The sequence below is a fragment of the Mus caroli genome, unplaced genomic scaffold (assembly GCF_978045245.1).
Source record: "Mus caroli unplaced genomic scaffold, Mus_caroli_1 scaffold_9, whole genome shotgun sequence".
NCBI lineage: Eukaryota > Metazoa > Chordata > Mammalia > Rodentia > Muridae > Mus > Mus caroli.
In genome coordinates, this window is record NW_028227264.1 from 106754636 (window position 1) to 107042993 (window position 288358).

At 38.7% G+C, this 288358-nt stretch overlaps 1 protein-coding gene across 5 annotated transcripts; it reads left to right on the forward strand.

Annotated features, from left to right (window-relative positions):
• The first annotated feature begins 85537 nt into the window (after positions 1–85537).
• Positions 85538–232850, forward strand: Lin7a (lin-7 cell polarity scaffold A). Of its 5 annotated transcripts, none has more exons than XM_085843135.1 (6): positions 85538–85742; positions 142808–142890; positions 183766–183837; positions 186217–186426; positions 213560–213778; positions 227620–232850. In XM_085843135.1, exons 1-5 carry the CDS (start codon positions 85661–85663, stop codon positions 213776–213778), a joined length of 666 nt encoding a protein of 221 aa, XP_085699261.1. In that variant the 5' UTR covers positions 85538–85660; the 3' UTR covers positions 227620–232850. The 5 variants fall into 5 exon arrangements, with proteins under 5 accessions (XP_085699261.1, XP_085699260.1, XP_085699262.1 ...); XM_085843134.1 differs by having other exon boundaries at positions 85542–85742; positions 142808–142926; XM_085843138.1 differs by lacking the exon at positions 85538–85742 and adding an exon at positions 183913–183989 and having other exon boundaries at positions 142808–142926.
• The last annotated feature ends 55508 nt before the right edge of the window (positions 232851–288358 follow it).

Genomic DNA, 288358 nt, shown 5'->3' on the forward strand with positions numbered 1-288358 from the left:
TTCCTTTGAAAACCCGTTAGGTGCCTTCTGGTATCATGAAAGCTAATCTCATCGAGGAGGCTTTCAAAATCAGTTCTAGCTCAGGAGCTTCTGGCCCTGTGTCTGAAGCACATAGCATCTTCAGCAAAATGGGCTTATCTTTGAATGCTTTAGGAACAACTAAGGGCAGCTAATAGCATTAGTTTGTAATATTTGGGGAATATCTTGGCCAACCTGCTGTATAGCTCAAAAAAAAATGTTGGTGATGAATTTTTTTGTTAGGTGGTCTTTGACTAGAAACTTTTTACTTAAACTGTATGTATAATTTATACACAGATTTATGTGTATTCAGTTTTTTTAAGCTAAAAAGGTAATAGTTTGATCCCTTATGCCCTTTCCAAACTTTCTTACCATTAATTTTGCTACTCTCCTTCTGTGTTTGTCAATTTCTAGCTCCTTAATTAGAGCCCCTCCATTATTCTAATTTTCCTCAACAGATGCTGTATACCTTGCTATTCCCCTATTTATTGCTTTTCCTCCTCAACGCTCACACTGGTGGGGGTCCTTCTCACATTCCTGGTTTCTAAAGTTACCGCAGTAACTGTTTTCATAACTCATAAATATGGTGATGTGGAAAGTGTATCACCCACCTCAACCTCCCACCCATGTGTTACTTTCTTAATTGGTTGCACAGTTGAATAGGTCAATAATATGCAAATTGGAGAAAAGACTTCGCAATTATATGGATTCGACACTGAGTGTAGAAACCACTACATCATGAAATTATTGTTCTGAAAAACTTGAGGTCGACACTGTGAGAGATAAAAATAAAATTATCACCCTGCAGTTTTTTTTTTTTTAGTCTAAGACTTACTGTCAAATACTTTTAAAAGTTTTTAAAGTATAAAAAGTAATGTATTACTGTGTTGTGTTTTCATAAAGACATCTCAGTGTACTCTCTTTACTTATTTGTCCTCCTCCCCTCTGTCCTCTGGATGGTCCTCTTTCTGTCAAAGTATATCCCTCTTCAGTGTTTACACCACACTCATGTCCTAACTCTCCCATTCCCACTTCCCATAAAACTGCTTCGTTTGCTCTCATAGAACCCCTTCAATATTCCTGTCCCACAAACTCAAAAATCTTTGTATCTAAATTCCACATGGGTCATTTTTCTTTCTGAGTGTGGCAAATTTCACATTTTACAATGACCTCTAGTCCCATCCCTTTTCCCAAGACTGGCATGATTTTGTCCTTTATATGATGTCCTGTTGTATATTTGTACCACACTTCCTTTATTTATCAGATGTTCAATGATGCTTGTTCCAATTTGTAGCAAATGTCCATGGTGGGAGAATACATATATGCAAATACACATGTGATCTATTGATTTGAGTGTTCTTGAAAATGTATATTTTTAAAGAAAATGACAAGTATTCTTGTTTTGGTTGACTTTTTGTTTGTTTGTTTTGTTGTTGTCCTTTGTCTTTCTCTTAAAGTGATAGAATAAAAAGACAAAGGCCGAACAGATGGTAAGGAAGAGTATATAGCATAGCACCTGGAGAATTCAGACTGCTATTTAGCATGTTTTTCAAATACCAGCATGGTTGTCTGGCTCTTGTTAAATGCTCCCATCCAATTAACAAAATCAAGTGGCATATTTAAGTGAAGAATGATTGGAAATATAAACTTCATTTGTGAAAGATATAGTCAAATTAGCAATAGATCCAAGCATCTTGCATATTCTTTGTGTCTCTTTACTACATTTGCATAATTCCCTATCAAATTCATCTTGGTTTTGTGGTGCCCATCGTCAATTTTTTTGATGTGCTCACTCCAAAGATATTTCTTTTTCTATCCTTGTATTTGTATCCCAACAATCCTTTTTCTCATATACAAATGCATAGGGAATAGAATGCCAGGTGTCTCTGTGGTCTCTAGAAAGTATGCTACATAGAGAGAGAAACAGAGACAAAAAGTGAGTTTGTGCATTTAGTATTCCAGGTTATATTGCATGTGTATCTATGTGGTACTTGTAGCTATATGTAGGTTCATGTGCTGATGCCCATGCCATGTGTAAGTACAGGGAACAGAAGAAGGACATTAGAGAGCCTGCTCTATTTCTGTTTTATCCTCCTGAGACAAGACCTTGTTCTTGGTACTCCTCGTATTATATGGGTTCAAGGATACAAATGCAGGTCTATGTGTTTGCAGAAAGTACTGTTACTCATTGATCTGCCTTACCAATTCAGATGTCTCATACTTGTTTTTAATATATCACCAGTGTTTATATTTCTATTAACTCACTCTTGAATGTATTTGAAACTAGCTTTGCAAAAACTGTATTCTCTCCTTATCTAATCAAGAAAAAATATTATTTTTTTCTTCAAAAGTAAAGGAAAAATTTTTCACTTTAATTCATAGAGTGATGGCAAAACAGGGAAGTAAAAATAGAAGGAATTTTCATTTATTTTGGGCATTCTTGAAGGATGTGGGAAGTTATTGGAGTAATTAATGAGGATTCCGAGGGTGTGTATGCACAAACAAGACTGGTCATCTTCGCCGGGCGTGGTGGCGCACGCCTTTAATCCCAGCACTCGGGAGGCAGAGGCAGGTGGATTTCTGAGTTCGAGGCAAGCCTGGTCTACAAAGTGAGCTCCAGGACAGCCAGGGCTATACAGAGAAACCCTGTCTCGTAAAACCAAAAAAAAAAAAAAAAAAAAAAAAAGACTGGTCATCTTCAACTGTGTTAAGTGCTCTCTGCTATGTGTTAAACACTAGATCACCCATCATGTGTAAATCACCTTGATTCTTTCCTTTCTCTGCTAGATAAATAACTGTCAACGCTTATGGTAGTTGCAATAATGTGTATTCTTTGTATCATCAAATTGATCATTTCATACACTGTTCTAATCCTTTATTACATACAATTTTATACCTGTAAGTCTTTTATTTTTAATGCCTACGTGAACAGGTTCCCCCCCAAAAAAAAATTCAACTGAGAAGAATTGCATAAATTTAGCACAAAGCAACAAACAAGTGAGCAGTTTTCCCCGTAGCTAACATCTTGCTTGTCTGATGATAGAAAGACTTACTAAAATATACTATAATATTGAAATGTTGTCACATTGGAATCAAATTGTTTCAGTTCCCAGAAGATCTATGCATCCATCACTGGCTAATTAGATCATAAACTGCTGTCTGCTGCTCTACAGGAGAGGGCCAGTTGGGAAATTATTCCAGGTGTAGCAGGGAAAGATCACAAGTGCCTCCGTTAAAGAAGCTGTGGGAACAGTGGAAGGAGGGGCCTAGGAATAAACATTTGGCTCAAAATGGCATCTCCTATAGATTCTTCACGAATCTGCTTTCAATTTATTCCGTGCATGCATATATAGGTTTTATGAAATCCACTGAAAACTATTATCAAACCAATAAATGGCTTTTTAATCATTCCTGTGAATTGTTTAAATGTAGAAAAGAATGCTCATTTCTACTGTTTTTAAATTTTTTTCAGTTAAACAGGCATTTTTTATAAGTATAAAAACCTCTCCAGATATAGTATCTGTGCAGAATAACAAAATAAAGCTAAACTGGGGAAGTAAAAGAAACAGGCAGGACAGGACACAGCTCATGTTCTTGCAAAGACAAGTTTTGTGTTTTCCCAACATTGCTACATAGCTCTTAATTCTCTGTGAATCCAGTATTACAGCACAGACTTTAAACCTTCTAAAGGCAGGTTAAGCTTAATGCCTCATTCCCAGGAGGTGATTAAAGGTTTCTACAGCCCAGATCAGAGGTCATCTCATGATAGTCAGGTACTTCTAAATCTCTAGCGTCTTCTCAAGTAACTAGTGAGGTACATTCACTTCTAGTGTATCATTTTTTCAATGTCCTCTGTAGTGATATACCAAAGAGTCTAACACACTGGTCAGTCAGTGTAATTATCTTGTCAGTTTCTGAATCTGCACAGGATCCTAATAGTCATGTGGCATGTTAAAAAAATAACAAAACAAAACAAAAACAAAAACAAAAACAAAAACAAAAACAAAAACCAAGTAGCTACACCTACTTAATGTGGAAATATAAAAATAGCATTAATATATTGAAGAATAGAAATTATTGTAAAATTTAATCAAAACTCTCCCATAGCTAGTTAGGGTTATCCCAAAACACACACACACACACACATCATTTCCACATAAAAAAGCATAAATTCGGGCCTAATGTGCAAAACATCAACTGTCTATATTTAATCAGAGTTCAAATTGCTTGCACTTTAAAACGTGACATCTCAGGGAAAATGCTTCTGATAAATTCACTGATTTTAGTTCTCTGCAGCTCTTACATACGGATGCCCTGCAGTTCTTACATACAGATGCCCTGCGGCTCTGCCTTTTTCTTATTCATTAAATAAATTATTTGGATAAAAGGGCCAACTCTTTACAGGAGAATCTGTACTGCAGTAAATAGTGTTTAAGTAAGTCGAGGAACTGTAGGAGTTTATTTTCTTTCTTTCTTTCTTTCTTTCTTTCTTTCTTTCTTTCTTTCTTTCTTTCTTTCTTTCTTGACTGAGTAGAGTATATTTTAGTGTTAGACAATTTTTAGAACTTTAAAAATATACCTTACTTACTTTAACTTTTGCATACAGATTTTGTAAAAAGTGCCTAAATGAAATATTGTCTGTTTTATTTGGAGTCTAACTTCTTGAGTTCTTTATATATTTTAGATACTAGCTCTCTATCAGATGTCAGGTCAGTAAAGATCATTTCCCAATCTTCAGGTAGTCATTTTGTCCTATTGACAGTGTCCTTTGCCTTACAAAAGCTTTTCAGTTTCATGAGGTGCAATTGGTCACTGATCTTGCTGGAGGTGGGGCATGAGGTAGGGTAGTGAGGTGAGGTATGTGAAGGGGAGGGTGGTTGGGTGGGTGAGGGAGCACCCTCTCAGTGGCAATGAGGAGGGGGCAGGGTGTCATGAACTCTGGGAAGGGAGGCAACATTTGGAATATAAATAAATAAAATAATTTAAGAAAAAAGGGAGTATCAATATTGAAAACACTCTTAGATATTTGAAATATTTGCTATCAATATCTGCTATCACGCCTATAAAGTTTTCCCAGTTACAGAAATATTTAGTCGCTCATTTGGAAATTCTTAGTTTTCAGCTCATTTGTCTTTTACTATACCTGTTGTTTATCAGTTTCTTTCTGACCTCCACAGCTTCAGGGAGTTGTATATCATAAGAAAGGAAATCAGTGTCATGAAGTCACAATTTCTGTAAGCACAGGGATAATGGCCTCTGTGCTAGGTTCTCTCTGATCATGAACTGTTCTGCTCATATCATTCCATGCTTCTTTAAACCACTCTTTGGCCTTTAACTTTTCTGATTTATTCTAATTGTCTTCTTAAAATATTACTTATTCATCATAGTTGAATGTTTCCTTCTCTTAAAACTGACAGTATCTCAGGCATGGAATATTTTTATTATCTATCTGTGACTCTCTCAGTCCATGTGAAACTTCCATGTGGGTAGGCAAAAACCCTTAAATTGTTAGCAATTTCATATCATCAAAACTAATAGATGCTTAAGGACTTTGCATGTGAATTTTGGAGGTAAGATTACTTGATTCCATCCTACTCTTTTCATACTGTGTTGTTGTATACACTTAAAAGCATGCCAATGGGCTCATATATTTTAGGCTTTTGATGAGAAATACTACCACATTGTTTTGTTTATAATGATGATAAACACACACACACACATATATATGCAGCATTCGGAGACTTGATGTGTAGAGAAACATGTCAATAAGAAGTTAGTTCAGGTATCACTAAACAAATGAAATCAATACAGTCATTGTGTATTCAGAGTATTATCTAAACAGGGTTTCTTTTATCTGGTCTTGTTTTAGAAAGGGCTAAACATGAAGTTTGACATTTGTACTCTAGGAGCATGGATACCCATCCATTCAATCATTAAATGTAGGGGGCAGAGGCAGGGGGATTTCTGAGTTCGAGGCCAGCCGGGTCTACAGGGTAAGTTTCAGGACAGCCAGGGCTACACAGAGAAATCCTGTCTCGAAAACAAAAACAAAAACAAAAACAAATGTAGTTGTCATAATTTAGAAACCATAGGAGAGACAGAAAAGCTACCCTTCAAATTTTTTCCATTCTTATGTGCCAAGGACCCTTAAAATGATTACCATGTTTTAATAAACATATTTTAATAGATTTGATAAATAATTTAATTATTAAATTAATAATAAATTATTTTATTTGTTTATTTATTTATTTATTTATTTATTGACAATTTCTTGCTTGTAAACAGTGCACTCTGATGGTACCCACCTTCCCAGTACTAACTCATTTCCTCTGCTTTCCCTTCCTACTGATAACCTTCTTCATAGTATTCCCTCTCCTATGCCTATATACCTCCTTTCCTTTCTTTTCCTTTCTTTTCCTTTCTTTTCCTTTCTTTTCCTTTCTTTTCCTTTCTTTTTCTTTCCTTTCCTTTCCTTTCCTTTCCTTTCCTTTCCTTTCCTTTCCTTTAGTTTTCCTTCCTTCTTTCTGCCATGTATCCTCTGTAGGGGTGTGTGTGTGTGTGTGTGTGTGTAGATAATGTGTGTAGATTAGGTAGACAATGTGTGTGTGTTTGTAGGTAGATAGGTGTGCATAGGTTTTGTGTATGCTTTTTGTGTGTTGTGTACCTTGTGCTGGTGGTCATAGCTGCCACATTCATGGTTACTTTAGCCATGCCATATCCAGAAGACTTCACTTCACTCTTCCCCAGTCTCTGGTTCCCACTCTCCATCTACCTTTCCTTTCTAGATGATCCTTCAGACTCTGAGAGGGTGATATAAGTTTCCCATTTAGGGCTTACTTATGTCCACAGGGAATTTAATTTCCTCCCGCATGGCTCAATAAATAGAGAAGAGCTCTAAGCCAGAGAAGCTACTTCTAGGTCTATTCCCTGAGTCCTCAACTGACACTGCTTCTCACCATAAAACCTGGATGCAAGATGCACAAGACTGTGTGGAGAGAAGATGTACCTGAAGCCTTCATCACTATATCCTCAGAATCCAGACCATGGTCCTGTGCATTACATATGCAGAGTAACTATTAAATAAACGAATTAGAGGCCTTTCTCTAAACACATAATATGTTGAACAAGATCTGTAATACACACTTTTCTAAGGTATTGTGGGAAATCTCAGGGTGATGGATTTAACTTTGCCTGAAAGAATCAGGCCAGGTTTTTGAAGCAGTCACATGTGAGTGGCATTAAGAGATATTCACTGCAAGAGGATCCCCACTGTGCAGAATGGCACTTGCAAAAGCTCAGAGCCTTGACATGAATAAGATTCTACTGCTAGATATTAGTAGAATAAAGAGGGAATGAGAAAAATATACAGACCATCTAGGTAGGGCAATGGGGGTGGTATATGTCAATCTCAAGAGACTGCATTTAATGCTGCAATACGGAGAAGAGCTTTGATTTCCTCACTTCCTTCCCACAGAACAGAAGGCTCTCCTTTCCCACAGGAGACAATTCAAATCCATCTCATAGAGACATAATGTTTAGCTAGTAGCAAATCCTGCTTATACTACATTATTTCTTGCATATAAATACCTATGGTTCTATTTAATTTATATACTGGGGTACAGTAAGCGATCAAAACATTAATAATAAAATAAAGGAATTAATTATAATAATATATTATAATGAATGTTATTTAAAATGTACACATGATTAGTCCAGGTAGCTCAACCTCTGGAATGCAAAAGCAAGGCTAAGGGAAGGTTATAGAAGGTGAAGTAAATGAGTTTATAGGAAGTACATATTTATTCTTACAGCTTCTCCCAAGGATCTCTCAGCTGGTCTTAGCATGTCATCATTGTACTAGCTGGGTTTTTGTTTGTTTGTTTGTTTGTTTGTTTTGTCAATTTGACACAATCTTGAGTGACAGAGAGGAAGGAGCCTCAGTTGGAAAAAAATCTGTCTCTAAGGCATCTTCTTAGTGGTAGATGGAGGAAAGCCCAGGGCATGTTGGGTGATTCCATCCCTGGACAGTGGTTCTGAGCTGTATAAGAAAGCAGGCTGAACAAGCCATGGGAAGCATATCAGGAAGCAGCTTCATTCCATGGCCTCTGGATCTGCTCCTGCCTCCCAGTTCTTGGCCTGCTTGGTTCCTGTTCTCATTTCCTTTGGTGGGTACATGTACAGCAATGTGAAAGTATAAGCCAAATTATGAAAGGACAAATCAGATACAGCACACAGAAAGGATGAGGTACTACTCGACCATTAAAGAAAGCACTTGTATAATTAAGATGGGAATGTATTACATTGGAGACTACTGTGTTAACTGAAGTAAGGCAGGCATAGAAATACCAGTATGAAGATGTCTTTCATGTATGGCTTTAACATTTCATGGAAGGAGACTCACGGAATAGTAGAGACAGAGGAAGGAGGAGGCTGATAATGGAAGCATACAGAACAAAGTTCAGAGCTGACATGGAAGGAAGGACCATCCAGAGATTGCCCCACCTGGGTATCCATCCCATAAACAACCACCAAACCCAGACACTATTACATATGCCATCAAGATTTTGCTGACAGGACCCTGATTCAGCTATCGCTTGTGAGGTTATGCCAGTGCCTGCCAAATACAGAAGTGGATGCTCACAGTCATCTATTGGATGGAGCACAGGGCCCCAAATGAAGGAGCTAGAGAAAGTACCCAAGGAACTGAAGGGGTCTGCAGCCCTATAGGAGGAACAAGAAATATGAACTAACAAGTACCTCCCGGAACTTATGTCTCTAGTTGCATATGTAGCAGAGGATGGCCTAGTCAGTCGGCCATCAATGGGAGGAGAGGTCTTTGGTCTTGCGAAGACTATATGCCCCAGTGCAGGGGAATGCCATGGCTGGGAAATGGGAGTAGGTGTGTTGGGAGCAGGGCAGGGGTGGGGAGGGCATAGGGGACTTTCAGAGAGGAAACTAGGAAAGGGGATAGCATTTGAAATGTATATGAAGAAAATATCTAATAAAAAATGTATAACCATGGATCCTTATGAATCCTGTTATTTTGTAGAGTTAATATTCACCAAAGTATATTAACATTGGTGTATATTGGGAAGAAAACAGGATTACAGCCATCTATGACAGTTATGCCCTGTTAATCACATAGATAAGCACACAAGCTTTGAGTACTTTCTGCTCATTTTCTCGTCTTCCTGGATTCTACTGAAACTATTGACCTATAATGGTCTCCATTTCACTGTTTACAGCATGTGCATCTTATGCAGGGCAGTGGCTTGAGTTCTGTGTGTACCAGATTTCAAATTAATATCACACACCTCCCAAGTCAACACAAATATATTCTAAGTCTCCATGATAACCCGCTTGCTTCATTTTCCTCCTAGTTCATTAGTTTCCAGGCACTTACTAACACTATAAATAAAATATAGATATGAGTGTATTGAAATAGCTTTCCTATGATACATTGATATCAATATATATCATAGTACCAGTCTACCCTTAACTGTGAATAACAATAGATATGTAGCTTGTAAAATAAATTGTAAGGTTATTATTTTTATGATCTTTAAGATTATCCTCTGAGTCATTAGCTTTGACTAACAGCCTGGCTGCACCATGCACTTTGTCACTTTTAAAAAAATATATTAATGTACTTTTTATAGCATCTTCTTAATACTGAAGTTAATGTCAAATTAAACTTTCTCATCAGGTATTCTATTTTAGGTTAATTAATGTTTAGGTATCCTGAGCCAATTTAATGTATGATTAGAAATTAAATAGAGTTATGCTGAGGGAATTGCACTGTCAAGGGTAGGTGGATAGCATGATGGTTTATAGAATAATGATAAAAATAAAGTGAGTCTGAAAAAATTCACAATGAGCTATTTAAAGGTTTTGAATTTTTAGAATCCTAAGGAAATCATTGTAATGATCTGAAATTCTACCAGTTTTTACTTTTTCATTCATATGCCATCCAGAACCACTTTGGGGTTCTTTTTATGAGTCTAATAGAGTTAATTTATGCATGTAGTCAGGACAAAATTTTAATCTTGGACTGTATTAAGTTTCAAATAGAAAAATACTCCAGACAAAAAAAATCTAGCAAGGAAATGAATGTTTTACAATTTCTCTCTTTAAACAATGTCTGCTCTGTAGCATTAGGGGTGATTCAAGTTACAACTCCCTCACTTCCATGTCCTAAGTGCTGGGATCACAGAGAGATGCCTGAGTGCCCTATTTTATTATAAATCATAAGGAAAGAAACATGACCAAAGTTCATATTTTTGTGATTTTGACTTTAAATAAAAGGACATGTGCATACACACACACACACACACACACACACACACACACACCACATACCACACACACATATAATTCTTCTTCAATTTATGGTGAAATTTTATAGGTGAAATCTTGATTCACTGCTGCTATGTAGTCTCTGTCCCAGCTAAACTCTTACTAAATTCTAGAAGATTCCAGTGGTACATTTATATGAATTAAGATTGTCTTATGCTTCGTGCACATTTCAAATTGTCACGCACCATTACTCTGAAAAGTCATTCCCTTGCTTTGATTTGAGTGGCATATATAGGCTACATTTTTACCATACCATGTGTTTACCATGGGTTGCTCTGCATCCTACTTTAGTGGTTTTCATTACCACATCCTATTCCTATTTGCTTAGCAGTTCCCAAGCAAGTGTCATGTGACATTTACTTAGGAGAATTAACAATATTTTTGACAAGGTGTTAAAGTAATATTATAATTATCATGCTAATATTTGTATAATGTTAACAGATCCTCATTTTGATGTAATTCAACTTCCACTCCACAGTTACTCATTTCTCTGTTGAAACTAGTAATGAGTTGTGATCGTTTTCTTTTTCTTAGTCTGTATCATATGCTGACATCTGATAAATTCTTTCCACTGTTGTTCTATTTCAAACAACATAGGTAGCATATCTACCCTAGATTATTTTGCTCTATTGCACTCATTGCCTTTTATATATCATTCTGGTTCATGAAAGTTATCTGCCTCTCATCTTGGGAGGAAAGAGAAGCAGCACGAAGCTTCATGACCTCATGGATGTTGTCTGTCTTTGCTGATGCTCTAGCAACTGATAGTAGGAGATGTCCTTGAATACATTTGATTCTCATTAAAAGTTTATGGAATAGACAGGAAACAAAACCTAGAATGAGATGGACATTGAAGAATAAAATATGCACAAAATATCAGGAGGGACCAAACTGTAAAGAAGAACGTTCCTGGTAAAATATTTTGATTGTGTTAAGTCACATAACATTCAAATTAATTTAATAACAGAAGGAGGGTTTGGGGGGATGATTTTGTTTTATTTTATTGCAAATTTTATAGTCCTCTTTACTATATACAGTTTTATCAAGCTGCATTTGAAAAAAATCTTGAAAGAGAAGAGCAATGCAGACCTCAGTACTCTGGATTAATATATTTAATTATTAGTGTAATGAGCCTTAGCTATGATCAACAAGAATTTTAAGAGGTTAGAATGGTGAATCAGATGTGATAGCAATAAGCTGCTAGTTTCTCTCAGATGCACCACCACCCCCAATTCAGTCACCCTCACTGTGACTCATTTCTCAGCACCATGAGTATTCTACAAAAAACAATATGACACGTTTGCTCCTATTGATTTTCTGATTGTCTGATACATGGAGTACTGGAGAAATAAAAGCTCCACATACAACTGGGGTTCTTCCAGCTAAGGCCTATCTTGGTGTCTAATGAAGCAAAGCACTCTATAACTTAATAGGCAGGGGCAACAGTACCAAAGCAGCTGGAGTCATATCTCATTTTGGCACTTATGACTGATGCAGATAAAGAAAGTAGCTATGTGCCAGGTGGAGATAAGTCACTTAGCCAGCTGATTACATCAAATTGCTTGCAATATAATCATCTGGGACACATTTACCAAATTGGCATTTCAAATCATTGTACAGAAGTTGAATTAATCACCCAGGTATATGACTTAATATTATGTGTTCAGAATGTTCTCTTAGAAGGCACTTAATAAAAGCTCATTATAATATACAGTAAAATTAACTGACAAAATCACAGCTGATTTTTGTAATGTTAGATTTATCTTTACTTTTTGAATTGAACTTTGATTCAGTCAAATACTATTTTACTTACCTATGAATTCTTAAATAAGTTATAATTTATACTGATACATCAGATGAGAAAAACATAGAAAATTAGACTAGAATGTGGACTATTTCACACCTGATTTTCTTTGTACCATTTTTCCATTGTGAGTCAATCAGAATTAGATTAAAAGCCATTTTTTTTTTAATTTCCTTGGTTCTCCATTGCAGTGTTTGTCAGCCCCAGAGTCAGAATTCAGCTGTGTAGTGTCAGGCATACATTCTTCTTGATTAAGAGACTCTGTTGGTTGGTGTGATGAGGTTTTTAACATGGTCCCTTGGTCCTACAGAGTTCATTTATACTAGCTTGCTATTTTCATATTTAATTACGTAGAGAAAATGAAAGGCAAGCAGGAGAGCAGGATAGTGTAATTTTCCCAATCTTTCAAGCCAAGGACATGACAAATGGCAATAAAAATATGCTTTATATCTTAACACATTTGCAGGGAAATGAACATAAATGGTGTCATTCTGTGACTGTCTTCCTCTTCGATTAAAAGGAAAAAAAAAAGACAAATGTTGACTACTCTTGCCAATGTGCTGTAAGAAAGACAATGGCTGCTATTTGTTTAAGCTATTCTAAGAACTAATTGATTCCTTTTCTTAAGAACTTTCAGGCTCTGGCAATATCAAAATTAGAGTTTCTGCATATCATGGTGCCTGTTATTAACGATTCTGTGGTGTGCCCTGCAAAACAAAATTGTCAAGATGGTTGATTTTATGTTAAGTGTTCTAACGAAAATTAAAACAAACAAAAATGTCATCTTCTTTCTTCAGATATTTCTCTTACTGTCGTAGAATTGTATTTCTTTTGGCCTCTATGAAATAAAACTCATAGCTATATATGGCTTAGAAAGGTGAATTAAAAGCACTTTCTCTTCTTCTAAATGACCTCAGTTCCATTCCCAGCACCCAAGTCTCTTGTTCATAACCTCCTATAACTATGGTTCCAAGGAAACCAGTACTATCTTCTCCATGGGTACCAACACATAAACATAAATCTCTCTCTCTCTCTCTCTCTCTCTCTCTCTCTCTCTCTCTCTCTCTCTCTCTCTCTCTCTCTCTCTCTCTCCTTCCTATCTACCATGAGCAGAATAATTCTACTCTTGTCAGGATGACCTTCTTCACTATAGAGCCAAGGACTATGGGCTAAAATCATAAGCTGAATTAAATCCATTTTGCCTTAAGAAATATAGACTTTGTTGTTGTTACAGAGTTGAAATTCTGACTAAAGCAGAAACTCATATGAGGAATTTCAGAACTTTAACAAATGTGTCTGCAAATGTGAAGGAATGAATATAAATGAAAGCAGATGTCAAACATATTGAACAATGTGGAAAATAATAAAACTTTAAAAGTGATATCACTATAAGCACATATCCCAGAGATTCACAATCCAATACATTAGCTCAAACACTGGCCTTAATCACTTGCTTCCCTGTATGGATTTGTTACCATTCATCCACATAACTTCACCCTCGAGAAAGATTTGTCCAGAACTTCAGGGCACTGGTATACTAAACCCCTGCAGATTCCTAGTTTCTCAAAGTTATGTCAATCTAAAATGAAAGGTGACTACAGTTTGGTAAGTTGATTACAAGTTAGTAGGTTTGGACTCAAGCCTGCATTTTGATTGACCCAAAGGAAGCCAGTTTACAGAAATGTTATTTCACACGTTTCTAGAATGCTTCTAGCAATTTCTTCTGTACTAAAGCAAGCCAGAGTCCATTTCTCTCTTTTGCAACAGAAGGTACTTTCTATAATCAGCTGATACAAATGTATGATCCATAGTACTGTCTTTTACTTATTGGAAAGGGTAATTAATGCAGAAAAAAAATCCAACCTCTTCCATATCAACTTGGAAGTTCGTAATTGTGACTTTTAAAAGTTGTCTGTTTACATGTAAAGCTGGCTATCTGGCTATCATTTAGATCACTTCCAGATTATTTTTACATATTGTGAGATTTTAAATTTTTATGTGAATTTATTACGTGTGTGCAGATATCACAAAGCAACTATGGAAGGGAGAGTCCAATGTTTGGAAATGAGAGGAGAAAATGTCCTCAGGCTTTGTTACAAGTGCCTTTACTGTCTAAGCCATCTTCAGACAAACACAACTTAAAATTCTGGATGCTTTACTTCAAAATTAGTGTGTACATAATAAATAACTTCAAGTAAATTTGATTTATCACTTCATTGTTTGACAGTGCTTAACTCCTGCTTTAAGCCTGATGACTTTTAGTCTCCTGATCCATCAAATTCTGAAACAGAAAGATGTCATTCTCCAATATTGCTCCTCAAAAAAAAAATGCTGCTTTGCTATCTTCTTTATGGCTATAATCTCCCATTGTTAATTTCCAGGAATTATGAATAAGCCAAATTCCCTGCTCTATAACATAATACAACTCCCCGGCCAAAGGAGATGGTTACCACGAAATGAATAGTTTTGTAAATATATAGGGACTGTGCCAAGAGCCACACATTGTGATTGAAAGTGAAGAAGGTTAATAAGACTCTTGGAGGAAGACTGCCTTGGTGGGAAACAATAGTTTTTAAGATGATGGAAACCCAACTATACTGAGACTGGTAGCCTTGGGTACAGGGCAGCAGTCCAGTTAGTGTGTGTAATGAAGGTCAGGTTGAAATGCAAGGCAATCGGCAACACGTTCATCTGCTGACATTCCTTCATATTTCCCTCCCAAGGTTGTGAAGTTGAAAAGCCTTCTGCCTCACCCCACAACACTGTCAAATAAGCGCTCATATCACTTGAGGGAGACACTAATGAGGAGACAAATAAATGCCTTCAGGTTGCTTCCAAAACCAAGACAGATGTAAAACTCTGCCTTAGAAGTATAGAGTATTTTTATTCTCCGGGTTGACTCCACCTTCTCCTAAATGAAGAGAATAAAGGTTTCATTCTGGAGGAAATAAATCGAGAGTTTTAGAGAACCAGAAGATTCCCAGAAAACTACCATCAACAAAGCTGAAAGTATATTTATTTTAGGGTACTGTCCTCGTTTTCTTTGCCACTTTAGTTTAATTTAGGTCCTGGGTATGAGTTTATTTTCACAAAGGTATTTATAGAGAGGAGAAGAGAGAGAACCTTACATTTGAATTTTTTCAATGCCTTGAAACGATTAGACCTTTCTCTAAGGAGCAGAGTGCAATCCCATCGTGGTATAAGATCCCCGAGAACGCAGAACTTGCAAGTAGGTCCCCTGTTTCGGATGACTGGGCAGGGGTGCTGTTCTGTACTATTTTGTGTCTCTTTGAATGGGTAAATAAATTGCCTAAGCCTCAACCTGTCAGTCAGTAAAATGTGAGCAACAGTTAAGTGCAAATGAATCATACAAAATACATACATGAAGTGCCTGATGCGATGCCTAGCCAATACATGCTCCTTCAATCTTAGCTGTCAACTTAGCCAATGCCAATGCCATAGAGGAGAGTAATGCCTTTGCGAAGGTCCAAGGGAAGTTGGTGCTTTCACATTCCAACCCACATAAACTTATACACACCTATACAATCCACTTTACCCGTTTAATTCTTTTTATTTTTTTGAGATTATAATTACATCATTTCCCCCATACATTTCCTCTGCCTAAACCATCCCATACAACCCCCTTCCACTCACTTTCATGTTCATTGCCTTTTTACTTGTTTTACACACATACACCCCCCCCCAACACACACACCTAAATATAACCTTTAATAACTGAATAATGTTTTAGGGGCTGACCATTTGGTATCATATTACCAATCAGTGTGCTCTTCTTGGGGGAAGACTCGGCTATCTCTCCTGTTCTCAGCATTGCTTAGCTGCCTGTAGTTCTTGGGTAGGTCTGATATTTCCTGTGATTTCTCCCTCTGGCATTAGCATTTCTATTAGTGACTGGTGTGATCCTTGCTCAGCCCAAGTATAGGCAGTGTTTGTGAGACTTCATGGGTATGGCTTCTAACATTACTAGGAGACAGGATGTCCTGGCAAAATTCTTGTTCCTCGGGCGATTACAATACTTCTCTTTCTCCCAAGTGTTATTTTCTTCTTGTTGAGTGGGTTTTACATTAAGTTAAAGAGCTGTGGTCTAACCACTTTTTTATTGATTGCATCTCTTTGGAAACTGAACAACACTTTTCTCAATGATACCTTGGTCAAGGAAGGAATAAAGAAAGAAATTAAAGACTTTTAGAGTTTAATGAAAATGAAACCACAACATACCCAAACTTATGGGGCACAATGAAAGCATTTCTAAGAGGAACACACATATAGCTCTGAGTGCCTCCAAAAGGAAACTAGAGAGAGCACACACTAGCAGCTTGACAACACACCTAAAATCTCTAGAATAAAAGGAAGCAAATTCACACAAGAGGAGTAGAAGGCAGGACATAATAAAACTCAGGGGTGAAATCAACCAAGTGGAAACAAGAAGAAATATTCAAAGAATCAACCAAATCAGGAGCTGATTCTTTGAGAAAATCAACAAGATAGATAAGCCCTTAGCCAGACTCACTAGAGGGCACAGGGATAGCATCCTAATTAACAAAATCAGAAATGAAAGGGAGACATAACAACAGATCCTGAAGAAAACCAAAACACAACCAGATCCTTCTACAAAAGGCTATACTCAACAAAACTGAAAAACCTGGATGAAATGGACAAATTTCTAGACAGATACAAGGTACCAAAATTAAATCAGGATCAGGTTAATAATGTGAACAGTCCTATATTCCCTAAGAAATAGAAGCAGTCATTAATAGTCTCCCAACCAAAAAGAGCCCAGGACCAGATGGGTTTAGGGCAGAGTTCTATCAGACCTTCAAAGAAAATCTAATTCCAGTTCTTCACAAACTATTCCACAAAATAGAAGTAGAAGGTTCTCTATGGGTTCTTCATTCTATGAAGCCACAATTACTCTGATACCTAAACCACAGAAAGACCCAACAAAGATAGAGAACTTCAGACCAATTTCCCTTGTGAATATCGATGCAAAAATACTCAATAAAATTCTTGCTAACCGAATCCAAGGACACATCAAAACAATTATACATCCTGACCAAGTAGGTTTAATTCCAGGGATGCAGGGATGGTTTAATGTATGGAAATCCACCAATGTAATCCACTATATAAACAAACTCAAAGACAAAAACCACATGATCATCTGACTAGATGTGGAGAAAGCATTTGACAAAATCCAACACCCATTCATGATAAAAGTCTTGGAAAGAACAGGAATTCGAAGCCCATACCTAAACATGATAAAAGTAAACTACAGCAAACCAGTAGCCAACATCAAAGTAAATGGTGAGAAGCTGGAAGCAATCCCACTAAAATCAGGGACTAGACAATGCTGCCCACTTTCTCCATACCTATTCAACATAGCATTTGAAGTCCTAGCCATAGCAATTTGACAACAGAAGGAGATCAAAGGGATACAAATTGGAAAGGAAGAGTCAAAATATCACTTTTTGCAGATGATATGATAGTATATATAAGTGACCCCAAAAATTCCACCAGAGAACTCATAAACCTGATAACCAGCTTTAGTGAAGTAGCTGGATAAAAAATTAAGTCAAGTCGATGGCCTTTCTCTACACAAAGGATAAACAGGCTACGAAAGAAATTAGGGAAACAACACCCTTCACAATAGTCACAAATAATATAAAATACCTTGGCATGACTCTAACTAAGAAAGTGAAAGATCTGTATGATAAGAACTTCAAGTCTCTGAAGAAAAAAATTAAAGAAGATCTCAGAAGATGGAAAGATCTCCCATTCTAATGGATCGGCAGGATCAATATAGTAAAAATGGTTATCTTGCCAAAAGCAATCTACAGATTCAATGCAATCCCCATCAAAATTCCAACTCAATTCTTCAACAAATTAGAAAGGGCAATCTGCAAATTCATCTGGAATAACAGAAAACCTAGGATGGCAAAAACTCTTCTCAAAGATAAAAGAACCTCTGGTGGAATCACCATGCACGACCCATTGCATACAGTAGCAAGATTTTGCTGAAAGGACCCAGATACAGCTGTCTCTTGTGAGGCTATGCTGGGGCCTAGCAAACACAGAAGTGGATGCTCACACGCAGCTATTGGATGGATCACAGAGCCCCCAATGGAGGATCTAGAGAAAGTTCTCAAGGAGCTAAAGGGGTCTGCAACCCTATAGGTGGAACAACAATATGAACTAACCAGTACCCCCCAGAGCTCGTGTCTCTAGCTGCATATGTATCAGAAGATGGTCTAGCCGGCCATCATTGGAAAGTGATGCCCATTGGTCTTGCAAACTTTATATGTCTCGGTATAGGGGAACGCCAGGGCCAAGAAGTGGGAGGGGGGTAGGGGAGTAGAGGGGGAGGGTATGGGGGATTTGGGATAGCATTGGATATGTAAATGAAGAAACACCTAATTTAAAAAAAAAAACAGGAAAAATGTTAATTCCATACACTTATGTTGCAAAGTATGGGTTTTTATATATATAAATCAACCTCAGATTTCATTACCGATGACTGTCCACCTTATGCTTTGGGACTCTCCCATTAGGCTAGGCTGGCTAACTGTTGAGCCCCAGGGATCATTCCCTCACATCTCCCTGGGGACAAAGGTTATAAAAGTAGGCCACTATGCCTGGCCTTTTTTAGTGCTCTCTGGGGATTGATTCAGGTCTTCATATTCATACATCAAGCACTTTACTGCCAGAGCCATCTCCCCAACCTAGAATATAGGATTCTGATGATATATCCCGTGAATCTGCTATCTCATTTCTCATCCTGTAATGCCCAGATAAAGGAGTTTCTCCGTGTGAAGAGCTGATCTATTGATTTTTATTTTTAAAAGCAGATTTACCCATTTTTGTTTCAAAAACTGGTCTATCAATTTTTATTTAAAATACGCAGCTAAATGTAGTGCTGTTGCCAAATTTCAAATTTTCAGAATTGTTTGCAGTATATATTGTGGTATTACTTATAGTTTTAGAAGAAAACTATTCCAGTATCCATTACATGAGAAATTTCCCTGATCAAGGTTAAAAGCAGCTCCGGTCTATGGAAATGACCATCTATTTAGAAGAAATGTTGACAAACACATTTATTTAGCAAAACAACAGTCATTAAATCCACCTAAGGGCTTATGTCCTCACTACCCATGGGTTTTGACAACTCTTGCAGTATGAGACATGAATCCCATTCTGTGCAACAGACTGCAATCCAAGCACAAAACAGCTGGTTACCTCCCACATGCCTGACACCACTATACCGCTGAGCACATCAATACATGATCAAGACATGCAGCATTCACCCATAAAAAATTTCAAAGGAGAAGTCAAACCTATCATTTTTAAAAGGAAAGAAAATTTTTACTAAAAGAGAATAGTAACTGCACATTTGATATTTTAAACAGAAAGAAACTAACTGAGCCAAGGGCTGGAACCTGAGGGGGCCAAACACAGAGCTCACTCTGTCTTAGTTTCATGGGCTGCTGTGAGAAGCCTAGTATTGTTCCAGCATCCAGGAAATCTTCCCTCCATGTTCTTTGATCACCAAAGCAGCAAGAGAATAATTCCCACGGTTTTTGGTTACAAACGAGTCACAATCTGTTTGAAACCCACAAGGATTCACTCCCTGGACAGAGAATAACCGTTTCTTCTTGTCTTTGACCTTTCAAAGCTTTTGGCCTCTGCCTGGTAAATTCTAAACCAGAAAACTGCTGGCAAGCATTCTGGATAATGTGTTTCTCCGGCCTCCAGTCACTGTGAAATGGAGACAGCCAGAAAAGGAAACCACAGTACACGCTAATTACTTTCTGGAAAATATTGTGCAATGTATTCACTACTGTGGCTATTCAGAACCTATGCATAGCAATAAAACGCCACCCTCAAATCTAGCCTATTGCAACTATTTCTTATTAAAGTGGAGAGGGAGGCCATCTACAAAGAAAAGAACGTAAACTCTATCAGCTACTTAAATCTAGGTGATGCTCAGTAGTAATACATTTACACAAACCTTCACACAAGATATTAGGTTGTTCCCTATCAAATTACTGCATATAAACTTATAGATTCTAGCATATACAAATAAAGTTATAGCTGGGTATTACAGTTATTCCTGAACCTGATTATCAGCAATGATTGAATAAAAACATTTCTTATTTCTGAAGGCTGTGTGTTGTCTCACGTGTTCTCAGCAGGTATCTTTACTGCTATTGGCCTTTAGTAGGTGGTGGTGTCCAGACCCTAAAACTATATCTACATCGAAATGCTATAGTCTCCTATTAGCATATCCCACTGCAGAAAAAGGAACGAAAGGTTTTCAAGAGATTTTTTCCGTATTTTATATCCCTTACGATTGCATAACAGCAACCTCATTTTCTCTTAATAGTCAAAATCATTCAACCCAAACTGTTTAGTAAGACCTTTCTTTGGCTGTGGGCTCATTACGATGAGCCATTAAGGATGCAAACTTAATTTCTAGCTTCATAAGAATGTTGCATTATCCTCACTTAGAAACCCTCCAGCATTGAGAGAGCAGTATGAAGATGGTCTATTCTTCTCATGTTCTCAAATCCAATCCCTTACGTTTCCATTGTTGTTCTAGGTAGTGGAAATCCTAGGGAGATGAGTAAATCTCATGGGCATGAGTTTAACCTCTCATTTGCCTCAGAATCTGGGGGATTCTTGGACAGACAGGGTTCTACAATAGTGACTGGTCCTCTAGCTAGCTCAATGACAAGTTTGCTGACAGATTAAAGAACTTTAAAGAGAAAGATGCTCATAGTCTACCACCAGGAGCTCAGAGACCTCCGCTTAACCTGATGTACAATCCCCACAGCAACCTTCTGGTGACAGATGATATTCCAAGAGAACTAGAATAATCTGGGCCAGATTATCTTATCTTCAAAGTAGTGAACCCAAACTCTTTTAGAACAGAGAAATGATCAAGACTTCTGTGAAGTATTCTTGGAAAATGGAGAAGCTGATATATATATATATATAGATAGATAGATAGATAGATAGATAGATAGATAGATAGATAGATAGATAGATAGATAGATATATCATCCTGATAGGTGGAAATAAACTGCAGCTAACTATCTTTTAAATTTTGTTTGTCATGAATGAAAAATTAATGGAGTCATTCTTCCTATAAAGATTGCCTTCACTTTTTAAAATAGCAAAAATGCAAACAAAAATATCCAAATTACTATTTATTAATTATTGGTGAATAAGAAATAACATGTTTTCACAATGTTGATGGTAAGAAATGCAGACATGTAGTTTGAAATAAAAGTATGCAAGATATGTATATATATTTTCCACCCAAATATACAGGTTCTTTCCTTTTCACTAAGAATAACATTGTTCTGGCACACCACAATCATTCTGTGGGATAATTCTCATTATTCTCTGCTGGTGTGGTTAGTCACAGCCACACTACTGTTTGTAGTGGGAAAACTATTACTTGTTTTAGAAGCAACACTCTTTGCTTCAACTGAAACAAAATAAATAGATGAAAAATGTTTTTATCTAAATTCTCTACAAGTTACCCTTCTTACTCTTTTTGCATCTTAAAATTTGCATTTTATAACCTTACTTTATGATATTTTACCTGTGTTTATTTTACAGCTCTTTTTATGGTATCTCTTTTATAGTACATGTTTATGGTGCATATCTTATGTAAATGTAGTGGATTTTTAAAATTTAGAATCCTCTACCAGGCCTTAATTTCTCTAGGTCTAAGTATTAGCATTTTCTGTTCTTAGAACAACAACACAGCAGATGAAAGAAGAATCGTTAAAAATGTGCCAGGCATCCTCAGAGTATTGATGCCACATTTATTACAGTACAAAGAATACACAATCACTGTTCTGTGGAAATCTGGCACTTAGCATATTCATACGCATTATATATATGTATGTATGTATATATGTGTATGTATATATATGATTTAATGTATAAATCAGTCTAAATCTTCCTCATTTTACACACTATGGATAAATTATTTCCATCTCTTTTCATCAGGTGTAGTATTTTCTTTATTTCTCGATATAGTTATTTAATGTTAATTTGCTAATATAAGTTAAATCCATAGAATTCTCTTCAGAAAATATTTTCACTTTTCAGTACACAGTTATTTTTTTAAGACAGTCTTCACTGAAATATTGTCTACGTAGCTTAAAATTCAATCAATTAAAGGGTGTAATCCATGGGTTTCGGTATATTCACTATGGTGTAATTTTAGAAAAAAAATTCTCCCTATCTTAGTTACGTTTTTATTGTTATGAAGAGATACCATAGCAACTTTTATAAATGAAAATATTTAATTGGGGCTGGAGAACAGTTTCAGAGATTCAGTCTATTATCAACATGGATGGAAGTATAGACTTGTGCAGGCAGACGTGGACTTGAAGAAAGGGCTAAGAGTTCTATGTCTTACTCTGCAAGCAGCAGAAGAAACCTGTATATCACAATGGCATGGTTTGAACATATATGACCTCAAATTCCACCTCCACCGTGATACACTTCTCAAACAAGGTCACATCTACTCCAAAACAGCCATAACCTCCTAACAGCACCATTCCCTATGTTCAAACATTCAAGCATGTGAGTCCACGGGCCATTCCTATCAATCCACTGTACTCCCCAAAGAAATCCCACAACACTTACTGTCCTTCCATCTCCCTTTACTAGACACCACTCTGAAATTTCCCTCTGTGTGTTTTTACCTATTCATAAAAATGGACTCACATACCATTCAGACTTGCATATGATTTCACTCAAACAGAATAATGTTCAAGGTTTGTTTATGCCAAAGCATGTTTTAAACTTGAATTCCTTTTAATGAACAAATAATACAGTATAGACACCTTGTTTTTTTTTTTTTGACACTCATCAATTGGTTGATATTGGGGTTGAATGGTGAACAGAACTGTAACAATCATCTACATATACATCTTATAAATAAATGTTTTCTGTCATGTATGTATGCAAAAAGGCAAAGAATTGCCGTTTCATACACTAATTCTATATTTGGCATTTGGGAAAATGCTAATATTCTTCTGAAAGCAGCTAAGGCATTTCACAGCAACACAGCAGTGTATGAGGATTTGTTTTTCTATTCTCTAAGAAGCACTTGGCATTCTCTCCTGTTCTTTTCAGTCATGCTAGGATGTGTGAATCAGTAATTATTTTATGATTTGGGTTTACATTTCCCTCAAGATGGACAAAGGTTAAACCTATTTTCACATACATATGCCTATGTTTTCATTTTCTTTGGAGATATGTTTATTCAAATCCCTTGCCTCCTTTGCATTTAGATCAATGGCAATTTAATGTTGACTTGCTAAAGTGTTTATATGTTCTAGGTACATGTTGCCAGTCCTTTATTAGATATGATCTATAAGTAACTTGTCTCTGTTGTAATGATTTTACTTTATGAATGCTGCCATTTGAAGATATCATTTTTTCTTCTCATTGACTTATGTTGACTTTTGAAGCTTGAATCTCTTCTCTCATGTTTAAGAAGACATGGATTAATCCAAACCCATTTAAAAAAGTGTTCTGACAGTTGTCGGAGTTTGATCATTTTATGTGTTATGATATAATTTTTTTGGTTCAGCATTATTCATCTGCATGTGACTGCCCAGCTGTTTTCTAACCTTAGTTGAAGGGATTGTACTAGATATTAATATCAATGAGAAGCATTTCTCTTTATTGCTCATCTATGGAACATGCATGATGCTTAGTTTCAGACGTGGAACAAGGGACTGAGGTGCATATTTGGTGCATAACACCAAAGCAGCAGGCCTCTAGGTTCTCCCAGCATCCCTTATTTCTTACCTGGCGTACCCTGCCCACAACTCTGAAATTTCTAGACCAGGGGCTGGGCTGCCCTTTCCCCCCAGAGGCTCTTCCGTATATAACCCAGACATTTTGGTCTCTCCTCTTTTTGCTTTTGTCTCTCCTTCTCTCTGTGTGCATGCTTTCTCTCTTTCTCTTTCCCCTCCCCTCTTCCTCCCTCCCCATGGCAATAAACCTGCCTTTATATTTTTTTAATCTGACTTGAATTGGCTCATTTCACTGGTGGAGAAATAACTTATTACATACATTTAATACTGGTAGAAGTGCTTTAAGTACACAAATCAATATAAAATGTTAAACTATTCATTGTTTTAAAGTCCCTGGGTAAAATTTTTATGATTGTTGTAAGACAGCAGTAGCCTGGATTAGCAAATATTATATGATATAATACATATATTTTATGATATAATATTTTATGATATAATACATAGACTTTTGGGGTAGCACTGGAAATGTAAATGAAGAAAATACCTAATTTAAATAAAATAAAAAAATTTTAAAAATCAATGTAATTATCATACATTATCGATAAAGAACAATCAGGTGAAAGCAAGAGGAATATTGTGTGAACCATGGATGTATTATATCATAACTATGTATTATATCTATGTACTATGTATTATATCATAAAAACAAAAATTCCATTGTACCGGATTACTTAGAACTCAGTAGCATTCTTGATTCTTATTTTCTATCTTTTTCTCCTTGTCTAGATGATACTGCCCCAGATTCACCAAGAAGAGTCACTCATGTGAGAAATGAAAAGGAGAAACGAGGCTAAAAATGTCTCTAGCTCTTGGGGCTACAGTGGGATAGTGTGAGTTAAAGCTAATGTGAAGTTTTGCAACTGCCTCCGGGAATACTCCAGAAAATACCTGCCCTGGAGCTCCATGCAGCTATAAGAAGAGAGAGTGGATTGCTGTATGCTTTGCAACTATTGAGAAAGCTGGGGGGCGGAGGGCGTGCCATTTTGGAGGCATTTTCTGGGTTCTGTTTTGTTTTGTTTTGTTTGTTTCTTGTTGTTGCCTATTTGCAACAGTCATAATCTCGAACCCAGGCTGGCTTCTAAACTCAGGGTTTTGATCTTGCATAGATGCTCTCCTCTTCTTTACTCCACCTGACTTTTTGGCAAATAGTTTTCTCTTTTGGCATCCTTTCTATTGCTTATTACTGAAGCCCAATTGATATGTGTATATTGGAGTATATACCATCTTTATTTTTGTGTATTATGGTATTAGAATATTATTTGCACATGTTCTATTTTGAAAGTTAACTTTTATAGGAGGATGTCACCCTGTCTTTTCCTCTCCCATGACACCGTCTTCCATGCTTTGATATTGTTATTGCTTTCTGTGCCATCTTTAATGTAGGAGAACTGTTCATTTGAGATGCTTACAAGGCCGGCAACATGTCAAGCTGGACTCCAAATCCATGGTTCACACAATATTCCTCTTGCTTTCACCTGATTGTTCTTTATTGATAATGTATGATAATTACATTGATTTTTAAATTTTTTTAATTTTATTTAAATTAGGTATTTTCTTCATTTACATTTCCAGTGCTACCCCAAAAGTCCCTCATACCCTCCCCCCTCCCCTACCCCCCCACTCCCACTTTTTGGCCCTGGCGTTCCCCTGTACTGAGGCATATAAAGTTTGCAAGACCAATGGGCCTCTCTTTCCAATGATGGCCGACTAGGCCATCTTCTGATATATATGCAACTAGAGACACGAGTTCCGGGGGGTACTGATTAGTTTATATTGTTGTTCCACCTATAGGGTTGCAGACCCCTTTAGCTCCTTGAGAACTTTTTCTAGCTCCTCCATTGGGGACCCTTTGATCCATCCAATAGCTGACTGTGAGCATCCACTTCTGTGTTTTCTAGGCCCTGGCATAGCCTCACAAGAGACAGTTATATCGGGGACCTTTCAGCAAAATCTTGTAGTATGCGCTATGGTGTCAGAGTTTGGAGGCTGATTATGGGATGGATCAGGTATGGCAGTCTCTAGATGGTCCATCCTTTCGTCTCAGCTCCAAAATTTGTCTCTGTAACTCCTTCCATGGGTGTTCTGTTCCCAATTCAAAGAAGGGGCAAAGTGTCCACACTTTGGTCTTCGTTCTTCTTGAGTTTCATGTGTTTTGCAGATTGTATCTTGTATCTTGGGTATTCTAAGTGTGTGGGCTAATATCCACTTATCAGTGAGTACATATCATGTGAGTGCTTTTGTGATAGGGTTGCCTCACTCAGGATGATGCCCTCCAGGTCCATCCTTTTGCCTAGGAATTTCATAAATTCACTCTTTTTAATAGTTGAGTAGTATTCCATTGTGTAAATGTACCACATTTTCTGTATCCATTCCTCTGTTGAGGGGCATCTGGGTTCTTTCCACCTTCTGGCTGTTACAAATAAGGTGGTTATGAACATAGTTAAGCATGTGTCCTTCTTACCAGTTGGAACATCTTCTGGATATATGCCCAGGAGAGGTATTGTGGATCCTCCTGTACTACTATGTCTAATTTTCTCAAAAACCGCCAGACTGACTTCCAGAGAGGTTGTAAAAGTTTGAAATTCCACCAACAATGGAGGAGTGTTCCTCTTTCTCCACATCCTCTCCAGAATAACCTGTCACCTGAATTTTTGACCTTAGCCATTCTGACTGGTGTAAGGTGGAATCTCAGGGTTGTTTTGATTTGCATTTCCCTGTTGATTAAGGATGCTGAACATTTTTTCAGGTGCTTCTCAGCCATTCGGTATTCCTCAGTTGAGAATTCTTTGTTCAGCTCAGAGCCCCATGTTTTAATGGGGTTATTTGATTTTCTGGAGTCCACCTTCTTGAGTTCTTTATATATATTGGATATTAGTCCCCTATCTGATTTAGGATAGGTAACGGCCCTTTCCCAATCTGTTGGTGGCTTTTTTGTCTTATTGACGGTATCTTTTGCCTTACAGAAGCTTTGCAATTTTATGAGGTACCATTTGTTGATTCTGGATCTTACAGCAGAAGCCATTGCTCTTCTATTCAGGAATTTTTCCCCTGTACCCATATTTTTGAGGTTTTTCCCCACTTTCTCCTCTATAAGTTTCATTGTCTCTGGTTTTATGTGGAGTTCCTTGATCCACTTAGATTTGACTTTAGTACAAGGAGATAGGAATGGATTAATTCGCATTCTTCTACATGATAACAGCCAGTTGTGCCAGCACTATTTTTTGAAAATGCTATCTTTTTTCCACTGGATGGTTTTAGCTCCCTTGGCAAAGATCAAGTGGCATAGGTGTGTGGGTTCATTTCTGGGTCTTCAATTCTATTCCATTGGTCTACTTGTCTGTTGCTATAACAGTACCATGCAGTTTTTTACCACAATTGCACTGTAGTGCAGCTTTAGGTCAGGCATGGTGATTCCACCAGAGGTTCTTTTATCATTGAGAAGAGTTTTTGCCATCCTAGGGTTTTTTGTTATTCCAGATGAATTTGCAGATTGCCATTTCTAATTCATTGAAGAATTGAGTTAGAATTTTGATGGGGATTGCATTGAATCTGTAGATATCTGCAAGATAGCCTTTTTTACTATATTGATCCTTCCCATCCATGAGAATGGGAGATCTTTCCATCTTCTGAGATCTTCTTTAATTTCTTTCTTCAGAGACTTGAAGTTCTTATAATACAGATCTTTCACTTCCTTAGTTAGAGTCACGCCAATGTATTTTATATCATTTGTGACTACTGAGAAGGGACTTGTTTCACTAATTTCTCTCTCAGCGTGTTTATCCTTTGTGTAGAGAAAGGCCACCGACTTGTTTGAGTCAATTTTATATCCAACTACTTCACCAAAGCTGTTTATCAGATTTAGGAATTCTCTGGTGAAATTTTTAGGGTCACTTATATATGCTATCATATCATCTGCAAAAAGTGATATTTTGACTTCTTCCTTTCCAATTTGTATCCCCTTGATCTCCATTTGTTGGCAAATTGCTCTGGCTAGGACTTCAAGTACAATGTTGAATAGGTAGGGAGAGAGTGGGCAGCCTTGTCTAGTCCCTGATTTTAGTGGTATTTCTTCAAGCTTCTCACCATTACTTTGATGTTGGCTACTGGTTTGCTGTAGATTGCTTTTATCATGTTTAGGTATGGGCCTTGAATTCCTGATCTTTCCAAGACTTTTATCATGAATGGGTGTTGGATTTTGTCAAATGCTTTCTCTGTGTCTAACGAGATGATCATGTGGTTTTTGTCTTTGAGTTTGTTTATATAATGGTTTACATTGATGCACTTCCGTATACTAAACCATCCCTGCATCCCTGGAATGAAACCTACTTGGTCAGGATAGATGATTGTTTTGATGTGTTCTTGAATTCGGTTAGAAAGAATTTTATTGAGTATTTTTGCATCGATATTCATAAGGGAAGTTGGTCTGAAATTCTCTATCTTTTTTGGGTTTTTCTGTGGTTTAAGTATCAGAGTAATTGTGGCTTCTTAGAATGAATCTGGTAGGGTACCTTCTGCTTCTATTTTGTGGAATAGTTTGTGAAGAACTGGAATTAGATCTTCTTTGAAGGTCTGATAGAACTCTGCACTAAACCCATCTGGTCCTGGACGTTTATTTTTGTTTGGGAGACTATTAATGACTGATTCTATTTCTTTAGGGATATAGGACTGTTTAGATCATTAACCTGATCCTGATTTAAATTTGCTGCCTGGTATCTGTCTAGAAATTTATCCATTTCATCCAGATTTTCCAGTTTTTTTGAGTATAGCCTTTGTAGAAGGATCTGGTGGTATTTTGGTTTTCTTCAGGATCTGTTGTTATGTCTCCCTTTTCATTTCTGATTTTGTTAATTAGGATGCTGTCCCTGTGCCTTCTAGTGAGGCTAAGGGTTTATCTATCTTGTTGATTTTCTCAAAGAACCAGCTCCTGGTTTGGTTGATTCTTTGAATATTTCTTCTTGTTTCCACTTGGTTGATTTTGCCACTGAGTTTGATCATTTCCTGCCTTCTACTCCTCTTGGTTGTATTTGCTTCCTTTTGTTCTAGAGCTTTTAGGTGTGTTGTCAAGCTGCTAGTGTGTGCTCTCTCTAGTTTCTTTTTGGAGGCACTCAGAGCTATTAGTTTTCCTCTTAGAAATGCTTTCATTGTGTCCCATAAGTTTGGGTATGTTGTAGCTTCATTTTCATTGAACTCTAAGAAGTCCTTAATTTCTTTATTCCTTCCTTGACCAAGGTATCATTGAGAAGAGTGTTCTTCAGTTTCCACGTGAATGTTGGCTTTCTATTATTTATGTTTTTAGTGAAGATCAGCCTTTTTCCATGGTGATCTGATAGGATGCATGGGACAATTTCAATAGTTTTATATCTGTTGAGGCCTGTTTTACCAATTATATGGTCAATTTTGGAGAAGGTACCATGAGGTGCTGAGAAGAAGGTATATCCTTTTGTTTTAGGATAAAATGTTTTGTAGATATCTGCTAAGTCCATTTGTTTCATAACTTCTGTTAGTTTCACTGTGTCCCTGTTTAGTTTCTGTTTCCATGATATGTCCATTGACGAAAGTGGTGTGTTGAAGACTCCCACTATTATTGTGTGAGGTGCAATGTGTACTTTGAGCTTTACTAAAGTGTCTTTAATGAATGTGGCTGCCCTTGCATTTGGAGCATAGATATTCAGAATTGAGAGTTTCTCTTTGAAGATTTTTACTTTTTTTGAGTATGTAGTGTCCCTCCTTGTCTTTTTTGAAAACTTTGGGTTGGAAGTCGATTTTATTCGATATTAGAATGGCTACTCCAGCTTGTTTCTTCAGACCATTTGCTTGGAAAATTGTTTTCCAGCCTTTTACTCTGAGGTAGTGTCTGTCTTTATTCCTGAGGTAGGTTTCCTGTAAGCAGCAAAATGTTGGGTCCCGTTTGTGTAGCCAGGCTGTTAGTCTATGTCTTTTTATTGAGGAATTGAGTCCATTGATGTTAAGAGAAATCAAAGAAAAGTAATTGTTGCTTCCTGTCATTTTTGTTGTTAAATTTGGGAATCTGTTCTTGTGTCTGTCTTCTTTTAGTTATGTTAACAGATTACGTTCTTGCTTTTTCTAGGGTTTAATTTCCATCTTTGTGTTGGTGTTTTCCCTTTATTATCCTTTCAAGGGCTGGATTCATGGAAAGATAATGTGTGAATTTGGTTTTGTAGGTGAATACTTTGGTTTCTCCATGTACAGTAATTGAAAGTTTGGCTGGGTATAGTAGCCTGGGCTGGCATTTGTGTTCTCTTAGAGTCTGTATAACATCTGTCCAGGATCTTTTGGCTTTCATAGTCTCTGGTGAAAAGTCTGGTGTAATTCTGATAGGCCTGCCTTTATATGTTACTTGACCTTTTTCCCTTACTGCTTTTAATATTTAATATTCTACCTTTATTTAGTGTATTTGTTGTTCTGATTATTATGTGTCGGGAATTTCTTTTCTGGTCCAGTATATTTGGAGTTCTGTAGATTTCTTGTATGTTCATTGGCATCTCTTTCTTTAGGTTTGGGAAGTTTTCTTCTATAATTTTGTTGAAGATATTTGCTGGACCTTTAAGTTGAAAAATCATTCTCATCTATTCCTATTATCGGTAGGTTTGGTCTTCTCATTGTGTCCCTGATTTCCTGGATGTTTTGAGTTAGGATCTTTTTGTATTTTGCATTTTTTTGATTGTTGTACCGATGATCTCTATGGAATCTTCTGCACCTGAGATTCTCTCTTCCATCTCTTGTATTCTATTGCTGATGCTGGCATCTATGGTTCCAGATTTCTTTCCTAGGGTTTCTATCTTCAGCATTGCCTCACTTTGGGTTTTCTCTATTGTGTCTACTTCCCTTTTTAGGTCTAGTATGGTTTTGTTCAGTTCCATCACCTGTTTGGATGTGTTTTCCTGTTTTTCTTTTAGGACTTCTACCTCTTTAGTTGTGTTTTCCTGTTTTTCTTTAAGGACTTGTAACTTTTTAGCAATGTTCTCCTGTATTTCTTTAAGTGAGTTATTAAAGTCCTTCTTGATGTCCTCTATCATCATCATGATATATGCTTTTGAATCCAGGTTTAGCTTTTAGGGTGTGTTGGGTTGCCCAGGGCTGGCTGAGGTGGGAGTGCTGGGTTCTGATGATGGTGAGTGGTCTTGGTTTCTGTTAGTAAGATTCTTATGTTTGCCTTTCGCCATCTGGTAATCTCTGGAGTTAGTTGTTATAGTTGTCTCTGGTTAGAGCTTGCTCCTCTAGTGATTCCATTAGCCTCTATCAGCAGACCTGGAACACTAGATGTCTCCTGAGTTTCTGTGATTAGAGCACTCTCTACAGGCAAGCTCTCCTCTTGCAGGGAAGGTGGACAGATATCTGGCATTCAGACCTACCTCCTGGCAGAAGATGAAGGTCCGAAACAGGGCTTGTCCCTGAATCTGTGTAGCTTCTGCAGTCCACACTTTCACCTGTGCAGACAAGTCTCAGTGGAGTCCCGGAACCAAGATGGCTCCCCCAGATGCTGTGGTAAAGCCCTCCCAGGCAGGGTGGACACCTCTCCTCTGGCAGGGAAGGTGCCCAGGTGTTGTAGCCCAAAACGTGGTCTGCCCCAGAAGCTCTGTGGCTTCTGCCTGTCCCAGAAGCTGTTAGCTTCTGCAGTCCACACACTAACTTGTGCAGACCAGTCTAGGAGGAATCTCCGAACCCAAGATGGCTCCCCCAGATGTTGTGGTAAAGCCCTCCCAGGTAGGGCGGATACCTCTCCTCTGGCAGGGAAGTTGCCCAGATGTCTGGAGCCTGAAACGTGGTCTGCCCCAGAAGCTCTGAGGCTTCTGCCTGTCCCAGAAGCTGTTAACCTCTGCAGACCACACTCTCACCTGCGCAGACCAGTCTTGGTGGAATCTGGGAATCCAAGATGGCTCCCCCAGATGCTGTGGTCTACATTGATTTTTTTATGGGAGAAAAAATAATTTGCAAGGGTTATTTAATATTCATATTGTTTTCAGTCTGGTATTTGAATACTTTCTTTACAATATACTCTGCTGCTGTGACTGAACATAAACAATTTATTCAGATTGATAAAGTTGTTGATATCTGTGTAAGAAAAAGCTATCATTTTCTGAAGGCACACTGATCTTTTCAATAGATATGGTCCCTATAGACTCATGTATTTGAATGCTTGCCCCATGGGGAGTTCCACTATTAAGACATGTTGCCTTGCTGGGGGAAGTGTGTCACTGTGGGGATGACCCTTATGCTATCCTATGCTCAACCTCTGCCCAGTTTGGAGTCCATATTCTGCTGCCTTCAGGTCAAGATGTAGAACTGTCAGTTCCTTCTAGCACCATGTCTGCTTGAAACTTCTCATGTTTTCTACCATGATGATAATGAGCTGAACCTCTGAAACTATAAGCAAGCCACAATGAAATGTTTTATGAGAGTTGCCTTGGTCATGGTGTCTCTTGACAGCAATAAAACCTAAGGCAGACGTTGGTACAATGAGTGAGGTGTTGCTGTGATAGGCCTGACCATGCTTTTATTTAGAGGAATACAGTTATATGAACTTTGATTTAAGAAAGCTGTGGAATATTTAAGCAGGATTCAATCGGTGTACTAGTAGGGAGATGGAAGACAGTCATGCAGAGGATAATTTGAACTATGGGAGCCTTACTCAAGAGGTTTCAGAGAAGAATATTACATTGATTAGAAATTGTACTTGTGATATTTTGGTGAAAATGAGGGATTTCTTTTTTTTTTTCTTTTTTTCTTTCTTTTTTTTTTTTTTTTTTTTTTTTTTTTTTTTGCCCTTGTACTCTTAGGATGAGAGATTTTTGGAAACTCAGCAAGGAAAAATACAAAAATATATGGTTCAAGGATTAAAGGAGCACCAGGAAGGTGAATGGAGCTAAATCCTGAGTTCAATGAGATAAACACATTAAATATATGAAATGTTATAATTGGACTAGTGACCTCTATTTCTATACAAGATCCCACCTATCCAAGGTTCTATCTTGTGAAAAGGAATTAAAGAGACACTTAGGTCTAAGCATGGTGGTACAAGCCTTCAATCTTAATACTCAGGAAGCAGAGACATGCAGATCTCTGAGTGTAAGATAGGTCTACAGAGCTAGTTCCAGGACAGCCAAGCTTAGCATCCTTGGTGAAGGAAATCATGAAAACCAGAAAGCTGGTTAGAGATATAATAGAACAAGTAGGCTATGTTCCAGCCCATAGAAAGCAGCAGAACTTGGCAGTTTCAATCATGTGGCTCTGGCTTTGGAAGCAAGAATAGAAGAAAGGGGTTATAGACTCTCTCTCCTTGACAAAGGAAAGTCTTTGAGGAGAGGTACATGGCAGGGGTGTCCCTGCATGGAAAGGCTCAAAGAGGTCATTTGTGAAGATTTGAAAGACCATTATGTGGAGCTGTGACAGTGAAGCCTAGATGGTCTCTAGAGACCCAAAGCAGTTAGAGATGCCAGAACCGTGAGATACATGCTAAGAAAAGCTGAAAACAGGGAGTAGAATCACCCAAGAGAAAGAAGTATGTTGCTGTCAACAATGCCAAAAGAAGTTGGAGATCTGAAGGGCATTTTGGCATCAGACATGGAGATACAGAGTTGAGAATTTGCCCACATGATTTTGGGTCTTGCTTCGGTCCAGTATTTCCTCACTATGTTTCCTTTCCTACATTTTAGAACTGTAATGTATATCCTGCACCATGATGTATTTGAATTATGTGATCTGATTAATGATTTTCATGTTATAAGGATTACAGTTAAAAGATGGCATGAATCTCTGAGGTGACTTTGAACTTTGGACTTTTAAACATTGTTGAGAATGTGCTAGACTATGGGAACTTTTGAAGTTGGACTAAATGCATTTTACATTATGTTATAGCTCTAAGCCTGTGTGTGCCAGGGATAGGCGTATGGTGGTTTGAATAGGTATGACCTCTATAGACTGGTGTGTTTGGATGCTTGGTCCATGAGGAGTGTCATTAATAGGAAGCGTTTCCTTGTTGGAGAAAGTGTGACACTGTGGGGGCAGTTGTTGAAGTTTCCTATGTCCAAGCTCCACCCAGTGTAGAGTCCAGTCTCCTTATGTTGCTTTCAGATCAAGATGTAGAACTCTCAGCTTCTTCTCAAACACCATGTGTGCCTGATCCCTGCCATGCTTCCTACCATAATGATAATGGACTGAACCTCTAAAATTGTAAGGCAGTCCCAAATAGATGTTTTCCTTTATAAGAGCTGTCTTGGTCATGGTGCTCCTTCCCAGACATGAAACTCTAAAACACATACTATATGTCTAATACACTCTGAAGCATTTTCACAATATTGAGAGTTGATGAGTTCCAGTACAGAACATGTTCCAGCTTCTTGTCTAATACTTTCATGACCAGTATTTTTTTTGTAAATCATCAAGTGCTTCCATAGGATAAGAGCTGCTGATGCTGTCATTTTGTTACTAGAAAACCAGACTTTAAAATGTTATACAGAATTCTATGGTTACAAGTTATGCTAAAACTTGCTTCAATCTCACCCTATGTGGCTTTGAACCCATGGTTTTCACATTAGTTGATTCTCTAACCTACCTTCATACAATGTGTTTAGAACTTGACTTACCTTCTGTATGATGACAATATTTTATTGTCATGAGTATGTGTCACAAGCAAATATTAGTAAGCTACTTTTTGCTCAGAATTGTGCTATGGTTTTCCAAAAACCACTGTGCAAACACAGACTCAAAAAGAAAAATTGAAATAGAGTGCTTTGGGACTCTTTTCTTCTAACTGACTAAATCAAACTCCTATGCTTCCTCTAATGTTTATCTTCATTTTATGCATTTTTGTTCTACCTAGAATGTATGATTGGAAACATCAAAATGCCACTGGGCATTCTTATTCAAAGCTTGCCTTTCTCAATGAAGATTATATAATTTGATTTCTTGAAGAAGAGTTGTACAGAACTGTACCTCTGTTATAATTGCTTCCTGAGCATTTATCAAAGAACAAGTTCTATGACTGAGATAAAAGAGCTTGGTCCTGTCACGAGCTCTAACAAAAGTTATTTTCTATCTTGCTTCTTCATGTGTTAGTTTAGCAGTGATGACAGAATATATGCATCAAGATTCCTGTGAAAATTAAACAAGACTCTCTAAACAAAAGGCTGCCACACAGGGAATGTTCCTAAACTCATCAATTGCTGTATTTTTTTTATTATATACACACACACACATGTATAGATAGATAGATAGATAGATAGATAGATAGATAGATAGATATCACATTTTAATGTTTTTATTTTTTAGTGTCTTGTAGGCTTTCATTTATATGCCTCTGGATTTTATACTTTCAAACTCTTTTATATAATATTTATGTTTATGACCACAGAAAACTCTAGAGACATTCTTTGCAGGACTTATTAACTAATATTCACCTTATGTTGAAATTGTTTGTGAGGTCACCAAACCAAATTTAAAAAATAATTTAGCCTTCAATATTCAAACAATTTGCCACACTAATGAGCATATACACTTGTACTTATATAATTGTGATTGATTGGGAAAGAGTGAAGTCATTATCCAAGCATCACTCATGAACACAAAGAACTCTACTTTCAACTGTTTGGTTGCTTAGAAGTTAGAAGCATGTAGCTTTGACTCGGAGGTGGTTTGTTTGTAGCATATAAGCTCTTTGGTTGCTGTTGGCTACCATAATATGTTAATGTTGCTATTATATCTTTGCCCTCACAAAAACCCAAAAACCAAAACCAAAACAAAACAAAACCAAACAAACAAAAACCTCAAGTATTTGAAGCAGACTTACAGACTGTGGAGATTCACTTCTAGCTCATGGTACAACAATTCAGAGAGTGGATGCTCTTCACATAGTAGAATAGGAGTCAACAATTAAGGAGCCACAGATTTTTAACCAAAAGTGATAGTGAATGTGAAGAAGCAGAAAAGTATTTTCTTTTAAGGCTGCGATGTCAGGCTGACCTGCTTGATTTCATTAAATGTGAGTACCAGCTGAATGTGTCTTTGCCTCACTTTGGTAGGAGAATTTCAGAATGGACAGCCAATATCCTTGTCCTCCTTTACTGCCAAGGCACACACACAAGCCTCCACTTGAATCTGACATTACTGGTTAATTACACAAATTTTCCATGTAGATCTTTATGTTGCTATATTATTTAAAATTTGGATGGAAACATAAGGAAGAAGCAGACATTGATTTATATAATTAAGATTTTGGTGTTTTCCACTGTAGCACAACTTTCTGAATAATATTAAACATCTATTATCTGAATTATATACATATATTTTAGCACAAGTCGTAAAGCCAATATTAATTCTTTCAGTGTCAGAAAAGATCTCATTACATCAACTTGATTACAGAGGAGAACAACTTCCTAGACATAATTTCTCACTAAGGTTGATTGCTATATAGATTATTAACTAAAGTGAATTTCAGTTTAACATCATAGCATCATTGTTCAATCTCAGTATTTTGGCAGATGTGGTGGTATGAATATGCTGGGCCCATAGGGAGTGGCTCAGTTAGGTGGTGTGGCTTTATTGGAGGAAGTGTGTTACTTTTGGGATGGGCTTTGCAGGTCTCCTCCTATGGTCAGGTTTCACCCAGTACAGAAGAGAGATCCCTACTTACTCCCTAAAGGAGAAAGTCTTCCACTGGTGGCCTTTGGATCAAGATGTGGAACTCTCAGTTCTTTCTCCAGCATCAAGTCTGCCTAGAGCAGCCCTGCTTCCTGCTGTGATGATAATGGATGAATCCTCTGAAACTGTAAACCATCCCCAAGTAAATGTTGTCCTTTATAAGGGTTGTCTTGGTCATAGTGCCTCATCACAGCAATAAGATCAAACTAAGACAGCAGATATCATTAATTGTAGCTGATACTTATGAACCAAATGCAAGACCTTCTAGGTTATATAGCCCACAAGGTTATGTAAACCCATCTAGGAAAGTTTATGATGATGGATAGACAATACAACTAGAACAGTCTCTGTCCCTATTTTAACTATTCACCTGATGAATAATGGATTCAAATGACTAAGAACCTTCTTGTCGGGTTCAGCAACCTTCTAAAAATATTTCATTCTTCATATAAAAAAGTTAAATTTTACTTGGTTCACATTATTTCTTATTTAACTCAGTATCAGCTAAGCTCCTATGATCTAATAACTCCAGATTTTCTTTGGTTTCTATTTCATAGTACTAAAAATTGAGCATTCTCATAGGACTTAAGAAATATAGGAACATGTATTTTTAAAATTTTTCTCTTTTTAAGAAAAAAAAATCAATGGTGTTAAAATAGTAGGATATTTTTACTTTAATTTACCTTAGACGTATCTAAAATTCAAAGTTAAATTAAAGCCAGTAGCCTTGGAGTAATAATTTCTTCAAGAAAAAATTCTTTAAAACTTTATTTATTCATACAGGTTGTTTTATGGCCACGAGAATTGTGATGATGTTAACATGAACAGTGATGATAAGCAGCTAAAAGCACTTTGTCACACATGAGTGTGATTAATAGAACTCAGGTAAATATGAAACAAACTGTGTCAACCCTTCTCTCAAAGCTCAGGGATCCTCATGGGTGAAGAAATGAAAATATTAAAAGACCCAGCTGTAGTGGAGGACTGCCTTGAACCAGTGTTTTCTAGTCATGACGGGGCATTGCACACACGGGTCACAATGGCTGTAACTCTATACATAAAGCCTATACAAGATCAAACCAGCCAGATATCCAGCATGGACTGGAGAGAGCCTCACAGAGTCCTACCTATACCTGAAGAGCTTTTGGAAGTTAACAGTTGGTGAGGGAAGGAGAGTCAGATTTCTTCAGGGATGTAGCACCTGGAAGGTTACGAATTCTTCAGTGGAGAGGCCCACACCCACGTGCAGAGTAACAGCACTAAGTGGTCTTAATGTTTGTAGGTTGGGTTGTTTTTTAAAAATGGTAGTTAGATTGTGGGAGAAGTTGGAGAGGATGGACTGAGGAGTTGAGGTTGTTCCACGCTGTATACATGTATGAAATTCTCAAAGATAATAAAAGATGGAATGAGAAATGACTATACCAATTTTTGTCTCTAATTTTCACATGTATGCCTTGGCACCAATGCACGTGTACACACACACACACACACACACACACACACACGTACACATACACACAGGTACAAGTACCCACATGCACACATGCACACAATTATATGTGTGCTGGGGTGGGGGCAGTTTTCTATATGTTAAGGGATCTGAACTCATAGGGACCACAGATACGAAACAGGAAATCAAAGGAAAGTCAAGTAAACTTGAAAATTTCAAAAGATGAAATGAAGGGTTGCGAGGGCTTGGGGGAAGTGGTTCATTTTAAATTGACAAGTTGGCAGGACAATCCTTATGTCATTAGCATGAGATAGGTACTCCGATTACAATATAACCTCCTTCGGAACTACATCTGTGCTACACGGAATAAAGAAACTAAATAAACAACAGTAGCAAAGAACAGAAAAGTGCTTTAAAAAAGGTATTAGTAGTTTGAGGTGGGGGTGGGGGAACATATAGTAAGCCAATTTGACTCCAGACAAAGGATCTGTTTGGCCCATCTAATGGTTCTACCAACCACTAACGTGTACCTTCTCCAGATTCAGTCTTGCCGCAAGTCCAATTATAATAATTTCCATGAGAAGAACAACAGGGTTTTAGGGATGATGAGAATCACACTGCCATCTGATTCTCTGTTTTTGGCTCTTAGCAGTGTTCCAGGCACGGAGATGTACAAAGTCAATTCACTTCAGCTTGAAAATGTCATCCGTCTGACATTCACCAAACACCCTCCTTCTTACCACAGTGTTTTAGCTAACTGATCAAAGGGGAATTATTCTTATTAAAACCAAATTTAAAGTGTCAGCCAGATAGAAGCTCCAGTGCCTTGTGGCATCAAAGATAACGCTAATGACCAATGAGACAGGAGAAGCTAAGTGCAATGCTAATTATGCAGCAATCCTCACACACAGTGAGTTTGAGCTTCTTGTCTGTGCAAGGATGGGCTATTCTTGAGCCACTATGCACAGGAGACTAAATATGTTCCGTCTTCATCTCTCCTGCATGTTAAGGCAAAGGAAGGATCCTACACTGACATGTACAGTCCAAAGGAGTAGAGGGAAAGTGGACAGGTTTCTTTAGAACCTTCATTGTGTTCCTCAGACAAGCTGGATAGTTCCCATTTCTATACCCTTCCGTGTCAGAAAGACATAATTATTGGAGCACTGGTCTCTGTCCTTCCAAGCAGCCTCAGATCATGTTCTCAGTCATTCTGCAGTGTTTGCCTGGACACAGACCTGGAGGCTCCCCAGCAAATCTGTGCAGTTAATCAGTACAGGAAAGCAGTCGGCAGAATCCTACAAGAGAGACAGTGCCTCTTCTGGTGGGTATTTAACTAGTCACAACCCACATCTGTGCTGTATTGAGAGGGACAGCCTATGTGTTCGCTATGTGTAAATTATACATATGTAAAGAAGAGTACATATACACATATGTACTCTTCCTTAGAAGAGACAAAGGAGCAAATGAACAAAGGACTTTGTCACCTTCACTTAGATTCAAGAAAACAAAACAAAACCAAAAACAAAACAACAACAAAACCAGTATGTCAGTAAAGAAACTGGAGTATTGGTGCTGAGAAGGGATGAAGAGCAGAGGTAAATGCTGGGCCATGAGTTGAAAGCATCCTAGGGACCCCCTTAGGCAAGGACATAAATTAAACTGCTCCCCAAGGCCAGCAGTCAGAGATCAGTCATTCTCTTAACAAAGGATTTTTGAGGTTCTTTATTTATTGTCTAGGGTTTTTCCTGGGTCTCTTGTTGTTGATGTTGTTGTTACTAAAATATATTGGATGGACCTCCCTCACACCTTTTGATTTGAGCCAGGGTTATAAAAGTAATTTGAATTGTATATGAGCCGTTTCACATCCTCATGAAACCTTTCAATATGACACATTTGAAAGTGAATGATTATGAGAAGGATGTTCAGAATAGTAAAGCCTCACCAGGAAATGTGAATTGCATTGCTGACATTTACCCATAAATGAATGACTCACAGGCTCATGCATATGCAGAAATGATTGAAATTTCTCCATTAGTTAATTGTTGATCAAAATTTTATTAGAATTTAGGTACATATCATTTGGGCATATTATTTTCTTAGGTGACTGTGTATCGTGTAAAATAAAATGAGTCTCCAGAGTAACTGAAAAACAAACAAACAAACAAAAACCACTACATTTTACAATTATCAAATAAGGCATAGGGTGATAAATACAACCTTTACAACATCTGGGAAGCCATTATTTCTAGAAAATAAACTGTAAACTAAGCATGATTTCATTATGCACGGCTTTAAAGCTATGAAGCAACTTATGGTTGTCTCTGTTCCTATAAGCTATTGTCTTTCATATCATATGTTTCTAAGGAAGTGATACATAAAACTTCACTGTGCCTTCTAGGGCCATTGTGAAGGTAGTGTGATAATAGAATGAAGATACTCTGAAGTACTTGGAAGTGTGTGTGTGTGTCTGTGTGTGTCTGTGTGTAGTTGTGTCTGTGTTTATATAGTCATGTAAGTTGTAGTGACATGATGGCTTTGAGGAACTACAGAATAAACATTTAATGAGATGTTTCTTCCCTCTTATTTAAATAGAATGCCATAAATGTTTTCCAATAAAGAAATCAGTAAATTATTATACCTTATGATTCAGGTTATTTGGGAATACTACTGAATTTTTTTTCCTCCCAACTTCATTATTTTTTTAAGTTGCTTTATTACGTCATCAAGAACCATGATTCATTGGCACGTGCAGGAAAGTGTTGGGCCTGAGCTCAGAAACACAATGTCTTATTCCACTTAAGTCAACAGCTTTCCAGAGCTAACAAACTACATTCTTAGCATTCATTTCTAAAAGCCATTTTTTTTCTATCTTAATGGTGCTATTCAATTCTCTATTTCATCCCTAAACACAGAGGAGCAGTGATGTACGTCATCAGAAGCTGCAGACAACCCATTGATCCCTCCATTAGAATAAACAGCTGAGTGCTGTCTGGACAGATGTGAGGATTGCAGACACGTGGTAGAAGTAACTGAGTTGGGCTTTTCTCCCCTTGTGGCTTTAGCACATTATTGGAGGGGAGTTCCAGCTGAGATCAGCTCCCAAGTTGAATTGTGTCTATTCGTGGTTCCAAGGTCATCAGTAGTCAGAGAGCGCATACAGATTAATGTAGGGAATTGAATTTAATTCTCATGACCCTGGAGGAATCACTCTGAATGGATGCTGTGCCCATTTGTCTAACAGTCCCTTCTGTGTTCCTCGTGCACCTTATCTACAGTAATATTTTCACCGAGGCAAGTAAATAATCCAGAAAACGACATAGCGTTGTAAAAGAGCACAAGTGTGGATTGTGCAGATTTACCGCCGGTGACTAGAATAATAGCTGGGATGGAACAGATGTGGTTTAAAATCTTCTACAAATGAGTCGCCTAGAAAAACAGCTTACATTAACCCTTTTAAATGGTCAGTTTTGGAAAGAAGTCAGATAGAATTAGAGGGTGGAGCTTGGAAAGAAACAGAGATAAAATGGTGTAATGGAGGCCATGGTGTAATGGAGGCCATGGTGTAATGGAGGCCATGGTGTAATGGAGGCCATAGGTTCGAGCTTGTTTGGCTGGACAATGAGATTTTTTAGGTATTTGCTTACACACAAATAAAGCAAGGATCCACCCTCCTCCTTGCTCTTGAGGGAAATCATGTGTGCCTTTTAATTAAGAACTTTATTTCTGCATACTTCCCTTTGGTCCAAATCCATCTCCCCTACCCATCTTTCTCTCCAGCAGGCTATGCAGTACTTTCTCTAATGTGGAGCGAGTATTCCTGTTTCATCAGTTGCTCCTGAAAAAAAGGATCTGGCCTCTGTTACAGACACTTTCGGGGAGCATCCTCTGAGCTTTACTTGGGAATCCACTTGTGAGTCCTCTGCATTTCATAATCACTGATTAAAGCTCGGGAAGGGCTCCTTTCAGCCCTGTCCTTCATTTGAAGAGACTTGTCTTTAAGCTTCTGCAGAAAGTTGAGTGATGCCCTACTTTAAAAGGGAGAGGGTTGCTTTATCCAGCCTTAATGCCAGAGTGTGTGCCTGGTCCTATTGTGGCATTATTATGTCGTGTTTGGTTGATGTTCTTGGGGGAAGGGGTACCTGGGGTAGAGGAGAGGATAGTATTGAGATATTGCAGGGAGTCTGGCAAGGGGAAGTGAGACTGGGATGTACTATATGAGAGAAGAAAAAAAAGAATAAAAATTAAAAAATAAAAATAAATAAATAAATAAATAAATGATGCAGACTGTGTGGTTAAGGTGAGATGCTTGAAAAACAAACCTACCAGATCCCTTCCCTCAGGTATGCAATAAAGTTCTGATGATACCGTTATTTTGTTGTTGTTGTTGCTAATAACAAGAACACTGAGTATTGGCTTGCTTTCAATTATTTTAAAAACACTTTTAAAATGCTGTACAAGTGAAGGTTGGAAACATGAAATATTAAATTTGCTCCTCAGTATAGATTAGATACTATCTAACATGATACTCATTAGCAAAAGCACAAGACTTGCAAAATAAACAGAATTACATAGACTTGGTTTGAAAATATAGCATATATCAATGTTTTCTCTTGATTACTTGTTTATATGATACCTTAGGTACGTTGGATAGAAGAAAGTACATTAAGACTAACTCCAACTTTTATTTTGCTGCTTTGAATTGTAAAACATAAAAACCTTCTGAGTACAGTATATGTCACAAATTTCTACTAGATGGTGCTTTCTATTCTTAACACAAGGGTGATACCAAATGTTCACAGAAAAACATTGCTGGACAGCAAATAACAGATATGTGATTTGATTCAAAGATAAAATAAATAAAAGATTCTCAAGAGCAACCTTATAAAATAAAATATCAGTGTGTCACTAGCATATATATATATATGTGTGTGTGTGTGTGTGTGTGTGTGTGTGTGTATACATACAGAACTACTATATATATACAGAACTACTACAAAAAGTAGCATTTGTATGCTATATATAGGTTATATTGAACTGTTACAAAGAAAATAAAAACAAAAACACACAGCTTCACTATGCAACAGTGAAGAGAGTGTGTGTGTGTGTGTGTGTGTGTGTCTGTCTGTCTGTCTGTCTGTCTGTCTGTCGGTGTGCTACATGCGCGTCTGCGTATATGTGTATCCGGGTGTACATGCTGAAGTTTGGAGGCCAGCAGTTAATGATCAGTGCCTTCCTATAATGTTCTCCACATTACATTTTGAGACAGGTGATTATGCTAAACCTAAGGCTTAGCAGTTCAGTTGCACCAGCTCTCCAGTAAGCTGCCAAGATCTGCCTGACATCCCAACGCCACCCAGCACTGCAGAACCACCTGTGTGCTGATTTTATGTGATTAGCCAGATTTTGTGTGAGTGCTATAGAACCTGACTCAGATCTGCATAGTGAGGGCTTTATCCATTGAGACATCTTCCCAGCCCTGAAAATGGTTTTTGAACTATCAAAACAAATATCAAATGTCATCCTCTAGCCATTCTCAGACAAATTATAGAAGTGTCAATTGAGTGCTACAAAAATTAGATACACAAAGGGGTTAAGAAAATAACAGAAGTTTCTCAAGGTTGAAGGTCAAGCCACACTCTGAATTCAAAGGATGCCGAGGAAGCTGAAACTTGGGCCAGTGAATCTGTTTTATGAAAGAGTCTCTGATTTCTGTGTTAAAAAATGAACCAAACTATTTTCTTGCAAAACAATCTCCATATGTTTTCCTGGAGAAATCCTAAATCACTGAGACTCTGTCATAAGGACACATTTCTCCTTTGACCAGTTCTGTGACAGATCTGAGAATCTTATGGGCTGTGTTCAAGTATAGAATTGCATTTTTAAAATTTGATAAAAATGGTCTTATCACTGCATTGGGACTTTGAAGTTTCAATATTTATCAAGCTAGATAGGCGAAACGCACTCTCCTAAAAGGAAGGACTATAACACGGCCAAACAAAGAAAGGTCCTGTGTGCGTGTTAACACTTTAATAAGAGATTACACCAAAGGTCAAACTGGTTCAACACATTATAAAGAGGACAAAAATATGTATACTCAAAGGAAGATAAAAGTGCTGAAAACATTGCTAAATTAAATACCAAACTCTTAAATGTCCTCTAGTACCAAGACCATAAAGAGTGACCTTTGGGGTTACTTTTTTTCCTGTCTCTCAGAAAGAACCATTTGCATCTCGACTGGATAAAAATCATTTGCATTCTAACAGGTTTCTAAAGGTTAAACTTAATTATACAGTGTGCAATGCTATCAGTAGTAATATAAATCAAACCAAACAGAGGCTTCTTAGAGAATTTGATAAGGTTAGTGGAGGGTGGGTATATGGTCACCATCTTCTCTCACCACCAACATTTACATACTGTAGAAGAAGTAAAATAAGATCTGAGAAATCCCATCTCAATCTTGAATTAAAAAAATATGCCTTTTCTGACTAGAGCAAGCATCGCAAGCAAGGATGGTGACAAGTACAGACTCAGTCATTCCATGTATCACCTGACCCCAGATATTTAGGGGAAGGCCAGAAACTAAGTCTGACTGAGCACTCATGAATGCCCTTTTGTTTTCCCTGAGTCTGACTCAATTATGGTCAGGTTTTTATAACCTCTTCCTTACTGGTGTTTTATGAAATGAAAGGTAGGGAATGCTCCATTTGGGGGTGAGGCATCATGATCATAAAAAAAGTGGGATAGTGATCGTTTTGGAATGTAGCTCCCTATAATGGAAACATAATAATGGAATACCTTAAGGGAAGGGGTCTGGAAGAATGAAACAAATATGGAATTATTTAACTTCACTGTTGAGAACCCAAAGTAGAAACACCACCTGGATCCAGCTTGGCCATGAAGAGGCAAATGAAGGTCATGAATTCTGTGAGATAGCCAGGGAGATTCATATCAAAAAAATATTGGGCAAAGACCTGAAAGAGCTTGGAAACTTTTCTTCAGTCAAGAAAGAGAACACAAGGTGTAAGTGCAGTGCATGCTGAGTTGTAGAATATTTTTTGAAAGATGAACGCTGCCTTCACTCTATCCTGTGTTTAAGTCTTACCTCTACATCTTAGTAGCTATGGGAACTTAGTCAAATAACAAAATCATTTATGCTTCAGTTTCCCAATGATTAAAAATACAGACAAAAGCACTTCTGCCCCAAAGCTTGTGGAGAAAATTGAATGAATATCATGTATGTTCCTGGTGGGCTATCGGTTCATATCTGCCACATGTCTTCGAATACTTAAAGACAAATACTTCAAATACCTGAGCACATTTTGTCAGTTTTTCTCTAATTATAACTTCCATGTCTTCCTTTTAATGATCACCTTTAAGGTACTGGCACGATGGTTTGCAGACTGCATGGCATTTATGATTTGCTCTGAGATTGGAAAGAAGAAGGAAAAATGGTCCTATTACCCACTTCCCTTGCCAAGTCATTTGGCAGATGTAGTATCAGAATAGATATACCGGTTCCCACGTGCTTTTGTGATGCTACTATCACATGAACAGAGTCTTCAGGCAAGTAGTGGTAAAACAGGATAGAGCCTTGATAATATCAGTTCTGAACCAACAGTTGATTTCATTTCTCTCTTGTAACTAATTCGTTGCAGCAAATCATCCTACAGTTGAAATACCTCGTTTCTGTTGTTCAGACTGCACACAGCAGCTTCCGCTGCTGTTAATATCCATTGCAGCAGCATTGTTGTATCCCACAGAAATACTTTCTAGGGATGGAAACATCTCTCAGCATAACCTTCCCACATAGCTTTTGCAATCTATTTCACCCATGCTGTTCCACAGAAACTGTCCTTAACTTAGAAGTGTGTACATTGGGTAATTAATGGTTACATGAACGGATGCTTCATTTAACTCTCCTCTAGGTTTATTTTCACCTCTCTCCAATGGTCTAATGTGAGGGGAGATTTACTTTATTTAAAATAAGTCTACGATCACTGGGTCACTGGCATTTTGGAGTACAGATTTTTGGACAATTAGAAAAATGTATAATCAATAAAAGAAGAGTCCTTCTGTGCTACAAGGCAAGCTTGTCTAGAAATATTGTGTGATTTACCTTTAAAACGTTATCTTTTCAGCTCTTTATTGATTAGTCATGACTTATAACTGTTTGAAGGGAGGAAATATATACTCTACAGATAACGCTGCCTCACAGCAAAGCAAAGGTAATTTGTTTCTAACAGCTGGTCTGTCTGGGTAAAACATCCCATGGGTCAATGCATTAAATATCCAAAACTATACATTCATGCAAGATTTTGTCATTGTGAGGACTTACAACTAAACAATAGTTCAAAGAGTGTCCCAGAAAAGTCACTAATGAGAAGAGGGATTATATATATATCATAACGATGAATTTAGTGAACATTCGTGATTGTGGTGACCAGTCTATCTGTTAAATTTTCTTGATTCCCATTCTCCTCCTTCTTGAGGGGTTTAATTGTGTCTTTAAATTGTCATGTCCATCAGTCTTCATTGTCTTTCCCTGTTAGGCTCTGAAGAGCACATTTGCTGAACTTGTCACCTTCAATGCTGGTTTCTGCTTTCAGACAACAGGCTCCTGGTTATGCAGTTAGACCTATAAATAGCTGGGCGTTGAACCTGCTAGCTAGAAGACGTCTGTACTGAACAATCCTTTTTCAGAAACATTTTTAGAAAATAAGCTTTTGGGTAAGTTTATCATTTTTGCTAGTGAACTAGAGCATATAACTGCACAGTGCATTAATATAAATAAAGAAGATTTGATATTAAAGTACTGCATGTAGAATTACAGTCATTGTCCCCATTTTACCTCTTGGAATATGTGATTAGTATAGACTTGAGATAGTCTCTTACTTAAAAAGAAAAGTACATTTAGCTCTTGGGATGTAATTTGAAGAGTCATTGATACGGAGAGAGCAAAATAACAGAACTAGTCCTAAAATGAGAGGATTTGACTTCAACCTGCAACTCTTAATTGCCCCCATCTTTCCTCTCCCCTCTGCACTGTCCTCTTCTTCTCTCTTCATTTTCCTCTGCCCTCATTCTCATCTCCATCTTTGTTCCAATAGATCCCCTCACGCACACACAGAGAAGCCACAGAAAAGTATCAGGGAAGCACATGTGGAATGGGAATCCCACGTACTGTGCTATTGATTTCATAATAAAAAGGTTATTGGAACATAGGCACGTCTATTTGTTTACATACTAAACTGGCCTTTTCTGCTGCTTCTAAAGTTGTTTAGTCACGGAGACAAAACCCACATGGCTACATATTCTATGATAATTACCATCTGGCACTTTACAGGAAACATTGGCTGACCTCTGATATAGATTATGCTAGAAACTACAGATCTTTAGATTTTATTTACTTATTTATCTATTTTTTTTTTGGTTTGAAATGGAGTACCTCATATCAAATTTTGCTAGCAGCATGAACAAGAATACTAGACATTCCTGGGGTGGAGTGGGGACGTGGGGAAATACCTGATTTCAGGAGCAGAATAAAAACTATGCAAGATCCAATGTTGAGGTATTCTGTGTGATATTGTTTCTCTGTCCTTCCTCACCTACCAAAGACATTCTCAGATTTCCTTTAGTAAACATCTGACATCTAGTTAGCTGGGCAGTAAGTGGAAGGTGGAACTTCCTAGGTCAGAGAAAGAAACTGTGGGAAGAAGAGGAAAGCCCTTTTCACCAGAAAACATGAGGGATGTTGGACTTGACTAAGGACCTGAAAGGTACAGCTAGTCACGTGGCTGGATGGGCTAGGTGTTCAAGTTAGATGAGCTGGTTGAGAGTCTGCCCAGCTAAGGCCTAAGCTGTGAAATTGTGCTTTTTTGAGGAAATAGCTGGTTAAGTAATAACTGTCATCATATTAATTTCCAGCATTAATATGCACAGAATATTAATCATCTTTTTCCAACCTGCCTGTAAGACTCCTGTGAAAAAGTAAAGAGAATGCTACAAAACAAGAGAAAAAAATATATAGCAAATATAAATATAGGAATATCAAGAAAACAAATGAGGCCAACTATTATTTTCAAGGTGGTCGAAGCTGAGAAAGGTAAGAAATACATAAGCCCAGTGATATTGGGTTCTAACTCAAAATATAAATACATCCTTATGATCCTCCTGTGAGGTTCCCATCTTCTTCAGGGTCTTTCCCCAAACAATTCCATCAGAGTCCCCAGCCTCTGTCCAATATTTCGGTGTGGTTATCCGCAGCTGCGGGTAAAGCTTCTCAGAGAACAGTTATGTTAGATTCTTGTCTGTAAGCATAACAGAGTATCATTCCTAGTGTCAGAGGTTGGTGTTTGCCCACGGGATGGGGTTCAAGTTGGACCAGTGATTGAATATAAAGAAATGACTGAATAAAGAAATAAAGAAGATAGCAGACACAATGGTGAGGGAATCTGATAGCATTTGCATAGCCCATCTAACTTCTGGAAGGGGAATCAGCACCATCTACTTCTGTCTGAACTGTACACGGTCATTTCCTTAGAATGAGCAAAGCAGGATGGAAAAACACCCAGTAACTTTGCAGTTCTAGAACCCAACAGACACTACCTTAGTCAGGCAATTAAGGCAAAACTTAGGCTGACAGTGTCTACCCTTGAAATGATAATTGAGATAGCTTCTTTACTTTGTGGTCTTTCTCCACAAAATACATAATTCAGGTGTTTTGTTTGTTTTTTTTATTTGTTTTTGTTTTTTATTTCCATCAAACATTACCCCCTCTTCCTTCCCCTGCCCCACACAAAGACCCTACCTCTACCCCCTCCCATTCTTATCTGAAACTATGCCCCACCTCCATGTAACCTCCCATACTCACACCCTGGCACATCAAGTCTCTTCCAGGGTAGGCATGTCATTTCTCACTGAGGCCAGAAGAAGCAACCCTGCTGGGAAATCGATACCACAATCAGGCTACAGCTTTAGGTAGGACCTCTGCTCCAGTTTTGGGGACCCAAAATGGAGACTGAGCTATCTCTCTGCTACATATGTGCCAAGGTCCTCATTCGAGCCCATGTGTGTTCTTTGGTTTGTGACTCAGATTCTGAGAGCTTACAAAAGTCCAAGGTAGTTTGCTCTGCTGGTCCTCCTGTGAGATTCCCATCCCCTTCAGGGCCCTTTCCCCAACTCTTCCATAAGAGTCCCCCACCTCTGTCCAATGTGGGTGGATTGGAGTCCTTTTCCCTCTCCTGGGGATATAGCTCAATGGTAAAATATTTGCCTAGGATGCAAGAGATCCTAGGTTCAAATACTAGTAAGGCCCTTAAAAAAAACCTACAAAAAATTTATGCCATAATCAACTTTAATTCAACAGAAAAATATTAGATAAATCCTAATTGAGAAACTCTGAAGAATACCTGCCAATTACTGTTATAGCTTGAATCTGTGGTCTCTCAATGCCTCATCTACAACAGGATTGTCCTCTGGCAGGTGGTACTATTAGGAGGCGGTGCCTCAAGGAAGGATACAGGTCACTGGGGACATTCATTCAAAATGTATTTTCTCCCTGGGTGGTTTCCCCATTCTCTTGCTTTATCCTTCCTGGTTGTCACAAAATAAGTGATTCACAATCCTATTCACTTCCTTGACATTTCTGTAACACTAATGCTTATGCGCTATATAACAATGAACAAAATCCCTGAAATGATGAAGCACAGAAAAACAAATATTTATTTCTTTGATTTGTTTTCCTTTTTGTTACCTTTTAAATGGGAAACTTAATGTCAAAGTCATTCAAAGCTAGTAAAGGTATCTCAAATCTAGCATTATGGGATACATGAATGGAACAGTTTTATTAGGGTAAATGTGAAACCTGGATTTCACTGGCACCTGGGTTCTCTGATGTCAGTTTAAGATATATATATCTCACATATTTTAATTTATATATTTATTTATAGTACATATAATTTTAATTCAAATACTTAATGCTGTTGATTAATGTGACTCTCATTACTGTTTCATTATTCTAGAGAAAGTATTTGATAGTATAGATCTCAGCTTAACTATATTCTATAGCTATACTTGCCTAAAACCAAAGTGCCAGATGGTGATGCAATAAAATTCGAAGCCAAAATGCAGCATCCTGAGCATCTTTTTGAAGTAGAAACTGATACTTCATGATTGCTGTGTCAGGTTCCATTGCCATCAAAGACAAGCTAAGAGATCACTAACTCGGCCTGATTTCTGGTTTGGTAATCATCGAAGAGTCATTATCTGAAAATAATAGAGGAATCTTGATAAATTTTAGATAATAAAATAGTGACAATATTTTATCTTGTTCATTGTAACAAATGTGTCATAAAAATATAAAATGCTAATGAGAAAAACTGGCTGTGAGGTAGATCTAAACTATTATTTTTTGTAAACTTAATTTTATAATCTAAATATGTCAGTAAATCTAAAACCTTTAGATTTTAAATTAATTAAATTAAATTAATAAAAATATTAAATTAAAAATTTAAATTAAAGGTTTTTTAAGTTCAGCAGAAGACGCCGAAAATGTATTCTCCCAGACAGTTGTGTCTTTCATATTTCAAGGTAATAAATGATGTTACTTTAATAAAGCAAGATGAGGTGGCTGCAAAGTTAGAAAACATTTCCTGGGAAACCTTTTGCCAACTTCCTATTTATTACTCATGGGCTCCTTTCCTAAAAGTGCAAGAAAAATGAGGTAGTCTATTTCAAGACAGGACAAAAAGAGTGGGAAGTCACAGTCACGCTCTGGCTGCACAGGAGTCCTTCAGAAGCTCTGTATAATAACAATATAGAAAGAGGAGAGGCTGTGGGTAAAGGGTGTAGTCTACTGGGGACACAGTTAATTCAAGGACTGTATTTTGGAAATAACTGAAAAGCAACAAAAGTGCTGGTACAACCTCTGGGACTTTACAGTGAGCAACACAGTGATTCAACAGCTCATTTGTATTTTGGAGGGAAATCAGCATAAGAAAGAGAAAATTCCTGTATTTAAAGGGGAGAAAAACATTTTAAAGCACAGTGTATTTCCAAAGAAATTGTTACTGCCTGGTAGAAAATGTGTGGCTCATAAAACAAGGACATTTCTATGCCAAGAATAGATCTAAAATTGACACATAGTTCAACCTATGCATTGGTGAAATTTGAAAGCTTTCAAGACTTAAGGAAAGGCACGTACAAAGCTACTGTTCATTATAACATACATAAAGCACCGATTCTGAACCAGTTAAGCATACTGGTAGTCATTCTGACATGGAAACTGATACTGTTTGAGGGGTGGGTCAAGTTCTGTCCATCCATCAGGACAGGGTATCATTGGCAGCTCTGCCTCTACTGTCAGATACAAAGAGATGGATCCTCATTCAATCCTCAGGAAATCACATTTTCAATCTACAGAAGCATAAGTAAGCAATCTAAGTGACTCACTGTTACGAATATTATTATCCAAAGATCAATACTTTCAAACCTTTTCCAGCATAATAGAACATCATCAAAAGTCACCCTGACTGTGATGTGAAAATATATTTAAAGAACACTGTTAGTCTTCATGTGGCTCACGATTTGAGGGAAAAAAAAGTGGTTTCACCTATGTATTTATATATTTTATAATATTAGACCTGAGATATATGTTAAATAGAAAACATTCACTAAACAGTAACTCAGTATGATATGACAAAATAATTCTCAAAATGAGATTATGTTAATTAATTGAGCACACAACTTCAGCCTGTGTGCCTCTGCCTGATGCCATTGTTTGAAGTGAACAATGAAAGGAACCAGTCTTGATACTTTGGTCAATAGGGAGGGAAATGCCAACGGAGAACTAAGCAAACAGATAGTTTCCATTGATTTAATATGCTTGTCTCAGGATAGCCTGGGCACAGTTCAATTAGCAATATCCTGCTTTGCAAATACCCAATGACCTCTGCATTTGCACCAGGCCTCGTTCAAATACTTTGAGGTAAGAACTGTCATGAAAGACAGTCTGCTTTATCACACAACTAGTAGTCTGATATATTATGTTGGTATTAATTAAGTATTCATCCAAACCAAGGTGAAATTGCTTAAATAATAATCTAGGAGAGGCAAATGGATGCTTACCTTTCTCTTAAGGAAATAGGAAGGCATTGAAAAAGCACAAAGGGCTATTTTTGTGTTTTATGAAACTCCCAAGGTCTACAGTGTGTCTAAATGGTAGAATAGTCTGGTAGGGGGGCAGGCAGGTTACAAGATCAGTAAAGAATTGGGGAGTAAAATAATGAGATCTTCACCGAGACTGTTTTCCCTGAGGAAACCAAAAAGTGGGCAAATGTGAGGACCATGTAGAGTATCATTTGTACCTAGCAATAGACTGAGCAAAAGGGAAGAGAAATAAAGACAAACAAATGGAAAAGTCGCCTCAGGAATCCTGGCTACTGAAGCATAATCATTGTCTCTGTCCTTTGAGGGAGACTAGAAAAATCAATATGATGTAAACTCTGACAAGGTTGAATAGAATACATCTATTTTAGAAGGTTAAGATACTACCGCAACAAGAGTGGAGGCACATCCAGGTGTCAGAATAAAACAAAACAAAACAAAGCAAAACAAAGCAAAACAAAGCAAAACAAAACAAAACAAAACAAAGCAGAAACCAAAAACTCTGAAATCATCCACTCAGGAAATAATGAGAATACAAGCAATTACCTAAATTAGCTACTATAAAACTTGGAAAATCAACACAAATCTTAAAACTGCGTGGAGAAGAACGATGGCTGAAAGTCAGCAATGACAATGAGCACTGTGGCATTTTGCCTCACATTCCACTCCCTCCATCATTGTCTTCCGAATTCCATAACCGCTCTGATAGGCAGCAAGTTCACAATTATGCCAGAGGAACAGCTAGCATAGCAGCAGACAAGAAAGACAGCAAGTGCATTTGGAGGATTCTAAAGGCCCCATCCAGGAAACACATTTCAATTTTATTTTCCTAGCAGCTCCCAATTAAGGGTTAGTCTCAGGGCTTGCCTTTATTTGATACAAATGCAGAATTCTTCTTCAATGGCTCTTACCTTAGGGTATTTGGAGAAAACAGTGGAAATGCTCTATATTGCAGGTGGCTGAAACAATAAAGTGATTAAAAGCTAACAGGAAATTTACCAGAACATTTTACAGGGGAAAATGGGAATGACTTGGCCTCAGGGGAATTAGAAAGATGCAATGTATCACTGAACATTCTATCATGCTCTAGTGAAGAGCTATACACATGCTGGGGATGACCTTAGAAGACCCCAATCTCTCACCTTTGATCTATACTCCTGCTCTTCTTAAACACAGAATAAAGACTAAAGATGTTTTGAATGGACTAGAACCCTGAAAGTATACACTCCATGTAAATATAGCAAAGATTTGGCTTTTTGGTTTAAGGCTGGTAAGGAAACTCCCATTTAATTATTAGTCAATTATTAAGCGAACAGAGAAGAAATTTCATAGCAAGAATACAAACTTACAAAAATGAGGTGAGAAAGGTATTAAATAGGCAAAGAGCAATTTTAGCAGTGATTTTTAAAAAATTCCACAAATAGCAAAAGAGCCAAGTTACGAAGTATTCTTTCAAATCTGAAGTGTTACTGCATTATATGATTTTACATGTCAAATTTTATCAGAAAAATGGAACCCAAAGGAGGAGGACGAGGAGGAGAAAGAGGAATAAAAGGATGTTCACATAAAATAGTCAAGTCTCAGGGATCTCGAGCCCAGAAAGCCACAACAGTCAAGCTTGCTGCAAACACAGCAGGTTTTAGTGGCACACAAACCAGCATGCTGAGGTTGAGACCCATACACCACGCAGGGGTAGAGGAGTCTGACCATGACCCTATTTTTCAGTAGGTTTATAAAGGCAAAAAACACAACCTAGGGGGAGGATAGGAGAGGAAATAGGGGAAGTCTAGGGACAGATATTTACTTCAAGGCACCTGGGACATTGAAACATTTTGTGGTTGTTTTTCCCAAAAGTTCCGGGGAATTAGGCCATCTGGCTGGGGGCTGGGGCCCATGTTCTCAGGGCAGTCATTATTTTATTTTTTACTCTTCATATACAACCACATATGAAATTTTATCTGGATTCCACAAATGAAACTCAGGTCACAAGGCATTAAATCTTTAAATTTATTTAGTTGGAGTATTTTGTCACAGCAACAGAAAGACAATTAATGCAGAAAATTAATAAGGATAATAATAACATCATGCCATATGATCCAAGATCTTTCCAACGTATTTGTAGGAGGAGTTTGGGGAAGCCTGGATAAGAAGACTGGGGAAAGCTTAGGGCTTTACAGTGAGGAATATGACAGTTTAATGGGTGGTTATGGTCTGTGTTCAAACCAAAATGATGAAGACTGTGAACAATAAAGGCTCTGATCATGAACTTCCAGATTGAAATAAGGCCATACACTGGGCACCTTGAACAGAAGTCATCTGTGCTACATTCTGGAGTAGAATGAGCTAAGTCTGTTCATGTCTTCAGTCTTTAAAGAGTTAAGTTTAAGGTGACAGCTAGTTAATAGGATGGAAGGTATGTCAGGGCCACACAGTACTCAAGAGTTGCCACAGGAATGGCTGTCTCCTTTCAGTTAGACCTAGGGTAAGAATCAAGAGTAAAATATAATGAGTGGAAAAATTTGAGAATCTTTTCTCTGGCCAGAAGAGGATTTCTTTTCAAGTTGGAGCCAAGGAAGATGTGGTTTCTAAAGATCAGTGTCACTAGAAAGGAGCCAGTTCTGTAACTTTAGCTACTATGTGGCTGATGCAAGATGATTACCAGTTAGAGACCTTCTTTGGCTACACAGGACGAAAGCCAGAACAACATAATGGGGTCTTGCTTCAAAACAGAAAGTCAAAAGGAGGCTGGGTTGGTAGGTCAAGAGCAGAACACTTGGCACAAATACCCACAGTGGGCCCTCATTTTAGAAAATCTCAAGGATTTTTCATCTTGAGAACAGCTTTTAAATAGGTTTAGTGCTATAAAAATGCAGACATTTCAGATTCAATCTGAGATAAGGACTTCTGGATGCCCTGCTACAATAGTACCACTCAGGGATGTCGTTCCTCCAGATTTGTTTCTCTATACTCAGCCATTGAGTAACTCTGAGAATGCTGAATACCCACCATGGCCATCCTGCCAGGAATGAAGAGATTCTAAAGAGAGGCTTGTGCCCACATATCCAATTTTCAGAGTTTTGAAACAATAGATAGCAAGAAGTTGAAAATTCCCCAAGAATCTTGCCTAGAAGGAAAAGGCTGAAGCCTGGTGCCAGGCAGAGGAGAAATTTCTCTCCCAGGAGAAGCCATTACACAGTTCTGATGATCTGTCATATGACTTTGTAGGACAAACTGAGCAGGAGACGATGATGGGTCAATGAAGATTAGGACTGCACCTTAAATAAGACTGCTTAGTTATTGAAAGCTATTTAAAACTAAACCGTATTTTATTTTATAACACCAAAGATATTAGGGGAGGAATCAGTGGGGAGGAATCATTCTCTTCTTGTTATGACTACAGTGAGTCAACCTCCTCTTTCTGCTTTTGAACAATACTTTTCTTTGTAACTGCCATACTGAGGATGGAGGGCTGAGCCCAGTTGAATAGGGAATGCCAAAACATAGCTTTGACCCCAGCATCTCCAGTAACAGCACTGCTCCTACAATACTGCTTTTGCAAACACAAAGCCTGGAAGAATTACAGCTTCACACATTTCCTCTCATATTTCAAACACAGACAAGGAAGAAGCAGCAGTTGGAGCTGAGGTAGAGTCCCTGACACATGCATTGAGTGGGCGGTGTGTAAAGCTGTATGAGTGAAATTGGTGTTGGAGTGGAGACTCCAGGAAACTGGGCAGGCCAGTAACATTGAATTCTTGCCACAGCTACCAGTGACAGTATAGCAGTAAGGTCATAAAAGCAGGAATAACTGTATACTTTGTGTGGCACTTTAAACATAATAATGAACTCAGTCACCAATAATGCACTAGGTTCACATTAAGAAAAAAAAATCCAGGTACTTCCCCTTCGAGGTGTTTAACAATGATGGAGCCCAAATTTAAATTCTCTACTTTGCACTATCTCTGTTTTCCACCATCCATATTGGCCTGTTGTATGAATCTAAATCTGCTCCTGCCTGAAGTCTGCCATGCAATTATGTCCCCGTTCCTCTGTCTATGCCTGTTACTTTCTGTCTGAGCATACTTGTCTCTGACAATGTTCTCTTTTATTAAACAGCACATAAAATAGCAAATGGGGAAGGAAGGAGGGATGTTTCATAGAATTTTACAAAGATTAAGCCACTGACTCCAAGTGATCCCAACTGACCCCAACTGACTCCAGATAAGGAACAGATAACTAGCAGTACTACAAATATCAGTGTTTATCAAGCAATATGGAGGATTTATGGTAGACTTTCCATTTATGGTGGATATTCCCTTCATAAGATTGCTCTAAACCTATACTTGGTATTTGCTAACCTATATTTGATATTACTAATGATTGTCATTTTATATATATATATATATATAATTTAAGGTTAAATTTATGTATCAATATAGGTTGTAAATGTTGGTTACATAGGAAATCCCTAGACAAGTAAGAATGGTTGTTTTAAAGTCAGCTAAAACAAACAGGCTGAGTACAGAATAGGATTGCCATCCTAAGTGACCTCCGCTTATGTCATTTACTCTGGCTGGGAGCTCCATCCAAAGTACAAGCTCCTTTGAATGCAAGTGAAAGCTTTATCATACAGCATGAACATAGCTTTGGAATGCCCATGATACTGTGATCACTATGTAATTAATCCTAGCTTCAGAAAGGGACATGAAGATTTAAATTTATATATATTTGTTTCTTGGTTTGATCAAATTCCTTCATGCTGTGTTTTTCTTCCTTCTTGAAATAGGGATATTTACTTTACAAAATTATATCATGGAATGCTTTGTTTTTATGCGATCTCACAGATAAGTTTGCCTTGTGTCTCAGAGGAGAGGTTGACTAGAGTTTTTAGCCCAAGGCTAGACATATCATCACAATAGATCTTGAAGCTGGACTGGGTGCAGTTTGCACTGAGAAAGACATGACCCTCTGGGGGTCAATGATGGATGATTTAAATGTAAATGTCTCCAAAAGCTCATGTGTTGAAAGGCTGGTACACAGGAAATGCAACTCTTGAGAGGCAGTTGGATGCTTTAGCAGGGAGCACACGCTATGAGGAACTGTCAAACACTATGTAAGACATTGATCCCTTCCTTTCTCTCCATCTGTACTGTTCAAGGTGAACAGTGTTTTTTAACAGTTTTTCTCATCACAAGAAGCTGTGCTAAGTATGAGTGGAAACTTCTGAAAGTGGAAGCGAAAATAAACATTTTCTTCTTCATTTTACTTTTTTAAAGATCATAAGACACAACTTTCTCTCTTCCCTTTCCTTCCACCAAGCCCTTTTATAGAACCCCTTTTCTCTCTTTTATATATATGTCCTCTTTGTATTAATTGTATTCATGTGTGTGTGTGAATACAATTAATACAAAGAGGACATATATCCTATCCAGTCTTTACAATGTAGGACAGACAAAAAATTGAGACAAGGATGCAAGCAGCCATTGCTAGCCTGATTTAAAAGATTTCAAAGTAAAACTAATCAGAAGAGATAAAGTGAGGCATTTTATTCTAAGCAAGAAAACAGGTAACAGTTCACCAAAAAAACATTAGTATCCTTAACATATATGTGACAAACTTTTGTTTTAAATTCATTTAAAACAAAAACCTACTACCAGGTTTAAAGACATCAGTTAACATCTATTCATTATTATTAGGTGATTTCAATACCCCATTTACTTTAATAAAAAGTCAACTAGAAAAAAAGAGATGTCAGAATAAACTGACATCATACATCAAATGGATTTAACAAACATTTACAGAAAAATCTGGGCATCTCCTTATTAAAATTGATTTATGTCAAGCACATTGCTTTAGTAACAAAATGGATTAACACAGTCCCGTGAAAAGTGTACTTAAATTATTATAATAACATCCCAAGAGCCAAATGAAACTATGCTTGAATAACTAAATGAAAATATGAAGACACTTTATTGGATGGAATACCAACAAAAAACAGAAAATATTGAAAAGAATGAGATTCTAGAGTTGGGAAATACAGTGTTTTCTATATCCAACTTTCAACAATGGATACAGTAACCAGACCGGTGGAAGGCAAGGAACAAAATGAAACACTAAAAGGAATACTTTTAGAATGAAGATAGAAATATAAACCTCAAACCAACTGAAGACTCAAAAATGATGACAGAACATTGGATTTAATGAACACATGCAGGCTACTTCAAGTAGTAGCACGATATACATTTATTCCAAGTAAAAAGCAAATTTCCATCAGTATAAACTGTACTTTATACTATCAACTAATTCTCTGTATAGCTATGGATTGATATCATACTGATTTTGCATATCTACCTAAACATAATTGAAAAGCAAGAGAAACACATAGGCAAATGAGGAGACATACAATTAGAAAACTGTTAAATAGCACACGCCTCAGCAACTGTTGACACAAAAGAAATTCCAAAGGAAATTATTTTGAAACACCAGAAAACAAAAAACACACAACATCAGGAAACATATGAGATTCAGACAAAATGTTCATCAGTGCTACACTTGCATTCGTAAAATCCCTATTGGAAAAGCACAAGGGTCTCAAGTGAGGAGCCTATCTTTTTACTTTTGGAAACAATATAGAAAGTTAAAACCAAAATAACCAGGGAAAAAAAACCTACGGAAAGGAAATTAAGAGTGCAAACTCGGGAAAGAATAGAAAAGCAGTACTCCAAAGCAATGAATGAAGTTGTTGGTTCTTTGAAACTATCAACAAAACATGTAACTTTAGCCAGATGAACTAGAATTCTGAAGAAGAGTCAAATGACTGAAGTCAAAATTAACAAGGAGCATTCTACCACTTCCCTCTCAAAAATAAAAATAGATACATAACAAATACTAAAAGCATTGAGATATTAAATTAAATGATATACATACAAATCCTAGGAATATAAAAATAGAAAATAAAAATAGAAAATATGAATGGACATGTAACAAGCCCCCCCCAAAAAAAAATTGAATTAACCATAAGATTCATTTGCATTAGTAACCATTTTCATTATCAAGTGTAACCAACATCTTGACATTACAACATGTCTCAGTCTTTTTGCTATTATTGTGATAAAATACCCTGGAGGAAAATACTTTAAGACAGATTTTAACAATCTTACACCTTCAGGTAACAACAGTCCATCCATCACTAAAGGTGAATCAAGAAGGAATTCTCAGCAGACAGTCACATTCGTACACAAAAGCCCAGAAAGGGTGAGGGTGCGTGTGCCTGTCAGTCAGCTCACTTTCTCTAGTCTCGTAGGAGTTTTCCAGTTCCAGGGAGAGGCACTGCTCACCTTTAGGCTGAGGCTGTCCATGTCAATTATCATCATAAAGCTAATCCCTTGCAGACATTCCCATAGCCCAGTTTGACAATCCCTAATCAAGACTTGAATCATAGGTGATTCTAGACCATGTCAAGTTGACAGTTAAAACCAACATCATACAACATGAGTTTGTCATCTACATCTGTGCTAGGTTATGCTTGGTAACTTACTGTCCTGGGACACCTGCAGCTTGCCATAGACTAACTACAGTGTGGACATTCCTGGTAAAGCTAGACAATTTTACTTATGAATCGTGAATGCAAAGACATGCAAGGATACATAGTAAAGAATCGTGATGCTCTTCACTATTAAGTAGCAATGGCCTCCTAAATTGCTCTACATATTCATTGAAAGTTCTCTCATTATCAAAGTCGCCTCATCTGAAGGATTTAACAAAGCACCCTAACATTCCCTACTGAAATACGGAGGGAACAGAAAAATGAAAACAATCTTGAAAAAGAATGAAGTTGAACATATTGTCCTTTCTGACTTCAAAATTTACTGCACAACTGTGGTAATCAAATGCTGGGATGCTTTTTTTTATAAAGCAGAAAATACAGGTAAGTGGAGTAGAAATTCCAGCAGGAAAAAGTAAATTTTGGACTTACGTTCAATTTATTTTCAACAAGACTGCTAGGACAATTCAATGCAAAGAAATTTTTTTTTGAACAAATAGTGCTTGAAAACTCAGTGTCCAATCTTTTCTGTCTACCTCAGTGACAACTGCAAAGGTACATTAATAAGTGCAGATATTGGAGTCCTGTATGTTGTGAAGGAAAAATTAAACTCACCTTGAAACGGTTCTTCAATGCTTCAAAGTATTTGGTGTAGAGGTCATACAGAAAAAAATGATGTGGAAAGAACTCCTCCAATCACCTCAGTATCAAATATAAGTGTTCTTAAACCAGAGTCCTGTATGTGACAACGGAACGTATAAATCTCTGAGAGGAATGTTCAGGAGTAAATCTTTGTGACCTTTGGTTATACAACAGTCTCTTAGACATAATATCAAATTCATGAACAGGAAAAGAAAGAAATTAAAGGAATTCATATGGGCTCAGAACACCCCGAGAGTAAGTTCTCAGCACAAAGGAGATATTGTCTGCCCCAGCGGGATATAGAACAAGGAATAAGAGAGAAAGGCAGTAGATGCATGACAAGGGAGATGGGGAAAGGAACAAGGAGAGGAAGAGGTCAGGGGTATTTGTCCTGTGGGGACAAAGGACAGCCTTTGGATAGAGAGGAGACAGACACAACCCAAAGGAAAATAGTGGTTTATAACAATAAAAAGAGAAACCCCATGTTAGGATGAGGTGTTTAATTTCAATTAGGCATGTTAATTAGGAGAGTCAAAAGGGCTTTCGATGAGTGGACTATAATACTTTGATAGCTGAACTTTGGTAGTCAATCTTAGGAAAAGGAAGTAGCCAAATAAGGGAATAGACCTTGGCAGCTACCTCTAGGGATATACTCTAAAGGCTTTTAGCAAGGCAGGGGGAACAGGGGAGAAAGGCAAGGCCTGCCAAGGCCATTTTTGCCATGCTGAGGCTGACAAGAGTCCCTTCTAAAAAACAAAGAGTAAATTGAACTGCATCAAAATAAAAAAAAAAAAGTGTTTCAAAAGCAGCCACCAAGAATATAAAAAGAGTGGGGGGAAAAGTGTTAGAAAATTCTGTAAGAAAACTGTATTTTGATATGTAAAGAAGCTTTTATAACCAACAGAAGATGAGATTTATATTTATAGAACTTGAAGTGATTGGATATATATCCAAAGAATACACAAGTGATCAATACACACATGAAAAGATGCTCAATGTCACTTGTTACTAAAAAGTACAAGTAGGAAGGGCTATGTGGTACCACCCCATCACCAGTCAGTGAATAAAATAAGCAGAAGACAGCACTTGCTGGTGCTGGCTAGGAGGTGAAAAACTGTGATTTCATATGTTGCTGATGAGCTATGAAGCGAAACGGTGTAACTCATCAAATTGTGTTACAACACAATGATGTCACTCTGTTTTATGGTCAAGGGAAGTAAAGATGCATCCACAGAATTCATATGTGGGTAGTCATAGAAGCATGCTTGTGACAACAACGACTCTGGAAACATAAATATCCATCAACTGAACAATAGATTGAAATAATGACATATCCATACAAAGGAGTATTGTTTGGTCTCACACAGATGGCTCAGCAGTTAAGAGCACTGACTGCTCTTCCAGAGGTTCCCAGTTCAATTTTCAACAGCCACACGGTAGTTCACAACCACCTGTAATGGGATCCAATGTCCTCTTCTGGTGTGTCTGAAGACAGTGAGAGTGTACTCATATAAATAAAATAAATAAATCTTTTAAAAAGACAATAGGTGAAAACAGGCTTTAAAAATATATAATTTAAATATATATTAAACCTGTATGAACATTAATTATTCAGAATAGTGAATCTAGGTAGAGAGATTGATTATGGGCCAGGGTCTATTGACATAAGAAGGGAGTGTTAACTGGAATGAGCTCTCCTCTGGGAATAATGAAACATCTAAACGTAGAAACAGTAAAGATCCTATAACTTTATTTGTTCTTAAAATTGGACATTGGACATTTCAAATATTTGAATTTGAGTTAATAATTATCAATAAACATCATGAAAATAAGAAACCATAATAAACTTCAATGTATTATGCTTATAGAACAGATGATAATTCCAGATACAAATTAGAAAACTGGTCAATTTCCAAATGTTTTTAAGTAGAAATGTTGAGAATAAAACTATAAAGTACGAATTTTCTAAGTAGGGAAGACACAGTCACAGAGTCCAGAGATTGTAAAAGCAAATAGCTGCAAACAAACTTTTGATACGCTATGCTTATGCTCATGGTCCCCACTGCCTTACAGCTATCATTTTAGAGAACAAAAACATATGGCAAAAGTTTTTTTGAGACCAGACGAGAGATATTACTGAGATAAAAGGAGCCAGCCAAGATGAAAGCCTGTGGTCCTTCGCTGTTTCTGAACTTCTCAAACTTTTCAAAGACATTTGGAAACCAGAACAAAGCTTCAAGACAGAGCAAAAACTAAAGGGAGCCATTATCTGTAATAGAAATTGCCAAAAATAAAGTGGAAGTACTATGTGAGCCCTTGGGTCTATCCTCTGAGAACTCTTGGAAATTTTTCATGGGAACCTAAATAGAGGCACGATTTAATGAAAAGGAAACATTACTTGTTTTCATGTGTGTGTATGGAGTGCTCAAACCTCCACTTGGTTCTTAGAATAATTACATATACATGTGAGAACAACTAAAGGAAATATTTGTGCTAATTTTCACAAGAAATATAGTGGAACATCAAAAAAATCTAACAGCAGTGTCACAAATCTAATTATGGCCTCAATGTTTCAGTTAGATTACTTTGTTGCCGTTAGAATTTTAATCAAAGTATTGTTTGTATCATTTTGAAAACTCTTGGCAATTGACAAGCTTGAGCAATCTTATCTGACAAACTAACCAAAAAGATAAGATAATGGAGTCAAATGAAGTGGCTTCTCAAGAGCGTGTTCAAACCTGTATCATCCATAGTTGACATTTCATTGAACCTGAATTCAATTGAGGGATGCACCTCTGGATGTGTTGATGAGCACGGTTCCGCAAATGAGAGAAGAGAGAAGAAGAAACTGAGGGGAGAAGAGTCCCCCATAGTGGGCAGCCTTTTTCCATCAGTAGACCAGATATAAAGAGGACCAAAGAAAAAGGAATGTAGTGTTCTTTGCTGGAGATCTTCACTTCTTTATGGCAAGCACTGGCTTTAGGTATTTTGCTATTTTTGTTTTGTTTTGTTTTCTGTTGCTGAGATAATAACCATCACCCAAAGTGACAGAAACCCAAAGAGAAGCATAGAGGGATGGAGTAAGTATATTCCATATACAAGCCAGCAGCATCTGCTCAGGGGTGGTGCTGCCCACAGTGACCAAGCTAGCTCAGTCAGTCAAGGGGCTCTCCGGGGGGCGGGGGGGGGGGGGTAGCAAGGATTAAAAAGAAAAAAACAGTTAGACAACACTGTAGCATGACCTCAGCCTGTTCTGAGGCTGAAGCAGGCTTATTTTTCCCAGTCTGCTTTTATACCATTTTAATTAAATGCAAGGAATAAGGTCAGTTCTAGGTTAAGGAACAAGCAAGGCAATAACAATGTCCGGTGATCACTGTTTCTAGGGGCTTATCAGGATAAACAAGATATCTTTTTTTTTTTTTTTTGTCCCGGCGCAATGTCAAATTGCTGCCAAGTTTCTAGAAGTGGCCCCCAAAGCTCTCCACACCACAGAGGTATCGGCCCCACTCTGTGAGGTAGCGATCAGTAAAACGCCCCCATAGATATGCTCATAGGTCAGTCTCATTGAAGGGAGTCCTTCCTCAGTTAAAGGTTCCCTCTTTCCAGATGTCTCTAGTTTGTAGCAAGTTGACAAAATAATTAACGCAGCTCAGCGTCTACTTCTGCTACTGGTGCCACCATCGTCACTGACACCAGGACCCTGCTTCTTCAACCTCCTAAGACACTTTGGAGTCCAGGAGCTCTTGAGGAATCTACAGGTCATTAGTGCCGAGTTAGGACTGGAAAGACACTCAACTTCATCGGCTGCGCAAGGACCGGGTTCTTTGCCTTACCGTTGGGGTTGGGAAAACATTCACCCTTAAGACTACTCAGCCTGGATCCTGTATTTCAACCTAAAATCTCCCTTTTCACAGTAATACTGACCGTGTTTGGTTCGTTTCCTTTAGAGTGCCCAGACTACTACAGTGCACCAGTAGATTTTTAAATGTAATTTTCTAAAAGATACGATGGTGAAGGATAAGGAAAATAAGATGAGCTTTGGGATGAAACTCGGTAGAGAATATGTTCCTGTTTCCCTGATCTCCCACATCCTGCCTTTCTTATCTTTAACTATAGAATGTTATCTTCCTTGCAGATACTCAAGAATGGCTAAATAAAACGATACTCTGAAACATTCCTTGTGTAGCTGGCACACACTGTAAGTCCTCAGTAACTATGGTGCTTGTCGCTTCTGTCAATAATGAATCTGATTTTATAAGATAACAATGTAACCCAGGATACCAAAGGAACATTGCTGTGATATTTTAAAGTGTTCTAATACATATTAGGGATTTTAATACTCTTTAGCTGTTATAGGGTCTTGTTTACTCATTAGCACCAGTAAAAATGATGCGAAAATAACAATTTGTATTTAAATATGTGGCGAAGGGTCAGCGTCTGAGAAACAAGGTTTTCCTCATCATCCTGTTTAAAGTATGGAGGAAAGACTGACCCCAGAGTGGCTGCGTGACAACCTGGCAGAATGGGAAAAACACACCAGACGTTTTCCTGAGCTCCCTCCTGCACATACAGAAATGGGAGAGGAAAGAGTGGTTACTTTTCAAATCTCTGTCGTTGTCACACAAATGAGTGTACTGTACATACTTGAGTGCACACAAATTCTTCATATTTAGCTAGGCTGTGCTTCTTTCTTACTAATCTACAGAGTAGGTAGGCTTCAGATTCATACCAGCGGTGTACAGGACAACAAACTTTCCTTAATTATTTTAAAATTTCCCTTCCAGATCATCAATGTTATAAACTTGGTGTGTGAAGGCTGCTGCTACGGAATCTCTGGGGTTGTGGTACTGAGAGGCATTGGACGGAGACTGGTTATGCCAGTCATATAATACGGGTACCATTACTCTTTCAGCAGGAAAAGAGAAGCATGACCCTTACAAAAACAGAGACGGACGGGGAGTCTGCTAATGTCTGGTGGATCTGACATAGGCCAGCTCAAAGTCTGTGCTGACTACAAAGGGAGAGAACTGTCACCAATAAGTGAGACAGGACAAGTATATCTGTCTGTTTGTCTCCTTGTCTGTCTGTCTGTCTCTTTCTGTATCTATCTATCTATCTATCATATACATTGATACAAACATAGAAATATTTTTATATATATGTACATATATGTATATATGTATATCTCATACACATATGTGTGTGTATACACATGTATGCATACACATTCACACACACTGACATAGACCTTGGTAGCTCCGCAGCAATATAGAGGAATCAGTCCTTTGGAGATTTGAAATCCATAATATATGACCAGATAAAATGTAGGCGCTAAAGAGATTTGCAGTAGCACACAGTTAATCCATCTCAGGAAAGTAGAGCCACCCTACCAGTATAATTTAATTTTGGATTGGATTGAGAATCTAACCTGAATTCAGCTGCATTTCATATGTAAAACCATGGGACAGATTCCTGTTCTGTAAGGTCTCGAAGATATAGTACAGAGAGACTGGAAAGATCAGGTGCAAGCAGCCTAGGGCATCTCTCCATTGTTTCTAGGAATAGTGTTTACGTCGATCTACTCAAGCAAAATTTAAATACAAGCCCAGTAAGCACCAGCTACTGTGTGCTGGGCAATGTGTATCTCCTTTATTACCTCTTTCCAAGAAACATCATATTTGTGTAGCTCAAGTTTACAGTGGTTGGCTCAAGACAATAGAGTGGAGTCAATTCTTCAGGCATAGGAAATGTTTTAAAATTCTCATCTATCATCTGTGCACCATTAGGAATTTTATCATCATCATAAAGTTGTGAGGAATAGCAAACACATCTATTGCATGTCAAATACTGCTTCAGATCTTTTACATCATCTCATTTGATGCCGCCCAAAACAACTTATTGGTTGCAATCACATCTATAGGTGCACTCACACTGTAGTTTCGCAGATGTGGAAATGAAGCAAGAGATAGCAAATTGTTTGGCTAATACTACACGGCCACTAAATTATGGACCAGGGACTCACAATAAAGCATGCTGATTTCAACCTAAGGGCTCTGTTAAAGCTACACTTTCACTGAGTGATGGGTAAATTATTAGCCATGGATTTAACTTTGCTTTTACCTAAACTTATTGTAGTGTTTCTCAAATTTTAATGTATTCACAGATTCTTATACAAAGGTGTACATGTTCAACTCAAGTTTGATTGGCAGACTTAGGGGATTTCAACAGCAATTTTGCCTTACTAACTTGAGAAATTAAACCTCCTGTGAAGCAATCTTACCCTAATACACAGAATTGCATGCAGGCTGCAATACCAGTGCTCCTTAGCGATGTACTTGTATATGTTAATCACAGATGAATTACTAACTCATCGGTGGTCAGACATTTTAGTAAAATTAATCTGCATAAGGCATATCTGCTCATTTGCTTTTTCTTTCCTGTTCCCTTTCTTCCACTCTGGCTATTCATTACTCATCCATAGCCATGGACTAACTCTGTGAACCAAACAATACAACACCTGTACATGGTTCTGTTCATGAGCACCATGCTCACTTTTGCTGAGCAACAACCTTTTATAGCACTCAGGATTGTATTAACTCAAAACAGGCTGAATGCTAAACAACAGAATTTTCTTTATAATAAAGTTCGGTGTGTGTGTGTGTGTGTGTGTGAGAGAGAGAGAGAGAGAGAGAGAGAGAGAGAGAGAGAGAGAGAGAGAGAGAGAGAGAGAGAGAGAGAGAGAGAGAGAAGTGCACATGTCACACATATAAGGTCAGGAAATTAACTTGAGGGTCAGTCCTTTTACCTTCCTCCTATTTGATGAAGGGTTAGTTCAGTGGATTACTGAGGAGCTCAGGAGATTGCTGGTGTCTTCTTGTCTCTCCCAGTCACCCATCTCACCTTTGAAGCATCAGGTGAGCTGATGCATACATACATAGCATCCACTTTATGTAAGCTCTGGCAGTTCAAACCTTCGTCTTCACTCTTCCATGGAAAGCACTTAAACCCACCAAATCAACTTCTCATCGCAGAATTAATTCTTTTACATGCACTGTAATCCCAGTACTAAGGAACCAGAGATAGATCTCTGGAAATTTACTAGTTCATAAGAGACTTGGCATTTAAAGTGTGTGTGTGTGTGTGTGTGTGTGTGTGTGTGTGTGTGTGTGTGTGTGTTGGAGGGGGGTTGCAGAGGGTAGAGGTGGTTACTCAGATGGTAAACTATGAGCTGCTTAAATTTGGATTCACATAAAATCTGTGTGTGCATGGCAGCCTGCTTCTAGCCCTAGCCTAGGTGAAGCAGAAGAAGGAAATAGACCTGGCACAAACTGTCTAGTGAGACTAGCCAAACTGGAGGGCTCTGTGTCCACAAGAGATGCTGTCTACATGTTTAAGGAGAAGACTTAGCAAGGAAGATACTTGACATCATCTTCAGTCCTCTATGTGCACATATGTGCACCCGCTCATATAGGAACACACATACACATATGCAAACATACTACCCAGACAAACGTACAATGAAATAGAAAGTTGGAGGCTGGAAAGATTGCTCAGTGGTTAAGGGAACTGACTGCTCTTTTAGAGGACCCAGGTTCTATTACCAGCTCCCACATGATGACTCATAACCATCTATAATTGCAGTTCCAGAGGATCGTCTGCCCTCCTCTCTCCTCTGCAGGAAGCAGACACACATGTAGTACAAAGATATAGATATAGACATAATACTTATACTCAATCAATCAATCAGTCAATCAATCAATAGATAAACAAATAAGGTTGAGTGTACCTTAGCAATGACATGCAGAATGACCTGTGATCTTCGTATGCACACACACACACACACACACACACACACACACACACACACACACACACTTGCATGTAGACACATACACATACAGACACAATTTAAAACAATTCTTTCTTAAACCTACAGGTAAATTTAAGATACACCAAATTAATCTTAGTATTCAGATTTTAGAACTTCAATGTGCAAATTCTAGTGTGTGGCTAGAATAATAAAAATGTAATTTGAATATATGTCATTGTGGCATTTTTCTATTTATGAGTGAGTAATATAGATGATGTGTTTGGCTCTAACACATTTTTATCTTTAATCAACCTTGGGAATCATTTGTGGCTGTCTGTATCCTGTTTTTATATTTTCACATTTTACCTTTCAAGTAAAAATTATTGGGTCTTAGCTTTCCAATATTCCAACGGCACAAGTAGAATAAGACAGTGGCTGGTTGCCCAGTTTGTATTTTATCCACATGAAAACATCCGAATCATGAGTGATGCCATGGCATTATTAATAAATTGCTGAGGAAGCAGGAAGTTCATGCCAAGAAGATGAAGAAATTTAACCAGGATGTCTTCTGCAGGAAAACAAAAACTTTGCATTCTTATTGCAATAGTATGCATCTGAAAAGATTTTGCCTTGTATTTATAATATTGTTGAGGTACAGCAAGACATCTTAACATATTTTAATTGGCTTAAATCGTTTTGTATACAGAAAAATGACCAAATAATCACACTTTCTATACAGACAAAAGAGTCTTCCAAATTACCCATGAGTTTAATGAACTAATATAATAATATGAGCTTTTCAGCCACAGAAAGCACTCAGGTTTTGTAAGCTCACTGACAATTTTAAATGATTTCTCTCCAAAAGAGAATTGACCTTTTTCCCAAAAGCATAATTGTGAAGAAAAGAAACTTCACTCTGAATGTATGTGATCTCAGAACCTTATAGATTTATTCTGAAATTTATTTCCATAAAACACCTCCAAAATATTGTTTTTCAATGGCAAGTTACTTTTCAATGCACTATTTGAAAAGTTGAGGCAGAGATAAACAGTATTACTTGTGTTTCAGATTATGTAAAAGCTATATAGCTTGATTTAATTATTATAGAACATATGTATGTATCTATACCATCACACACTAGGCCATAAATGCGTATAATTATGGTGCATTTAATCAAACATTAAAAATTGTAATGACTGAATTTGAACTCAAAGCCTATGATTTTTAATATCAGTTTTCTATTTGAGAAGATACAAATAGAGAGGAGACAAACCTCTAGGTATCACTATGAAGGTTTTCTAGATTAGATCATCCAAGATAGAATTACACTAAATAGTCGCATCCCTTGGATTGGGGTCCTAAACTGAATGGAAAGGTTAAACCAAGCGAAACGCTAGTATTTTGTCAGAGTAACAGGAAAAGCAACGTAGGTTCCTGCATTTGGTAAGAATGTGCCCCCAAATGATCTTTTGTATTTAAAGGGTACAGCAATTTACAGTTCATGGAGGATTTTATATTTCATTTTTTTTTCTGCTGACAACTCCCTCGTCATGAGTGTGAATTATTTTCAGATGCAAGAATACAATGTCCATTCAGCTTTCTGTTGCTACACCAAAATATCTAAGTGAAAGAACCTTCAGAACAATGTGGACTGATCGCTTCGGAGAGTCTCAGTTTTAGGGCAGTAAGGAAGCAGAAACACCATGGTAGCAGGACATTATGGAGGAAGGGTATCGCCACTTTATGACAGTTGGGAAGCAGTCACAAAGGAAGAAATGAAGCTGGGCATTAAGGTATAACTCCTCAAAGCATCACATGAACTCCTCCCTCAAAGTAGGTACCACCTTCTAGTTTCTACCTTCCCTGAATAAAGTCATGGAAGGTTGCAGTCAGTGGATTAACCCACTGGTGAGTTTACAGCACTTGTAGCTTCATCACATCCCAAAGCCAATCAGACTACCACCAAGCCTTTCACATGTGTCTCTTGAGGAAGTATCGAATACAGACAATGAGTTTCTCAAAATCAAGAATTTGGAAGATCAACATTAATGCTGATTACAAATATGCAAGCAAAATCAAACATGCTCATGAGCTATTTTGAAAAAAAAAAGAGGCATAAAAGAAAGTACATAGACAGTAAGTAAAAGCAGAATGGTTGATCTTATGTAACTCTGGGCTTCCTGAATTAACAAAGTTTTACAGTAATTTGAAACTTTGAACACAAGAAGACGTTCAGCCTGGCATTTGGGGTCATGTTAGGGTGTAGTATTTTTCCACATGACTGTGTCATGACTCATATCTAAATCACAACATAAAGATGAACATTCCTGACGAATGGGAATGTGTGTACCTGAGGTCATAGTGCTTTTGTTACATGGAAGAAACATCCATAATCAAATCGGGGAGTGGGTGCCAAAGGGCCAGAAAACTACTAAGAAAGAAAAATGACTTGTCGAGGATAATTAGCATTGCTCTCAGGCTGCCTCTGTCCTCTAACCAGAGCAGGCAATGATTACATCTCACAACACAGTCCTCCCTTCAAAAGACCTATTTTTTCAAGTAGACAACATGACAATATTTTCCACGGACCTATCTTTTCAACTCTATATGGAAAATGAATACATGGTATTTTCTTTATTTTCAAGTCATCTGGAAAGGATTTTTATTTTTACAAGCTAAATCCTTTCAAAAAGAAATTTGAGGAGAAAGGGAAGGGAAATAATATCAAACATGAGGCACAAATAATAGGAACAGAAAAATAAAAGCAATAAAGGAGATGAGTAAAATTGAAAGGCAGGAATGTAAACGCTGCAATTTCATCTCTTATTGTTTTCTTCTGAATGATATTGAATGCAACAATTAACCTGGCACTCACCTCCACCCACATGCGCATCGACTCAGTATGAGTTCCTCACATCGCTAGTTATGAGCTGCACTTACAGAAAACTGTGAACTTGCTCATTTGCCATCTCTTCTTTTCCCTAAATATTTTATTACATCAACCAATGTGAAAGTCCTGCTGACACCAGATGTAGATGGACTGTCTCACAGAGCTAATGTTTATATACCCTCAACATAAAAGTGAAACCTAAATTATATAATACATACATTAAATATATATACAAATATACATGCAATATATACAAATATAAACCTATATATTTAAAATATGCTGCACACACATACACACACACATATATATGTTTATGATTAATATGTCCAATTGTCTGAATAAAAATGCCAGACACTCTATACCAAATATTATTATGGGGAATATCCTTGGTGAACATGTGAAAAGCGTGGGGTGTGAAAGTTAGAGGATTTCCACTTGATGATATAATTTCTACAGGTTCAGTGAGGTGTAGGTTCTGTTTTCCCCTGGCTTCCCCTGTAATTATAAAATTGGTGTTAATGATAATTGCTACAGAACTGATGAACCTTCATACTCACACTCTTCTACTCTACTTCATTTTCATGCAAACATGTTCACTGAGTGATCATATCATTATTTTGAAGTCCATCTTCATTCTGCAGCGAACGTGAGACTATATTTATTCATCTGGAGTGGAAGTGAAACAATTTTCTCACTGTTTCCCTTAATATCTCTACTCCTTCCTCTTGCTCCTCCTCCAGTGGCTGGGAAGAATTCCAGCCCTATTCTCTTCATTACTCAGTCATTGGCTAATCAGCTTCTTTACTGACCAATCAGAGAATAATCGGGGAGCAATATTTACACAATACTGAGACAGAAGATTCTTAGAGTAAGGATTGCAACCAGATATGGGGTTACAGAAACCAGGAGTTAAATAATACAAGGGTAATATTTACATAGCACACAATAGTATTATGCCAATTGGAATTGGTTTGAAACATACGAATATATTTTGTGTCCCAAAATATTTACTAAATATCAGTTCTATGCCAGGTAGTGACTAAATGGTGGGAAACAAAGCATTGTCCATCTACTCACATAATTTAAAATCTAGTATTGTAATAGTATGATAGAATTACACTGCATTGGTTAATACATGGTCTCTCCCTATTCTGAATTATCCAGGAAATTTGGGGAGCTAAAGTGGTTTCTGTGGGTTTCATTCTCCATTGTTGGTCAAATTTTGATATTTTTTACACTATATGGCTTAAATATTATTGGGAGTTCATGGTATATTAATATTTTGAAATTAAAATTTAGTAGTTTTCCTTTATGTGGTTTCTTAACTCAAATAATTCTATTATTTTCACATTTATAGCTTTAATTCAGAACTCCCTAAGCTACAAATGAATATATCAGAAACATCATAACCATTTCCATACCTCAAAGCTACATAAAATTCCATGCATTCAAAGGAAAAAACATCTTTCTGTAACCCTGCGAAGATGTAGAGGAATTTTAATCCATCAACATGGCTGCTATGGCAAGGGATCACATCCAAAGACCTTCTAGGTTTCTATGATCTGGCTGAAATGCAGATATGTCCTGGATTACAGTATGGTCTGGCTGGAATACAGACATGCCCTTACTATCTTTAATAATTAATAATGAAAGTAAGGTTAATTTGTAGAAGGAAACAGTCATGTTTGCAAGTGGCATCTAATTACGGGGATACAAAATGAAGAATCAGAGAAAGATTTGACAGAATGAGTCAGAGATAGGATATTCCCAACTCTCCTGAGAATACACAAAAAAAGAGAGACTACTTCAGAGAAGAGAGAGCAAGAGAAAGAGCAAGAGAGCGACAAAGTGAGAGAATAAGAGAAGAAAGGAGGGTCTGTGTGTGTGACAGTTTTACTGGGACAGTATTACAGAGGGAGATAGCAGAAAGAACAAGCAAGACACAAGTAAAGACAGACCAAGCCAGAGAATACAAAGAAACCAGAAGATTAGAATATATTGTCAAAGTTAGTATGAAGCCAGGCAGAGCAATTCAGTCAGAAGCTGAGAAAAATCTGATTGAATCAGTCAGCTTGGAAGATTAGATTGTATGGATGGAGGCTATAAGCTTCCAAACCTAAACCTAGAAATAGTTAGAACAGAGAAGGAAATGCTCTGGGCTCAGCCCAAGCTGTTTATTTGCACAGCTTGGGTATGGCTCTCATCTTATCTCTTCATCTGTGGAAATAAAATTGACATTTACAATAAGTTTTTCTCGTATCTTGTCTCTTTTTCTTCTTTCTTGTCTTCAAGCCCTTACCAAGACTTGTCAGCAATGACTGCCAAACATGTCTGGTACGCATTCACTTTACTTAAATTTTATTTCCATTGTCTTGGTTCAAGACTCCAAAATTCTCTCACCTGAATTCTTGGATAGCTTTTTAAATGGTTCTCTTCAAATTTATACCTACTCCCTGAGGCCCAGTCACTCTACACATTGTGTTCAAATGATTCTTTTAAAATATGTTTATTTTTTTACTACCCTAGGTAGCTTCATTATTGTCTCCTGTTTCTCTTGGAATAATATCTTAAATTCCTAATGTGTTTTTCTGAACTGGCTCAATCCTCAGATCAATTAACCCACTCATTCCACAAATTACCCTAGTGTAAATTACACTATATACATTAGGAAATTTTACAGCATTTCCAACTGTTTTAACTGAGGAATAATTCCACAAATACAAGGAATCTCGCTGGAACACTGACAGTACGTCTGCAGTATTGTTGAATGAAGTATCGTCTTCATTGCTTGATGAAGCAGAGAATTATACAATGAGTAAAATTTTCCCTCCCCCCACCCTGAGACTTTTGTAACTTCTAATGGTAAAATGTTTTCCCATGCATTCCTAGGCCACCAATGAAATTGTTGAAGGGAAACGATGCAGGAAGGGAACAGAAGCAGGAGTCCGTTGTGGTGAACACAAGGTAAATTATTGAATATGCATATCCACCCATCCTGCTCACTTGTTTCCAGAGAGAAAGAGAAAGCAAACTGTTTAGCTACTGTCACCATTAATTAGCTGAACTGAAACACATTATGCCTTAAACGTATGTTCTATATCTATCATTTTGTATTTTCTCTTTAGTTCATAGTTAGGTGTATGTCTGTTTGCTAACTGCATATTTATAGACTCCTCAACTGACTGTACCATCAAAATACAAGGAATGATTGTGCACATCTATAGATATAAACATAGCCATGTTGTATAAATCAATAGACCTTAAAATTCTGTGAGCCCTTTGACATAAACAGGATTCATCACCTCACATAACTACAAATATGACATGGTTATAGTTGCAATAACAACAAGGCCAGTAGAGAGCAGTGCGTGCACTAACTTTTAAAATAGACTTTGAATTACAATTAGCGAAACCATATTCCTTATTGTTTTAAATTTCATATTTTAGCCATTTAATGAGATTGGCTTCTTTTTCCTTGAAAACTAAGGCACTTCAGCATCTCCCTGAAGTTTTCCATGTCCTTCGTGTACGCCTGTTACTTCTTTTGGTGTAAGTAAAATAATGAACAAACCAGTGTCTAGGTAGATGGTGGAAAGATGGCCCTGTGGATGATAAGGCTTTGCTGTACAATCATGAGGGCCTGGGTTCAGACGCCAGTGTCCACATGACAATTTAGATAAGGTCAAGTGCATGTCCATAATAGTGCTCTGTGGGCAAAGATGTGACTGCACACTGAGGACTCATTCTAGCTCCAGGGCTTGTAAGGGACATGTTACCTTGATATGATACAGGGGAAGGGAATACAGTAGGACATAAGATGTCCTACTATGGTCTTCTCCGGCCGATATGCACCTATGTATGTACAAATGTCAACACAACATACAAGCACATAATATGCACAAGTGTCTATCCACTCATTATTGCACAACATAAAAGCTAAAGTGGATGAGAACATATTTTTAAAACAGCTATGATATCTTGGATATAAAATATTCAATTATGAAAACACTATGTATGACTATGCATATATTCATTAGATAAAATACACACACACACATACACACACACACACACTGCACACACAATATCTATATGCCTTAAAGTATGTTCACATAATAAATGTATGTATTTTTTCTGTAATGCTGAAAAATTTAAATGGAGTTTTAAGCTTTTAGAATTTATCTTTCTTTAGACACTCACACTATTGGCTTCTTAGCAGAAAACTAACATAATAACTTTGACTTACTATATTGTTGGAAAGTGTATGGTACACATTTTAAAGGAAAAATGGTGATCATTAGGTGGCAGCCATGTTTTACTTAATCACTTTAGATTTAAAGAGTCAAAAATCTCTGTGATATTTATATCAACATGAGGAATCAACTGGCATACAACAGGTGTTTAGGAGGGCAGCAACAAGCTGGTATCAGGTATTATTGTTGTTGTTGTTGCTGCTATTGTTGTTATTGTTATAATCCTGAATTATACAATTAGAAAGAGGCACATTCACACCGAGGAATTAATGTGTAGAAGGCCAGGGAGAAGTAGAACTCATTAACAGAAGGATTCTCTGAGTGTGGGGGAGGAAGGATGCTTGCACCTGTGACTTCCAGAGTTCAGAGGATGGAGGTGTCTTATTCTATCATTTTCTGCCTCATTCCCTTGAAGCAATGTCTCTCACAGAGCCTTAGGTGAGCTGTTTGTTGTCGTTGTTGTTGTTGACCTGGTAGCTAACAACCCCCCAGGGACACTGTCTTATATGCCCTCTTCAGTGCTGGGTTAGAGGTACTTGCCCACACTCCACTTCTTTCATGGGTTATGGGATCCAAACACAGAGCCTCATGTTTTGAAGCAAGCAGTTTTAACCACCAAACTATCTCCATCTCCTCCATGCTATATAAATTTTAAAAAGTTATTTGTGTGAGGAGTGTGTACTATTTGAGAATAAAATTCTAGTTATACTCTGAAAACATATTCAACATTTTGATAAATTATTTTGAAAGGAGGCAAGAAAGATTATATAACTCTGTTCTTATAAGTGTAACAATTAAATACAATATAGGTATCAGAATCTCATTTTAGTTTTTTAATAGGTTCGTCTATGTCTGTCTGTCTGTCTCTGTGTCTCTCTCTGTCTCTCTCTGTCTCTCTCTGTCTCTCTCTGTCTCTCTCTCTCTCTCTCTGTCTCTCTCTGTCTCTCTCTCTCTCTCTCTCTCTCTCTCTCTCTCTCTCTCACACACACACACACACACACACACACATTCAAGCCAGTGTATGTATATACTGAAAAGGCTTTGTAGTTGTTTATCCTGGTGAATGGGCTTTTGGAATAACCCTTGGATTGTTTACCATATGCACTGACTCATTCTTAAATATTCAAAGAAAAATCCTTATCAAAAATAAAATTGACTATACAGGCAGATGGTGGCACATGCCTTTAATCTCAGCACTTGAGAGGCAGAGGCAGGCAGATCTCTGAGTTCAAGGTCAGCCTGGTCTACAGAGTGAGTTCCAGGATAGCTAGTGCTACAAAGAAACCCTGTCTGGAGGAGAGAGAGAGAGAGAGAGAGAGAGAGAGAGAGAGAGAGAGAGAGAGAGAGAGAGAGAGAGAGAGAGAGAGAGAGAGAGAGAGAAATAGGATAAATAAAAGCTAACCAAAATGTACCTACCTTGTCTTACCTAAGTAAGGGTATGAGAGTCTCCTATTCGCTCCACTGTAGAGGACGGCTGCAGCTTGAAAGCCTAGATAAAAATATTTATTATGCTTGATATGGCATAGTAGAGCCACACTACATCCCAGATAATGGGTACCATGAGACACCGATGCAGAGTGAAAACTTTCATTTTTCCTTTTCTTTTCATTCTTAGTAAAATTTCCAAGAAGCTCTCATAAAGCCTAAAGTGGGTCTAACACAGGAGTGGATGATTTGAACAAGAAATAAAAATTCTTTAAAATCTTTGAGGAAGGAAAGTTCGTGGAGACACTGCAGTATAGCAAGCAGATCTGCCTGAGATCTGCACAGACTCAGAGATATCTGAGAGGCAGGAGAGTCAAGATCCAGAAATGACCACCCGACTGGCAAGAGTTCTACCGGTACCCGAAAAGTTAGAAAGGTGAGAAGCTGGTGGGGTGGGTTTTCCACTTTAGAGGAGCATAATTTGCCCTAGTTAATTTTAGAAATTCCTGTTTTGGAGCAGAAGGAACACATTAAAATTGTACCACTTTTCCCATTCTAAGTTAGAGAATTAAAACAAAAACCAAAAACAAAGAAAAAAGCAATGGTAGAATTCTTCTGAATGTGCGGACCATGTCAATGGCAAGTTTAGCCCTTAAACTTGCTAATTACTGACATCTATGTTAGTCGGTGTGCCTGGTGTAAATTCTGTTACCAGCCCCAATTACTGGACTGTGAGCGAATGTGAGAAGAATTCAAAAATGGCCTTTATGTCTCTTTCTTCCTAATATCCTTAATTAATCCTACAGTGCCAAATTTAGAGGAAAATTATATTGCTGGCTGGAATAAGGTAAACTGGATTTAAAGAAATGAAAACTACATGCTGTCAAGAGAAAGCTATTTGAATCTTCTTTTAAATGAGGCTAAAATCTGGGCCCAGGAGACAGATCATTGGGTGAGGATTGTGACCAAGCCTGATGGCCTAAGTTCAATTCCCAGCATCCACGTGGTGGAAGGGAACTGGCTCTGACCTCCAGCCCTGCACCCTGGTGCTTCTGCATATTCCTCCCTCACACTTATTTGCCTCACACCCGGCAAATAAACACAATGAAAATGGCCTGAGGATGAGATCCAAAGCAAGGTCTCTAGGGTGAAAAGGGTGGTGGGTGCATTCACCATCGGTAAATTGTCAGCCTAACAGAAAATTTACTGAAAATTAACAGAAAATTCATCGCCACTGCCTGCCTTACTTTTCCATGAAATCCTTTAGATCTTGCAGGCTTAACTAGATGTCCCTAATCAAAGTCTGAAAGTGTATCTCTTGTGACTAGAGGGGGTAAAATCACTTTATTATCTACATGCAGGAAAGAAAATATCCTAGTTTCCACTGAAGGAAAAATGAACGACTTCCAAAACAGTTCACAATACAGATTACAACGAACAAATGTATGGTATCATTTCTTCTTGGGGATACATCAATAACTAATTCCATGCTTCTGAACCCATTCTAATTATTTCATAAACCCCTCAACAAGTAACATGGAGACTTCTTATTTCTAACTTTATCCCAAGCCCACTATTGTCCTGGTCAGTAAGGAACACAAGGGTCCTGTTTAAAAAGAGCTTTGCCTTGCTTTTCTTTGCTTTGTTTTGCTTTGCTTTCCTTTTCTTTTCTTTCTTTCTTTCTTTTTTTTTTTTTGCATTTGGAAGGCAATTTCTTTTTCTTTTTTTTTTAATTAGGTATTTTCTTTATTTACATTTCAAATGTATCCCCTTTACTATTTTCTACCTGGAATTCCCCTATCCCATCACCCCTCCTGCTGTTTCTATGAGGGTGTTCCCCCACCCACCTACCTACTCCCATTTCCCCCACCCTCGCATTCCCCTACAGTTGGTCATAGAACCTTCACAGGACCCAGGGCCTCTCCTCCCATTGATGACCAACTACGTCATCCTCTGCTACATTTGCAGCTGGAGCCATGGGTTGCTCCATGTGTACTCTTTGGTTGGTGGTTTAGTCCCTGGGAGTTCTGTGGTGCCTGGTTGTTTGATATTGTTTTTCTTCCTATGGAGTTACAAATACCTTCAGTTCCTTCCATCCTTTCTCTAACTCCTCCATTGGGGACCCTGTGCTCAGTCTAGTGGTTGGCTACTAGAATATGCCTCTATATTTGTCTGGCAGAGCCTCTCAGGAAACAGCTATCTCAGGCTCCTGTTAGCAAGTACTTCTTGGCATCCACAGTAGTGTCTGGGTTTGGTGACTGTATATGGGATAACTCCAAGGTGGGGCAGTCTCTGGATTGCCTTTCCTTCAGTCTCTGCTCCACACTTTGTCTCTGTATTTCCTCCAGTATTTTGTTCCCCTTCTAAGAAAGACCGAAGCATTCACACTTTGGTCTTCCTTCTTCTTGAGCTTAAATCAGTTTTATCAAGTACAATTTGATCCTTTTGTGGGCTGTCTTAGTCACCGTTCTACTGCTGTTTGGAGACACCATAAGCAAGGCAACTCTTATAAAAGATAACACTAAATTAAGGACTAGTTTACAGTTTCAGAGGGTTAGTTTGTTGTCATCATGGGAGGTAGCATGGTGGCAGGCAGGTGTGGTAACAGAGCAGTAGCAGAGAGCTTTACATATTTATCTGTGATCAGACTGGTAGATAGTGCAGTACTGGGCCTGACTTGGTGCTGGAAACCTCAAAGTCCAGCCCCAATGATACACTTGCTCCAACTAAGACATGCCTACTACAACTAAGCCACACCTACTACAATTAAGTCACACCTACTACAACAACGAAGACACACCTACTACAACTAAGTCATGCCTACTCCAACAAGGATACACCTAATCATTCCAAACAGTTCACTAACTTGGGACTAAGCATGCAAAATATACAAGCCTATGGGAGTCATTCTTGTTCAACCCCAACATGGGCCCTGTCATAAGGGCATAATAACTGTCTTTCCAGAAAAAAAAATAAAAGAGGAATTTTCCTACATAGTATTTGCTGTCATCACATCTAGTATAAAAATATCAGTGAGGCATACCTGGAAATATTGCTCATATAAAATACATAAAACGAGGTCCTACAGAACCAGTGTTTATGAATAACTCAACTTAAAGGTATCTACTTTATTGGTGATTTATATTTATATTTTAGTTTTCTCTCTTCATCGAAGCTAAGCAGAAGCTCAGGATTAGTGCTTGGTTCACAGCAAGTGGTTAAGGTACATTGGATAAGTGGAAAATCTTTGACTCAGGGCTGCCTGGGGCTGTGGCTTAGTAACTCAGCGGTAGAGTGTGTGGGCATGTGGCTTTCACCCATGTATCCCTGTTACCAATCTTCAGTATCTGGCACAATAAACAGATACAATCTTTTACTCAGAGTTAACTAAAAAACTTAGTTCATAATGATAAAAAATGTTAAATATTGTGGAACCCTCCCAAAAAATGAGAAATATGGAAAAATAATTAGGAAAAATGAACTGTGTACCATTTTTTATTTTCTTGTATTTGTGTTTTACTGTGCCTCTTTATCCCCTGTGCTGTCTAAAGAGACATAAATATCAGTTTAGGAAAATCTGAGGTTTGGGTATATAATAACAAAAGGAAGTCAAAAGTTTTAAATTGAATTCCTTTATTACAAGATCACTTCTGACGTCAACTTTTAATTCAAAATGATGTCCAATTCAAAATGAACCTTTCAATTTACGCTAATCACAACGTCACCTAAAGATAATAATCAAAAATAATTTCAAATTGTTTCACATTATGTGAACCAAACAGACATACACAAGACATCCACAAATCAGAAAGACTTTATGAATCATGTTATCCCCCCACAGAAAGCACAATAAAAATATTATATTTATAATTCATATGATAATGATGTGAGAAAATACAGATAAGATCCTACAACTGAAGAACAATTATTCAGATTTCAGCTTTCCTCCCTTTAAAACTCTTCTTTTTTTATTTATTTGAGGTAAATTAAAAATAATGAGAATTGACTTTTAATATTTTCCCTTTTTCTTTGGTTTTCTGATATCCAACTCTGAATTAGTAACTCTTCATTCTGCTGTTAGCACGTTTTATTGTAGATGCTACCAAAAAATTTTCCCTTAGCATTCATTATTATTTGTAGTTTCTTTAATAATAGGCATGAAGTGAAAGATTCATTATATTTCTCTTAGTTACATGAGTTTTCACTATTTGACTCTCAATGGCTTCTTGTTTTCTGAGAGTCTATGACAAACTCTTAATTTATTCAAGTATATCTATCTACCCCTTGGGCTTGGCTCACTTTTTCTCTAAGATGTTATATTTTGTACCTTGGTCCTTAGTGAACCTAAAGTTATTCTAGAAGGATTCTAATTGCCAGCTTTTTCATTCTCTACCCAGTATTTAGTTTCTAATTTATTGTTTCATATAGTTCATGATCTCAAGTGCATAGAACAATGTTTAACATGCAGTAAGAATACAAAGGATCTATTAAAGCAACGAGCAAATAAATAGTGACTAACGCAAAGTAAGGAAACAAACATAGTTTTCTAATGATGAGTTAGAAAACACATTCACATTTACATAATGAAGTACTGGTTAATTCTTCCTCTTAATTTAATGCCATTTTTGACAAAGCCATATGAGTTAGGAAATCTATGGCGATACCTTGAATCAGTCAAAAATAATTCCTAACACTCAGGCTGATAGAGTTTCACTGAGAAGGTGCTGTTTTTCTCATATGAAACTGTGCTTGTTATACTCCATTTAAAACTTGGCTAAACATATTTTCTTGGTATGCTAATGCCTTTTGCAAACCTTTTCTCGATTCTGCCATGTAATTTAAAAAGATTCAATTAAGGGAAGAGGATTTAACTAGCTTTGAATGAAGTTTCTAGCAAGAACAGATTTTATATTTCAAAGCAGACAGTTGTTTTATTATTAGCTGTATTGGTTTACATTGGAAACAGAATGTTTGCCTCCGTAAAGTTCCTGCCTCTGACTCTATCTCCAGCAATGTGAAGAGTGGCTAGTGGCTAGTGCTAGCAGGGGTGGGTAGGGACAGTGAGTGAGACTAGCATCCATGATTCTGAAACAAATGTCTGAAACGCTAAGTATTCAACAAGGTAAAGTGTTGGCTTTTCTTCCCCTAAAACATAGGCACTCCTGGGGATGGATGCTAATGTTACTAAGTCAAGTGCTTCAGTATCTCAGTCTTAGTTTATTTATTTCCAAAATGGAACGGAAATAAGCTACTTTTCTGGACTGGAAAGACTGGGAGAATATCAAACACACTCCCAATCCTTGAACATATGAGATGACTAATAAGGTATTTATTAAATTAAATTAATTCTATTGAAAATGTGTTACAAGGAAATTAAATCACTAATATGCCTTCTAAGGAAATAATATAGTGACTGGGTAAACAAATGGATAAGACTAAAATGTAATTGCATATATTTCAACAACTTTAATAGAATTAAAAACGAAATAGTATGTGAATAAGCCAAGCACGCTGACTCTGTTGAAGCATGGAGTTGGCAACTTCAGTGACCAGGCAACCGTGCATCAGTACAAACATCCAAGCACAAGAAGAAATTTAGGACACTTTGCTATGACTCCCCATGTCTCAGAATGACAGTGTCAAATACTAGTCCACAAATATATTTAATGAAAACAGGGGAGTATGCATGCTGGCTCGTTAATACTTCTCTACCAGTGTTTAAACATAAGCTAAAGATACTGAATTTATCAATACTAGAAATAATAACTATGGATACCTCTTGAATGATGCTTCCTCTTATAGTTCTTGGGAAAAAAAAAGGAGACAACATAAAAGAAACATGACAGAGTAGTTTCTTTGTTTCTTCCTTCCTTCCTTCCTTTCTTTCTTTCTTTCTTTCTTTCTTTCTTTCTTTCTTTCTTTCTTTCTTTCTGTCTGTCTGTCTGTCTGTCTGTCTTTCTTCCTTTCTTTCTTTCTTCCTTCCTTTCTTTTTTTTGGGGGGGTGGGTGGGTGGGTTCAAGACAGGGTTTCTCTGTGTAGCTCTGGCTGTCCTGGAACTCACTCTGTAGACCAGGCTGGCCTCGAACTCAGAAATCCACCTGCCTCTGCCTCCCAAGAGCTAGGATTAAAGGCGTGCGCCACCACTGCCCGGTGACAGAGTACATTTTCAAACAAGATCCTCAAAACATAAGAAACATATTATCAAATGTTGCTGCCGGAGAAACATTGGGAAACAGAAAAATCAAAAATTCTTCCATCATAAATCTTACACTCTGAAGTTTATGTGGAAATGGATACAATTAAGGCTTTTGGATAGATGAATCCAGTTGCTGGTGCACAAATTTTATATCACAAATTATGTTTAAAGTATTACATTATTGGCCAAGGGCCTGGTGTTTTTTCCATCCTCAGTTACTGGATTAGCTTTGATATTTTGTGTAAAGCCATGAAACACATTCTACTATCAAGACAAACAATTGGATTTCTTCTTCCTCTGGCCTCCTTTAGGGCATGTGTCTACTGATGATGACTTCTTCACTTGAAATGCTTTCTTTCTATGGCACTTAGAGAACTTCCTGCCCAGAATTCTACTCCTTGTTCACTGCTTGTCACATATCAAGGTCTAAGTAGAAAGAACGAGGGTTAAATCTTGTCAACCTTTGCATGGCTAGTCCTTACCTAGCATAGTCCTTAAACTAATAAAGAGCTAATAAAACACTAACAAATACATAATTGGTAGCTTATGTTAATAAATGTATATAGTTTACTACTCTAAAAAAACATTCATGGTTTAAGGTGTATTTTACCATTAATTATGTGTCTGTCTGGGTTTGTTCATGAGGGTGCCAGTGGCTGAGGCAGCCAGAGGTGTCAAAGAACCCTGGAGGTGGAGTCAGACGGACAGAGCTGGGAATCATCTGTGCACTTCGAACTGAACTTGAGTTCCCTGAGAAAGCAACATGTGTTCTTAACCATTGTGCCATCTCTGCAGAAGAAAGAGTATATCCTTTCATTTTTTCTCCTTCATTTTTAAAGTATAATTACATAATTTCCCTGATTCCTACCTCTAATCTTCTGTATGTATTGATGCTGCCCCCTCTTATCTCATTATGGTCTCTATTTCTCTAATTGTTTACAAATATATCATTCATATATATATATATATATATACATATATATATATATATACATATCCCACTCAGTCCATATAATGTTATTTGTATGTTTATGATCTTGGAAGTATATTATTTTCTATCAAAAGCTCAGAAACAGCAGAGACCTTGCAAATTACTATCAGTTTCCTCCTATTATCTGATCACTTTCCAACTGAGTAAGGCTGGTCCCTCATTTGACAGATGAAGAAACTGGGGATCTACAAGGGACTGCAAGTTTGTCAGATCCTGGGAGCTATGAAAAGTTGAATTTCATGGTTAAAGTTCTTAAACTTACAACTCTTAGAAGATGACTACATTGAAAGACTACGTTCAGCGTGTATCCAAGGATCTGTTGCATAGTTAGATGGCCAGTCATCTTTGACTTTTCAATTCCTGCTGAGTGTCTGGGCTTTCTCACCTCTTGGTGTCATTAGAAGAACGTAGCATTTAGTCATACACAAATACTCTGCAACCCAGTGGGTCTACCTCTGAGGGTCTCTGGGTCACAAGGATGATTTAGCTGTCACAGGGAAGGGCAGCATCGCCATCTCAGCTCTGTGTCCACCCATCTCGGTAAAGCCCAGAGAATCTTTCTCCATGCTTCTTCATGGTTTGATAAGGAAATGAGGCTTGGTGAACATTTAGTGGAAGTTGGGAATAAGGCTCATAGTCAGTATTTGAAGGCTCCAGGAACTGAACCGTGATCTACTGACTCAGAAATAAGGCCTTTCACAATATCTACCTGTAATTCGGATGATGCAGAGAAAGAAAACAAAAGTGAATCCCCAGGTTAAGATGCAGTAAATGGCACCAAACAATCCGTGGCTCAACTCTTGTCATGCATGCTAATTAATAAATAGCGCCTCTGAATATGAGTTTCTTCTAGATTAACACGAGAAGGTCCCTGATAAATACTGTTCACTGACAGCAACTCGTTTTTTATTTTAGAACCTTTTAAGAAAGTTTGCTTGTAAAGGCAAGCCATCTTCCTAGGCAATATACCCAGGTCCTAAATGAACACTGACTTAACAGAACCCTGCCTGGCCCTCAGTCGGTTACCTTGTGCTGTTGAGAGTGGACGTTCTAAACAAAAAGCTTCAACAGAAATTAACAGCAACTACAATGATATAGCAACATCTCCCACGGCTAGTGGCGTTTCCTCTGGAAAGGGTTGTGGAAAGGGCGGTTGAAATTTTGTCTTAATCTGAAAAGAATTCTGCCCCCCCCCCACCTCTCTACCCCTGTATGTCTCTCTCCGGTTTCTACTTCCTCTTCTTCTGGGTTCGAGTGCATTCTGACCATTATGCTTGGGTGGAAAGTTGAAAGACAGCAAACCTGCCACAGCCACCCAGAGCTACTGATGGGTGGGCGAGCAAAGTTCTAGGGCTGAGCGTTCCTTTCTCAGCTCCTGGCCAGGCAGGCGCTCGCGGATACCTGCCCTGCTTGGCGCCGCACTGAAGATTCGCCGCGGCGGAACAGTTGAGTCTCCATCTGGCTACCAACCCACCCGAGCTTTCTTCTCCTCCATCACCACCTTCCTGCCTCCCCCTCCTCCCCCTCCTTTCCGTCTTCCCTCTCCACCCCCGCCCCCAATCTCCTCCTCTTTTTCTCACTACAAGCGGTTGCTGATGCTGAAGCCGAGCGTCACTTCGGCTCCCACGGCAGACATGGCGACATTGACAGTGGTCCAGCCGCTTACTCTGGACAGAGGTAAGGGAGCGGCTGGTCCGTCAGGCCACACAGTCCGCACCGCTTCGCCCTCCGCCCTGCCCAGTCCCACAGGGAAGGCAGATGCGCTCGGGCAGGGGCAGCTGGGGGAGGAGGATCAGCCCAGGAGGGTTTCGCGCCCGGAGCAGGACACTTTCTTCCCCTCTCTCCTCTCCTGGTCCCCGCTGCCCCTTCTTGCCGGGGCGTAGGTGCTTGCCAGGGCTCGAATGCTTCAGCTGACAGTCTCGGTCCCTCGCCGGGTCGCCTCCGGGCCCCGGCTTTGTTGGAGAAGATGCGCCGGGACCGCTGAGCGCTGGTGACTGGAGGTTGAAGAGGGGCAGAGAAAGCTCTCCCAGCCAGAGCTGCTAAGGGGACCAGTGGGGAAGCCAGCTGCCAACTGCCGGCGAGGGGACCCGAAGGGAGGAAGTTTGTCCCCGCGCTGGAGATGAGGGGTCTGTGCAGCTGTTGTGACTGGGAGATCGCCCTAGGGCGGCAGGGCGCTTGGCAGGGTAGCTGGGTGTAAAGCCGCGGGACTGCCTGGCTAGGGCGCTGCCCTCGGGCGAAAGGGCAGAGCAGAGCCCAGGCAACCTTCGCTGGCTCAGGGACACCGCATCCGGAGCTGAGCCGGCTTGGCTTCAGCTTCCCGCCCGGAGCTGTGGTTCTGGTCTTGGTACTCCCTCAGCCTGCAGTTCCAGGGAGGTAGCAACTCCTGTCTCCTGCTCCAGCAAACCTTGTTCTTCACCAGCCAAGTGTACCTCAGTGCCTGGGCTGCAGAAGGCGCGGAGACAAAGCGCAGGCTGGGTAACTGTTTAACTTCTAGCCTGTGACCTGTGCATCCTACTCTTTGGCTAAAACGGAAACAGCTTTTGCTCAAACCTTTCCAAATCTAGTTACCGGTTTCTCTGGGATCGGGCCCTGCTGAGTACACCCGAGTAGTACCTGGCGGTGGATGGGAGTCTCCTTTCTGCCTCACCAGGTCCAGTTAGTTACATGGGCTCCAGAGTCCCCAGCTCTGCAGAGAGAGGGCACCTCTAGCTCTGGGTCCGCAGCGGCGGGGCTTAGGACCCGGCGCAGTCATTTGAAAATGCTGTGCTCAGAAGAAAATGATTTAGTCCTTGTCCCTCTAAAATTTCTCTTTCTGGAGGATTAAACTAGCGACCCAGCAAGGCAAAAAGAGCATCGTACTGCGAGCACAGTGGCAAAGCTGGTAAACTGTCTTTGAGGTTCTTAATTTGGAGAAATCTCTGGTGACTTTAACTCAATCTGTTGGTGCCAGAACGGATATTATGCGGTGCCCATAGCAACCTTACTTAGGGTAAGAGTTGAAAAATAATTGATTTTTATATTGGGGAAATGTTCGTTTACAGATTAATAAGAGTAAAGAGCTCAGAAGTCCGTCGTATAATCTATGATTTTAGTCCCAATATCATCTGTACTAAGCAGGATAAATCCATTGCTGGTAAGGGCCAAGCAGATGGCAGGCTATTAAAAACGATGGGTTTCCCAAGTATTTCTGTTTTAATGTTATGAGCTCTTCTATTGTCCCATTACTGAATTACAGTCATTAAACACCCCAAGTTTAACTATATTAAACATCCCAAGTTCTAACTATGTTAGAAGCAAACACTCCAAGAAGACAACATACCCAAGCAAATTTACATCCCACCACTACTATTAACAATGCAACTAGTCCACTTTGGGGGAGTTTATCTTAGCCCTTGGACACCCCAGCCAGCTGTCTAGAGAAGACCAAGATTTAAAGTGTGTTCTTGTTTATATTCAGAGGGTACCTGTCCTTCTGTGATTAGATCTGTAGAGTAAGTAACAAAGGAAGCAGAGCCAGGTTATCTATGGCAACATCTGAATTATTGGACCACTGGCTTTAAGTGCTCGGTGTGTAAGAAGTCCGTGAAGTTATCTTCCCTCTAGTGCACTGTGATAGTACACCAAGTTAAGTAATTGTATTAGGTTGATGAAATATGGGATTCTAAGCTTTGTCCTGGTTTGGTTGGGCATTAGGACATGAAGATCTGATAATTGTGAAGATGTGCAGTGTTAGCAGCCTGTAATTCAGTTAACCCAATTTAGGGCTCAGCATTTGGCCACCTACTGGCGATTTTGGGTCACTCCAAGTTTCCAGAGTGCCATTTGATACATTGGTGGCCCATGTTATACACTCTAAATTTGCTCACTCAAAAGCTTTTGGCTCCATCAAAGCCTTCATAATTTACAATCCTTCTTTACTTTAGTCTCCCCCAATGTGTAAAGCTCCTTGAGGGACGAAGCCATTTCTTAACCCATCTTCGAATTTCTCATCATCCCTGACTTGTGATGGAGTATCAAGTCAATGTAGACTAGTGATAGTGAACTGAAGCCTGGAGTAAATCGAGAACCGTTCGTTATACAGATTTCATATGGAACCGGGGTACAGTTCATGAGGTTATGGCCCTGCAGAGCTAGCAAGCATGCTAGAAAGGAGCAAGTAAGGGGGTGGTCATGAACTGTTCCCAGATTCACTTGGTGGATCTCTACCAGCCACACCTGTTTAGCAATGCCCAGCCCTTTGTCTTTCAAGACTGGGTTTCTCTATGTAGTCCTTGATGTCCTGAGACTTGCTTTGTGGACCAGGCTGGCCTTGAACTCAGAGATCTGCCTGCCTTTGCCTCCTGAGTGCTGGGATTAAAGGCAATGTGGCATCTTGACCCTAAGGAGAATTGTAACTAGTGGGCAACAGGAAAGAAGGAAGTGGGATTTGTGTCAGGCACTACCAACTGCATCTTCTCCAATCAGAAGAGGTATGGTTAGGACTCCTGGTTCTTTTCTAGTATTTTCATTTACAGAAAAGAAACATTAATAGATATTCTTAAGGCTATGCTACCTCTAAGTAAGAGATTTGGTTCTCAATTGGGGTCTTTTGGTTCAAGGATATAGAGTCCATTTGGACAGTATCACAGCTGCGGGGGGGGGGGGTCAATATGAAAATCATAGTATCCATAGGAGTAGAAAAAAAATCCATATATATGCCATAGAGTGTGTCAAATGGAACTCCAGAAGCTTGCAGTGACCTAAAGTCTCCAGTAGGTAGCTGAACAACGAGACCCAAGTCAGAATACCTGAATTTCAGACTGGTAAAGCTGCACAGCTTCACAATTATCAGGCCCAAATTCCTAATGCCCAGGTTTTTAAGGAAACAAGTCAAAGCTACAGGGTTGAAATTAAGACTTACTTGCCTCAAATTCCTATAAGATAACTTAAAATAAGACTCTTAGAAATCACACCCATCTTGATTTTCTGTCTGGGAAACAAGACTTGAAGATCCAGGATGGCCCTAAGGAATAAAAAGGGTGACTGGGGTGTTTTCACATATCTGTGTCTATACCAAAACTGTTTTCTAACTGCCATCATGGCATTGGACCAGCCAGCATTGCAGACCACAGGGTAGCTGTGGACAGAGTAGACTCCTTTTTTACTGTTTCTTGATATTCTTCATTTACTTATTGAGACCATAATATAAGTCACACTATTTTGGGACTAGTGTATATTGAGAAGCTAGACAAATGAAAATTCTAATTTCTGTCACAAGAGCTACTAGGAAAGTTTGTCTGTTCGTTTGTTTGTTTGTTTGTTTGCTTGTTTGGGGCATACAAACAAGTCACTCATCTGTTCATTTAAAATACATTTCTTACCTGTTACATACTACAGATTATGGCAGCAATTTTCTACCTGTCGGCCACAACCCAAACAACCCTTTCACAGGGATTGCATATCAGATATACTGCATATGAGATATTTTCATTATGAGTCATAACAGTAGCAAAACTACAGTTATAAAGTAACAACAAAAATAGTTTTATGGCTGGCAGGGGGTGGGGTTGGAGGTCACCACAGCACAAGGAATTATACTGAAGGGCCATAGCGTTAGGAAAGGTAAGAACCTCTGTGCTACAGGACCACAGGAAGAAAAATTTCCCATTTCTATGAATCCTAAGCATCTATTAGGGAAGACAAATGGCAACGTACTGATTGACTAAAAAATATTGAGTGTCGGCCTCATTCCAAACACTTCTTTAAGCACTGTGATGGTACCATAGGTAAAATCTAATGGCGTTGGCACGCTTATGAGAGAGATACAATGTACAGAAATGAGTTTGCTGGAGAAAAACTAAAACTGAACAAAATAATAAAAAACACCGTCATAGATATATTAGTCAAGGAAAGAACCCTTGAGATTGTGACATTTGAAAGGAGCACCAGATAAAGGGAGGAAACAAATTATTGATATTTGGGGGTGAATAGGCTCAGGATGAAGAACTGCCATCCTCCAGGCACATCACAGCAGCTACTTTGAAAAGGCAAGCAAAAGAGGAGCCTTAGAAGAGGGATATCTGAAGATGGTGGCCAGGGGCCAGATGCTGTGACTCATGATAATGATGTTAGATTATATGAGGCTTTGCAATGTGTAGAGGCAAACAATCAGAGAAGAGACTAGGCGGGGTGAGAGCTACTTGGATGCTGTAGCTCAAGGAAGGCTCGCTGAGAAAGGAGAACTTACAGTTGTCTTCATCTATTAATACAACCCTGAGGAAACTCCATCCTAGTGAAGTAAGCATGCATAACTGTGGTTCCAGATTTCCTGCCTGCTTCTCATCTGGTTAATGCACTGACAGGAAAACAGTCAAAAATATTAAGACAATTGAAGAACTAATTATGACATAAAGGTACAGCTTAGGTTTAAAATCTTGGTTGTATTAACTTAGGAAATCTACAGATGAGCTTTACATCAGGTTTGATTGCCAGGCTAATATAGCGTATATGACTATTTTCAAAGATACACTAAGCACTGTAATTCTCACAGAGCTGCACATGAATCTCCGTCTTGAATCCAGGTGGTCTTTCCTAATACGGGATGGATTAGTAATCAGGATAGACAGCGGTGTAGACAGCAGGACCTGGCCTTTACCCTTGAGCCTAAGGAAGATTCTGATGAGAGGAGCATGAAATTTATCTCTTCTCAGCTTTAAAATGTTCTCAGACCCTCTTCCAATTCCCAGGGACTGGCTTGCCCAGATTCTAATCTCTAAAACTAGGTGTGGCCTTCAGCTAAACTCAGAGCAACCAAGCAGAGGGCGGCCTCTGATACTGCATCCCGTCATCTTTATAGAAAACAGAAATGCTTCACTGTATTGAGTGAAGCATTGAGTCCTTCTGGGGACTTTCCTTGGGTACAGTAGCTTCAACTCTCCTTCAAGTTCCATTCCAAGGTCAGAAAGGAAATACATGAAAAAAAAAACCCTTTAGATGCTCACCCATGCTTATGAACTTTCCCCCCTTAAATTGAAACCAAATTGCTTAAAATCAAAACTAGGACTTATAATGTGATAATATAAAACCTACTGTGGATTAAAAATGAATCATTGATATTTTCTTATGGAGCCAGAGAGATAACTCTGCAGTTAAGAGTAACTGCTGATCCCCGGAACCAAATGTGTTTCCCTGTACCCATTTCCATTGACTCATAATACGTGTTAGACCAGCTCCAGATGACCCAATGCCTCTGGCTTTATCTGGCCCTTGCTCATGTGGACATATCTCCACATGGTAAGACAAACACATCTGTGCACAATTAAAAAGAAACAAATATTTTAAATACATTTCTAGGAGTTAATTAAAATTACACAATTTAAAGTTCTTTGGTGTTTGGTGATGCAATCAATAGCTAACAATCTATTTTAGTTCATACACAAGGTAAATGTTGTAGCCACCATTATCTACCTTCTCTGTGACTCGACTTCAATTTGGATAAGTTGCAAAGATACAAATGGAAATCGTTAATTCTTGGCTTCTCTCAGTCATAATTTAAATTATTGATTAAGCTAGTCTTAAGTGTATTTCCTCATTTTAACAGATCAAACTTTTTGTCCTTTAAAGTTTCCACTGGGAAACCAAGAACTTTTATATTATGGATCTCAATATTAAGAAGAGGGGGTGTCATGTGGACAAAAATTGGATGGCGGTGAGAATACCATCTTCTTCATAACAGTTGTGATGCGTCAACACGTTTTCTTTCCTTCTCACTTTTCAAGGCACACACAGCCTGTTACTTTATATATCTTCTGATTAGAGCTCTGGCCAGCCTACAGATTTTCTAATCAAACGACATTCTCTAGTTTATATGAAATCTGTATTTATCTGAAAATTGTTTTTGCTCACAGTCCAAAGAAGTCCAGTCTCACAGGCACTTCAGTTTTCAGTTTTTTGTTTTTATTCTGAAGGATTTTTATGACAGAAAACTAAGGACTATAATTTTGACTACTGTTTCAAAGGTGCATGCCTGATTACCTTGACAGAGATATGCTAGATCCCATCCCAAGGCTTTGCCAACAGCTGCAGCCTGATACAGTTTAGCTCATGAACATTATGTGGTTGCTCACTGTGAGAAATTATTTTCTGCAGCACCAAAAAACATTTTACACACTATTTTTGTTGAATGTCTACTTTGGCGTGGTCCTGCCATTCATGATACTAATGTTTTTGTTTTGCTGGTACATTTTTTTAATCACTGTAAGGTCCTAGCTATGCAATAGGGCCTGAGGAATAGTTATTAATACCAACCTAAAATAATTCACAAGCAATGGCTAACTTAAGTTGTCACTTTGCTAGTGTGTGTGTGTGTGTGTGTGTGTGTCTGTCTGTCTGTCTGTCTATCTGTCGGTGTCTCTCTCTGTCTATCTGTGTCTGTGCGTATCCCACCACTTGACTGGACATAACGAGAGTCACTGCAGTTGATAGTCATAGTCCCACCTATACTTCCTGCATGGATCCTACTGTTTTAGTTGGTGACTGAATCAAATATTTAGTCCCATAATCAGACCATGAGGTGTTAATAATTTTTTAAAGACTAATTTGCCTGTGTGTGTGCTTTGGTGGTGTACCTTGATACTGAGAGTTGTGGGTGCTAGGACCTGAACTTGGGTCCTCTGGGAGAGCAGCCAGTGCTCTTAACTACTGAACATCTCTCCAGCCCCATGAAGACATTTTTAGTGTCAAGTGGGGCTGCAGAACAACCTATGCCCCAGCTCAGTACTCATACATAAGCTACTCAGTGGTTTTGCTTTTCATAGCCAACAATTAATGAACAGTAGAACATGGCAAACAGGTCAAGATAGACTTTTTCTGTAAGCACTCTCCATTGTCAAAAAAAAAAAAAGTCTTAAAAAGTCATAATGATCCCACCAATTCATTACCTCTAATCAATTAGGTAGCAAGAAGTTTTTGAGATTGAGTTTTGCTAAGTCATGTGCTTGCTATACTTGAAGACTTTCCTAACAGAAGCAAATATGAACAAAACCACTTAAAAGCCACGTGGGACTGAGATTTCTTTTGAAGTTGTACTCAGACATCTGTAGGTGTTGCCCAGAAAGCACAGAGCACCTGGTTTAAAAGAATCACCATGTCTAGAAACACTGGAGCTATTTCAAGTCCACCTGGTTTTTGCTCTTTTTGTTTACTTGCTCATTGTTGCCATAGTAACATTAATCCTGCATAAGGTCTTCTAGCAAAGAATTGCCATTATGAGAAAAGGGTAGCTTAATGGAAGTCACAGAATGTTTATGGGATTTTAAACGTCCAGGTTAAGTGTGGGGGTGTGGGGAAGTAAAGAGCTTGTATCTCTAGCTGCATATGTAGCAGAAGATGGCCTAGTCGTCCATCACTGAGAAGAGAGGCCCCTTGGTATTGCAAACTTTATATGCCCCAATACAGATGAATGCCAGGGTCAAGAAGTAGGAGTGGGAGGGGAGCAGGGTAGAGGGAAGGTATAGGGAACTTTCGGGATAGCATTTGAAATGTATATAAAGAAAATATCTAATTTAAAAAAAAAGTGAGCATCACAGGATACCTGGGCCTGTTGAACAGCCATGGGATACTGGACAATGAGGGCATGAGACTACTGAAAGTGATGATTAAGGAAAATTAGACAGCACAAGGTTCAACAGGGGGCCTGGTTTTGAGAAAATCTATATGTTTTAAGGAATGACAGACCAAACTACCTGATGCTGCCTCCCGGCAGAACATAAACCATCTTATTAAAATAATAAAATATTGACCATTAGAAAAGAAAGCAAGAGTTTGGATCGAGGAGAATGAGTAAGTTGAATTTCCTAAGCACAGCACAGCTGTGTTCCACACTCAGGATGCTATTAGCTGTGCAAGAGGTCTTGCAAACACAGAGCGACGTGAAGTGGGCTTCTAGTGGTTGAATGCTGCTCTGTGAATGAATACCTCTCAGTCCTCTGCATCATTCCCGAGACTCCAGCTGAGTACCATGAATTATATTTTAATCAAATTTATCGGTGACATATGATTTGGGAAAATAAGAAATAGTCGCACCAACAATCTCAGTATTCTAAGATTGTACCTAGCTAAAAATGGCAGGTTACAATGAAACAGATAAAATTCAATGGAGGGGAACATGACATGTAGCTCTCATTCATTAGCTGGAATTAAGTTAGTATGTGATTAGATTCATATCGATGGCATTGGTATATAACAGGGACAATTTTATTTAAGAGTGGTGGATTTGGAAAATATTGATCCCTTTATTTAATAAAGTCAAAACAAGCTGTGATTAAATCATCAAAAATATTAAAAATCAATCTCTTTAAAATTAAAGGTAAAACATATACCAATACTGTAATAAAACACTACTACTCCATAATCTATGGGAAATTGTTCTCAAACTCTGGAATCCCTCTATGTTGGTGATTTCTGATGTTAGTGATGTTTTCAAGCACAATGAAAACTATCCCAGCTTAGAAAAGTTACTCAACTGAGATACAGTGCTCAACAGCAGGCATAACATCATGTCATGTAGATAGTATAGTATCTAGAATTCTCAAGGCCTGCATAAAAGTCGCCATCACCCATCGTTGTGTTAACTAAAAGAAACATGAGGTAAATATCTAGATTCCCTGTGGGGAGGAACTATTACTCCACTTAGCTGTGAACCACAGAATTTCTACAAAGTGGTGTGGTTCAATGTTAGAAACTATTTTACTCCAATGCCTTACACATATAATAGAATCTAAGCTTAATATGTGATTTCAACACACGCAGCCTTTAGTGACCTGTAAAAGGCTTTTCTTCAATATGCTATGGATTAGCTATCAGATGCAATGTTGTATGCTGTATTTAAACACTCAGGATGAAACTATATTTAAGCTCTAGAACAATACAGGGAAAAAAGATTTAACCAATGCTATGAAATAAATAAATGTAAGCAAAAAAATATATGAATACTGAGCTGTCAAAATGGCCTCTTTTCAGAGTGTTTGATTGTCAATTGAAAAGCTATTAGAAGGCATAATTGAATTTCCTAGAGATAATCATTAATGCCACAAATCAGTGTTCACATATCCAAATAGTGCTTAAAATAGTAATCTCGCATTGAAATAACAAGTTTTAAAAAGTCAATGAAAAGATAAAATGCAGTTACAAAATACAATAAAAAAAAGGCAGGACTACAAGATGATACAGTTTGACTGCACACTGTGTCACATACCTGCTATGTACTTGAGAATAGGGAATACAGAGGAAAAAAGACCAACAAGGTCTCTCTCAATGATGTGCTTGCTATGCAGTTAGGGTAGAAAAGACAAAAGATTTAAATAGGTGAGAAAACAGTGGGACTCCATAAATTAATACCTACAGAGAATAGGACATAGGGAAACAGGAGCAAAGGCCACTTACACAGTGAGTTCTGGAAGGCCACATGAGGGCATGACTTCAGAGCAGAAGTAGGCATTGTGCAAAGAGGGATATGTGAGTGCAAAGATTATCATTTCAATGAGTAAAAGCAAAGGAAAGGAGAATTCAGGGCACAGTAAAAAAGGAGAAGAATAGATCAGAAAGGATGTGGAGTGGTCCGTAGCAATACCTGTCTTAAGGGTGCAAGGAATGACAGATAACCTACACCATGTAGATTGTAAATGGGCACCGCAATACTATTTTCCTTCCATTCCTTTGTCTCCTCCATCATTTCAAAAGTACTATCTTGCTTAGGAAGCAACAGGATGCTGGTCAAAGATGTCCTGCCTACATTTAATTGCTAGCTTTTCTGCTTTCTGTAACATCCACAGAAGTTTCTTAACTGTTTTGAGTTCCAGTTTTCCAACCTGTAAAGTACAAATTGTAAAACCAGCATAATATCAAAGATGTAGATTTGTTGATTTTCATATCCTAACATGTATAAAATGCTCAGACTAGGTCTGACACATAGTAATCATTCAATGGCTATCATTGTTTCTTTCCTGAGCCCTGCATGTAGTATGATCCCAATGCACAGGGCAAGAATAGAGAATACTTCCTTTATTGTGTTACATGAAGAGGCTGGAACCACACTTAGGTTTGGGATTCAAAAGATGAGGAAGTTGTTGAAAATGCTTAGCAACCTAAAGTGTTTTCTGCGTATGTAACTTGTTGTGTACATACATGCTCCCTAAGTTGTTCACTTGGTGATAGGTCAAGCACACATAGGCCATGGTGCTGATATAAAGGACAGAAGACAAGCTTGGGTGTCAGTCTTTGCCTTAGGCCTAGTTTGAGACAGTCTCCTTCTGTTCTGGCTGGGGACTTTCACTCACATGCATTCCCAGCTACTTGGCCCACACGTTTCTAAGGGAGTCTTCTGTCTCTGCCTTCCATTTCACCACAGGAGTACTGAATTCATACGTTTCTAATATGTACCATTGTATGCTTTGTGGTATCATAGTAATACAAATATAAATTCCCTAATATTTGCTGAATGAATTATTGTTTTGGCCTGCATAGTTTCATGGTAGTACAAACAAGCAAAAAAGAAAAATGAAGAGAGTGCTAGATTTTTATTAAAGAAAAATATTCCCATATTTGTGTCCTTCAAAATTAGAATTGGTCTCTTCTAAAATTATTGAGCATTTTGTTTGTGCACATTGTTCAGAGAAAAGATGATTAACAAACCTCAATCATTTTTCAAGACAGACTTAAATATTCAATAATTGCTTTGAGTGTTTGTTCAGTGGTGTTTTCCTACATACAGGTTAACTATACACAGATATAAAACAACAACAAAAGGAATATACTAGGTAGTTGAGAAATAAAGTGAAAGAGTGATTTTGGCTTTCCTTTTCTTTGAGCTATTTAGTTTTAAAGCATAGTATGATTCTCAGAAGCAGAAGGTTGGGGAAGGAGGTATGGATCTAGGTGGCTGAATGCCAGTTCAGTGTCTCCCTTTTCAGTAGCAGCTACATACCTTCCCCTTGTTGTTTTCCATCCATGAATGCTAGTTAGATTTTGTCAATTTGACAAAAGCCAGAGTTGCCTAGAAAGAGGATATGTCAGTTGAGGAATTGTCTTCTAGATTGGCTGTGGACCTGTCTTGGGGCATTTTCTTAATTGACAATTGGTATAGAAAGGTCTAGACCACTTACAGACAGTGAGGCCTCTAGGTGCGCAATCCTGGATTGTATCATTAGAAATAAAAGTGAGCAAACCATGAAGATCAAGTCAGAAACAGTGCTTCTCCATAGTCTCTGCTTTAGGTCCTGCCTCCAGGTTTCTTTCTTTAATGAATTAACTGTAAGCTGTAAGTTGAAGTTTGGTCAGTTGCTATGTATTGTAATGCCAAATGAGAGCCCCCAGAATCCAAACTGGCAGTTAGAAAGACCCAAGGGACAGACACTATGTGACTTTGCCCCAGGTTATTTCTGATTGGTGAATAAAAATACCTACAGCGTATACCTGGGCAGAATTGAGGTAAGCAGGGCTTGGTGTTCCTGGGAGACCAAGAGGAGGGAAAGAATTTAGTAAGTGGAGAAAGATGCCATGAGTTAGGAGTCAAGAAAGCATGTCCCTAATGGATGGCCAATTAGAGTTAATAGCAGCCCAAATAAAACATAGTAGGTAATAACTTAGGATTATCTATAGGAAATGGGTTTTAATAGCATAGAGGGTAGATATTTGCCTTCAGGGCCCTGCTTTCTTGACTCCTAACCCATGGAATCTTTTTCCTCTCTCCCCCTTCTTTTCTTCCTCCTCTTAGTCTCTTCTCATTCTGAAGCCTGGGAACACCCAGCTCTGCCTTCCTCAATTCTGCCCAGCTATAGTGTTGACATTTTTACTCACCAATCAGAAATAACTTGGGGGCAAAATCACATAGCTTCATTCGGGTCTACTTGCAAACTCTAGTCTCTGGGATAATCAGGCCTTACCTCCCCAAACCACCACCCTGAACCCCCACACTTAGCACAACAATACATAGCAACAGACAAAATTTCAACAGCTATAACATGAAATAAATCCTTACCTTTTGAGTCATGGTGTTTATCACAACAGTAGAAAGATAACTGTAGCACTAAGTATCCTTGGTCTGTTTTGTTGGGATCCCTTTTCTTTTCCTCTGTAAAGCTGATAATAATGAGTTTCCATCTCATTAAGTTGTGGAAAAGGTTAGCTGAGAAGACACACACAAACAGATGTATACATAGACGAGCTCAAACATCATCCCAATAGACTAGGAAATGCTCATTATCGAGGGCTAATCCCCACCTCTGCCTTATAAGGTCATGCTTACCTTCCCAGTGCAGTAAGGGAAAAGCACAGAGACTTCAGCCTTAGATAGGTATGCATTGGCTGATATCTCTGCTGCATGCTGTGCACTGGAGCTTGGAACAGTGTTTACATTCTGAGTGTTTTAGTTCCTTCTATCAAAAGTAATAACACCTACTTTGCATGGTCGTACATTTCTTTGGTTCTTTGGTTCTTTTTTCATTCACATAATCATTCAGGAAAAATCAGAAGCCTCGAATCTGCCAGTTGCCAAGGCAAGAGTTCAGTATAGCAGTCTAGGGAGAAGAGGCTCTTGACAGATAACATTTGAGGACATTCTTTGAGTCATAACGGCCATAGCTAGAACACATGATCACTGATTGCATGCCAGGCATTGTTCTTAACTCTTTACATAATTACTGAAATATTTCATTTCACTTAACAGTCAAAAAAGAATCCTGCGAGGTAAGTGTAATTGTTATTTTGAAGAGCTGGTAATTGAGGCACAAAAAGAATTTTAGCACAGGTGGATTAATTCTTAACCCCTGGACTTAATGGCTTTGCTACATTGTCAAGAACAAGTTCAGAGGTCCCTAACATGCACTGAGGAACATGAACTTGTAAGGAAAAATAGAAGCAGCAATGCTTTCAAGAGCTTCAAAGGGAAGCCAGGTCAGAGAATCCGAGGCCAGCATAGAGCAGCCAAGAGATTTCATCTGTGCTTATAAAAATATATTTACTACACTGAGATGGATTTACATTGTGTATTTTAAAATTGTAACATATGCCCTTGAAAGTAGCTGGTGGTTATACATGGCTGTGCCCATTGTTTGTAATGGTTATTCTTAGGGTGAAAAAGGATTTTCCAGGGGGATTATAGGAATATACCAGCAATATCATGTGTCTTTTTTTCCTGGGCTATAGCAATGAAGCAAGAGATAGTGACTGTGGCCTTTTAGATGACCTTTCAGTCATCTTTATTGCACAGACAAAACTTTATGCTTTGGAATTTTGACAGGTTCTCAAAAGGGTAATAGGGCCCCAAGTTCTCTTTTTTTGCAGACATTGCCTCCAAACAGGAAAAGCCAAGAAGATTGAGGGATATTTCATGGCCTGAATAGCATGCATAGGAAGAAAATTCAAGTATCTATTTTTTCCCCATCTTCAAAAGTAGTTCTAGATGTCCTGAGTATAAAAACAAACTCAGCTTACCCATCCTCAAACTCTGGGGTTCAGTACAAACTTCATTGGCTCAAGTATGACACTAGGACAAGCATTAGGTGTAGAAGAGGCATTTTAAGTAATGTTTAAAAGAAACTGAAAAGTCTTCTCTCTTGTTTCATTTCTATTGGTTGCTTGCTTTTTCTTGGGTCTCCTGAGACAGGGTCTTACTCTGTCGTCCCAGCTTCCCCTGACTCTCACTGTATACACCAGTCTGGTTTCAGACGTGTAACAATTAGTTTCCTGGAACTGAGATCACCTGTTATATGAGCTGCCATGCCCAGGTTTTCTTTTAGCTAAATGTTTCTATTAATCATTTTTATACAACACTTGTTGATTGGCATAGTTTTCTTCTGCACTGTGGCATTTAACTTTCTAACAAATTGACTAAGTGAATACAGGAACAGCAAAGCTGAATATACAACACAGAAGGAAATGAGTTATCTTGAAAGTTCTGCCTTTCTCCAGCTTCAACTTATTTTAGTGAGTTAAGGTTGACAGACATGCTATGGATAAATGTTGTATTCTGTGTCCACTCAAATATCAATTTCTTCTATTGATAGACATCCAACTCTTGCCACATAGACATACCTATGATTGTCACCACTGGGGCGTGTGTGTGTGTGTGTGTGTGTGTGTGTGTGTGTGTGTGTGTGTGTGTTACAATGATAGACTCTTACTGACTGAATGGTTTTTGTTCCTCAAGATGTACATATTAATGTTATACTCTCCCACGTGAAAGCATTGTGGTGGAGCTTGAGGGAGATTATTTGGTTTAGATTATGTCAGGAAGGTGGGGATCCCATTACTAGATAACTGTGTCTGTAATAAGATGGAGATTCCTCCTAGCTCTGGCCCTCCTCCTACATCTCTCTCTCTCTCTCTCTCTCTCTCTCTCTCTCTCTCTCTCTCTCTCTCTCTCTCTCTCTCCTACACACACACACTAACTCTCTCCCTCTCTCTTTCCTTCTTTTCCTCTTTTTCTTCTTCACCTTCTCTTTATCTCTCCCTCCTTCTGCTTCCCCAGCCTCTTTATCTCCTCCATAGGGACTCAACCATGTGAAAACAGACCCAAAGCCCTGCTGTATAAATTGAGAGGGCTAATCCTGGGTCAAACCTGTCCAAAACAAGGATCCAGGTTCTACGGAGAATTTTTAAGGACTGCCTGTGCTGGCCGATTATGATAGTCTGCTTTGCTTCATTAAAGGGACTGTGACACAATGCCATAAACTAGTTACTTTACAATGGTTTTGGTTTTGTTTGTTTGTTTGTTTGTTGCCTAATTTGTATGGCCCCGGAGTCTCATTCTCCCATATTCTGCCATGGTCTCACACTCAGTTCCCACATCCACAAGGAAGGGGTTGCTGTAGTCTGTAGTACTATCATTTTGAAAACTTAGCCCACCCTCTGTAAGCCATGATTTATCCACAAGCTGCAGTGTTAAAACATGTGCTCATAGCTGAGAAGACAGACTGATAGCATTTTTGATCTTGGGTCTTTGGTTCCTCATCCGAGCCACTCTTTTGATATGCAGACTGTGTCATTTCTCATAGTTTCTCATTCCCATGCTAGGGAAGAAAGGAAGGGCTGGCTACCCTTAAGGTCTACTTAGCTACCATGGTTTCTGGCACATATGCCCTACAACTGGGCTTTATCAAAAATGGTCTCCCAGCTAAAGTATCTATACACACAAGGTAGACAGAGAACACTTAAGGAGAGGCAGTGCCTGGGAAAACAACATACGGATGAGCCTATGTCACAGACAGAAGCAACAGAAGTTCACAGCAAAGACTGCTGAAAAATGCAAAGTCAGAGACATAAATATACGTACGACTAAAAATACGCACTATCAAAAATAGAAGGTATAAAGTAAGTTCACCAAATTGAAGCAGTAACAGATGAGCACACATGTTGACACACATGTGCTCTCAAGCACGCCAACATGCGTACATTCCACACATACACGTGCACACACAGAAAAAGAATGCTAAGGGAGTTTTTAGATATGAAATTAAATTTTCTGTTGAACCTTTAGAAACTTCAAATGGTCTACGGATGACCCTGTTTCTCAGTCCCCTCCCCTAGCTAGCAAGGCCTTCTTTATCAGAGCCCAGCACACCTAAGTAAGGCTGTACTTTGGACTAATTTTTGTAATGGCTTGATGTTAAACAGAAGCTAATGTGACTTGAGTTTCGAAACTGTGAGTTGAGGTCAGGTTTCGTTTTTCTGGGACAGAGGCCTGTTTATGACATCAGAACCTTCAGTGTCCTCCCAGAATCCACCATTCTTGATGTAGCCATCCTGTGTCCTTTCCCTACAGCTGGGCTGGTAGCTCCTTTCACAGCATCCCTTGTCGTCAGTTGTCTCCACCAGCATTTTCAGTTACTTTCACTTCCATATTCTTCTCTCTATGAATTTGCTATTGTCTTGCTTAGAACATCTTTTCTTCTGCAGAAGCCTCGTCCTGATGTTCATTCTGTCTATCCTGAGATGTCATCTCTCCAAATGTTGATTTTATCATGTGTAAAGCTGTCTCCTCTGCATCATCCTTACTGCCTATTACAGATTAATTTGTTTCTTAAAATATTTACTAATTAATTATATGAGTTTTTCTCCCAACTTTGTGACAGTATACCTGTCAAAAGCAACTTTAGGGAGTAAAAGTTTATTTTGATTCCATCTTTGTGGTGAATTTGTATTAATTGGTAGGAACATGAGACAGCTAAGGATGGTGTGTCTGCAATCAGCCAGCAAAAAGTAATGAATGCTTCAGGTCAGCTCATTTTATCTTTTCCACTTAGGTCCACATTTTGAACGGCTCTTCACACCTCATGTAACATATTCAAGATAATCCCTCAGCAATTCCTAGAGGCTCACATAATTTAGAAGAGCCCTTTCAGGTATTTCCACAAGCTCATTTTCTAGTTGATTCTAGATCTTGACAATCATTAATGATTGCATTTTATTCATGTCTAGTCTTTGTTCTCTATTACTGTTATCACAAACGACAAGACAACAATTTGGTATACTGAGGATGGTTAATAAATATTTATTGAATTAATAAACATGATCTGAGCATTGTAGTTTTTGTTTATGGGAAGGGTCCCTCTCTATTCCCCCTTCTCATCCTCTTTGCTTGTATTTGTAGAAAATTTCAACCTGTCTCCTTAGCATTTAGGTCTCAGGCTTATCAAAGAATCAAAACATTCTGATCCATGCTTCTCCTGCTATTGTATGTACCCTCTAATACACTCTTGTAAATTCATTCAATCACCATTCAAGAAATAATGCGATTCCACCTTACAGAACTGCTTGTTCTGGACTATAGCACTATAGCAGTAAATGCAATAAGGGCAGTCTTGACTCCTGAACCTGTTTCTTAGTGTGGTGTAGTGAGAGACTGACAGCAATGAATAACATATCCATACACCATACTGAAGCTTATGACTTGCCTAAGAGAGAGATTAGAGATGAAGAAAATGAGAGAGAGTAAAGGAGTAGCTGCCTAGAAGGCTTTGCCTTCTCCTCTTAGATACGGAACCATGAAATGGATTTTGTGGAAGATGTACATGATGCAACTCATGCTTGCATAAGCTCACTCTTATGTGTGGGACATTAGGTCAAGCATAGGAAAGAAGAAAGTTTGGAGAACTGTGCAGTGTTAGTTAGTTAGTAAGTAAGTTAATTAGTTAGTGTTAGTTAATGGGACCAAGGTAGTAGTAGAAAATATAGTATTATTAGTTAAATTCAGATTTGATTCAGAAGACTAACTAGCATGATTTAAAGGAAGGATACATGTAGAATGTAGAAAACAAGATAGTCCCTGGTCCCTTAGGTATCTGGCCTGAGAATCTAAAAAAAAATGAAGCCAAAATTTACAGACTGGAAATACTGTGGGTGGGGAGTGGTTACAGCATTGACCAACATAACGTTTTGGACATGCTGAGACATCTATACAATATCAAATGAAGAGTTTATCTTAGCTGATCTACCCAGAATTCTGGAACCTGGAGAGACTGTCCAGAATGAAGATGTAAATAAGGGAATTATCATCATGTAGATGACATTTAAAACCATCTGGAGAATGAGAAGATATAAAATTTGAGAGTTTGTTTCTGAGCAGTTTGAACATGTTTATGTTGAGAAGACTGGCCTGTGGGAAAACCAAAAGAAATGAAACACGTGTGTTTCAAGAGGTGGGAAAGATCATGTGTATACAGTACTAATGGGTAAGGAATGATGTCAATCGAGAATTGACTATTGATCTAGCAAGGTTATTGATGGGCCTGACATTTAGTTATGTTGTTGAAACAGTATATAGGGACTTCACGGGTGTGAGCTAACAAGAGTTGGGAACACACACACACACACACACACACACACACACACACACGGAAGGAATAAGCAACTTATTAGAACATGCCCTTTACGAAGATCAAAAAACAAAGCAGCAGCTAGGTGAGAAATAATGCTCAACTAGTTTGATATTCCTATCTATGGTACCTGTAAGAACTATATCATGTGGTAACAGCTATGACTGCCTTCTTGACTGTTTTGTAACTAGTACAACACATGCCCCAAAGTGGAAACTTCACAGAGAAATAAATGTCGCTTCAATTAAAATGACAGAATGATTACCTAAGAGATAGTTTCCTTTACATTTTTCTATATATAAATGGATATATATATACATATATATGCATATATAGTTATTAATAGACCATAAGATTTTTTTCTGTAGTCATCAGTTTTCCATCACATCCAGTTATATAAGTCCTATACACCATCATTATTTTAGAAAAACACAAAATATAAAAAATTAATTCAGTAAAGATATTTAAAAAACTAGCTATTGAAGTCTTTAAAATCATAGATAAGGAAAAGAAACATGTTTCCCTTTGGCAGAGTAGGATTTGATGCAAATCTTCACAGAATCTCAACCTGTTCATTAAAACAGCTTGCCTGGAGTTCATAGCTATGTGAACAAAGTTTCCCCATTACTGGGTGATGATGTGCATTGCTTTAATGTACATATACCCATTTATATGGTATGAGCCTGGGAAGTTGTAGTGTAATGCTAAGCATGACATTTGGGGGACTATAGACATGACTGAAATAAGGACAGACATGATGAAACATGGTTTGACAGTACATGTGTGTGATTCATTTTCTTTGACGGAAATTAGGTGTTACCACATATTGAGCAGGGAGTGACATAATCAGAGATACATATTTACTAGCTAATTTGTACATGACTTGCAGATTAAATTGTATGCAGAGGATTGATGTTTTACAAAAATTACTCTGGGAGATTTTGTTGAAGCAACATCATCGAGCAAAATACTTTTAATAAGAATAATTAGAAAATAGTTGTTTTCCTTAAGCCAATAGACATGTCTTTACCTGATGATATACTTTTTAGATTTACAGATCGTATTAAATATGCAGACAGTGCAACACTTTGTCTAATAAATTCGGTATTTTTTGAATTATCAGTGATTTAGTCCATATGTCTGTGCTATCTGGATGATTTGGCCAGACTCTGAGAAGTTACAAGAACCAGACAGAAAGATGACCTGTTAATGGGATGTGAGACTGACTAATGGTGAAAATCAGGACAGGGAAATGTCAAAAGAAACATGTTGGTCCATGAAGTTAAGGAGATTAGCTTGGTACTCAGTGTAAAAGCTGGCCATCAATTGTTGGACTTTTTGTGTAGCAAAAGTTATTCAAGACTGAAATAAAAGGTTAGAAGCATACCTAGAACATAGTGTGTGTGTCAATGGAGAAAAATACCAATATAAAGCTTACCTTGTGGGTCTTGGGAAGCAATAGCCCTACATCCTTTAAATACCTACGTAAGACTTTGAGTCTCCTGAGCATCATTTTCAGTACTTAGGTCAATATATATATTTTAAATGTTAAGTAAAGAATGTTTTTCTGTGGAGAAAATCATTGTGCCATGGCAGCCAACTGGAATACCTCCCCCTAAACTTGTGGCATACTGAGAGTACGTGCATAGTCAGTGTACAGGACTTCTCCCCGTTTTAGCTTTCTCTCCCATCCAGTGGTAATTCAAGGCAATCCTCTGTGTAAACACCTGAATTACAATTCTAACTCCCCATCTCTCCCCCTCTTCTACATTCTCAGGGCTCACTCTCTGCCCCGCCCATCTCAAAGCAGCGTGGGTTTCTCAGAGCAGTACTTGTCAGCAACTGCAGGTGTGGGCAAGTGAAGGGTTTGTAGAGTGGCTGAAAGGCTGACATGCAATCGTCAGAAATTAAATTCTTTTAAAATTCAGGAAAAGAAAAACCTGAGATTAAATAAAACGCTCCACACAATGTCCTTTATTGTGTTTAAATCCACTGCATAATTATGCCTACCTGCATCTACATTCAGAAAACACATGTAGCAAGCCATGCAGACACATTTTCAAGGTCAGAGTGTGGAGTTTGGAAGAGAAATATGGAGCCAGACGGTAAGCTCATAGGAAAATTAAGTCAGCCAGCTTTCCCCAGATGGTCACCTTTATACTGGGTTTTGTAGCTTATGAATTAGGCACCTGTGTTTTCTTCAATGCACTCACTGCCAGGTGAATCCTTGCATTTGTCATTATAATTGCAAATAAAAACAATAAATCCTGGTGCTTCTTTTTCTCCAAGACACCTTTTTTTTCCCCCTCCAAAACACACCAGTGTTTTGTTGTTTTTGCTTGGGATGAAATTAATATTTTTGAGTTCCTTAAATGGTTGTTTACATTTTCCAGTTTATTAGCTGATTGAATCAAAGCACAGACAGAGTGAGTCAATCTACATCAATTGTTTCATTTTGCCCTTTTTAAGGGCTGGCTTGAGTAACCTCAGACATTCATAATTTTAAGTGTGCTGTTTATTTTACTTAGAACAGATATTTTTAAAGGGTCTATTAATAATGATGAGAATAGCTAGGTGGACTTCAGATCTAACAGGTTTAAAGCTTCTATGAATGCAGTCATCCAAACATTGCACTGGGTAGTTCTCCCTTCCTCCATTTTCATACATGAGAACATACTGCCTTTTATATAAACAATGTGGTAAGCACTGTGCATTTCTTAGTCTGTGCTTTCAAGATCTTCTGGCATTTGAGTTGGCATTCCATTATTGAAATGTCAGATAAAGACAGGAAGCCACCCCTCCCATGAGGGTTTAATAAACCAGCACAATGACTTCCTCTTTCTTTTGCATTATGTGAATTAATAAGTACTGACACATGACGCATGTAGGAAAGAAGATATTCCTAAGGGAGGCATAGTCCATTCTTCCTTATCTATTAGAGTTACCCTTAATAAACTAAGCAGGATGATCAATGCACTCATGACGTGTGATGGAGCATGTGTACCCAAGTGTAGATATTCAGTATGTGTTCCATTAAAGATAAGAAGAGTAAATTACAACAGGAATTATTTATGTTAATGTCACTTAAGAACAAATGTCTTCCAAATGAAATTTGTTTATATATGAGTAATTTGTCTTGTATTTTTAAAATGAGTTAAGTACTGGAATCTTTATTATCTTGTTCGAAAGATTTAAAAAAGCCAAGCCAGTTTTAATCTTCTCCCAGATGCAATAAAACCAAGCTATTTATTATAAGTTCAAAACCTCATTGAATGAACCACTGTTAGTCCATTGCACTGGCCTCTTTCTTTTTGAGTGAATTAGAACCAAATGGCTCATAAATTTGAAAAGGTGCAAATGTAATTTTAATGGCAACTAGTGGTTCATAAGTTGAGCTTTTCTTCATCAGCTTAAAAAAAAAACCATGAAATTGCAGTAGAATGGGAGGCACCTGTTTTTACATCTAAATACTTTGTTTATAAAATGTAAAATTAACTCCTCAGTCTTGTTGTCTTCCTAACTTCCAACAGTGAATCTCCTGACATTTTCTTAAAATTGTATTTATAAATTCTTCCAATCCATTTTCATGTATACCTAGATTGAATTATTATTACAGAGTCACAGAAGAAAAATATTGAACTGCACATGGTGATTAGTACCAGATGAGAAAAACACTCAAAATATTGCTTTCATTCTCTGAACAGGTCTTTTCTTTTTTTAAATCAGTTTTTATAATGTCTTGAAGCTAAGTCATAAAGAAAATTAAAGCACTCTCCTCCGAGTTATTGTTCTCACAGAGTTTAATATCTAAAAGATGGTTATTCATCAAATAATAATGACTGCAAATGTTAAATTACAACAATGATAGTATGTGAAAGCAAAGATAAAATGTATTAGAAGAGAACCATGCACTCAATGCATTGAATGCATTACACATTCACTGGTAGTTTGCTAATATTAATTGGCTGAATTTATAAAAGTACAACCTAATCATAGAGATAACATGGGGAATTAGCCCAAAGAAAGACCTGGGAAAAGTGATATCTTTCTCAAGATCTGAAGTATAAGCAATTATTCCATGGTTAAAAAAAGCATCAGAAAGAATGTTTAAGACACAATTAAAAATAAAATTATGACCAGATAGTAAAGACAAAGACCATGTTGTAAGCTCTTAAAGAAGCTCGTGATGCCAGAAGTTGAAGTGGCAGACAATGTCTAAAAAGGACTTACTTTAAACATTAAAAAAAAAGTTTAGCCTTATTCCAAAATGGAAATAATAATGGGGGAAATAATGCTCATAAGAAGAGTATTTTATATAGAAGAGAGATTCTGATATGAGCAAAATGAAAAAAAAAAAGTCAGAAAACTCAATAATACAGGCAAGTGAGAAGGAGTAAGAAAGAAACAATGAGGAAGATAAACAGGGATTGGTGGGTTGATAAACATCCCATACAATGGTAAAATTTATAAGGGTGTCATCTGAGTAGGGGCAGTCTATGAAGATACACGTTGCATTTCTGGTTTCCATATATAGCTCCTGAGACAGGTTATGCTTCAAGAGATAAATCTGAAGGTCAAACCAAACACAAACAAACAAAAAAAAAACAAAAAAATAAAGAAAAAAACAAAACCCACCACCACCAACAACAAAAACCTAGAGGAAGAGTGTGTTCAAGCCTTAAAAATTAAATTTTGTTTTAGGTTAAAATATATATATCAACTGAGTTTAGACATGCAATGATCAATAATTCTCTATATTTTGAACATTTTGTGAATTTCTATAATGAACTCCAACTTCAGCAAAAAGGAAGTGGCTTTGATGAGAGTTCAAAGCTACACTTATCTGTGGAAATAAAGACAATAATGTAGTTGAGAATTATACTGGTTTAGGGAAGTGAGAAAGTGTGGCCAATGGACCCCACCCCCAGCCAACACAGATGGTGAGATGTGCAGTACCAGGCATGGGTCCCACCCTAATGATCTGACCAGGAGTCAATTAGGTGAATATTGGTTGTCCCAACATACAACTGCCACTATTACATATTTGGGGATATATTGTCATTCTGATCATTGCTGTGGTTCATAGGACAGAAACCCTAAATATAAACTCAGGGGAGATCATGGATGAGGAAGACGAAAGATTAAGAGTTAGATGACCAAGACACCTGCTGCAGCATACCATTGTTTGTATATTACATGAAGCTGCATGCTTGATAACTTAATAGTATGGTGACCCAAACAAAAGCAGCACAATAATGTCACAAGTTGACATGCCGATGTTGGTAGGGAAAACTCAAAAGGCTCCACTCTTAAATGAAGAGCTGCAGGTAACTAACTAATAACTACTAAGAGGTAGAATTAGCCCCCTGATAAATTATCCACTCCCAAGTGATCAGCCCATGTAGATATGAGCAAGACTAAATAGACTAAGCATTTTGTATTTGATACAGACAGAAAAACAGACACACAGACAGACACACAAACAGACACACAAACAGATACACATAGTCATATGTGCATGCATGCACATGTGCGTGAGTGCGTGCGCATGTGCACATACACACACACACACACTAACAGAATATTGAGAGGAAAAGGAGAGGTCATAATTGGGAATGGGAGAAGTTGAGAGGGATATGGATGGTTCAAGCAATAAAAATTCAATAGGTATAAAATTCTCAAAAAATGTAACTTAAAAGTTGAATTTTAAGTGCAGTTGATGGTTGAAAAACTCTTCCATAGTTTGCTATAGTGTTTACAGTCCAGTAGTTATGATTATATAACATAAAAACATTAGCTATAAAACAAACCTTCCATAAAACTTAACCGCAGGTGACAGGAAATGGTCTTTGTACAAAGCAGAGTGCATCCCAGAGAACAGCTTTTGGGGTAATAGAGAAAACCCAGGCAGAGTAGTAACAATGAAATGTGATTCAGGATAATGAGATAGGCAGGCATGAGAAGGTAGAATGATCTACCATCACAGGAGATTCTGAAGACAGGTTTAAATTGACTTATCTTATACATTTACCTATATTGTTCTTATGTTAGTCAGCTCTCTGTTCCTTTAGAAAAATAATTGAGCTGATAAATCTATAAGCAAAGTTTATTTGGCTCACAGTTTAGAAAGTTTCAGTCATGACTAGTTTTTCCCCAATAATTTGAAGTTATGTCAGGGAAACATAAGAACAGAGGAGCAGTGGTAGGGGCAGTCCATCCACTGAGGAAAAAAAAAGTGGGGGACAGAGGAAGAGACTGAATTCTACCACCTCTTTGAAGGCATTCTTCTGTCAGGGATCTGTCACCTGTTACTAAGACCCATGTCTTAAAGTTTTTACCTCTTCTTAACACTATTAACTAGGGACAGAGTAGTTAACCCATGGCCTTCGGGGGTATTTAACAATGATATTGCTTTCCCGAAACAAATATTCATTAAATGATTAAAAGGATGATCCTAAAATAACAATATATACTGTTAAACTCTGCAGCAGAAACTTAAGAGATAGGAAAAATTAAATTACCCACAAAGGAATGAAGGAGGAAGCATAAAATTATAACAAAAATTGAACAAACTTTTGAAAATAATGTTATTTATAGTAAATAAAAGCTGACTTGATAGACGGAGAAATGAGGTTATTCAAAGGATAGAATATTTTTTTAATTTTCAAAAACTGATCTTTATTTTAAACCATTCACTTCTATACACACAAATGTGTTACTGATTGACAGGGAATTAGCAAATTCTATTAAATATGTAAATAGCAAATATCAAGTCAACAAAAAAGTCTACCTAGAATACTTCAAGATTCTTCCAACACTTTAATAGTAAAGAATTACCCTGAGTCTGAAACCAGACAAAAATAATAAAAAAGAAATCAAACTAAATACTTCCCATGGATATAAATGTACAAATGCTTGACAAACTGTTATCATAGAGAATCCAGCAAAAGAGACATATACCTAGATACATCTGTGAATAGAAGGTAATATATGTTATGTGAGCCAATTCCAGAAAATCAGACATGCCTTATCATTTGTCCGTCAATTCAAATAACTCACTAACAAAAATATCTGTCAAAAAAAAAAAAAAAAGATTTACCAGTGCTGGAGAGAATAACATAGGATTCTTCTAGGAGACTGGGGTTAAAGTCCCAACATCCACGTGACAACTCATAGCCATCTATAATTCAAGTTCCAGGGTATATAACACCATCTTCTGGCCTCGATTAGGGTCATATGTGTGTGATGCACAGACATCCATGTAGACAAAACATGCATACACATAAATGAATAATATATTTTTTAAAGATTAGTAGAAAACATTTGCCGAAATCCCTCAACCATTCGTGGTACAGACACTTAGCAAATTAAGAATGAGTCTCCATCAAATTAATAAGAGACCTTTATATAAAACTATACCAGATGTTTTACTTAATAGGAAAGGGCTGAATTCCTCCCTCTTGTGCACAAGTAAAATATATGTGCTCTCATTACATTGATTCGGCATTTCCCAAGAAGTCCTCATCAATGTGGCAAGATACAAAGATACAAAAATGAAATACTGCTATAGTCAGTATATAGTCAGTGTCTAGCCCAATTGTCATCAGAGAAGCTTCATCCAGCAACTGCTAGAAACAGATACAGAGAGCCACAGCCAAACATTAGGCAGAGTCCAGAATATCCTGTGGAAGACAGGAAGGAAAAAAGAAACCAGAGGGATCAAGTACACAACAAGACAAACCACAGTATCAGCTAACCTGGGCTCACAGGGGCTCAAAGAGACTGAACTGAACTTGTCTCTCATAGGGAGCTGCATTTATGTGTCACTCCAACATGGCTGCCTAAACGTGAACTAAACCAGGAAACACCAACAGACATGCTAATGAGGACTAAGGGACACTCCTGAGTATTCTCTTCTACACAAAGAACTAAATACTAAAGGCTGGAGAAATAGTCTTTCCCAGGGAAGAGTATACCGATTGATTATTTAATACCAAATGGTCAATACTAGAAGAAAAACAAACATACAAATAGCATTATGCAGACTAGGCCAATTTATGCATTTAGGAATATCTTCTTACACACACATACACCAAAAATTAATGAAAAAGGAGCCCATGAATTTGAAAAAGAGCAAGAAGGGATATATGGAAAAATTGAGATGGAGGAAAGGAGAGAGGGGAAATGATTTACTTATGATACAATCTCAAAAAATAAGAGAAATAATTTGAAATAAATTAACCCACTAAAAAAAATAAAGCTGAGTCAGTGGGCAAAGTCTTTGCCATGAATCCTGGATAGTTTTACATCAACTTGACACAAACTATAGTCATCAAAGAAGAGGAGCCTCAATGGAGAAAACTGTTTCCATAAGCTTGGGCAGAAGGCAAACCTGTAGGTTATTTCCTTAATTAATTATTGACAGGAGAAGGCCCGGCCCACTATGAATGGGCCGATTCTACAAGAGGGCCTTATTCTAAAAGCAGGTTGAGCAAACCATGAGGAACAGGCCAGTAAACAGCACTCCTCCATGGCCACCAGGTTTCCCCTGCCTCAGCTCCAGTTTTGACTTTAAAGATGAACAGAAACACGGAAGCGTAAGCCAAATGAACCCTTCCTCCCCAATTTGCATTTCATACCAAAGAGGTATGCATGTATGAGAACCTGAATTTACATGTCCCAGAGTCTATGTAATGGTGAACAGGCTAGTGTAGTCTGTTGTTTCCAGAGTCCTTTGACAAGCAAGGAGTTAGAGACAGGAGAAGCCCTGGAAGCTACCCTGGTGTGCCAGAGCCAATCACCATGAGGCACTATTGCAAAGTGAACACCAACATTCTCAGATTCTTCTGTCTCCTACACTCATGGTGGCATGCACATGTCCAAAATTAAGCCCATGCACACACATGCATGCATGAACACACGTGCGCACACACACACACACAGACACACACACACATGTGGGGGTCCGGGGAAGGGTGGAGAGTGGAAGGAAAAGACTATGAAAAATGTTTCCAAAACACATCTGATAAGATATTTCTATTATGAACATATAAATAACTCTTAAAGTTCAGTAATAAAAGAAACTAATCCAGTCTTGAAGCTGAACCAAGATTTGAGTAGGCACTCTGATAAAAAATAAAAAGAAAATTGCATGTGGATTAAGCATATGAGATGTTCAACCATTAGTGTAGAGGGAGAAAGCAAATTAAAATGGCACCTAGATGTTCCTATTCAAATTTTAAAGGCCTCATTTATATGTATGAGCTAAGGAGGTAAACTTCACATTATTGCTCTCATGAGTGTAGTATAAAAATGACATCTCTCATGATTGAGCATTATTTCCAGTCTCAATGCCTGAAGTCTTCTCTCCCGAGTAATTGTTTTTCATTCATAATCAATGTTGATGTTCCCCTAAATATCTCTGAGTTCAGAACCTCAGGTAAATTACATTCCATCCTTTGACTTTAGATTTTTAGATGTAAAATGTAAGGCTGGGACGGGTAAGAAGTATCAGAGCTTTCTCATACTAGCTCATTCCTTGAAAAATTGATTGATTCTTTGTTATTGGTTATTTTATTTATTTACATTTCAAATGTTATCCCCCTTCCCAGTTTCCTCTCCACAAATCCCATATCCTGTACCCCTCCCCCTGCTTCTATGAGGGTGCTCCCCATCCACCCACCCACTCTCACCTCAGCACCCTAGCATTCACCTATGCCAGGTCATCGAGCCTCCACAGGACCAAAGGGTTCCCTTTCCACTGATGCTATATAAGGCCATCCTCTGCTACATATGCAGCTGGAGCCATGGGTCCCTCCATGAGTACTATTTGGTTGGGAGTTTAGTCCCTGGGGCTTTTGGGAGTCTGGTTTGTTGTCAATATTGTTGTTCTTCCTATGGAGTTTCAAACTCCTTCATCTCCTTCAGTCCTTCTCCTAATTCCTCCATTGGGGTCCCCATGCTCAGTCCAATGGTTGGCTGTGAGAATTCACATCTGTATTGTCAGGCTCTGGAAGAGCCTCTCAAGGGACAGCTATACCAGACTCCTGTCAGCAAGCACTTCTTGGCATCAGCAATGGTGTCTGGGTTTGGTGTCTGCAGATGGGATTGATCCCTAGGCAGGGCAGTCTCTGGATGGCCTTTCCTTCAGACTCTGCTCCACTTTTTGTCCCTGCATTTCCTTTTGACAGGAGCAATTCTGGATTAATACTTTTGAGATGGGTGGGTGGCCCCATGCATCAATCTGGGGCCATGTCTATCCACTGGATATGGTATCTACAGGTTCTCTCTCCCGTTTGTTGGGTATTTTGGATTATGTCATCCCTGTTGGGTCTTGGGAACCTTCTGGGTCCCTGATAATTTTTAATAAAAGTAACATCTTTCATTTACATTTGATCTATGAATTAATAAAACCAGACAGATGTGTAAATATCTCATAGGATGCATTCCTTATTAAGTTTTGTACTCTAAAAATAGAATTCTGTGGGACAAGCAAGATGGCTTAGTGTTTCAGTGGTCGGTAATCTGCATCCATGAGAAGAAAGCACTCAGAATAGACCCTGTTCTCACACCCAGAAATATTCACAGCTCAAGGATTCATGAGCTGCTTGGTTGGTAGCAAATTCACACAGCCTGTTCAGTATCCTGAGGTTTAAAACTGACCATTAGTTGGGCAATGTCTGTTTCAAATACAGCCCTAAAGCGCAGGCAGCAGAAGCAACTGCAAACAAATGTGAACACTTCAAAGGGAAAAGAGCCTCTGCATAGCAAAGGAAACAAACAACAGAGTGAAGAAAATACACACTGTGTGGAAAGAACATATTCACACGCTCTGTGTCTGATGAGTTAGTGACCAAAATAACTCAGAACTCACTTGGTGAAAGTCAATTCAGTTTAAAAACAAAGTACTGGGAGAGGAGACATATCCAAAGGAGTTGAATGGATGGATATTCCTTCAGAGAAAATAAATATGACCAATTCAAATGTGGATGTTTGGAGCCCACCATCAGACTCAGATCAGGAACCCTGGATGGGAAGCTGGTGGAAGGGCTGGAGGAGCTGAGGGAAATTGCAAAGACATAGGAAGAAGAACATCAGCTGGCTGGACCACCCAGTGCTCCCAGGGACTAGACCATGAACCAAGGAGTGTACAAGGAAGAATCCATGGATCCAGATACATATGTAGCAGAGGATGGCCTTGTCTGATAGCAATGGGAGGAAGGCCTTTAGTCCTGTGGAGGTTTGATGCCTCAGTGTAGGGGAATGCTGGAGGGCTGGGGTGGGAGAGAGTGGGTGGGTGAGTGGGGAAGTACCATCATAGAGGCAAAGGGGAGAAAGGAGAGGGAAGTTGTGGGATGGGGAGGGCTTGTGGAGGGATAACTGAGATGTAAACAAATGGAATGATTAATAAAAATATTTTAAGAATAAAGATATAATGACTTGGGAAAAAAAAGACAAAGAAATGGCCAAAGAGGATATGAAAAAAATGCCCCCATTTCTCCAGTAATCTGGAAAGTGCATACTGACTCCAGGTGATGCATCCACAGGTACAACTGAACCCAGGTGATATATCATCTAGAATGGCTGTTATGAAATATGAATGATAGTGGGTATTGGGTAAATATGGAGGATAGGGAAACACTTGTAGACTATTAGGAGGAAATGTCAATTAATATATCATTTGCAGGAAATGATATGCAGAGTTCCCAGAAGGTTAAAAACAGAGCTACGGTATATTTCAGCAATCCCTCCACTGTGTGTACCACTGGAAATCCACTGGAAATGGCATTGATGTGTTGAAGACAGATCTACACTCTTGTGCTCACTCTAGCACTAATCACTGTTACTAAAATATGGACTCAACCTAACTGCCCATAAGATTAATGAATAAAGGAAATAGACTCTCTGTATGGTGTGACACTGCTCAGCCTTTGAGAAAGAAGGAACACCTTTCATCTCTCTAACATGGATAAGCATTATATTATACAAAATGAAACCGGCACAGAAAGACAGTACTGTATAAAATCAGCGACTTGTCAAAACCAGAAGAAGTTGAGCATACATATAGAAACAGAGACTAGAATGATTGTTTCCAGAGGAGTTGAGGATGGGTATGTATTTCATACATAGTGGTCAGAGGATGCAAAATATCAGAAGAGAAGTGTAACAAACTCGAGACCGATTGTACAAAAACAAATTTGAGATTTCATTTAAATGTTCTAACCACAAAATTAGCATGTTACTAGGCCTATGCTGACAGGCTTTGTGAACAGGCCCATACTAAGCAGAGGTATCAAATCTTGTGTTGATTGTGAAAAATCAAATATTTGAGCAAATATTTTGTATATAAAAAGTGAATAGGGACTGGGGAAATGGGTTAGTGTTTGAATCTACACACACCGAAAAAACTGGGCATGGCCACATATGTCTATAACAGAGCACGGCAGGGCAGAGCATTGGGCGGGGGCAAACAGATTTTCGAACTTCTCTAGTATCTACCCTACCTAAAGTGATGAGCTTCCAGTTCAGTGAACAACATTGTCTCAAAGTAGCAAGGCACAAAGCAGCAGAGGAAGATCCCTAATTTCTTCTGCCCTCTCCATGCATACACATGAGACATGAGTGTGTGGGTGTACGCATAAATACACTGTGCATGTAGAATACACACACACATATGTGAAGAATACGGATAAAGGGGCTGTAGAGAAGGCTCAGTGACTAAGACCAGTTGCTCATTTTATAGAAAGCTTGGTTCAGTGCCCAGCAACCACATAGCTAACAAACATCTGTAACTCCAATTCCAGGAGATCTTTTTGACCTTCCTGGCCTCCACAAGAACTAGGCAGTGTGGCATCTGTGAACACACACACACACACACACACACACACACACACACACACACACACACACGCATATGTATCTACATATATGTGTGTATATATATATATATATATATACAATGCACATGTATGTGTATAGTCAAAACACTCATTAATTTATAATAAAAACAGATCTTTAAAACATTAGTAGGAATAAATGGACTAAGAATATAGCTCAGAGAAATAGTACTTTCCTAGCATATGACAGGTTCTTTAACATGAAGCTAAAACTATTCAATTAAATTATTATGAACTATGCCAGAAGCTTTCAATTTGTTAAAAGGGGGTGTGTGTGATTGTTGATAGTGATAGCAACATAGACAAAAGAAACTCAAAGATGTTTTTAAGTCTAGAGAAATATCTCAAGCATAAAATTGGACTTTGTGTTTATAAAGCTCCCAGATGTTAGTCTCTATTATAATTAGAAAATAAAGTATTTAAAATACTCCAGTGAATTTTTGTACTGTTTACAATTTATCTAATATTTTGTATAACTAAGCTTATGGTTAAATACCATTTCATTAGCTATTTGTTATCCAAATGTGGAAGATTCCAAGACAATTGTTTTTCTTCCTTCTCTATTCCTAATGTTTGACTTATAAGAGATTACACCAACCGTTAGTCTGAGGAAGCAGCTTCAGGGAATCTAGAATAATGGGGTGGGGGGGATCTCATTATTTTGTGATATTTTTACTCAGAAGTTTAAAATCTTTCTTAAGCTGCCTGATAATACCCAAGTACTCAACAAAATGCCTACACCCTTTGCAATAACTACAGCAACCACCCAGCTTTCCTTTGCCCTCAAATCATCATTTAAAGATGTAGATTGCACCACACTAGCCTTACTACACAGTTCCCAAAGCAGCTAAGAGGTTGGAAGACATTATGATAGAGTAGTGATAAGGTAAAAGAGGAAGAATATTATTAAGTAGCTTGATAGCAGAATAATATATCAAACTGTCAGTTTGGATAAAAATATTCATCCGTTTTCTGGTATCGGATGTACTTGAGGACAAGAAACATTGACCTTTTTTATTTATTTTTATAACAACCTTTCAGAAAACAGCCAATTTGATTGCTCATTTCTCCAGCAACTTTATGATTGTATTTCTCTTCCAATTTCGACAGCTCAATGAAAGGGGAATTGGAATTTACTGCTAATTACACACATATATACATGTGCATGCATGCGTGCAAGTAACACACACACACACACTCCATGAATATGCTCAGGTAGAATCACTGGACCCCAGAAAGCATCCAGTTGAGTATTTACTAAACTTTGGAAATAACACAGCTGATTCACTTTAGTACCCAGTATCTTAAGTTGCCAGCTAATAAGCTAATTGTTACCAAGAGATACTTGGACACATAAGTCACAGAAGAAAAGGTAAAAGATACAGGTATCACTTACACCTAAGTTTAAAGTTAAGATTCAGAGATTTCACTTAAGCCCCACAGAGAGTGTTCTGTTCTTTCACAGAGATGCATAAAATCAGCTGACGTCATTATGTAGGTACTGAAAATAATAAAGAGAATGGACAGCCAACCAAGGAAGCTGGTTGTGCATTGCTGACATCTCATATTATCAATGGACACATGTTGATTCGATACTTTCTCATGTACAACCCATGCCACTTAATTAGTGGATAGATTCATAATGTGTTCATTTATTTATTTTTAATTTTATTTTATTCATTTCACGTATTCTCTTTACAATCCACTCACTGACCCATGCACAACATCGTTCAATTAATTAGTGAATAAATCCATAGTATATTCATATATTTATTGTTTTAATTTAATTTTATTTATTGACTTACTTAGCATCCCACTTACTACCCCCTCGGTCACTCCCTCCCACAGTTCTTTTCCCATGCCCCCTCCCCTTCTCTTCTTAATGGGTACCCTCCCCCAGGTATCTCCTCTACCCTGGCACTTCAAATCTCTAGGAGGCTAGGTATTTCCTGTCCCACTGAGGCCAGACAAGGCAGCCCAGCTAGCACATATCCCAGGTACTGGCAATAGATTTGGGGATAGACCACATTCCAGTTTTTCAGGACCTACATGAAGGTAAAACTTTACATCTACTACATATGTGGAGGGGAAGTTATGGGGAAAAGCCTAGGTCTATCGTGTGTATGTTCTTTGGTTGATGGGTCAGACTCTGAGAGCCCCAAAGGTCCAAGTTAGTTGACTCTGTTGGCCTTCTGTGGAGTTCCTATCTCCTTTGAGGTCCACAATTCTTCCTCCTATACTTTCATAAGAGTTCCCCAGCTCCATCTACTGTTTGGTTGTGGATGTCTGTATCTGTCTGAGTCAGCTTGTGGGTAGAGCCTCTCAGAAGACATATTCCCGTCTGCAAGCATAACAGAACATTATTAATAGTGTTAGGGATGGGTGTTTTCCCTTGGGATGAGTCTCAAGTTGGGCTGGTTATTGGTTGGCCAGTCCCTCAGTCTCTGTTCCATTCCCCATGCCTACCTTTCTTGTAGACAGGATAAATTTTGGGTTTGAAAGTTTAGTGGGTGGGTTGGTGTCTCTATTGCTCCATTGGGTTTTCTGTCTGGCTAAAGAAGGTGACCTCTTCAGGTTCCATGTCTACAATGTAGTGAATCACAGCTAAGGCTACCCATACTGATTCTTGGGTGCCTCCCTTATCCCAGGTCTTTATCTTGTCCTTGAGATGCTCACCCCCTTCAGTTGCAAATTTCCATGAATTTTCATGGCCATCTATCCATCTCTCCTCTTCTTCCCATCATTTGATCCTGAAACTCTCCATCGCCCTATCCATTCTCCCTTCTCTCTTAGTTCCCTCCTTATCTCTATCTACCTCTTGTGACTATTTTATTCCTCCTTCTAAGTGAGATTCAAGCTTCTTCACTTCTACCATCCTTCTTGTTTGACTTCTTTGGGTCTGTGGATTGTAACAAGGATATCCTATATTTTATGACTAATATACACTTATCAGTGAGTACATATAGTGCATGCCCTGTTGGGACTGGGTTACCTCACTCAGGATGGATTTTCTCATTCCATCCATTTGCTTGCACAATTCATGATGACCTGGTTTTTAAAAACTGAAAAACCATTCTTCAGTTAAGATACATCTAGGTGGTTTCCAGTTTCTGGCTATTACAAATGAAGCTGCTATGAACATAATTGGGCAAGTGTCTTTGTAGGATGGTGGAACATCTTTTGGGTATATGCCCAGTAGTGGTGTAGCTAGGTCTTGAGGTAGAACTATTCCTAGTTTCCTGAGAAAATGCCAAATTGATTTCCAAAGAGTTTGTATGAGTTTACACTCCCACCAGTAATGAAGTATTCTCCTTGCTCCACATCTTCACCAGCATATGACATCTCTTGAGTTTTTGATCTTAGCCATTCTGATGGGTGTAAGATGGAATCTCAGAGTTGTTTTGATTTGCATTTCCCTAATGATTAAGGACTTTGAACATTTCTTTAAGTGCTTCTTGGTCATTTGAGATTCCTCTGTTGAGAGTTTTCTTTTTACTCCCTCTACCCCATTTTTAATTGGGTTATTTGAGTTGTTGGTATCCATTTTTTTTTTTTTTTTGATATTAGTCCTCTGTCAGATTTAGGTTTTTTTTTTTAAGTTTTTGAGATTATAATCTGAATTTCCAAACAAAATATCTACTTACAAAATGTTTTATTTTAGACTGTGCAGTCTTCATTCACTATTCAACAGAGCTTAGAAAACTGAATTCCCTAAGTATTTCCATGAGTGCTGAAAGGAACTGTGGTCTAAACTCATCGATGCTTTTTTTTTTTTAAATTTATTTTTTTATTAGGTATTTTCCTCATTTACATTTTCAATGCTATCCCAAAAGTCCCCCATACCCACCCCCCAATCCTCTACCCACCCACTCCCCCTTTTTGGCCCTGGGGTTCCTCTGTACTGGGGCATATAAAGTTTGCAAGTCCAATGGGCCTCTCTTTCCAGTGATGGCCAACTAGGCCATCTTTTGATACATATGCAGCTAGAGACAAGAGCTCCAGGGTACTGGTTAGTTCATATTGTTGTTCCACCTATAGGGTTGCAGTTCCCTTTAGCTCCTTGGGTAATTTCTCTAGCTCCTCCATTGGGGGCCGTGTGATCCATCCAATAGCTGACTGTGATCATCCACTTCTGTGTTTGCTAGGCCCTGGCATAGTCTCACAAGAGACAGCTATATCTGGGTCCTTTCAGCAAAATCTTGCTAGTGTATGCAATGGTGTCAGCGTTTGGAAGCTGATTATGGGATAGATCCCTGCATATGGCAATCACTAGATGGTCCATCCTTTCGTCACAGCTCCAAATTTTGTCTCTGTAACTCCTTCCATGGGGGTTTTGTTCCCATTTCTAAGAAGGGGCAAAGTGTCCACACTTTGGTCTTCATTCTTCTTGAATTTCATGCGTTTAGCAAATTGTATCTTATATCTTGGGTATCCTAAGTTTCTGGGCTAATATCCACTTATCAGTGAGTACATATTGTGCGAGTTCCTTTGTGATTGGGTTACCTCACTCAGGATGATGCCCTCCAGGTCCATCCATTTGCCTAGGAATTTCATAAATTCATTTTTTTTTAATAGCTGAGTAGTACTCCATTGTGTAAATGTACCACATTTTCTGTATCCATTCCTCTGTTGAGGGGCATCTGGGTTCTTTTCAGCTTCTGGCTATTATAAATAAGGCTGCTATGAACATAGTGGAGCATGTGTCCTTCTTACCGGTTGGGACATCTTCTGGATATATGCCCAGGAGAGGTATTGCTGGATCCTCCGGTAGTACTATGTCCAATTTTCTGAGGAACCGCCAGACTGATTTCCAGAGTGGTTGTACAAGCTTGCAATCCCACCAACAATGGAGGAGTGTTCCTCTTTCTCCACATCCTCGCCAGCATCTGCTGTCACCTGAATTTTTGATCTTAGCCATTCTGACTGGAGTGAAGTGGAATCTCAGGGTTGTTTTGATTTGCATTTCCCTGATAATTAAGGATGTTGAACATTTTTTCAGGTGTTTCTCAGCCATTCGGTATTCCTCAGGTGAGAATTCTTTGTTCAGCTCTGAGCCCCATTTTTTAATCTGTAAATTAAATTGGATCATTAATGATTCCAGACCCTTAAATCTTATTTTATTTACAATTTATATTCTGTAATCTAAATCTTGCCAAATGCAACTTGACACAATGCCATTGCTAATAATAAGTGAGCAAAAGTTTTTATATGATATAAAAAATATATTTGGGCTGGAGAGATGGCTCAGTGGTTAAGAGAACTGACTGCTCTTCCAGACATCCTGAGTTCAATGCCCAGCAACCAGATGGTGGCTCACAACTATCCGTAATGGGATCCAATGCCCTCTTCTGCTATGTCTGAAGACAGTTTCACTGTACTCATATAAATAAAATAAATAGATCTTTCACATATACACATATATTATATTTTCAATTTAACAGTGTTAAGTGTCTTCAACTGCCATAATACAGCATTATATTCAAATGCATATACAAATGTTAAGTTTAAAAAAACAGATGTTCTACTGCTTTGAGGATAGGAAAATGACTCGTTGGTTACATGATTTCTGTGCAAGCATCAGGAAACAAATTTGAATTCTCAGAATCCAATAAATGTCAGGTGAGTATAGCAACCTTCCTATGATTACTGCTTTGGAAGGTAAAGACAGAAGACTGATTCCCCGGAGCAACTGGACTAGAATCTAATCAAATTTGGTAGCTCTAAGTTAGATTAGTGACCTTTCTATAAAATGCAAAAGCTATGACGGATGCTAGCCAACACCAACCTTGGGAGTCTACATGCGTGCATGTGTGCTCATGTGCATGTGCACCCACCCACACACATACAAATATGCGTACACTTGAATACCATGCCCCTACACTCATGAAAACAGAAAAGGAAAAGAAGAAAGAAAGAAGCAGGTATTCTAGTGCTTAGCATTAAAGGAGAACAGTAATTTGTCTGACTTCTTTTTGACAAATTAAGACAAATTACCTTTTGGCCAAATCAGTGCTCAGAGCTCTGAGCATACAATCAAGATAGGTATGCGTTTCTGTGGATTCTCTCAAGGTCAGGAAGCAGAAGACTGAGATGAACTGATTTCACTCTGATTAAGAATAAGACTGCACAGTGAAGGGCTGCAATCATGTGAAGACATGGGTGCAGGATAACTAGATAAGTGAGGGGGGAAATTGAGAAGTAAAGGATAGATGAGATGAAGTGAGAAAGAAAAATGTATGCAGAAGAAAGCAGAAGACTTTCAGCATCCTGGATCCCCAGGGGATGGTGAGCAAACCAAGCTACAACTTTATCTTATTGAAAAAAGAAAACTGGGTGATTTTTGTTAAGTAAAGAAAAAAAAAAGAAAAAGACAAAATGCTGAATATAGCAACCCAGAGAAAATGGGAACACATTACTCATTCCGACTACATAACAGCAATTGTTTAACAAAGAGCCCTTTATCTTAAGCTTTGTGTACCTAAAGATTTGTTTATTGGGAAAGTAATCACTTTCAAATGAAATAGATACCTTCCACGGCAGAGAATCTCTTAGCAACTACAGCTTTTCATTTTGTAGCAAAAATTGTTCTCTTGGATGCGGTGGGCTTGGCAAACAGTTTTGAGCAGCTCCAGCCAAGACTCTCATTATATAAATTCATGACTTAAATGCTCATTGTTGTCAGACTTCTCTGTGTGTGATGCAGCCCAGTGTTGATTCAAATCCCATGTAGAAGAGATCACCCAGTGTTTGACAGTAACTACGAAGTGGAATAGTTTCAACAGCTCAATGAGGAAATATTTTTGTTTAATTTAAGCCAGTTCTTCCAGAGGTGAACCAATTAGTCTGCATTTAACAAACATAGCAAGTTGTTGGCAAATCAGAGTAGTGACAGTGTCAAATGAGGAGGACACACTAATTGTCATTTCTCATTAGTAACTTGCAAGTTGGCAGGATTTTCTTTCATAGCACAGTGGAGGTACAAAGCACTGTGGACCACTGATTTTTATCACGTTGGTACACATGCTCTGCTGTATCACTTTAGACACAGCTTTTTCATCTATTAGAAAAGCTATCAGCTGGGGTTTTGTATATGCATTAGTGGGGACATATTCTTAACAGTAAATACTTCAATAAGTACCTTGTAGGAAATGCTGGCTTAGGGCTACATAAAGGTATGCATAGTGGTTGCACTCAAACTTTGGTTGGTCAAGCATAGGAATATGTCTTTTAAAACAAGACACCTAGTCACTTCATTGGAAGGACTTCTAATTCCAAGAACTTCATTCTCTAATTTTACATGTCTTCATTTGTTGCCAATAACAAAACAGAAAGTGAAGACTCAGAGTAATCAAAGCAAATGAGAAAAATAAGAAGCATTTTTCAAATGTAGGTGATATTTCAGATACTTATATTAAATATAAAAACTTAAATATATTTTATTCTCATTGAGACCTGACAAAAACCATATGAAGTGGGTACTACCAAGTTATAACTTTGGGGCTACTTTGGTTTTACATTTTTAATGGTATCCTTCAGCTGATTCATACAGTGATAAAATATTTGAGATGATCCCTTACTGATTTGACTTGAAGCATCTTCAAAGAGGATAACAAGAGCATGTCATCTTGGTATTACTTACTTTAAAAACAATTTAGTTTGCATGCCTCTGTCTTTCCCTTCTTTTTTTTTTGGGGGGGGGGTGTAATTTATTTTTTTTTATTTTTATTACATATTTTCCTCAATTACATTTCCAATGCTATCCCAAAAGTCCCCCATAGCGCCCCCCACTTCCCTACCCACCCATTCCCATTCTTTTGGCCCTGGCATTCCCCTATATTGGGGCATATAAAGTTTGCAAGTCCAATGGGCCTTTCTTTCCATTGATGGCCGACTAGGCCATCTTTAGATACATATGCCTCTAGGGACAAGAGCTCCGGGGTTCTGGTTAGTACATCATGTTGTTCCAACAATAGGGTTGCAGATCCCTTTAGCTCCTTGGGTACTTTCTCTAGCTTCTCCATTGGGAGCCCTGTGATCCATCCAATAGCTGACTGTGAACATCCACTCCTGTGTTTGCTAGGCCCCGGCATTGTCTCACAAGAGACAGCTATATTTGGGTCCTTTCAGCAAAATCTTGCTAGTGTATGCAATGGTGTCAGCGTTTAGAAGCTGATTATGGGATGGATCCCTGGATACGGCAGTCTCTAAATGGTCCATCCTTTCATCACAGCTACGAACTTTGTCTCTGTAACTCCTTCCCTGGGTGTTTTGTTCCCAATTCTAAGAAGGTGCACAGTGTCCACACTTTGGTCTTCATTCTTCTTGAGTTTCATGCGTTTATCAAATTGTATCTTATATCTTGGGTATCCTAAGTTTTGGGCTAATATCCACTTATCAATGAATACATATTGTGTGAGTTCTTTTGTGATTGTGTTACTTCACTCAAGATGATGCCCTCCAGGTCCATCCATTTGCCTAGGAATTTCATAAATTCATTCTTTTTAATAGCTGAGTAGTACTCCATTGTGTAAATGTACCATAATTTCTGTATCCATTCCTCTGTTGAGAGACATCTGGGTTCTTTCCAGCTTCTGGCTATTATAAATAGGGCTGCTATGAACATAGTGGAGCATGTGTCCTTTTTACCGGTCGGGACATCTTCTGGATATATGCCCAGGAGAGGTATTGCTGGATCCTCCGGTAGTACTATGTCCAATTTTCTGAGGAACCGCCAGACTGATTTCCAGAGTGGTTGTACAAGCTTGCAATCCCACCAACAATGGAGGAGTGTTCCTCTTTCTCCACATCCTCGCCAGCATCTGCTGTCACCTGAATTTTTGATCTTAGCCATTCTGACTGGTGTGAGGTGGAATCTCAGGGTTGTTTTGATTTGCATTTCCCTGATGATTAAGGATGTTGAACATTTTTTCAGGTGTTTCTCTGCCATTCGGTATTCCTCAGGTGAGAATTCTTTGTTCAGTTCTGAGCCCCATTTTTTAATGGGGTTATTTGACTTTCTGGAGTCCACCTTCTTGAGTTCTTTATATATATTGGATATTAGTCCCTTATCTGATTTAGGATAGGTGAAGATCCTTTCCCAATCTGTTGGTGGTTTTTTGTCTTATTGATGGTGTCTTTAGCCTTGCAGAAGCTTTGTAGTTTCATGAGGTCCCACTTGTCAATTCTCGATCTTACAGCACAAGCCATTACTGTTCTATTCAGGAATTTTTCCCCTGTGCCCATATCTTCAAGGCTTTTCCCCACTTTCTCCTCTATAATTTTCAGTGTCTCTGGTTTTATGTGAAGTTCCTTGATCCACTTAGACTTGACCTTAGTACAAGGAGATAGGAATGGATCGATTCGCATTCTTCTACATGTTAACAACCAGTTGTGCCAGCACCATTTGTTGAAAATGCTGTCTTTCTTCCACTGGATGTTTTTAGCTCCCTTGTCGAAGATCAAGTGACCATAGGTGTGTGGGTTCATTTCTGGGTCTCCAATTCTATTCCATTGGTCTATTTGTCTGTCACTATACCAGTACCATGCAGTTTTTATCATAATTGCTCTGTAGTAGAGCTTTAGGTCCGGCATGGTGATTCCACCAGAGGTTCTTTTATCCTTGAGAAGAGTTTTTGCTATCCTAGGTTTTTTGTTATTCCAGATGAATTTGCAGATTGCACTTTCTAATTCGTTGAAGAATTGATTTGGAATGTTGATGGGGATTGCATTGAATCTGTAGATTGCTTTTGGCAAGATAGCCATTTTTACAATGTTGATCCTGCCAATCCATGAGCATGGGAGATCTTTCCATCTTCTGAGATCTTCTATAATTTCTTTCTTCAGAGACTTGAAGTTTTTATCATACAGATCTTTCACTTCCTTAGTTAGAGTCACGCCAAGATATTTTATATTATTTGTGACTATTGAGAAGGGTGTTGTTTCCCTAATTTCTTTCTCAGCCTGTTTATTCTTTGTGTAGAGAAAGGCCATTGATTTGTTTGAGTTAATTTTATATCCAGCTACTTCACCGAAGCTGTTTATCAGGCTTAGGAGTTCTCTGGTGGAATTTTTAGGGTCACTTATATATACTATCATATCATCTGCAAAAAGTGATATTTTGACTTCATCTTTTCCAATTTGTATCCCTTTGATCTCCTTTTGTTGTCGAATTGCTCTGGCTAGGACTTCAAGTACAATGTTGAATAGGTATGGAGAAAGTGGACAGCCTTGTCTAGTCCCTGATTTTAGAGGGATTGCTTCAAGCTTCTCACCATTTACTTTGATGTTGGCTACTGGTTTGCTGTAGATTGCTTTTATCATGTTTAGGTATGGGCCTTGAATTCCTGATCTTTCCAAGACTTTTATCATGAATGGGTGTTGGATCTTGTCGAATGCTTTTTCCGCATCTAACGAGATGACCATGTGGTTTTTGTCTTTGAGTTTGTTTATATTCTGGATTACATTGATGGATTTCCGTATATTGAACCATCCCTGCATCCCTGGGATGAAACCTACTTGGTCAGGATGGATGATTGTTTTGATGTGTTCTTGGATTCGGTTAGCAAGAACTTTATTGAGTATTTTTGCATCAATATTCATAAGGGATATTGGTCTGAAGTTTTCTATCTTTGTTGGGTCTTTTTGTGGTTTAGGTATCAGAGTAATTGTGGCTTCATAGAATGAGTTGGGTAGAGTACCTTCTGTTTCTATTTTGTGGAATAGTTTGTGAAGAACTGGGATTAGATCTTCTTTGAAGGTCTGATAGAACTCTGCACTAAACCCATCTGGTCCTGGGCTTTTTTTAGTTGGGAGACTATTAATGACTGCTTCTATTTCTTTGGGGGATATAGGGCTGTTTAGATCATTAACCTGATCTTGATTCAACTTTGGTACCTGGTATCTGCCTAGGAACTTCTCCATTTCATCCAGGTTCTCCAGTTTTGTTGAGTATAGCCTTTGGTAGAAGGATCTGATGGTGTTTTGGATGTCTTCAGGATCTGTTGTTATGTCTCCTTTTTCATTTCTGATTTTGTTAATTAGGATGCTTTCCCTGTGCCCTCTAGTGAGTCTGGCTAAGGGTTTATCTATCTTGTTGATTTTCTCAAAGAACCAGCTCCTTGATTGGTTGATTCTTTGAATAGTTTTTCTTGTTTCCACTTGGTTGATTTCACCCCTGAGTTTGATTATTTCCTGCCGTCTACTCCTCTTGGGTGAATTTGCTTCCTTTTGTTCTAGTGCTTTAAGGTGTGTTGTCAAGCTGCTAATGTGTGCTCTCTCTAGTTTCCTTTTGGAGGCACTCAGAGCTATGAGTTTTCCTCTTAGAAATGCTTTCATTGCGTCCCATAAGTTTGGGTATGTTGTGGCTTCATTTTCATTGAACTCTAAAAAGTACTTAATTTCTTTCTTTATTCCTTCCTTGACCAAGGTATCATTGAGAAGAGTGTTGTTCAGTTTCCACGTGAAGGTTGGCTTTCTATTATTTATTTTGTTATTGAAGATCAGCCTTAGTCCATGGTGATCTGATAGGATGCATGGGACAATTTCAATATTTTTGTATCTGTTGAGGCCTGCTTTGTGACCAATTATGTGGTCAATTTTGGAGAAGGTACCATGAGGTGCTGAGAAGAAGGTATATCCTTTTGTTTTAGGATAGAATGTTCTGTAGATATCTGCCAGATCCATTTGATTCATAATTTCTCTTAGTTTCACTGTGTCCCTGTTTAGTTTCTGTTTCCATGATCTGTCCATTGGTGAAAGTGGTGTGTTGAAGTCTCCCACTATTATTGTATGAGGTGCAATGTGTGCTTTGAGCTTTACTAAAGTTTCTTTAATGAATGTGGCTGCCTTTGTATTTGGAGCATAGATATTCAGGATTGATAGTTCCTCTTGGAGGATTTTACCTTTGATGAGTATGAAGTGTCCCTCCCTGTCTTTTTTAATGACTTTGGGTTGGAAGTCAATCTTATCAGATATTAGAATGGCTACTCCAGCTTGTTTCTTCATGCCATTTGCTTGGAAAATTGTTTTCCAGCCTTTCATTCTGAGGTAGTGTCTATCCTTTTCTCTGAGATGAGTTTCCTGTAAGCAGCAAAATGTTGGGTCTTGTTTGTGTAGCCAGTTTGTTAGTCTATGTCTTTTTATCGGGGAGTTGAGTCCATTGATATTAAGAGATATTAAGGAAAAGTAATTGTTGTTTCCTGTTTTTTTTTTTGTTAAAGTTGGCATTTTGTTCTTGTGGCTGTCTTCTTTTAGGTTTGTTGAGGGATTACCTTCTTGTTGTTTCTAGGGCGTGGTTCCTGTCCTTGTATTGTTTTTTTTCTGTTATTATCCTTTGAAGGGCTCAATTCGTGGAGAGATAATGTGTGAATTTGGTTTTGTCGTGGAATACTTTGGTTTCTCCATCTATGTTAATTGAGAGTTTGGCTGGGTATAGTAGCCTGGGCTGGAATTTGTGTTCTTTTAGTGTCTGTATAACATCCGTCCAGGATCTTCTGGCTTTCATAGTCTCTGGTGAAAAATCTGGTGTAATTCTGATAGGCTTGCCTTTATATGTTACTTGGCCTTTTTCTCTTACTGCTTTTAGTATTCTATCTTTATTTAGAGCATTTCTTGTTCTGATTATTATGTGTCGGGAGGTATTTCTTTTCTGGTCCAGTCTATTTGGAGTTCTGTAGGCTTCTTGTATGTTCATGGGCATCTCTTTCTTTAGATTTGGGAAGTTTTCTTCTATAATTTTGTTGAAGATGTTTGCTGGTCCTTTGAGTTGAAAATCTTCATTCTCATCCACTCCTATTATCCGTAGGTTTGGTCTTCTCATTGTGTCCTGTATTTCTTGGATGTTTTGAGTTAGGATCTTTTTGCATTTTACATTTTCCTTGATTGTTGTGCCGATGTTCTCTATGGAATCTTCTGCACCTGAGATTCTCTCTTCCATCTCTTGTATTCTGTTGCTGATGCTCGTATCTATGGTTCCAGATTTCTTTCCTAGGGTTTCTATCTCCAGTGTTGCCTCATTTTGGGTTTTCTTTATTGTGTCTACTTCCCTTTTTAGGTCTAGTATGGTTTTGTTCATTTCCATCATCTGTTTGGATGTGTTTTCCTGTTTTTCTGTAAGGACTTCTACCTGTTTGATTATGTTATCCTGTTTTTCTTTAAGGATTTGTAACTCTTTAGCAGTGTTCTCCTGCAATTCTTTAAGGGATTTTTGTGCTTCCTCTTTATTGTCTTCTGCCTGTTTAGCAGTGTTCTCCTGCATTTCTTTAAGTGTGTTATTAAAGTCCTTCTTGAAGTCCTCTATCATCATCAGGAGATATGCTTTTAAATCCGTGTCTAGCTTTTCCGGTGTGTTGGGGTGCCCTGGACTGGGCGAAGTGGGAGTGCTGGGTTCTGATGATGGTGAGTGGTCTTGGTTTCTGTTAGTAAGATTATTACGTTTACCTTTCGCCATCTGGTAATCTCTGGGGTTAGTTGTTATCGTTGTCACTGTTTAAAGATTGGAGCAGAAGCTGTGTTCCACTCACCAGCAGTCCCAAAATCCTGCGGCGGGGGTCGTGGGTAGCTGGCGGGTGTCAGGCAACCCTGCTCTCCCGCTACCCCGGCGCTGATCCGGCCGGATGAGGCCTGTGGCCCTACTCAGGCCGGTTTCTGCTTCCCTAACTAATGCAGTCTCAGGTCCTGAGCACTTGGATTGGAGCAGAAGCTGTGCTCCAGTCACCAGAAGTCTTAAGATCCTGTGGCGGGTTTGTGGGTAGCTGGCGAGTGTCAGCCGACCCTGCGCCCCAGCTGCCCAGGTGCTTTTCTGACCGGAAGAGGGTTGTGGCCCTATGTAGGCCGGATTTCTCTCTCCCCAACCAGAGCAGTCTCAGGTCCCGCGTGATTGGACTGGAGCAGAAGCTGTGTTCCACTCACCAGCAGTCCCAAAATCCTGTGGCGGGGGTCGTGGGTAGCTGGCAGGTGTCAGGCAACCCTGCACTCCTGCTACCCGGCGCTGATCCGGCCGGATGAGGCCTGTGGCCCTACTCAGGCCGGTTTCTGCTTCCCTAACTAATGCAGTCTCAGGCCCCGCGCAATTGGATTGGAGCAGAAGCTGTGCTCCACTCACCAGAAGTCTTAAGATCCTGTGGTGGGTGCTGTGGGTAGCTGGCGAGTGTCAGCCGACCCTGCGCCCCAGCTGCCCGGGTGCTTTTTCTGTCTTTCCCTTCTTGATTCTTGTAAAATTTGTTGATTACCATTTGCCTATCCAGAATAATTAATATATAACCAGATATTAAAAAATCCAGAATAACTAAAGTAGCACTGATAATACAGTTTACTGGCACCAATACACCCATTTCTGCCTGACAGGCATTCTGTGGAGACTTTGTCAGACAGCAGTGGCAAACATCAGAACACTGATTCTTTTCATACCTACCTGTATCTTATCTCCATGTCTTGCTGTTCTCACTGCCACCTGCTCAGACATGCTGCTTCTTTTTCTCACAGGGCTGCTGGAATACCAGTCTTCCTAACTAACATCCTGTATACACCCTTGGTCCATTAAAACGAATCCTGCTGCAGATAGCCTCCAGGGGAATGGTTATGGAGTGTGAACCAGATTGCCTTGTTCTTTGGCCAAATGATCTCTAATAATTTTATCTAGCAATGATACAACAACAACAACAAAAATAACAAAAGTCACTTATAAAATCTTTGAACCAAATCTGACTGCTTGCTTATTTCTCAGACACTGACCCTTATCCAGTAGGGTGCCAGATGTATTGCTCCTTGGTTTGTGAGAAACCATCACTGAATATTTATGAATTTTGCAAGACAGTGATACCATATCAGGAGCTTCAAGTAGGACAGGATGGGAAAATTTATACAACAGAACTCAATGAGTGCTGTAAGTCAAAGCTGTTTTGGATTTTGCCTGTTTGTTCTGGAGAGTCGGTTGTCAATCATCATCCATCACATAACTGTTGCTACCGCTCTCTGCCTCAACCACCAGTTTCTACTGAAGCTGGGTTTGCCTGGCTGTGCTGGTTAGATTTCATCAGCTTGACACATATCAAGACATACCTAGGATGAAGGGCTCTCAATTATGGAGTTGCCTCAATAAGATTAGCCTGTGCATGCGTCTTCATTACTGATAGATGTGGAAGGGCCCAGTTCACTGTGGGTGGTACCATCTCTAGTCAGGTCATCACAGGTAGTTTAAGAATCCAGGCAGAACAAACCTCTGGGAGCTAGCCAGTAAGTAGCATTCCTCTATGGTCTCTGCTTTAGTTCCTGCCTTCAGGTTCCTGGCTTGGCACTGCCTTAGTCAGGGTTTGTAATACTGCACAATATATCATGACCAAGAAGCAAGTTGGGAAGGAAAGGGTTTATTCAGCTTACACTTCCACATTGCCTGTCCATCACCAAAGGAAGTCAGGACAGGAACTCACAGGGGGCAGAAACTTGGAGGCAGGAGCTGATGCAGAGGCCATGGAGGAGGGCTACTTACTGGATTATTTCCCCTGCCTTGCTCACCTTGCTTTCTTATAGAACCCAGGGCTACCAGCCAAGGGATGGCACCACAATGGGCCCTCCCACCCTTAATCACTAATTGAGAAGATACCTTACTGCTGGATCTCATGGAGGCATTTCCTCAAGGGAGGCTCCTTTCTCCGTGGTAACTCCAACTTGTGTCAACTTGACAGACAAAACAAGCCAGTATGGCTTCTGTCAATAAAGAAGTGTAACCTGAAACTGTAATAAAGCCTTTGTTCCCCTATGTTAGCTTAGGTCACTAATCTATCAGAGCCACCAAAAGCAAGTAGGATGCTAACCTTTTAGTACGTATGCTTTGCTCCTGCCACTTCAGGACCTTTACTCATATTTTTTTGTTTGTTTGCTTGTTTGTTACATTTTTGGGGTTTGTTTGTTTGTATGTTTTTGGCATTCTCCTCCTTTGCCTGCTATCACTCTCTCCTCCTCACCCTAAACAACATTTTCCTAAAGAAACATTCCATGCCTACTGGGATCAAAGGGACTACTATGTAACATGCAACTGTTTTCTGTATGACTTCAATTCTGCATATTAGAACCATGCCACCAAGTTCAGGTTCTTCTTTTCTATGCAGCTTGCATTTCATGGTAAACCACAGATAAACAAACAGTAAAGCATACTCTTGTCTCATTATCAAGAATCATTAGGTCAGACAGCTAGAAGTACAACATCTGGGTAAAGACATCAAGAGCTAGAGCCTGTCCTGCTTCTGAATCCCTGGGACCCCAGAAGCCATATTTAATATGACATAACGGTTGTTTCCACTCTCCGCACATTAACGAATTTAGCTGTGTGAAAGAAGGAAAGAGCATAGGTCAAACTTCTGAAAGTGTACATATGCTGTATGTCCATCTTGAAGGCCTCTTTGGACATTGTACTTATAACAACTTGCTCAAAATTAAGATAGATGTTGGAGGCCGAGAGATCTTCTCATGGTCTGCATTCTGCAGTGGACAGTAGCAAGGATAAGAAACTTTGGAGTAAATACTTCATATTATCTGCCATAGTACTTAATATATTTCCTGCCCTGGTACAAAGTACCTTTACATGGCCAAGTTCCAACTTCAGATGAATTGTGGACCAAATTCTACATGCCAATCACGTTAGTCAAAAGTCATCATTGAAGACTGAAAGGATGACTCCATGATTATTTCAGATCACTGGAAGCTTGTTCCACTTGAGGTCCACCATTTCTTAAACTCACTATTTTTTGAAACTGCTATTTTCTTTACAACACTCCTTTATTTTTTAATGAAGTGTTATCAGTTTTTCCTATTACTATTTTCAGTACTCTCTAAGTAGAGTCTTGACCATTTCTCTACAATCCAGCATGATTTTGAACAAATGCATCCTGAGACAATCTTACACATGTCTGCTCCAGTTCAGGATGCTGTGTGTTGTCATATTTAAATGATAATTTGTGTGAAACTTGTTTTTTTTTCTTTCATCAATCTATTTTAAGTATGAGGTGAGAGGGATAAATAAATAAGTACATAGGCAACTAACTACTACTGTCTTTTGTGTTTAAGACTGCCTTTCCCATCTATTGGTTGGGTAGCTTGGGGCCAGATAGTTCATATATCTAAGCCTTATTTTGTTTTTGCAATGCCTGTATGATAGAAATAACAGTAATATCTCTGTATGCATGTGAGGGATTTTCTAAGCACTGTTGGCTCTCAATGAATGATAGCCATTAGCTCACACTGATTCAGAAAAATATCTCCACCCATCATAGCTCACAAGTCCGTAAATGGTCAAATATTTTATAGGAAAAAAGCATAAGGATATCTTCATATGTACTTTCTATCATCTCAAAATTATTCATTATACCTAAATTATTGCACAAATAAAATATGTCATGTAAATCATTGTTATATTCTACCCTATCATGGAATAATGACAAAAAGATCTGCACAGATTTGGAAGAGACTCATTCATCAATCCTAATTCTATTTTGGACCTATTTTTAGTTACAGATGTGGAGTAGAACCTCAAGATACAAACATCTGTCTGTGTATGCTTTGTCAAGCAACATTTCAAATGTTTCCCAGATTCTAGAACACTATTGCTTCATTCAAATTTCAATTCTTCCTTATCAGCTCTTTTCCTGGAGAACAAACTTTTTTATCTGGATATGAGTTTCCTCTTTTATACAATGAATATAACTGTAATTAAAATGGCAAGGACACACTGAAAATCCATGCCAATGAGTCTCAACATAACTTTACATTATGATTGCTGGAATACTTTCAGGATTCTGATGTTTATGATGTCCGGATCAAACACAAACTCAATGAAATCAGAAATACATGTGAGTAGGATCTAGGCATCTTTGATTTTTTTTTTCTTCAGTACTCTCAGGTAATTTCAGTGGACTGCCTAGGCTAATAACCATTCTATTCTGTCACTTGAAAGCTCCCCAGATGATCCTGTTGATCAATAACTCCCTCCTGAGAGAGGTACACTGGTAAATGCATAAGGGTTAATCTTTACTGTAAGAGGAAAAATTAAGAGCTCAGCGTCTGACCAAGAAAGCCTGCAGAACACAAAGCTGTTGTGAAAGTACTGATCATCAAAGAAGAAAAGCTGCTGAGAGTAAAGTCGTAGTGGAAAAGGGAATTAAAGGTTCCAGGTTCAACATCACTCAGTCCCAGATGCCACTAAATCCTCCATTTGTGAGTAAGTTACTTAAATCCTGCATAATAATGATGAGAACATTTGTAACACAAGAGATATTTACCCCATGTACAATCATGTGTGAAGATAAAGTAAGTTCAGAGTTAGTAAGACATTCACATCCAATGGCCTTAAATTGTAGTTTTAGTGTCTTCTCGCCATCTTTGTGCTGAGTGAGTTGCAATCAGTTAAATGTTAATCAGTAAAAGCCTTGACAGGTGATTAGGTAAGCAGTGACCTATGCCCAGTATGGATCCATGCTATTAATGAGAGAGTAGGCTAAGTATTTTTTAAGCATGAGTTCTGACTGGCGTGTGTCTGCTTGCCTTTCTCCCATGTTACTGTGCACAAATTGTTCCTTGTTGTCAGTACAATGCGCATGGATCCACCATCCTTTTGATCTGAAATAGATGTATTTACTGTATAAGCGACCCAATCTGTGAGTTTGTGTTATAGACACAGAGAACAGACTGACACAAACTGGTATCCAGGTGACAAGCTATAGCAAAAACCAGAAAGGCTCAGAAACAACCAGAAAGCAGAGAGGCTCAGAGAGATTGGCAGAGGTTAGCAACAGGCTGTCGCTGTGAATAGAGTAGAGTACTAAGGATGATTCTAATTAGAGATAAGAAGTAGAAAAGAATAGGAAAAGTTTATACTGTCTCAGAATTATTTACTGAAGCCACGGTAAGAATGTTGACAGAAATATAGTCAGTAAAGTACATGAGGTTTCTGACCAAAATGAGTAATAAGATACTGGAGATTCAAGGAAAGGGTCACTCTTGCTATATAGTAGCAAAGAAGTTGGTAGAATTATGCCCATGTCTTAAGTCTTTATGAAATAGAGAACATCCCTGTGATGGACAAAATAGCAAGCACTTGGGCAGCTACATGGCAACATTTAACTGTATTACACATTGTGAGACAGCAGATGAATTACTTAAAGATAGAAAATAGAATTAAAGGAAATTGAAAATCAGATAAAGATTTGAACCATTTGAATTTTGTATGGGTAAAAGAAAAAAATCTCATTTGGAAAAGAATACAAATGGAATAACCATGCAACTATTTGCTGAAATGATTAATATGCAGAGAAAGTGACCAAGACAATGAGAGAGAGTCAGGGAGATCATGAATCTGCAGACATCAGATTCTTATTTGTATACACCTATGTCCATGTTGGAAGATCCAAAATTAAATTAATTCTCCAGTTTTAAGACTTGCTGTAATTTTTGTTATCGCATTTCAGCCTTATTTGTACTTTGTCCTAGTTATAAAACTTGTTTCCAAATTATCTGTTTCGCCTATTTCTATTTATGTTTTTTGGAGTGCTAGAGTCTGTTTCATGTTGGTCTTATCACCTTATTTTGAGAGTAGATTAAATTTTGATTTCATAGTCTCCCAGATAAGGGAAATTGTTTCAGCTTGAGTTGTGAATTGCATGTCACTTACGTCTGATTTAGATGAAAGTTTGAACTTTAAACGTCAGGGTTGTTGCTGGAATAAATGTAGGCATTTGGAAATCCTGGAGATGGAAGGGATGCATTGTGTTTATCAGAAGAATCTAAGTGGGAGGGAGGCACAGGAGCATGCTGTGGTTTGAATAGCTCTGTCAAATCAATGGTGAAATTTAATTGCCATTGTAGCAATACCAAGCAGGACATTTTGAGAGGGATGAGTCACTGGAGCTATACCTTTGTGGATGGGTTAATTATCAGTGTATTCCATTATTGTAGATGCCGTTTGGTTCTCTTGAGAGTGGCTCTGTTCTAGGAGATAGCTCTGCTTTGTGTACTTCCCACGTGATAGCTTCTGTGGTATTGTGACTCAGTAAGAAATCCCTCACCAGGTTGCAAACCTTCAATCTTGACCTCCTCAGCCTCAAAACCCTCTATGAGAAATAAACTGTTCTTTCTAAATTAGCCAGTCTGTAGCATTCTCTAGAGCATCTGAAAATGGACTAAGATTTCGAAATGACAGATGAACAGTCAGAGGATGCCACTGGTTTTAAGAGGAGGGTAACTAGAACTGAAGTTATAAAGGTGGGTGGGTATACACATATGGTTCCCAGGGGTTCTCTTTTTCATGGTGGGGTGGCAGTGGTCAGAGTCAGTAACTAAGATGAACTTTCAGAAAGAAAAGCCATTTGGGGATCTTGTTTCCCTGTGGCTGCTTAGCAGGCTTCCATCCCTATCTAGTGTCCATCCTAAACTAAGGCACCCATAGAATGGAGCTGTTATGTTAGCAACCAGTTTGGGTTTCATAAAATAAATGCAGGGAAATTCTGAACAAGAACCACAAGATTGTTCTAATAAGTAAGCCGCAAGCTTCACTGTAGTACTTGTAACTATTGAGCTGTCTCAAAAGTTTGTCTACTTTCCAGGATCCTGGTTTGGGGGTTTTTTGGTGTGTGTGTGTGTGTGTGTGTGTTGTACAGAAGCAGAGTTCTGTGTACAGGTCCAGGTCTCACGTCCAGTTCTCAGTCACTTCCCTTTTGTTTCCAGCACTGGCCAGGATTGTGTTGGAGGGCCCATTGTTTTCCTCCTGTTGGCTTTCAGGATCCATTTATCTTTCATCACCTTCTGGGTTTCCCTGGATTCATGTTAATGGACTTAAATGGACCAAAATCAGCAAGAAGGCTCAGGACCCACGTGCCATTTCTGCCTAAACCCTCTTGGCCTGCCCAAATAGACATAGAAGGCAGGCTGATGACAATCCCCACCCCCTATGAAGCAAAGGAAGGCATGTTAATCCTCTGAGAGCTTCCACTCTCTAAAGTTGCTCCTCTGAGACCTTCCTCCCTTAGCTAATGGAGCAGACTCAAATGTTATGTGATTCTGTCCAAAATTAGTAAAAAAAAAAATTTCCTTGGAAATATTCTATCTTTATCCAGCTACCCCATATAAGGAATGTGAATGACGTAATGGTGCAATATAATTAAGTTGCTTTAACTTTCAGTAAGTCATACTGAAACAGTATCTGGTTTTTGTTCTGTTTTTCTTGGACAGTGTTTTTCTCATCCCTTCATGGTCATAGAAATCACCTGGAAACAAAAGCCCCAGAAGAGTGGATATTACTCAGAGATTTGGAGTTCATCAGTCAGGGTTCAAATGTCATATTTTTTAAAAAGGAAATATTAAAAAGCAATGGTACTCAACCATAATCAGTAATTCTTAGATGCCTTGAAGAATCCGATTTAGCATCCTTTAGATTCACTATCTCAACAAATAATAGAATGCAAGGCTTCACATTCATTACTTATGAATCAGTACCTCTATTTACACTCTCACTTTGAGCAGTTCTTTTAAACAAGATATTCAGGCCTTATTTTCATGCCTTCTCAACCAGCATCTCTCAAACGGGGATGAGGGCTGAGAGCCTGTCTATCGGTCAGCAATCTTTAGTGAGCTGAAAAACAATTATATTTGGAGCCATTAATCTGCAACAGATTTTTAAAGGCCTTAGATGCAGAATATAATCCCACAGGAACTTTAAGCCATTCATGCCCTCTAGAGCACTGGTATCAACCCTGGATGTCTTTCAGCCTCATATCCAGCTACATGTGCCAGTCACATTGGAATCCCATGCATGTGCCTGATTCTGCATCTGTGTTTTTAAAGCTCCCTGAGTGATTATAATATTCAGCTGTGATGGTTAATCTTCACTACCAACCTGACAAGATATAGAGTCATCATAGGAATGTGTGTGAGTGTGTGTGAGGGTACTATTTCTAGATGGTTGCAAAGGAAGAAAGGAAATGCCTTCTGCATGTGATTGGAACCATCAGTGGAGGCTTCCTGGAGTGAATAAAAAGAAGAAGGCAAGCTAAATACCCACAGTCCCCTCTCTACTTCCTGACTGCCAGTGAGTGTGGCCAGCCATCTTGTACTCCTCCATGCCAGCACACACATATACCATGAACAATGAGAACACATACATAAGAAATGCATAAAAGTCCCATGGATAGAGGAAGAAGATGGGTGTGCAAACTGAGACAACATGAGAGCAAGAGCTAGTGTAACTGATGAGGGAACAAAGAGCCATGGGAACATGATGTCAGTGAAGACATTGCTGAAGATAGCTTATTTGGTACAGGGACTAGAGCATCCTGCATCATATTCCTTCTCTCTGCCTCAACCCCTTGTACATTCTCTCTTGATTCTTTTACCCTATTGAGCCCCTTTCTGTCTTTTTTAAAATTTATTTACATTTCAAATGTTATCACCCTTCTCAGTTTCCCCTCCACAACCCCTCTATTCCATTCAACACCCCCCCTGCTTCTATGAGGGTGCTCTCCCACCCACCCACCCACCCACTTCTACCTCACTGGCTTTTCCTATGTTGGGGTATCGAGTTTTCACTGGACCAATGGTCTCCCCTCCCATTGATGCCCAACAAGGCCATCCTCTACTACATATGCAGCTGGAGCCATGAATCCCTCCATGTGTACTCTTCAGTTGGTGGTTTAGCTCCTGGGAGCTCTTGGGGGTCTGGTTGGTTGATGATGTTGTTCTTCCTATGGCTTTGCAAACCCCTTCAGCTCCTACAGTCCTTCCCCTAACTCCTCCATTGGGGTCTCTGTGCTCAGTCTGATGGTTGGCTGCAAGCATCACCATCTGTATTGGTCAAACTCTGGCAGATCCTTGCAGGAGACTGTAAATGACCCACACTTCCTTAATCAAGCCTTCCATCTTCACTGACTATGTCTCTATGAAACATTCTTCATTTGCCCTTTTCCTGGTCTCATCACCTACCTAGGAGCTTGCTTAGAGTCCATCCTCTCTGGCCTCCCACAGGATGAAATATGTCTTTATTATACATACCTAGACCTCCTGTAGCTCATTGCTTTAAGCATATGCATCTTTGTGGCATATCTGTGACCCAAGTCAGTGCATCCCATAAAAGCAAGAGAAGGGATTATCTCCTCTGCCAACATGTCTCTATTCAAAAAACAAAGGTAGCTTTACTAAAAGAATGCATAGGTTCCACACCAATGGAAATCTGCTATAATGGTATGGCACTTTGTGGCTTGCTTTAGAAAGGGGAAAAGAGAAACAAACAAACAACTTCAAAACAACAAAAACAAACAGGTTTCCAAACTACAGCAGGAGCAGGAGGTAAAGTTCAGTAATGCAGGAAGCAAGTTCAATTGCTAAAGCCTTCAATAAACTCCCAAATGACCTGAATTTTATCTACTAGATAGTGGGATGTCCGTGAAGTTTTATGTACAAGGGTGTAAGAACAAGATCTCTCATTCTGGATAATTACTCTAGAAGCAATACGGTGGCTGGTCTGAAAAAGGAAAAGACTCATTTTAAAAAGTAGATTAATTAGGGAGGTTGTGTTCTAGTAGCACAGGTGAGAGACAATGAAGGCATCCCTGAAATAATGAAGTAAAGAATTCCATTCAGAGGGCACTGTTCAGATGGAATCTATAGAGCTTGCTGAGTAACGGCAGGAGGGAGTGGGCGTGAGACATGATGCCACAGTCAAGCTTGGGAGTCAGGCTGCTCGGGGTCCTATTAATGGAAATACAGAATGCAGGAAGAGGAGCTAATTTTCAAGAAAAAAAATAATGAGCTCGGTTTTAAACATACTGAGTTCTCTGTACCCATGGGGTATCTGGGTAGAGTATTTTATGTGCTGGAAAGGCATAACATCTCAGCTGGTGCATCAGTAATTGTAGGATGTGCCTGGTATTGTCGAATTGACTGTGTCGTCTTCCAGTTTATGTACTAGAAGTCAGACTTCAGAAACTGACAGGGTAGCATTGATTTCATGATTTGTTTTACTTTGGGCTACAATTGGCAATAAAAATAACTGCCCCAGGGAGGAGATTCTAAAGTCCCTCCCTGGTAATTTGCTTCAGTTAGATACACATGCCCATGCTAAGCTTGCCCAAATTCAGAAGTGTAACAATTTTTTCCCCATAGGCAACTGTGCTGTTATATCTTTTCTCATTAGATTGGGAATTCCATGATTTCAGGAAAAAATATTATTTCTGATAAGCTTTGTACTACATATAACAGAACCTGAAATTGATAGATGCATGGATGAATGGATGAATTTATAATCTTACTGCAGTGACATGTAATATTTCCAATGGCTGGTTGCCTAGGAATTGAAAGCTTAATATCCTACTGTTTAATGCCTAAGTGGCTTTTTTGGTTGGGGTGCTGACTACAGCAAATGTGTGGGAAGGATTCACTATAAATATTTTTAAATAGGCTTTCATTACGTGATTTTCTTTTGGCAATGTGAAATAATCCAAAGATTTCAGCTTTCTTTGCTGGCTATAAAAGATAACATAATTCCTGCTACATTAACCTCTGGCTTTAATATTTTTAAAAAACTCTCTCAATATTATTTGGTTTGGAAAGGTAGCATTGTAGAGTATACAAAGACATTAGAATGGATCCCCAGGTGGTGCAGTCTCTGGATGGTCTTTCCTTCAGTCTTTGCTCCAAACTTTGTCTCTGTAACTCTTTCCATGTGTATTTTGTTCCCCCCTTCTAAGAAGGAACGAAGTATCCACACAGTGGTCTTCCTCCTTCTTTAGTTTCATGTGTTTTACAAATTGTATCTTGGGTATTCTGAGATCCTGGGCTAATATCCACTTATCAGCGAGTGCATATCATGTGTGTTCTTTTGTGATGGGGTTACCTCACTCAGGATGATATCCTCCAGATCCATCCATTTGTCTAAGAATTTCATAAATTCATTCGAGGATGGCCTAGTCAGTCATTAATGGGAGGACAGGCCCTTGGTCTTGTGAAGGTTCTATGCCCCAGTATAGGGGAATTCCAGGGCCAGAGAGCAGGAGTGGATGAGTTGGGGAGCAAGGGGAGGGGATAGGGGAATTTTGGAGAGGAAACTAGGAAAGGGGATAACATTTGAAATGTAAATAAAGAAAATATTTAATAAAAAAATAAATAAAATAGCAAAATTTTATGTTATTACAAAAAAAAAAGATGTTGGAGAATACGTTATTTCCACTGTGCAGAGGCAGAAGATGAGAAGCAGGATATGGAACAAGGTCCTCCCACACACACACACACACCCCACAGTGACACACTTCCTTTGACAAGGCCACACCTTCTAATAGTACCACTCCCTAGGCCAAGCATGTTCAAACCACCACACTACTTATTGGACCTGGAACAAGTGGTGAGATGGAAAGAGTTAGTCAAATCATTTTCTCCATAAAATACTTACTCTTCATATCATAGCAGACTATGGGAGCAGAGGCAAACAAACTAGTAAAATTTCTTCCTCGTGGAGTTTATAGACAAATGAAGGAACTTCATAACAACCAAATCCTAGTAGCAATCATTGTAACATTGTGTCTACGATAAATGTTAAAATATATAAATATGTTTTATTTATAAAATATAAATATACGATACATTGCATCTATGATAAATATAAAAAGAAAAAGAAAAGACAAACTCAAAAAAAAAAAAAAACCCAGTCCTGGCAGTTGTGGTGGGCACACTTCAGTATTTTAAGAGACTGAAGTAGAAAGATCTTGAGTCTGGAATACTTAGTGCACTTAGGGCTAAGAAACACCATCAAAGATAGAAGTAGAAAAGTAAAAGCTTACTTTTGATGAGTTAAATGGCCTTTGACCAGAAGATGAAATCCACAAGCTCCAAGTTATAAATTCCGATTTTACAATGAATCCCACATGATCAAGTGAAATGACTTCACCACTCACTGGAAGCTATGGCATTCTGCCGACGCGATAGTCTATTCTCTGTCTTCATGTTCATGTTTTTTCCCCCTACTCAGATGTTGCAAGAGCAATCGAACTCCTGGAAAAGCTACAAGAATCTGGGGAAGTACCAGTGCACAAGCTCCAGTCTCTCAAAAAGGTGCTTCAGAGTGAGTTTTGTACAGCAATCCGAGAGGTAGGACGCTGAGAATGTAACAACTGCCTTTGGCCATATGTCTTACGAGTAGAAAACACATTTTGCCAAATAAACAGTTGAAATTGTTAAGCTTGGAACCACATCTTTGCTTTCTGCTTTTAGTTCCTTGGACAGATGATAAAATATAATTTAGTCAGCTAAACTCTTAAATTAGACCCAGGCAGAAATTATACATTTATATAAAACCGAACATTAATTTTATGATACCAGCGAAGGACCTGCTTCAGCAAGTGACTGTAGTGTGCATTCTAATATACTGGGCAGTCACACGAAGCCACGTGCAAATTCAAATAGAAATTATCATAATTAATGAGGTGGTTTCTTAGGGGTACACTTGAGTACATTTTTCATAGTTAAGTCTTAGAGAGTAATTTCCTACCAATTGAAGTTATGCTTACTCAAATATTAATGCCTAGTGTGATAATGGAAATATTTCCAAATAGACTGCCATGCCTTTGTAGCAAATCTGAAAAATGCTTCTTGGCTAATCATTGTTTATGCTAAGTGAGGTAAAACACATTGTGTTCATATGACAATTTAAATTTCATAAATTGGATCTTGGTGGAATTAACTTACTCAACTGATTAATTTAATTGGTCACAAAAAAAAATCTCCTTGAGAAACATAAGCTATCTCATTTATTTATTAACCTATTATCCCTCATCCATCACTCACTAGAAACCCATTAATCAGAAACCGTAGCCTATAAATCCAGCTTAGAAGTCACAGCTGATGGATCTTCTGCTGGTCTCCTCCTAAAGGCCACATAAAGCCACTCAAGACCAGAAAGAGTTTGTTTTAGCACAGAGCACATGTCTCTGAAGGACATATGCACCAGGCTTCTATCATCCTTTGGAACTCTGAGTGGAGGCTGGGTAGAGGTTTGGTTTATACTATGTTTGTGTTCAGTTTTTTTCCCAAGAAACTGATCATTATTTGCTCTTTGTTGGTACTGAGCATATCTAAATAAATAACTATAATGACATTACTGAGTTTTCAACCTGTAAGTTAATCAAAGGCTGAAAGGAAATTTCTCAAGATGTACTAGTTCTATGGCAAGTCACCTTAATACCAAATGTACACAGTGCCCAGAAACTGGTGGACTCCTCTCAGAAAACCTCCTGTAAACTCTGTACAAGTTACACCTGACTTCCCCAGACTCTATTTCTCAGTCTTTGAATTTGTAATCCCTTGAGGTTTTGTAGCGAAAGACTTTTCCTTTTTCAGAGATTCTATCATCTCTTCTGTGTCACAACATTCTGGTTTCTGTGACTGAAGGACAGGGAACATAAAATATCTCTCCTCACTAACTGTATGGCTCATGATCAATTCAAAGGCTCCATATCCACAAAACTTGCACTTTTGTGAAAGAAAATGGTGTCAAAGAACTGGACAATAGCAAATGAGAGACCAATGATACCATAAACAGGAGAAAATCAGGATCAGAGATGATGGAGTTCGATTTGATCAATTTAAGGTCAGAAAAATAGAATAATTGAAATATTGAAAAAAGTCACATGCATCCCAAGGAGGAGAGTGTCTCGGGCACAGCAAATCACAAATGCAAAACCTCAAAGACAATAGTGGTCTCAATGCATGACTAGACGAGTCCAAAAGGCAGCATAACTTCATGCAATGAGCAAAGTACATTCCCTAGAAGCAGCCTGAGAACAGGTTACATAAAGCTTCATAGGTCACATAAAAACACTGGACTCTATTTCCTGCAAGGTGTTCTGGGAGAGCTTTGACCTGATTTGACTTGTTCTGGGAAAGTCAATGAACGTTAATGAAAAAACACAAATACTGCTACAAAAGTAAAAACAAGAGACCAGAAACAAAGGACTAAGGACATCAAGTAAGTGATGGGATGGTGGCAGACAGGCAATAGCAGAAAGCTATCAAATTTTTCCTATATTTCTGAGATGAAAATGAACTGAGATTAATGGGGAATTAAATATCTAACATCTAAGAGACAGAATTATCAGCGGGTTCTTAGTTTGTGGTTTGAAAACTGGATAGACATGCAAAAAAATGTTACAATGAAGCACATTATTTAATATAATCAGTACATGCTAACAGGTAAGAATCGAAAAAAATTCACTAAATAAAAGAGAGTATAAACAAAATAACTACCTAACACTGTACAAACTTGAACTGGTACAAGTAACTTTAGGTTCACACTAATGTTGATAGTCATAAGTTTGTTCTTAGAGTCAATACTTATGGAATCATTTTGCCTGGAATTTGTACTAGTGGTGTAGAACTGGCTATGAAGGTACAGTCTACAGTTATCTTCATTATTATTTCTGCCTTGCATTTATATTTGCTGTGGGAAGCAAGAGAAACATTGTAACACAACAATTTTAAATGGAATTTTATTGAAAACATCTTCAAATGATGATACATAAAAGAATATGAGTATATGTTGCAAGATAGGTGAATCAAAAGCCAATAAAGAAAGTGACTCAAGGAAGTCTGGCAACAGATACCTAAATGTTACATAAGCTTGGGCCAAGAAAATTTCATTCCTGGTCTCTATATGGCAGGCATGAAATCTCTGAAAATTGATGTTCACTTAAGTAATCTTTAGGATTTTTTTTATTGTTAAATTACCTGGGGTTTTTGTTTGTTTGTTTGTCTTTTACAAAAATATCTGCTACCTAAAATTTAAACTACATTATTGGTTATAAGTAAGAGAGCAAAACTAGATACAAGTCATACAATTGCCAATAACATCTGTTAAAAACAAGAAGGTAGGGTTAGCCCTTGTCAAGACTGCCTAATATAAATGTAACAATTGTTGTTAACACAGCAAAACAAGATACAGATCACACAACTGCCAAAAACACGCTCATAATAAGAAGGCAAGGTTAGATTTTATAAAGAATGCCTTATATAAATGCAACAATGATTATCCTCGTATTATGAGGTAATTTTCTACTTTGCTATACCAGTAGGGTGAACCTACTGAGTCAACTCTTGGCATATGCACAATGCTTTTTAAGAGAAGAGTTGAATGAGATTTTATGTTTTTTGCTAAAAAAAAAAAGCAGAAAGATTGTAAGAGCCAAGGAGAGTAGACAACATTAAGGAAACAACATTTTTGATACTCATAGTTGATGCACATAGTAACTCATAGAAACCCTGAAGGCACTCAGGAGACTGATACAAGTCAAGCCAGGCAGAATCCCAGTAGGGAGAAGAGGAGGCGAACACAAGGGCTCAAGGGCTACCCCTAGTCAAGAAGCTATTCACAAGTGGTAGCTGCTGGGAGTTGAAAAGGATCAGTTTTCTTCAATGGAGTAATACTGGGTGTACTAATCACCCTTGGGGTGGCCCAATGCCCAGGAGTAGATGGCTTACATAAATTGAACTCCATGAATATTCAGGGATTTTTATTTTGTTTTTTTATTTTGTTTTAAGAGAAAGCACATGAAATTGGGTGAAGGTAATCTTGGAGGAACTGGGGGACAGGAAGGAAGAAGATAAAATATGCTGTATTAAATTCTCAAATAAAAATAATAAAAGCTAAACCATTACCAGAGAGAGAGAGAGAGAGAGAGAGAGAGAGAGAGAGAGAGAGAGAGAGAGATTTCATTTGATTTCAGAAGCTGAATGTAAATTATTTTCATAACCAATGCAATCAAAAAATTTATTAGTAATTTGGTTACTCTGACCATCTTCTAGATTGTAAAGCACTTGAGCTTCCAACTCTCCAGGATCCTGTGCTCCAGACTTAAGTGAGATAAACTGCCAAGAATGGTTCCTGGAGAGGATGACCTCCAGCCTTTATTATTGTAGTATGCATGCTTGAACCAAAAGTATAGAACAAAATTATATAGTCACCCAAATTACTTTCCTTGGCCAATGGGGGTTGGGAGACGGGGACATCCTCATGGGATTGGGGGGAGGCTGGAGGAGGTATGGGATGTGAAACAGTCAGAGGGTAGATCCAGAGGGAAATAAAATATGGGGCATAAAAAATGAATACATACATACATACATACATACATATATACATACACATATAAATATATACATAAAGATTTTAAATTTTTTCTAATGTAGTAAAATGAGAAAATATACCACCTACACATGCATATTATGTTGTCATAGTCTGTAAGGTTGGACCAAAATATACTAATTCTCTTCTATTACTTACCACACTCTAGAATTGGATTTTTCCATCATCATTAAAGGTACACATGGTTATCCCAACTGATTATCCAGTGGTTTGTGAATGGAAACCTTACTGTGCTCTGAATTCCTCTGGAAGCCATTGAGTTAGTGCACGGCTTTCTTTTGCTTCCCTAGGCAGTTTATAGTATGACGTTATCAGACTGCTAGGACTTCAGAGTGAGAAATAGATGGCCTAGTCAACCTTAATGAACATATACACAAAGCAAGAAATCAATGCTTCTTACTCCCAGTCCTCAAGACTTTAGGAATACTGTTCCATAACATAACCAAGGGTGTCCTGACTGAACAAATCTCACAACCAAACACAATTTATTTTGACAAAAGGCTGAAATCAGTATCTCTAATTGATGCGTTACATATACTCCCTGTCTCCCTCCCCCATCTTTAAAATTAAAAATGACCTGATGGTTGCTTAATTATATTTTTCCTAACATCCACAAGGCCTTATTTGGACCCAGTATCAAAAACAATATACTAAACTAAAGTAAATGTAAAGTAAAATAAATGAATGAATAAATGCATGTGAAAATTAGCAGTCAATACAAGTCCCGATATGTACCTTATAACTCTTTGAGGAATGTGAGTCATAATGTTTCTCTATTTCTTCCTTTTGTTCATGGGGATAGAATTCATTAGTCCTCCATTGCCGAACTATTCCCCATGTAAATCTTATACTATTTCTCTATATAAAGTTTCCATACCACAGACTTAAAGATATAAACAAATATAAAGGTATAAAAGAAAAGAATACGATGTCATCAGACTAATGTTTAGTAAGACATGTTTTTCCCCAGGGAACGTGTTTCCCAACATGTGTTGGGGTGAGCACATGTAACAAAAGTCATAGGATGCATAAGCTGATGGTGTTCTATACTGCTCAGTCTATCATGTGAACCAAAATGTAGGTAATGGTTTCATGAGAGATTATTCTGAAGCTATGATTATTTAGAAGATAGAGCATAGAAGCTGAATTTCCCAGAGAAAAATGTTCTAGGATCAGAGGTAAGAAGAGATTAGACAAAGACAACAGAGGAAAAAGAACTGGAAAGAAGAGACAGAAGAGAATCAGGAAGAATAGGAGTGAGGGCTGGGTGTCGGTGGAGAGAATGAAAGGACACAGGCAAGTAAGCAGTATTGTGGACTGATACCGTAAATAGACAAATGTGCAAAATTATAGACAATTCTTGCAGACAAACCTAGGTCCACTCCCTTGCTAGTTACTTAATTATATCATCTTTGTATTTCTTAAATTCTGCAATCTTGATTGTGTCTTCTATTTGAAAAATAACATAAGACAAGAAGTCCATGGGAAGACTAAATAAAATGAAATAAAATATTAAATATCTTCACAAACAGAATGCCAAGCTAAGAGTAAATGCTCAGTAAATGGAAAAAAATGTAGGAAAGATTTCCTGAGTCTTGTGATAATTAAAATGTTTGAAATGTTTTAGTAGAAACATTAGTTGGGACAAAAAAAAAGTATCCTTGCAGTTTCTTTTTTAAATCATGGGGGAAAATGATGAAGTCTTTAATAAGAGGCATACTATATTATATATTTTATAAATCATACATATTATATTTTATATAATAAAAGACATGTTAAGAGAGATGTTGATGCATGGTATTGCTTTTTTAATATCTCACCCAACATAGTAAGAGACAAGGATACCCGGCCATATGATGACCAGGCAAGGATAGTGATGATGTCATAGGAGAGAAATCATGTGCAACATGATACTTGTTAGCCAATTTGATTGGATAAGGGTAATGACATATTACCATTCCACAGCACCACATTAAAAAACAAACAAACAAACAAACAAAAAAAACTAAGAACATAGATAACCCAAGCATATGTGAGACTATCCATTGGTGGCTTTGCTAGAAATGTGTCTCCTGATAGCAATAACAAAGGTTATAGCATATATTTCACAGAGAGATTTTCCTTTTTCTTTGGATGGTGTGATTTGATGTCTGATACATATATTGATTGCATATCAGCTAAATCACTTTCGTAAGCATCACCTACTGTTGTGATGATCCCAAAGCTTCTATCTAGCTGTTTTGAAATGTAAAATACCTTGTGGTTAACAGTGACCTCCCTTCTGTGTACAGCAGAACACCAGAACTTATTTCTGCTGATTGTGATAACCCTCTCCCACCACTCCCCTTTCGTCTTCCAGATGTCGTTTTTCTTCCGTTCCCTCTAATGAGCTTCTTTTAGAGTTCACATCTGAGTGAGATTATGCAGTGTTTGTTGTATCACTTGGCTTTTTTTTTTTTTACTTTCTCTAACAAAATACCTGAAAGAAGCAACTTAAGAGAAGAAAGAAATTTGGGCTCATAGTTTAACAAGGCATGGGGTCCAAACAAGGTGGCTAAGAAGGGAGCTGATTACTTTGCATTCTACCAGGACACAGATGAGTGCTGGAGCAACCCCAGTTGTCTTGTTCTGTTGTGCATGTGCACGTGTGTGAATGTGCATGCATGCATGCGTTTGCCTGTGTGTGTGTGTTTAAATTTTTATTCAATCTGGCATCTAAATTAACACTATAGTACCTCCCATTTTCAGCATGGTCACCGTTTTCTTAGTTAAATGTGGATGGATGGAACCTCCCTCACATATTCCCTGAGGAGTGTCTGCTAATTAATTTCAAATCCAATTGAAGTGACCACTTTAATTAACCATTGCATTTGATCTTCTGTACATAGCTTCTTTCCCACAATGCCCTGAAAGTTCATCCATTTCTGCCTCAAATAATAGGATTTTGTCCCTTTTTAAATGGTTGGATACTCTTCCTTTGTGTATTGGTACCACATCTTCTCTATGTATTCATCCTTTGTTAGAGATTTAGGTTTGTTTTAATACTTTAAAAACAGCTACATTTATTTATTTGTTTGCAAGGAGAGCCATACCATGGCACTAGTGTGGAGACCAGAAGACAAATAGCAGGAGTTGGTTCCCTCCTTCCAACATGTAGGTTCCAGGAATTGAATTCAGGCTTGGTGGCGAGCATCTTTACCCACTGAACTTTCTTATGAGCTTTGTTTTAACTCTTAGTTCTTGTGAAGAGTCCTTCAATAAACATAGAAGCCCAGATCTCTCTTTCACTCTCCAATTTAATTTCCTTTGGGTATATTCCCAGACTGGGAATGCTGATTCATACATTGGTTCTATTTTTAATTTTCTGAGGAACTTCTTGTGACATTTTTCAAAGTAGTTTTAGAAATGAGCATTTATGTATCAAGAGTGTTCAGTGTCCCCTTCTCTCTTCATTCTGAACAATTTCTGGTTATCTTTTTCTCTGCTTGACAATAGTCAGTCAACTAGAATGAGGTGGTATCTAGTCATGGTTTTATTTGTATTTCCCCAGTGATAATGGACTTTTGTATGCCTTAAGAAATGCATAGTAAAATATTTCATCCATTGTTTCTACATTAAATACCCCCCCCCAAATTTAATCTTAAGTCCCTTCAAGACTCTAGACATTAACTCCTCATTAGAGGAAGGGTTTGCTAATGCATTGTGCCCTACAGAGGCTTCTATAACAGGAAATCCTAAACTGAAGATTATTTATAAACACAGTAAAGAGGTAACATATAGAAGTATATGTATATATAGGACACTTTTGTTTTTTTTTTTGTTTTTTTGTTTTTTTTCTGAGACAGGGTTTCTCTGTGTAGCTCTGGCTGTCCTGGAACTCACTCTGTAGACTAGGCTGGCCTCAAACTTACAAATCAGCCTGCCTCTACCTCCCAAGTGCTGGGATTAAAGGCATGTGCCACCTCACCTAGATATATGACACTTTTTATTTAAGTTTTGTTATGTTAAGTTCCTTCCTTTATCCTGCCAAAACTACAGTTATTTATGGCAAAATGTGCAGGGTTGGTTATGATTTTGTTTTGCTTTGCTTTTACTGTTTTAATAAGTTTTTCTTAATGCTTTTCCTTTGTGTAGGGTAGAGTCACAGAGGCTCTTCATGCACAACTATCATCCTTGTGGGAACATATCCAGGGACTACCACATTCAACAGTGTTAAAGAAAATGTATCTGCTTTAAGGCTATGCATATCTCTTTCTCTTCACATTAAACTAAACTGGAAAATGTCAAAGAAGAGGAAGTTGATGGCCTTCACATTTTCTTTGATTTTATTTGCATTGCCAAACAGTGTGGACACAAAAGCCAGACTGTTCTGTGCTAAGTTTCCTACCAATAAGCATACACAATCAGGAAAGTTAATTTCTAAATTTCTAGAAACTGCATGATTTTTTTCATTTATATTTTCACTATAGAAAAACCACAAACTTTAAAAGGAAGCATACTACTAAACTTATATTTGCCCCATCATGAAAGTCTTGACACTTTTCAATGAAATTTAAAAAAAAGAAAAGAAAAAACCCTAAGTGATCAGAGAGAACTTCATCAACTTAAGTGAGCTACAAATGCTCAACCTGGTGGGTAGATCAGAAACAAAGAAAACTCAAGTAGGGCCTCTGTTCTCTTGGTATAACCTCCTTCTGAACTCTGACATTTTGCTAATATTTTGAAGCCAATTGTGGTAAAAATAACAGCTGTGTCATTCCCATTTTGTGTGCAACTGGGTGAAAACTGTCATTGTTTCTGGGTTTTATGTAGCATGTGAAGGCTAATGAGCCATGGTGCATATGAGTGATGCTTCCTGGATATCTTTAAAGGCCAAGTGCTTCCAACAGTGAACTGTTTTTTGTTTTTGGTTTTGTTTTTTTTTTTTTTTTTTTTTTTTTGTAATGAGGCAAAAGTCCTAATGGAAGAAAAGTCTTGACAGAGCCTCTACATGTGGAGTACATGTGCAATCTCTCCATCCAAAATCTAGTCCACGCAGTGTGGTAAAGCCAGAGGCACTTAGTGTTTTTGCCATCAGTATGCATTAGTGTCAAAAGCCTTGCTTTTCCCTAAACAGATGCCTTTCCTAGGCCCTTGAAAGTGTCCTAGTAATTTCATAGCTGTATCTTTGGAAGTATATTCTCTAAAGGTTTTATTTAGAATTTGAATTAAGTTCATTGTTTTAGCTACCAGAGGAAAACTGTTCATGTATATAGCTGAACTAGAGTCAGAAGTTTCAGTGTGTGTATGTGTGTGTGTCTGTGTGTGTGTGTCTTGTGTGTGTGTCTGTGTGTCTGTGTGTGTGTCCTTGTCTGTGGTTATGTGTACAGGAGAAAAGAATCCTAGAACAATTTGACAAGAGAATTTTATCTCAGTGACAAGACTTTGTTGTAAATGTGAGGCTTAAAGTTGTGGTCTAGCAATTCCATATTCTTGCAATTATAGTTTTTCTGTTGGTAGGAGACTTTGAATGCCTGCTGTTTTAGAGCAAAAAGGTAGAGCTGAAAAGATGAGAGCCTTCCCTGCTACAAAAGAGAGGTCAAAAATGTTAAAAGTAAGATACCTACTGCCAGGGATGCCCAAGAAGCTCTACAAACACCAGGGAAGAGAACAGGGCTCTTGTAAAGGTCACTTCTGCTTAGAACATTCTAATTTGAAAGAAGGGTTTAAAATGCCTTTCCTTGCTAACAAAAGTTGTTGATGACAACTTTTCAGGATGATTTTATTTCCCTTGAATACAAAGGACTGTGGAAAGCTTGAATTCAACTGAAGCATCTTAGAGAAATCTCAAGTGTTCCAATGAGAGCCATTCTGCCGTGCTGGGTATTTGATCCTCTTTTTTATTAAAAGTCATATAACTGCAACTTGGAGTGCTCTTTGCTGTTCAAATGGGCACAAAGGTGATTGAATACTAAGAATAACATAAAAAAATCCTCCAAATTTTAATGTCTGACTAAGCCAATGAAGGGTACTACTCATTGAAATTTATTACAAACAAAAATAAATCATTTTAATTAAGCCATTTGGCTTCATTGATCTCCAGAAAGTAGCCTTCTACTTTTATCAAAAAATTAATCCTTTGAAGTATATTACATAAACCAAGGATAAATCAAGGGGTGGGAATGAAGAGCAGTTAAATATATTTTAGTCCATGTTTTTGTTGTTACAAAAAAGAAGGAAGGGAAGGGAAGGGAAGAAGGGGAGGGAAGGGAAGGGAAGGGAAGGGAAGGGAAGGGAAGGGAAGGGAAGGGAAGGGAAGGGAAGGGAAGGGAAGGGAAGGGAAGGGAAGGGAAGGGAAGGGAAGGGAAGGGAAGGGAAGGGAAGGGAAGGGAAGGGAAGGGAAGGGAAGGGAAGGGAAGGGAAGGGAAGGGAAGGGAAGGGAAGGGAAGGGAAGGGAAGGGAAGGGAAGGGAAGGGAAGGGAAGGGAAGGGAAGGGAAGGGAAGGGAAGGGAAGGGAAGGGAAGGGAAGGGAAGGGAAGGGAAGGGAAGGGAAGGGAAGGGAAGGGAAGGGAAGGGAAGGGAAGGGAAGGGAAGGGAAGGGAAGGGAAGGGAAGGGAAGGGAAGGGAAGGGAAGGGAAGGGAAGGGAAGGGAAGGGAAGGGAAGGGAAGGGAAGGGAAGGGAAGGGAAGGGAAGGGAAGGGAAGGGAAGGGAAGGGAAGGGAAGGGAAGGGAAGGGAAGGGAAGGGAAGGGAAGGGAAGGGAAGGGAAGGGAAGGGAAGGGAAGGGAAGGGAAGGGAAGGGAAGGGAAGGGAAGGGAAGGGAAGGGAAGGGAAGGGAAGGGAAGGGAAGGGAAGGGAAGGGAAGGGAAGGGAAGGGAAGGGAAGGGAAGGGAAGGGAAGGGAAGGGAAGGGAAGGGAAGGGAAGGGAAGGGAAGGGAAGGGAAGGGAAGGGAAGGGAAGGGAAGGGAAGGGAAGGGAAGGGAAGGGAAGGGAAGGGAAGGGAAGGGAAGGGAAGGGAAGGGAAGGGAAGGGAAGGGAAGGGAAGGGAAGGGAAGGGAAGGGAAGGGAAGGGAAGGGAAGGGAAGGGAAGGGAAGGGAAGGGAAGGGAAGGGAAGGGAAGGGAAGGGAAGGGAAGGGAAGGGAAGGGAAGGGAAGGGAAGGGAAGGGAAGGGAAGGGAAGGGAAGGGAAGGGAAGGGAAGGGAAGGGAAGGGAAGGGAAGGGAAGGGAAGGGAAGGGAAGGGAAGGGAAGGGAAGGGAAGGGAAGGGAAGGGAAGGGAAGGGAAGGGAAGGGAAGGGAAGGGAAGGGAAGGGAAGGGAAGGGAAGGGAAGGGAAGGGAAGGGAAGGGAAGGGAAGGGAAGGGAAGGGAAGGGAAGGGAAGGGAAGGGAAGGGAAGGGAAGGGAAGGGAAGGGAAGGGAAGGGAAGGGAAGGGAAGGGAAGGGAAGGGAAGGGAAGGGAAGGGAAGGGAAGGGAGAAGGGAAGGGAAGGGAAGAAGGGAAGGGAAGGAAGGAGTTTGGGAAGGAAGGGAATAAGGAAGGAAAGAAATGAGAGGAAAGTCTGAGACTGTGCATAAATTATAAAGAACAGATACTAGAAAGCCTGAGATCAAGGTGGCATCATCTAGGCCTGTCACGTCTTCTTGCTTCATACCCATACGGCAAAAGATAGGAGGACAAGATCGGAATCTAGCTTAGCCACAGAATGAAGCCTCCTCTATAAGGACTTACTCTCACAAACTAATAAACAGCTTTTATGGCTTACATGTATAAAGTCCTTATTCCATGACACTATCACAATGACAGCACTTGATTTCTAACAAGGATACATTCAAGCCATTGCAACCCACAGTGGTGGATTTTATTTCATCAGATTCTGAAAAACATCCATTACATACTTTCCCATTATTCACCCTCAAATAAACACTATTCCCCAATAAGAGATTAGGAGACCAACATGAAATGCTGTACTAGTCTGTTCTCTATAATCTTACCAATTCTGTCTTTCTGTAGTTACACAGCCGATATTGTCTTCGTGTGGGCTGTATATCATCTGCATGGAAAGATGGCATCATATATGGATAATATAATTGTAGAAGCATGTGAAGATTGTGTGTGTGAGGGTGGAATAGGAAGAGGAGGTGCAATGGGGTATTTAAATGTCTCGCATACATTTAAATACTACACACCAAATGAAAGTGGAGGCATTTGAATATCTACCAGTGAAATGGTAGCTGACTGCAGTCAGATTTTTGTATTTATTTGATCATTAAATTACTGAACAACCTTTCTTATAATTACTGGCCATATGTGCTTCCTTTTCCCTTTTTGCATAAATGCTACACATATTAAAATAATAATTTTAATAACAACAAAGAATAGATGTACTCACTGCAATTGCTTTTGAGGATATGGTTCATAATTTCATATGGGAAATTGCAGCAGTAGAATGATTACAGCATTCATTAGGAAAAGAATTTTTATAATGCAATTGTAGTTTCTCTTTCTGCAGTATTATCTGAGTAGACACTTTTTTTTTTATGATGAATGAAGTGTTTCTAACATGTCACTTTCTGGTAGCAAGAAGAGGGTCTGTGTGGCAGGAACCTTCTTAGACTGTAATTGCTCTAATGGGTCATTGATCTTAAAGTAATCTAAACAGACCCTCACAGTAGTGTGCAATGCCACAGGAGGCCGTTAACGTCACTGTTGGGTAAATACTCAGCTCAAGCTTTCATTTGCTATTACAAATGATAAAATAAACAGTACAAGTTTCAAGAACCTTGTAATTACATGTACTTACACAGTAGTTCAAAATAATAGACTCCTTGGAGAAGCTGTGCTTTATATCAGTCAAACGAAGTGAACATGATGTCTTTGGTTGCAATCACGGGAGTGGAAATCAGAACGTCTATTTTGGGCACCATAGATGACAACTGAATTCCCCCCTGCTGAAGAAGTCACTTAACCTTTTCTTGCTTTAGTATTGCCAGCGTAGATAAAGACAAGTCTATTTATAAAATCCTGTTGAAATTGTTAGCTTACAGATTGGTATTTCTTCATCCAGCTGTCTGTTATTTCAAACAATGATTCATATGTATCAAGAGAAATAAAATTGCTATCAAATATAATCCCAATATATGTAAGACACCTAATACCCTCTATGTTTTACTTTCCTCTACTCTACCTCCCTATACTTTTCTATCAAAAGGACTATTCCAGATTTAAAGACTTAAAAACATACATGTCAAACATGCTAATATATTACAAATGCTTGTTCCAAATATATTTATTGAAAATGTAATGAAAAGTTAATGGTAATGAAATCATCCATTTTTCTTAATTAACAGTTTTAAGATTTAGTCACATGTTTGTGTTGTGATTCATTTGTTTTGACTGCTGAATAAAATTCCATTGTGAACAATAATACACATTATTAATATACTCTTCCTTTGTTGGTCATTTAATTTATTTCTATGTCTTTACTATGAGGAACGATATACAGATGTCCCATCATAGAGGACCACAAACTCTCATGGGTAAATACAGAGAAATGGGCTAAAAGGTTCAAGAGTAATTAATATTAAAGATAACGAGGGCCATAGAGATGTCACAGTCAGCATGACTCTTGGCATATAGGCATGAGGATCTGAGTTAGAATTCCTAAAGCCCACAACCAGACAATGCTCTTACAGGAAGACCTTACCTGGAGATAGAATTCCTGGGCACTCATTGCCCTGCTAGTCTAGAATATTAAAAGACAAAACAAGAGACTCTGTCTTAACCAAGGTTAAAGGGAATGAACAACAATCTGCTTCCAGTTACATATAAGGTATTCACACACACACACACAAAGACAATGGCAGATATTTTTGTTGTTGACTTTTTTTACATGTGCTTTGCATAAATAGAATTCTTAGTTTTACATATTCACTTCTTAAAATAATCTATACTCTTTGGAAGCCTTATATCATTTCCGCACTATGTAGACTAGGTTGGCCTCAAACTCACAGAGAGAACTTGCTACCTCTGCCTCCCTTCTTGAAACTGTCATGAAAATGCAGTGCAACAGTGCCCAGCTCAACTGGTCTCTTTACATAAAATCACCAGGTCTCTGTAACCTGATTATGTCAACAGGTTATGATGGCATAGGGACAACAGTGCCACACATGTTTCTACAGAATCTCAAGATAACTTCTGAGGAATGTCAATCAACAACTTGGCAAAGGGAGCAAGTTTCCCATCGATCATTGATTTGTTATTTGAGAAAATATTTATTTTCTATTGAAATTTCTCTAATGGTATTCAGTTCCCTTACTTATGAGAAAGGACTTATTCCTGGTATAAGATAGTGCTTAACCAACAACCATAACTCACCGAGAGAACTTGAATGCTGGAGATTAAGAAATGGACTTACTTAAACAAGCTAGAAAAATCTTTCCTACCTACAATATAATAAAGGTTTGCAAATTATTTACCAGTTCAAATGCCAAGAAAAAGCAAGACTGGAAGAAATCCAAAAGATGTACAAAATTATGGACAGTTGAACTTGTCGATAATAAATATTTAAAATATTTTAGGGTAGTCCAAGGAGTAGACTATAATTTATTAATTATTGTGGCTGAATTGTTGTAATTATGAGTGTGATTTAAATCATTATGCTGACATTTCCTACAAAATACCTTGTCAAGCAAAGGCAATTATTTAAACAGTAGTGAAGAGGAAGAGAGCTATTTACATCGTTCATTTACCTTAATTAATTTGGGTATATTATGACAGACAAGAAACGTATTTTTCAACATCTTTATGGCACTACGGCTTCAAGTAATACAATAACTGAATCATACTTAGAATTTAAATTTAATGTGAATAAAGATAAACTGTGATAATAAAGAATCTCCTCAATATATTAACTTAATCGCAATGGCATTATAATAAAAACGTGATTTATTTGAGTTATGGCTTTATAGTTCTCCAAGTGCTGGCAAAATTCAGTGGCAAAAACTGAAGTTTTCACTATTTGATCCTGTAACTATCCAGTTGTCCCTAACTTAAATTTCCATAGAGTAAATGTTGGCCTCTGTTAAATTATAGCTTTAAAGAAAATTTTAGAGCATTTATCCTACCTTTAGGTTCATTACATAAATAATCATAGTGAGCAGTGAAAAGATTTTTGCTATCAATTATTATGCTTATGTTTTAGAAAACATCATTTAATAAAAGAATTTGAACTCATTTTCCCTTTACTCTGTATTCAATGATGAAAAGTTTACGTTATATTATAAAATGCTAAAAGCAGTTGAAATTAGTTTTAAAAGTTATTTTACAATGCATACTTCCTCAAACATGAGTCTACAAGCAAAATGTGAATAATTCAGCCATCTAAATATCAGAATATTTTGATTATTCAATGAAAAATTTCGACACAAATAGAATTATTGATTTCCTCCTATAGTGATTAGAAAAGTATTTATTAAATTCTATGACAATGTACTATTAACAAATAGTACGAATAATACTATTATTATTGTTATATATCATTGAATATGTCAATGTTCCTATTAACGAAAAAAACAAAGTTTCTGATTACAGTGACTAATTTAAATATACAAACTATTTCATTGCACTTGATAGCAGCTGCACAGTAGCCATTCTTATTTTGCTTTGAAACCAGAGAAATAACCTTTTAGAGATACTATTTCAGATATTGATTTTTAATAAACAATATTTTCAGTTTAATGCCACAGGTCATTTAGGAAATAGAGAAACCAAAGGTTTGACACTAGGTCCAAGGGACAATTCCTCTTTCCTTCTTTTCTCCATTGATTCCCCCCTTTGCCATGGCCTCTAAAAACAAAGAAATCAAGGGAAGACCTGGCTGGCTCCCTTAACTTTGTCTTCTGCTTCATACTGTAGCTTTTACTGCTAATTCTAACATGGTTTAGATTGGGTATCAGATTTGTATCTTCCTTACATGTCAAGTGCAGGGCATTTTGAGATGTAGTATGCCTGCCTTCTGACACTATATACTAGTCTCTGTGCTAGGTTTTCTCCAAAGATGGAACTGAGTTTAAGAATGTCTCACAGGAGCTTTTCTGAGAAATGTGCGCCAAGGAAAATTCTGCTCTCTAATAACCATATCGAAAGGTTATATATTTCCAATTTGTTAATTAACACTAAGCAATGATCTCTGATGTACAGCTGGGCAGGTGGCATCTCTGGTCTCTCAGGGCAGAGACTGTCAGATAGAAAACAGGAGTCACTCTCAGATTAGTGTACTAATTAATTCCAGAGAACTCCTACTTAGACTATATCAAAAGACAAGTGACACATATACCAGAAATGTGGTAACCCCTGCAGTTTCTTTCATCTCTTACCAGCAGGAAAAAAATCTCTCCTCATCCTTGCATATGCAAATACTGACATGTTGGAAGACCTTTATAAATGATTATCTTGGTGCTAGGTAGGTGGTCTCTGATAATTACTGTTACACTCTTGTGGGTGGTGACTGATGCATTATCAAAGGGAAGAAATGTTGCCAAAATCAAATCAAGTTATCTTTTAACGCAAGGAGCTGAAAACATCTGTTTTTCATTTGCAATTTGTTTAGCTATAAGTATACACTTAAGGGGTAGATATTATATGCACAGTAATCCTAAAATATTCTTCAATGAAATTTGAAGTGCTATCTTGTTAAACTGGCAACATGAAACACATGCCCTGGATATTTTTTTCTTACATGTTTGTAGGTAGGGAGGAGATGGCTGGCAAATTAAACCAAGTGTGAATGAAAAGGAGTTGATATTTTATGACACTGAGTTCTTACACAACATAAGGAAGGGAGAAAAGGAATGAAGTTTAGTGCAAAAACCTGCCCCCCCCCAAGAAAATTGTGGTTTTCAATAAATAGTTGTGGTTTTCAACTGCTATTGCTCCACGCCTAGGTATCCTCATGCTTTCTCCTTAATACAGAGCACAAGTCTATATAAAAAGAGTAGAAGAAAACTCAACAGAATTCTTGCATGAGGGGAAATCTATCCAAGTATGTATCAGGTTGTATAATTGAATGTGGAACACACACAAATAACACTTATAGTATCAGCTTCACAGTGAGTTCAGCCCTGACTCGTCTCCACAGTCAGGTACTTGCACTGACCCCTTAATCAGTATGTCTCAGAAAGCAAGGAGGGTCACCCTTACTAAGGGAACCTGAGACTCGAATCTTGGTCTTATTCTCCTTGTTAAGCATTGGGCTGCAAGTTACTGACTCAATGTGCTGTGTACAGAAGTTCAAGGGTGAGTGTCAGCGGTACTTATTCAGGTTTTTGAGACAATGGCAGTTTTAGGACAATTGTTAAAACAAGTCTCTAAGCAAAGGCAGCCTTCTAGAACCTCTTTTGGAGTAAACACCTGGGACTTTGCTGGAAAGATGAAAATCCTTAAATGATAACACAGATTCACTTTATCATGAACTTTCTTGTTATTATTAGCATTTCTTAGTGTTTTATCTACAGGTTCTTGCTTGCTCACAACGAGAATCACCTACCAAGCATTCAGATATCCATGACCTAGCCCTTACCTCCATTCCGTTTGGTCAGTATTTGGTGGTGGGAGCCAGATGGACTCCAAGAGGTTCTAAGGGTCTCCAGGTGATTTGATTATGCAGCAACATTAGGGAAAACATCTGCCTTGAATCATTCCACATTAAAACGTTCATTTCTGAGTTCTCCTGAACCCAAACAAGAAACTTTAAACTAAATTAAAACACACGGAAAGAAAAGACTGTTGTATGTATGAGTAGCTAAAATGGGTAAAATAAAGAAGCTGTGTTTTAAAAAGCCATATTGAAGAAGGAAAAAACTGAGAGTATTTTAAAGGGATTCTTAGCTACTCAGCGGTCAAACTGAATAATATTCAAATGTAATCAAGGACCTGTTATCTTGATAGAGTAGTCTCACTGATTATTTCCTTTCATAAAGCCTTATGTCTATCAAATAACCTTTAATTTATGTAAAATAATTAAAAGTGAGAGACTTTCTCTCTTTATTAATGTTGGTCTTTGAAGAATATGTTCATTGAATGGAGATAAATACTTGTTGCTATTATTTACAGATTCAAAGTGGAAGAGGAGTTATACTTCTCATTTGTAACAAACTCCCCCAAGACAGATCACATGCACAAACACACACACAAACACTCACATACACATACCCTCTCATACCCACACATACACTCACACACATACACACATAAATGCACACACAAATACACACACATTCACACACACATACACACACTCAAATACATACACATACATTCTCTCACACACACCTAAAAACACATTCACACATATACACACATATAAACACATACTCATACACATACACACTCACACACTTACACACACATAAATACATACATACACACATAAATGCACACACACACACACACACACACACACACACATTCTTTAATACTGATACACTTTATGTTGGGTCCCTCTAACATTTTTCTCCTTGCCTAGTCCACAAATTCCCATTTAAGAACCCATCTCTGAAATGGCCCATAGTGGCTTACATGCCAACTGGAATGATATAGGAAAAACTACTCCCGCGAGTCAGTATGAATCCTGCCAGCAATTCTGAGACCCAGCCAACTTGAAGAAGAAACCCTTTGAACTCCTTGGAAGGATGTTTTTCCTCTGATCTTGAGGAAAGAGATTTCTCACCATTCTCCCCAGTAAATATCACATGCTTTTAATTCCCAACTCTTCTTTATTCTGTATCCAGTTGCCTGTTCATCCTCACATTCGTAAGACATTAGAGCCAAGACCTAGGTGAGAGCTTCTGTATTAATAAAGATTAGATACTTGTGGTACTTTCATAACCCTATTGCATGACTTTCAGTGATGAGACATGAACAAATACCTGCTCACTCCAGATAGGGCACTGATCAAGGGGATGATGGTGCTAATCTAGTTGAGTGAGCTTGTTGGAATTACTTACAGGATCATCACTGAGAAGGTGTTCTTAGAGGAGCATGTACTACTTAAAAGAATTTGCATCAGTGGTAGGTCTATTTGAGGATGGATAATAACTCATGATACCTGCATACCTAGAGCTTCCTGTCAAACTTGCAGGCAGCTCTGACAGATATTTTCCACTCCCCACAAAAAGAAAAGAAAAGAAAAGAAAGAAAAGAAAAGAAAAGAAAAGAAAAGAAAAGAAAAGAAAAGAAAAAAAAGAAAAGACAGGACAGGACGAGAAGAGAAGAGAAGAGAAGAGAAGAGAAGAGAAGAGAAGAGAAGAGAAGAGAAGAGAAGAGAAGAGAAGAGAAGAGAAGAGAAGAGAAGAGAAGAGAAAAAAATCAGAGCAAGCTTTATCAATCCTACAGCTTTCTAAGATTTCTGAACCTTGTAACTTTCTTAAGCTTTCTGGATTTCTTTGAGAAGAAATCTCAAAGAGAATGTTTCAATTTGTAGGAGGCAGCTATACAACTCACATTCTGTCCATGTTTGTGATCACATATCTAATTAGCCATCCTATGTAAATTTGACAGCTGCCAGAGAAAAATCTCTAATTTTATAGCTTCCTTGAATTTTTTCTTGTGTTGTTGATGTCATTACTTTTCTCCATTTATCAATCATGGGACCCAGTCTTTCCCTTTCATTGTCTACAAATAATAATACAAGTTATAAAACCTACAGGTTATAAAGCCTACAGGTTATAAAACCTACAGATTATAAGTGTGTATTTTCGGTTTTATCACACAGCAAGACAGACCACTCAGTTTGAAAATACAGACCTTGGATTTCATATTTCTCAGCTACATCAACACAGAATTTCTTTAATTTTATAATAGGTGATTTGCCTCATAGATAATAAAATAATAAAATGGATTAAATGAACTTATCCATCTAAATACCAGACTTTAAAATGTACATTCAGGTGGGCAGCGAGAACATAAAAAGGGAACCATAGACTGTGAAATAGCTGTATAATCCAAGGATTGTTTTCACTTAATACTGAATTATGCTAACAATTATCTCAGATAAAAATGAATGGGCAATGTGACAGGAATCACCAGTGCCTGAAAGAGACTGTGTGTCCATCCCGAATTGGTAACACCCATGGCAAAAGTGACAATGAAACACTTTGACCCAGTTAGAGCTTCCTGAGCTTATGTGCCCTCCGCCTTTTCCAAAATACCTCTTTTTTTTTAAAAAAAAATATGATTTAATCCAAGAGATATGAAAATACAAAGGCAGATCCTTGTCATCCCCAAAGGCAGGTTAATAATGCATTCAGCTTCAAATCATCACTCACATTGATAAAACTGACCCAGTTTTCATCTCTCAGAGAGAAAATGTCCTATGAGTTTCTTTTTTTTTTTTTTTCTTAAAGAAATGTTGCCTTTTTGTGCCTTTCTTCTTTCATACTATAATTAAAGCTGGCATATCACTTCAAAATGTTAAATGAAATTTGGTTCATTTTCAGGCCTGGGCTTTGTTAATGAGTTAGCATCTCTGCTGACTGAGGCGAGCCTGTTCACTACTTTGCATGCCAGGGAATCTTTCTGACAGTTGTGATCATGATGCAGATGTTTTGCTTCATGGGGCTTTTCCAACAATGTCCCTAATGAAAATGTGTGCCTACTTCCTGGCAAATACATTTTTTTTCTTTCCAAACAAAATTTTCCAGTGCCTTCACCCTATCATAGCAAATGTAAACAATGATTGCTGTCCACCACATCATTTTTTGCTGAGTTCTGTTGCATCAATAAAGTGATTTACTTTCTTTCTTTTATTCTTCCCTCCTCCCTTTACTTTTGATACAAACTATTTTTAACAAACATAAAAGAGGTTTTATTAGTTTCCTTTTTTTCATTTCTTTTCTTTTTTTTTAACTTACTCACTTTACATCCCACTCACTGCCCCCTTCCCAGGCACCCCCTCCCACAATCCTTTCCCCCAACCATGCCCTTCTCCTCTGAGCAGGGTTCCCCTGGGTATCCCCCATATCCTGGTATATCAAGTCTCTGCTAGGCTGGGTACATCCTCTCTTAGTGGGGCCAGACATGGCAGCCCAGCTAGAAGAGCATATCCCATGGACAGGCAGTGAAAGGCAAAGGACATTTTCAATAAGACAAAATGGCAGCCTATAAGTTGGAAAAGGATATTTTCCAATCTTAATCTCTGATAGAGGACTGATATCCAAAATTTATAAAGGACTCGAGAAGTTAGACACCAACAACCCAAATTACCCAATTTAAAAATGGGGTACAGGGCTACACAGAGGATTCTCAACAGAGGGATCTCGAATGGCTGAGAAGTTGTTTACAAAATCTTAAGCAGGTAGAGAATGGAATGGGGAGTAATCATAGTTACAAGTGTTTGAGTCCAAGTTGTCTCCTAGAAGTGATCTGCCATATCATCTCAATCCTTAGGCCTTGGACAACTGTTCCACTTTCAACACCAACACAGACATAAACAGAGGTGCTCCAAGGTACACTACTCTTGGAGTCATGTATAGGAATATATTTTATAATTTAGTAGAATACATGGAAATAAAGAAAGGAGATCTGAGTAAACAACGTTTTAACAAATGTTTTTTAAAATTAAAAATCTATAAAATTCAACTGAAATTTGGAAAAAGAAAACTCAAGATAAGATTTAAGGTATAAGTGATACAATCTCATAGCGCATCTTGTTCCACATCCTCCTAAATGAGTAAGCATAATGCTATTGTGTATCATGTAAAGATTATCCTTGTATTAGCCAAATGCTGATTTCTGTGCCCCCATATCGGATTCCAACCCTTATTCTGAGAACCTCCTATCTCAATGTTGTGTAAACATTTCTTCCCAATTATTACTTTATGGGTCAATAAAACTAGATGAGCAGGGGAGGGAAGAGGGCTGGACTTCCTCCCAGCCAGGAGAGGGGGAGAGAGCCAAAGCGGGGATTAGCCACTGGGAGAGAGTCCAGGGGAAACCATGAGAAAACATCTGGAGCCCAGAGAGCCAGATCAGTAGTAAAATGCAAATGTCATGGGGATTTTGAATAGGAGATAACCAGATTAATTTAGAAGATTAAAATAAAGTAACATTGCTCAGTTGGTGTACCCTTAAAGATTGTTAAATAAATAGATAGATAGATAGATAGATAGATAGATAGATAGATAGATAGATAAATAGATAGATAGATAGATAAATAATCTCTATTAGTTTGGAGCTAGCTGGGTTAAGAAAAAATATGTCCAACACTTCTTTAAAATAACACTAACAACTTAGGTATAAGAGCCGTACTGTAGATGTATCTATTGGAAGTGGATTCTATAACTGCATTTTGATCGGTTATGGATAGTACTACTGTAAAAGATGTTACCCAGATGAGGACTAAAATGATCTGAATATAATGACAAATAATTATAATGTGGTTAGAGATTATGCTGATTTAGTAAACTAGTTGTTGTAGGCTTTGGTCCAAGATCCATGACTTCACTAGCCCTGGGTAGTTGGCCTGGTTTCCAGTACAATGCATGATTTCCTTCTTTAGTTGAGTTCATGAGCTCATATAAAATCCAGTTAGAGAGCTGTTGGTTACTGCTGAGGTATGTGTGCCACTACTGCACCCTTAAGGTTTTGGTGCCATGCTGGTATTATTGGTTCATAGTCATTAAAACTGGATAGCACTTTGGATTGCTTCCCTTCTTTGGAGGCTTGCATGGAGTCTTCTGGTACCATGAACCAGTTCTCAGGGAGGAAGTTTTCAAATCGATTCCAGATCAGAGGCCTCTGGGACCTCTGTGCGAAGTACATGGAGTCTTCCTCAGTAAGGACTTACCTTCCATGTCAAAAGGTCATCTAGGTGCAGTGGCAATAACCTGTATGCTTGGGGCGCCTCTTGGACAACCCTGACCAACAACTCAAAAGGGCTTCTCATGCCTGATGTTGGGATTGTATTAAATGATCTTTGACTCTTGGAGGAAGAAACTTGAGCCAATATTGGAAATTTTTATTTAAACTGTATGTGTGTATTTGGTATGTTATAGGTTTTTTGGGGGGAAATTCTTAAGAGTACAATTACTATTGACCTTTGTAAGACTCCCCTCCTCCTCCTCCTCCTCCTCCTTCTCCTTTTTCTTCTCCTTCTCCTCCTCCTCTGCCTCCTTCTCCCCTTCCCTGTCTATCTCTTCTCTACTCCTTAGCTAGAACTACTTCCACTTCATATTTTGCATCAGATCACGTATACCCTACTATTCTGTTGCTTCCCTACCCTCCACCCCAGCAATGGATTCATTTTACTTTTCTGATTTCTGCTATTACTCCTCAACACATAATCACATCTGAAGAATTGGAATTAGGAGCCTCAAACGAGAGAAAACATTCATGAAACTGCTAGAGGAAGATATAGACAATACTGTACATGATATAGGTGTAGGAAAGGACTTTCTGAATATTATTCCACTTGTCCAAGAAATAAGGCCAGCAATTGACAAGTAGGGCTTCATAAAATTAAATTTTCTGCACAGCTAAAGAAACAATGAAATGTTTGAAAAGGAATCACACAGAAAGGGAAAGACTTTTTGCCATATATATATTTGACATATTTGTGTATACATATACATACATAAGTGACAGATTCCAGAAATGATGGATGGACAGGAAATGGAACCCTCCTTCACTGTTGGTGGGTTTTCAAACTCACATAGCCACTCTGAAAATCAGCATAGAGCAGCAGTTCTTGACCTGTTGGTCACAACCCCTTTGGGAGTCGCAAACCAGGCATCCTGCATATCAGATTTTTACTTTACAATTTATAACCATTACAAAATTAGAGTTGTGAAGAGAAATAAAATAATTTTATGTTTGGGGGGTCACTATAAAATTAGGAACTGTATTAAAGGAACTCAAGTATTTAGGAAGGTTGATAATTATTGACATTGAGATTTTTCAAAAAGCTAAAAATAACTCTACCATCTGATCAGGCTATACCACTCCTTAGCATATGCCCTAAATGCTAAACATCATACTCTATAGGTACTTCTCAGCCACCTTCATTGCTGTTCTATTCAGAATAGTTAGGAAATAGAAACAACCTTTACCTGATGAATGTGCAATGAAAATGTGATGCATATATACTATGGAATTCTACGCAACTAGAAAGAAAATGAAATCCTAAACTTTGCAGGTAAAGGATGGAATTGGAAAAGATCATATCAAATGAAGTGCAAGCATTGTTTGCTATGTTTATGTTTAATTGATAGAGGATTTATCGTGAGTACCCTATACTTCTTAGATGACTGAACCATCATCATTAGGGCATATGATTACAGAACTCAACAGAACAGCAGGAGGGAGCACCGGCAGTCTGCACAGGTCAAGCCAAATCAAATCTACACCAATAGCATCTTGGGGAGGTTCCTGTGTACACTTGGAAGCTGATTACAGCCCTTCATTGAGGGAATGCAACAACCACTTTGCTGTAAAAACAAAGCTTGAACTAACAGATTTTAAAAACCAAAAGGAAAATGTTGGGTTGCACTCATATCCTTGATTTACTTCAGTTTCCCATTTAATCTGCAACAAATTGGAAAACAGAGTCATTTTTAGGAAGTCTATATTTTGCCGATAAATGAATGAGCTGGAAGTAGAGAACCTTAATGATATCGGCTGCAAATTCTCATCCATTTTTTTTTCCTCATCCATTTTAAAATCAGCCAATTTTCTCCCTTTATTTTTTTTCAAGGCTGCATATGTTTGAGCCCGAGCTCCTCTTTAGTAACAGCTTAGGACCTGGTGATTGTTTTATAAGACTATTATTCACCTTCTGAGACTAATAACAGATAACAAACACATGCTTAGAATGTGTGTAGTAGAAAATGGGAGGGTGGTTAGAATTTTTTGGCAGAAAGCTTCTTTCTGTAAAGAGTGTAGTCTGGTATTGCAGTAGTGATAAATCAGGGTGGTACGAACAAAGACAAGAGCCCAATCCGGAATTCTTCATTCTGTCATTTCCTTTCCTTTAAAAAGAAAAAATCTGATTAACCCACTGCTCAGACTGCAGTTCCCAAGCCGAGGGTGAACAAGGAAAAGTATTCACCCTCCTTTCAGCTCTCGTGCTCATAAGAAGCATGAATCTTGCCCTCTTTGTTGCATCCTTGTGCTTTTGAGGGAGATTTTGCTGTTTAAAGTGATCCAAGCTGAAGGTCTATCAGTGTGCTGGAGCACTTGGAGTCTGCTACGTGTCCTGAAGAGAAGAGGCTTATTTCAAAATACATTTTGCTCAGGCATGCTGTGTTACTGGCCTTGAACTCACTAACAATGATTCACTACTATGTTTGAAAAAAAATTTAAAAAGCTTAAACATTAATGGAGACATGAAAATGTAATGAGAAACTCATAGGATCCTATTGGTATAACTGTCTCTGCAAGCAGTACTTCAATGTTGACTAGTCCATGCTTGCAGAAGTTTCCTGGACCATCATTGTTTACAACAGGAATCAATGGTAGTTAGTCCTTATGTTCAAATGATCAATTTAAGAAGTGAGATCAGGTCTAGGTGATATGTTCACATCATATAAAGGAACACAGTTCATAAACATGCAGAATGAACTATTTTACAAGGTTTACAGATTGACAAATTGTGCTTCATCCACGGTAGCATTCGTAAAAGTTGACTTGGTCATAGTTAGCACAGTTATAACCTCAGTTAGATAATTTCATTGGAAAAGGATGGAACTTGGAGATGGCTCAGTCAGTAAAGTGTTTGCCTTCCAAGGTTGGACTTTGATCCCTGTATTCCACAGAGTAAAACTATGTGTGTTGGAACAAATTTATAATCCCAGAACTGGGGAAGTAGAAACAGATGGAAACTGGTAGATTGCAAGCCAAGGAGAGGCCATGTCTCAAAAAAACAAGAGGAGTACTTCTTAAGGAATAGCATCAAAGGATGTCTGCTGGCCTCTGTATGCACACATGCACACACATACCTTGCTATAAAACAAATCTTGAACGTATAGGTTTTGCCATTACTAAAAAGCAAAAGAACAACTGTACTTGTCCCAAAACCAGCGTGTACATACAAACAAAGAAAAGAGGAAGAATTAGAAATGAAGGAGGGGAGGAAGGAAAGAAGGAAGGGAGGGAGGGAGGGAGGGAGGGAGGGAGGGAGGAAGGAAGGAAGGAAGGAAGGAAGGAAGGAAGGAAGGAAGGAAGGAAGGAAGGAAGGAAGGAAAGAAGGAGAAAAAGAACCAATCCTCCATTTCCCTATGCTCAGATCTATTTCGAAAGTTACTGTTATCCAATCAGCCTTTAGTGAACCTAAAGCGATTTCAACATATGAATTTTCTAAAATAGCACTAACAGCTCAGACCATGGCAGTTACTAAAGCAAACAGTGGCTTTTCATCTTTCAGTTATCTTTTCATATATACATTATGATACATTTATAACATTAAATATGGCATTACCTTGAAAATAATTTAGACAACATTAAATTTATGGGAAACATTTTCCAAAACATTTAAAATATAAAATAAGACTATATACATCATCTAGACAAATTCATAAACAACTCTTGTGCATACACTTACAGACCTATCACATAACTATCTCCTCTGGGCACCTTTGGATTATCACTGCTTTCTGACCCAAAGAACTGCTTTCTTGGATCGCTATCCTTGTTTTTCAGTAGTAACTTGTTGCCTAGTGGACAAATCACTCCAGGTTGTACGTGGAGCTCCTTCAGGCAACATCCTCTCAAACTGAGGACCAAGGGCCACAAGAAATTCAGCTGTCCAGTTTAAAAAGGCAATATCACAGCAGTAGAGTGAGATCCAAGGATGGGTTTACTTCTTACCTCAGAGCAGCCTGAGCTTACCCTCCTGGAAGGAAACCTACCTTAGACCAGACCTTCACTTACAGCCCAGTGGCCAGCTGGCAATTCTGGTAGGAATCCAGGCAAAAGCAATCTATCCCATCTGCCTAGGTTTCCTGAGTGAATTCATCATCATCAACTAGGAGCACAACTTCTGTCATTCTTTTAACCAACATTTATAGGTGCATAGAACAGTTTATCTTCCTTGTTTGGTATCATGAGTGCCAGGAAGGGCACTTCAAGCAGAGCATCAAGCTGAACAGGATGACAGAATGGTCAAAGTTCACCACATTATCAAGAGCAAAAGTCAGGAATAGTATAACTAATTACCATTAGTTATATTATGCAGGAGCACAATCAGATCTTCATCTCTTCTATGAAGTGGACCACAGCCACTACAAATCATTCTCTGGAGCATACAGAACACAGTGTAAGGAGCACAAACCTTAGAAGTCAGAAGTACTGTAGAGAACCAGATACAGAAATTATCCTAAGACTTTGAGTTCTGGAATTTGTTTCCAGGCATGAGAAGACTCAGTTCTTTCAAGGTTAGCTGATGAAGACTAGGAAGCTTGAGAGCAAATCAGTGGAGACACAGCAGCCTTTTCTATCTGTACTGCCATACTCAAAGGTCTACTGAGGAAGATGGAAGAAGAGAGTTTAAAGTCTTCTGTCTGGATTGCAATCTCTGATGGGTGTCAAGAAGACCCAAGATAGGTATCAGTTTTGTATTAATCCCAATTAAGGAAGGGTGTTAGCTTCCTCCACAACATCTGCTCTGCCACAATCATTTCCAAATTTCAAAATGTGGTTCTGGACCTCCAAACAACACATCCTAATCTACCTCTTTCAAAGGATAAAATATGCATGCTATTTGTGAAGAATAAGCCAATTAGTTCATCCAAATACAAAGATATTTATAGCTTATTCAGCTGTTCTGGTTTCTGAAGGAATCAGTCCCTGCCAACATTTCTGGGAATGGACCATTCACAAACTTAAATGTACCCAGAGGATTTGTAAAAACTCTTTGAGGACTGGAAAGCAAATCCCATCAGGACAAAACAGCCACCAGACAATTCAACTGCAGAATGGTGATTGTGTTGTTTAAGATGTTGTTCCAGCAATTATTTTGCTAAAGAAAAAGCCCAGAGATTAGTATGAACCTGGAGTATGAATTGAACAGATTTTGTTTTACAATTTGAAGAACATTACTTGCATTCATGCTTTGAATGATAAGTTTTCTGCAAGAGCCTCATTTCTATATTGGATATTATTCTAAACCTCTTACAATCTGAAAAGTAATAATTTTTAATGGTGAACTGTGACATTGCTTAATTTTCCTCATTTAAAGTAAGGACAGCCTGTGAATCTAGCACTAAATTCTGATAAGTGATTTTTTTTTAAATTAATCATAAATAAATTATATAATGTTTGTTCTTTCTCTCTCCAATTTCTTTCACTCAGAATAAAGACCATAAGTACTGTTGCATGAATCGAGGATTCATCCTTTCATTATGTTAAGTAGTAATTAATTTTAGAGTTGTACATCTCTTATTGATTCACCCATTGATAGACATATATAGGCAATATATCAGTATCTATCAGTGTTGGAAATGCATGTAACTTTGACTCAGAAATCCACCCAAAAATTCATAAATACATAGTTTGAGATTTGTAAAATGCAAGCTTATCTGTCTTAGGATACGATGGGAACATCAAATGTTCTTCATTGGGATTGACCCAATGGATTGTGGCACATCTGTATTAGAGTGACATGGAGCCTTAAGTAGAAAAGGCATTAATATGTACCAAGATGTCATAATTTCTATGATCATGCTAAAAGATAAAACCATCTATAAAAGAAAATAACATGACAGGTGATGTTTGTAATTGGTAAGTGAAAGAGATAAGGAATCAATACAAAAACTCTTTTGGCAGTTGTTCTTTCAAGGAAAATTACAGACGATTTCAATTCCTTACTTGTATAGTTTTATATTTTGCTGAGTAAACTACTTTTACTCTCAATGTCTCTTCTTAAAGCTTTGTTTCTTTGTACCTTCTCCTGGGATATAATTGAGTTGAAAATGAGAGTGTATAAGTTATTCTAATTAAAAAAAAGTAATAACTTGCTTGCTTTGATAGTATCAACACAGAATGACGACTAGGGTTATAAATTTAAAAGAAGGAAGATATTGAATTTGACTCAATTTCCTGCTGTATTTTCCTCTGATAGGATCACACAGACACAGAGGTTTGTAAGACATTTAATACAAGGCTGGCAAATTGTATTTTAGAACCTATAGTTTTTCCTTTGGGTACCACACCTACATATTTAGCTATCAGCTAAAACATCTCTTAAAGATTAAGACATCAGATGCCAGGTGCCAAATATAATCTCCTTCTCCCACATTCTCCATCCTCACCCCACTGATTCTCTCTTCATCTTCTCTTTCCTAGAGTCAAACATAAGCTAAATCTACTGTTTGCTCCTTAATGGCATGACTAACACCATCCTGATAGTGTGTGTGTGTGTGTGTGTGTGTATTACATAACATGAACTAGAAATTTTATCATTTATCTAACATTCCAATTTAACTGAGTATCCAGAATTTACGGCATTATTGGCTATAATTTTATTCTAGTCAACTGAGTCACCAAGTTGATTCTGAGTAACTGAGTTGGTTTTCCTCCGTCCTCATTTATCAGCTGGTGTGGCTCCTGTAACAATGGCATTACACACTTAAAGTTTCCAAAATACTTGATAGGTTCTGCTGACAATGCTGTATTTTAAGTGGAATTGAATTTACATCTCTTACAAACTTTTTCTGGCAAAAGGTAAAACTGTTGAGCCAAGATCTTAGTACCTTCGAGTCTTTTCAATGAAAACAGACAAACAATGTTCTTAAGCTAAAGCATTTTTTAGCTTCGCTCAAAATAAGTGAGTGGAAATAATCCGCAGGCTTTGAATACTGTTACAATAATTGGAGATGACATGTTCCCAAAATTTTGCTCAGGCATTTCCTGTCACTGGAGAGTCTGGCTGTGTGACAGGGACAGGACAGGAATATCTGCCTCAAGGGAATGATGTTTGAACTACAAGGGAAGATATTTCTCCCTGGTGGCTTGGCCACCTGCCATATGGACCCTGAAGAAATTGGCTGTTATTTGTGTTCTCCATTTTCTCCTCAACATTACTAACTTACCCATACCAGTTAATGTGTGCTACCTTATGAAAGTTATATGTTTTAAGTATCCATTGGAATTGTAAACCAATTATAAAATATCAGCACTGAAATAAAGGTTAATGTTACAGTTTCTGAAAATTAGCGTCATTCTTCAGTTTTATAGTTGCACAACTAATTATTTTGCTTCTATATAACAGAATAATTAGTTGTGAAGCCATAAAACTGAACAAAGTAGTTTCTGTTCCTTTGGGAAAATTAAGTGTATTGCCTAGTCATTTTAATTCACGTAAAACAAGTGCTATAAATAACTTCCCACAATTTCCAAATTGGTAGAGATTTTAAGGGATGGGTTATGTAATGTACCTGCAGCTCTCCTACCTACTTCTGTGTTTTCACACTAAAACCAAGGGAAAAACCATTTGGTGTATGGATAGATGGAACATTTAATCTTTTTTTTTTCACTTGCAAATACCATCGCAAAGAAGCCTCATATCTCTTCCATATGATTTAGGTGGTATGACACAAGAGAAGTGTGTTAATGTGTCCTTCTCGATAATCTTTATCTGTAAATAATAATCCAGAAAAGAGTCTTCATTTATTTTTAACCTGAGTAGACAAATGATCATATATTTAAAAAGTGTCATTTTGCCCCCAAATTTTCCTAATCTACATCCAAATCCTGGCATTGGGGACCACTTGCAATTTAATACTACATTTTCCTTCAGTCTGGTAACACCATTTCACATAAATTCACTTCAAAACCTAAGATCGGTCACAAATTATGGACAATTTCCGTTCGCCTGCAGTCCCGTTAATGTCCTTGAAAGTAAATCGTAAGTGGAGTGGATCTCTTTGCGGCGAAGTGCAGGAGTTGCATAGCTGAGCTTAGAAATATGCACGTGGTCTGTGAGAACCAGGCTTGAGGTGTCTGTATTTTTCAGAGGAGAGTGTAGCCCAGGCTTCGGGGAGAGATTGCAAGTTCCTCTGTGTTTCGTTCTTCTTCCTGACCCTGCCAGCCCAAGGAGGTGAGTGGGGAGCGCCACAGGAAATGAAAGCTAGGGTACCACTTTGTCAGATCTTCTCTAATACACCCCTTTCTGGAAAAATGCAGATTAGAGAATGTCACTTGGGCCCAGACACCTGAGTCAAACTACTCTTCTCTTCCGGTCTGAATCAAACCTGACAGGTTTGGCCTGACCTGATGGTAGAATATAAAACAAAAGGACTCCCTACACCAGCCCCAGAGCAGGAAGCCTATCTCTGAGGTTTGTTACCTTTTAGGGACAATATCACCAGCACCAGTTAAACCACTGACTAATACAGTTACTGACTGCAGAACACTCACATGAGCGATGGTCCTTCGGGTCCTTCCCTAGCAGGTGCTGCAGCAACTAAAGAGTCCACTAAAGCTAAAGTGTGTGAATTGGATCAGAAGGTTTCTGTCCCAGTGCATCATGCTTTTCTTCAGTCTTTACTTACTTAAGTACAGAGTATCTGATTTTGTCTTTAATTGTAAGTGATACTATTCTACTGGTGAGTTGTCTGTCTCAAGAGGTGACATGTGTCTAACAACATTAATGACCTTATAGAAATACTTAAAAGTATACTCTGGAATTTTATTGCCATTATAAACTCCTGACACTCATAATTAAAAGCTGTACATCTACCAAGTGATAATGCACACTATGGTGTGCTGAACTTTGGACCACATCACTGTGCATGTGCCCCTTCACTTCTTCCCCTTTTGTTCATATTATCCTGAATGTATGTCGCTTTCTACACCTGCTCATGACTTAACTGAGTCTGCTGTCATTTTCAGGTCTCGCAAACTTGCTGAAAGCTATTCTGATGGTTTCCAGTTTAAGTCGATTACAAACAAAGATGCTATTTGGCACCCACATCTCATTTCTCCATGAACACAACTTTTATTTGTCTTGAACAAATAGGTAGGAGTAGATAAATGGATTTCTAGAGTACATGTGGGTTTAGCTTTGTAGAAAGCTGTTATCTTGTTTCCTCAAGTGGCTGCACCATTATATATTCCCACTAGCAGCGGCTGAAAGTTTCCATTGTTCGATATTCTTGCCTATATTTTATATTGTTTTTTTTTTAATTTCACATTCTAGTAGGTTTTTGGGTTAACCTAATTATTATCATAATTTGATTTCCCTCATGACTGTCTTTTCACATTTTCCACACATGCATATGTATCTTCCTTGATGGCATACCTCCCCAAGTATTTTAGTGATTTTTTTAATGTTCCTTCTATGTACTATCCACCTCGAGAGGTCTTTACACATTCTTGATAGGAAGGCTTTGTCTGATAAGCTAGTGTCATGCAAGCAGTTTCTCCGAGTCACGTTTTTTCCCTTCTTTCACGGCATTTTTAATGAGTTCACTTCTCCTTCTTTAACATTGTTTTAGTTTGTCCTCCATTCCCTGTCCCTTTTATTAGCAAATTCTAATTTTTAATGGAAAAAACATATCTTCCAGCACTGGAGGAAATATAAGAAAAGCAACTAAAGATAGAATGATTCTATAAAAAATAAAAAATTACTGGGAGAATATAGCAAGTGTAAGAAAAAAATCTTACTTTGCTGGCTTGACTTAAAAATACTATTTTTAAATTGTAGTTTTATATATGGGTGTTTTGCCTACACATATATCTATGTACCAACTGTGTGCCTGGTGCCTGTGGAGGCCAGGAGGGGATGTCAGATCCCCTGGAACTGGGGTCTTGAATAGTCAGGAGCTGACATGTAGATAATGAGTAGCAAACCTGGGTCCTTTTAAAGAGCAACCGGCACTCTTGACAACTGAGCTATTACCGGGTCCTCTAGAAATACCATTTTTCATTATCACAATAAGCAGAGAAGTGATCAGCTATCTATCCCGTAGACTTTGACCCCTCATTAATAACATCTGATACGTATACACCTTTATGCCTTTTCTCTGGACGATGAAGGCCGCAACCACACACACACACACTGGTAAAGAGAGAGAGGAAAGAAAAGTCCTTTCCTAGACACATCTCCCTTAATTCTGATTAATTTGTCCCCGAATACAACTGTGCCCAGATAAAACTGTGATGGGGAGATGAAATGCTGATTATATCACGAGAGCATAGAAATATCTAAATAACATCAAAATTAAAAAGACAATGAAACTATTGTATTATAATAGACAGAAAAAATCAGTCTACCTTTAAATGCAAAGAGTAAAAATATACACATGCAACCAGCTAAACATCTACATGTTAGAGACATCAATTTTAAAGATCTTATGTATGTAGAGAATAGTAATAATAGAAATAAAAGCTGCTTTAACTACTATAATTAGAACATGATAAGGATAATAGGCTATGCCTACAAAATCATGAGCCTTACCTTCCTTTGATCGCCTGCTTGACATGTAGTGGAAAATAAAGTTCACGGATGGTAAACTGCTAGTTTACCTAGTCTCCTAGAAAATGAATTCAGGGTGAGAAATTTATAGCCAAATATTCACAATTCTTTCCTACCACTATATGTTGTTGAGGATTTTCAAGATTGAAAAGTGTACATTAAAAACTTCTATTGTGGTGTTTAGCTTCTGAAAGTTCAAAGCAAAAAGTCTTCTCTAGAATCTCAGCTGTTTAGTTTCACTCTAAGGGACAATGCTCTTGAGACCTTAGTTCATAAACTGGAGTCAAAGTGAAGGTTCCGTTTCATGTGTTCTAGCTAGTCTCCCATTGATAAAATTCTATTAAAAAATAAAAAAGTCGATTTGCTTTTCAGTATAAAGAAAAAGAAAATGTAAAGTATTCATTAATATTTTAAACAACTGACAGTTCCACCAGCCTTCCAGGAGGCCTGTACTAACCCTTCTAACCTGGAACACAAAGGTGAGACCTCCTACCCCAATCTCCCATCTGCTGAGATCCCAGCAATCCCAGCAGTCATGGGCTCTTCCCTGTCCTATCAGAGCTCCATCTTCCTTCTCATCCACACCTTCACCTGCAGTCTTTGGTTGTACACCACGCCCCACCCCACAGTTCTGCCTTCCTCCCCTGAGGCCTGGTCTAATATGGGACACAGCTTCACCTGCTTCCCTGAATAGCTGTTCCAACTAGAGACACCCAGGCCAGCCAATACCAGAGGCAACCCAGAGGGCAAAAGGCAAGTGCAAGAACACAGACAGCAGAAGTCAATGCAACAGAGCACTACCAGAACCAGCTCTGCTACTGTAGCATGCCCTGGATATGCTAGCACACCTAAAGAGCAAGTCAGTGACCTTACATCCCATCTCATGAAGATGTTAGAGGCCTTTAAAGAGGATATAAATAATTCCCTTAAAGAAATACAGGAAGACACAATCAAGCAGGTAGAAGCACTTAAAGAAGAAACAAATAAATCCCTTAAAGAAATACAGGAAAATACAATCAAACAAGTGAAGGGAATGAATAAAACAGTCCAAGACCTAAAAATGGAAATAGACCCAATAAAGAAAACACAAATGGAGGCAACCCTGAAATGTAAAACCTAGGAAAGAGAACATGAACTACAGGCACAAGCATCCCCAACAGAATACAAAAGATGGAAGAGAGACTCTTCTCCAGGCATAGAAGATATCATAGAAGAAATTGATACATTAGTTAAAGAAAATGCCCAATATAAAAGTTCCTAACTCAAACTATCCAGGAAATTTGGAACAAAAAGAAAATACCAAACCAAAGAATAATAGTAATAGAAGAGGGTGAAGATTCCCAGTTCAAAGGGCCAGAAAACATCCTCAACAAAATCTTGGAAGAAAACCTCCCTAACCTAAAGAAAGAGATGGCTATAAACATGCAGGAAGCCTACAGAACACCAAATAGATTGGACCAGAAAAGAAAATCCTCTCACCACATAATAATCAAAGCACTAAATATACAGAATATTAAAAGCTGGAAGGGAAATAAAGACAAACCTATCAGAATTATATATGCCTTCTGAACAGAGACTCTAAAATCCAAAAGATCCTGCACAAATGTCTTGAAAACCCAAAGAAACCACAGACGCCAGCACAGACAACTATACCCAGCAAAATTGTCATTCACCATACACAAAGAAACCAAGGTATTCCATGATCAAACCAAGTTTAAAAAATATCTTTCCACGAATCCAGCCCTATAGAGGATACTACAAAGAAAACTCCAACACAAGGAAGGTAACTACATCCAAGAAAACACAAGAAATTAATCACCTCACAGCAAAACAAAAGAACAGAATCACACACACACACAGAGAGAGAGAGAGAGAGAGAGAGAGAGAGAGAGAGAGAGAGAGAGAGAGAGAGAGAGAGAGAGAGAGAGAACCACCTCCAGCAACAAAATAACAGGAACTAACAACCATTGGTCATTAATATCTTTCAACATCAATGGATTCAGTTCACCAACAAAATGACACAGCCTAGCAGACTGGATATATAAACACCCATCATTCTGCTACATATAACAAACACACTTCAGCAACAAAGAAAGACACAACCTCAGAGTAAAGGGCTGGAAAATTTTTTCCAAACAAATGAACCCAAGAAACAAGCTGCAGTAGCCATTCTAAAATCTAATAAAATAGATTTTTAACAAAAAGTTATCAAAAGAGATGTGGAAGGACACTTCATTCTCATCAAAGGAAAAATCTATCAAGATGATGCCTCAATTCTGAACATCTATTCCTCAAGTGAAAGGGCACCCACATTCATAAAAGATTTTTTTACTAAACACGAGTCACACACGTAACCCCACAAAATAATAGTGGGAGACTTCAAGATCCCACTCTTGCTAATATACAGGCCATCAAAACAGAAACTAAACAGAGAAACAATGAAACTAACAGATGTTGTGAACCAAATGGATTTAACAGATATCTACAGAACCTTTCACCTAAAAACAAAAGAATATACCTTCTTCTCAGCACCTCATGGAACCTTCTCCAAAGTCAACCATGTAGTGTGTCACCAAGCAAGCCAGATACAAGAAGATTGAAATAACCCCTTGCATTCTTTCTCAATTGGCTGAGAAGCCCTTAAAGAAATATTCAACATCCTTTAGTCACAAGGGAAAAGCAAATCAAAACAAGCCTGAGATTCCATCTTACACTGGTCAGAATGGGTAAGATAAGAAACTCAAGCAACAGCACATGCTTGTGGGGATGAGGAGCAGGCAGACCCCTCCTCCATTGCTGCTGGCATTTCAAAATTGTGCTATCAGTCTGAAAATCAATCTGGTAGTTCTTCAGAAAATTAGAAATTGTTCTAACTGAAGACCCAGCTATACTGCTCTTGAGCAAACATCCAAAAGATGCTCCACCATACCACCAGGACATGTGCTTCAATGTCTTCCTAGCAAGCAACAGACCCTTATACTATTAATGATACTCTGTTATGTTTGCAGACTGAAGTCTATCATGGCTGTATTCTGAGAGGCTCTACCCAGAAGCTGACTCAGGGTGACACAGATACCATAGCTAAACAGTGGAGGGAGCTTGGAGACTCTTGTGTAAAAGTAGGGGAAAAGGATTGTATTCCCAAAGGGGAAAGGAACTCTACAGGAAGACCAACAGAGTCAACTAATCTGGACCCTTGGGGCTCTCAGAGACTGAACCACCAAACAAAGAACAAGCATGACCTGAACCTACCCCCTCTCCCCCACACATATATAGCAGATGTGGATCCCAAACAACTGGAATGGAAGCTATTCCTAAAGATGTTGCACATCTGTGGAATACATTCTTCTAGCTAAGTACCCTTGTTTGGCCTCAACAGTAGAGGAAGCACCTAGCCCCATAGAGACTTGATGTGCCAGAGTGGGTGGATATCAAGGGGCCTCCACCCTCTCAAAGAAGAAGAGGAGTGGGATGGAGGGAGGAACTGTGGAAGGGGGCATCGATCAGGATATAAAATTAATAAATAAGTAAAAATAGAAAAGGAAAATTATCAAATAGCCAATTTGTGATGAAAATCATGTTTTTGGGTTTGTTTTCAGTTTTGGAAGAGGACTGTTATCTTTAATGATTTAACACAGTTGGCTAACACTAAATAACTTTGAAAGGAGTGTTAGATGAACATGTTTCAATGCACTTTTTGAATCAACATACCGCTATTGTTTTGTCTGTATTGAATCAACCAACCTCTCTAAATATTTAGCATCTTAGAAAAAGTTCTAAATGTTCAAAATTTTCTGGTATCTCTTGGAGTATTTCAAAGTTAGGAAATCACTAATGTTGAAATAGAAGGTAAAAGGGCACTAGACCTTCTAACAATGATCTCACTCGCCTAGTCATGAGGCCTACGCCGCTCAATGGAATTTGCCTACAAATGACATAGCTCCAAGTTATCAAACATCTGAGACATGGGATTTAGAGGATAATACCCCACTTTCCTTTGTTGAAGCACAAACAACTATCTTCCCTTTTGCCGTGAAGAATCCTTTCTGGGTATCTGGCAAAATAAGTGTCTTTCCCTAACAACTTTCTTCAAAATAGACAAAAGTATTTATAGTTGTCCTTGACAGGAAAGGCTTGCAAGGATGCCTCTTTTTCCCTTAGGGAATGAGAATCACAGGAGGTTTGTTAGATGATCAAACGGACTGAATATCTCAAAGATTTGATCTGACTGGATCACCAGACTCTGTTCCTTATTTCACTTTTGAAGACCAAGCGTTCCAAATCTACTTACTTTTTAGAAATAAAAAGATAGACAATAATACTGGATTGAGTTCACTTAGTATGCTAGCATTATAGAAAGTTTAAAATGCTATCTTCCTCACTTTTAGTTTGAGTTGTGGATTTTGGGGGGGAGGGCTGGGGATACAGAACCCCCCAAAAATTGGTACCTTGTACATTTGCAGCTACCACTTGCTTAAAGGCAGCAGACTTTGTCAAGTATCTCCAGAGAACACATTGGTTCCCTGTTGAGAGCTACAGCTGTTCATATACTGTTTATCCTTCGAGACTTTTCCCTGAAGATCCCAGGGTCAAACAAGATGAGCAACGTCATGACAGCAGTGCTATTAGCAAACGTTCAGTTATTTAACTACATATGGCAAACAGTTATGTTTCTTATCCAGTCCTCATAAAAGACTTACCATTTTAGGCCCCATTTTCTAATAGAGAACATTGTGCCCAAGGGAAATCAAGCACTTAACTGACCAGCATCATACAATTGGAAAGCTGGACAGCCAGGGATTGTTTCCAAGCAATCTTCAGAGCCTGTGCAATTATCTAGGCAGTTCTGCCCTTTTGGAGTCCCAGGTTTTAATTGAAAATTCAAATTTGAATATTGAGGATAATTATTTTTAATTTGCAATAGTTATTAAGTATTTACATTTTCTCCCATACAAAAAGTGACCTTTTGTTGTAATCAGTTGATGACAATCTTTTAATTATTTGCCAAGTGATGGTCTCTATAAATATCCATGAATGCAAAAAAAAGACGTCACTAAGCAGCATGACCCCCAACAAGTTCAGAAGGTCAGGGACTCTATGAGGGATGTGGGAAACATCTGACAAGGGAGATAAATCTTGAATTAAGCCTTTGAACATCCTCATAAACTCTAGTAAACAAATGCCCGCCAAGTAGAGAGATAATTTTGTCAAAGTTATAGGGCTGTACAAAGACCTGGAGGGTTCCCTATGGAACTTGCAAGAGCTAGGAGCACAGGAGAGGTTAAAAATGAAGACGAGGTTTGGTTCTTCATAGTGATTCCTGGACTAGTTTGTTAATTGAAGGCAGAAGATAGCCAAAATCACACTAGACCTATGGTCAGGTAGATACTTGACCAGGCAGCTGGGGTGAAGGGTATCTCATAATTATAAGACTATGTGCATGAACAGGGAACATTAAGCAAGAGGTATTCAGCTGGGGGTGGACAAAGTTGTGAGATGAGAGAGTTTATTAACAAGAGAAGCAAGGCAGGGGAGAAGTGGTTCCTCCTCTTAATCAGCGATGAAAATAAATAACTAGAATATATTTGCAGAAGAACTATCATGGAAGCAGAATCATGTACTTCCAGGGATGATGGTTTGGCAGCCATTGTAGGAACCTGAGGAATTATGGAATACTACACTTCTGAGTCTTCCTACCATGTATAGATTTCCCACAGAAACTGAACAGCCGAATGATTTGGTCAGGGTTCAAAGCTACATGATAGGTTCTTACTTGCCTGTCTACCTCTCTGAGCTAGACCATTGCAATAGTTTACCTCTTGGAACATCCGCTGGTTATTTTGAGTTAGTAGAGGTGGAGGCTCAATCCAATGTCTTTGCGAAAAGGTGGGCCAGGTAAATGCGTCGAGAGACACTGGTCCCAAATCTTAGTAATTGGTTGTTGAATGGTGAATTAATCAAAGTTTGTGTCCTTTTAAAGAAGCTTTGGCACATGTATGTAAAATACGAGTAACGAAAAGAAAGTAATACTCTTTTAGACCTTTAGTGGCAGTTTTTCTACTTCATTCTTTCAGAAAATAATTAATAGTTCACCCCTCTCCCCCCCCAAAAAAAATTCTCCAGCATGATTACAGATGGACTTTTTAATCTCTATGCAGTACATGATACATTTTATAACTTCATTACATAATTTCAAAATAAGCATACAGTCTAGCATTTTGAACTTTTTTTTCCTTTTGGTCAAGAATCTTCCTCAAAGTATAACACTAAAAACCACTCCCCATATATTAGTTTTTGTAAGATGAAGCAATTTTTTGTTTTTAATCATCAAAATAAAGGTTTTTATGATCTTCTCCCTAGACTTTTGTGAAGAAATATTTTATTGACTATGTTTTAACAATGGCTTCTATTGTTGTGTCTAAAACACTAATTGGTTGTGTTATGTGCTGTTTAAGGAGTGCTGTTAACAGGCCAGATCCCTTGAAAGTTTTATGTCAAAAACAGAAGGGAGGGAGGGAAGAAAAAAACATACTTTGTAAACATTTCTTACCCATTTTCCAGATTGGTAGAAAGATGGAAAATATTGTCAGACAGTCTTTTGGTTCCTCAAGGTGTCAACTTCAGTCGATTAGACAGAAAAATTAACGGGTCTCCAAGCTCACAGCATCCTTTCTGTTTCTCCTTAAATTTATTAATGTCCCATGCAAACTGATACATTAGTTTTTACAAACCTCTTACCTGACTTGTTTCTCTAGAATACTATTTCTTTTTTACCTCTGTGCTTACAGGACTATTTGAGTATCTTGTTTGCTCACAAAAACGTTTAGCTCTTAACATTAAATTATAAATGTGTATCATTAATAACATGCCTCCCAGCATGTTAAAGTTCAAGCCAATGTAAAAATACTATTATCTTAGTTTGGTGGGATACCAATTTGAAAATTATATGTAAAATTTTACCAAATTCAAGCAGCAACTATTCATGTAACTTAATAGCATATTTTTATAGATAGAAATATATATATATACATATATATACATACATACAAAAGTATTAAAATTATTGATAGGGTCTTATAGAATCAGAAATAAAAGGGCTGTTGTAGTCCATAAATATGGACAGATTAAAAATTTCTAAATAACTGCAATTGTCTTCCCTGTCCCCATATATACACACAAAATAGGAGTTATATTTGGTCCAAATCATCAAGATAATTGATCATCCTTGATCAACCTGTTGTGATAGAAAGCATCCATCTTAAAATAAAAATTTGTCCTCCTATCTGTAATGGAAGAATTGATGTTCTTATGATATTCTTACATATTCTTTCTTTTTTCACATGACTATTTTAGGTGTATCAATACATGCATGAAACGATTACTGTTAATGGCTGCCCTGAATTCCGTGCGAGGGCCACAGCAAAGGTAAGACTCGAGTCACTTTAAAAGAACACTCGACCCCAGTGATGTAGTAATTGACTGTGCGCGTGTGTGTTTCAGGTATTCTCGTGTGTACACTGTAAGAGAATTTAGACCTCAGTGGCAGCCCAGAGTCTAGAACCAGTACTGCTCACCAGGTAAAAATCCTAATGGAAAAACTGATCTTTTCTGCTGCTTCTGTAGCTTAAGGAAGGAGAATGACTTCATTAAAATCGCTAAATGTCCATTTGGCACAAGCAAATCTGCTGCTCCACTGTATCGAGTTCTACATGGTTTCTGGTACATCCTGTGGATGCAAAGGAACCCATAGCCTATGTAGCGCATGAAAACTCATTTGCATAGGCCGAACGAAAGCCCTGATGTAAAGTCAAACATGGAAAGGCTTTCACCCGACATCCCTGAGCCAGTGTCCTTCTTTGTCCTCAGCTGGGCCATGGGTACACTTGCTAACAGTGGCAGTGACCCAACGGAAGGCCTGGCACCTTTGTGGCAGTCACCACATTTGTTCCTTAAAGGCTCAAACCCGGAAACTACAAAGGTCCCATTGGAAAGGATACAGAAAGAGGCTCGTGAAACTTTCCGGAAGATGGATCGCTAGGAAACAATAGTGGTAATCTAAAGTCTCACACACACAGCTTCTATTTCACAAATACAGAAATGTTTTAACAGAACACAACTGTCCTCATAAAGGGCTTGTAACTTCGTAATAATGCCAAGAAGTGAGAACCACTGAGAATAACCAGAAATCTTCACTCAACTCCTTTATCACCTATTGTTTGATTTCTCCCCTGATATATTCAGTTTTCACTCTGTAACTAAACACTGTTGACTTGCAAGTTTCTTCCTTCTTCTTTCTCTTCTTCCTCTTCTCCTGCCCCTCCTCCTCCTCCTCTTCTCTCCCTCCTTCTTCCTCCCCTTCTTCCTCCTCCTTCTTCTGCCTCCTTTCTCTTCCTCTTCCTCCTCCTCTTCCTCTTCCTCCTCCTCTTCCTCTCTTTCTTTTTCTTAATTCCTTTCTGACCCCAGCAAATAGAGGGTATGATTACCATTACATCATGCTTTGCTTGTTCTGAAGTGGAACACACAGAGAAAAAAAAAAATGATCCCTACACGGTTTAATTAAGGGGAAAGTGAATTATGTAGTGTTTTACCATTCTCATTTCTTATTCATGTAGAACAGCAGGATAGCAGCATAATGTTGCAATAGCACAATAATTTTTTTCTGGTTGTTTCTGGGCTGTCTGCATTGCATCCATGTCAGCCATTAAAACCCCTGCATGACAACAGGGTTTGCATGAGCAAATGCATGTAGCTAAAACCAAGCCATTATTTCCATGTCATTCACTATCTCTCATTAAACGCAGGCAGTAGCATAATGCTAAATTGATGTGATAATGCAGTGTGTGGATAAGGAACGTACAGTAGTTGGAAATCAATATTTTCACAGTGTTGAGAGTAAATCACTTTATACTAGACATCTAATCAACTGTGGTTAAGGCAAGCTAATGGCAGTGGAATACAAGAAGCAGGCAGAGAATCCTTGCTTGACTGAAACGACTATTTTATTCCTGTTGGGTGGGAACTGATGATGATGGTAAGTTGATTTCCCGAAGCTAATGTGTTAATTTTAAAATGAAACTAGGACAATATTAACTTTGTATGTCTAGGTATAATTCCCCAAGCCATTCATTTCATTCATATCAATGTATACTAGCTGACATGTTAGTGTAGAATTAAGAGAGAAAATGACCCAATAAGATACCATTCATAGTAATATAAAATATGGGTATCAGATAACAATAATCTAGCACTTCATTTTAATTTTTATTTTCATCTAGTCATCCTGGATTTTAAAAAATAAAAATATTTATATCTACGATACCAGGGGCTCAGCAATAGGAAGATGTCCCCATGACTGTATGCATACATCCTTGCTCATCAGTCTGTTGAATAAGTATTGATGAATATATATGTTCAAATAACAATCTAGACTGTATACCATGGCAAAAGCATGGAAATGTGTGCCCCTGCTTCAGGATCAATATGCATTCAATAATTGTACTGGGTAGTATTATACAAATATTTGGAGTCATTGATCAGGCTTTACATGTAACTGATGGAACTCTGAAAGTATTTATTGTTTTTGGTTTTATTTTTCGTAGGAGATAAGCCTTACAAAGTTAGAAATATCTAGGTGAGGCTTTACTGAAGAAAAGAGTCACATACCACATCTAAAAGAAGACATTCTGTGTCCTTCCTTCAACAGGAGAATGCTAGAGAGATGTCTAAGACACTGTTTGCTGAAGATCATATAGTTAGCCTTATTTCCCATGTTTTATTACTAAAAGAACATCTTTTTTTTTTCAGGCAACAGTTGCAGCTTTTGCAGCCAGTGAAGGCCACTCCCACCCTCGGGTAGTTGAACTGCCAAAGACTGATGAAGGCCTGGGTTTTAACGTGATGGGAGGGAAGGAACAGAATTCCCCAATTTACATCTCCCGCATCATCCCTGGAGGGGTGGCTGAAAGACATGGAGGCCTCAAAAGAGGAGACCAGCTGCTATCAGTGAACGGAGTGGTATGTTGATAAAATACCCAGAGATGTTTCTCCCTACGTACATTCCCACTCCCCCACCCCCAACCCATTACTGAAGCCAATGTTGAGATTACAGTACAGACAGCAATTTTATATCCATCTCCAAAGGGCTTCCAGGACTTGGATGGATATAAACCTATAAAGGCAGTAATTTCATATCTTTATATCTCATTCCATCGTGCACAAGTATGATAAATATCAACAGTTATGAAATAAGGAAGTCATGCCAAGAAATTATCACATAGAATTTCCTTCTCAGAATCCTGCTATTAAGTGGGCGCTTGGAAGAATATGATTTTGATGCCATTTTCACCCAAGTTCCTATAACTGGTTGAGTTTGAGGTGTTGTTTTGTTTTAGTTAGTTAACTGTTTAATCGGTTAGTTCACTTGTTCATTTGTCTCACTGCTAGGAATTGAACCGAGAGCCATGTGTATGCTAGGTAAATACTATACCACCAACACAGATACCACCCCAAGAAATAGCTTCTTATGAAGCAAATTAAATATTTCCCTTGGCTCTTAGTTGTGTCAAACATAACAAATCTAAGGTCACAAATTTCAGAAATATAAACAGGAATTTATCAAAATATACTTACCCCTTGGTCTAAAAATAGGAACAAGATTTAGTATGTAAGCTAGATTTGAGTTCTTTGTAGCAGCATTGATTCATGTTCAAGACAAAATATCTAACATATCATATCTGAAAAACTATACCTGATTGATAACCATGGTATGAATTTTCGGTTGATAACTTTGATCTTTTGCATTTGCTCATATTTAAAAAGAAGCAGTTTTATATTCACAAAAGCTATCCACTGCACTCTGCTGTTCTCTAATGAACATCAAAACGAGCAGTCCATGAATATTTTATATCATCACTCCAATCCCCAAATCACCATTATCTCTACTTTTTCTAGAAGATAATGCTTTGAGATAAGCATTTTATTGACCTTTCAATAACTATTACTTTTCAAGGCTTGTACCAAATGAAAATTGTAGAGCCCAGCTTTCTGCTAGAGGATCCCAAGTAGGGTCAAACATTATGATTCACGGTGAGCTATGCCTTGGGTTATTAATTTATGATTTCTCTGAGTACACTTTGCATATCTAAAGTGTAATGGGTCTAAAAATAGGAAGAAGAGTAGCAAAAAAAATTCACTCAAATGTGTGCATAGTCATTATAGTTGCACAAAGCAACCATAGCCGTGTATGACATCATCAATCTAATAGGTAAATTGGCTTTGAACTATCTATCAAGGGAGCAAACAGCCTCTGCTTAACCCACACATCTGCAGGCAGCAGAGCTCTAAGCATTTCACAATCAGGCATCCATTCCTGCAGTGACCTTGTGATGAACCTGGGAAGCAGCAGGGAGCAATGTAACAATGAAATCAAACAGACCTGGTTTTACTGCTCAGTATCTATATTGTCACAGACTAATTGTGCCTAACTGCAGCTCCACTTTCTAAAAGGCAGGCAGGCTGGCAGAAAAGTTACTACTTATAAGGGCATTAGTGGAAATTAGTGAAGCAACCTGTCTACCAAGATTGACCCAATCACTTGGTCATATGCACCTTTGATAGGTAATTGTGATTACTAAAGAAGAGTGAAGTGAGATTTCTAACTGCCAGGAATATTGCTTTTATTAAACCTTAAAGAAAACTCTGCTGTACACATACTTTATGCAAATTAGCAAATATTTATTAATAAGAAAGTAGTAATCAAGTTGGGCGTGGTGGTGCATGCCTTTAATCCCAGCACTTGGGAGGCAGAGAGAGGCGAATTTCTATATTCAAGGCCAGCCTAGTCTACAGACTGAGTTCCAGGACAGCCAGGGGAACATAGAGAAAGCTTGTCTCTGGAAAAAAAAAAAGAAGAAGAAGAAAGAAAGTAGCAATCACCTCCCTTCTGTGAAGCTGGTTGGTTCCACCTCTCTGTCCATGCAGTGTTCAAAAAAAAAAAAAAAAAAAACTTAGAAAATCCACTTAAGTCAGGTGGGAATACTCCTGGGTCAAAATTCTATGGAGCATCCATTTATCCTATGGTCACATTCTTACTAACCCCTTGTATAGGATTTTTACACTGTTTATGTTTCCAAAGACTCTAGAGTTCATATCTACTTAAAAGATGCCAGTTACCAGTAGTTTCCATTTAAAAACCATATCATGTTAATTAACAAGGCACTAATTTCAACCAGGTCAATTTCCAACATAGTTTGGTAAAGAGAAAAACATCCTTTGTTCATTACGGTCAGTCTAACAAATGCCCACCCTTAGCTAGGGTGTTACTTCAGACATAGAGCTTGATTACTGCCCTAACCTGGTTTATTAAACTCCAAGAGTAACAATTACCTATTTTAAAGTGTTTAAGAGTAAATAATATATGCACATGTATCTACAGAACAACAATTAGTGAAAGGGAGAGGGGTGTGCATTTGAAAGAGAGGTAGAGGGAGGATTTCCGGGAGAGAAAATGGGAGGAGAAGGAGTGGGCAGGTGGGGGAGCACCCTCATGGAAGCATGTGGAGATAGGATGGGATAGGGGGGTTCTGGAGGGGAAACCATGAAAGGGGATGACGTTTAAAAATGTAAATAAATAAAATATCCAATAAAAAAAGAAAAAAGATTAATCTAAGAAATTAAAACTATGTACTTTTAAGTAAATCAAAAGGAAAGTTGTCTCTGTTTTATTGGGTGCTCATCTCAAGGCATTTTGATATGAGAAACTCCATGGCTCATGGCCCTGCCCATAGCCACAGAAATCATAGTTAATGCAATCTGAGAAGCCTGGGCTTTAACTCCTGGGTGGAGAGATCTTTTCAGATCAATCTCACACAAGCTGTGGTATTTACTGCAGATAAAATATTTTACAATAAAATGGGGTTGAAGGCCCTGTAGTTGAACGAACAGAAACAAACCAAAGAAAAGGTTAGTAAATGATTGTGTGACTGCTATGTAGGCTTCGAAACAAGGTGTAATTTGCAAAGATTCATGTGGAAAATATCCAGAACATACTTTTCTAAACTGAAAGTCTTAGAAAGAAGTCGTCCAAAGGGTGTGGCAACCAACCTTATTTTATCAGGCATTCTGAGAACAAGGAGCTACTGACATAGTTAAAGGTTAAATTATCTTATGAACACAAGAATCTTCAATATCTAATATATATTAGATATATGTAATATATATATACATATATATAGGATATATTTAGAAAGGATATGTCATGATAGCTGCCAAAATTTATCATTTTATTAACACATAACTAGAAAGTTGAAATACAAGACAATAAAGGGAGAGAGGAGGGGGGATCAATACCTAGAAATAAAGAAAAGATACAGCAATTGAGCAATTGATTTTTTTCTTCTTGTTCTTCTTCTTATAAGTCAAAACAGAAGGAAACTCATAACAGCTTAACTCTCATGGAAGGATTTTTTTTATCATTTATGGCTTGAAAAGAAATTTCCCATGGGGTTCTTAGGAATGAGACATTGCATCACCTTATATAGCCTCATTGAAAACAGAGTCCTTTTGTGTGTGGCTACTTCTTCTGTCAAGCCTTGGCAAAATACCTAATAGCTGAATTAAAATTTAACATTAATAGGAGGTCAAAGTGTTACAGTATGAATCTATAGCTGTCTAATGGTCTCCTTTTCACCTCTTTTATGTGCAAGGGTGCTCTCAAGGACCATTTCTAAGGATTGCAGCCAGTGTGGATCCAACAGGGACAGTAAATATACTTAGTGATAGAGTCAAGATGTTTAAAAAACCCAATAGTTGTCACAATAGCCTTCACTTAATAAGTTTCTTCATGAAGCCCTGCTGAGATGCCAGGGACTATATCTATACAGAATAAAGGAAGCATGACTAAATATCAAAGCTGCAATGACACAGAGTGCTTCTTCCACCTGTTGACTGTGGTATGCGGTGGTCATGGCTGAAGTCTGATCTAGTGAATGTAGCCATAGCTCAGCATGCTTCCCTAGGGTGCTCTCTATTAAAGGATTTAAGTCATTTCATGCAGAGAAAAGAAAGTTCAGGAGAATAATAAGATCTCCAGGCAACTTCCAGTTGTGCCAGGTCCCAAATAACAGAACCACGGCCAGTGCATGAAGGTTTCAGGAGAGGCAGAGTCCAGTTTTCATAAGAAAGGCCCTGTATACACATAAAGCTGTCTAAATAGGTGAGTCACCCATAAAGGATATATACCTATTGTCTGGTGCTTTAATCAAAGATTAGAAGACCATCTGCCATTCAGTATTTCAAAATGCAGGTACTGTGTGCATAGTGCATCAGGTTCGAAGGTCCCTGCCACCTTTGTGCCTCCCCTCTGGGATTCTATCAATTAGGATGATATTTTTGCTGAGTCTCACAGTGAACATTATGTGTCCAACACAGACCACCCTATATTCTGGAGCGGAAAATTACTACAATCTATAGTCATGGGTTCTATTCTTTCCTTAAATGAGACAATTAAAAGTTGGTGACACTGTACTTCATTGTATATAGTACTTTATAGTTTTTAAGCATATTTTCATATTATTTTCCCATCTGTTGCTCAATACAGTCTCAGAAAATGAGGAGGACATTTATGGGCGTGCAAGCACACACGCACTCGCGCACACACACACACACACACACACACACATACACCAGTGATTGCACTCAGATAAACTTTGAAACCTACAATAAACACATGAAGTAAACTTCAATCTTTACTGTGATGTTATTTGATTATCAAGTGTAAAATGTGATGGTTTGAAAAAATCAGTCCCACTTAAATCTGAATGAGCTCGTTGGCTACATCAGCATCAATTTCCTGGGGTTTATGTTATTTTATAGTCTTATAAGATGTCAGCGTGCTGCAAAGCTGGATAAAAGGTACAAGAGAGGTCCCTAAAGATTTCCTTGCCCTTTTTTTTATAAAGCTACAATTATTTTGTAATTTTCTTAAAGGAGAAACTTCCAAACATTCATCCTCAATAGCCTACTAGTACTGTCGGGACAAGAGAAAGGTAGGAGCAAGAAAGCAAAGGACAGAAAGAATGACCAAACAGAAGCATGAGAATCTCAGTCGTATGCCCTATTGAGAAGAGGTGTGTCTAGTTTCTGAAATCCAATCATCCTTCCAGAGCCCCCTGGCAGGACAACTGTAGTAACATTTACCTCACTCCATAGTCAAATTTAAATCAAGTTGTTGGTACAGTGTATGCACATTGCTAATTACTTTTTGAGCATAACAGATGAATGAATAACGATGTGGGAAAGGAAGGGAAATAGTCATCTTGGTACCTGGCCTTTTTCCCATTTTATAAATGCCTATGCTAAGTTAAGGGTGAGATTCACAGCTCAAATTAGCTAGGCAGAGCGCTTTCAGGTGTACTGTGAAGACTAATGAAGAATTAGACCTGTGGTTAAAGTTGTAGCTCGATGCTGAAGTATTTGCCCAGTATGTTCAAGGCCCCCCAAGTTTGGTACCCAGCACCAAAAAAAAAAAAAAAAAAAAACAACAAAAACAAAAAACAAAAAACAAAACAAACAAAAAAAGTTATAGCTCCCCAACAAAGAAACTTAAACTCAAATCTTATTCATTTGCTCTTTGCATAAACTTTCTAAAATAATTAAAGGGGGTTTTAATTCCTGTGAAATATATCACAAGATATTTCTGCAAGTTTAAGTCCTACAAAAAAAAAGCCTTTCACCATGGACAGCAATAATTTTTCTCTATTGTTTCATGAACAGACCAAGAACAGGCCCCCTACATAGTTCAGTGATGCTCCATAAACATTTTTTGGATGCCAGGCATCACTGTAAGGACGTTACATAATGAGTGGATTATTTTCCTCATAATGATGTTTTGTGGCCAGTGCTGTTAATATCATTTCCATTTTACAAATGAGGAAAGGGACCTTTTCCAAGCTCCTAACAACTATTGAATGGCAGAGCTGGAGGTTCTGACTCAGGCCACCTTTACCATTTAAAAGCAAATAAATATTCTAGTCATAAATAACTCGTGCATGCTATAGAAAAGGACGAAGACTTCTTAACCTTTACGGGCTTACACTTGCCGTGAGGAGAAGGTGAAGTGTTCTCATAGCTACTCTTGACCTTTCGAAAGTTTAGAGCCACAAGAAAGGTCGTAATATTTTGAAAGAGAAGTGCCCTTTCATTTAAATGTCTCGGAGTACTGAGGAGTGGGGAACAAACATTCAGCCTGATTGTGTCTAAAATTGTTTCATACCTCCCTGGTCCATCACTGCACCTTTTTTTTTTTTAAACTGGGTACCTCAGTGAAGCTTGAACAGCCTTCCCTCCGGAAGGTGAGCAACCACTGCAAACCCATCTGGCTCTTAGAAGGGTTGGCCATTGGCTTGGGGCACTTGGACCCTCTGTTCCCCTCTGGGCTCAGTGTGAGCATCCCCAACTTAGTTCTCGGATTTCAGGTCTGGAATAAAGCTATTCTCACATCCTCTCTCTGCATGTGAGCCATTTGCAGGTTGCTAACCACTCTTGACAGCCAAGCGTGGGAGATTGCTTGGGCTAGAATTAAACAGGAGAGCAAACTGGAATCTCTGTTATGTGTGGAATATTTCGGTTCTCGGGGATGACATCATGGGATCGCTCCCATTTGTGAAGGAGCCAAGAGATGTGCAGTTCTGTCTTATAGCAGTCACCTTCTGAATGACACAGGCATAGCTAGGCTTGCGACCTGGAGCTGGCCTTACACTGCCCCCATCTGTCCAAGTCACCTCATGACAGAGATCTTCAGTTTATAAAAAAACAGAAGGAAATACTGTACTATCATGCTACAAACGGCTGTATGGGTCACAGGCTAGACATGGGTTTGGGTGTTCTATTTAGTGCCTGGTGTGGTCCTTTCCATAGTTGTTGTTTCTACCACTTACTGTTTGCGGTTGTCCTCACTAATGTTCCCTAAACAGTGCTTTTCACCCGTTCAGTTATTTGTAGAGCAAATATTATGTACCAGCTGCCAAACTAAATCCTGCATACAGATCAGTGAACAAACCAAACGTCTCGCAGCTCCCTGGAACTTTGTCTAACAGACTGTAAGAAGGCAGTGTTGATGATAGCAAATATATTGCATACAAGCGTATATGTAAGTAACCATGATGAGCTACATCAGTACTTTCTCAACCTAAGGAAAGTTCCCCCAAAGATTCTGTCCAGCTCCACGTTGATTAGAAAATCTGATTTTCCCTTTATGTGTGTATTACAATTATATATGTATTTCTTAGAGCACCTGTAACAAATGGCCACATACTTGGTGGTTTTGGAATTGACTCTATTGTCACAGTTCTGAGAGCCAGAAGTCCCAAATAAGTTTTGCTGATCCCAAGCCAACCAGCCAACAGATCTGTGCTCCACCTGATCTCAAGGAAATAATCTGATTCTTGGCTTTTCCAGTCTTTGTGGGCTGTCTGCGTTCTTCCAATTGTAGCTTACCCAGACCCGGCAGTCCTCTGCTGTGTATGTGTTAACCTTTTATTAAAGGTCCTTAAAGTCTCTTGGAAGTTTTAGAATATTCCAGCCACAGTAAAATCATTTATATTCTGACTCTGATTTATTGCCCATAAAGTGAAAGTAGCAACGCCTTTTCAGTAAAAGTAATCTTCAGGTTAAGTGAGAGACAATATATTAGTCTGGCATTATGCTGGATACCTTTGATATACCCAGTGACTGCTCCTGTCTTAGAATTTTGTCTTTCTAAGGAGTTAACTTCTAACCCCATTTAAATACTTCATTATTCATTTTGTCTGACAGGAAACAATAAAAATACCTCATCAAAAGCAATTGGATAGTAGTTATTGGTAAGGTTATCAGAAAGTCACTAGAATGTCCTGTGACTGTATACCTTCAGGACCAATGTAACAATAGTGCCCTACGTTTCTCTGCTGATGACAATCAAGATTAAAAATAATAATAATAAGGCATTGAAAGTATATGCCATAATGCCTCTCCAAAGACAGCATCCCTGCTGTTATTAAATTATTCAGGAGCCTTCTCACCAAGATCCCAGATAAGTTCATCCATATTTCCTATCATAACACAGTCTTGATTTGTAGATGTAAGCATTGTAAACACAATAATGATCTTTCTGCTATAGACAAGAAACATACAGTTCACCTCAAAGGAATATATTCTTGCTCTTCATATTCTGCCTGGACAAGTTTGTCATCATCCATTTGTTAACTCACATTTCTTTAATCATTCATAAGCTTTAAGATTTAAGCATTCACGGAGTATCAGAGTGATGAGGTTAATAGTGTGTCCTACATTGGAAAGTATCATAGCACGAAGTCTATAGCTCAAGTAGGATTGGAAGGATTTACAATAAAGTCCTATAAATCCTGTTTGGGAGCTTGCATTTATCAATTAAAGTAGAAAATTTGACCCAAAATGGCTTTATTCATACTTAGGTTACTCTGGCAAGAATTTTATGAAGAAAGCATGGAATTCAGACTAGGAAACTCTTAAGATTTTAAAGAGATTGAAATCTTAAGTAATGGGAGAATACAGATTAAAATCCATAGTGGGAAAATACTGACTAGGGTGAAAAGAAAAGATTTAAAAATTATTTTGGACAGCATGATACCAAGAATAAGACCGGCAGTTGATTGAATATGATAAACAAAGGACCGGAACTGGCCAATGACGGGTTTCCTCAAACCTGTATTTTGCCTTGTTGTTGTCGTTGGTGGTGGTGGTGGTGGTGGTTGTAGTGGTGGTGGTGTTGATGATGGTGGTGATGGTGTTGCAAGAAAAGGTGGTGGTAAAGGGAAGAAGACAAGTAACTGGCTACTCAGCTGTGTGTAGTATCTGTAGGCTAATCTATGTGAAATGGTATGGGAATAGAGTAGTAATTTAATATTAGCATTTGTAAGAGCAAAACAAAACATCGATTGAGTTCCACCAAACTAACAGCAATTGAATGTAAAAATCTTTATTATTATGCTGGGCGAGGTGGCACACGCCTTTAATCCCAGCACTATGGAGGCAGAGGCAGGTGGATTTCTGAGTTTGAGGCTAGCCTGGTCTACAAAGTGAGTTCCAGGATAGCCAGGTCTACACAGAGAAATCCTGTCTCAAAATGCCAAAAAAAAATCTTTATTATTATTACATATTCTTATTATTATGTTTTTACAATTTTGACTGTATAAGCCTGCAGTGAATTGCATGTATAATAATAAGAATGTCTTACCCTTCAAATATTTTGTATTTTGAACTGGATAAATATTTGTTGGTAATGCTATTCTACATATTGGAGGATGTTTACCTCAGTGACCTAACTCCCCAGCTCTCTATACCTGCTAATTAGAAAGTTGCCTCAGTATTTACAGTAGATGCTGTGCAACCAGGATCTGGGTTCAAAGCCCCATATAAAAGCTTGGTGCAACCCTGGGAATTTATGTGCCTAACACTGAGAGGATGGAAATAGGAGAATTCCCCTCAGGCAGCCAACCTAGTTAGTTGATAAGTTCTTACACACACACACACACACACACACACACGTACACACAGAGACACACACTACACACTGACATTCTATCCCATTTGCACACGCAAATAAGAAGTGCCTTCAGAGTTGCCCACTCTGAGATGCAAAAAGTACGCCTGTTTGAGAGCCATGATCTTCAACTAAATCAGCAAATTTCAGAAAGACTGATACAAACCAAAGAGCAAACTGGCTTACTAAGATCTAATTCCACAGATTATATATCACATGGTATATGAGAATAGAAAGGGTAAAGGCACAGTAACTCACAGCTCACGATGATTGGACCGGCCATAGGCTTCATCTCTAGGAGAAAACAATTTTGTGAGAATATCACTTTAAAGCTCCTAATAAGACTTCCAAAACGAATTATCAGCCTTGCCCCACATGCCTGATGCTGGGGAAAAAAGAACATTTCAAAGAAAACACAGCCCAAAGGAGCTTGTTGTAACTGAGAGTCCTAGGAGCATAGAGTTTCTTTGTTTTGCTTTAGTTTGGGTTTTTAGCCTTGTTTTTCATGAGTAGAACTGGCTGCACTACTCCTAACTGGATTTACCCTCAACTTCAGATGATTTGTAGAAGTATTGTGCCAACACATCACAGAAAGAAATACAACAAACGTTTGCCGCTTTGCTCTTCTGCTCAAGTCTAGAAAATCCAATAGAAGTCTATAACTAAACTCCACAGGGAACCTCCCGGCTCTCCAGGTGTAAGATGGGTCTAAAAAGAGATCAGCTTTGGCTCCAGGGCCAGCCGCCGCTGTACCTGCTGATCCTGAAGTTCTTGTTTTTGTTTCCAAGTTCTTTAAAGATTTTGTTTTGGGGGGGTGGAGGTGGGCAGGGTGTCCCATATTTAATCTAAATCCTCTCACACCTTAAATAGTCTTCAAATTTCACTTCCTAACACAGAGTCATAAAGCTAGGCACACACGTGTGCTTTAAGAAGCTCTATGAAAATCGCAGTTTCAAAAGGAAACCCAGAGCCATCGAGGCACCGGGCTCTGAAAAGAACTCAGGCTTCTCATGGGGGGACGGAAGGAGTTGGAAGGCCAGAGCCAGAGGACCCGGGTTCCAGGCTACACTACCCCATGAAGAGTGACCTAGAGCTCATTTCCAACCTTCAGCCTGCTTATCCCTTCTACTCTGACCTGCCTTCTGAGTTCTGGCTCAGTGCGAAGGATCGGTGGGGCAAGTTACAAACGTTGCTTGCTGGCTTTGTTCTTGCTCCTGCAGAATGGAGACAGATTCCAGAGAATCTGGAGAGTCGCTCAGTTCAATCAGGTTCTGCTAACTGTGGTCCCTGTGAGAAGCAGGCTCCTTTTAGGCTTCCAAAGTCCAAGTCGAATGATAATTGTTCTCTTTGCTGGTGGCTCTTAAGCAACGTGATGATGCCTTCCCAAAGTGCTGCCCGTGCTAAGGCGATGGAGTTGTAGCTGGTTACCCGAGACTAATATTTTTTTTATTGGATATTTTCTTCATTTACATTTCAAATGTTTTCCCTTTTCCAGGTCTCCCCTTCAGAAACCACCTACCTGTTACCCCCTCCTGCTGCCTCTGTGAGGGTGATTCCCCCCACCCACCCACACACTCCCATTATCCCGCCCTGGCATTCCCCTACACTGGGACATCGAACACCCTCAGGCCCAAGGGTCACACCTCCCACTGATGACCAACAAGGCCATTCTCTGCCACATATGTGGCCAGCGCCATGGGTCACTCCATGTGTATTCTTTAGTTGGTGGTCCAGTCCCCGGGAGCTCCGGGAGTGTATGGCCTATGGACAGTGTTGTTCTCTTGATGGGGCTGCAAACCCCCTCAGCTCCTTCAGTCCCTTCTCCAACTCCTCCATCAGAGACCCCCTAGCTCAGTCCAATGGTTGGCTGTGAGCATCTTCTGGATATATGCCCAGGAGTGGTATAGCTGGGTCCTCAGATAGTACTATGTCCAATTTTCTGAGGAACCACCAAACTTCTTTCCAGAGTGGTTGTACCAGCTTGCAATGCCCCTTCTGTATTTGTCAGGCTCTGGCAAAAACTCTCAGGAGATAGCCATATCAGGCTTCTGTCAGCAAGCACTTCCTGGCATCCACAATAGCGTCTGAGTTTGGTAACTGTATTCGAGATGGATCCCCAGGTGGGGCCATCTCTGGATGGACTTTTCTACAGTCTCTGCTCCACACTTTGTCTCCACTTTTCCTCCTGTGAGTATTTTGTTCACCCTTCTAAAAAGCATTGAAGTATCCACATTTTGGTCTTCCTTCTTCTTAGGCTTCATGCGGTCTGTGAATTGAATCTTGTGTATTCCAAACTTTTGGGCTAATATCCACTAAACAGTGAGTGCATGCTGTGTTTGTTCCTCTGTGACTGAGTCACCTCACTCAGGATGATATTCTCAAGTTCCATCCATTTGCCTGCGAATTTCATGAAGTCATTGCTTTTAATAGCTGAGTAGTACTCCATTGTGTAAATGTACCACATTTTCTGTATCCATTCCTCTGTTGAGGGACATCTGGGTTGTTTCTAGCTTCTGGCTGCTATAAATAAGGCTGCTATGAACATAATGGAGAATGTGTCCTTATTACATATTGGAGCATCTTCTGGGTATATGCCCAAGCGTATAGCTGGATCTTCAGATAATTCTATGTCCAGTTTTCTGAGGAACCGCCAAACTGAATTCCAGAGTGGTTGTACCAGCTTGCAATGCCACCAGCAATGAGGGAGTGTTTCTCTTTCTCCACATCCTCACTAGCATCTGCTGTCCCCTGAGTTTTTGATCTTAGTCATTCTGACTGGTGTGAGATGAACTCACAGGGTTATTTTGATTTACATTTCCCTGATGACTATGGATGTTGAATATTTCCTTAGGTGTTTCTCAGCCCTTCAAGTTTCCTCAGTTGAGAATTCTCTGTTTAGCTCTGTTCTCCATTTTTTAATAGGGTTATTTGGTTCTCTGGAGTCTAACTTCTTGAGTTCTTTGTATATATTGGATATTAGCCCTCTATCAGATGTAGGGTTGGTGAAGATCTTTTCCCAATCTACTGGTTTCCATTTTGCTCGATTGACAGTGTCCTTTGCCTTATAGAAGCTATGCAATTTTATGACTTCTAATTTGTCAAATCTTGATCTTGGAGCATAAGCCATTGGTGTTCTGTTCAGGAACTTTTCCCCTCTGTTTGAGACTTTTCCCCACTTTCTCTTCTATTAGATTCACACCACCCTGAACGCACCTAATCTCATCTGAGACTATTTCTACACATTCTGTTTTTATGTGGCTTCTGTCACATTAGGTGACAGCGATGCGTGAGATGCTGCACTCTGTATGATGTTGACTGTCAATCACATATTGTCTTATGTCATCAATGTTGAAAATATATTTTCTTTCAGGTTTTTGCACATAGTTGGTGTATTCCACAAACAAGTCAATTTCATTCTTATTGGCTTAGTTTATTTTTTTAATATGTATGTATTGTGTGGACATGTTATGTGTGCTGGGTATGCATCCATGCATATGTGCATGTAAGTGGTTGTGCATATGGAGGCCAGAGAAGCAAATGGATATCTTCCTTTATCACTTTCTACCGTAGTCTCTGAAAGGGTCTCTCACTGAACCTAGAGTTCAATACTTTGCAGATCCACTGTCTGGCCAACAAGCCACAGTAATCTGTCCCTGTACGCCCCTACCCCTAACATTGTGGTTCCAGGTATGCACAAGTGAGCCAGCTTTTGCCATGGGGGCTAGAGATCTGAGCTAAGATATTCCTGCTTATGCTGCAAGCACTCTTACCCACTGAGCGATTTATCCAACTCTTTAATTCTCTTTTTAACATAATAATACAAGAATTTGGGTATGTGAAAATTTTACTATGTGTGTTCAATTATTCTAAGACTAGAATGGCTCAGACAGAGTCATGCAATTTCTTTTTTATGACTTTTCAGTTATTTATAGGAATGTCATACCTTCAGCAAAATATTTATCATTATCTATGATTTGCCACTCTCCCTAGAAGCGAGTGCATTCCTCTGCCTAACAGATTCTCTGCTCAGTTATTCCACCATCTCTTTAGTTTGGGAAATGTTAGATAGAACCAGCAGTGAATAAAATGAATATGTATTGACTAGTGCCCAGAGTTCCTACCTTTGCAAATGTGTCCCATCTTCTAGTCTGCCTTTCGTTCTAGGCTATAGGATCTTTATTTTTAACAAGCAGAGGTGCCTTAGGCAGGCAAGGAAGGACAGAGATGCATCTTCACACAGTGCATATAAACATTATCCCTATAGTTGGGGTCACCACAACATGAGGAAGGGTTGTATCCTAGGAAAGGTTGAGAACCACTGGTGCAGGGACTCAAGGATTAGCAATCCAGTGTACAAACTACAAGTAGAGGCACATCAAGAAAGGTAAGTTACTAGGCTGAAGATTTGGAGTTTAGCAATACTAGAACACTGAGCAATTTAAAGCAAGAATAACATATAATCTTATTTGAATTTTTGAGTCATTCCTGAGATTATAGGGTTTAGGCAGTGGCCTTGAAGGATACAGAATTGGAGGAAAGGCAACCTGTTTGAGATTTAATTTGATGTGAAGAGAAGAACTATATCTCAGTATGAGTCTGTCATGGAGAAAATAAATAATAGTGTTTCTTTGTTACAAAGGAATGCTATCTGGGGGTGGGGAAGAGGAAAGGCTCAATATTAGTTGTACCAAAAGAGAAATACAAAGCTGACTCATTTCACTCTCAGAAAAAAATCCCTAGGTCGATTGATTTGTAACTCCCTCTGCAGTCTCTCATCTGTCAAGATTGAAAAAGCGCTACAGTTTTTCATCTCAGGAGCCATTAAGTGAAAAGCAAAAATTAAACTTGAAGTATTTTGCAATCCTTCCCTACCATTTCCCAGTCAAACATTATTCTGTAAAAATGTGGATTGATAGCCAATAGACACAACTATGAATTATTTGCCAGCCATGTAACTGACACACAGGCAAAAAATAAATAAAAAATAAAAATAAACCATAGAGAGGAAGTAGGGGAAAGAAAAGCACTCACATTCCAGCTCAGGACAGATACAAGGAAGAATCAGACCTGGTTGTGACTGATCAACGGGTCCGTGCTTCAGAGGGTCAGGCCATGGAAATAACCCCCCAGACCACACTTCTGTACTCATGACTACTGATGGGACTCAGCTGAAATCATTTCCTTCTCAGCTGAAATCTTTTCCTTTCCCCTAAATAGCTGAGGTAATCACAGCAGTAATTTTTTTTTCTTTGTGCACAAATTAGGTAAAAAACAATGCCTCAAAGTGCCACTTAAGGAACATTATCGTTTCTTCTACTTTCTTTGGCTTATTACAGGATGCTATACAATGTCCTACCAGGTAATGTTCATTAACACACACGCATGCACGCACGCACACACGTGCATACAAAGACCAAATCAGACAAAAATAAAACTCTTTACTATTTTCTTATTCTATTCCCTCTTCTCCCAAGGAAATAACTTCACGGTGGATTTTTTTTTTCTTGAAGTAGAAACCCAGGCATGCTTGCACGCACACACACACTTCCATTTTTTTTCCTTTTTTTAGTCTCCCATTTTAAAGAGTAGACCATGAGAATTTACTGAAAGGTCAGGCTCTAGCAGTAGACGTGTGATTCATTAAAGGTGTGGCCCTAGAAAGTTTTATAACCCCTACACAATCCCAGTTTCTTTATTTATAAAATGGAGTTGCTAAGACTCTTTAAAAAGTTCCTGATCATAAAAATTCAACAAATGTTGAGTCATAGTATTAAGTGATTTTTAATGGATAGTTTCATGCACATCTGTATTATTCTTTAATTGGATTACTTGATCAGAAATATGTCTTAGAGAGCTTGTCTTTCAGCATATAGACTTTTGTCCTAATCTCACATATATTATTCTGTGATACATGGGTTCCATGATTGATACAACCTTCCTCTATTGCTGGATATTTATTACTTAGTTGCATTTTGTTTGCTTGTTTGTTTCCATTAAAAAATGGGGTTTTAGCAGGGCACTAGTGAGTGCTACTTTTAGGATAGGGACACCATATTTATTGCTATATTCATTAGGCTTAAACTTCAAAACTAGCACACTCGACATTAGGCGGGCAAATGCTAGGACAGTACTATATGCTATGCTTGGTCTAGGGGGAGGTTAGCAATGTGGCTATACTCCTCCAATTGCAGACAGTGTCTGCCAGAGCCCTGTGTGTTACTACTTACCAATAGATTTTAAACAGAAGCATGCAAAAACAAGATGACTGAGTTCTGAGTCTGGAGGACACAAGAAATAAAGAGCAGACTCTTTCTCCCTCCCTCTCTCACCATTCCTTAGTTACTTGTAGTTCTTTGTGTAGGTCATTGTGACCTCCTAAGTCTTTCCCCATTCTCACCGATTAGCATGTCTGTTCTTACTGTCCTTGTTCGGCTAAAGTTTAAACAGCTCAAGTGTTGGTATGACTTTATGGGTGTGCTCCTGCATCCCTAGGAGACACAATCTCACAGCAAATCCCTGAATCTTCTGTCTCTTTCAACCTTTCTACCCTCTTTTCCAAAATGATCCCTGAGCCTTAGGAGCAGGAGGTATGATGTAGATGTATCCTGGTGAGTCCTGAAAAATGTACATACAAGTATAATGATATAGACTAAGTAGATTCAGTCTATATATTTAGGAAATACACACACACACACACACACACACACACACATATACATATATATATACATCTATGTAAAAAAATTAATGAAAAAAAATGTACATACTGGTAGATATTTGGACATGGATTGAGGAAGTAGTTAAGGATGCCTCTATAGTCTGTAGTCCTGGCTAGCCACATGATCAGTTTAGCAGGAGGCATTCCAAAGTGAGCTAGAAAGTTAGAAAGTTTGAGCAAGTTAGAACATTTGAAACACCTGAAAATTCTTTGTATTAATCAGTGATAACAAATGCAAGGGATCATCTGCAACTGTGCACTTAATCAGAAAAGCCTTTGTATGTAAAGCCAAGAGATATTGGTCAGTGCTCTTGATATGTCCTCTAAATTTTTATTTCTGCAAGAAGGCAGCTGCAACATTGAAGCCCTGCAATTAGACTAGATGTTGTAACATTCGATTATTCATGCAATACAGAAGCAACAATGCCCATCCATTATATACACTTGACCAGAAATACATTTGACAGCCCCAGACTCAGAGAACAGGTGCAGAGACACACTTCCCCTTAATTGTCTGGACATCTTGAATTCCAAATCAGTTAGATATTAAAAGGGATCTTTTGAAGAGGATGGTTCGAATCGTGCAGCCATGTATTGTTTCTAAGATACCCTTTAGAAAACTGTTAGCTCAATGAGATTGCTAAAGTAGGAGTCTAATAGAAAAAGAAATCCTTCTTGAATGAATACTAGAGGTCATTGCTACATAATGGTTGCTGTCATCTGGGAGAGGAGACAGTGTGACCTATGTTTTGTTTAGGATAGCAGGATTTCCCCCAAAATGTCGTAAAGGCTTAACCCTCTTTTCTAACTTGTGGAATATCCCACAGAACTTTACAGCTTTAGACCTGTACCTATTATAGTGGCAAACCACTCCCAGTTGAAATTATCAGTGAAGACAAAAACCTAAACCTTTTAACTTAGCTTTGAGGTTGTCAGATAGTATATGGTACACAGAACTACTTCATAGAATTCCAAGGCCCCCACTTGCCTGGATCAAGGTGCAGACAAAGGAGGAAATGCCTCTTAATACTCCAGCTGCCTTTGTTGTCTTGGCAGAATCCCAGAGAGAGCAAAAGGACTTTAGTGTGCTCAGAGCTACTCTTTCCAATCCCACCACACACACACACACACACACACACACACACACACCTTAGGTCTATCCCTCTCTTTTCTTCATGCAGCCCTATTGTGTCCAATGGTGATTCTGACCTACCCAACTGCTTGCCTTCTTCTCAGGAAATTCCAGCTCCTTAAGGGTTGGTAATTATGTTATTCAAATTGGTGAATGAATGCTAGGTACATGTGCATTGCTCCAATTCTGGGACATCTTCCCAGTTCTTAATAAGTGATCAATTATTTCTGCTTCCCTGGAATGAAAGCCTTCCTTGGATCCTTCAGTACTAAAAGCAGGACAGCAGGAACCTGGGAATCAAGGTGGAGGAAAGATTAGGTTCTAAAGGTCACAGTTAATTAGCCATTTCTTCACAACTTGAAGCCCATCCTGGTGCCAATTTCTAGTCTTTCTGTCCCCTCACACAGGTGCTGTTCCATGCTTGCGATCTCATTGAGGAATGACACTAAAGTTTGTCTCTAAATGTATTTGGTGTTTTTATCTAGGGCTATAGTAGTGTTGGGTATTGGAAAATAGATTTTGGGTGAATGTGGAAAGAGGTCCTCCATTGCTGCAACTATTCCCTCTTAGATATGATGGAGGAGAAGGTTTTTTTTTTTTTTTTTTTTTTTTTTTTTTTATAGATATGTGAGAGAACATAGCCAGAGGCAGACACATCTGGAAGAATCCATAATAGTCATGACCCTGAGCTATATGAAGAGACAAGAGAGGGGAAGGGGAAAGGAGCAAAGAGGGGGATCAGGTGCAACAGTCGAAAGAATGAAGGTCCTAAATGGTTGGATTTTATAGGGAAGAGCAACTCAGAGCTCTGGGCTGGAACATTCAGAGTAGAGTTCTGGGTTGCTGTATGCAAGCCAGGAGGGCCCTGAAACATGTAGAGACTGAGATTATACTGGGAGAACTTGGTGGCCAGTGATATGTGACACAGGCATCCCAGTACGGGGGAAAATGAACACTCCCCAATGCTCCTCCAGACTTACAATTCAAAGTAGAGAATCAGGTCACTATAGGGTCTTTGGTGGGGACAAGGGTTGTTGGTTGCTTTTGTTTTGTTTGTTTTCATTTTTTGGAGAAAGACATAGACAGAGGAAGTTGGGTCGGTAAGGAGATGGTGTCTGAGTGGCACACACCTAGAGAGCAGAGATGGGTGTAAAATGTATCTCAGAAGCACAGATTCACTGTGAAACCCCATTGCAAATTTGTCCCTAGAATCTCAAGATTAATAGAGTGTCAAAAAATCACTTGGAGCAGGGAAGGGTTCTCTAATTCAAGAAACCTGGTAAATCTAGAAAAAGGGGCCTGGGAAGTAGTCAAAAAGTTTTCTATTCTGGAATGATATTAGCCATTACTGGGAATACTCAGCGAGTAAAAGAACATAAGGTGATTGATAAGCATCTCTCAGGGCCAGCCTTTCGTGAGGGTTGATGGAACATAGAGGCCAAAGCTATAGACAAAGAGATCTAGTTCTATGGAGATATCTAGTTCTAGAAATCAAATTACTGTAGTTTCAGGAATTGTCACAGTTCAATCAAAATAAAGGAGTGTTAGAAAATGGTGGGATGCTGACTTCTGACTCCTACCACTCAGTGTCAGGATCTCTCTCTCTCTCTCTCTCTCTCTCTCTCTCTGTATCTGTCTCTCTCTCTGTCTCTGATCTCTCTCTGCCTCTCTGTCTCGTGTGTGTGTGTGTCTGTGTGTCTGTGTGTCTGTGTGTCTGTGCCTGTGTCTCTGTGTGTGTCCGTGTCCGTGTCCGTGTCTGTGTGTCTGTGTCTGTGTCTGTATCTGTGTCTGTATCTGTATCTGCATAGATACATGAATGTGTGAAGGAGAGGGTTGGGTTCTGTCTTCAACCCAACTACTACTGAGGATTTTCCCCTCTGTGAATGCTAGCACAAGGGTTAAGTAAAGTTAGTCAGGGCATCACAATGGCTATGCTATGGAGTTGCTAGGACACAGTACTACAGGGAGGATGTAGAGTCATTATGAAGTATTACCACTATGACATAGTGGCAGCACTACTTGAGTACAGCACAGTTACTGTGAAGTGTGACTGCTGAGACACCATAAAGTTACTACGAAGCATCACTACTGAGGTGCAGTGACAATGAAGCAGTACTACTGAGATGTCATAGAATTACTATGCAGTATCACCAGTGAGGTGACGTCACGACAAAGCATTACTGCTGAGATGCCGTGGAGTCACTGTGGAGCATCACTACTGGGGTGCAGTTGCTACAAAGCAGTACTACTAAGAAGCAGCTGCATACACTTCCAATTTTAGTCCCCAGATCTGAAAGACAGTCGGAGATGAACTAAATGTTAGATTTATGAATCTCTTATTTCTGGCAGGATATTTTTTTCTGAATCACTTGTTCAATTTAGGTCCCCCCCCCCCCGACTTAGTGCTACTATATTGCATTTCCCCTTTCATGATTCAAAACTTCCTCTATTTGTAACTACTCTCCTAAGATGAAAATATGTACAATTACACACACTTTTCTCCATTAACCTCCAAGGTCTTTTCTAGTGTTCAGTTACTTGATGATCTTCCTCTCAAGTAAATCTCCCACATAACAGTCTTGTCCTTGGCTAAGAATGATACTGAGGAGGAACAATGAGAGATGGGGTTTTTTGTTTTGGTTTTGGGTTTGGTTTTTTTTGTTGTTGTTGTTGTTGTTGGGTTTTTGTTTTTTGGGTTTTTTTGTAGCTGTTGTTGCAGTTGTCGTTGTTTTAGAATAATTATCACTTGTAATTACCATATCAGTGTGTATGTATGTATGTATGGAAATGATGCAGCTAAATTGTGTGAGGGTAAGTAAAGCTGTAGACTCCTATAGTTTGAAGCACATTTCCCACAGTCTATTAATTTATGCAGTAAACCTTTGATTTCCAGAATATATAAAGCAGACTTATATTTTATTGTGCAACTACATTTTTTTTTCAGTTATTCTTAAGCATTTGAATGCATACAGGAATACTGACAACGAAGTAACAAGAAAACATGGAGTTAATATTAGTTGGACCCTCGTAACTTCCAGACATTCTTTCAAATGTTAGTGATGGTTTTACATAGTAGGTATTCTATACTCAGTTTTCAAATAAGGAAAATGGAGTCCAGAGATATAAAGCAGCTCGGATAGGTTCACAGATCTGATAGCTGAAAAAACTCACTCAGACCAAAGAAGGGTGGTTCTTTAGTTTAGTAGAATATAGACAGTGATAGAGATAGATAGGTAAGTAGATAGATAGATAGATAGATAGATAGATAGATAGATAGATGATAGATAGATAGATAGATAGATAGATAGATAGATAGATAGATAGATAGATAGAGATGGATGATTGATAGATACATGAATATAGATACATGGATAATAGATAGCTAAATAAATATATGTTAGATTAAAAAAAGAGACTGAATGAGTAAATAGATTTATTGACTGCTTACTTATTGGGCAAATAATAGAAGCTGGCTCAGAGATTGCTAAACAAGTCTCATCTCTCCGTGTAGACTCTAGTAGCAGAGCATGATTGTGAACTGACAAATTATAGTACTCGGAGATGGATATTAGCGTGTAGGCAGGGACAAAAGTACCCAGAGGGGACATTAGCATATTGTTTCCAAGGAAGAAATGTGACACTTTTCATACACTTGCCACGTTTCTTAAGCAGAAGATAATACTGTTAGAAAGGGGAAATTAGCATATTTGAGAAAAGAGAAGGATCAAAGAATCCGAGAGTTCTTTCCTGAACATATCTTCAAATGTTCAAAAATATTCCTAATTAAATACCAACTCAGCAGAGCTCCACACCAAACTAAAGATGATTAGATTTCCCACATCTGGCCACGCTGAAATAACATCATCAAAAGCACCCTTCAGAGGGCATTGGCTTTTCTGGGTTTGCCACAGTTTAGAACGTGACATACAAATGTAAGCTGTACATCAATACTGGCTAGCTGGGTCTGAGTTTTATACATGGTCAAATGCTTAGGTCAAGGTGCTGTGCCTCTTGACATAACACACCATGGAATCACCAAGCCATCTGTCTTAGTTAGGGTTTTACTGCTGTGAACAGACACCATGATCAAGGCAACTCTGATAAGGACAACATTTAATTGGGGCTGGCTTACAGGTTCAGAGGTTCAGTCCATTATCATCAAGGTGGGAGCATGGCAGTATCCAGACAGGCATGACACAGGCAGAGCTGAGAGTTCAATGTCTTCATCCAAAGGCTTCTAGTGGAAGACTGACTTCCAGGCAACTAGGGTGAGGGTCTTAAGCCCACTCCCACAGTGACACACCTATCCCAACAAGGCCATACCTCCCAATGGTGCCATTTCCTGGTCCAAGACTGTACAAACCATCACACCATCTCCATTCACAAAGTTCTTCAGCCACAACTTAGAAACCACTGGTCAAAAATATGGCCCTCTACACAAAAGAAAACTCCATTCCCATATTTGCTTTTAATTATTTTGTTTTAGACTCTATTCACAGGGAAGCACTCCGTTTCTCAGAAGAGCTAGATGTCAGTTTGTGTCTGCGTTTTTCTTACTACCAGAAATATGATGAATTTTTTAAAACTTTTCCAAGACCTGTGAGACGTATATCTAATGCACACAAAAAAAATGAAAGAAAATAATCCTTGCAGTAAGTAGATATACTATAATATACATATTTATGCATACATATTCATATACATAGATGTCCACATTCAAATGTAATAAGATTAAAGCAACAGAAGTGCATAAAGCCATCATAAGAATAAAGGGATCCATTCTCATCACAACAATACAATTTCATGCTCTTAAAAAGAACTTAGTTTTCTATTATTGTGTTGAAATTGATCAAGGGTTTGAATTATGATGATGCTTGCAAATATCTCATGTTTCCTTTATTCTCAGGATTATACAGCCATGTTTAGTATGTGCAAATAAACAGCATGGCACTCTGCCACACTCAAGGGCTTTCCTGTTGCCGGCAAGTGTGCAGCTTACACTTTGAAAGACAGCTGGGTGCACACTACTTAGAGTCAGCATTTTATCAATTTTAATATATTCCTGTAAAGTGATGAGCAGAAAAATAGTCGCAATCATCTCTGCCCAGGAAAAGACTTGGTTTCTGTGTGACTACACAGGGCCTTTTCAAAGCTGAGAACCCTAACTCAAGACAGTGAACCCTTCAGTCATTTCCCACTGCTCCAGCATTAGCCAGCTCACACAGTTAGCTGGGGCTTTGCTACCATTAGTTCCTGTCCTTTCACCCAGAGAAAAACAGACCAGCCATGTGTCTCATTTCTGGATTAGTTAAAAAAGTAGGGTGGGATCATTTTAAAAGCACTCATCAGTAATGAGACCTGAAACAAATAGCTTTTTGTGTTGAGCTAGGTCCCAGTTGATTGAATCCCTATCTCTTTATTTTGGAAAAAAAAATCGATAAATGGGAATATTCTTAAAGGTCTTTTCTGAGACAACACTCTGAGCTACTTAATTGCACTAAAGTATCATAATCTCATAGCTTCCCTAGCCTTTACTCCTTGATAAGATCACCTGGCTCCCAATGCAAATGAGAGATGTCACTTAGAAACCTGGGCATGCCATGGACAACCCATGAAGCATGCTACCTCTTGGTTACCCAGTAGTACTTCAGGATGCTACTCAGCAGCAAACTAAGTCAAGATAAGGCCAATATGATCTCCATAAGAAATGCCTAGTTAGTGGAACAAAGGGAAGGAGAAAGCAATGAAATTTTAATTAATTTCATAGAAGAAAAGCCTGGAAAAACATCTCTGAGCATTGTCAGTTCATGCTAATAGTGCATATATACAGTGTGTAAAATTCTTTCCTAGACCAGGTGGCTCCTCTAGCTGATGGCCTGGCAAGATAAAAATGCAACTATGTCACAAAGGGAGGCACACATTGTGAGCAAATTCATGTAGGCAGTACAATCCAAATTCCTTTTTAAAGGGATTCTCAATCACCCCGAAAATAGATCGTACTAGAAATAGCATTTTGATATCTCTCTGTGTGACATAGCTAAGGTATTCAAACCTCAGAATGTACCAGAGTTTAAAGGTTGATTCATGAAGCAGCCACGACTTTGCTATGTTTCCAATAAATCAGCCAACTTAAAGGTGTCCTAGTACTTACTACCGCACGAGACTGCTAACACAACAAACGTACAGTGAATTAGTTGTTGAGCTCATTTCTTTTCCAGGTTCCTGAATGGAAACATGCACGTATGCATGTATCTTACAGGAAACACAGCTCTTACAGTGTTTCATAAGAATTGCAAAAGAAGTAATAAATTGTTTGGTTTTTTATATTGATTTCAATAAGTATTAAATATTTTAAGTCAGACAGATGTAAAAGTTTGCAGAACTGGGACTTCCATTCTTCTCAATAGACTTGATTCACTCCCATGCACGTTCACAGTACCCTCTGAATGACTACCACAATGCTTAAAGGTGAATAATGAGCCACTCCATGTCTGTCCTAAAGTCTTTCACCTCATTAAATAAAACCAAATTCTATGAAGTATAAAATCAAGTTCTTGAGACTGACCAGCTGGCCTCAGAGGTCGCTGAACCAACTACTAACCAGGAAAATCTGATGGGTTGGCACACACCTTTGATCCTGCCACTTGGAAGTAGGCAACAGTTATCCTCTGTCTCTCTACCATACAGGGCGTTCTAGACCAGCCCGTGATCCATAAGACCTCTACAAAACCAAACAACAACAGGAGCCCATAGAAGTTTTAATGTGGAAAAATAAAGAAGGGTTTGGATAAACAAATCACACTTTCATTTGAAAGCAACAGTCCACGTTGTAATAAATCATCTTGGGAGGCATTGCAAAGTAATTACCAACAAATAAAGAGGAGGTTTCTGTGGTCAGTATGTTCTCTTGTCTTTTATTTACTTGGAAATTGTGTTAGCTATACACACTAAGATAAATGCTTAATAACATTCTGATTAGTGACTTCAGTGATTGGGTGAATAACAAAAAGAATGTCCTAATCGGGGAAACACGTTTGTTTTCTTGGGCTTTAGCCAGAAATAAAAATTCTCTCTACGCAAAGGCTGTGTAAACTATTTCCCTTTAATCCTCTTTTTCTTTTTAATCCAGACTTAGGGATATAGCTACATAAATTGTCTTTCTGGCTCACTCTGGCCATTTTGTAAACCTGTCTTATCTGTTTGGGACTCACACAAACTGGGTCCTCACAGGCAGGCAGCAAGTGACAGCTGACCAAATTGATAAATTGAAACTTTTTTCCCTCAGCCCATACCCACCTACTGAAGGCAAGGGATTGACTTAAACACACCGTCTAAAGTGTCCGAAGCTGTATATCAGTAATCATGAATCTCAAGCTTAACTGATGTCCTCCTGAGGTCTGATAGATGTGCCCCCCTTTATAGTTCATATTGGTGCATCTTGAGTTCTTATTACCCTTGTGCTGTGAAAAGAAATCTTACCCCAGGAGGAAGGAGGCTTGTCTTCACCACTCTAGATGTTCTGATAATATTTGAGCTTCACCTAGGTGCTATTTATGTCTTCTGTCATTTTCCCCACCCCTCAGCACTTAATCCAAATAACTAGGCAAAAAGCCACTGCACTTAAATCTTGGAAAATGGGGTCGTACTGTCTGTGCCTCAGTGTCAGCTTAGAGGGCTGACACTGCACAACTCCTTTAAAAGGTCCTATGACATCTAACTGCAACATTCTTTGTGTTAACAGCTCCCTTCTTCCAGCCTAGAGAATCCCTACAGGGCTTGTCTTCAGCAGCTCTTGGTTCACTTGAAACAATGATAGTGTTCCCAGTCACTTGTCCATGTTGTGATGTTCAAAAGATGTTTTGAATCTCAAAAGCTCAAACTCTAATCGATTTCTGTGTATTCTATTTACATACTTGCAGGTACATACCTTATATGTCACATTTGCAGGTATATATATAGTGTTATGCTTAGTAAAAAACACTCATTATAGTTGGGCAGTGGGGATGCATGCCTTTAATCCCAGCACTTTGGGAGGCAGAGGCAAGCAGATCTCTGAGTTCGAGGCCAGTCTGGTCTACAGAGTGAGTTATAGGATAGCCAGGGCTACATAGAGAAACCCTGTCTGGACAAAAACAAACAAACAAATAAACAAACAAACAAAAACTCCACTCATTATAATAGACTATTTTTTTTCCAGTTAGTAATAAGAGCACCCTCCAGAAAAAAAATGTGCTAGGTCAAAGTTCATTTCCCCACATCCTTGTCCATACAACATATGTAAATTACCGTTCTTAATTTTAAAATAAAGTATGTTAATCTATACTTCTTTGATTATACGAAGGAGAGATCACTTCTCTTCCTGTACATGGATTTAGGGGACATTTGTGTTTTGTAATTTAATCACATTTATCACTGGTTCACTCTGCTGATGGACTTTTAAGAGCACCTGTGAAAGACTAGACAGATCCACGGATGCACTGTGGACATTCTCCAGATTGCTTCCTTTTCTTGTGCAGTGTTTGAAATACAGAAACTTAAACTCTGGACATCTGCTCTGAGGTCCCACTCCTCTCTGACTTTTTTTTTTTTTTTTTTTTTTTGGTTTTTCGAGACAGGGTTTCTCTGTGTAGCCCTGGCTGTCCTGGCTTTATTGATGAATCCCCTTGCCACCTCAAGATGGCAAACATCCCTCTAAGCCTTTGAAAGTCAAAGCCTTAAGCTTTTTTTGTTTTGTTTTGATTTGTTTTGTTTTGTTTTTATTTTTCAAGACAGGGTTTCTCTGTATAGCCCTGGCTGTCCTGGAACTCACTTTGTAGACCAGGCTGGCCTCGAACTCAGAAATCCACCTGCCTCTGCCTCCCGAGTGCTGGGATTAAAGGCTTGTGCCACCATGCCCGGCAAGCCTTAAGCTTTTGAATGAAATCACTGAATGTAGTTTAGAGAGTTCAGAGGTATCAATTAGCTTTGATTATTTATTTGTTTCAGCATCATTTACCTAATGATCTATTCCTTGTGTCTAAATTTCAGGATTTGAATCACTGCTGACACTTAGTAGGGGTTATTCTCAGGGAGAGAAAGCTTCCCTTTATTGTGAATTTTAACTTTCTTGTTTTCATTTATTTAAGTAAGATATTTACTCTTTCAGGTGAAATTTAGAAATTCCATTTTTATTCTTTAATTTAATATTAGGTCTTTGCCATCTTTAGCCCCCTTAACTCAAGCTATCTAATCCACCCTGTGTCCTAATATAGCCTAACCACCCTGAAGTTCAGTTATGAACATAAATAATAATTCTGATTATTGCTATGATGATGATGATGATGATGTTTGAGACACAATCTCCTGTATCCTAGGTTGACCTTGAACTCGCTATATAGCTTAAGCATCTGATGTTCCTGCCTCATGATTAGCATCTGCCACCAAAGTTGTATGTGATATTGAAGATAGAACCTAGGGCAGCTTTCATGTTAGGCAAGCACCCTACAAACTGGCATACAACACCAGACCCTTGATTTTGACTTTTTTTTTTTTAAATACAGTTTTCACATCATATGTCAGGCTGACCTGAAGCCTACAGTGCACCCCAGGCTGACTTCGAACTCTCAGACACTCTCCTATTTCAGTCTTATAAGTATTGGAATTTATGGACAAGAGCGTCATAGGTTTGGCTTTATACTAGGATAACAATCCTAGAGTCGTCCCTGGAGAAACAAATGAGTGAACTCTCTCCTTGTCTTCTCAGAGTGTGGAAGGGGAGCACCATGAGAAAGCCGTGGAACTTCTCAAGGCTGCTAAGGACAGTGTGAAGCTGGTGGTCAGATACACCCCAAAAGTCCTGGAAGAGATGGAGGCTCGTTTCGAGAAGCTGCGGACAGCTCGGCGTCGACAGCAGCAGCAGTTGCTCATTCAGCAGCAGCAACAGCAGCAGCAACAACAACCACAACAAAACCACATGTCATAGGTGAGACTCACCCTCCTCCTCCCCGTGTACAAGCTCCTGACATCCTAAAGGTATCTCCCTAGTCAGCCAGCATAAAATTGCCAGGCAAGATAAACACCCAAGGACAATTAATCGAAAGAAAGATGATGATATTCGAAAAAGTAAACAGGTTGTCCTGTTTCCATGAGTCATTCAGCTACAGTCTCCGCATATGGAAGATATTTTTGGAAAATATAATGCTATGGGAGAGGTACCTGCTAACTCCAGGATGCCTGTTTATAAACTATGATAATGCTATTTTTTTTCCAGATCTATACATGAATGGCAAGGTGATTCTAGTCCCCACTCATCCCCTTAGCTAGCCACTTTCACAGAGTATACAAACTGCACAATTCTATGGTGCTATTCCTGGCTATATGTACTTTAGATTAGAAAGATACAGTGGATTACGAAGTGTGTTGCACATGAAGAGTGCAATGACAAAGTAAACAGTTAACACAGCATGAGACACTGAAGGGTTTGAATTCTATCTGACTCTCCTACCTTCTCCCAAATCCCACTGCACAACAAACAGTGACATGTCAAGTTTTGTGGATATTTTCAAGAAAACTGAAGAAAAATGTGTTAATATCAAAAGTCCCCCCCTCCCGAAGTGCCTACTATGTGTCAGTGACACCCTCATCACATAACGCTTCATCCTCTGAAGAAACTTTCAAGAAATTTACCATTAAAGACACATCTCTGGGATGAGCAGTCTAAAGCTTCCTTCAGCCACCATTAACGTGTGGCTTGGAATCAGGGTTCTCCTCCTGCCACTATCAGATCCTCTGAAGTCACTTTTATATATTTTCCAAACTATTCATTGGAAAAGATCAATTTGATCAGAATGCATTTGTGAACCAGGATGTCTTTAAGTGTGTCTTGGGAAGGACATTCACAAGTTCTTGGGAAAGTGGCAACAGATGTTGGGTGTTTTTCAGTTTTCCTTACTGAAACTGAAACTTACTGTTTGCTTAGCAGAAATATTGATCTTGACATGAGACATGCCTCTTTTTTAATGACACTTGTGAAAAAAGAAAAGCTATATAAAGAGTGGTTTTGGTTGTTGGTCTTTCTTTTGTTTTTATGTATATTTAGGGACTGGAGAGATGGCTCAGTAGCTAAGAGCACTTAATGCTTTTCCAGTGGACCTGGGTTTGTTCCCAAAACTCACATCGGAGAGCTCCCAAACACCTATAATTCTAACTCCAGGAGTTATGATGCCCTCTTCTGGCTTTTGTTGGTACATCACACACATAGTACACATGAGCATTAGACACATGTAGCTGTACACACACTCACACAACACACACAATACATAGGAAGATAGATAGATAATAGATAGATAGATAGATAGATAGATAGATAGATAGATAGATAGATGGATAATGAGAAAATACATATACATACATATATTTTTTTAATTATATTCCGTCCCCAAAAGTATATTAATCCAACATCAGATGTCTTTGCCTTTTGGCACAGCTGCATCCAGGTACTGTCCAGTGAGCTCCAGAGGTAAGCTTACCTTCATGAGGCTACATTCTTCTAGGAGGGGATAATTAATAATAAGCAAGAAAATAAGCCAACGGCCTTCTGAGAGCAGGACTTTAAAAAATTAAAACAAGGCTGTTTGAATGGAGACTACCTTAGACACAGTTGTCGATGAACACCCCTCAAAGGATGTAGCATCTGAGAGGAAGCCGAGTAGGAAAAACCCCCAAAGAAATAATAAGAGAAAATAGCCAGTGTGGTAGCTTATGAGCTCTTTGATATTTGAACAACTAAAAGATAGCCTAGAGAGCTGAGAACAATGAGGAATAACGATAGTGGTGGATTATGAAGTCAAAAGGACAGGTAGGGACTGGGTACAGAAAGCCTAGCAGCACTAAGAGAAATTAATGTTTTTGCAATGGTGGAGAATTACAGGGTTATAAATGAAATAGAGAGAGATGGGATGGCTTAGAATAGAATGATGTGGTTGGGACAGACACCATTAATAGATAGCATTAATAGGCAAGTCATTTAGCCTAAAGCCTTCTCCTTAGTTACCTATTCTGTACCACCAGAATCCTAACAAAAGTCCTTTGGATAATCTCTGATCAATCCCTAATATTCTTTCTGCTAATACTATTGTTTCTTCCATCCCTGTTAATGCAAGCTATTCATCCCTCTTCTCCAGAATGATTTATGACATTAGCCCTGAGTAAATTTGCTCAGGGGTATTTTGAAAGCAACAGGTTGATCTCTTAGACCTCACTGAAAACTGCCATGTTTTACTGCTCCCATTATCTTTGAAAATACACAGTTTGGTCCTATGAAGCCGTTTGTATTTCTATTCCCTGTTCAGTCTTCATTAAGTCACCTCAGGATTTCCTATGGCCCATTACCAAGACTTACATAATTAATCAGAAAAAAAAAACTGTCCTATCTTGTTGTGTACATAGATGTGGTAGAGTTATGTTCGCTTGAACATGACCTTTGTATCTATGCCCATCAAGAGAGCTACTGCAGAGCACAGTGCCTACCCCCTTGAGATTAAATGGTAGTGATCATGTGAAGAACAATCAAGACATACCAAAGGCATGTCACCCATGGATTTTATGGTGAATTCAGTCAAAAGGAACTACATTAGCTCTTGCTTAATTTTTAATTAACTTGATCTTTAGAGGGTCAAAAAGGACTTGCAACACTTAATAATTTATACTAGTTGATTTTTTTAATTTTTTTCAGGCTTACCAAATCTATTCAACTGGAAACAAATCTTGAATTTTTTTGGTCAACATTCAAAGACCACATAATCAAAACACTTGTCAGAAGACCATCTCACTATGTATCAAATGAAATAGAACATGTAATGCTTTCAAAATAAGATGTAGTATGTGCTGAGAATATAGATATTATGAAGTCACTACAAAACGGGAAGCAGATAAAAAAGAAAACCATATTGAATGTAAGCTATACAGGAGAGAATTGTCTTTTTATACCTTCTTGAGTTTTAAATTCTGCTGAACTAAAATCTGTTTTTCATTCTCACTTCTGTGTTTGTTAAGTGAGAAGACTAGACTGCATTTCCAAAAATGCAAAAACAGGAATATTCTGCCATTACATTAAAGAAATCCAAACAGAAAATATGATTATAGGGCTGGCCATCACATAGCATGCTTTTTGAGAAAGTGCTATGTTTATTTGGTTATTACAGATTTGTTTAGTTTTAAAAACATGACTTCATGTATACATTTGGATTTTCACTCTGATTTTCAAAGATTAAAAATAAAGAGGAACACTTACACTTTTTCAGATATTAATATTCCAAAAAACATCCTGAGACCAACGCCTGATCCTGCGCTCCATTGTGGGGCAAGGAGAGGATGAAGAACTCATCAGCTATGAATCCACCACAAAAGAGCACGGTGTCCGGCATTTGTCAGCTGCCTCACTGACCCTTCCCTTGCCCTGTAGACCTCTGTTTCTTTTACTTTGTCACTTCTGAAATCCTTCTCTACCTCCTGTTAGTAGCAAGGAATTGTTGCCAAAAACACTGACCTAGACACTGAGAACAGTAGATCCCAAAACACTGACCTAGATACTGTGAACAGTAGAACCCATAGGCCAACCTGAGAAAAGTTACCATAAGGAATCTAGAGTCCCTCAAGCAGAAAACTGGAGCAGATGCAATGAGAATGCTAAAGATTACGACACAATTAATACCAGCAAGAACTCTCTGAATGACTCACACAAGTTAAACAATTTTCCTAATAACCCCATGTTGGCTGGATCCATTTTCATTGAATTCTAAGTTACAAGAGAGAGACATAATTCATATATATATATATATATATATATATGCATATATATACATATGTAGCATCCCACAACTGGCAGATGATAGGGCAATATGCAGACAAAAAATATGGAATTCAACACCCCTTCATCCTCATCACACTGAAACACGATGTCACTGCTCATTGTACCAAATGTTTGCTGATTCTACCTCGTATTCAGGAACTTCCTGGAGACTCGATTTCACACTGCTCAGAGTTAGCTATGTCCAATCCAACCTCACCAATCACCTCCAAAGCAGGACACCATCCTCATTCATTACAAGAATAACTGCTAATTTTTCATTTTCTGTCACAAAAAATTTAAAGTTAGTTCTTGTAAGTAACACAATAGCATATGATCCTGTAGGATTCAATGCAATTGCTGTAAAATGCCAATGACATTTTTGACAACATTATAAACAATAATCCTAAACATTTCAAGCCACCACACCCTCAAGTTGCTCAAACAAACTCTAGAGTAAAAACAAACAAACTGGACTTACCATATTTCGCACCTTCAAAATGTAGAGCCAGTGTAAACCAAACAGCATGGCTGGCGTAGAAGGAGCCGCTAAACTGCTGTCCCACAATGACAGTCCTAAACCATAAATAATGTACCCACCAACATTGGTCTCCCTTTTCTCTGCACTGTTTAGCCTTTTTAACCTTTTAAATAGCCATTTGAGGAGCCAAGAGATCTCTTTTTGGTTTACAACTTCACTTTCCCAATAGTTCATGATAATGAGCTTATTTAGTTATCTATCTATCTATCTATCTATCTATCTATCTATCTATCTATCTACTGTCTATCTGTCTGTCTGTCTGTCTGTCTATCATTGTTCTCTCTTGGCTACTTATCTTAGTTTAAGAAATAATCATCTAAGTGCTTTGGCTGCCTTTTGATTAACTGTTGATAGCTTGCTATAGAATGGCTTGATTTCTTTCTTTTTTTTTAATTTTTAATATTTTTATTACATATTTTCCTCAATTACATTTCCAATGCTATCCCAAAAGTCCCCCATAGCGCCCCCCACTTCCCTACCCACCCATTCCCATTCTTTTGGCCCTGGCATTCCCCTATATTGGGGCATATAAAGTTTGCAAGTCCAATGGGCCTCTCTTTCCATTGATGGCCGACTAGGCCATCTTTCGATACATATGCCTCTAGGGACAAGAGCTCCGGGGTTCTGGTTAGTACATCATGTTGTTCCAACAATAGGGTTGCAGATCCCTTTAGCTCCTTGGTTACTTTCTCTAGCTTCTCCATTGGGAGCCCTGTGATACATCCAATAGCTGACTGTGAACATCCACTCCTGTGTTTGCTAGGCCCCGGCATCGTCTCACAAGAGACAGCTATATTTGGATCCTTTCAGCAAAATCTTGCTAGTGTATGCAATGGTGTCAGCGTTTAGAAGCTGATTATGGGATGGATCCCTGGATACAGCAGTCTCTAAATGGTCCATCCTTTCATCACAGCTACGAACTTTGTCTCTGTAACTCCTTCCCTGGGTGTTTTGTTCCCAATTCTAAGAAGGTGCACAGTGTCCACACTTTGGTCTTCATTCTTCTTGAGTTTCATGCGTTTAGCAAATTGTATCTTATATCTTGGGTATCCTAAGTTTTGGGCTAATATCCACTTATCAGTGAATACATATTGTGTGAGTTCTTTTGTGATTGTGTTACTTCACTCAAGATGATGCCCTCCAGGTCCATCCATTTGGCTAGGAATTTCATAAATTCATTCTTTTTAATAGCTGAGTAGTACTCCATTGTGTAAATGTACCATAATTTCTGTATCCATTCCTCTGTTGAGGGACATCTGGGTTCTTTCCAGCTTCTGGCTATTATAAATAGGGCTGCTATGAACATAGTGGAGCATGTGTCCTTTTTACCGGTTGGGACATCTTCTGGATATATGCCCAGGAGAGGTATTGCTGGATCCTCCGGTAGTACTATGTCCAATTTTCTGAGGAACCGCCAGACTGATTTCCAGAGTGGTTGTACAAGCTTGCAATCCCACCAACAATGGAGAAGTGTTCCTCTTTCTCCACATCCTCGCCAGCATCTGCTGTCACCTGAATTTTTGATCTTAGCCATTCTGACTGGTGTGAGGTGGAATCTCAGGGTTGTTTTGATTTGCATTTCCCTGATGATTAAGGATGTTGAACATTTTTTCAGGTGCTTCTCTGCCATTCGGTATTCCTCAGGTGAGAATTCTTTGTTCAGTTCTGAGCCCCATTTTTTAATGGGGTTATTTGACTTTCTGGAGTCCACCTTCTTGAGTTCTTTATATATATTGGATATTCGTCCCTTATCTGATTTAGGATAGGTGAAGATCCTTTCCCAATCTGTTGGTGGTTTTTTTGTCTTATTGATGGTGTCTTTAGCCTTGTAGAAGCTTTGTAGTTTCATGAGGTCCCACTTGTCAATTCTCGATCTTACAGCACAAGCCATTACTGTTCTATTCAGGAATTTTTCCCCTGTGCCCATATCTTCAAGGCTTTTCCCCACTTTCTCCTCTATAAGTTTCAGTGTCTCTGGTTTTATGTGAAGTTCCTTGATCCACTTAGACTTGACCTTAGTACAAGGAGATAGGAATTGATCGATTCGCATTCTTCTACATGTTAACAACCAGTTGTGCCAGCACCATTTGTTGAAAATGCTGTCTTTCTTCCACTGGATGTTTTTAGCTCCCTTGTCGAAGATCAAGTGACCATAGGTGTGTGGGTTCATTTCTGGGTCTCCAATTCTATTCCATTGGTCTATTTGTCTGTCACTATACCAGTACCATGCAGTTTTTATCACAATTGCTCTGTAGTAGAGCTTTAGGTCCCGCATGGTGATTCCACCAGAGGTTCTTTTATCCTTGAGAAGAGTTTTTGCTATCCTAGGTTTTTTGTTATTCCAGATGAATTTGCAGATTGCACTTTCTAATTCGTTGAAGAATTGATTTGGAATTTTGATGGGGATTGCATTGAATCTGTAGATTGCTTTTGGCAAGATAGCCATTTTTACAATGTTGATCCTGCCAATCCATGAGCATGGGAGATCTTTCCATCTTCTGAGATCTTCTATAATTTCTTTCTTCAGAGACTTGAAGTTTTTATTATACAGATCTTTCACTTCCTTAGTTAGGGTCACGCCAAGATATTTTATATTATTTGTGACTATTGAGAAGGGTGTTGTTTCCCTAATTTCTTTCTCAGCCTGTTTATTCTTTGTGTAGAGAAAGGCCATTGATTTGTTTGAGTTAATTTTATATCCAGCTACTTCACCGAAGCTGTTTATCAGGCTTAGGAGTTCTCTGGTGGAATTTTTAGGGTCACTTATATATACTATCATATCATCTGCAAAGAGTGATATTTTGACTTCATCTTTTCCAATTTGTATCCCTTTGATCTCCTTTTGTTGTCGAATTGCTCTGGCTAGGACTTCAAGTACAATGTTGAATAGGTATGGAGAAAGTGGACAGCCTTGTCTAGTCCCTGATTTTAGAGGGATTGCTTCAAGCTTCTCACCATTTACTTTGATGTTGGCTACTGGTTTGCTGTAGATTGCTTTTATCATGTTTAGGTATGGGCCTTGAATTCCTGATCTTTCCAAGACTTTTATCATGAATGGGTGTTGGATCTTGTCAAATGCTTTTTCCGCATCTAACAAGATGACCATGTGTTTTTTGTCTTTGAGTTTGTTTATATACTGGATTATGTTGATGGATTTCTGTATATTGAACCATCCCTGCATCCCTGGGATGAAACCTACTTGGTCAGGATGGATGATTGTTTTGATGTGTTCTTGGATTCTGTTAGCAAGAACTTTATTGAGGATTTTTGCATCAATATTCATAAGGGATATTGGTCTGAAGTTTTCTATCTTTGTTGGGTCTTTTTGTGGTTTAGGGATCAGAGTAATTGTGGCTTCATAGAATGAGTTGGGTAAAGTACCTTCTGTTTCTATTTTGTGGAATAGTTTGTGAAGAACTGGGATTAGATCTTCTTTGAAGGTCTGATAGAACTCTGCACTAAACTCATCTGGTCCTGGGCTTTTTTTAGTTGGGAGACTATTAATGACTGCTTCTATTTCTTTGGGGGATATAGGGCTGTTTAGATCATTAACCTGATCTTGATTCAACTTTGGTACCTGGTATCTGTCTAGGAACTTCTCCATTTCATCCAGGTTCTCCAGTTTTGTTGAGTATAGCCTTTGGTAGAAGGATCTGATTGTGTTTTGGATGTCTTCAGGATCTGTTGTTATGTCTCCTTTTTCATTTCTGATTTTGTTAATTAGGATGCTTTCCCTGTGCCCTCTAGTTAGTCTGGCTAAGGGTTTATCTATCTTGTTGATTTTCTCAAAGAACCAGCTCCTTGATTGGTTGATTCTTTGAATAGTTTTTCTTGTTTCCACTTGGTTGATTTCGCCCCTGAGTTTGATTATTTCCTGCCGTCTACTCCTCTTGGGCGAATTTGCTTCCTTTTGTTCTAGTGCTTTTAGGTGTGTTGTCAAGCTGCTAATGTGTGCTCTCTCTAGTTTCCTTTTGGAGGCACTTAGAGCTATGAGTTTTCCTCTTAGAAATGCTTTCATTGCGTCCCATAAGTTTGGGTATGTTGTGGCTTCATTTTCATTGAACTCTAAAAAGTCCTTAATCATTGAGAAGAGTGTTGTTCAGTTTCCACGTGAAGGTTGGCTTTCTATTATTTATTTTGTTATTGAAGATCAGCCTTAGTCCATGGTGATCTGATAGGATGCATGGGACAATTTCAATATTTTTGTATCTGTTGAGGCCTGTTTTGTGACCAATTATGTGGTCAATTTTGGAGAAGGTACCATGAGGTGCTGAGAAGAAGGTATATCCTTTTGTTTTAGGATAGAATGTTCTGTAGATATCTGCCAGATCCATTTGATTCATAATTTCTGTTAGTTTCACTGTGTCCCTGTTTAGTTTCTGTTTCCATGATCTGTCCATTGGTGAAAGTGGTGTGTTGAAGTCTCCCACTATTATTGTATGAGGTGCAATGTGTGCTTTGAGATTTACTAAAGTTTCTTTAATGAATGTGGCTGCCTTTGTATTTGGAGCATAGATATTCAGGATTGATAGTTCCTCTTGGAGGATTTTACCTTTGATGAGTATGAAGTGTCCCTCCCTGTCTTTTTTGATGACTTTGGGTTGGAAGTCAATCTTATCAGATATTAGAATGGCTACTCCAGCTTGTTTCTTCATACCATTTGCTTGGAAAATTGTTTTCCAGCCTTTCATTCTGAGGTAGTGTCTATCTTTTTCTCTGAGATGAGTTTCCTGTAAGCAGCAAAATGTTGGGTCTTGTTTGTGTAGCCAGTTTGTTAGTCTATGTCTTTTTATCGGGGAGTTGAGTCCATTGATATTAAGAGATATTAAGGAAAAGTAATTGTTGTTTCCTGTTATTTTTGTTGTTAAAGTTGGCATTCTGTTCTTGTGGCTGTCTTCTTTTAGGTTTGTTGAGGGATTACCTTCTTGTTGTTTCTAGGGCGTGGTTCCTGTCCTTGTATTGTTTTTTTTCTGTTATTATCCTTTGAAGGGCTGGATTCGTGGAGAGATAATGTGTGAATTTGGTTTTGTCGTGGAATACTTTGGTTTCTCCATCTATGTTAATTGAGAGTTTGGCTGGGTATAGTAGCCTGGGCTGGAATTTGTGTTCTTTTAGTGTCTGTATAACATCTGTCCAGGATCTTCTGGCTCTCATAGTCTCTGGTGAAAAATCTGGTGTAATTCTGATAGGCTTGCCTTTATATGTTACTTGGCCTTTTTCTCTTACTGCTTTTAGTATTCTATCTTTATTTAGAGCATTTGTTGTTCTGATTATTATGTGTCGGGAGGTATTTCTTTTCTGGTCCAGTCTATTTGGAGTTCTGTAGGCTTCTTGTATGTTCATGGGCATCTCTTTCTTTAGATTTGGGAAGTTTTCTTCTATAATTTTGTTGAAGATGTTTGCTGGTCCTTTGAGTTGAAAATCTTCATTCTCATCCACTCCTATTATCCGTAGGTTTGGTCTTCTCATTGTGTCCTGTATTTCTTGGATGTTTTGAGTTAGGATCTTTTTGCATTTTACATTTTCCTTGATTGTTGTGCCGATGTTCTCTATGGAATCTTCTGCACCTGAGATTCTCTCTTCCATCTCTTGTATTCTGTTGCTGATGCTCGTATCTATGGTTCCAGATTTCTTTCCTAGGGTTTCTATCTCCAGTGTTGCCTCATTTTGGGTTTTCTTTATTGTGTCTACTTCCCTTTTCAGGTCTAGTATGGTTTTGTTCATTTCCATCATCTGTTTGGATGTGTTTTCCTGTTTTTCTGTAAGGACTTCTACCTGTTTGATTATGTTATCCTGTTTTTCTTTAAGGATTTGTAACTCTTTAGCAGTGTTCTCCTGCAATTCTTTAAGGGATTTTTGTGCTTCCTCTTTATTGTCTTCTACCTGTTTACCAGCGTTCCTTTGTATTTCTTTAAGTGTGTTATTAAAGTCCTTCTTGAAGTCCTCTATCATCATCAGGAGATATGCTTTTAGATCCGTGTCTAGCTTTTCCGGTGTGTTGGGGTGCCCTGGACTGGGCGAAGTGGGAGTGCTGGGTTCTGATGATGGTGAGTGGTCTTGGTTTCTGTTAGTAAGATTATTACGTTTACCTTTCGCCATCTGGTAATCTCTGGGGTTAGTTGTTGTCGTTGTCACTGTTTAAAGATTGGAGCAGAAGCTGTGTTCCACTCACCAGCAGTCTCAAAATCCTGTGGCTGGGGTCGTGGGTAGCTCATGGTACCCCGGTGCTGGTCCAGCAGGAAGAGGCCTGTGGTCCTACTCAGGCTAGTTTTCTGCTTCCCTAACTAATGCAGTCTCAGGTCCTGCGCGCAATTGGATTGGAGCAGAAGCTGTGTTCCACTCACCAGAAGTCTTAAGATCCTGTGGCGGGTGTTGTGGGTAGCTGGCGAGTGTCAGCTGACCCTGCGCCCTAGCTACCCAGGTGCTTTTCTGACCGGAAGAGGTTTGTGGCCCTATGTAGGCCGGATTTCTCTCTCCCCAACCAGAGCAGTCTCGGGTCCTGCGTGATTGGACTGGAGCAGAAGCTGTGTTCCACTCACCAGCAGTCTCAAAATCCTGTGGCTGGGGTCGTGGGTAGCTCATGGTACCCCGGTGCTGGTCCAGCAGGAAGAGGCCTGTGGCCCTACTCAGGCCGGTTTCTGCTTCCCTAACTAATGCAGTCTCAGGTCCCGCGTGCAATTGGATTGGAGCAGAAGCTGTGTTCCACTCACCAGAAGTCTTAAGATCCTGTGGCGGGTGTTGTGGGTAGCTGGCGAGTGTCTGCCGACCCTGCGCCCTAGCTTCCCAGGTGCTTTTCTGACCGGAAGAGGCTTGTGGCCCTATGTAGGCCGGATTTCTCATGGCTTGATTTCTTCAACACACTTTTGATCTTAGCCCTTCATCAGATGCGTGATTTCGAGTATTTTCTCCCAGTTTCTGGTTGCCTCCTTACTTCATGGTTTCCTTCGCAATGAAGAAGCCTTTGTATTTCAAACAAGTCCGTTTGCCTATTTTTTCCTGTTCATGTTGTATATGTCATGTATGCATAACCCAGGTTCCTCATGTGAGAGAAAACCTGTTGTGTGTCTCTCTATGCCTGGTTCACTTGCCTTTCACTGACTATCAAACCCTCACTTCACTTACAATCCAAGTTACCCACCAATATGTGTTTCAGCATATCCACTGATCCTACAAGATAGAAGATACCAACATCAAAGCATGGATCAGGAGACTGATTCTAAGGAGCACAGTTGCCCCTCTGAGAGCTGACAAAGGAATCTGCTCTACAAAATTCATGCTAAAATAAAAATGAAGTTTTACATGGAAAAGTAAGATGTCTTGGTGGATAGAGGCACGAGTCACAATACCCTGCTGGTGTTCACTCTCACACTTTTAACCACTGAATTATTTTCACCATGTGTAAGCCTGCAGGCGTGAGTTTGATTTCTAGAACCCACAAGGAGATGGAGGAAGAAAACCAAGCCCAAAGAGTTGACCTCTAAAACATAATGTGCGCTCTCTCTCTCTCTCTCTCTCTCTCTCTCTCTCTCTCTCTCTCTCTCTCTCTCAGTAAATCCACTTAAAATGAATCATGTATCCTCTGAGTAAATGATGCGATCATGCCTCCCAGGAGTTACCCTGACCCTTATATTATTTGTCTGCTACCCTCTAGCTACTGGTATATTTCTTAGCCCCACTCACCTTCAGGGTATATGAGAACCTCTATGACTCTGAAGATGAAAACTTCTTTTGGATCCCCATTCCTTATGACTACGTGATAATTTGGCTACTTAAAAAAAAAAAATCAGTCTCTAGCTCTGTCACTATAGGAAGCCATCAATCTAAAATTCCATCAAAGGTCCCCGTGAGGAGATTAAGAAAGAGAGAGAAAATAATTCAAACTCACTAACACATGTCCGTTTGCGACTATCTCATAATACATTTCAGTCATGACACTGCTGCTACTGCTGCTGCAGTGGTTAGAATGTTAGATGCAACCAGGCTTCCCACCAGTGCAGGTAGGCGCCTTGATAAGAGCCACAGCAGTGCCTCACCTGTCTGCTGTCTACTCTCTACCCTGAGCTGCTGGCACATCACTAGAAGATGTACAGCCAGAGAGTGGGTGCAAAGTAGGCAGAACAATTTTTCTAAAACCTGCTTTGCATATTTTGGGGGGCATTAATTGAAATTAAAATAGCATGTTTAAAAAAAAAAAACAAAGATTGGGAGAAGTGACTCTGCACTAGGGGATGAGTGACAGTTCCAAGGGAGGTGTCTGGGGGAGCAGCATCCCCAGATGGGATCCGAAGAAGAACACTGCTGGGGGAGGGCCTTGATTTCTTCTTCACAGAAGTGATATTGGTGCTCCCACCTGGTGAGTGACAGGCTTTGCAGGTTCCTATCTCAGCAAAGGCATTACTAAATGCACTCGTAATAATTATAGCTACACTATGAATGGCATTTGTATTTTTTTTTTTTTTTGCCTTCCTGGAGTGAATTAGAATAATCTAGAACTGATAGAAGAAATGTTAAATATTTGAACTTTTTCCAACCTGAAATTCCTTATTTCATTTTGTGGAAATGCTGTGGTTTCGCCTACCTTCTTCATCAATTACTTCCTCCATAACATTGCCCCGCCATGGGTGGAAGCTGAGTATGAATGATGACATTCCAAATAACCCCAGCCATCCTCACTGTGGGTGTGAATGAGAATGGTTCCCTCTCTGTCTCAAGAGTTACTTACCACTGTTGTGATGAAAATTCATAACCAAAAGCATCTTGGGCAGGAAAGGGATTGTTTGACTTACATATCCTGAATCATAAGCCACTGAGGGAAGCCAAGGCAAGAACTCAGACCGGGAAGGAGCCTAGAGGCAGGAGCTCATTCAGAGGCTGTGGAGGAGTGCTGTTGGTGGCCTGCTTTTCATGGCTTACTCAGTCTGCTTTCTTATAGCACCCAGGGCCACTAGCCCAGGGATGGTAACACCCACAACAGTCTGGGCCCTCCCCCACCAGCCTTACAGCCTACTCTACAACCTGATCTTTTAGAAGCATTTTCTCTGTTGAGATTGTCTCCTCTCAAATGACTCTAGCCTGTGTGAAATTGGTGTACAACTAGACAGCACACCCACCCCATTAGGCTCATACATTTGAATGCTTGGTTCCCATTTGTCTCCACCACCCTCCTGTGACCTGTTTGGATAAAATGAAAACTCTGGCTACCGCTCCAGCTTTGTACTTGCCTGCCTGCTACAATACTCTCTTCAAAGTTGGTCAATGCCCCCAGTTACTCTGCTTTATAAGGCTCTCCGGTCATGGTGTCTCTTCACTGCAATGGAACAGTAGTAACTAAGTCACTCACACTGTGATTGACAGTTTAAAAATGAATACTAATCACTGAATTCTCTCCACTCTCTTCCCACCCCACCCTACCCTACCCGACTCCATCCCATTTCAGGCCCTCGAAGAAAAGCTAGCAGGTCAATCATCCGCCAGTCACAAATTTGGAACCCGTGCTCCGGAATCCCAGCACACAGAAAAAGGGAAAGAAAACACCAGTAATGACACCCGTCACAAAGCTGTGAACACATGGTGTATCCATTCTTTACCAAGGCAATTCAGCATCTTCCTCCTCTGGGCACCAGCCCCCCATTCATTGCTTTTTTACCTACTCCGACCTTTTCCATCCATGTCAGTGGAAACTCGCAGTGTATTGAGGGAGAGAAGTATTCCAGTCTGCAGACTGAAACAGTGTAAGAATAAAGTCCGTGACTTTTGAACAAATCACCTGGGCTAGGATTAAGTGAATCTTTGGTCTAAGGCTCCTCCAGAGATTAACAAACCCTTCTTTAGGCTATCGTTCAAACTGCATCAGTTCAAGGTTGTGGCCACGTGAAAGGAACCTACACATTGACCTCTGTCCTCACCCCTTCCACAGTCTATGTTGCGGAGCTGTCTGAATTGGAATTTGATTTAGTTACAACCTCCATTCTTCTCCTGAAAATGCCGAGTTCTTATCCTACATAATCTGTTCTGAACTTGGAAACAGTTGGCTTTTTATTTTTTTCATTTCTACCAATGTCCAAACACTTCAGCTGAATGGTTTTTGGTTTTTTGGTTTTTTGGTTTTTGTTTTAGGATATTTTAGGCAAACTTTTAATTTATTAACAGTGAAGGTTGGAACTTGATGCTATCCTTTTTTAAAAGTCAGGCATTGGCTGTATCGAATATTAGTTCAGACAGAAAATAATGTGTATTTGTTCCACAAAATATATAAGACAGGAGTACACGTGTTATAACTTGGCTCTTTGTTTACCAAGGGTCACTACTCTGGTAAGAGATTCTCTCAGTTTTATGAATTCCTCCTCACTTGATATATGTAACCTGTCCTCAATATTTTCTTGTTAAATTTTATTTACTCATTTCCATTGATGAACTTTGGAGAAGTCTAAACCCATTCTGCACACATTAATGTGCTTTCATAGAAATCAAGTTGCTATTTTAAATCTTGGAGATTTATAAAACTGAATTATAATATGTGCACACAGATATTCTCCACAAGGATATATCACACAAAGTTTAGGTGGGTAACCTAAATACAAATTTTATATTTTTGACAGTCTAAGATCAAAGGTACTGGCCCTCTTACGTTGAGGTATGTAGTACCCACTGATACCAGTATTGTAAATGACAGACACTGCTTTCTCTGAGGGGAAATCTGTTTCATTTTTGCACATTCTCATTTGTAAATAAACAGACAGACTTTTTTAGCTATCACAAAGAATTGTTAGAACCTCCTGTACACACAATTTTTTTTTAATTTAGGGTACATCTAGACATCTAATTTGGTTTTCCATAATGCAATGAATAGATATTTAAACACCATAAGCACAAAAATGTACACACACATACACATACACACATACACACACATACCAAAAACAAACAAACAAACAAACAAACAACAACAAAAAAACCCCAAAACTGTAAGCAGATGGATGGATCATCAAAACAGAGTCCAATATTTTAATATGTCCATTTTTTTCAAAAGCAGAAAACAGTTCCCCAAGATACAAAGAATTTGATATTTCAGATAATCCTCTAGCATAGAAATTTGTGAAGCTCAGCTCACAAGCCATCCTCCTGAAACTAAACAAAACCAATTAGATGTACCCAGCATGTTCTGTCTCACACCATCAGGTGGTACTCTTGTCAATAGCCATTTCTTACTGCTTTAGATAGTGCATCGCCCACCGGGTGACAAACAGCCAGAAAACCAAGAGCTATACCAATTTATTTCAACACTATCTTATTGTGGTAACAGAATCCCATCCTCAAAAATATATCTTTTTTTTTCCCTAGAGAGAGATTGGGGGAGGGGTCAGCAAGGACCCAGAATGTTATATAAAATAGGTCAATAAAAGGGAGAAGCATGACAAAAAAAAATTAAGTGCAGACTATATGAATATTATTCAGTTTGAAAGATAGTTCTCATTTTTATAAAAAAAAATTGTAATAAACATATATTTTAGTTATCACTCAACAAAGATAGTAAAGCTATTCAGGAGATGCCACCAAACCCTCATAAAAGGAAACCATCTCACTCTTACAATGAGAAAATGGTCATTTCAATGAGTTTCAGTACATCGTATACATTTGGAGTTTAAGATGAATATATTTTCCCTTAGCTGTTAAGTGTTTAGTTAATATCAAACTTAATATATGATTTCACATCAGTACAAGTATTGTCAGAAGCAACCATGAAATAATCAGATACTTTATGCTGGTGTTTTTTAGAAGTCTTTGAATTTTATGCTTCATTTGTACAACGTGTAGTGCTGATGAATGTTTGCCAGGTTGTTTGTCGAAATGAAGCAATCCATCATACGTACAGAAGCCAAGGGATAGGTTATATGTCTCCATGGTCTTACATACAAATGGCTGGTTCTCTTTAGTGAAATTTAGCTCATTGAAATGTAAGTATTTCTCTAGAATTTTAATCAAAAGGGACACACACACCCCTCCAAAGACTTACAGAAACCCCCAGCGCATCTCTGACATTTCCCTGAAGCAAGATGGAAAGGGAAGAACAAATTCACTATGATTTGTACTGAACTTCTCTATTCCCAAGAGTCACATGCAGAGTCTCCGACATGTCTGATGTCATTCATTAAAAGAAAAGACTGTGCTTCCATGCAGTTCAATATAGATACGATAAATGGGGTGTTAAAAGTTAGGGAAAAAGAGGTTGTAATTTTTCAACAAGGACCCAGTGAAGTAAATTTCAGTTTCTTCCTTTGATCAAGGTAATAGACAGTGCAAGTAACTCCCTACCTTGTCCCTGCTGTGATTCTAAGACAAGCACAAAAGGTAAAAGAATTCCTGAGTCTTTTCACTGGAGCATTTACATTTCGATTCTGTAGCCATTTGCAACAGAACATCTGCAGGGAGATAATGAGCTTAAATTACAATTGACTTTGGAAGAATAACAGACTCTCCTGTTTCTCAATCATGTAATCAATAGGGAATTCTCTAGCACTGAGAGCCACCGCCATCTTTCAAGACAATGTTAAGATCTAAATAAAAAAAGAAAATTTCTAGCATTCAGGGGCTTGTTAAGAAGGGAGTTTTTCTCTAAAGAACTTGACTAGAGACAAATCACACCCATTTACAAATGCGGTGGTTCTCAACTGTGACATCAAGCCAATCTTATTTCCTTTTACACGGCTGTACATTCAGGACTCCAAAGATGGCACACCTCTTTCAACATCTAGTACTATATGTGGGTGTGTGATTAAGTCCCTGGGTTTCTCACCATTCAGCTGGGTTTTGCTTGTAAGCACTTCTAACCTAGACTTAAGCTTCAAACGAGATGGAGGCACAGATACAGAGCATTCTCTGGGGATTCAGGGACCCCTGTGAGTAAGACTTTCCATAGCATCCTATCCTTCCTTAGACTGGGACTCCATCAGACCAAGTAATGTAACTATGGTCCTGCAAATGCACTGGTACACTCTGGGCACTCAATGAAGACTTGTTGAATGGGTGAATTATTGAAGAGGAGGCTAAATTAATTATTTTTGACTTCTGACTAACATATATTAATGGGCATTATAATTTTGCATGTCATAGCTAAAGCCAGAATTTCTTCCAAGATACATCCTGGAATCAAATTAAACATCTCAAAGGTTCAAGGACCTTTAAGTCAGAAGCAATGATTGAAAATTCATATATATATATATATATATATATATATATATATATATATATATAAAATCTCTCTAGTTCTTTACAAAAATACATGGATAATTTGGCATGGAGGCTCTTAAGTAGAATTTTATTTGTAAAGGTTACAGAACACTATGCATTAGATTTCTTTTAAGCTGTGACATCATATTAAATTACCTTATAATTCTTCTATTTTTCAAAGGACCCACAGTCGTTGAAAGCACCATTTCTAAACGTCTGCTTTCAAATGCCTCTTCTTTCATCTTTGACTCCTAGAATGTACCTGAGATAAAAATTACTCACACGACATCTCCCTTCCAAACATCTACATGTATTTATTTATTTAACAGATATGTCTGTTTTCCTTGTACATGCTAGATTCTAGAAATGCAATGAGAAACAAGTTAACTGCAATCCCATCCTAAGGTTTACTCTGAGGAACTCTTATTCTGGCTAACTAGTTTATCATCCCCTGGGTCCTCCTTATACATGCTAGAGTAACAACAGCAACAAAAGCTAGCCTTCCCTGCACGGCAACCAGTCAATACTTCCTGCATAGATTTATGTGAGCTCGCCTTTCTGAACACAAACACTCATACTTGCCCCATAGTTTAGCCATAAAGCAGAGTTACAACCCAAGGAGGCTGGCAATTTTAAGGGTTTTAATATTTCATCAGTCTCGACCAGATTACAGCTTCAAAGCTCCTCCCTCCAAAACTGTATTCACTGGGCTCCATTCACACACAGGAAAACTGAAGCACTGATGCATGCCTTTGCCAAGGTTACCCAATTAGCTGGTAGAGTTGGGGATTTGAACCTACAAAGTTCAACACAATGGTCCATGTGCCTAAGCATTATCTGTAGGCTTTGGGGGTGGGGGAGACACTCCTACATTAAAATGAATGAATCATTGTATATAGAAATATCTTGAGTTTGTAAGGTAGTAACTAAAAGCTATTAGTACATTATAACTCATTGTAGCCTACAAATCACATCAGAAACAAGAATAGGATTAGAACTGCGTCTTATGTGATAGCATATTCTCATGAACTACAATATATCAAGCCAGGGACAGGCATACAAGTTCAGATCCAGAAAATTTCTACTTGGGAAAATGTTTCAATGACTTCAGAATTATTCATTGTCAGCCACTGTGTCTATTTGGTGCTACAAAAAAAAAAAAAAAAAAAAAAAAAAGAAAGAAAGAAAGAAAAAAAACCTGGAAAGAACAAATACCCCTGATTGAAGGGCTTATAAATACACAGTGTGGAGATGAACCAAGGGCATTTCATATTTATAGGAAGGATTGGCCGATTGTACCGTTTCTCACCATTGCATGTACATTGTGTCTCTCCAATTGTTTTTGCGTTGTTTTTATGAAAGAACTGCAAAATTGTGCAGTGGTTCAACCTGACCAAAGTGGTATTATGCTGCTGGGAAGTAAACGTATTAGATACCAGACTGGAAGTATTGTTTTTATTATCACGGGGCAGGGGTGTGGGAAGGGGTCATCAATTGCTGAGATGTTCGTGCTCACAAGAGAAGTCTCAAATGTTTTCTTATTCATCACACATAGTGAAATATTTTTGTGTGGGGATGAGGTTCTGTAAAAAAAAAAAAAAAAAAAAAGAGCACAGATTTTTCTTTCCTCTTTTGCATTCCACATAAGAAATTCTGAGGGTAGATTTGGGGGGCATTGAAGGCATTCTACAGTGGACACCAATTTGGTTCTTGAAATCTCATCTTAGATGTTATTCACCATACCTCTCTAAGTTTTCCTAGAGAAAAGTTATTCTGACCTTCAGAATTCTTAAAAAATCTAACAAAAATAATTGTTTACATAAAATAATCGCTTACATAAGAACTGTCAGATTATTAAGATTCTCTAAGCATGAACATTAATATGGTATTATAGAAGGAGGGCTCTTATCCACAAATATGAAAGTCATAGATCATGAAACACAATAAGAATAAAATTTGCCATATGGGTTATGATGTAGACGCTAGAGTCCCATAGCTGAGAAATGGCATGACATTTTCTTCAACACAGGGTTAAATAACCTACCACTATATCAGACTATGAATCAATTCTAAACTAGTTCCTTGACATAAGAAGCTTGTGTGTGTGTGTGTGTGTGTCTGTCTGTCTGTCTGTGTTTGTGTGTGTTTGTGTCTGTATGTCTCTGTGTGTGTCTGTCTCTGTGTTTATTTGTGTCTGTGTGTCTTTTTGTGTTTGTGTATGTTTTTGAATGTGTATGTGTATGTCTCTGTGTGTGTGTGTGTCTAGAAGGCTTCACTATTATTCTAGGAACAATTAGTTTTTTGTATTTAGGCCCAGACTTCATCTGAATTAAAAACTCAGCTCTATACAGTTTTAAAGAGGACTTAAATATTGAATAGTTTAATTGAAGATAAAAGTGGTAATCTTTATCTTTATCTTCATTTGAAATGTGTGTGAATGATAGTGTGTATGTGTATACATGTATGTGTGTGTGCAGGTATGTGTGGAGGCGTGTGTGTGTGTGCAGGTGTGTGTGGAGGGATGTGTGTGTGTGTGTGTGTGTGTGTGTGTGTGTGTGTGTGTGTGTGTGTGTCTGATCCAGAGGAGAACAGCATCAGGGATTTACACTTTCTTTTCTTAGTACTTTGAAACAGTGTTTCTCGGCGAACTTAGAGCTGGATTGCTGGGTGACAAATTCCAGTAGTCTTCCTGTCTTCATAGTACTCAGGTCTAGGCACACGCAACCACACCTGGCTTTTGTTTCATTTCATCATGCTTTGATTTTGTTTTGTTTTCTTTTGTTTTGTTTTGTTTGAAATAAATGCTGGGCATCTGAACTTGAGGTCTGCTTGCTTATACAGCACTCTAACCTCGGGGTCCCCAGACCCAACCTTCTCTCTTACTCACTCAACCTTCCTGAGTTTTATCCTCTGAGTGTGGAGGCTTTTGTAAATATCTTTCATGACACTATCTCCATCTCCCATTTCCCCCACATATTATTCCATGGGAGAAATTCTAAGGAACAGAAGTGGGCTTCAAGTCATCAGCTCAGCTACAGGATGCCCCTCCCAACCTGCTCCAATTGTGAGGCTAATAACCATTTTCATGGATATCTGGTTATTGAGGTGAATAAAAGTTACTAGTAAAGTGCAAAAGGTTTAGTTATCCTTAACTTTTCTCTTATCTTGTCAACATTAAGTTTTATCTGAGATTAACATTTATACTCTAGTATAATTTAGACAAGTGTCCCACAGGGGACCAATTGGAAAAGCAAAATGACAGCACGGCCTACTGGGAGATGTCAACGCTTAGTGGAAGCTGTCAGAGTTCCCTTGGAAATGGGTAGTGGACCCTGGCAGAGGCTTGATGTGCCATGGTGGGGTACCCCGTGGCAGAGGATAAGGGGGGGATGAGGAGAAGGCCTCTGTGAGGGGGGACTAAGAAGGGAGCAGCATTTGATGTAAATAAATTAATTTTAAAAATGCGTGTAGCTCCTCTAAAGGATCCAAGATCAATTCCCAACATCCACTGGATGGCTTACAGTCCATTGTATTGAAAGCTCCAAGGAATCCAACTTCCTCCTCTGGCCTGCATGGACGGATACCTGTACTCATGTGCACATACCCACACGTACATGAAATTAAAAATTAAATCAAACCTTAATGTTTGGAGAAATGGAGATCCTCATTCTCTCTTAATTGTGCATGTTGTATATATACATATTAGATGACCATTGTTTATACCATTTGCTCTATGAACACTCAAAAAAAAGATGTCTTGAAATGACAGAGAGAGAGAGAGAGAGAGAGAGAGAGGCTAGTGGGTCTCCATCCCCCTTTCTCTTTCACACTTCAGCCACACCCACACCGTTAATGGTTAATGGGATTGTTTCCCCTTACATACCACAATGCTGCTTCACCACAGGTCCAAACCAACGGGGCCAATAGTCACGAACCAATACCTCCTAAACTGTAAGGAAAGCAAAGTTTCCTTTATGGATACTGGTTTCTGCCTGGTATTCATTCATAAGGAGGACAAAGTTGATGCGTATACAGATTGCTCCACATTGAGTCTACACAAAGTATCATTTGGTCCTTTTGTTTACTGTAAGGAAGAAAACCTACAAGACCCTGAAGCCAATACTCATACATGGGAATGTAACCTATATTTTTTTGTTGTTAAGTTAGATTGTAGAAAGAAGGAGAAATGCATCACACAAGTATTGTCTTGAAGAATTTCAGTGCTACCTAGAAGCTTCCTGTGAGTGTCTATTAACTGCACTGCAGTATTTAAAACCTAGGAAAAGGGCTTCTACAAGCCAGAGGCAGACTGGCCACCACAGAGAAGGAGACACAAGGAGGGCTGCTCATGGATGTGCTCTGTAACACAGTGGCCCATAGTCTAGTCCTCACCATTGCAGATCTAAGATCATGTATTGTCTCTGAGAAACCTAGAAAGAGAGCTCCACTTAAAACATGTATCATTTTACATCAGTGTTAATGGTTCCCTTCATTTCACAGAAGTGTCCCCTTGCAGAGAACGCAGTGTGTGTTCAACCCCTGCAGGAAAGATAATAGTGTGGCCAAGGTTCAGCTTAACTTCCCTCAAACCACAACACGACTTGAAGAGATTCTCTTTTCCTCTCCCAAGTAACCAAAACCAAATATTGAACCCAAGTTTTAAAGAGAGAAAGCAAACCGACTCCAGTGCACACCATATCCAAGCCTTAATGATAAAACTCTTGTTTCTTCCCCTTCACTCTTCCCTGCATCTACGTGTCTCTCCTCTTTCTGTTTTCTTTTCACCAGTTGTTTTCTTTCCCTTGTAAGTCACTCTCCTCTAGCCTAGAAACACCAGGCCTGTAACCTCATAGCTAATAATCTACAAGCAAAATGCAGGACTCAGCCTCTACACAGCAGCTGCGTGGAAACCGGAATGAGAGAAACACATGGTTCTAGTGTGAAACATGCCAGACTGCCCAGGAATACACACATCTCAAGGCAGATTGGGTTATTTGATAACGTTGGTTGTTGAGATAACATTGTACCTGAAAAATTAGAAATATCTTCTTGGGACAGAAACCATACAAAGGATGCAAACTAAATGGGACCCTCTGCTTAGGAAAGACGGCTGGGTTAGCACTTACAACCAGAAAGGTAACCTACTACAGTTGGCATCACCTGGAGAGTTATTCTGGATTTAAGTTGCCAGTCTCTGTGTTTCTATAGCTTCTAAAGAGCTCACCAGCTAACTGACCAATATGAGAGCAATTGATCGAAGATCACCAGGAAGCTTTTAGATAATGCAGATGTCAGAATGCAATGACCAGTAGAGGAAGTGAGGAAGGTAATGAACTAAAAAGTATATCAAAAAGTGACAAGCTTGTTAGCATGTCATTGCAGTGTAAAACTAAAAAGCACTTCAAGAGTGTTTACTAAGTATCAAGTACCTTGCAAAACTTTCATATCTCCTGACTGTACCAAAGGAATCAGGGACAAGTCTCATTTGTAGCACTTTTCATTCCCCAACCCCACCTCCCCCTTCCTCCCAGAGGCTAGGCTTCCTTTCCCTATACAACCTCAACTGTTTTGGCTATGTGGTCTCTTACTTTCTCTTTGCTCCTGGCTACCTCTGCTCCTGGGTCTGTCTTGGACCACTTGCCCAGTCCCTTTGCTCTCTCTCTTCCTCTTTTCTCTTCCCTCTCATGGCCTGGTTCATCTGCTGGCCATGTTAAGTCAGGCTGGACCCTTCCAGATGCCTCTGGTCATACTCACCCTCATATCTACAATCAACTTTCTCCTCAACCATACCTAGGAGCAGTCATGTCCTCATTCATTCATTCATTCATTCATTCATCTGGTGAACCATGGGAGGAGCATATGTGAGCTCCCTTCCGAGGGACTCTTCATCTCCATACCAAGCTTCTAAGTTGACTCTCCTAACATTATCTATGGATCATTTGTTTCTACTGGCTTCTGCCGCCCACCAAATTCAACTCCAAATTCTAGAGTCTGCATCTTCAGCTGCTTCTTCATTTCACCTGCTCCAACATATTGGCATCTCCTAGTCAGGAAGTGGCCCCTCTCTTGCTTGTAGAGGCTCTATGCCCTTCTGAGCACTTACCATATGGACATCTCAAGCTTCTTATGCCCTCTGAAGGGATGGGGGCAAGCACTTGGGCAACTCTTTACTTATTAAGACACTTGCTCCTTTGCCTCTACTGGAACCCACCCTTTCGCCAAAGTCCCTCCCCTCTCCTCCTCTATTGAATAAGGGTCACCCTAGAGCTGCCTGCTTTTACAAAAGTCATACCAGTGTCTGGTGCTTGTGTGGCCTTACTGGGCCCCTGTCACATGGAAAGGAAAGCCTCTCCTCTGTGATTTGAGATGTTTCTCTTGGTCAAGTCTCTCCTTCCCTCCCACAGTTCTAAGCTCCTTCCTGGAGTTTCCTATCCTCCTTCCTGAGCTACAGTTCCTCAGCTTCCTTAAGCCTCTGGGCCTGCCACCCTTCCCTCTCCTCTCCCTCTTAGCTGCTTTCTCTGTCTCTTCCTTATGCCTCTAACTGCCTCACATCCTCCTGGGCCTTATATGGTCCTTTCTCTTTTCCTTCCTGGACTCAGAGATTTCATTAAAGCCTAGCTATCTTACTGTGAACGGTTTGGCCTCAGTACAGCTCAATCAATGGGCAAAAATTAGCACACTAGATTTTCAATTTCTCCCGAATTGTAACAACTTCTGCCACTGCACAAATGACCCCAAAATCTCTTCTTTGTAAACATTCTCTGCTCTACACTCCCAAAAGTCTCTTATATGTAGTTATTCAAGCTCTGCCTCAAGAAATCTGCTAGGGCTATTAGGTAAATACTATCTCAGGATTTGGAAGTTCATTGGGTGTGGCTTAAAAAATCTGTAAACTCTCTAACAAAAGGTTAGCTTAAAACATTTAACACAAAGCTGATAATTACAAATCTATACATAGGCAATTCTTAATTTGCTAGAACATGTTATGTGTAATTTAACTCTTCTTTAGCATGTGGAGGGGCACATGTCACTTGGATTTAACTCATTTTAAAGTAGATCTACTATGAAAATAGATATTTCTAAACAACAACTACATGATTTCTTTCTATCTTAGTTGATGACCTCATTAGGATGAAAGCAAACATGTATCTGGCCCCCATCTTACTATGGCTAAAGAGTACATTCCATGTGACTTCACCACCATACTGAGCAAAGTGATCATATATAGTAAGCAACTAAAGCAACAGTTAGGAAACTTCTTAGAGTTAGGGTTCAGGAGCCACCCCACAAACCACACAAACACTGATATTTGTCAGACAGGGATAGTTTATTGAATGCATACCCCAAAAGTGATGGATCAGGGACACGTGCCAGACTTCTGGAGCTGAATCTACGACTTTTTATGAACATTTCTCAGGGCCAACTTATAAAGACTAAAACTGCAAAAAACAACAGTGAGCTCATATGCGGATGCCGGAAGGGCTGCCCAGTGGTTGGCCCTGACTCAAACGATTTTAGACATAACTGTTCATATTGACCTTTAATTTGATAGGTCCGAATTAAAGCTTATGATAGTAGAATTTCTTAAGATTAACAAATCTCATAACATACAGAACATAACAGGTTATGTGGTCAGCATAACCCTGCTCTGAGTTAAATTATTTTTCTGCATCAGTGACTGGCACGCATGTTACAGCAACAATAAGAAAGAGCTGAAAGGCATGGAACAAAATGGCTACAGCTATGCTAGGGGAATAGCTTAGTCCTGCTCAACACTTAGTCGCGCTGAGATCTTTGGTTATCATTGTATCTCCTTTTTTAAACTAAGGAGGCAACATCAGGTCTCCAAAATATTTCAGATTAGGAGGGACATCTATATGGTGATAATTTCTTAAGGTTATAAGGTACAATCAGGTTAACAAATACTGACTTAGAGATGTATGTCTAACCACTTACGTCGTAGCTGTATTCAACACCAAGCTTCTAGAAAAGTTTAGATGAATAACAACATATGTTTTACAAAAAATATATTTGATAATAAAGGTTTATAAATCCCAGATTAACAGTACCTGACTTGAAAGTAATGTTCCATCATGGTGCCCTAGAAAAGGGATCAAAAAAGTAAGGCTCCCAAACTCTCTATGAACTGTAATTATTGTCTCGTGAAGCTCCCTCCCCCTTTCTCTATGGACTGCATTGAAAGTTTTATTTTGATGCAAAAGATCTTCAATGATATCTTCAACTCAATTTTCTTAAGTGTCAAACTTAACAGGGATAAAGCTGTGAAATGCTAATCATATAAAAGTTAATAACTGTTACAAATAAACAAGTTATTAATAACTTGATTTGATAAAAAGGACATGCAAATTATTGCTGTCACCTCATAAATGATCAAATTCTTTAATGTGCTTAAAACACAATCCATTCATTTACTGAAAAGAGCTTTATTTAGCCTGCTGTATACGTTTGCAAAGGTTGGGTCTAAAGCTAATAACTCAAAGCAAGTAAATTTTGTTTAAAATCATGTGTGCATAATAGATAACAGAAGTCAAACTCTTCAGAGATTGGATGGATATGGCGTTTAAAATGTTCAACTAATGCCGGGTGTGGCGGGGCACGCCTTTAATCCCAGCATTTGGGAGGCAGAGGCAGGTGGATTTCTGAGTTCAAGGCCAGCCTGGTCTACAAAGTGAGTTCCAGGACAGCCAGGGCTACACAGAGAAACCCTGTCTTGAAAAACAAACAAAAACAAACAAAACAAAACAAAACAAAAAAAAACCCAAAAAACAAAAAAATGTTCAACTAACAAGCTTCCTGTGATACAGAGAAATGCCAGCTCCTGGAGGCCATCCTAAGGTTTCCAAAGAAGATGGAGCACAGATGACTCCACCTGGATTGTGATGACGCTAACCACTAGGAGGAACTGCTCCATTCCTCATCTGCTGCCAGGACTCTGACCATACTCCGGACACTCTTAGGTTAACAACCCTGCTCTGCCTTGCCACCGCTGGTCAGTTTTGCCAGGTTCCGTTTCCACACAAATATCTCTCAGACTTTCTGGGTCAGGCGGCTAAAGGCTTATGCCATTCTGAGCAGCAGCTGAAGATGTAATGCTGTCCTATTCGACAGCCAAAGGCCTACGACCACTGCCTCCAGTGAAGCCATGGAGTCCACAGAAGCCTGGGGCAACCATGTAGGTACTGGGTAAGTCTCTCTGTCATTCTAACGGATACATAGCCATTTGGATTATACTTCTTTGCAGATCGCTGGTGCTATTGACATCTAACTGTAACTTAAGGTTAACAGCAACAAGCAAAACAGCTTTCTCCATCACTTCAGATGCTTTCTTAGTTTGCTCCATATGTAAAAAAAAAAAAAATCACACCTCTCTTTTCAGGAGCTGCTAGTCTCCTGCTGAGAGAGGCAGGCACAGACAGCTTACCTTGCTGGCAGACTCAGAAAGAGATAAACTCAGTGTAGATATATACATATATATGTTTGTGTGTGTGTATGTGTATATATTCCTTCATTTAAAGGAACTCGCTTTGCAATGATGACACAAAAGAATCAACCACTGTGTCTCATGCGAAATGACAGACAAAAAGGAAAGGCTTGAGGCTTATGTAAGTTGTGAAGATCGAGGGAAGTAAATGCAAGTGTAAAGGCCTAAGTGTGTGTGTGGGGGGGATTGTTTGATGCTATTGTTACACTAAGACTTCAAAAGTTCAGAATTTTAAAATTAATCAATGGAGGTCTGATAAGGTATTCACCTAGCCCTGGCAAAACACTGCTATTATTATTAATAATATCAAAACTTTAAATGTCCTTTGGTTGTTTTCTAAGTATAGACAAAAAGAGCTTCTCTCTGTGCTGAAGCCAGCTCTATCTAATCTGGACAGAGGAAAACAGTCTTAATGCTTTTAGCCCAAAATAATTTCTATGGTAAAAGCTATGACTCAAAGGCCTGAGTCTACTGCTTTTTCTACATTGTGGAGTTCGGTGCAGATGACAAATAGTGACAGTGCTAATATGTCTAACACTTTTATCCTTTTTCTGTGTGTGTGAACTTAAAAAAAAAATTCAAGTAAGCTTTAGGGAGTCAATGACTTGGATACACCTCTCACAGCCTACTCCAGATAAGTACTTCTGTCAATCAATAGCTTAATCTTTCCTGCCTACTACCAATTATTAAGGCGCATGCTCTCTCTCTCTCTCTCTCTCTCTCTCTCTCTCTCTCTCCCTCCCCCCCCGAGTGTTTGTGTGTCTCTGTGTGTGTGTGTATGTGTGTGTGTGTCCTGTTCTTCAGAATCTCCTGTCCCACTACCAGAAACATGGGCTTGGAATTTTCAAATATGCACCCAAGGTAAATAAACATTTTCCCTTAAACTCCCTAACTCTGCCTTCTGTCTCTAGTCTGTATCTCTCCCAGCAGATCAACTATAGACTGCAAACTGGAGAATTGAACCGAGCCAGCCTGAGATGTTTCTAATGGAATTTCATCCAGTTTGGGCCTCTGGATCCCAAAAGGTTCCAAAGCTGCCTGCACTTGCCCAGCCCCAGGTAGTCCTGCCACAGAATCTGGGAAACTAGCAACTAGAGAAACAGATGTTCTACAGCCTACACTTTTGCCTTGGCATTTTTCAACCATCATTCCAGTCTTCCTGGGCCCTCACAAAACCAGCCAAATTTCAGCAGGCAGTATTTATGAAAGAGATTACAGTGCCCTTGTATCATCAAAGAAAAAAGCTGCAATGCCTGGTCCCAAAGAAACCTGGGAAAAGTCTAACACTGAAGCTGTAGCTCCTCCCAGCCCTTCTCACCCTTCCCCTTCCTTAAACCTGTCTCTCCCAAGGGCTGGGCTTTGACTTCCTCTTCCCTTCTCCCAGCTTCTCATCCCTATATAACTCATCCATTTTGGACATGCGCTTTCTTTTTTTTTTTTTTTCTTCTCTCTTTTTTTTAATTTTTAATATTTTTATTACATATTTTCCTCAATTACATTTCCAATGCTATCCCAAAAGTCCCCCATAGCGCCCCCCACTTCCCTACCCACCCATTCCCATTCTTTTGGCCCTGGCATTCCCCTATATTGGGGCATATAAAGTTTGCAAGTCCAATGGGCCTCTCTTTCCAGTGATGGCCGACTAGGTCATCTTTCGATACATATGCAGCTAGAGACAAGAGCTCCGGGGTTCTGGTTAGTACATCATGTTGTTCCAACAATAGGGTTGCAGATCCCTTTAGCTCCTTGGGTACTTTCTCTAGCTTCTCCATTGGGAGCCCTGTGATACATCCAATAGCTGACTGTGAACATCCACTCCTGTGTTTGCTAGGCCCCGGCATAGTCTCACAAGAGACAGCTATATCAGGGTCCTTTCAGCAAAATCTTGCTAGTGTATGCAATGGTGTCAGCGTTTAGAAGCTGCTTATGGGATGGATCCCTGGATACGGCAGTCTCTAAATGGTCCATCCTTTCATCACAGCTACGAACTTTGTCTCTGTAACTCCTTCCCTGGGTGTTTTGTTCCCAATTCTAAGAAGGTGCACAGTGTCCACACTTTGGTCTTCATTCTTCTTGAGTTTCATGCGTTTAGCAAATTGTATCTTATATCTTGGGTATCCTAAGTTTTGGTCTAATATCCACTTATCAGTGAATACATATTGTGTGAGTTCTTTTGTGATTGTGTTACTTCACTCAAGATGATGCCCTCCAGGTCCATCCATTTGACTAGGAATTTCATAAATTCATTCTTTTTAATAGCTGAGTAGTACTCCATTGTGTAAATGTACCATAATTTCTGTATCCATTCCTCTGTTGAGTGACATCTGGGTTCTTTCCAGCTTCTGGCTATTGTAAATAGGGCTGCTATGAACATAGTGGAGCATGTGTCCTTTTTACCGGTTGGGACATCTTCTGGATATATGCCCAGGAGAGGTATTGCTGGATCCTCCGGTAGTACTATGTCCAATTTTCTGAGGAACCACCAGACTGATTTCCAGAGTGGTTGTACAAGCTTGCAATCCCACCAACAATGGAGGAGTGTTCCTCTTTCTCCACATCCTCGCCAGCATTTGCTGTCACCTGAATTTTTGATCTTAGCCATTCTGACTGGTGTGAGGTGGAATCTCAGGGTTGTTTTGATTTGCATTTCCCTGATGATTAAGGATGTTGAACATTTTTTCAGGTGCTTCTCAGCCATTCGGTATTCCTCAGGTGAGAATTCTTTGTTCAGTTCTGAGCCCCATTTTTTAATGGGGTTATTTGACTTTCTGGAGTCCACCTTCTTGAGTTCTTTATATATATTGGATATTAGTCCCTTATCTGATTTAGGATAGGTGAAGATCCTTTCCCAATCTGTTGGTGGTTTTTTTGTCTTACTGATGGTGTCTTTAGCCTTGCAGAAGCTTTGTAGTTTCATGAGGTCCCACTTCTCAATTCTCGATCTTACAGCACAAGCCATTACTGTTCTATTCAGGAATTTTTCCCCTGTGCCCATATCTTCAAGGCTTTTCCCCACTTTCTCCTCTATAAGTTTCAGTGTCTCTGGTTTTATGTGAAGTTCCTTGATCCACTTAGACTTGACCTTAGTACAAGGAGATAGGAATGGATCGATTCGCATTCTTCTCCATTTTAACAACCAGTTGTGCCAGCACCATTTGTTGAAAATGCTGTCTTTCTTCCACTGGATGGTTTTAGCTCCCTTGTCGAAGATCAAGTGACCTTAGGTGTGTGGGTTCATTTCTGGGTCTTCAATTCTATTCCATTGGTCTATTTGTCTGTCACTATACCAGTACCATGCAGTTTTTATCACAATTGCTCTGTAGTAAAGCTTTAGGTCCGGCATGGTGATTCCACCAGAGGTTCTTTTATCCTTGAGAAGAGTTTTTGCTATCCTAGGTTTTTTGTTATTCCAGATGAATTTGCAGATTGCACTTTCTAATTCGTTGAAGAATTGATTTGGAATTTTGATGGGGATTGCATTGAATCTGTAGATTGCTTTTGGCAAGATAGCCATTTTTACAATGTTGATCCTGCCAATCCATGAGCATGGGAGATCTTTCCATCTTCTGAGATCTTCTAGAATTTCTTTCTTCAGAGACTTGAAGTTTTTATTATACAGATCTTTCACTTCCTTAGTTAGAGTCACGCCAAGATATTTTATATTATTTGTGACTATTGAGAAGGGTGTTGTTTCCCTAATTTCTTTCTCAGCCTGTTTATTCTTTGTGTAGAGAAAGGCCATTGATTTGTTTGAGTTAATTTTATATACAGCTACTTCACCGAAGCTGTTTATCAGGCTTAGGAGTTCTCTGGTGGAATTTTTAGGGTCACTTATATATACTATCATATCATCTGCAAAGAGTGATATTTTGACTTCATCTTTTCCAATTTGTATCCCTTTGATCTCCTTTTGTTGTCGAATTGCTCTGGCTAGGACTTCAAGTACAATGTTGAATAGGTATGGAGAAAGTGGACAGCCTTGTCTAGTCCCTGATTTTAGAGGGATTGCTTCAAGCTTCTCACCATTTACTTTGATGTTGGCTACTGGTTTGCTGTAGATTGCTTTTATCATGTTTAGGTAGGGGCCTTGAATTCCTGATCTTTCCAAGACTTTTATCATGAATGGGTGTTGAATCTTGTTGAATGCTTTTTCTGCATCTAACGAGATGACCATGTGGTTTTTGTCTTTGAATTTGTTTATATTCTGGATTACGTTGATGAATTTCCGTATATTGAACCATCCCTGCATCCCTGGGATGAAACCTACTTGGTCAGGATGGATGATTGTTTTGATGTGTTCTTGGATTCGGTTAGCAAGAACTTTATTGAGGATTTTTGCATCAATATTCATAAGGGATATTGGTCTGAAGTTTTCTATCTTTGTTGGGTCTTTTTGTGGTTTAGGTATCAGAGTAATTGTGGCTTCATAGAATGAGTTGGGTAGAGTACCTTCTGTTTCTATTTTGTGGAATAGTTTGTGAAGAACTGGGATTAGATCTTCTTTAAGGTCTGATAGAACTCTGCACTAAACCCATCTGGTCCTGGGCTTTTTTTAGTTGGGAGACTATTAATGACTGCTTCTATTTCTTTGGGGGATATAGGGCTGTTTAGATCATTAACCTGATCTTGATTCAGCTTTGGTACCTGGTATCTGCCTAGGAACTTCTCCATTTCATCCAGGTTCTCCAGTTTTGTTGAGTATAGCCTTTGGTAGAAGGATCTGATGGTGTTTTGGATGTCTTCAGGATCTGTTGTTATGTCTCCTTTTTCATTTCTGATTTTGTTAATTAGGATGCTTTCCCTGTGCCCTCTAGTGAGTCTGGCTAAGGGTTTATCTATCTTGTTGATTTTCTCAAAGAACCAGCTCCTTGATTGGTTGATTCTTTGAATAGTTTTTCTTGTTTCCACTTGGTTGATTTCGCCCCTGAGTTTGATTATTTCCTGCTGTCTACTCCTCTTGGGTGAATTTGCTTCCTTTTGTTCTAGTGCTTTTAGGTATGTTGTCAAGCTGCTAATGTGTGCTCTCTCTAGTTTCCTTTTGGAGGCACTCAGAGCTATGAGTTTTCCTCTTAGAAATGCTTTCATTGCGTCCCATAAGTTTGGGCATGTTGTGGCTTCATTTTCATTGAACTCTAAAAAGTCCTTAATTTCTTTCTTTATTCCTTCCTTGACCAAGGTATCATTGAGAAGAGTGTTGTTCAGTTTCCACGTGAAGGTTGGCTTTCTATTATTTATTTTGTTATTGAAGATCAGCCTTAGTCCGTGGTGATCTGATAGGATGCATGGGACAATTTCAATATTTTTGTATCTGTTGAGGCCTGTTTTGTGACCAATTATGTGGTCAATTTTGGAGAAGGTACCATGAGGTGCTGAGAAGAAGGTATATCCTTTTGTTTTAGGATAGAATGTTCTGTAGATATCTGCCAGATCCATTTGATTCATAATTTCTCTTAGTTTCTCTGTGTCCCTGTTTAGTTTCTGTTTCCATGATCTGTCCATTGGTGAAAGTGGTGTGTTGAAGTCTCCCACAATTATTGTATGAGGTGCAATGTGTACTTTGAGATTTACTAAAGTTTCTTTAATGAATGTGGCTGCCTTTGTATTTGGAGCATAGATATTCAGGATTGATAGTTCCTCTTGGAGGATTTTACGTTTGATGAGTATGAAGTGTCCCTCCCTGTCTTTTTTAATGACTTTGGGTTGGATGTCAATCGTATCAGATATTAGAATGGCTACTCCAGCTTGTTTCTTCATACCATTTGCTTGGAAAATTGTTTTCCAGCCTTTCATTCTGAGGTAGTGTCTATCTTTTTCTCTGAGATGAGTTTCCTGTAAGCAGCAAAATGTTGGGTCTAGTTTGTGTAGCCAGTTTGTTAGTCTATGTCTTTTTATCGGGGAGTTGAGTCCATTGATATTAAGAGATATTAAGGAAAAGTAATTGTTGTTTCCTGTTATTTTTGTTGTTAAATTTGGCATTCTGTTCTTGTGGCTGTCTTCTTTTAGGTTTGTTGAGGGATTACCTTCTTGTTGTTTCTAGGGAGTGGTTCCTGTCCTTGTATTGGTTTTTTTTTTTGTTATTATCCTTTGAAGGGCTGGATTCGTGGAGAGATAATGTGTGAATTTGGTTTTGTCGTGGAATACTTTGGTTTCTCCATCTATGTTAATTGAGAGTTTGGCTGGGTATAGTAGCCTGGGCTGGAATTTGTGTTCTTTTAGTGTCTGTATAACATCCGTCCAGGATCTTCTGGCTTTCATAGTCTCTGGTGAAAAATCTGGTGTAATTCTGATAGGCTTGCCTTTATATGTTACTTGGCCTTTTTCTCTTACTGCTTTTAGTATTCTATCTTTATTTAGAGCATTTGTTGTTCTGATTATTATGTGTCGGGAGGTATTTCTTTTCTGGTCCAGTCTATTTGGAGTTCTGTAGGCTTCTTGTATGTTCATGGGCATCTCTTTCTTTAGATTTGGGAAGTTTTCTTCTATAATTTTGTTGAAGATGTTTGCTGGTCCTTTGAGTTGAAAATCTTCATTCTCATCCACTCCTATTATCCGTAGGTTTGGTCTTCTCATTGTGTCCTGTATTTCTTGGATGTTTTGAGTTAGGATCTTTTTGCATTTTACATTTTCCTTGATTGTTGTGCCGATGTTCTCTATGGAATCTTCTGCACCTGAGATTCTCTCTTCCATCTCTTGTATTCTGTTGCTGATGCTGGTATCTATGGTTCCAGATTTCTTTCCTAGGGTTTCTATCTCCAGTGTTGCCTCATTTTGGGTTTTCTTTATTGTGTCTACTTCCCTTTTTAGGTCTAGTATGGTTTTGTTCATTTCCATCATCTGTTTGGATGTGTTTTCCTGTTTTTCATTAAGGACTTCTACCTGTTTGATTAGGTTATCCTGTTTTTCTTTAAGGATTTGTAACTCTTTAGCAGTGTTCTCCTGCAATTCTTTAAGGGATTTTTGTGCTTCCTCTTTATTGTCTTTTACCTGTTTACCAGTGTTCCTTTGTATTTCTTTAAGTGTGTTATTAAAGTCCTTCTTGAAGTCCTCTACCATCATCAGGAGATATGCTTTTAGATCCGTGTCTAGCTTTTCTGGTGTGTTGGGGTGCCCTGGACTGGGCGAAGTGGGAGTGTTGGGTTCTGATGATGGTGAGTGGTCTTGGTTTCTGTTAGTAAGATTATTACGTTTACCTTTCGCCATCTGGTAATCTCTGGGGTTAGTTGTTGTCGTTGTCACTGTTTAAAGATTGGAGCAGAAGCTGTGTTCCACTCACCAGCAGTCTCAAAATCCTGTGGCGGGGGTCGTGGGTAGCTGGCAGTACCCTGGTGCTGGTCCAGCCGGAAGAGGCCTGTGGTTCCTACTCAGGCCGGTTTTCTACTTCCCTAACTAATGCAGTCTCAGGTCCCGCGCGCAATTGGATTGGAGCAGAAGGTGTGTTCCACTCTCCAGAAGTCTTAAGATCCTGTGGCGGGTGTTGTGGGTAGCTGGCGAGTGTCAGCCGACCCTGCGCCCTAGCTACCCTGGTGCTTTTCTGACCGGAAGAGGCTTGTTGCCCTATGTAGGCCGGATTTCTCCCTCCCCAACCAAAGCAGTCTCAGGTCCCGTGTGTATGGACTGGAGCAGAAGCTGTGTTCCACTCACCAGCAGTCTCAAAATCTGTGGCGGGGGTCATGGGTAGCTGGCGGGTGTCAGCCAACCCTGAGCTCTAGCTACCCCGGTGCTGATCCGGCTGGATGAGGCCTGTGGCCCTACTCAGGCCGGTTACTGCTTCCCTAACTAATGCAGTCTCAGGTCCCGCGAGCAATTGGATTGGAGCAGAAGCTGTGTTCCACTCACCAGAAGTCTTAAGATCCTGTGGCGGGTGTTGTGGGTAGCTGGTGAGTGTCAGCCGACCCTGCGCCCTTGCTACCCTGGTGCTTTTCTGACTGGAAGAGGCTTGTGCGGACATGCGCTTTCTTGTCCTCTTGTGTCTTTATTCCTAGCTAGCTTCTGCATCTTACTTGGTGCACACGAGTGCGCACCCGTGCTTATATATATATATATAATATATATATTATATATATATAAGCTTATATATAAGCATGTATATATATATATACATATATATGTATATATATATATAATCATTCACCCATCATTATAAGAATTTAGAGTTCATCTATTTTATTTGTTTTGTTTTGTTTTGTTTTGTTTTATTTTGTTTTAGAGAACGTCTCACACTGTGGTACAGGCAGGTTTAGAATGTACCCTGTATCCCAGGTGGCTTTAAACTTACAGCAATCTTCCTGTTTCAGCCTTCCAAATGCTTGGGTCATTCATCTGGCTTGAGCTGGGTCTCTTTTATGCCATGCTTGACGGCAGAGGCTGAAGTAGAGGGCGACAAGGAGACCCCTCATCGAGGCTCTAATCCATTTAGAGTATGAAAATATGTGGTACACTTGATTTCAATTTGGTTTCTTAGCTGTAATTCTGAGCTAATGAAAAAAATTCCCTTCAGCATTTTAGCATAATTGTTTTTCTAGATTGCGATTAGTTTAGGAGCGGAAAGATGTTGAATCATTCTAGTAGCTGTGGCTATTAATGTACACAGTTACAAACCCAAGCAGTGACTTTGCAAAGGGCCCTGATGTCTGATAAAGAATAAGAGCTCAAAAGGCAAGGAATTTTTTATCTTGAACTTGACTGTGTTTCTTTTACTAATAGGTTCCATCTAGATTGTCTTTGTGATCTGTTTCTCTAAAATTAAGAATGTTGAAATCGCTAAACCATATAAGGACGTGACTGTTCCAGGGTACGGCAGAGGAGACAGTTTATTTTAGATGTGAGGGAGAGTGCAGACGGTCCTGAACTTGGCCAGCAGACTGAAACAGGCTATGAGGTGGGAGGGAGTGGGGAGCAAATAGACCAAGAGAGATCCAAGAGCAGACCCCACTAGGAACAGAGAGAGCAACTATGTAGCTAAAATGGCTGCTGAGTTTATAAAGGAAAGAGAAGCTTGGGGAAGAGAGAAGCCCAGCCCCTGGGAGGGAGAGGTTAGAGCAGGGACTGGAGTGAAGTTGCTGGGAGGAGCTACAGATGGCTAGGGAGACAAGTAACTTTATATAGACTGAGCTGATTTGATATGTTATTACAATATAGTGTTTATATCCACATAACAGCAATTTATGGAAAAAGGCTGCGAGTTTGAATGAGAGCAAATAGGGGTATTTGAGAGAGACGCTTGGACAGATGGAAGGGAAGGAGAAAAGGATGTAATTATATCACAATCTCTAAAAAAACAATTCTACTTCTAAGGAACGCACCTCCTCCGGGTGAGACCTGTGCAGGCCCTGTGCGTGCTATAACCGTCTCTGTGAGTTTGCATGTACATCAGTCTTCTTGTTTAGAAGGCCTTGTTTGCTTAGGGTCCTCCATCCCCTCTGGCTCTTAGAATCTTTCTGCCTCCTCTTCCGCGGAGCTCCTTTAGCCCTCAGAGGTGGGATTTGATGGAGACTTCCCTTTTAGGGTCTGTTATCCCAAGGTGTCTGACTCTCTGCACACTGTCCCACTGTGGGTCTCGGCATTCGTTCCCATCTTTTGCAAGAGGAAGCTTCTCTGATGATGGCTGAGCAAGGCGCTGGGGTCTCCATTGAGGAGAATGGACACAAACTTCAGTCTCTAACACAAAAGCTATTTCCAATTAATAACTGCTCACAAAGGAAAAATTAGTTTACTCTTACTGAGTAGAAAAACCACATGTAAGGGTAGGTCCCATGCCCAGTGGTAGAGAGACAACATAGTACAAACTCGATGGCATTTTTGTCGGTGTTTTGTCTCATAATGCTTTTTATGGGAATTTTTAGATGTATCATCATCATCATTGTCGTTGTCGTCATTTAACCTTGCAGATCTTTTATATAATTGGTTTACGATTTAGTTTTTGTGAGTTTTCTGCATGTGTGAATGTGTGTCTCAGTGTCTGTATTTTTTATTTTCTATTTGTTTGCTTTTGTCCTATTCTATCTTATTTTAAAATATTATTATTATTGTTATTATTATTATTATTATAGATGCATGTTTGTAGCACCATGAGAAAGAAAGAAAAGGTTTCAATTTGGGGAAGTGCGAAGGATCTGAAAGGAATTGGGGGAAGTAAAAATGTAATCAGAATATATCATATCAATAGAAAAATAAAGAGAAGAAACTCACCTCTAGCTAGATAATGCTGAACTGCAAGAATCTGTAGTTTCATAGTGTCTAGTCTTCCATAGCTGAATGAGGTCAGAAGGTTCTTGGACTGTTTTGAGATGACTCTCAGGTTAGGGCTGATTTGAATGGAAATAAAGACACTGAGTAGGTCTGTGCCAAGCTGAATGAGGTGTCTTAGAAAACAAGAGTCTCCTCCGCTGCCCCCTACCCCACCCCCTGCCCCATACCATTCTCTTTGTCTTTCATGGTTCTCCTGAAAGGGTCTCAACAGTTCCACTCCATCTCTGTGATAGAACTGAAGTTACAGGACTGGCTCAGGTGGTTGGGATGCTATAGAAGCTTCAGTGATAGCCAGGTATGGTGATACCTGCTTTCCATCTCAGCACCTAGGAGGGAAAGGCAGGCAAATCGCTGTGAGTTCAAAGACCACCTTGATCTTTCCAAAGAGTTATAGGTCAGCCAAGGCTCATAATGAGACCCTGCCTCAAAACAACACACAGGAAAATATTTAATTGCATACAAATTTCTAAATGTTTATAGTAAGAACTTAGTTTCTTTTTTTTTATATTTTTTTATTTTTATTTTTTTCAATTTATTTCCCAATGTCAGCCCTCGCCCTCCCTCATAGAGATCCTTCACCCACTCCACTCTCCCATTCTCCTCTAAGAAGGGGAAGCCCTCCTCTGGGTATCAAATGCCTCTTCCATCCCTTTTCCCCCAACCTCCTGCACATAAAGTCACCGCAGGACTAGACCCATCCTCTCCCACTGAGGACAGGAGGGGCTGTCATATTATTGGCAAGGGATCCATAGACAGGCAACAGATTCAAGAACTGTCCCTGCTTCATTTGTTAAAGGACCCACAAGAATGGCTCAGTGGGTAAGAGCACCCGACTGCTCTTCCGAAGGTCAGGAGTTCAAATCCCAGCAACCACATGGTGGCTCACAACCATCCGTAACAAGATTTGACTTCCTCTTCTGGAGTGTCTGAAGACAGCTACAGTGTACTTACATATAGAACTTAGTTTCTAACAAACTAGAAACCATTCCTGCACCAAAAGAGCCCGTGGGCCACACTTTGAGGAACACTGTGTCACAGTTTTATTCTCTGTTGCTGATACACTGATAAAATCACTGATAATAGGCAGCATAGGGAAGAGAGGTTTGGTGTATGTTTAAGGGAAGCCAAGAAGGAAGCTGAAGATCGGAGCCTGGGGCAGGAACAGGAACAGAGAATGGGAAACACTTCTTTACTGGCTTGCTTCCAGACTCACAGTCATTTATCTTTCTTCAGTCTCCTACAACCACCTCCCCAGGATGCTCCACAGAGTGCCAGACTCTTCTACATCAATTAGTAATCAAGGAGATGCATACCACAGTCTTGCCCACAGGCCAATCTCACCAAGGCAATTCTTCAGTCGAGATACCCTCTTCCTAAATATGTCTAGGTTTTTTGTCAAGATACAAAAAAACAAAAACAAAACAAAATGCCACTACAATTACAAAGCATATCTACTTTTGGATGAAAAGGATGCTATATCAAATAAAGAATTAGCAGTTTAAAATAAAACTGTTTTTAATCTCTGTAAACATTAAGAGCCAGGACTTGCAGACTCGGCCTGTGGTACCACTTAAGGGATGTGCAAGGAGGGATTGCAGAAATCATTTTTAAAAGACAATGTCAGGAAATGGAAAAAGAAAGAACAGAAGCATTTTCAAACTCTAAGGCGCAGGGAGCCTCAAATAAACCCATTCCATTGAGCAACTGTAATATAGTCTCATTATCTTACCATGATGCAGAGACTTGTATTTGAATAAAATCAAGCCAAAGCAATGGACTTGCCTGCTCTAGCATTTAATCAAGTGCAGTAACAGGTTTGCTTATTATATACTTTGGCAGGCACATAATAGGAAAGCAGGAAAAAAATACAGTATTTTCCCCCAGAATGTATAGCCCCTTTCTCTATTAGCAGATCCGTCAGGGTTTCTTTAGTCCATAATAGTTATTTAAAAATCTAATGGAATGCAGAATCCTGCCAAAATGGTAAAATAGAGCAGCCTGCTATGTTTGAACATCTCCTTCCTTAGAATAGCCACCTAGAGAAGAGAATTTGGAAAATAATACTGCAATAATCCTTGTGAGAAAGAAAGCTCTCCTGAGCTAAACAGTTGAAGAAAGGTGAAGGCTAGCCTGGGGCAAAACGAAAGGAGGGGCCCTATGAAAGATTACTCAGGAGATTAGCCATTTACACTCAGCTACTTCTTGCTTTTTCAACACCCTAACAGTGCCTGAGGGCTGCCTCCTAAATGCTGATCTCGGCAGAAAAGCTCAGGCCTTATTGTGTATCCAGAATGAAATTAGGTGAGCTGGAGGCCAGCCCAGCCTAGGGCTCTCACTTCACATTACCACCTTTTCCTGGCCAAACCTGAGGATTGGGGAATCGGGTGGATGGTGTCTCTTGCCCTCTAAGCCTATTCTCTCGGCCAGTGAAAGGGTTGCCCACTCTGGAGAAACAAATGGGGAGAGACTACGCCTGGTTTGGTGCTGCCTGGGGCTCTTCCCTTTCCCCTCAGTTTAGATCAGCTACTGGGGTATCTAACTTAGAAAAGGATCTGGCTTTCAGCCTTCTGAGGTTCATTCACAATGCACACACTTTCCCCTAGTTAAAGCAGATGCAGAATTTATAAAGGAGAATTTATAAAGGGGTGTTTCTCAGACCCCTAAACTTCTGAAAAACAGACAAGATCATCACATCTGTTTCCTCTATATTCACACCATCCTGTCCAGTGTGTCTACTCTGTTCACTTCTTTGCTTGGGGTGTGTGTGTGTGTGTGTGTGTGTGTGTGTGTGTGTCTGTCTGTCTGTCTGTCTGTCTGTCTGACTCTGTGTATGTCTGTGTATCTGTCTGTCTGACTCTGTGGGTGTCTGTGTGTGTGTGTCTGTGTGTATGTGTGTCTGTGTGTGTCTGTGTGTCTGTATGTATGTGTATGTCTGTGTGTGTGTATATGTGTATATGTCTGTGTGTGTGTGTATGTATATGTGTGTATGTCTGTGTGTCTGTGTCTGTATGTGTGTGTATGTGTGTCCGTGTCTGTGGGTATGTCTGTGTATGTATGTATGTGTATGTCTGTGTGCCTGTGTGGGTTTGTGTGTGTGTATGTCTGTGTATCTGTGTGTGTATGTGTGTCTGTGTATCTGTCTCTCTCTCTCTCTGTGTCTGTGTGTGTGCGTGTGTGTGTGTGTGTGTGTGTGTGTGTGCGTGTGCGTGTGTGTGTGTGTGTGCGTGTGCGTGTGTGTGTGTGTGTGTGTGTGTGTGTGTGTGTAAGGTATGCATTGAGGATGCCACCCACACAGAGTTTGGCAAGCTCATGATTTCTCTAGGTACTTACTGCTATGTTTCCAGGAAACAGATCTTAGCTTCAGAATCATTGAACTATGGTCATAATGACCTGGCTACATAGTTCATTACAGCTGTTATGGGTGGGGGATAACAGATAACAAAATGGGTGGATTTATTGGGAGCCTTGTAGACAGAGCTCTAAAAAGAGTTCAGTATTTAACTGAAGATTTAGAAAAATCTGAATATCTCTCCAGGACTAAGTATTGTTTTGGCAAATGTATTTTATCTCAATTCAGTCAGTTTGGACGGGTGGTGAGGCCTTCAATCTTTATTAGCTTAAAAAACTGTTTGGATTTTTAGCTATTTTATCACTTATTTAACTAAAGAGAATAATTCATCTGTACAAGACTGAGATTTGGGGTTTTTTGTTGTTGTTGTTAGAAAACAAAAAACAAACAAACAAAAGCTATAATTCATCTACATGAGTTAGTCCCTCTGGGCAAGACTAAGACCACTACCACAATTTTTGAGCCAACTTTGAAGCCTGCTTGCTGTTCATCGTGGTTCACTTAAGAGCTGGCCAAGGACTGCCTTCTACATCAGGTGGAGAGCAGTCCTGAGTTCGTTTCTAGGGCCCTTTAAAAGAGGAGTATCACTAGTAGTTTCAAAGCAGGTTTACAGAAAGAAGACAGTGGAATGGTAAGGAAGAACAGAAAAATCTAAACAAACAAACAAAAGCAACAAAAACCAAGCTATCACCAGTGCTCTCTAGGTGATCAGGGAGGGTTATAGAGATTAGAGAGGGTCTAGGTATTTTCAAAATCAAGTCAAGGTCATTGGTTGGGGCAGGGCAGGCCAGGCCAGACTTAAAGCAGAAACTCAGTTTGTCCAGTAACTGGAAATGTATTTTTAACAATCCAGCGAAATGGCTCTTGCCTTGAAGATGAAGTAAGGCATGTTCCATAGGTGGAGGCATCTTCTGTTGTTGTTGCTTTTGGTTTTGGTTTTGTTTTGTTTGAAGGAGGGTTCCCATTATGAAATAGAAGGACAGCGGGCAAGGTGTACCTGCCAAGCCCATGCCAAGGAGCCCCCCCTAAAAAATCAAACCATACTACAGATCCAGTATAAAGAAGGTTTATTTAGAACCCCTTAAAGGATAAGGGGATGGAGTGAGGGCCTGGAGAAGGGGTGGGGCAGAGCCAGGAGGGCAGAGAAGGGGGACAGAACTATTATACACTGGCTGGGTACCTTCACCTGCAGACACTGCAAAAGATGATGTAAGCTATTGCTAGGTCCTTGGGAAGAGCCTAACAAATCACCTGCAAGCCAACAGTTTCCCTATGTCTTGGCTGTTCTGGCCTAGCTTTGTAACCGGGCTGGTCTTGAACTCACAGAAGTTTGACTGCTTCTGCCTCCCAAGTGCTGGGATTAATGGTGTGTGCCACTATCCCTGGCCAGACACACTTAATGAACACCAAGTGCTGAGTGAATTGACTCTCTAGTCTCTAAAACATGAAACTCTCTTCTTCAGAGTTTGAAATAAACTCTTTATCTCTGAATTTTTTTTTGCTGTATTCGGAAAGACTCCATGTCCCTTCCCCTTCCAGTTCCACAGGATGGCTACAGAGTACTAAATCAATCCAGCAGTTCACACTGGCTCACAGGTGTGGTCAGAAGTCTTGACTAATTCGGAATCTCTAAGATTGATTTTTAGCAACTCAATATATGATTCTTGGTGAGTTATTAATGAAATCTCGGTTCTTAAAGCAATTACATTATTTAGGACAAATCATTTCATCTTGCTTATTAGCCAAAAGACTGAAAATCAAAGATTGAACCTACAGGTAAATTCTAGTCAATTCAGGACAAATTAATAGTGCCTGATTGCTGCTTAAGGTTCTTAAGCATAAGAATCTAAAAATGTTTCTTCTTGAAACCACCCCTACTTTTCTTAACCTAAGGAGCTGAGTTATTAGAAAATGGGAACAAAAGATTCCATACAAAACCCAATTTCTATGGAAGTTAGGAGACAGAGTGAGTCTGTCCTTCTACACATTTGAATTTCGTTTTTCTTGGGTCATTGGTGTGTACGTCATTAAGCATTGACAAAGCCAATAGGCTAATCCATCTCATTGCCTCTGCAAAGAACAAATTACTCAATAGTGTGGCCCATTGCCAGAATCCATACAAGTACAGGTCCCAAGTGCAGCTCATTCAACACATAGACGTTCATGTAGGATGCCCTGTGTCTAAGATGGAATCTCTGGTCAGCCCTCTTAGGTCTCTGCTGTAACTCCTTGGCGTAGACATCTTATGTTACTTAGATGAGTTTTCAGCTCAGATCATATGATTCCAAGTAAGAGAAGGTGTCCAGGTTGCTCAAGAAATAAGATGGGCCAGTGGCTAGAGGGGAGACCTGATGACACAAAAAACTACTGAACTAGACCGTTTTATGGGAAGAAAGATGTACTGGGGATCCAGCTGACAAGACCCTCTCTGGGTAGGAGGTGTGAAGTTGGACCTGTCACAATGTATCCGTTACATTGACATACGCTTTTGGAGGGACCCTTAGTGTTTCTTTGAGAACAATCTGTTTAATGTAGGTTTAACCAAAGCTGAATTTCATTTTCCTATTGGATGAAAATACATCACAGCATTCCCATGTCATTTCCATGTATATTCCCAACTGCTGAACAAAGAAGACATAACACACATATTTCATGTCTCACTACTAACATATATATGCATATATATGTATATATATATATGTATATATACCTTTGTTTAACTATATGTTTTATATACATATGCATAGGCTAGGCCAGTGCCTGGCAAATATAGAAGTGGATGCTCACAGTCATCTATAGGATGGAATACAGGGCCTCCAATGGAGGAGCTAGAGAAACTACCCAAGGAGCTGAAGGGGTCTGCAACCCTATAGGTGGAACAACAATATCAACTAACCAGTACCCCCTGGAGCTTGTGTCTCTAGCTGCATATGTAGCAGAAGATGGCCTAGTCAGCCATCACTGGGAAGAGAGGCCCATTGGTCATGCAAACTTTATATGCCCCAGTACAGGGGAATTCCAGGGCCAAGAAGGGGAGTGGGTGGGTAGGGGAGCAGGGTGGGGGAGGGTATGGGGGATAGCATTTGAAATGTAAATAAAGAAAATATCTAATAAAAAAAGTGCAAAAAAAGTAAATAAAATGAAACAGAATAACCAAACCAAACAGAGTGCTAAGAAGCGAAATGCAAATGACGTAAAGCACTTAAAGTAGTTTAGACTTTGTTATGTCTGTTCCATGATGGCTAAATACCTAAGATGAAGCAAGCTTTAAAGGCATAAGTAGGTATCTTCTACTAGGGACATAGGCCTCTCAGCAGCATAGGGAATGTAAAAGCTTATGTGGTTATTGAAATGCAAAACCCCTTCCATTAGACTTTACTTGAGAAAACTGAGTTTCCTTTGGGAGAAGGGAGAGAAGTTATTGAGGACACTTAAAATCTGATCCCTTAGCCCATTTCTAATAAACAAAGTATTATGAACTCCCTTCTTGGGTTCCATGGTGTGGCAGTATGAGAATGAATAGTGACTTCAATGAATTCATTAAAATGCCTTACACCTGGCAAACTGTGTAGAAATGTAAGATGATGTGAAAGCTCACTGTGGACCCTGCAGGCAACCCGGAGGAAGCAGATGGAGGGTAGACATTGTCTCATCAGGAATCCTATCCCGCTGCTCCTGGGGTAGAGGTTTCAGTAACTTGCTGTTGTCTTGGAAAATAGTGGGTTTCTAAATTGATGACTGTGTTCAAGGAACAAAAACACAGCAGACAAGAAGAAGACAGACGTTGAAGAGATAGCTTTCCAGATAGTGGTTAAACCCTGAGCAGTACCCATTCCGCTTAGAAACTGAGCATTAAAATAGAGACTAGTGGGCCAGAAAAATATGGCTGGGGACACAAAGGCTCTCACTGTCAAGCCTGACCACTTGGGTCCCAGGATGTATGGAGAGGAAGGAAGGAGCGAACTCTGGCAAGCTGTCTTCTGATATCCACATTGACATAAGCTAACATGTGCATGTACACACACGCTCACATATGCATAATATATAAATCAATGGAACAAATTTTATATGGAAAAATTAGGGAACGTCACCAGTCATTGCAGAAGGAGGCCCATTGCTTCCTTGTGTTACATGTGCTTATCCAGTGTGTGCACGAAAATATGAACAAACAAAAAACAGAAAATCTTGTCCTTATAAATACAAACATTGGCAAAGTATCCTTACAGATCCAGAAATAAATTTTAAATTTCCTTTTCTACTTCATTATTTCTTAACAATTAGATCAATTGTTTAGATCATACTAGAAATTATATGAATAGAAATGGTTCTCTATAAGTTATTATCAGAGTGACACTTAGAGAGTATCAACAGAATAAATAGAATAATGGTTTAATTTATGGTAAGACATGCTCTCTAACAAAATTTGAAGGAATGCACTCTGAATGTGAATTTAAAATCATTTTAGTGGAGCCTTGAACATTGAGCTTCAGGGTGCAATATTTTCTCAGACCACCAGGGAGCAGACGAGTGCCTTAAAAGAAAGGCTCGTCAATCATTACTAAATGACAGGAAAAATAATAAATAGTAGGCATGGGTGACCCAATGTCTCTTTCATTTAGAAGGAAAGATTTTTCCTTGACAAAGTCTAACACCCCCTCACAATAAGATTCCTGGAGAGATTAGGGATACAATGTACATTCCTCAATATAATAAACACAGCTACAGCAAGCCTATACTCAACATCAACTTAAGGAGAAAAACTCAAAGCATTTATACTAAAATCAGGACCAAAATAAGGTTGCCCCCTCTCTGTACCTACTTACAATGATAATCTGACGTATTACCTAGATCAAGAAAAGAACTGAAGGAGATTAAGTGGGTACAATTGTTAAGAGAATTCAAATGTCTTTATGCACAGATGGTATACATAAATTACCCTAAAATTTTCACTGGGAACCTTCTACAGCTTATGAACATTACCAGCAAAGTGGCTGGGAAAAGAAGAATTCACAAACATCAGTAATGTTACTATATACAAATGAGAAATGAACTAAGAAAGAAATCAGAGAAACAATACCTTTCGCAATAACCTCAAGTGAAAGACTTGTATGATTAAAAACTTAAACACATTGAAAAAAATACATTGAAGAAGATAACAGAAGATGGAAAGATTTCATATGCTCACAAGTTAATAAAATTAAAACAGTAAAAATGTCCATCCAACCAAAAGCAATCTACAAGTTCAATGCAATTCTTATAAATATTCCAATACAATTCTTCATAGATCTTGAAAGAACAATTTCCGCTTTACATGGAAATAACAATAACAACAACAACAAAAAAAACAGGACAGCTAATGAAATAATTCTGCTGGAGATCAACACCACTCTAATCTCAAATTGTACTATAGATCTATAGTAACTATAGTAACAAAATCTGCTTGATGTTGGTACAAAGACAGACAAGTCAGTCAATGGAACTGAGTTGAAGACCCAGAAATAAGTCCACACATCTATGGTCATCAGATTTTGGATGAAGAATCCAGAAATGCATGCTGAAAAAGGACAGCATCTTGTCCAAACTGGGTGGTTTCATGTAGAATAGTGCACATAGAGACAAACTTATCATCATACTTTATCAAACACAACCTCAATGTATCAAAGAACTTAACATAAGACCAGATTCATTTCATGTGATAGAAGAGGAAATTAGAAATAGCTTTGAACCCATTGGCACAGGAAAATAATTTCTAAACAAAATACATTTAGCACAGGCATTTAGATAAAAAATAAATTAAACCTCATGAAACCATGAAGATTCTACATGGCAAAGGACACCATTAGTAGACAAAGATGCAGCCTACAGAATGGAAAAACATTTTTCCAACTACACATCTTATACAGGACTAAAGAACCAATCAACTCACCAAACAAACAAAAAACCTGGTCATCAAGAAAACAAACAACCCAATTAAAAGTGGGGTACAACACTTCTCAAGGATAAAAGAACTTCTGGTGGAATCACCATGACTGACCTAAAGCTTTACTACAGAGCAATTGTGATAAAAACTGCATGGTACTGGTATAGTGACAGACAAATAGACCAATGGAATAGAATTGAAGACCCAGAAATGAATCCACACACCTATAGTCACTTGATCTTTGACAAGGGAGCTAAAACCATCCAGTGGAAGAAAGACAGCATTTTCAACAAATGGTGCTGGCACAACTGGTGGTTATCATGTAGAAGAATGTGAATTGATCCATTCCTATCTCCTTGTACTAAGGTCAAATCTAAGTGGATCAAGGAACTCCACATAAAACCAGAGACAATGAAACTTATAGAGGAGAAAGTGGGGAAAAGCCTCGAAGATATGGTCACAGGGGAAAAATTCCTGAATAGAACAGCAATGGCTTGTGTTGTAAGATTGAGAATTGACAAATGGTACCTAATAAAATTGCAAAGCTTCTACAAGGCAAAACACACTGTCAATAAGACAAAAAGGCCACCAACAGATTGGGAAAGGATCTTTACCTACCCTAAATCAGACAGGGGACTAATATCCAATATATATAAAGAACTCAAGAAAGTGGACTCCAGAAAATCAAATAACCCCATTAAAAATGGGGCTCAGAGCGAAACAAAGAATTCTCACTTGAGGAATACCGAATGGCTGAGAAGCACCTGAAAAAATGCTCAGCATCCTTAATCATCAGAGAACTGCAAATCAAAACAACCCTGAGATTCCATCTCACACCAGTCAGAATGGCTAAGATCAAAAATTCAGGTGACAGCAGATGCTGAAGAGGATGTGGAGAAAGAGGAACACTCCTTCATTGTTGGTGGGATTGCAAGCTTGTACAACCACTCTGGAAATCAGTCTTGCGGTTCCTCAGAAAATTGGACATAGTACTACCGGAGGATCCCCCAATACCTCTCCTGGCATATATCCAGAAGATGTCCCAACCAGTAAGAAGGACACATGCTCCACTATGTTCATAGCAGCCTTATTTATAATAGCCAGAAGCTGGAAAGAACCCAGATGCCCCTCAACAGAGGAATGGATACAAAAAATGTGGTACATTTACACAATGGAGTACTACTCAGCTATTAAAAAGAATGAATTTATGAAATTCCTAGGCAAATGGTTGGAACTGGAGGGCATCATCCTGAGTGAGGTAACACAATCACAAAAGAACTCAAATGATATGTACTCACTGATAAGTGGATATTAGCCCAGAAACTTAGGATACCCAAGATATAAAATACAATTTGCAAAACACATGAAACTGAAGAAAAATGAATGCCAAAGTGTGGACACTTTGCCCCTTCTTAGAATTGGAAACAATCACCAATGGAAGGAGTTACAGAGACAAAGTTTGGAGCTGAGACAAAAGGATGGACCATCTAGAGACTGCCATATCCAGGGATCCATCCCATAATTAGCCTCTAAACGATGACACCATTGCATACACTAGCAAGCGTTTGCTGAAAGGACCCTGATATAGCTGTCTCTTGTGAGACTATGCCGGGGCCTAGCAAACACAGAAGTGGATGCTCACAGTCAGCTATTGGATGGATCACAGGGCCCCCAATGGAGGAGCTAGAGAAAGCACCCAAGGAGCTAAAGAGATCTGCAACCCTGTAGGTGCAACAACATTATGAACTAACCAGTACCCAGGAGCTCTTGACTCTAGCTGCATATGTATCAAAAGATGGCCTAATCGGCCATCACTGGAAAGAGAGGCCCTTTGGACACACAAACTTTATATGCCCCAGTACAGGGGAATGCCATGGCCAAAAAATGGGAATGGGTGGGTAGGGAAGTGGGGGCGAGGGAATGGGGGACTTTTGGGATAGCATTGGAAATGTAATTGAGGAAAATATGTAATAAAAAATATTTTAAAGAAAGTGGGGTACAGATCTAAACAGAAATATCAAAAGATAATACAAGAATGAATGAGAACCCTAAATGTTCAACATTGTTAGTCATCAGGGAAATGCAAATCAAAACTATGTTGAGATTTCATTTTACCTACATCAAAATGGGCATGATCAGTCAAACAAATAAGATTAGATTTGCAAGGATGTAGAGTAAGGGGAACACACATCCATTGTCAGTAGAAGTATAGACTTGTATAGTTGCTATGGAAATCAGTATGGCAGTTCCTCAGGAAGATGGAAATTATTCTACCTCATTGTCCAGCTTAACCCAAAAGGACATATACCCAAAGGACATTTCCTTCAACTACAGAGCCACTTTTACAAACATGTTTATTGATGTTTGTATAAGTCATGATGTCCAGAAATTGTAAGCCATCTAAACAGCCATCAATGGATAAATGGATTAAAAAGTATGGTACATTTATACAAATGAATATTATTTATCCACGAAAAAGTTACAAATTAAATTAAAATTACAAATTTCACAGGTAAATGGATAGAGCTTGAAAAAACATCATCCTGAATGAGGTAACCCAGATCCAGAAAGGCAAATATGGTATGTATTCACTCATCTGTTGATGTTATCTGTTAAGAAACCTATAATCCATAAAGCCAAAGAGATTGTGTACAGAGTAAGGGATTAGAAGGAAGAGATTTTCCTTGGAAGATGAATAGATAGTTCATAGATAGTTATAGATGGATAGGAAGGATTGCTGGAACCAGATGGTCAAATTTCGGGAGGGGGGTGAAGAGGGAGGAAGACAAGGAGGGACAACTAAATTGTGAGCCATTTGAGGGGTTGTTTGGAAACCCATTACAGTTGAAGCTTCTAAATACATAAGGAAGACAATCCAATTGACATGTTGAAATGATGTGGGAGACAGCTTCTCCAGTGACCATCTCTCATCACCAAATAAAGCTTCAATACCTGAAATTACAAATCTTTTTAAGTTCGACTCCATTTTGGAGAACCTGACCTAAGTACTCAGGTAAACTAACAGACTGGTACCTAGCACTAGTTTCCAAGTTGACCCCCAACAAAACCCGAGCCCAGTTCCACTCTCCAGGTTAAATCCCCAACAAGACCAGCATCTCTAGGTTACACCCTCAACAAGACCAGCATCTCCTGGTTATTCCCCCTAACAAACCAGCAGCCTCAGGTTACAAGCCCACCCCCTACCAAATGACAACCAATGCAGAAGGGAGCAGAAGTTAAGTTTATGATGACTCCCAGCACTAGACAATTATGTTAAAGGCCACAGTAGCTTTCCAACTAGATGCTTGCACACATATCCCCTCCTGCTAATACTATAAAATCTAGCCCCATATACATTCGGGCCTACCCCAACAACAAAACTGCCCTATGTGACAGTGTGCTGGGGGTAGAGGTTGTGCTGGCAGAGCTAGCTCAAAGAGAATAAAGACCCTACTGTAAGTTGCATCAGATTGGCTCCTGTCTGGTTTGGGGGGGGTACCAACCACTAACATTTCCCTGGCACTACATACCAAGAATGGGTTAAATCTAATTGAGTGGTTGATCAGAGGTGGTCCCATGGGAATTCTCCCAAACAACGCAGCCTGTTGCCAAGGCCTATAGGTTACTCTCCATAAACTGACTACAAGCGCCCCATTGCTGAATACACCATCTACAGAACTCCCTGAATATGAAGAGGTTGAGCTGGCACCTCCCTAGAGCCTTCATCCCTATCAGCTAGTGTTCTTAGTACCAGAGGGTATTCTGCATGCTACCAAAGCAGTAACATATACATCTGTGACCCACAGGGGTGTGTCACCTACAAGATATGCCTGTGTGGTGGGAGCACAAAGCTTGTGGGAGTGATCAACCATTATCTGACTTGAATTAAGGCCTATTCCATGAGATGGACCCTACACTGGATACTATTTGGGTGATCACATACCTGTGACTACATAGTGCATGGATGTATTGAAAAGCCCAATACTACTGTTCTACTAAAGAAGTATAGCAATAAAATGACCCCTAATGACATTGTGCCTTGCTCAGCCATCATCAGATAAGCTTCCTCTTTCAGCAGATGGGAACAAACAGGAAGACACAGAGCCAAGTATCATGCAGGAAGTAAGAGAGCTCGGAACACTCAGGCTTAAATGGGATGTCTCCACCAAATTCCTCCACCCAGGGTTCAAGGAACCCTGCAGAAAAAGAGTCAGAAAGAACATAAGAGCTGGAGGGGGGGTGGGGGGGACACTGACCTCTAAACATCAGAACTGACACACGTACGAGCTCACAGACACGGAGGCAGCCATGCACAGGGCCTGCGTGGGTCTCTACCAGGTGGGGTCCAAGAGCTGAAAGGAGAAGTGGGCACCTGCCTCCATTCCTAACCCAGAAGCTGTCTCCAGTTGATAACCATTGACAAATGCAATAGTTAGTTTTCTACTAGGCAATCGCACTGTGAAACAAACAACTCTAAAGGGTAGGTCCCAGGTCCAGCAATAGATGGCCAACAGAAACAAACAAATAAACAAACAAACAAACAAAAAACCCCAAAACTCAAGGGTATCCTTGGAGTCTCTTTGTCTCATAAGCTATGTCCAGGGCCTTTTTTTCTTTTCTTTGTTTTTCTTTTTCTCTCTTTCTTTTTCTTTCTTTCTTTTACCTCACAGAGTCCTTTGTATATATATTATGACTTCCTAGGTTATGTTTTTATGGGAATCCTGCAAGTGCAAATGTGTGTGTCTCTGCACCTCTATGTTTTTCTTGAGTTTTTACTTTTGGCAATTTTCCTTTGTTGTTTTCTCCTATTCAAATTAGTTTGTATTGTTTTATCTTTTACGTTACATTTATTATATTATATTATATTAGCATGTTATATTAAACTATATTGATTATACTATTATCATCCCTTAGATGTCTGTTTGCTTTCTAAGGAGAGGCAGAAAGAGATGGATCCTAATATGAGAGGAGGTGGGGAGGAACTGGAAGGAGTTGGAGGAAAGGAAGCCATAATTAAAATATATTGGATGAAAAAAATCTATTTTCAATAAAATAAAACTTAATTTAAAAAGACAAAAATCCAGAGATCTATTTTAAAACAAAAATCAATCTATCTCAGTATTTGGAAAGATTTTATCAACTGTATTTTTACAGGAAACATTTCCCTCTTTCTCTCTTAAAGTGGGTGAGCATTTATTAAAGGGCAAACGTTTGCATGTGCTCTACCTAGTTCCTGAAATGACTTGATGCATCTGAAGAAAACACTGTAAACTATAATAGGATTTCTATTGAGACAAAGTTCCTTTACAGGTGTGCTTTAATTCTCACAGAGCCTTCTGGGGTTTAAAGAAAAGAAGAGAAGAGAAGAGAAGAGAAGAGAAGAGAAGAGAAGAGAAGAGAAGAGAAGAGAAGAGAAGAGAAGAGAAGAGAAGAGAAAAAAAGAAAAGAAATCAGTATATGACTTAGTGCAGAAAGGCCAGGCTCAGTTTATTCTCCAGTCAGTTTTCAGTTAAACTCCAGTCTGTTAATAATCAAAATCAACAAACTTAAAGTTTGTTGAAACATGAAAACATTTACTGAAGACAAAATTAAACAAACTATTCTTAGATATATGTGCCCACCATATTCTGGACCTTTCATTTATAGTTGTCAATCACTGAATGTATAAATATCCTCCCCAGGTCTTGCTTAGTAGTCCTTCCTCGAAGGATAGTTACCTTCTTATAAAGAGTTCACCTGGAAAGCAGATCTTTGGACCTGTCCATTGGACCTGCCTAGTCCCTTAGCTTTCACACACTCCTACTGCCCCATCCTCTGTCTGCCGTGTGCTGGCTTCTCCCTCCTTCCCTCACCTGTTACAACTGTCATGGAAGATATAATGACCAGCCAGTGGCTGAGAGCTTTTAGACACATTAGAGTTTTTATCCATTTTCGAGTTGACTTTTTTTCACAGAAAGAGACAGGTGTCTAGCTTCACAAGGGAGGATTTTAATGCCACTTGTTCTGGAAGCTTTTCCCCCTTAAATGTGCTAGAAGAGTCTGAAGGTGGATTGGGTTAGGAGCCAGAGTCTAGTTTGAAAGGGCATTCATTCATATTGACTATTGTCCTATTAAGTGTAGCCTTGTGCAATGAATTGAATTGTTTCTACAGATGAATTCCTTAGTTTGCATTCAACATGATATTGATTAGAGAGAATAATACCATGTTCGCTGTGGGTTAAAGCTCTTTCTCTGCTAGGCCATTAATGCATAGGAGTAGATATTAAGCAAACACTCAAATCCTAGAACCTTTGAACTAAATCCCTGACCCAGACTCAGCATTTCAGACTTTGCACATTATTTTTATTTTCTGATTTTGGAAATTTTGCTTCTGCATAATATCTTCTTTTTAAGACTAGGACTCAAGTTGTAAGTGCAAATAGAAAATTTTACATTTTATAATCATGAAGATAATAAAAACAAAAGCAAATACCTGTACACTTTAGTATTTATTTATCTACTTATTTAGCCTCCTCTGTGCTGGGACTAAAGGAGCGTACTCTTGTACCAGCCCCTTAGGAATTTATATTCTAGTGGTAAAATAAATAAAATGCAAAGTAACATTTCATTGATGTTAGATGTTCCTAGTGAGAGGAGTAGAAGAACAAGACAGAGATGCAGAAAGTGTAGAGGAGTCAGAGATGAGCGAGAAGCATGCCTGTGCTCTGAGAAAGTGATATTTTTATCAAACAAGGGGACGGGCTGGAGAGATGGTTCCATGGTTAAGAACACTAGCTGCCATTTCAGAAGGCCCAGGTTTGATGCCCAGAACCCACACAACAACCCACAACCACCTGTAACTGCAGTTCCAGAGGATCCTCTGGCCTTTCCCAGCTCCTGTGGGCCCCAGACACACAAGTAGCACACAGTTGTACATCCAGGCACACCAATATACATCAAATAAATGATAAGCAAAAATTAAAAAAAAACAAAAACAATAACACCAACCAAAAGGCAAGCATAGGGTGGATCTAGCCTCCTCACTCATATGCAGTAGATGAGCAGCTTGGCCTTCATGTGGGTTCCCCAACAACTGGAGCCAGGTGGGGGGGGGGGAGGACTGTCATGGTCTATGTGGTCTGCCTGTAGATCCAGCTCCACATAACTGGGCTGCCTTGTCTGACCTCAGTGGAAGAGGATACACCTAACCATGTAGAGATTTGATGTGTCAGGGTAGAGGGATACCTAGGAGGGCCTCCCCATTCTCAGACGTAAAGGTGAAGGGCAAGAGGAGGAACTGTGCAAAGGTGAGTGTGGGATGAAATGGGGGCTGTAGTCAGGGTGTAACACGAATAAATAAATTAATGAACAGGAAGAAAGGCATGAAATGGAAGTGTGGGTCATTGTTGGTTGTTTTGTAATTTCAGAAAAGATAAACTCAAGACAGAAGAAACTGTTGGGGAGGCCAATAAAGCTTGCATAGATTAGAAATGTAAGCAGGAGTCCATCTTGGCTTTTGTCTGTCACTTAAAGAAATGCAACTCTTATGTTGACTTGGATGAGAAAGCATCAAAGTGTTGGAGCAGAGACCGAGTGCAGTTGGATGTGTGTTTCACATTAGTGGTACTCCCGATTGGCATGCTGAATGTTGTCTGCAAGGTATACAGCATGTGACAGAAGAACAGTTAAGAACCAGTAATGAGTACAATCTTTCAGTAAAGCGGCACCTAGAACCAATGTGCCCTGCAGGCGACACGAAGCTACATCTGAGATACATTCAGGAAGGGGAAGAGAGCGACCGACTTTGATAAATCATAACAGTTTGAAACAAATTCCAGCTATGCTTAGTTGCCCAAAGAACTCTCGAAAATCTCAGGTTCATTTATTCCTTTCTCAGTGAAAACTTTCTGATTTTAACAGCCTATACCAGGGCCCTCTTACATTCATACAAAATACCGTGTGACCATCATATCGTTTGCAAGTTTCTCTTCATATTACTAATTTTTAATTAGAAAGTAGATTATATTGTATCCCAACAATATTACTGTAGTGGTTGATGGTATCAGTTTGATAGGATGTAGAATGGCATGAGCAAGCCTAAGGGGGATTATCTTGAATTCGTTAGTTGATATGAGAAGCCACGTGTTAATTGTGGGTGTGACCATTCCCCACAGTTCTGGACTGTATATAATGGAGAGGGCAAACCTTGTACTAGCATTCATTCATTGTTTCTTGACTGTGAATGTTGTTTTAACCAGGTGCTTCAAGCTCCTGCTGCCTTGACTTACCCATCCTGATGGACGGGAACTTGATTTGTGAGCTAAAATAAGCCCATTCACCCCAAGGCTGCGTTTGAAAAGAGCATTTAATCAGAGCAGCAGGAAAAGAAACTAACATAGATGTATTATAAGTTTTTGTTTACCTATGCTGAATGCATTCACACAAAGAAAGAACTTGTCATTGAGGACTGCTGGAAAGGCACAGCTTCCTTAACACCATTGTTTGTTATTTTAAAAACAAACAAACCGAAAGCAGGTAAGAAACAGTTATTTTGAGTAGTTCCACTTATAAATCAGGCATCTTAAATTTTCTACAGAAGTGGGAGAGTCTTAGCATTAGTAATGCAGAAGTTAGAATAATGGACATCACAATTCATATTTAGTGATGTTTTAGACAAAAGATATGACTTGCTATTAACCCAAATAACTAAAACCTAATGCATTAGAAATGGCAGAGAATGGCAGAGTACAGCTAACTAAGCAGTAAATTGAGTGGAAGTCAGTTTATTAAGTATATAGTTACAATAAACTTGGGAGTCTTTACTTCCGTAGAACATATCCACAATGTCTCTGGTACAATTCACCTCATGCTTGAATTGAACCAGAGGCCACACACACACACACACACACACACACACACACACACAAAGGACCTTTGCTCTCTTTATCAACTCATCAGTATTTCCTAGAAATTTTGGACTAAATGTATATTCTGGGTTGAGGACCATTCCAACTTTTAGATTATTAGTTAAGCAGAGCTACCAGAGGATTTTAAACACTAGACCCATCTTTGTCTGGGCAAAATTTATTTCATGCATGCACAGAAAGTTCAGTGAAATGCAGTTGTTCCGTGATATCTTTCCCACCTAACCCTAACCCTTTGTGCTTGCTGATCTCTCATACCCAATATGATGGTTTATTTTTATCTTCATCCTGATAGGATTTACGATGAGCATGGAAACAAATCTCTGGGCACACATGTAAGGGGGTTTATAAATTAGATTAATTTAGGTTAAGGTCCTGGGTTAAATAAAGAGGAGAAAATGAGCAATGTAGCAACATTAATTTCTCTCTGCTTCTTGACTATGGGTACAGCATGGCCTGCTGCCTCCTGCTACTTCCACTGTGCTTTCCTTCCCTGCAATGATAGACTGAAAACTCTAAAATGATGATAAGCAAAGACAAAAAACAAAAACGAAAAGACCAACAAAAACAAAACAAAACAAAAGCCCTTACGTTTTTGTCCCTTAAGTTGTTTTCCTCAGATATTTTTGTCACAGCAATGATAAAATTAACAAATAAACCTACAACACACTTCTTAATTAAGCCCAATCAGAACACACCCTTTTGTTCTCTGTTTCTTTGAATAACCACTGGATCACTTGATTAAGGAAAACAGCACATACAAGTGCTTCCTAAGAAATTTCGGCTAATATAAGAAAGAAAGGCTTTGCTAAGTATGAAAGAAAAGTCCGAAGCAGGGAGAAGAAACAGCCCCAAAATACTAAGGAGATTACCAAACCAGACTGATGGAATTTTTCTAAGACAGCTTCAAGTAGGCAAAAAGCAGTAAATCTTAATTATAAATTATGAATAACTTGATAGTCTTTCGGTTTAGCTGATTCCTGGAAACAAGTGAGTTCCTTTCAGTTCTCCCTCATGCCCTTCTTTCTATATAATATCATTTTATTTTAGCCCCAGTACTAATCATCACCATGAATGCATGTTTGCACATGTGCATTACACAGATAGGTGTGTAAACTCTTTAGTGCCCCAGCCCCTTGTGCTCATCTGTAAGCTCTGGCAACAGGGTGATTTTCATTGGACATGAGTGTTACTTATTAGAAAGTATGTGGCCCTGTTAGGACATTGAAGAAATCTTCCCCTACACGAGCTAAAGGATGTCTACAGTTTGAGTCAATATTTGTATCTGTTCTGAAAAGATGTCCTTAGCACCTGCAGGTAAAGTGAGCCTCACTCTCCATGTTTTCCATCCTAGATTATGTCTTATTATTGTCCACTCACCTATGACCGCACCTAACCATTCATCCACAATCTATTTTGTGGTTCATTCTCCCATTTATTCATTCAGCTATTCAAATGTTTATACAAGCATGTGTAGTATGCTAAGAATAAATGACATTCTGCTCATGTTAGTCTAGTGAAGAGAAAAGACAGCCAAGGCTATGCCAGAGGTAAAAGATCTTTAATGAGACTAAATAGGAAATCTCTTAATCCAGCCTTGTTTTATAAAGAAAGGAATCCTATAAGATAGGACTCAATGTAAGAACAGGATAAAAATCATGTTTCAAAAAGAAAGGAAAAAAATCATATTCTAGGCTGCAAGGCTAAAACAGCATGGTATAAGTGTAAAACCTCTTTATCTATCTAGCAAATCCCAACTGGTAGACAATAATAAGAACCTGCAAATATTGAATATTTAATAAATACTTGCTCTAATATTTGCAAGTTCTTCATTGATAAATATGGCTATTATGCACAAAAAAATACTGTGACTTTCAGAGAAATGGAGATTTTTTTTCCTTTTGTTTTATCAATACAAAGCTAAAATAGCATCAATTCTATTTTTTGTAGGATTGTTGTATTTTAAGCATCTTAAAAGATAAAAGTTTAGTTTTCTCTACAGTACCATGAGTACATACACTTCTGACTTGAATGGTACATGGAAGTTGGTAAGAGGGCCAGAGAATTCAAATTCACCAGTTTCTCCTCCACATTATGAGAGAATGAAGACTACTATCTATCTCTATCAGAAGAGAAAGAAAGCAGGTGCTTATAATCTATCAAAAAGTATCAAAAAATTTTCACTATTCCTTGAAGAAAACAATAAACTTCATTATTTCAGCATTCTAGGCTCTTGTATATTCCATGCTACTTAACATAGAATATCGTTGGAGGATTTCTTAGTCATTGTAATTCATGGTTGATCTCTCTCTGTTCCTTATAATGTGTCTAGTCAACTCCCATCTGTTGTGTTGTTTCAGAACAAGGCTGTCACTAAAGAGATTCACTGCCTGTCAGAGGGATAGACCTCAAGCTGCAGAAAGGTTCACATTTCAGTCTGTAAATGCAGTGTCAATGCCCAGGTGTGCTTGTGAGGCCTATGAGACCCAGAGACTGGGCCACTTACTGAGATAATGAGATGATAGAGATAGAGACACAGAGATAGATGGATATAGATATAGATATAGATATAGATATAGATATAGATATAGATATAGATATAGATATAGATATAGATATAGATATAGATATAGATACAGATACAGATATAGATATAGATACCTAGTGAATTCATGCTGAAACAAATTAAACAAAAACCAATGTGGACATGCTAAGGAGAGGGGTTGCTAGGGCAAGAGCACAGGCAAATGTTCAAGATACTCAACCCCAAAGCCTTCTACCATTATCCTATTCTGCTTCTCTTTTATTTCATTATCATTTTTCTCAGAACACATGTACAAAATTAGAGGTTTTAAGTAGTACCATTTCACATAAGCCCTGACATTCTTACTTTATCTTGGAGCAACTGAACCATGTGATGGTTATACCCAGGACTAACAGTCCACATGTTCTAAATTGTCTTGATGGCTGCAATTCTCATTAACTTGTTTCACCCATACAGCCTCTCATCTCATTTCTGTTACAATCCAGTTTCTATCAAGGATTGGTTTTATTTCTCTGATTTTTTTTCTTCTTCCATCGTGTATATCAGTTTGCTATTCAAATTAGAATCTTGAATGTCTTTCCCTATATTTAGCTATTACCTGCAGAACAAGTTTGACTATTTATATTTGAATTTCTAGAGTTAATGGATGCTGGGTAGATATAGTGAAAGAATGTTATAAGGTATGTAAAAAGGACTCTGAGCAAGGAAGATATTGACGTAGGTAGGAAACAGCATACTGTGCTATGCAAGCCTCATTCTACTTCCAGGGCTTCACCTGCTATGTTTCTAAAAAATGAACTAGTCTGGATGATCCCAATTTTCTCTTCATTTTACAACTTCATGACTCTAGAGTTCTCTGAATTGGACTCTTCCCAATTTCTACAAGTTTGCCAGCTGGGTCATGAGATCCCCACCTTCTTCTCCACCGCATGTGAGTGGGAAGTCATTCTAATTATAATTTTCAAAAGGCAGTCAGGAAAGGATGTCAAGTAATATAATACTTGGCATATTGTGAATGAGATTTCAAACCAAATATTTTTAGACTCTGGTCTTTCTTTGATGTGCTGTTATCTACATCCTTCTTGCTGGGCTCCCATTTCAGATGTGATTTACAGATATGGTAAGAGTCAAGCAACTCTGTCTTCCCCTTTATGTTAGAAAAAAGGGGGAGAAAACATGTGTCAAGGAACTCATGGGGAAGAATTTGAAGACTTATGTGTTCTTCTATACCTGGCAGAGCAGAGAATTTGTGAGACCACATGGTAGATAAATAATAATAATTGTAATATGTACCTTTCTAGTCACAACAGGGCTCTCAGAATTTGATAGTGCAGTTTGTAGTAGTCTCATTTGGAACATACATTTCCTGCTGTGTTTGGGAAGCTCTTGAATATTTTCATAATATACATTTTCTTTCCCTTGAATTAGGTTGAAGTCTTAAGTAAGGGATTTTCTTCTTAAAATGTACCAAGAAAGAAACACTAATTACCCAAGAACTGTTACCATGTGAGCACAAAAGCAAGCATCCGGGTTACAGTCATCTAAAATGATGATCATGGACCACGGCTCTCCACGAGTCTACGGATGTCACACACACACACAAAACATTTAAAGAGGCATTTGCCATTCTTCCCTGAACCATCTCTCCCTTTTCTGCCTTTGCTCTAACAACACTACAGCACATCATTAGTATGTTATTTTGATGAGATGCTAAATCTAGGGTTAGAGAGAAATACTATTCTTCACACATGCCTTTCTTTGTATGAGCTACAATTTAATTTGTTTTTAATCAAAAGTAGCTACTTCTCTCATATAATACATCCCAGCCATATTTCCCCTCCCTTCCACTCCTCCCAGTTCCCCCAGATTCAATAATCCTCTGTCTCTCCTTCAGAAAAGAGTAGGCCTCCAAGAGACAACATCCACATGTGACAAGAAGATGCACAATGACAAGGCAAAAGCCCTCATGTCTAGGCTGGACTCTGCAACCCAGGAGAAGGAAAGGAGTCCCAAGAGCAAGCAAAAGAGTAGGAGATACACCTTCTCCTACACTTAGGAGTCACACACACACACACACACACACACACACACACACACAAAAAAAAAACCCACCAAGCTAACAGCCATAATGGATATGCAGAAAACCTAGTGCCGGCCCATGCAGATCCCATGCTTGTTCTTTCAGTGTGTGTGAGCCCATGCAAACCCTGCTTAGTTGATTTCACGGGCCATGTTAACATCAGTGGTACTCAGGCTGGAGAGATGGCTCAGTGGTTAAGAGCACTGACTGCTCTTCCGAAGGTCCTGAGTTCAAATCCTAGCAACCACATGGTGGCTCACAACCACCCATAATGAGATCTGACGACTTCTTCTGGGGTGTTTGAAGACAGCTACAGTGTACTTACATATAATAATAAATAAATCTTAAAAAAAAAAAAGAGAGAGAAAAGAAAAAAAAATCAGTGGTGCTCATGCCACATCCTTGTCATTGTTTGATGGACATTTGGCAACATTCCTATAATTTGCCCACTAGAGGCCAGTAACACCCCTTCAGTTATGACAACCTCAAATTTCTCTATAAATTGTCACATGCCTTTAGGTTGGGAGACATAACCATTTTCATTGAAATCTAGTAGAACTATCTGACTGCCTGGTAATAAAATTCCATGTGTGGTTTCAGAAAGCAACAGAAACTGAACATTTAAGGCTCAGTGACTACTGGACTCCCTTGAGAATTTGTTTCCTCCCGAAAATACATTATGCTTTATTCACACACATCTGGGAACAGTTTTTCATAAGTGCTCATTTTTACAAGAACTCAATTACAGTCAAAACTATACTGTGTGGCATGCTTATCCGGTATATATTTGCTTACTTGGTTTTTAATCTGGCAGAATTTATATAGATAGCTTTAGAAGTTGAAATTTTGAGGAGCACAATTTGGCATGTCATCACTTTTAGGATGGCTCCATTCTCAGGCAGTTAATTCTATCTTAGCAAATAAAAATGTTCTACAAGGGACTGGGCAGATATAAGTTTCTTGGACTCTGGAGTTCAAATTCCAGTAGTTTGATAGTAAACTGTATTTCATCTTGGCACCACAAAGAGGATGAAACAATGGATTTCTCCTGTAGAACATTGTTAGGGAGGGAAGTACTGGCTTCTTATGTTTATCAGCCAGGCTTCTCAGACTGAGTCTTTGTACTACACAAAGTCTTGAGCTCTGTGTCTATTTCACCAGAGAATTTTAACTTCAAAGTATTAGCTCCAGTCCCAAGCAGAAAGTATTAGATCCTCTGCTTGAAGTTCTCTCTTTCCTTCTTTCTGATATCTTGAAGAACTTCATTCTTGGGAAAATAATACCTTGACTGTATCGCTACGCGTATTCCTCCCCTACCTCTACTGTATGGTTGCAAAAATGGTTGCAGTCTTGGTTATTGTACAAGTTCTGGTTTAAGTTTCATGAACTCATTCTGTAATGTTACTCAGAAGCTTGATTTTGTTACAGTGTGTGTATAGTCATGTGTGTGTACACATTATATGTATGTATGATTATGCATGTATGTGTGTATATGTGTATGATGTGTATATTTGTATATACACATTGGGTGTATGTGTGTATGTATGTATGTGTGGGTTACCTATATGTCTCTATGTGTATATGTACATGTATTGTATGTATGTATATGTAGTTAGTGCCATGTGAAACCTTATAGTTTTATACCTGGCATCTTTGTGCCCTGAAATATTGATTCTGCAACTTCTTATATATGAATAAATGTCTAGGACAGTAGTTTGGGCCTGTTCCAAGAATAGCCCATAACATAATATCCCATATATTCTATTCTATGAATGTCACATGCATAGTTACCTCACTTCAGCTTCATACAACTATGTACATCAGAGTTCTGCGGCAAATTTTCCCCCAAGCCTGACTCTTTCTCAGGTTCCTCTCTTCCTATCAGAACTCCCACCTCTTGTTTCCTACATCAGCTAATAGGCCATCGTTTTTTGTTTGTTTGTTTGTTTGTTTGTGTTTATTGACAGGTTAAGCATGCATAAAGTGCCTAAGAGATTCCCACTACATGTGTATGTATGAATGTGTATGTGTGTATCTATGTGTGTGTTTGTGGGTTATGTGTGTGTGTAGGTATGTATTGTGTGAATGTGTACGTATGTATGCATGTGTGTGTGCATGGTGTGTGTATATGTGTGTAACTCTGTATGCATCTGCATGTGTGTATATGTGTATGCATCTGCATGTATGTATATGTGTATGCATCTGCATGTGTGTATATGTGTATGCATATGCATGTGTGGAGTAATTTTAATCCAGCAACATAGCTACTCTGATAAGGGATCACATCCAAAGACCTTCTAAGGTTTATCTGATCTGGTTGGAATGCAGACATGCCCTTAGTACATACTATTAAGGCAAAGTTAGTTTGGGGTTAGTTAGATGCCCCAGTGTAGGAGAATACCAGGGTGGAAAGGCAGGAGTGGGTGGGTGGGTGGGTGGGTGAGCACCCTCATAGAGGCAGAGGGAGGAGGGATGGGATAGGGGGGTGCCCAAGAGGAGACCTGGTAAGGGGATAACATTTGAAATATAAATAAAGAAACTATCCAATAAAAGTAAAAAGAAAAGAAGAAAGGAAGAAAGAAGAGAGAGAGAGAGAGAGAGAGAGAGAGAGAGAGAGAGAGAGAGAGAGAGAGAGAGAGAGAGAGAGAAGCGGCCATGTTTGAAAGTGACATCCAATTGAGGGACAAACTGGTGAAATCATAAAAAGGTTTTACAGAATGAGTCAGAGATAGGACATATCCAATTCGTGAGAACAGCCCAGAAAAGAGAGGCCATTCCAGAGCAGTCCAGGGAGAGAGTCACTGAGTTGGGGTCAGTGCAAGGAGTGCAGTGTAGTGGAGCTGAGTTCTTCTGTGAGTGCATGCAGTTTGTGGAGTTCAGAGGCAGTTTCAACTAAGACAGTTTTTATAAATAGGTTGTACAGGAAGATGAATGAGAAGGAGCCAAAAGATTAGAACACATTGCCAGACTTAGTTTCAGGTCAAGCAGAGCAAGTCAGTCAGAAGTCAAGCAAGCCAATTTGTATCAAGTCAGCTTAAAGTGGAGTTAAGAGGCAGAACAGCTGAATAGAACCAGCCAGCTAGAGTTCAGAAATAACTAGAAAGGGTTCAGCAGTAAGTCTCAGAGATGACAATTACACCTGGCAAATAAAAGTTCCATGTCTGTGTAAGTGTATACATATGTATATATGTATCTGTGTATGAGTGTGCATGGTGTACGTGTGTTTGTATGTGTGTGTATGCCAGCTGTTGTGGGTTAGTGTGTGTAGATTGCATGGTGTATGTGTATGTGTGCATGGTAAATTCATGCATATATGTGTGTATGCATATATATGCATGTGTGTTTGTATGTATGTAAGTATGTACGTGTAGGTCTGTGTGTATATCTGTATATGCATGTATGTGTGTTGTCTGTGTATATATGTGTGTATGCATGTGTGGCTCTGTGTGTATGTATATATAATATATATGTGTGTGTGTGTGTGAGACGATGTTTATGTGTGTCTATATGTACATGTGTATTGATGTGTGTATGTGTTTATACGTGTGTGCATGTGTGTGTATGCATAGGTGAATGTGTATATCTATGAGTATATATGTGTATTCGTGTATAATATGAAGAAGATAGACTAATTTTTTATCTAGAGGTAAAAGAACAAAAACAAATGAAGAAAAACAAAAACGTTTTGAACAAAATTTTGCAAAAAATTTAATGATCAAGGAAAATAGTGTTCTATGCTTGAAAAGTACTTGTCTTTGACTCAGTATTCCTAAAATGTTTGGGCAATGTCTTAGCTAGGGGTGCTGTGAAGAGACACTATGACTAAGGCAACTCTTATAAAGGACAATATTTAACTGGGGCTGGCTTATAGGTTCAGAGGTTCAGTCCATTATCATCAAGGCAGAAATCATGGCAGCATCTAAGCAGACATGGAGCGGGAGGAGCTTAGAGTTCTACATCTTTATGCAAAGGAAGCCAGGAGCAGACTGACACTTCTGCACTGGGCAGACCTTCAAAGCCCACTCCCACAGTGACACACTTCCTCTCACAAGGCCACACTTTCTAAAATTACCACTCCCTATGGGCCAAGCATATTCAAACTACCACAGGCAATATACCAGACAGGAGCAAAGAAATAACAAAAGCAAAAGAAAATAAGTAATTAAAATTGATGAAGATGAAAGCTATTTCATTTTCAAATCATAGAAGAAACTTCGATGTGAAATGAAAATTATTTAGAATTTTCAGAACACACTGTCTGGGTGTGGAACAAAGCAAACCCAATGCCTCTGGTCTCCTTTCTTTTAAGTTGGCATATAAAATAGAGGAATTGCATCAGTTCATACAAGATATCTAGAGTTTAATGATTTCTAATAGAGGAAAAGAACAAAGATCTTGAAGAAGATAAAATGATTCTTCAGCAAAGGGAAGAAATTACTGCCCTTGAACCTCTTAGTTGTAGTTCAAGTAGAATGTGTACAGAGTCAAGGCGAGCATCCTTGGAAAACTGCTTGAATCCCAGAACAGCTAGAGATAACTTTTCTAATGGAAGAATTGATATAAGACAAAGATAGCAGGACAATGAGTAAAAATTATATGAAAAACCTCAAGAATCTCTTGGTGGATTGTTGACGTGAATGTGGTAGATACCAGGTATACACACACATACACATACATGACATAGACCTTAAAGGATTCATGCTCCAGGGAAAGTTAGCATGGGTGGATACAGGGAATGTTAGGGTTATTGACATACAAAGGCATCTGGGAAGAACAATTGCACAAGCCCACCTGGTCTATGTGTTTTCTTGATAGAAGACTATCTCCTGCATGTGACTGCCTGACCTAGGGAAATTGAGGTATGCAAAGCTCTATGAGTATCACAACCTTTTAGAGATATTCCAAATCTCCTACTTACATATGTGACACAAAACAAGATCTAGAGGCATAAACTTTGAGCCCATAAATACAAAAATAATAAGCACTCCAATCCGGCAAAACCTCCAGAGTACTACTTGTATTAGTAGAGAAGGGAACAATTTCAGAATCAACTAAAATGATAATGCTGAACTTAGATTTTTCCCAAAGGAGCAGGGAGAAGTCAAATGGAAATTAGAATATAGCAAACAGGAAGCAATGGAAGTCTCCAGGATGACGATAGCTTAGGGCATGGGGGTATGAATGAGTCTTTCATTATAGCAAACTCCAGAACATTTTTCAATATTCCAACTGTAGGATAAATCAGACTGACTGAGGTGAGTCTTCAGCAGATGAAGTGAAACTTTCCTTAGCAAATTAACTTCCAGAAGCCTGCAAGAATAATAAACCCAAGCCAGTGACAGAAGCCATGATGTTTGTGCCTATGAGAAAATAGCAACATTCCCAATTGGTGCAGAAACACAGAGTGAAGTGAATTTTTGGACGAGGAGGGTGTGTGTGAAACAAAGGAGCTTGAATATGTTGAATAACAAATAATGAATTTCAGTGGGGACTCTGTGTCGCAAACATTAAACATTGCAAGGAAATAGCAATAGTATAACGAGACAGGAAGTTTATTCCAGTGAGAAAGAAGAATTATATCTCTAAGACTAAAAGGTCTAGGACAGATGTCACATAGGAGACGGCAATTAAGAATAGAATGGGGTGTTAGTCAGGGATGAAGCCAGAGAGTACATCTTTATATTAACTGCTAAATCCATAGTCAACGTTAAGTTCATATTCGAAGAGAGTATGAGACCAAACAAATAGGAAGAGAAATTGTACACAGAGTTTTATAAACTGTTAGTTTTTAATATGATCTTGCCAGCCACCCAATAATCAAGGGAGAATCCTGTGGACTTTTTTAAAATCAGCTCTAGCACCATAACGGGGGATTACCTCTAAGTCTGTATTTCTAACTATTACTCAAGTACTTGCTGTTTGAATCACGCCCAGATTACTTTTGCTCCAGCAGTCTGCTCTACATGGACATTTTACTTGGACACATGCTCCTGGTCCATCACATCGATGGAAATATCCTATTCTCTCCATCTTCTCCCTCCTTCGTTCTGCTTCATCCTTCTCCCTACCTCAGATGCCCGGCCCAGTAACTCAAACCCCGCCTCCTTCTCTTCTCCCCAGTAATTGGCTGTGGCCAGTTTTATTTAACCAATAGTTTAATTGACAAGCAAGGTTTACACAACAAAGGCGGGTGTATGAGGGAATTCACTCAACTTGGGACAGCCATATCTTGGGGTACAGAATTTAGTTTTTGAATACATAGCAGCACCAGACCAACCCCCCACCCCCAACAGATTTGATGATGGACATATTTAATGCCTACTAGGAAAGTCAGCAGCTAGCAACATTTGTGGTAAGATTGACTAAACTAGTCTGAGGAAAAAAGGGATGTATACGACTGAAAGAGGCAAACATTATTTATTCATGCACGTGCCTCAAAATTTTTAGTATCGTAGCAGTTTAACTTGCTGAATTCTGCAGGTTGGATGAGATTTTCTGTTGGCTCATGTGTGCCCTGTGTGAAGACTGTTTTCAGCTATTCGCTTGCTAGGGTTCAGCTAGGCTGCTGAAGTTGCACTGTTTTCTCTTTATAGTCTTTCATACTCAGCAAACCCTGATTAAATATCTTTCCAGCACAATAGCCTCAGGGGTTCCAAGTAGGAAAACATGACAAGTGTTAGACCTTTGAGGGCCAGATGCAGAAACTCACAGCACATTGTCTTGATCAATGCAAACCGCTGTGAACTCTGATACTTCATGAGGAGCAAAGATTGACCACACAAATCTGAAGGAAGACCCATGTATAGGGTCTCTCTGATGGCTTTTGTTGTATGGCTCTACAAATTCTATCCCTGATCATCATGAGACAAATTGGATTATTTTCCTTCCCTGGATAAGTTTTGCTTTGTTTTTGTTGGATTAATGATAGTTTTATCTTCTTGGTTGAGATCTAATTCACTCTTAACTCTCCCGTGTTTTATTCATCTCTGTGATTGCATTTAGGATCAGAGGCACTCTCCAGCTCTTCTTCCTGAAGCTACCCTTGGTAGCAACTTCTGGTTGGGTCCATCCTTGGTAGGTGAACATCCACAGCCTTTTCCTGTGACTGATGTCCTTTGTCTTGTTCTTTGTGGACATTTCTCAACAGTAAAGAAACATCCTCTGATAACAGAAGGTAATAGTTTTTAAAATCATGTAAAACATTAAACATTGGTCTCATTTTTAAAATCATGTAAAACATTAAACATTGGTCTCATTCTACTCTTATATAATTAATTGAAAGTCTAGGCACATAGCAATTTTCACGTTGAATCAAGGAAGTGTGTTTCCCCTCCTCCCTCTGTTCTTAAGATGACTGAATCCTGATCGCTGTTCATGTCGGGGACTTACACAAGCCCGTTTTACACAAGCCCGTTTACATGTAAGGGGTGGTGTTTGCTTATCACCTAAGACATTCAATAGATCAAATCAGCTTGAGATCTTCTGTCTTCTTTATTTATAAGAGTTATACTGTTATTTTAACAACGTTTTCTAGCTACAACAGGACAGACACACATATGAACTTATAGAGAATTTGGCAGTATGTACAGGGCCGGCCTAGGTCTAAGCCACATGGGGTTTCAGAGCTGAACTGAGAAGCAGACATGAGCCCCCATCCCTAACAATTGAGAACCTCTCATAAAAGAAAAAATAATTTTCTCCCACAAAGTGTCACTGAGTATACAAACTACACTCACGACCAGGCCCCATGTCCACCAATAGATGTCCAACACAAAATGAACTCAGTGGTATTTGGGAGGATTGTGTATGTGTGTGTGTGTGTTATAATGCTTTATCAGGACTTTTTAAAAAAAAATCTTAAAGACCTTTTGCTTATATATTATAGTTCTTAATTTTATTTCTTGGGTTTTCTGTGTACAAATGTGTGTATGTGTCAGTGACTGTGTGTGTTTCTTGTACATTTTTTTAACTTTGGCTTTCTTCTGTGCGTTTTGTCCTATTTTCGATTTTATTTATGTACTAATTCACTTCTTATTAGTAGTATTAGTATTAGTATTATTGCTGTTGTTGTTGTCGTTGTTGTTTTAGATGCCAGTTTATATGTTAATGAGAAAGAAGGAAATGGTGTATATTTGGGAGGGTTGAGGAAGTGGGAAGGATCTCAGAAGATCTGGGAGAAGGAAAACTATAATCAATTTTCAATTAAAAAAAAAAAGGACATGCAGAAAGTCAACCAAAGTAAGAACAGTAGAATGTTGGGACAAGAGCACTAGTCCAAGTGTTAATATCATTTACTTTCTTCCAGAATGGACCCCAGTTCGGCTTCCAGAACCGATGTCAGGTAGCTGATGACCTCCTATCAGTCCAGTTTCAGTGTGTACATATGTATGTACATGCCTATAGACACACACACACACACACACACACACAACTCACAAATACACCACTCACAAACACACAGATAGACTATACACATATAAACATGCATGCATGCACAAATAAAAAGTAAAAATAAATACTTAAACCCATTATTTTAATATTTTCATTATTCTTTTCCGTCTTTAGTCTGTTCTTTTCGAGCATTTCTGCTGCCTTACCTAGCCAGTGAAAACTTGGAAACTGAGTCTATTTGATTTCTATTTTGTAGGCTGTAGTTTAAACTTCATTAATTAACTCTTATTTTAAAGATTTCCTTATTATCATATCTTTTTATCATGGAATCTTCCTGTTTAACCAAATATTCTTTTTCTTAGAATTTGTTTTGAATTTGTGCTACAATCATTCTCCTGCATCGCAAGACAGATTTTGACCTGCTCTTGCTAAAGTGTTAGTTCCTGGTAAGCCTCAGATTTCTCTAAATGAAACTGATGATATTTTATTCATTTTTATGAGTGTCTTTCTTTTTCTCTACAGACTGTACTCTCTCCCCACTAAAAAAAAATTTTTTTTTATTTTGGCTGTTTTTTGATTATATCTGTTATCTCCTGCCTATAGAGATGATTTAAAGCTCAGCTAACAGAGGTAGAACTTGTCAGAGATGGGCTGCTTATGTGGGAGTAGCCAAGTGGAGTTTAGAATAGTCAATCCTAGGTTTTTTCCCCATATGATTGCTTAGTTTTGCCATCTGAATGTATTCAAAGAAAGATCCAAATATTCATTTTCATTATATTATTCACAGTAAATAATCTATCCGTCAATCAATGTGAGATGTCAACACAGACAAAGCATGGAATCTATATTGTAGTGTTTTGTAAAAGCAGAAAGGAAGCTTAAATAGACTCACACAGACAAAAATCTGAACTTCCTTTTAATTAAGATACAAGGCAAGGATCTGGAGAGATGGCTGAGAGGTTTAGAGCACGGAGGAAAGGTTGCTTTTTCAGAGGACCCTGGTTCAGTATCCAGCACCCACCCACATGGTAGCTCACAATTGTAACTTCAGTTACAGGGGATCTAACACCCTTAACCTAGACATACATTTAACCAAAACACCAATGCATATGTTAAAAGGGAGGGCTACTAACAACTGATACCCAGAACATGAGTAGCTCAGTTTGTTTAAAATGATAATAATAATAATAATAATAATAATAATAATAATAATAATAAACTATATAGGACAATAATAAAGTGTCTGATGCTACATTCCCACGCAACTTAACTGGGCAGAAACATAACATCCTCTTCTACAAACAAAGCTTGGATTATTATGGAGAAAACAGTCTCTACTCCTTCAATAATTTTTACTGTGTTTAATTTGATTATTTTTTCTCATTTAACAAAAATCCATGGCAGTAGAAATATTCTCTTGTCTTCCTTGTAACAGTCAAAGCATATTTTAAGCTATTTAATTATACATTGCTATATTCAGCTACTCGTGTTCTTACAGGCGCTTTGCACATATCAGCTTGGCTTGCACCCCACATTTTAGGCGCATAGACTGAGAAACCTGCTGATTAGCGGAAGTTGCACAGGCTCACTAATGACTTTTAGTAGTAGTAAGGCCAAAATACTTGGAAAGGGCACCTTAAGGAATAAAGAGTGTGCTTGGCTTGATAGTCTGAGGAGATACCATCTATCACAATGAAGGCATGGCAGGACCATGAAGCAGCTGCTCACATTACATGACCAGAGGTGAGTCTTAGATTTCCCCTTTCTACAAAAATCCCCTGTCTTCCATCGAGAACCTTGGCCCATGAAATGGTGCCTCTCATATGGTAAACAGGTCTGGTCTTAGTCAAGGTTTGTATTCCTTCCCAAAATATCATGGTCAAGAAGCAAGTTGAGGAGGAAATGGTTTATTCAGCTTACACTTCCACATTGCTGTTCATCACCAAAGGAAGTCAGTTTAAGAATATACACAGGGCAGGTACTTGGAGGCACAAACTGATACAGAGGCCATGCAAGGGTTGTGCTTACTGGCTTCCTTCCTGTGGCTTGCTCAGCTTGCTTTCTTATAGAACCTAGGACTACCAGCCCAAGGATGGCCCCATCCACATTGAGCCCTTCCACCTTCATCACTAATTGAGAAAATGCCTTTCAGGTAGATATCATGGAGGCCTATCCACAAGGGAGGCTCTTTCTCTGTGATAACTTCGGCTTGTGTTAACTTGACACACAAAACCAGCCAGTAAGTACAAAGTCCTTTCTCTTGTGCAAAACCTCTTTGGAAATCCTTCATAGACATCCCAGCGGCATATCTTTTTTGTGATTCTAAATCATCCAGTTAACAATATAATTTAGTCATTCCTAGAAAAGACCTAACATCTACAAAATCTGTCTCCAGAAGCTGTGCTTCAACTGGTGTGCCATCCTATTTAACAGTGAGTTTTTTGTTGCTTTCATGAAAAATAAGATTGGGAAGACCAGCTTTTATTATTATAGTTATAGTTATAGTAATATTGTAGTTAGCCATTCTAATAAAAAAGGAGCCCCCCAGCTTCTCAGTCAAACTTTTATTTATTCCAGTGTGTATTCCTCACAACTTTTAAAATTAATTGTAACTCTTTTTGGTATTTCAGTTTTATACCTGGATTCCTAGACTTGATGTTGGCATAGCCCAGAAATATTGATACCCAAACACTGTTTCTGGAAGTCTTTTCTTCAGTAAGCTGGGAGAATCTAAGCATGGGGTTCTTTGACTTGAGAAATACATCCGTCTGAAGACCTTTCGATGACCTCCAGAGCAAGCCAAATAGGTCCTTCACTTAAAGCTTATAAAGTAAAGTGTAATTAAATCATATCCATTTAATACTACTAGCATGCCAAAGTTACTTTATTCCTATGTCAGTAAAGAAATTGAAGTAAACTAGAATAATAAAATCCTAAACACTTTAACTCCTGTATTGGGTTTCATCTTTTAAAAATTATTTTATTGGCAGGTATTTATAATTTTTAGTTTTCCAGGAGGAGCTGGAAGGATGGCTAAGTCGGTCAAGTGCTTGGCCTGTAAGTGTAAGAATGTTGGAAATGTAATTGAGGAAAATACGTAATAAAAAAATATTTAAAAAAAAGGCAAGCATCACCACTGCCCGGCTAGAAATAAATATTTTTTGAAAAGCGGAAAAAAAAAAAAAAAAAGAGTCACAAAAACAGGAGATGACCATTACAAAAAAAAAAAAAAAAAAAAGAACGTGAATTCAGATCTCTAACAGCCACTTAAAGAACCAGGCTTGGTCACACACACACACACACACACACATACATGTGCGCGTGCGCATGTCTGCAAACACTTATGGTGCCAATTTTCCCTTGGTTACTTTCCTATATGTCTCTTTATTTGATCCAAGCCTCTCCAAATCATTGTTTGCTAACCTCACTGCAAAGCCTGTGAGTCACCACAATGTCCTGCTTCGGAAGATAGCCTAAGAGTGCAGTAGTGGCACTTATGTCTTTGAAATAACTAACAGCTACTTAGTTAGACTTAAGGCCCGCTTGACAGGCGGGAATTCTCCTGGGGCACTGTAAACATAGCTCACTACTTGTAGCTATGGTCATCGATCATAAAGAAGAAACTTCTACTGCATTTTCCTAAGTACAATTACCAGTTGCTTGTGTTCACTGCTTGGTGTAGTTTCCATCCCTTGTCAAAGAAGCCTCCTTTTACAGTAGACGGAAACAAAAAACTTACCACTGGGTCAAAAATCAAACAATTGACCACGGCATACCCATCGGTTGATACATCTAGAACACAACCACTATAGGTTGTGCCCAGGGAACATCATGGAAGAGGAGGCAAAAGTTTGTAAGAGGTAGAGGAGAGTACTTATGTGTTAAATTCTCAAAAAAGAAAGAAAATTAAAATGGAGAAGGCAGTTTTAAGTTTTATTATTTATTATTATTATTATTATTATTATTATTATTATTATTCGTTGTATATGTGAGTGTGTGTATGTTTGAGAGGCAGGAAGAGATACAGAGAGAGACACAAAGTAAGAGATGGATAGGTGGAAAACCAAACTCAGGTCATCAGGCTTGGGCTCCAAGCGCCTTTAGGTACGGAGAGCCACCTTGCAGGCTCTGAGAAAAGCATTTAAATAATAGCAGCACTCATATTCCGCTGCCCACAACACAAAAACCCGTCCACGTGAACTGTGCTACCATTTCCCGGGTCTGAATGCATTCTCTCTACTCAGAGAGCTAAGCTGACCTTAGCCAGACCCAGTTGTCCCGGAAGTGCAGAGCAAGAAGTTTCTGCAAGGTCACAGCTCTCATGCAGGCTCTCATTCACTAACTTGATGATCAAATGCAAAAATCAGTTCCTTTGCCTTAGTAAGGACAGATTCAGATCTACAATTCATATTATGGAGCTGTCTGTGGGATCAGTCTGACACGGGAGCTCTTGTCTGCAATTACACGATTGCTTGTCCGAATCTATTGACCCTGGAACCAGGTTTCCATGGGAACACTTCTTTAATAAACAGCTTCTACACAAATCTCCCTCCAGGTTTCTACCTGGAGGACTGGCGAATTCTTAATCTAAGAAATGAAGGGTGGGATGTTTACCACTTGTGTGGAGCACGAATCTTGATCTTTCCCTCCTATCTGTGCTTTTTCTATGGGCTGGTCTTTTGTGATGAGTGGGTTTTCTCTTGTCTACAACTAGATTCACACAGCTGCGATGCGTCTATGCATTCTCTTTACCTGTTTTCTGGGTCATATATAATTTTTTTCCCTACCTAGCTTCTACAGATAGAATATCAAGTCCGACTATTAACAAAAGCAGGGACAGCAAATGAGGTTCTATTGTAATATAGCGTGGAAGGCCTGTACTGTTTGACTATTAAATTAGATGTTTGTTCTTAAGAGTTTATGCACATGAATATCAGGATAATATCAGGGCTTTTTAATTCTGCTTTAATATTTTTATTTTATTATAAGTGAATATCAATCGTGTAAAATGGTTTTCTGTGTCTATCATAAAATGGTGATTTGAGGTTTTCCTCTTTAATCACAAAGCATTCACATTTCCAAAATGTAACAACATAGCTTTTTTGAAATAAACTCGGCTAACATTTAGTTTGATAATACATATTTAGGGCTCATCTCTATATTCATAAATGAAAATAATCTATATTTTTTTCTTTTCTGATACTACTATTGTCTCTCAACTAGGGACAAACTTTGTGCCATTATATGGAAGCATATGTGACACTCTAAGTTTGATAATTTGTCATTTGATACTTACTGAGTGCAATGTCTTTTTCCTTGGAAGATTTGTAATTACAGATTTAGTTTTGTTGAAAAGAAACTATTTTCTATTTTTCATCTCTTTTGAGGAATCATGCTCTAGGATGTTACCTATGCTGTGCACTACATTTGCTGGAACACGTTTCCGAACAGTAAACTCTAAAATTTAGAGTCATCTGAAATCCACCCTCATTTCAAATGCTTGGGACATCTTTCATTACATTGCAGTTAGTAAACATCTATTTATTATGTAATTCTATTTCATCATTTGGCATTAAATTAGAAGTTGAATTTTGACGGTTTGAAGTCTTTCTGTTCTTTTTATAATTTCTTAATTCGTATAAGTAGCTAAGTAAATTTCTTTCTAATATGGTATTTTGAAATTTAATGTGTCCCACAAGTTTAGTATCATATTTAATGTTCAGCTACAGTATTTCTCCACATCTGTTTTAACTTTTGCTTTACCTTTCAATTATTTAAAATTTTAGTTAAGGAATCCTGTAATATGTGATTTTATAAATGTATATTATTTATTTAAAATCTAAATAAATTGCAGTATGGTCAAACAACATGATCTGTTACTATTTCTTTTAAAACTGGCCAAAATTCCTTAATTTATCTTAGCCTTTATTTCAATATCTGTAAAATAATGCATACAAGGGTCCATTAGTGACCATCTGAAAATAAATAATTATCTCTAAGATAAAGCACT

What these genes read in the sequence shown, in the direction of transcription:
- Lin7a (XM_085843134.1), top strand. Translation starts at nt 85,661, where the DNA reads ATGCTGAAGCCGAGCGTCACTTCGGCTCCCACGGCAGACATGGCGACA. An exon ending in GCCGCTTACTCTGGACAGAG is followed by an intron (nt 85,743 to 142,807) that starts GTAAGGGAGCGG and finishes CCCCCTACTCAG; the next exon opens with ATGTTGCAAGAGCAATCGAA. An exon ending in GTGCGAGGGCCACAGCAAAG is followed by an intron (nt 183,838 to 186,216) that starts GTAAGACTCGAG and finishes TTTTTTTTTCAG; the next exon opens with GCAACAGTTGCAGCTTTTGC.